This window comes from Zalophus californianus, chromosome 13, assembly GCF_009762305.2.
Source record: "Zalophus californianus isolate mZalCal1 chromosome 13, mZalCal1.pri.v2, whole genome shotgun sequence".
Classification (NCBI taxonomy): Eukaryota; Metazoa; Chordata; class Mammalia; order Carnivora; family Otariidae; genus Zalophus; species Zalophus californianus.
This window is the reverse complement of record NC_045607.1, coordinates 53790947-54045913: the sequence shown is the minus strand read 5'-3', so window position 1 is coordinate 54045913 and position 254967 is coordinate 53790947. Positions and strand designations below refer to the sequence as shown.

Genomic DNA, 254967 nt, shown 5'->3' with positions numbered 1-254967 from the left:
CTCTCCAGTCTTAGCTCAAATGAACTTGGTTCGTTTACCCTTCCTAGGATGCTCTTCGTCTTCCTCTCTGATGATCTTTATCCAAACTTGGGAGTCAGTTCAAATCCTGCCAACCCAGAGTACTCTCCCATCACCGGACTTATATCACACACATGAAGCTTATTTTGGACCCATATGTTACCTTGTATTGCTAGGTATTTTTAAACATGTTGTGTTCCGATTTATGAATCAATTACAAACACCTTAGACCTTAAAGACCTACATCAGTGATTATCATAGTTCTCACACCAGCAGCATCAACATCACCTGGGAACTAGTGAGAGATCCACATTCTCCAGCTCCATCCCAGATCTACTGTATTAGAAACTTCAGGGGTGAAGCCCTGCAATCAGTGTTTTAACAAGCCTTCCAGGTGATTCTAATGCACACTCAAGTTGTAGAGCTACTGACCTGAAATACTGTCTTTTATCCCCAACGGAACCCAATGATCGGGATTGATTTGACTATGTGCAAGTTTTATTGCCTTTCAGATTAAGAAATCAGCTCCTCAATTTATGCGTAACTAGGTTGGGAGGCTGTGACAATTGCTTTTGAAATAATTGTCTTTGGTTTTCATAATGCATTTTATGTAGTAGGATCTTTGTAACTTGGTTTGTTTGAAAAGAAAGAAATAAAGGGGCCCCTGCTTCCGACTCTTGGTTTTGGCTCAGGTCATGATCTCGAGGTTGTGGGATCGAACCCCATGTCTGGCTCTGTGCTCAGTGCGGAGTCTGCTTCAGATTCTCTCTCCCTCTCCTTCTCATTCGCTCTCTCTCAAATAAATAAATAAAATCTTAGAAAGAGAAAGGGAAGAGAAGAGAAGAAGGAAAGAAAGAATACAGGGGTGCCTGGGTGGCTCAGTCCTTTAGGTGTCAGACTCTTGATTTCTGCTCGGGTCATGATCTCGAGGTTGTGGGATGGAGCCCCATGTCTGGCTCAGTGCAGAGGATGCTTGAGATTCTTTCTCTCCCTCTGCCCTTCTCCCCACTCATGTTTTCTCTCTCTCTCAAATAAATAAACCGAAGGAGGAAGGGAGGGAGGGAGAGAGGGAAGGAAGGAAGGAAGGAAGGAAGGAAGGAAGGGAGGGAGGGAGGGAGGGAGGGAGGGAAGGAGGAAGGGAGGAAGGGAGCGAAAGGAAAGGAAGGAAGGGAGGAAGGAAATATAACTCGTCACTTTGGGCATAGGAGAAACGTGGAGTTTTACTTCCAAAATTTGAGTGCCTGAATTGCATATTATTTTGCTCTCTTTTAGTATACTATTGTGAGAAAGAATAATTTTTTGGCAAATGATTTCAACAAGTACCAAAATGAGAATTAGTTGAGTGGCCTGTGAATGCTGTGACAATTGGAAGTATATGTATTTTTCATGCTCTTTGTCATGTGTTAACCTGTCTCTTATCAGCCAAGCCCATTTCACAGAGAATTTTCTAAATAAGACATGGAAGGAGAGAAGTGGCAGGAAAACCATTCTCAAAATCATGATCTTTCTAGCATGGGCACTTAAGAAGTGTAATCAAGGGCCTATCTGTCCCTTACACTGAAGGTCAAGTCATAAGCATGACTGTATTATGTTGTAATCCATATACTTGACTCCTGTTTCATAATGAAAGGGTAAGGGAGATATGGCATCATGTAATCTTTTTTGAGACGCTTTTCTATTTACGGTAAGGATAGAGAGAAGATATATCTGCTATATTCTCCCTCCAGCATTCTAGTCTACTTCATCCTTCCTGTGACTAGCTGAAAGATGATTATTAATCAAACTAATATTTATCTGGGAATTGAAAAAGTAGGCAAGAACCAGCAGCATTGCTGTGACTGCCAACTTCACTTCTCCACAAAGGCACAGTCAGGGCATTTATGTGGATAAACTCAGCCAACTAATGTGCTTCTGTGCCGTGACTGGGGAGGACTGGATTTGACTGCAATTTCCAAAAGTCAGTGCAAGTGCAGTCCAGAGTTTAATCAACACTGGCTAATAGCCCTTGGCAGCTTTGGGTGGATGGCGTTCTCCACCTGCCCAGCTGGGTACCATGCCCTAAGCACCCACATTTGATGCACATTCATGATTTCTTGGTTGCTTATACTCATCTCCCCCATCTGTTTGAGTGGCAGAGTGCCCATTCCAGAACAGTCTAATATTCGAAGAGTTGTTCTTAACCTCTTTTGGGTTACACATCTCTTTGAGCATCCATTGAAAGTTAGGGACCCTCTTTCCCAACAAAGTGTGTATGTATACACACAATTATATAAACGTACATATATATATATTTATAAATAAAATTTCAGAAGCTGCCCCACCTTCCCATGCCTCCAGAGGACCACAGTGAAGTCACGAACATCAGGTTAAGAATCTGCTTTAGGATATGGAGAGTAAGTAAAATAAACTTTTTTTCAGATATCAAAGATAACTCTAAAAACCACTATGTGCTTAGGAGATAGAACAAAAGCAATGCTAAGCAGAGTTACATTTGGGAGTGCTAAAGAAACAGCTAGTCGTGTCAACAAAATGGTTCAGGAGTGGCTTCATGGAGAGAGGTTCTTGCATCAGGCAAATAAGAACAGGACTTTGGGACAAAGGATCCCTCCCACATAAGGGAAAGGGTGTGCAAAGGCATGGAGATAGGAAGGTACGGCAGTCCATCCAGTGTGGCTCAAAAGTAAAATACATGGAAAGATAGAGAAGAGAATCAAAAGGTAGAACAGAGTCAAATCATGGTGAGCCTCAAATTCAACGCTATTTCCAATGAGGAGCCAATATAAGCTTTTGGAGTAAGGTAACCTGGAAAGATTTTATTAGTGAGTGCCATGGCATCATCAAAATGCAGAACAGTAGAACATTTTAAAAAGTTCTCCATAGGGGCACCTGGGTGGCTCAGTCGGTTGAGCGTCTGCTTTCAGCTTTGGTTATGATTCTGGGGTCCTGGGATCAAGTCCTGCTCAGCAGGAAGCCTGCTTCTCCCTCTCCTCCTTCTCCTTCTGCCCCTCCCCCTGTTTGTGCTCTCTCTCTCCCTCTCTCTCAAATGGGTAAAATCTTTAAAAAAAAAAAATTCTCCATATCCTAAATCAGAACCTATGAGTGAAGCCACATGGCTTCACCTCAACTTTTTAGGGTTGCTTGATGCTTGCTCTAGAGGTTTCTATTAAGCTAAATCAAGATGAACTTGAAATCCTTACAGTTCGTTAAGTGCCAGTGAGAAAACATATCCTGGTGAATGTTCAGGTGAATTTAGAATCCAAGACGCAGAAAGAGTTAAAATTTATTTGGAATTGAAAGCATGAAAATCAACTGGGACCAAAAAGAGAAAAGAAGCCCCATCACTAATCAGGCTGGGAGGAGAGACACAGGTCAAGCCAGCTGCCAGGTTAATAGCAAACACTGTTTCTGCCAAGGTCATGCGGCAGATATAAATTACTATAATGACCCCCTCTTCGGGTGATTACTGACCAGTGATGCCTCAGACCACTTGCTATTTTTATTTATTACTGGGGATACCCAAATGCTCGGCCAACTTCACCTCACGACAGCACCCAGTTCCTAATTAGTTCCCTCTTTTTCTAATCCCACCTCAATATAACAATCGATCCAAAACTGATCCCTGCTTCCCTTCGACCATCTTCAAAATCCTTCAGTGAAAGCCCAGTTGACACTGGGCTCACCCCTCCTACTTGTCTAGTGGTACTTCTCTGAAGAGACCTCCCTCCTTGAAGGGCAAGAAATCTGATTTTTGTCCAGCTACAGGCTTGTCCCTGGTAGTCTTTGGCTGATTAGGTTTTAGCAAACCCATTTGATAATGAAAGCCACCCTTCGTCAGAATTCAAAAGTCAGGGCTCTTCAGGAAAGAGGTCTCCTTTTCTCTGTCCGAAGGTAGCTTCAATGAGACACAGCGGTTTCACACATGGATTCTCAGCAATGAGACTCAGCGGTTTCACACATGGATTCTTCCAACACAGGAGGAAGTGATGCTCTGGGTAGGTCACTCCGATCCCTCATCTTTTGGAGAAACGTGGATTGAGGTAGAAAGCGGAAGGAAAATGGGCTTTTATTTTTATTTTATTTTTTTTGAAAATGTGCTTTTAAGAACAATTTTTCCAAGTAGAGTTTTTAGAAAATAGCTTAAGTAAATGGGATTAATAGAGCTCCAAGACAGAAGTAAAATGGGTCTAGATAGATAAGTTCTGCCCTGGTTCAATGTAAAGGACATATTAAAAACAGGGTCGTTTTGATGATGCTGAGACCTCATTGCATGAAGGAAAGAGACTGAGATTTTCATTGAGAGATTTTATTATAAAAACAATAGCCAAAGAGATGGTGAGGACGGGGGGTGGGGGAGCTGGGTTTGTCTCTAAGACATAAAAATAGAGATGAGGGGGCGCCTGGGTGGCTCAGTTGGTTAAGCGACTGCCTTCGGCTCAGGTCACGATCCTGGAGTCCCGGGATCGAGTCCCACATCGGGCTCCCTGCTCGGCGGGGAGTCTGCTTCTCCCTCTGACCCTCTTCCCTCTCATGCTCTCTATCTCTCATTCTCTCTCTCTCTCAAATAAATAAATAAAATCTTTAAAAAAAAAAAATAGAGATGAGGAAGGGGCATCTGGGTGGCTCAGCTGGTTAAGCATCTGACTCTTGGTTTCGGCTCAGGTCGTGATCTCAGGGTGGTGAGATGGAGCCCGGTGTGGGACTCCATGTTCAGCGGGGATTCTGCTGAGGATTCTCTCTCCAACCCCCACCCGTGCCTCCCTTCACTGGCACTCCCTCTCTCTCTCTCTCGAATAAATAAATAAATAAATATTTAAAAAACATAGAAGAGCAAGACAAGTTAGAATGCAGATCTTAGAGGTGCCTGGTTGGCTTAGTCGGAAGAGCATGTGACTCTTGATCCCGGGGTCATGAGTTCGAGCCCCATGTTGAGTGAGATTACTTAAATAAATAAGCTTAAAAAAAAAAAGAATTCAGAGCTTAAACAAAGTGTGGGGCAGGGGCACCAGTAGAATCAAAAATCCAAATAGGAGAGTTATCTTTAGTAGGAGAAGAAACAGTTATTTAATTCTCAAAGTCAGAAACAAAAGAAGAGCCAGAGGGTGAGCAGGTGGGATATTTTGAAGGAGAGAAAAGGAAAAATCAATGGCCTCCATCTTCACGTAGACTCCAGAGCAAGACATGCTGAGCTCTTAGAAAGGAGAAGGAAAAAAGGGGCATGTTCAGCTCCAGGAAAGGAGATGAAGACTCTAAAAGAGACAGCCCACATGGTTCATGCGGAGGTAATGTTGACCAGTGGAATAAAATAATCTGAATCCTTCTAGAAAAACCTGGGTGCCAGAGGTAATAAAAATAGCACTTTCTGCTATATGTTATGGCTCTAAAACACTTAGGAGAATTAACCTCTGTTGGTTTCCAAATATCTTAACTCACAGATCTGCTTTGGGTTCTTGGTATCTACATGTAGCCGATGAAAAAAATGAGGCCACCTGACATTTCATCCTTTGACTGCAGTGCCACAGCAGGAAGCCTCAGACTTAGCTGGCAACAGTCTATAAAGATAGGGGAGAAAATTCCATAGTCCATTCAGGCTCGGAGGGTCATGATGAACAGCATGGGGGCAGCAAACACATAACTGAGGAATTCAGTGGAAGCAACAAAGAGAAATTGACTAACTACTTAGAATGCACTAACCACATCTTGGGTTAATTAAATACCTATGCTGCTTTGGATAACAATGCCTGCCAAACTCAAAGACATACACACACACACACACACACACACACACACTCAATTTCTATCAATAACCTTGTTCTTTGCTCTCTTAGTCAAGGAGTAACTTTCACTATAACTGCATTACAAAAAAAAAAAAAAAAAAAAAAAAAGTCATCCCCAGGCTCATAACTGTTCTAGCAAGCAACCTTCTTGTTCACTCCACTTTTTCCTATTCCACTACTGCTGTTTGGGAAGAACCTGGAGATACGACCCTACAGAGCCATGGAGGCAATAATCAAACGGGGTCAACCTTAGGTTTAGAAAATTTTGCACCCAAGAATCATCCCCAGGCCTGGATCTGTGAAAGCCAGCATTCTGAGAGACTCTTTCCTAAAGCAATCTGATCACGGTTGTGCTGTCATTCATTAATTGCCATGGGAATCACCAACTGTCATCATGAAGTCTTTTACAGGCACCCTGTAAATATTAAAAGATCATGTTAAAATTACCCCGTGTGCAACAGCAGCTGATGCTGTTTTATGGAGACAGTATTAGAGAGCATGGAAGCGTATCACACTACAACTCCCATGATCCCTATTTCTTACAGCTCCCCTGAAGCAGGACGCTGGGCCACAGTTTTAACCCTTGAGTCACAGCAGGGAATCATTCCACTGATCATTTCCGCTGAGGCAAATCTTACCCTTTAAGCTAGGTGTGTCCTTAATGCTCTAGATGCCCTTTGGTGCACTCGCCACTCAACTTTCTACTGTAAGAATGAGGGTGGGAGAATTATTTTTGATGTTTCCCAGGGCAGGAAGGAATATTTCAGCTTTCTTACAGTTAAAACTAGTGTGTGGGAGTGCATTCTCACGGCTTCATGAGCTGTCCAGCTTCTCTTAGACTCTGTGCCAGGCAGAATTAACATTAGGGCAAGATGTCTGCCCTGATTTGCAAAACCTCAGAGCTAACTCAAGATTTACTTGAGTTGTCCCGTAAGTCCCGCTTGCTCCCCAAAAACCTCCTCTATGGACCCCCCACCATAACGTCTGAAATTTCCACCTCTGTAATTTTGTCAGAACAAGATCCAGAAGGCATCTGTTAAAATAGAAATGACTAGATGAGATTTGAAAATACTTTTCATTTTCTTAGCAGTGATGATGATATTATCCTTATTAAGTAAGAATATCCTCATTCTAAGAGTAAGGGTGAGTGTCATGAGATCTGCAATTTGCTTTCAAATGGTTCAGCGGTCTAAAATTATGGAGTGAATACACACAAATACACACATCTATACAAACTGAAAGATAACGCAAATATGGCAAAATGTCAACCATTGTTGAGTTAAAATGGAGGTTTTATGGAGGTATTCTTGGTGCTATTTTTTTTCAACTTGCTTGTATTTTTGAAAATTTTTATAACGAAAAGGTAGAAAAATTCAGATTCCCAAGAACATCTTGGATTCAATGAATCATACTCCTTAGGTGTGGAACCAAGAAAGCATTGCTTGTGAGCACCCCAAGTAAGTTTTAGGCACACTGATATTTGGGAGTTATTGAATTACAGTGCTAAATGCCAATGAAGGAATACTTGTAATAGGTATGTGATAAAAAGAGCAATTTATTTGGGGGAGAAAAATAAATTCGATTAAACACCTCCATCTCCTCTGAGCGAAAAATTCACTTTTGTTAACTGGGCAAGGGTCATGTTACTCATGAATTGCACAGAAATGAAATTTGAAGAACTTAGAGAAGATGGTTTCTATGGAGAATAACAGGAGGACCCAGAAGGGCTGGGAGAACAGCATAAAGTTCTGGGTCTCGAAGAGATCTGAGCAAGTGTTCAGAATTCCTGTGCCCGAAATTCTTCAAGTGACTTCCACCTCTTCGTGATCTGGCCTGGGGACAAAATCACCTGTGAAGCTTTAAAAATATATCAACGGTTGCCTGCCGTCCCCAACCCCCTACCACCACCCACCCACTGGAACACAGTTTCTATATTTTATAAGCACATAGGTAATTCTAACACACAACCAAATTTAGGAAGCTGAAACCCAAACCCTTCAGCGGGGTAAATTCTGTCCCCAGGGCAGGAACCTGTCATAACCATCCTGATACCCCAGTGGATCAGAACAGTGCCCGATGCTTAATAGGTTCTAAATAGATGTTAATTGGCTGAATACATTGACAGGCTAGAGAGAGAAATGGACCTGAATTAGGAGCTCTGGGCCATTGTAGATAATTTGAACATCCGGAAGTGAAGGTAAGAGAGAGAGGAAAGCTCAAGAGTGAGGTGACAGGCAGAAAGGAGGAAAAGTAGACGCCAAAGAAAATTCTGTTTTGTAAGTTTCCTCAGAGCTGTGCCAGGGTTCATAATCTCTTTTGCAGGCAAGCAGGAGAATGGGAGCAGAAAGGCTCTTTTTGTGATATCTGACCATTTGGGAACCACTTCATGTATAGGTCTGCGCTATGTCCCCATGGTCCTGAAAAGCCCCAGGATATTATTTGCTTACATGCAAGCGCACCTGCTAAATCCCATGGATCCCAGGCCCCCTGAAGAGGGCGTCATTTGAGTGTCTTGAGCTGGTGCAAGATGTGAAATCTGTCTATCCACTTAAGTTTTCACTTATTTCTTGCCTGAGGTTTGGGCAGGATGCAGGTTTCCTTTTAGTAATAGAATTGTGACTTAGGAAAAAGCACTTACTGGAAATTCTGGTTCTTTAAACATTGGACATAAAGAGGTGTGTTTCCCTTAGCTGGTAGGCAAGAGGAACTTGTGATAATTTCTTGGTAAAATATGAACTCGAGTCCCCACCCACAGGTGGATCATTGGGAACTGTTTTTGTTTTTTTTTTTTTTTTTTGGAGGAAAGGAAGAGGAACAAAACATAAGAGGAATAAGAGGGAGGCAGGCACTAAGCGAAAATCTGAGCTGTCTCCCGGAAATGTGGGTGGATAATTGGGGCCTGGCTTTGGAGAACTAGTATTTCTACTAGTCCATTCCATTGCTCAGGGAATTATTACTCACACATTTCACCACTGCACGCTCCTGGATGTGAGCCCTGGATGAAACAAGGTGAAGAGGAACCACCCATGTGTATTTCAGATTCATCCTCTGTTCTGAAAGCGGAAACCTGACTTTCCTGAGTTCCAGTCCGTTGGGGTTGGTGCACACGATTTCCGCGGTTTCTTCCAGCTATTCTGGCCCCCATGCTTTCTTTCCATTCCAATTTATCATACCCACTGTTAAGATTTTTGGCTCATGGAAATCTTTGTGAAGCTCATTAGAATTCTGGACCTTCTCCCCTGAAGGATGTCCATACCTGCAACCTATGTGCACATTTCAGGGGGTTCATGAGCCCCTCTGGAGTGACTGTTATAAAACTCCCTATTACCTACCAAATATGTCCTTAAAACCTGTAGGCTGTCATTCAAAACTCCCCACACTACCTATACTACTTATTCTTCCAAGAGCAGCTCCCAAAATTCATTCATTAAGCTAACATGTACTGAACATTTATCTCACATAAAACATTAAAATTATACATTTTATGTATATATATACGTTTATGTTTCTATATATATGCCAGGATACAAATATTAAAATATAAGTATATAATATGATACTTAAAACAGTATCTCTAATGCATTTAAAATATATTAAAATAATATGCTATATAAAAATAGAACATTATATTAGAAGTGGAGGGGTAACACAGATCCCAAATATACGGAACTTGTTCAGGAGTTTACAATTTAGAAGTAAAGATAAGTAAAAAAAGAATGATTACATAAGTTAAAAAGTGGCAAAGGGCTGTGGCAGACACTGTTGTTTGCCTACTCAACTGTCATTTCCTTATTATTCCTTGCTGTCAGAGCAAAGGTTTTGTTTCATTGTTTAATTATCCTCAAGGTAACTGATTTTATTCAGCTCTTTAAAGGGGATGCAAAAAAATAAAAACAAAAATAAAAGGGATGCAAAGTGGGAGAGAATCCCTGTCTTCTACTATAAACATTGGTGTGGGAATGGTGACACATGATGTCTGGAAGTGCAAGCAGCCATGTTGTAACTGAGGGGAGTTTTAGCTTGTGGAAGACACATTGAGAGTGACAGAGCAGAAAGATGGAAGGAACTCGAGTCCCTGAAAGAATGGTAGAGTTTCCAACTTGACCAACCAGGAAACTAACTGCTTCCAGTGCTTCTTGTTAGTGAAATACTAAATCCCTTTATAATTTAATTTATTCTGAGTTGTGTTTTCCGATACTTGAGTTGAAAGCATCCTCATTGATTAAGTATCTTAGGACAGGCATGGATGCATAATGGGCTCTGGGAATCAGAAAAAAAATAGAGTAGTGGATAAACCAGGAGTTTAACTATGTATGTGTATATGTTATGTTTATGTATATGTATATATATATATGTATACGTATATGCATGGATATATATGTGTATATGTGCATATATGAATACATATATTTATTTACATATTTTTAATCTTTATTATCTTGAGGCAATGTAGCATAGTAGGAAAGATCTGGGACTTTGGAGTCATCCAGCTTCTACTGCTCTTGATCAGTGCTACTTTGGGAGGGTTATTTAACTTATATGAGCATCTTCACTTACAAAATAATACAGTACTCCCTACCCTGTAGAGTTTCCCGAGGATTAAATGAAATGATGTATATGAAGTGGTTGGCACAGCGCCTGATACGTGATATACCTTCAACATACGATATCTACTGATATTGTTTCTTTTGTGCAGACAAAAAATAATATATTAAGTACCTACTGTGTGCTGGACACATTCCTAGACATTGATTACAATGGTGAAAGAAACCCAATATTATCCCTGCTCTCATGGAGCTTATGATTTGAGTAATGATGACACAAGTAATGGTATAATTATAAACCGAAACAAGTGCTGGGAAGTGAAGGTATACAGCACCATGAAATCATGCAAGGCTACACTGACCTTGTGTAGGGCTTAAGGAAGGCTTCACTGAGAAAGTGGAATTTCAATTTGGGGTTGAGGGGGGCATGCTGGGAAGATCATCATTCTAGCTTTACAGAAACAAATGTATTTATTTACTTGTTCCAAGACTGTAAACTTTGTAAGGTCAGGAATTATATTCAAATAATCATGCATTCCATTATTTATATTCTTTGTACCCAGCACAGTGACCAGGCTCATCACTACCATAAATATTTGTGGACTGAATGAACGAAGCTTTCTGACTCTCACTCTTCTTGTCAAAAAAAAAAAAATGGGTATAAAATCTATTTCTAGGAGGTGAGGAACAGAAAGCACTTGAACACATAGTAAGGGTTCAATAATTGGTAGCTCCTACTATTATTACTATCATTATTGCTTTATAATTTGCACATATTATCTCTGCCACAATGTTGCAAGCTCCAGGGCAGACTTATGTATCTTTGCTTATCTCTGGGTTCTCAGCACAGTGTCTTGCACAGAATAGATTCTTTATAAAAATTAAGAAGATGCATGACATTCTTAGGAATTAAATTGACAGTTTAAAGAGACTATGCACACTGAAAAAATAAATTATCAAAGCTAAGCTAACCACTCTCTGTAGGGAATACTTAATTCCAAGTTTCTAGAATCAAGATAAAATATACATTTAAAAAAAAACGGTGAAAACTGTTACAAAAACTAGACAGAACCCTGTGTGGAGAAAAAAAAAAAAAACACTGTAGAACAATTCAAACAGAACATCATAGATATAATTAAAAACTCACAGCTTTCCTGTGACCCTTTCAGAGACTACCCAAACTAAGGTAAGTAACCTCTAGCACAATTCCCTATCTCAGTTCTTTGCATATCACTTACAGCCACCTGATAGTTTTCCTTTCTGGTTGATTGATTAACAAGTTGACTGATTCTCGAGTTGCTTGTCTCCCCCAACTAGAACGTAAGCTCTATGGGAGCAGGGAGACTGTCTGACTTGTTTTCTTGCTATATTCACAGCACCTAGAGCTATATATTGCACATACCTGGTAGATACATACATACATGCTGCATAAAGGAACATAAACAGAAAAATAATGCTATTTATTATAAATGGATATATACATACCTTTATAAAAATATAAAAGGATATTAAAAGTATAAATAGGAAGCCTGAGGGCTTGAGAGGTCAGGGGTTTGGGGGATGGAACCCAGCATGGTGGTTGGAGGGGACTTTACTTATATGTGAAATGGTTTATTTCTTTAACAAAAATAGACAAGAAGCACGAGATGACAAAATGTCAAATATTCTGATGGTAAAAATTTGAGTGTTTGCTATGATATCTTTTGCACAGAAGATATGTGTTTTAAGTTTCTCAAAACAATTTTTTTAAAAGAACATCTGAATGGAAAAGAGTGAACTAAGCCCTTGTGTTTTTACAGAATATAAAGCTTGCTGATGTGCTGCTATCTACACTTGATCATCACAATAATTTTTTAAAGATTTATTTATTTATTTTAGAGAGAGAGCATGAGTAGGGGAGCGGCAGAGGGAGAGGGAGAAGGAGAGAATCTCAAGCAGACTCCCCACTGCCTATGGAGCCTGACATGGGACTCAGTCTCACGACCCTGAGATCCTGGCCTGAACCAAAATCAAGAGTTGAATGCTTAACTGACTAAGGCACCCAGGTGCACCCACAATAATTTTGAAGTAATTATTTATCACCCTCATCCTATCTGGGCAGAAAATGAGACCAAGATTGATGAGGGAATTGCCATGACTACCTCTCAAGTTAGGGCAATGCTTGGCTGAGAACCTGACCAAAGGATGATTTCTCTTTCAAGAGGTAACATCGATGTCTTTCAAATAAGATTGCTGAGCAAGAGGTAAAAGAAATTAGCTTTGAGGCCCAGAGGCAAGAGACCTCAAAGAGATCAATCTAAACTGATGGGCAATGAAGGAGCAAATATTTTTATACAAATAGAAAATATGCTCCAAATGACCATAGGCTGGTTGCTTAAACTTTTTAAGGCTTATTTTCCTTACCTGTAAAATAGGGTATTTACCCACCTCATAAGATTTTTGTGAGGATTGTACTCCTATGTGGAATTTAAGAAACAAAACAGAGGATCATAGGGGAAGGGAAGGAAAAATAAAACAAGATGATATCAGAGAAGGAGACAAACCATAAGAGACTCTTAACTCTAGGAAACAGACTGAGGGTTGCTGGAGGGAAGGGGCCTGGAGGGAGGGGGCCTGGGGGGATGGGGTAACTGGGTGATGGGCATTAAGGAGTACACGTGATGTAACAAGCACTGGGTGTTGTATGCAACTGATGAATCACTGAACTCTGTCTCTGAAACTAATAATACACTATATGTTAATTAATTGGATTTAAATAAAATAAAATTTTACAAAAGATGTTTGTGAAGATTGTATGTATGTATTTATGTATTTATGTATATGTATTTATGTTTATGAAGATGTATATATGTATTTATGTATTATATAAGTTATATAACTTGTAACTTATGTAAGACTCAGCATACTATCTGGCACTTAATAGATGTTCGATATTTGTGTGTTTCTCTCAGGTGTCTGTGCTCCCGTGTATTATGTTGAACCATTGAGAACTGCCTTTATTTTTTCCAGTAAAAATGAATGAACATGGGCAATTGCATGAGGTTTGCACTATGAATGTAAGCTCTGATATCACCATCCACTGTCTCATCTTGAATTCACATGGGGAAAGAGCAGAGCAGAGTTTGAATAAGACTGATGATTGTTTGGGGCTTGGGCTTGAGAGTCTATTTGCAAGGATAAATAAAAGGGATTTGCAAGCATGTAAGGAGAAGGACAGTCCAATTGGCAGAGATAGGTTTACATAATCAGGGTTAGGCAATTGCACACAAGGCAGCTGCTCAATAGCTTTTGGCACCAAATTATATTGACCAGCTGGGCTATCATTAATGCTTAACAGTTTCATCCTTATGACCATATCTTGGCCAATTAGGTTGTCTTTGACCACCGAAGGGTATAATACATTCTGATGTAAATGCCACATGTGTATCGGCATATCACATATTCTATTACTTTGATGTAGAATATACACTAAATATAAACACATCCGCTTCTTTGGAATGCCAGGTTAGATGGTGTGATTAAAGAGAAGAATTAAAGTATACATTGATTCCTTTTTTTTTTAAAGATCTTATTTATTTATTTAAGCGAGAGAGAATGAGAGATAGAGAGCACGAGAAGGAAGAGGGTCAGAGGGAGAAGCAGACTCCCCGCTGAGCAGGGAGCCCAATGCGGGGCTCGATCCCGGGACTCCAGGATCATGACCTGAGCCGAAGGCAGTCGCCTAACTGACTGAGCCACCCAGGCGCCCAGTATACATTGATTCCTTTAAAAAAAAAAATCAATATTCTGGGAAACGCTTTTCTGTGTATACTGTAAGTAATAGGATTCAAATAATTAAAATAATTTGAAGATGAATTTTTTAAAGAATGATTATAGAAAAAGAAATAGGGCGAGGGAAAGCCAGCCTGTACAATGTATGAGGACAAATAAATACAGAAGAAGAAATGGAATCACAAGGACAGTGATTTTTCTGTTAACAGAAAACTGCTGGAAGTGTCAGAAGTAACACTTGAGGCATTATCACTAGCCTCTAAAGTCATTTAAGAAATGCTCCAGGCATGTAGTCTCCAGATAGCACCTTTAAGTTATGGGACAGGAAAAAGAACCATTAAGACAAAATTTAAGACAACTGAATGCCATGACATTTCCCAGAATGCATCATACACTAAAATTTAATACATTAAAATATGCAGAATATTTTCCAACCTTGCAAGTACAGCATTTACCGAACAAAAATCTGTAATACAGTGTTTTTAGAACACAGCAAAAAACCAGTCATCCCAACACAGACCTGTAACTTACTACCTAATCCAAAATGAATGTGGATAAAGAATTTCACCTGTAAATTGTTTCAATTTTTAAGCATTTGCGGTTTATTTAATTTGACGTCCACTGGAATTTTTTGGTTACTTTCATCAGCATCAATGAATTGACCTTCAAGCCTGGTACTGGTCATATACTTTTATTTCCCTGCCGTGGAGATACTTGCGTGTCCACCAATGATTGTTTCCTGTCCCTACATAAGCCACTAAAAGTAACATTACTGTTCCTTCTTCAAAGCCAAGGACCTGACATTAAGAGCTTCATATGAGACGTATCAAAAAAATTAAGAGGCAAACAAGCAAGCCTACTCCTTACATCTATGCAAGTCAAATACTCATCTGATGGAAGGCAAATAAAATGCTGCCTGAGATGCAAAGAATCCTTCCTACAAATACTAGATACGTGTTTTTGGTGGTGCTTTGACAAGCCATTAAAGAAGCCAATTTTTAGGGTCTACTTTCTTTCTTTTCCAACTTCAGATGGAGGGCTTTAGCCAGAACTTGGAGACCCTAGATCATGGAATATTCGTAGTGGAAAGGAGTTTAGCAATCATCTGATTCAAGTCCCTCGCGTAGAAATGAAGCCCTCGAGATGGAGAAAGCTTCCACAACTCCTTAACATCCTCCTGCCCAGGGGGCAGAGCCAAGACTAGATCCCAAATATGTACCCATAACTAGATGAACACCATTGCCTCTAAATTGTTCTATCTCACTACTTTTGAACCACCTTTCCCTTAAAATAGTGTGCACCCACTAACACTTCCAAGCTGCATAAACCAGCACCTTTGCTACTGTAGTTTTGCTTTTCAAGGTAGTAGTGGGATCTCTTTTTAAGTGGAAAATCCTGGGATGAAGGGATCCTGGGCATGAAATTCTGCCTGGGAGCCTGCCTGGAGGAGGTGTCCATGTTCATGCTCGGTCTTCATCTTGCACTGGCACTCCTCCACCAGCATCACCACCTTGACCACAGAGGCAAGGCCAGTGCAGTTCAGCTGCAAGTGCATCGTGGTGAACTTGGCAGGTGAGCAGTGGGAGCAGAATGTGTGAGGGTGCTGCGCAGCTCCAGGAAAACGAACGGACCCACATTTCCCAAAGCAAAGGTTGTTCTGTACAACTACCTTTTCACAATCTTCATGGGTGATCGTCTACAAGGCAAACACATCTCCGTTCAGTTATCTTGAGTCATTTCATTAACACACATGATGCAGAAGCGAAAGACTATAAGTCGGAAGATAATTCAGACTAAAATGTGAAAAAACTTACCGATTTTGGATATATTACAATATCTGAGTGATGGCTAATCTCTAAGGGCATAAATCCACCTCAACTAAATTTCTTTTATTGACTAGATTAATAAATTAGCCTTTAGGAAATCCCTAAGTTAATGAGAAAATGCTTTACATCTTAAATGCCAAACTTTAAGAAATTTTGTCTAATTAGATGTTACCAGTTGAAAAAATTTGAATGGCTAACTTCCTATACAAGTAATGTGCCTTATCTTTCTATGCCCCACAGCGCATTGTGCACAATAGATTCTCCAAACGTGATTGTTCAACTGCTCATAGAGTAGATCAGAACATCAAGATGAATTCTATTCTATTTTGCAGAACCTATAGTATGTTCAAATCTATGAAGTTGCATGGGGCAAAGTAATAGCACATATGTCTGCAAATCATCATGCATTATATCACCTTTGTCTCTCCCAAGCCCCCTTCACCTAGCTTTATGTGCCCTTCAAGATATATGAGTCAAACCCCTTAATTTTAATTTAATTAGTAACAGAATTCAAAATAAGACTTTCAAAGGAAATTCGATTGCACGATTCTTGGAAGCAATATGGCCAACAAAGCAGTCATTATTTTAAGATAATGGACTTATTGCTACATATCCTTGCCTTTTCAGGCAGAATACTTAACTGCCTTACACAGTCAATTACCTTATAATACTGCCTGCTTAATTGGGTAGCATTATTGGACTGTAAAATTTTACTCTCCCCTGCCTTGCTTTGGGTTCAGTATCTTTGTGTTTAAGGACCTGATGCAGTTTCTCAATTTAATTTAACATTTGGAGTGCAGGGCTTGCCAGGACTGACTGGAGGAAGTGGCTAGTATAAAATGCCCCTTTGTCTTGATAGTGCAAAATCAATCATAATAACCACAAATCAGCCAACGCGACATGAAGTCGGAGGTGTTTCTGAGGGGAGAAAATGTGATTTCACACTGATATTATTTTTTGAAAGCTTATGAGAAAATAAGTTAAATTAAATCATTTTTTGCTGCAGTAATGTTAGAAATGATGTAGCAAGTTCCATCTGACAGCCTATGAAATAGTCGGGTGGGAAATACAGGGATTAAGACCGAGATACTGGTGTGTGTGAATATTTGTCGAGGAGTCCAGTGTACCCCACCTTATCTACAGGTAGAGTCAACCTGCTCGTCCACATCCCAGTAGAGTGTAGGGGTATAGCCAGAGAGAAGTTCTGGCTATCGCTCTAAGTTCCCACACGTCTCCTAACTGAGGGCACGGTCTTACTTATCTCTCCGGAGAGAACACCTCCAGCATAAAAGTAGGTAAACCCCCTCTAAAACAAAGGTCTGTGCCATCAATATGAATGATTACTAATCTGAGCAGTAGCGTCATACTGTTCTGACAGCATTTCCAGAATACCAAAAACCAGTGGAAAGTTAGAAGGAAATTTGGGAAGTATAATCATACTTTGCCACATGTTATGATGAATGCCCAAGGATCCAATCTGGAAGTTAGGTGAGACTCAGGCTCTTGGCAGCCTCCTCCCCTACTCTCCACTTCTCCCAGTTGTCTGCCCCTTTCTTGCCAACTCTGATCCCCTCCCCTTCCAGAGCAGATACCTGGCCAAAGGGCACTGTCCTACAGGTCTCCTGATGTACTTCGTGGCTTTTGATGGGCAGGATGATCCCCTGAGAAGCTGGACTCATTCTGAACATGAAGTGGTGCCAGAATTTTTTGGCCTCTTCCCGAAGGGGAGATTTCTCCATCTGCATCCCATCTTTTGGCTGAGTGACGGCATGGGTCCCAGGTGGGAAGCGCTCAGGGACCACATCCTGGGGTGGGTGCAGGTCTCTCTCAGGCTTCTTCCAGAACCTGCCAAACCTGGATAGCATCTTCTCTCTCTGCCTCTGGCCTTCTCCTGTACCTATGAGGTGAGGCACTGCGACAAACAGATCTGGCTTCTCCTCAGCATCCTCATGGTTGCCAAGGGGGAGCTCTCTGCGATCCCTTTCTAGGAGCACAGGGGAGACAGAACTCTGACTTGGGCAGCCATCCCGCTGCTGCACAGCCTTCCCTAGAGGCAGGAGCACCAGCAGCTGAAGTAAGAGAAGACACATGCTGTCGGGGGCCCAAGCTTCTTTCAGTTTCACAGATGGTGAGGCCTCAAGGAAAGAAAGGCTCACTCACTGCAGGAATGCAAACAAGGAGATCCTATATATAGATACCTGCCTGGTGGGATGGAAAGGCAGGTGGTCAGTAGCCAGGCAGAGTAAACACATTTATTGTTTGCTTGAATTATGTAGTGCTAATGGTGTCATGCCCTCACTTGAGTTTTGTGTATTTTAGAAGGCCTCAGTGAAAGCCTGGGACCCAGGGGGTAATTAGCTGGCACTTTATCGTCTGAGATTTACAGAGCAGTATTTGGGAAAACAACACATTCTTTTCCCGGATTTCCCATCACCGTTATTAGAAGAAGGACCAGAGTCAACAAACATTTGTGGTGCATCTGCTTTATATTGGGATCGAAAAGACAAGACATGTTTTTATGACAGAAGTTTATCAGATAAAAATTAAAGGCATACATTTAGCAATAAGCCCAGGCCTTTAGGCTTTACACACACACACACACACACACACACACACACACACACGCAGCCAAGTAAGTGTATCAAAATTATAAGGAAGGAAAAGGAAGAAACAGAAGAATGTTAACTTTGTTGAGCAGAGGACTCTCCCTCTCACTTAGATGTGGTTGGGGTTGTTGATTTTTGTATGCTAACAGAATAAAGGGAATCCATTCTCCTTTTCCACACAAGGAAACTCACAATTCCCAAATTAACCCCCTCACTTTAAGAATCAAATACTTGAAGCTAAATTTCACAGCTGGTCAGCCATCAGATAAACTCTTTCAATTGTTCACAAATTTCTCAACAGGATCCTCGGTAATAGATTGCTCATCAGCCTTCAGTGAAGATGGGGAAATGTCTCCCTCAAGCCACCCTATTGATTTTTTTTTCTTTCTCTAAACAAAGGGCCAGACTTGAGAACGTGGATTCTAAGAACCAGGTTTGATAGCTCAGGGCCTGAAACTGGCTGGTCAGTACTTTACTTACAGAATCCACATCATCTTCCTTATTCCACAGGAATTGATGACCAGGTTAACTAAAGAGGGAGACAAACATGCATCTTCAGGAATCAAAGGAAAATTTGTTAGATGACAAGACTATCATTCAAAAAGGTTATAAATCACGCAAGGGCATGAGAAAGAAACAGATCCACAAAACTGAAACCCCAGAATTGAATTTTGTTGTCCCTCCACACCATTTGAATAGTATTTCTATTTGAAATTAATCCTATACTTGCTTATATTTCTTCCCTTTTAATTTAATTACCATACTCTTTGCTTTTAGTAACACACATCATCCTGGAACATTGTCCCCATTTTCATACTGATTAAGCTTTCTTTCCAAGAACTGACCCACTGGAATCTTTTTTCCAGACATTTGTGTTCCTTTTAATAGTCATGCCTGATTGCTGCGACATAAAGCCTGAGGTAAGGTCCTTTATTTACAATAATGAACTATTTTTAAATGGACCATCGTTTTCCAGAATTCTCTCAGAAGAGACATCTTTTGCCTGTTCTAAATACCCATAGGACCTGGGTTAATATGAATTAAGATACACTTGATCTATACTAAGTGAGCATTTGCATTTGCCATGTCTTTTAACGTAGTTTTTAAAGTTGCCTTCTATTTGAATTTTGTAATTCTCCTCAACTATCCAATGACAGAGGCTTTCCAGAGCTGGCCACTCTGCCCTGATTATAAATATGGTCTGGACGCCAGCTATGTTTCCCCATTTCTTTTAAACTTCACTTTTCAGTGCCCGAGTTTCCATTGCCATCAATCACAGTGGCTGGCATTTCCCCAAACCGAAGACTGCCCCAGAGATTCTACTTGGGATCTCAGGTTGCCCAGCTCTGCACATAGGATACAATTCAAAAATTTCTAGCGAATTAAAATCTGCGGAAGACTCACTTTGTGGGCAAGACATCATGTGAGGCTCTGGCAGATGACAGAAAGTGATTTGAACTGGGCTTCTGCCCTCAAGCAGGTTGTACAGTCTTGTACATTTTGTCATTTAATTATATTAGCTGTAGGGATGTCAGTTATCCATCTTTAACATTTCCATAGTCCTAAACTCCGCTCCTTCTGATCCTAATTTTGGTGTTTGGTCATTTAAAAATTACTCATACAGGGGCGCCTGGGTGGCTTAGTCAGTTAAGCACCTTCGGCTCAGGTCATGATCCCAGGACCCTGGGATTGAGCCTCCAGGCAGGTTCCCTGCTCAGGGAGGAGCCTGCTTCTCCCTCTGCCTTTGCCCCTCCCCCCTGCTCACGCTCTCTCGCTCTCTCTCTCAAATAAATAAATAAAATCTTGGGTGCCTAGGAGAAGGAAGGGAAAAATGAAGAGGGGGAAATCGGAGGGAGAGATGAACCATGAGAGACTATGGACTCTGAGAAACAAACTGAGGGTTCTAGAGGGGAGGGGGATGGGGGGTTGGGTGAGCTCAGTGATGGGCATTAAGGAGGGCACATACTGCATGGAGCACTGGGTGTTATACGAAAACAATGAATCATGGAACACTGCATCAAAAACTAATGATGTATTGTATGGTGACTAACATGATATAATAAAATAAAATTTAAAAAAAAAATCTTGGGTGCCTGAGTGGCTCAGTCGTTAAGCATCTGCCTTCCACTCAGGTCATGACCCCAGGGTCCTGGGATCGAGCCCCACATCAGGCTCCCTGCTCCACAGGAAGCTTGCTTCTCCCTCTCCCACTCCCCCTGCTTGTATTCCCTTAAAAAAATAAAATAAAACCTTTAAAAATAAATAAAAATAAATAAAAATTACTCATGCAGAATTTGTTTTTGGTGTTCTGTCATTCCCGTTGAGAAGATGTACCAGCATCTTGAAGGTTAAAGCTAGCAAAGGAAAGCCTTCTGTGATGAGAACATCAGTCTGTCTTCAACCCCTGTCTTTTACAGCTAAGGGCGATGGCGTTCACCTTTCACCGTGTCCTTTCATTAAATCTAAAACTATGTATATGATACGTTGTAGTTTACTCTTAAGAGCATAAACAGTTTGTAGCTTTTAACAGAAATATGCTGCCTGTGGGTCTTCAGTGACACACACACATCTAGTTACCTCCCCGTTTGGATGAAGCCAAATGGAGGAAGGTGAGGAGGGTCCTCCAGACTCAGCAGGAGGCAGTAGTGTGGAGAGAGCACCACAGGACTGTCGGTGTACGTAGTACCAAATGCCAGGGTGAGGGGGCAGGCCTGGGCTTACGCAAGCTAAGTCCACTTCCTGGGACAACCTCAAGCTTGCATGAGAACCAGAGGGGCTAATCTCCTCATTCATTCATTCATTCGCATTGACAACTCACGCTCAGCATCATCTGAACTCTGTTTTCAACTTGACTTGGTTTTCCTGGGCACTACAGTGCCTTGAGGAGCAGGTGGAGCTCCTGGGGTGCCTGAGAGGACCTAGCAGCCATGTTTTTCTGTCCCCTTCTTGCAGACTCTCAAAGGGAGCTATAAAATGTCTAATGCTCTCTGAAGGGAAACAAAGAGGTTGAGTTCTTTCCCAGAAACCCCAGACCTAAAACAACAAAAGGTGAGAGGCAGTGTTAGGGTCGGAGGTGAGCATTGGAGGTAAATTAGGAGGCACAAAAAGGAATTTGGGTGAACGGGTTTGTGAAAGAAATCTGCTTAGGGTTCATGCCACTTCTTCTTAGCTACCTCTCTTTACAAAATATGGAAAAACAATAGGGTTGTGGGGGGTGGGATTGTTTTGAAGGAACCCCAAAGAAGGCAAAATCTTCCTATTTTTTCCCAAAGAACAAGGACTAGGGCATATTAGGGTAAGTGGTTTCCCCTTAAACCTTTTATCTTGATTTAGTTTAGTAAATTATTCACAACATGGAACTCTCCCCTCGGCGCTCCCCTCCCTGACACTTTCTATGGAACCGACACATTAGGAAGAACCTCATTCCCCGAAGCTGCTCTCCTTATTGGACTCACTGATGCATTCATTCATATAGCACATAGAAGTGCCAACTCTGTGCGTGGTCCTGGGGACAAAATGGTGAGGTTGTCCTTGCCCAGGCCCACTAGAGTTTGTGGTCTATAGGGGGAGACTAGTTTCTTCAGGATAAGTTACACGAGGAAAACCTTGGTAAGTACCATTCCTGTACTAATCAAGGACTTTCAAGTAGATCCAAATTCCAAAGGCACAGTGGACTGTCACTGTGTTTATGTTAATTTTATTCAATAATAGGTGTTGAGGGGCACCTGGGTGGCTCAGTCAGCGAGGCATCCCACTCTTGATTTCAGCTCAGGTCATGATCTTGGGGTCGTGAGATCGAACGCCCGGAATGAGGTCGGGTTCTGAGCTGAGCATGGAGCCTGCCTGAGATTCTCTCTCTTTCTCTCTCCCTCTGCCCCTCGCCACCCCACCCCTGCTCTCTTTCTCTCTTGCTCTCGAAAGAAAGAAAGAAAGAAAGAAAGAAAGAAAGAAAGAAAGAAAGAAAGAAAGAAAGAAAAAGAAAGAGAGGTGTTGAGTGCAAGGATGTGCAATCAATGCAATAATTTTCTCTTATTTTTTATTACATAATGAACACTTGCAGTAACAAATCTCAAATAATACAAAAAAGTGTACAATTAAAGGTAAATCTTCCTGTGACCTGCCAGGCTTCCTGTTCTGCCATGGAGGCAGTCACTGTTATCAACTTATTTATGTTCGAGCTTTTAAAACTGTCACCTGTTACAGGCTGAATTGTGTCCCCCTAAGATTTACATGTTGCGGATTCAACCCCCTCGTCCTTCAGAAAATACCATATTTGAAGAGAAGGCTTTTAAAGAGGTAATGAAGTTAAAATGAAGCCATTAGGGTGGGCCCTAATCCAGCAAGCCTGGTGTCCTCATAAGAAAAAGAGATGAAGACAAAGACACCGAGGGGAGACTATGTGGAGACATCAGGAGGGATGACAGTCTGCACACCGAGGAGAGAACTTCCAGAAGGAAACAGGCTTACCAGCACCCAGATTTCAAACTTTCAGCCTACAGAACTGGGAAAAAATAAATTTCTGTTGTTTAAGCTACCCAGCCTGGGACCCTTGGTTATGGCCCCCCCTAGCAAACTTATACATCACTCAAAGAGAATCAAATGGGGAGCCAGTAGAAAAGGATCTACATGAAATGGTGGAGCATGTCACAAAAATTCTGCCTTTTCACTTTTAGGCACTGATCCCCAAGTTACTTTTTAGGGTCAGATTATTGCATCTGCAATTTCGGTGATCTACTGCTCTCTGTCCCAAACACTCCTGCACCACGGAGAAACATTCCATTTTTTTTGCAACTGTGTATGTATCTATCACTGTGAAATGTGACTAATCAGCCACTTACCCAGATGGTAGCGAGGGCTCCCGCAAATCTAAAAGAAGACCAAGGCAGCTGGGGCAACGTCACCATGTGCCCCCCCTCCATCCCGCCACCCACCCGTCCCCACTGCCCACAGCCTCGACTTACAGCCAGGCCAGGATGCTGTCACTGATGCTAAGCCTCTGCCATGTGCCTCTTCCCCATCCTTAAGGGGATTCACCTTGATTGCTTTTCATTCTGCAGAGGGCTGCTCTCAGAGAGAGTAATGTAAGCACAAGTAACTCTGGACTGGAAACCAGAAAACCTTTATCTGATTGCCAACTGCCTTCCAGCTTGGAAGCTATAGGATCGCAGGCACTCCGGGTCCCTAAACCTTGCCAGGGACAATACCACCTGCCCTGCCTTCTTCATTGGGCTCATTGCCTTTCTTTTCCCCCCTAATCCTGCTGTCACCCTGTGTGACGTGTCTGCATGGATGGGTCTGCCCAACCACAGACCATCAGCGTGACGTGATGCCCCATTCAATACCCTAAATGAAGTCTGATGACCTCCATTCCCCTGGCCTCCCCATCCCCCCTCCATTTCGACTCCTCTTCTTATCAGGAAGGGCTCCACCTCTACACAGTGGGTTTCCCGACCTCTCTCTCTTTCTCGATCACTTTCTGTTGTTTCAGTTCTGTAGAATCTTTTCCTGTGCTCCTCGTTATCCTTGTAATAGTCCTACCACAGTTGTAGCTACATGGTGATTTGTCTGAATATTTGTTTAACATCTGCCACCATTTTAGATTTTAAAGCCCAGGAAAGTAGGGCCATGTCTTCTGGAATCACCATCTCAGGTCTTAGAATAGTTCTTTCTACATGGTAGGTGCTCACAATACTGGTTGTAAAAATGAATGAATGACTGTCTCTAAGCTCTCTGGTCTTCACTTCCTTCCCTATCTGGGTTGGATTCAGGGCCCATCGCTTCCAACGTTTGCAATATTCCCAACTCCCTTGTCCCTTTGGCCTTCTCTTGCACCCATCTAGTGAAGTTCCAACTCCGGAAACACCAGCTGTCATCTTCCCTGGGCCACATCTGGCTCGTGGAATGCTGGCAGGGTCAATGACAAAGTGGCAAATATTGGTTCCTTGTACAGTAACTATCCCCCTTCTTAACAGAACCCTCAAATCTGCACAGCAGTCCTTCCTATTACTCTAGTCAACTCCGTCTTCATTTTCTCTATAGTGTATTTTGAAATCTTCTCTAATCATCCCCAGCCTTCGACCGTTCTACCTCTTCAATTGTCTTCGGCAAATGATCTCATCCCTTCTTCCACAGAGAAAGATGGAAGCCAGCAGATGGGAGAGTTCCCTCCCATCTGACCATCCCACCATATTGATTCATTTCTCCTTTCCACTCTGCTCTTGGATTCCATCCTTGCCAACTTAACGTAGTGAATATTCTCCCCCCATTAACCTTCTTCTACTCCACTGGCTACCTCCCACTAGCATTTATACAATCTTTATTTATTTTGAATCTTTTAAAAATGTCTCCTGATTTCTCGTAAGTTTTCAGGTTCCACACTTTGGTGTTGTCTTCTGCCTTCATGGGCAAGTTTTGGAAAGAATTGTTCAAACAACCTCCACGTTCTCACATCCCCTGACACATCGAGCCACTGCTGACTTTTGCTTCAGCACTTCCTTAAAGCCTCCTTCCCAGGATCACCCATGCCTCCCCGTAGCTGTTGCAATTCCCTGCAATATTTAACTGATTTCTCATAAATTTGGTCCTAAAGAAAATGGAGAAAAGGAGGTCAGAGTGGATGAAAACCCTGAAGCTTTAAGCTATAAGAGCAGAACCGCCCATCTGGCCAGCTCCCTGGGTAGTGGAGGATTTACAAGGAGCTGTCTCACTCAGAACATCAGAGTTTCTTTGGGATTCTGGAAGCCAGGTCACTTCTTTACTCGGCCATTTAGCGATTCCTCCGACTTGGCTTAATTTGCGTGCATGTGTGTCCTCCTAACTAGGGAGAGGAGACTCCCCAGAGGCAAGTTCTGTGTTTTCTGGAGATGGCATTGTCAGCAGCTGAGAACAGGGAGTTTGTTAAATGCATTCTTCTGTTTCTTTTCTGTTCCTGGTCCCTTGCTCAACACTTAGGAGGTTAATGAATGTTTATTTTAACATACCAAATCCAGTAAAAATGGGGACGGAAGATTCTGACACGGGGCCTTGTTGGGCTTTACTTTCTAAAAGATCTCTCTTTGTCATGGAGAACTTATCCTTAATTCTCTGTGTTCAGATTCTGTTTTAAAGTCAAATTTCCACGGAACCTGGGAAGACTCAGAATAAACCTTTCTTTATTTCCCAGCCTGGCCACAGCCTCAGAGTAGGTCTTTGAACTTTGTCCCCAGGCAAGTTTCTCCTTGAGAATAATTAAACTTTTAGAAAAGGGAGCTCCTGCCAGAGGACTCTGTCTGTGTTAGGTGACTTACACAGCTTGTAAATTGTTTTCCTCCAGTTGGAAGATGGGGGTGGTATATCACCAACAGAAATGAGTGTAGGGGGCATCTGTCTAAAAACCATTTCCCTACTGGCTACCTTGCCAGTTTCTGCTTATACAATGCAGGCAGCTTGGGGAAACCATATTGTCCCTATAAGCTCATAACACATGGACAAATGATTAAAAACACATGGAAAACAGTTCCACAGCTAAGCTAAAATTCAGATGGGAATGGAAAATCAACTTGCAAAGCTTTCAGCTGACTCGGGGCCAAATGTGGGACAGAATGCGAGGAGAAGTTGCCAAAAGAGAGGGAAGTGGGGGAAAAAAAGCAACTCGTGGATAGGAAACCGAAAACAATGACACCTTGTATTGACAACCCTTTCCTAAGACTCTCCAAGAGTAGGCACCAAAATCAACTCTGGAAAAATTAAGACCTTCATTTCGTGAGAGATTTCAGACAGATTTATATTTTCTACCCTCCATAAATAAAGGTTGGCTTGACTGCCTTGGCAATACCTACGCAGAAACATAATGCTCAGTATCTGTAACATAAATATTAAAATATTACCCATCTTTCCTTTTCCCTTGAAGGTGTGGGAATTAAGTAACAAGGTGACATGAGACAAACTGGGAAAAATCATGACAATAAAATGCAAAAGCAAAGCAGAACTTTCCAGTAAGACTTGCCTTCTGTTGTGTACCTGACCCTGGGCCCACGTTGGCCATAAAGCTGGGCAGGCCTTTGTCACATTTGCAAAAGTTCAGTTCTGGGTTCAACTCTGAAACTCTTGGAAGCTTGTTATTTGAGGCTAGTCACTAAAATGACCCAAGGATTCTGGTGGGTAGGAAATCCGTAGGCAAGGAGAGTTCCTGGGAGCCAGATTCTGCTGGTTTTTTCTGTCGTTTCACTTCCAGCCTGAATCCTTCCTGACAGCCATACAACCCGAACCACCTTTCTCTCCATTTAGCACCATTTAATTCTTCACATGTTCATCTGGGAGCATGATGGATCCTCAAGACATGGAGAAAGCGTGTTCCTTCAATACTGAATGCAAAGGGAGATTCTGAAAACATGGCTCCATGGAGGAGCCATTCTTAGAAAAGAACTATCCTTCGAGTCCTTAGCAACAAACAATTCTTTCTGTCATGTGAAAAACCATCTGCTAGCGTGTCTCTCTTTATAATGAGATTTGTGTATCATAGATCATGTCTGAAAGCAAGGCATATTGGGGTTTTAAAAAGGGCTTCCTTGGTCATCTGGATTTCTCCGAAAACTGGAACCATTTCCACGTTCAACACAAATGTCCTAACATGTGGGAATGTTCTCACTTGTCATACGGAACTTTAAAACCCCGACTCTCCCACCCCCAGATCCTCCTTCCCTGTTTACTGGTGAGCACAAGCACTGTTTAAAATTGTCACTCTCTCGGGGCGCCTGGGTGGCTCAGTTGGTCAAGCATCTGACTTCGGCTCAGGGCATGATCCCAGGGTCCTGGAATCGAGCCCAACACTCAGCACAGATTCTGCTTGTCCCTCTGCCTCAGCCCCCTCCCACCCCCCCTTCACCCCTCTTCTCCCCCTAGCCCTCCATGTGCTCACCCTCAAATAACAAAATCTTAAAAAAACTTGTCACTCTCTTCCAGGTACTTTGCGTCTCTCTCTCTCTCTCACTCCTTCTCTCTCTCTCTCTCTCATACACACAACAGCTTTTAAAAAGGTATCTTTACTATGTTCCAGGCATGTTCTTTGTAGCTTCACATTTAATTTTCACAACAATTTTTTCCAGGAAGTTATTGTTAACCCCATATTATAGATGAGAAACATAAGCTTAAAGAATTTAAGTTTCATAGCGAGTAAATGGTGGAATTGTGATATAAACTCACCTGTTTGTCTCCCCTGTCAGTTTGCTTTTCGCAATGTAGCTATTAAAATGATGCATACATTATTTTATATTCTGCTATTTGAAAATAACATTATGTGATAGAGTTATCACTTTAATGGAGACAATATCATTTTCCGTTAAGCGGTCTCCTGTCATTGGTTATTTAAATCATATAATTTTACTCCAATATTTTACTGCCCTGAAATAAGGATATTGTTATGCTTATGGCTCTCTTTTCTTTTGAAAATTTTCCATGTTGTAGAAATTAATGTTTCTTTCTTTCAACAGCTTTATTGAAATACAATTGACATACAACAAACATGTGCTTAAAGTGTATAATTTGATAGATTTACACATTTATATGTATACCTGTGAAACTATTACCACAATCAAGATAGTGAATATATCCATCACCCCTAAAACTTTCTTGTGTCCCTTTTCAATCCTTTCCTCTGCCTTTTCCTGTTCTCCTCTCCCATTCCCAGGTAACACCTGACTTGCTGTTCCTATAATGTTTGCACTTTCTAGAATTTTCTATAAATAGAGTACATATACACTAGGTGTTCTTTCTTGTCAGGCTCTTTGACTCAGCATAATTATTTTGAGAATCATCCATGTTGTTGTAGCAACATCTCACTTGTTTTTATTTCTGAATAGATTTCATTGCAAGGATCTACTATAATTTGTTTACCCACTCACATGATAATGGACATTTGGTTGTTTATAGTTTTGACTGTCACAAATAAAGCTGCTATGAACATTCATATATGTCTTTGAATGGAAATATGCATTCTTTTCTCTTGGGTAAAATACCTAGGAGTGAAATGGCTGGATCACATGGTAGGTGTATGTTTAACTTTTTAAGAAACCACGAAATTGTTTTCCAAAGTGGTGGGACTATTTTATATTTCACCAGCAGTATATAAGAGTTCTAATTCCTTCACATCCCCACCAACACTTGGTATGGTCAGCCAGTCTTTATAATTTGAGCCATTCTAACAGGTGTGTAATACTATCTCATTATGGCTTTAATTTATAATTCCTAATGACTAATATATTGACATATTTAGTTTACTTATTTGCCATCTATATATCTTCTTTGGTGATGTATCTGTTCAAATCTTCTGCCCATTTAAAAAATTTCTTATTATTGATTTTTGAGGGTTTCTTTTATATAGCCTGGATATCAGAGAAATGCATAGTAAATATTTTGTCCCAGACTGTGGCCTGTCATTTTCTTAACAGTGGCTTGATCAAGATGTAATATCCTTTTTTTATGTATTGTTGGCTTTGAATTGGTAAATTTTTGTTTAGAATTTTTCTATCTATAATTATGAGGGATACTGGTCTGTAGTGTTCTTATATTTTTATATAGTTTGGTAACAGAGTAATTCTGGCCTCATAGAATAAATAAGTCAAAAAGTATTCTTTTGAGATTTTCTGGGTGAGTTCTATAGAATTGGTACTGTTTCTTCCTTAAATATTTGTAAAATTCAATAGTGAAGCTATCTGGTCTTGCCATTTGCAACGACATGGCTGGAACTGGAGAGTGTAAGGTTGAGTGAAATAAGTCAATCAGAGAAAGACGTGTATCATATGACCTCACTGATATGAGGAATTCTTAATCTCAGGAAACAAACTGAGGGTGCTGGAGTGAGGGTGGGGTGGGAGGGATGGGGTGGCTGGGTGATAGACATTGGGCAGGGTATGTGCTATGGTGAGCGCTGTGAATTGTGCAAGACTGTTGAAGCACAGATGTGTACTTCTGAAACAAATAATGCAATATATGTTAAGAAAAAGAAAAAAGAAGAAGATAGCAGGAGGGGAAGAATGAAGGGGGGAAATCGGAGGGGGAGACGAACCATGAGAGACGATGGACTCTGAAAAACAAACTGAGGGTTTTAGAGGGGAGGGGGTGGGGGATGGGTTAGCCTGGTGATGGGTATTAAAGAGGGCACGTACTGCATGGAGCACTGGGTGTTATACACAAACAATGAATCATGGAACACTACGTCAAAAACTAATGATGTGATGTATGGTGATTAACATAACAATAAAAAAATTTTAAGAAAAAAAATAGTGAAGCTATCTGGGACTTAGTAATCTATGTCCTCTCATTTTTTCCTGATTGGTCTGGTTAGAGATTTACCAATTACTGATACTCTCAAAGAACCAGCTTTTGGTTTCATTGATTTCTGCCCTGATGTTTTCTATATCTTATTTCTGCTGTCTTCCTTTTCTAGTTTCTGAAGGTGGAAGCTGAAGTTAAAACCTTTCTTCTTTCAAACATAGACATTTAGTGCTATAAAATTTCCCCTACACAATGCTGTAGTTGAATGCCGCAAACTTTATTATGTTTTAATTTTTTAAAAAGATTTTATTTATTTATTTACTTAGAACGTGAGCAGGGGGAGGGGCAGAGGGAGAAAGAGAATTTCAAGCAGACTCCACACTGAATGCAGGGCCCAACACAGGGCTCAATCCCACAATCCGTAGATCACAAAATCTGAGCCGAAATCAAGAGTCGAGTGCTTAACTGACTGAACCACCCAGGTGCCCCTGTTTTCATTTTTATGCAGTTCACCATACTTTTTAATTTGCCCGTTGATTTCTTCTTTAAGCCACGAGTTGAATAAGTTTATAACTTAGTTTCCAAACACTTAGGGGTTTTCCAGAGATACTTCTGTTATTGATTTCTAATTTAATTCCATTATGGTCAGAGAATGTATTTTGTATAACTTAAATCTGTTTAAATTTATTGAGACTCATTTTATGTCCCAGAAAATGGTTCACCCCAGCAAATGTTTCCTGTGCACTTAAGAAGAATGTCTATTCTGCTGTTGTTGGGTGGAGTGGTCTAGCAATGGCAGTTAGGTTAATTTGGTTAACAGTGTCTTTGTTTGACAGAGAAAGACAGCGAAAGAGGGAACACAAGCAGGGGGAGTGGGAGAGGGAGAAGCAGACTCCCCGCTGAGCAGGGAGCCCGATGTGGGGCTCGATCCCAGGACCCTGAGATCATGACCTGAGCTGAAGGCAGACGCTTAACCGACTGAGCCACCCAGCCGCCCCTGGTGTCCACACTTTTTTTTTTTTTTTAAAGATTTTATTTATTTATTTGAGAGAGAGAGAATGAGAGATAGCATGAGAGGGAAGAGGGTCAGAGGGAGAAGCAGACTCCCTGTTGAGCAGGGAGCCCGATGTGGGACTCGATCCTGGGACTCCAGGATCATGACCTGAGCCGAAGGCAGTCGCTTAACCAACTGAGCCACCCAGGCGCCCTACACTTCTAAATCCTTACTGATTTTTCTGCCTACTTGTTCTATCAATTATTGAGAAGGTATTAGCATTTCTGAATATAATTATAGATTTGTTTACTTCTATCAGTTTTTGCTTTCATGTATTTCTAGCATTGTTATTAGGTGCATAAATGTTAGAATTATTATGTCCTCTTGATATATTGACCTGTTTAAATTATAAAATAAACTCCTTTAACCTTGGTAGTAGTCTTTGCTCTAAAATCTACTCTGATATTAATATAGCTGCTTCGGCTTGCTTTTGACTAGTTTTGGGATGGCATATATTTTTCCATTTTTCTTCTGTAGTGTAAGTTGGGATTGATTGCCTTTGGGAAGCAAAAATACAGATGGGGATAGAAGCAAAAGGTGAACTCATACTTCAGTGCTTGGAAAAAGTATTGTGGGTTACCATAAGGCCCTTAATGGAAGTGTTGGTTGATTTTTGTTCCTTTCTTTCTTAAGATAAACTGGACTTTATTGCCTAGCAGAATATAAGACCTATAAAAACTGTTCAAAATGAACAGTTATATGTGTAAGTTACGAGGAGGGTATATTCATTTCCTGTATGATCCTGTTCTAAAGACTTGTAGAATTAATTTTAGAAAATCATGGCATTCTAGACATGACACAAATCCAGACACACTCTGCCATCCATAACAGCCCTCTCATGATTAATGGGGAGAAAGGAGGAAGATCAGTAAAGCCGTCCTGTAAGTTAAACAGTACATCCAATCAACATTCTCTTCCCCTTAACCAACTATATAAATAAACAAACAAAAACCTGGGTGAGACATGAGGCAAAGACTGGAAAAAGTATCTTGGATGAGTCAGATAAACACACAGCAAATATATCAACCCATTTATAGCTTTCTAAAATAAATTTTTATATGGCGATTTTTAATAGCATTTTTATCAAGATATGCTTCCTATAACATCATATTCACCATTTTAAAGCGCACACTTCAGTGCTCTTTTAGTGTATTCACTATGTTGTACCACCATCCCCACTATCTAATTCCAGGTCACTTCCACGCCTGCAAGAAGAAACCCTGTACCCATTAGCAGTTAGTTTCCATTTTCCCTTCCCCCACCCCCTGGTCACCATGAATCTACTTGCTGCCTTCATAGATTTGCGCATTTTGGACATTTCATATGAATGGACTGTGCGGTACATGGCCTTCCCTGTCCATCTTCTTTTACTTACAATAATGTTGTCAAGCGTATGTCAATTTTATCATACTCATCATTTAAAGATATTTTACTGGAATATAAGCAAGCCATTTGCTCAGAATGGTAAGAATGAGAATATGTAGAATAATTTGAAGAGATTCAGCCTACAATTTGGAGGTCTCTGGTTCTAGGGCTAATCTCCTCCCACTTTACCTTCTGAAGACTTCCGTGTCCTCTGTTCTACAATAAGGACATCAGGTGAGATGATATCATTGTTCTCTTTTTTTTTATTCCTGTTACTCCAGGGATCCCAAAGACACAGAGACACCTACTGCTTGTCTTGTTGCAAAAATCAGTCAGCTGGATTTGAAAACTTTAGTTCCTTACTTGATCTGGAGACAGGAAATATGGGACAGCTGCTATCCGTAACATTTTGACTTGATCATAAACACAGGAAGTAATAACAGTTTATTAATCAGGAAAGAAATAAAACAGGCTGAGCTGTTTGTATTGGGGTGTGTTTCCCTTCAACTCTGAAAAGGGATAATGTAATCAATGATTTCCACTGTGACTTCCTCCCGGATCAAGAGTTTCACACTAAAAAAAAAAACTATTAGAAATTTGCATGTATACACTATGCTTTTATACTTTTATTTTCCTATCTTGTTCACAGTAATATCTCCAGTCTCTAGAATAGGTGAGGGGCTGGCACTCGATATTCAATAATATTCATTGAATAAATGGTAGATGGATTGACGGCTGGGTGGCTGGGTAGATGGATGAAAGCCGTGTAACTAAAGGTTGATTTAAACAGCAAGGATTAAAAAAAGACATGTTGAGTTTCCCTTCCCATCCCTTCTTCCAATGGCTAGAATAAATATAAAATGTGAAAAGCTAAAGCAACAGTAGTTCAGAAGTAGGAATAAGTTTATTAATTTTGATACAATGCTAGAGACAGGACATTTAAAAGGCTGCTTTGTTGCAAAAATTAATCAGCACCAGTTCCTGATTTGAGTTATACAAACCATAGTGTTAATGAAAATATGTGCATGTTCTTTTTGGCTGTATTAAAAATAAACAAAAACAGAAACGTAAATCAATGTCACCTGGTTCATTTTTACCACTCCTTGGAAGGAGATGAAATAATTATCATATGATTTTAAGTTTATGTTCAGCAAAATATATGCTATATACATATGTATGTTTTGGTTAAAGAACAAAAATCACAGGATTCTGAAAAGCTACACACTACTTAGCTGGGTTGATGCCCTTGGGTAGAGGGGGCTTTTCCTGAGTTGGTATTCAAATCTGGGGAGAAGAGCTGGGTGGCATTTAGGTCCTTCTTTCTGATGCTCTCCTTCTTAGCTACCATCTGTCCCATCTCTCCCTGCTCAACCCTTCCCTCCTCTCTCTTATAATCACCCATTCCTTATTCTACCATTATTCCATTTCCTTCCTTCCTGCTCCCACCAGAATCTGACAGGTGACAGTGACCAATCTAGGTGGAGAGAACCATGACCATCATTTACTTTTTTTTTTTAAGATTTTATTTTTAAGTAATCTCTACACCCAACATGATTCTTGAACTCACAACCCTGAGATCCACCAACTGAGCCAGCCAGGTGCCCCTGTCTCTCTCTTTATTTTTTTATGACAATCATTTACTTTTTTTCCCCTGAGTCAAAGCGCAATCATGAGAAAGAAATAAAGGTCATGAAAAATATTGCCCAGCCCCACCCCCAACTTCTCCGAATTTTTGTTTGTATCTTCATTCAATTACTTGCATTTTACAACCTGAATGATGCTTTCATGATCAGGAACATTTAAAAATATTATTCTAGTATTTCTAGTTGCTACAAAAATCATAAAACATTCTCGCCTTGTGCCAGCATTTGCAATTAAACACCATTGTCATTGCAGACAAGTATAAAAATCTACCATGCTGACCAGGTTCTCTCCATAACAGCCGTGGTTCTGGATTCCCAGTTTTAAATAGTTAGTATAGCTCTGGATTTCTAGCAGGGAGTGGCCCCTGAACTCTTTATTTCTTGAGCTTTTACTTTCCCTTCTAGGATATCACTCTTTAGGTAACCAACTCTTTGCTACATTATCTGGCATGTCACCTTCCCACATGGCAGAGGCCGGTGGATCAGAAAGGGCTGGAGCTGGTATGGAGGGTGGGTTTTGCAAATTTTGGTTAAATACCAGAGAGTGCTTGTGTTGTATGAGAGACCTGGATGTTGTAATCAGTCTAGAGCCTACTTGGGATACCTAAAGTAAGGAGCCTTCCGACGCCACCATGCTTTTAAATTTAAGTAAGAGGTAGGAATGCCTAAACATAATCCCCACTTTTCTTTGTAAATATTTCTCATACCGAAAATCTTGATAAATGAGCAGAAATAAAACAAGTTTGTCATGTTTTATATCCAGAAACGGGACTGAATTTCTTTCATTTATTTTAGTTTTACCGAATGTGTTATTCTAATAAAACCTGCACCAAAGCTTTGGTATACTTGGTAACCCCATTTTGACTCTGAAATTACTCTGAATTACTCATAGAGTAAGTTACATTTGGCACAACCATATTTTTCAGTGATTATGAAAAAAGGAAAATTCTGAGCAAATGCTTCAGAAATAAATTTCTAATTTCCTGTAATTAAACCTTGATTTCAGAAGGGAGTTCCTGTAAGGCTGCAACACACTTTTCTGCTACAAAAATGTTTCATTCAGCTGATATTATAAATTAATAAGGGAACTTTATGTTACAGAATCAGGTTAGCATGCCATTTCTAGAAATATTAGAGATTTAAGGGCACAAAGTTATATCAAAATCTGTTCTGAGAATGTAGGTTTTCAAGGGCTCTGTTTTCAGTATTATTTTTCTTTGTTCATCAACATAGTTCACTGGGACACTTCTGAGGAAGCAGTATTTTTCTTTCATGTGTTAACCATCACTCACATAAACCCTACTCCAAATGTCCTTGAGAAATGTTAGTCTGTACCATATACCCAGATGAAAAGAGAGGTTCACATTACCTCAAATTTCTCATGAATCTGTAAGGCTGGGGGAAGTGTAATGATTAGCTCTGAGATGGTAAGATGTCAACATTTTTACTGGAAAAAAAGATCTGTCTCATGAGTAGGGATGGGTAGACCCCTGACGTACAGGTAGCCTCTGAATTCTTACCTGAACTAGAGCTTTGCAAATGAGCTTCCATCTGCAAGATTCTCCCATCTAAAGCCTTCCTTTCCCACCACAGAGAATTCTCCTTTTTTATCTACAAGCCTCTTATCTCAGGTTTCACTTTCGAAAGGGCTCCAAAGGGACAAAATGACCCTTTGCTGTTCAGCTGTGATTTAATGAGCTGGTAGGGTCAGCTTTCCTCAGACTGAAGTGGTACAAACACCTGCAGGACAGATTTCAGGATGGGACAAAAACGTGAGGTCTTGGGACAAAAAAAATCCAAGGACCATGAACTTGGTGTGAACTCAGATACGGAGTGGGGTCAGGGTAGGAGTACGCACATCTTCTATAATACTTCAGGCATTTGTTTTGAAAGGTACTAAGATGTAAGAATTGTATCTCTTCCTGAAAAATGCTCATTGATCAATCTTCCTGGAACTATATTCTTCAATGTTCCTTTTTTACTAGATAGAATCACTCATATACTATGATTAAAAAAATGTACTAAGTCAGTCATGACACCTTGTTTTGTATTGAACAATATGCACAAATCCTGTGAATAAATAGGTGAGAAATCCCAGGTGGGCACCTGTGAGGCCAGTTACGTTTAGAGTTTCCTGGAGCACACGTAATTGTGAGCCTTGCCCTTCCTACAGTCCTGTGTTTGCCACTTCCCTTGTCTCTGAGCCAAAACGCAGTTCTTGCCACGCTTTAAACGTTGAGGGGGCCCTTTCCTCCAGTTGGTGAAGGTGACAGGTTCCCCGCCGATCCACTCCCAGTGGCCAGCACGCACTTGGTCATTCAAACCTAATGTGAACCAAAGAATGTGCCAATATTACATTTATGCTTGAATATCATATCAGTCTATTGCTCTAAGCTCAGGAATCACATACAAACATGGGCCTATGTTCTAAAACACAGAACAGGACCTGGGAATCCTGAAACACAGTTAAGAACATATAGCTTTGAGGGGGTGCCTGGGAGGCTCAGTCAGTTGGGCATCTGCCTTCGGCTCAGGTCATGATCCCAGGGTCCTGGGATTGAGCCCCAGGTTGGGCTCCCTGCTCAGTGGGGAGTCTGCTTCTCCCTCTCTCTCTGCCCCTCCCCTACACTCGTTCTCTCTCTCTGTCTCTCTCTCTAAGTAAATAAAATCTTTTAAAAAATTAAAATTTAAAAATTTAAAAAAACACACAAAACAAAACAAAACAACATATGGCTTTGGAGTCAGGCAGATCCAAATCCAAATCCTAGATCTACCACCTACTAGTTGACCATCTTTGGGCAGGTTACTTAACCACTCTAAGTTTTAGCTTCCTCATCTAAGAAAGGGGAATAAAAATAGTATATTGAGGGCTGTTTTAAGTATTAAATAAGATAATGCATGTCAAGTTCATGGCATACATACATGTTTAGTAAACAGTAATTATTATTCACATTATTCTACAGACAGAACTCCTATCCCAGGGAAACAGGTACACTCTTGTCTATTGCTGTTCTTTCTTGATATATAAATGTCTTGGTTTTCATATTTGAAAGTAGCTTCACTAGGTATTATTTTTAGTCTGGAATGTAAGATTCTTTTTCAGCCTGCTATAATTCCAACTAAAAGCAGCTTTTCTCAACTTGCCTCTCTACTCCCACTGGCTATTTTACAAATTGCACTTTAGTGTTGCAAAGCTTTTGTAATTTTTCTTAAAGAAACAATCTTCCTCCTTACTCCCCTTCATAGTAGAAACAAAGAGAATGCAATGAGGAAAGAGTCTCATATAAAAGCATGAATTGACATCTCCCAACCGGGTTTAACCATGAAAACAGTCTTAGATGCGTAGCCTATAACCTTCTCCCGTGATTCTCCCTCAATATTTTGAGGTAGAATAAAATGAACTACTATCTCCTTCTGGATTGTTTCCTTGCATTATTGATCAGGAGGAGATATTATGCCTAAGCACTCTGTGGGAATAGAGCCTTGAATCAATCATTATGGAAGCAGAGAAAACGTCTCCTCCAGCTTTAACCTAATACTCTCAGAAAATTTCAGAATTTAGAGATGTACTAAGTATTACAGAGATTTTGAGAAGCCAAGATTGGGTTTATTATTGTTCCCTGAAATCCAATACCTTCTAGGATAGATGGTGAAAATACTCACTTTGATATGCCCCTAGAATTCTACTCCTAAAAATAGAATTTTTATCTCTGAAGAGATTGTGTTATTGTTAAAATTGAAGAAGATATTAAAACTTCAGAAAACAAGGGATAAAATTAAGATCCACCTACAACTGTCAATAGGGGTAAACATTTCTAACTCTTTGGCATATTTCTTTATATATGTATATATCACATGCACATATGTATATATATATATATCACATATATAAATATTTTATTCTAAATTATTTTATGCTTCATGTGGCTGTGGACTCTGCTTTTTTACATAGCACCAGCACCCTGTCACAAATACGTTACATATTTTATATATAATATACCTCCAACGTGTATTTCTTGGATGAAATCATAAACATTAAGCACTTTGTCATGTCTTTAATATTCATTGCCTTACAAAAGCATTAAGTATTAAATATTCCTTCATATGGCTATACCATAATTTAACTATCCCCTATTTTACTTTTAGAAATAGGATTTGTTGAATTCTCTTACCTATAAACCAAACCACATCCCTTATTATTTCTTTGAGATACATGTCTACCAATCAAAGCATTGTGTCATTAAGATGAGTTTTATTTTTTTAAAGATTTTATTTATTGGAGAGAGAGAGAAAGAGAGAGAATGAGCGGGAGAGGGGAAGCAGGCTTCCCGCCAAGCAGGGAGCCTGATGCGGGACTCGATCTCAGAACCCCGGGATCATGACCTAAGCCCAAGGCAGACGCCCAACTGACTAAGCCACCAGGCACCCCAAGTTGAGGTTTAAAAGACACACTGTCCACCGGGCACCCCCTCCAAAAAAGAAAAAATAGATTGTCCAACCATTTAATTGTTGCTTGTTACTGTGAGCCACAATTATCTGGCCCAGGGGAGGGTGATGCCCTCTTGATGTTCTCGCCTCCCTCCTCAGTACAGTGCAAACACTTGCCTATCCAGAAGGGTTTCCCTCCACTGATGTCCCAGAGCCATCGCATGTGCCGTCTAGAGAGAACTGTCACAAGGCTGCCCAGGTGACTACAAGGAGACAAACAAAAAAGGACAGCGTCAGTGACAAGGAGCCCAATGTTCCTGTTGATATGAAATTCATAACAGAAGTCAAATCGGTTTAAAATAAAAAAAAAGCGTATATATAGAAAGAACTTTCCAGGATTTGAATACTCTATTTTTTTACTTTAATGACTATCTGTAAGGTGGTATTGGGGACAGCAAAGAAAGTGAGATTTTTTTTTTTATACTATCTGAGCTTTAAAGCACAAATCCAATAGGTTTTAAACATCTTTTTAGAAAAATCAGCAACTACCTACTTATAAAAATTCATGCCAAAATATTACTCCTCTCGCAGGGAGTTTATCTCTAAACGGGCACAAATTTGACAAATATCCAGTTAATTTGATCAGTAAGGTAACCCAAACTATTCAGATAAAATTACTTGAGGCCTACATTTTACACTTGGTGTACTTAATCAAATACCCCAATACCTGTGACCCTTTGGTCATACTCAGTGAAATGAGCATGGTCTCACTGTCAAAACTTCATAGGTGGTGTAGAAGTTAAAGCATGTGTTCTTATAAACATATATAAATATCCCCCCAAATAGAATTGTTTTTATGTTTAAGGTGTACAGTAATGCTTTGACTTACCTATATTGTGAAATGATTACCATAAGTTTACTTAGCATCCATCATTTCATTTAGATATCAAAAAAAAAACAGAAAGAAAAATCATTGTTTTCCTTGTGATGAGAACTCTTGGGATTTACTCTCTCAATAACTTTCAAATCTACCATAGAGCCGTGTTAGCTAAACTCATTATGCTGTACGTTACATCCCAGGAACCAAAAGGTTGTACCTTTTGACCACCTCATCCAAATATCCCACCCCATATCCCTGGCCTCTGCTAATCACATCTGATCTTTTTTTCTATGAGTTTGTTTTTTGGTTTTAAGACTACATATAAGTGAGATCATATAGTATTTGTCTGTCTCTATCTGGTTTATTTCACTTAGTGTAACCCTCAATGAGTATTATGCTGTTACAAATGGCAGGAATTCCTCTTTTTTATGGCTGAATAATATTCCTCTGTGCATACATGCAGCATGTATCACAACTTTTTTATTCATTCATCTGTCGATGGACACTTGGATTTCCCTGTCTTGGCTACTATAAATAATAAACATGCTGTAAATATGGGGGTGCAGATAGCCCTTCAACATACGGTTTGATTTCCTTCAGATATATTCCCAGAGTGGAATTGTTGGATCATATGGTAGTTCTATTTTTAATATTTTGAGAATCCTCCAAACTGTTTTCCATAATGGCTGCACCAATTTGCAATCCCTTCACTATAACACAAGGAATTCCTTTTCTCCACATCTTTACCAGCAATTGTTATCTCTCATCCTTTTGAGTATAGATATTATAACAGGCATGAGAATTATTCATGAATTATTCCTGCAGCTAGCTGAATTATTCCTATAAGCAATATTTGGTTGTTTCTAATTCCCCAATGGTGCCTATTAAAAGCTCTTTAAAAATGCTTATGTAAAAAGCTAATGATTATGTTTCTTCTTCTTCTTCTTCTTCTTCTTCTTCTTCTTCTTCTTCTTCTTCTTCTTCTTCTTCTTCTTCTTCTTCTTCTTCTTCTTCTTTTTTTAATACAGAAAGTTTCAAACAAGAAACAAAGTCACCATGATCTTGCCTGGTTAATATCCATTGGTATTTTATTCATTTTGCCTATGTCTTTCCAAACTTCCAATTCATTTCTCTGCTTTTCCAGATCACATATGGAGAACATAATCTATCCATTTCTTCATGATTTTTTCCCCACTAAAACCAGTACTTTATTATTCTATCATGCAGTGGTGACTTCTAGGACTTCTGAGATACATAAGTCTCTTCACCCCTTCTCTGAATGTCCTCAGGCTGCTGGATTTGGGTTTTGTGACTTGGCTCTGACCTCATTATTTACTGTCATCTCCTGTCTGACAGTCACAGAGGATACGAGAGCCCAACTTCTTCCCTCCTTCTCACATCCAATATGGTAATTCTAACGTGCTGAGGGTTTACAACTCAGAATACAAATGTGTGGTATTCTGCCAAATATGTAGGCCAAGGGAAGGCTCGAGGGGCTGCCTCAGTAAATATGGTGCATTGAACAGGGCAAAGGAGATCTGAGTTCTCTTCCTACTCTGCCCAATTCCCTTACAGCCATAACTGCAGCCTCACCTTCATCATTAGAAGTGACAGGGCTTATTCAAGGATATTTAACATCTCCTCCTGCTTTAAGAGTCTTGAAAATATTGTGAAAATAGACTTTGTAAAATCCATTTTAGCTGGTCAAGTGCAAGTTTGATTTCTTTTTTTGTCTCTCCAAGAAGCAAAAAGTCCCAAAAGAGCAAGATGGGAAGATAGCTGTGTTTAGGTTATGTAACATGTTAGACCATAATTATTTGTAAAAGAAATATTTAGGCACTGGTATGTTGATTATTTTACAAAAATATTCCTTTTCCTTTATGCCCATATACACACCAAATAGTGTGAACATTATCTATATAGATGTGTATAGAGAGATAGAAAAATAAAACATAGAAACACATACATATAAAAAACTTTGGGCAGCTCTGAAATTTGAAGGCATTCAAAGTGTAGTAATAAAAACAGAAACTTCAATTTTTCTAGTTAAAGAAATAAACATCTACTTCTTTGAAATGTTTTGATTAAGTATAGGTGTATTTCAGACTAACTCTTTAAGGCCAGGCCAGCAGGGGTTCCAGACACTCCTGTGGGAAAACAAAATGGTTTTATAGATAATGATTTATAATAATAGAATTACCAAATGTACAATGACGGCCTAAGGAAATGAGCAGATGAGATTACAATATGTAAATTCAAGAAATACCTAATCTAGGAGTCTAGCTCCTCTGGGTTGGAAAAATAATAAAACACCAATGGAGAGGAAAGGAGATTGGAGATAAAGATTGAGTTGAGTTAGCAATCTGATTAGGGACAAGGAGAAAAGCAAAATTTGCTGTTCTTGAAACATGGGTGCTGCAAATGACCCTCTGTAAAGGATCTTCAGGGAAGAGAGCCCCAGGAAACACAGCTCAGAATTGAATAATGATCCCTGATACCAAATCAAAAACATACTAATATTAATATTAATTCTAATTAGAAAATCTAAGATCATCTCCTAAAATTAATTCATGAGAAGGTAAATATCCAGGTTGTGAAATGGTGAAATTATAAATTTTATATCACAAAAGGAATGGATAATTCCCAGAAGAGATATTTTTCTTCCTTTTATCTATGTATATATAAAAGGAATACATATTTTTCTTCCTTTTATATATATATATAAAGTTTATTTTCATTCCATTATTCTTAACATAACAGAGTTATATTAGATTCAAGGGTATGATATAGTGAAGAATACTGGTTTTGCAAGACAAAGAGGGTGGAGAAGCAGAAAACACAATAAACCTGAAAGGTAATGGGTCCAGGAAGGCAGGGAGGCCCATCTGATGGTAAAAACATGTTTAATGGTAGAGGAGGTCTTGGGGTTCAGAGAAAAATTATACGGAAGAGGTGGTCCTGCCGCCCAAAAATACTTCTTGTAGAATAACTGAGCCAAAGGAACATGGAGATCTTTTCCTGTTCCTTTTAGTTTGCTTTTAACTTGCCGCTAAGTCATTTTTTGAAATGTCTGTAGCTAGTATTAACTGTTCTTGGGGTAATCATTCTCGTCCTTTCGAAATACAATGCATAGTGAAGTATCACACAAATACAATCAGATCAAATATTCATACTCATTTTTTCAAATAAAATTTGAAAATTAAAAGCTTTTTATGATATTTTAAAAATCTCAGACCATATATATTTTCTTTACCTCTCTTACACATTCTGGAATACCATCAGAAATGGTATTTGATAGATGTTCTAAGTTCTGGACCAATCTGGTAAACAGATAATGTGTAATTTGAAAGAGTTTTATTACTGATAGATACATAATTCGTCTCTTTCTAAAATATGATGGAAAAACTCCAATTGTCCCTAGAAACTTTTTTTTTGTTCTGAAAGTTTTCTCAGTTTTATATATCAAAAGAAAGCACAGTTCTAGAGCTTAAAATAATTCCCTGAGATGAGTTTACCAAAATAACTTCAAAATAATATGAATAAATTACTCTGAACCTGCTAATAAGACCAAAGTTTGATCTACTAGATATGATCTTTAATACCCTTAAATTAATAGGGGAGATGGAAATTTTCCATCATTGCTATAATAGATTTTATAATAGTTATTATAGCACAAAATACCCTTCTATTTGTACTTATGTTCTCATAGGTGCAATCAACAAATACAGCTTGTAACTTACATTATTTACATTTAGATCCAGAGACATCAACTTAATGAAAGCTAAATGCTGCCATTTTAAGTTTAGTGACTTTCACATTCTTTTTTTTTTTTAAGATTTATTTATCTACTTTTAGAGAGAGCAGGAGAGGGGCAGAGGGAGGAGAATCTCAAGGAGACTCCCCACTGAGCGAGAGCCTGATGCAGAGCCCCATCTCATGACCTTGAGATCATGACCCTGAAATCACGACCTAAGCTGAAACCAAGAGTCCAACGCTCAACCGAGCCACCCAGGCACGCCACTGACTTTCACATTCTCTCTTTTCTTTTTAAGATTTTACTTATTTATTTATTTGACAGAGAGACACAGCGAGAGAGGGAACACAAGCAGGGGGAGTGGGAGAGGGAGAAGCAGGCTTCCCACGGAGCAGGGAGCCTGATGCGGGGCTCGATCCCAGGACCCTGGGATCATGACCTGAGCTGAAGGCAGATGCTTAACAACTGAGCCACCCAGGTGCCCCTGACTTTCACATTCTTTTTTTTTTTTAAAGATTTTATTTATTTATTTGAGAGAGAGAGAATGAGAGATAGAGAGCACGAGAGGGAAGAGGGTCAGAGGGAGAAGCAGACTCCCTGCTGAGCAGGGAGCCTGATGCGGGACTCGATCCCGGGACTCCAGGATCATGACCTGAGCCGAAGGCAGTCGCTTAACCAACTGAGCCACCCAGGCGCCCTGACTTTCACATTCTTAATAGAGCTTTGTGAGAAGCAGATGTGGGAAAGAATTGTCAGGATTGTATGACACCTTACTGATATAAAATGAGGGGTTTAAAGACTTGACATAGGGGCGCCTGTGTGGCTCAGTCAGTTAAGCATCTGCCTTTGGCTCAGGTCATGATCCCAGGGTCCTGGGATCAAGCCCCATGTAGAGCTCCCTGCTCAATGGGGAGCCTGCTTCTCCCTCTCCCCCTGCTCATGCTCTCTCTCACTCACTCACTCTCTCAAGTACATAAAAAAAATCTTTAATAAAGACTTGCCATATAGGACAGATGTATCTGGAGAAAGGTGGTGTCAATTTTTCTGCAGCTCACTGATGAATGAAGAATGATTTAGTTATTGGGCTGTGGGGCCAATCCTGGGGGATGATACTTTAAGATGCAGTCTGGTCTAGACATTTCCAGTAGATTAAGTGCCCAAATATTTGTTGAATGAATGAATTTATAAACTGAGAACCTGATTGTACCTTAAGTTTGCTGTGAAAGATTATTTTGATTCCAATCCAAAAGAAATTAGGGTCCATAATTTAATAAAAATCATAGTGTGTCTTTGCTGTGAAAGATACAAAATACTAATACATGGTTTTGAAACCTACTTTAGGTTAGTTCAACACAAAGTTAACATAGGTGTGCTCGTCAATTCACCTGAGACGAGATAGCCCCGATTCTTATGAGCTATAATAGAAATGAAGTCCACGAGCGAGTGATTTTGCTTTTCCAAATCCCTTTTGTTTTATCTGTAGAATGTAGATAATAATATGTGTTTCCCTCACAGAAGGATGATGGGAGGATCAAACAAGCTAGTAGAGGTGAAAGAATTCTGTAAACTATACAGTGTAACATCAAAGGAAGGCGTTATTGGTGAAGGAGGCATGTAGAACTAGGTCAGGCTACTGTAAAATGATCAGGGTGTAAACGTGCTTAAACCCAAGTTGCAGACGAGATCTTAGGGCAAACGCATGAGGAAGTAGCTAGACTTTTAAATTAATTTGGGCTTCAAGTTTATTATTGGGACAAGGGAACTGTATCATATTCATAGATTTATGACAAGATTAATAGGTACATAACTAGTCTTCCTACTCTTTGTACTCACCATTAAAACCAGCTGCAATTAGATGGATCAATAAAATAAAAAAATATATTGGGGGAAACCAATGTAGGTTGGTCACCATGAAGTTATCAATATAATTACAAATTGCCATGATTTCAAAAAAATGGATTTTGACACCAAAAAGCAAGAAGATCATAGTATCAGAGTAAAGAACAGTCCTTCTAAGAGAAGATACTTGGTGACCTGATGCCAACATTGATGAAGGAATGGAAAGATATTGCTCAATACGCGTTGTCTTTACTTTTCTCATAACATGAAGAACTGGTTAGAGCTTCATTATAGGCTGGCAGAGTTACCTGAACTGTTGAGGATCACTGCAAGATGAACAGTAAGGCTGCCTTCAAACTTAAGGTTTGGACTAATGTCGCTCTGTTCACCTATATTTTGCCAACAAATCCCAGCAGCATTTGATCTGGTAACCTTGGCTATGGTATAACTGCACTTCTGTACGCTCCCTCATTTTTGTCAGTATAGACACCATACGCTCCCTTCGTAACATGTTGCAGTCTTCTCCTGGCTAAATCAGAGAGCTTTTCATTCCACACCAGAGCTCTCTCCTCAAGAAGGAAAAGAAAAAGACCTATACCACTCTTCCTACCTGAGCTATCAATGCATTAAGACAAACGTTAAATAAAAGTAGGACACCCAGTTACTTGGGTGGAAGAATGTCTTCATTGTCCCTTAACATACAGCAATATGGGAATGTATGTATTTAAACAATAATTATTTATAAAATTAAAAAAATAGTTTAACTTACTTCATAGCACCCACTCATCAACAAAAACCTGAAAGCCACTGATTAACCTCTATAGTACTCATACTTAAGACATGAAATACATCAGTGAAAAAAGGGTGGATAATTTGACCAATTTTTAAAAAGACTTAAAATATATATTTTTTAAAGATTTTATTTATTCATTTGAGAGAGGGAGCAAATGAGCACAAGCCAGGGGGAGGGAAAAAGGGAGAGGGAGAAGCAGGCTTCCCACGGAGCAGGGAGCCCGAGGCGGGGCTCAATCCCAGGACCCTGGGATCATGACCCGAGCTGAAGGCAGACGCTTAACCGACTGAGCCACCCAAGCGCCACAGACTTGTAAAATATTTTATTAACTCTTTAAAAATCTAGTTACGGGGTGCCTGGGTGGCACAGTCGGTTGAGTGTCTAACTCTTGGTTGTGGCTCAGCTGGTGATCTCAGGGTTGTGGGATCAAGATTCTCACTCCCTCTCTCTCTAAAATAAATAAATAAGTCTTAAAAAAATCCAGTTATAATTTACGTACAGTAAAATGCATAAATTTTAAGTATTCAATTCAATGAATTTTCACAATTATATATATATCCATGTAACTACCACCCAGAGCAAGACGTAGAACATCTCCACCACTCTAGAACCTTACCTCATGCTACTTTTTAGTCACTCTACAATCCCCGCCAGGGATGACTGTTTTTTTTTTTTTTCTTATTTGTAACACCAACTAATAAATTAGTTTTTCCTATTCATATAAATGAAATCATATAATATGCACTCTTTTATGTTGGGTTGCTTCCTCTCTACATGTTTTTGAGATTTATTCACCTTGTTGGAGGTTTTAGTAGTTCATTCCATTTTATCATTCATAAAATAATTTATCAGAAAAAGAATATTTATCTATTTCCTTGTTGATGGAGAAAATATAAAGAACCCTTATAAATCAACAACAAAAAGGCAAATGACCTAAACTATTATTATTTTTTTAAGATTTTATTTATTTATTTGAGAGAGTGAGTGACAGAGAGAGAGAGAACAAGCAAGGGGAGGCAGAGGGAGAAGCAGACTCCCTGATGAGCAGGGAGCCTGACACAGCGCTCAATCCCAGGACCCTGAAACCATGACCTGAGCTGAAGGCAGAGTCTTAACTGCTTAACCGACTAGCCCCATACCCAAACTATTATTATTATATTAAAAAAAAAGGTGCTATGAAATTCTTGTGAATGTCTTTTTTAGTATATATTTTTTAAGTTTTATTTATTTAAGTAATCTCTACACCCAATGTGGGGCTCAAACTCATGACCCCAAGATCAAGAGTCATACTCCTCTAAATGAGCCAGCCAGGCACCCCTTTAGCATAAAGTTTTATCTCTTTCAGGTAAATACCTAGGCGTAGAGATGTTAGGTCACAGGGCAAATATTTGTAACTTTATAAAAAACTGCCAGACAACTCTACAAAGCGGTTATACACTTTTACACAGGGGTTACCATTTTACACTTCCACCAACATATATGAGAACTCCATGTGGTACTGTCAGTCTTTGTGGTTTTATAGTGGGTGTGAAGTGGTATTTCACTGTGGTTTTTATTTGCACTTCCCAGATGTCTAATGGTGGTGCATCTTTTCATGCACTTATCAATCAATTATATATCTTTTCTTGTGAAGTCTCCAAGTCAGTTGCTATTTTTTTTTGAATCGGTTTGTCTTTTTGTTACAGATTCATAGGAATTGTTTGTATTTTCTGGATTTGAGACCTAGATCAGTTGGACAATTGGAGATGAGCTTTGCCAAATGTGGTTCGCCCTTTCACTTTCTTAGCAGTGTTTTTAGATGAGCATAACTTTTTGAATTTGATGAAGTGCAAGATCTGACTGCTATTCACCAGGAACTCCTCTAAGTCTCCATTTCCAGCCATGGGGCAGATTAGTCTCATTGCATTGTTCTGGATAATATCCAGGTAGGCAAAAAGGGGGGCTGGTGGTCAGGGATAGGTACGTATGCATTTTTAAAGTCCTTCTGGGCTAGATAAATTTTGTTGTCATGATTTGACCACAAGCCATCCTTCACTAAGTGTTCCATTACCCACCGACGCTTTGTCCAACTTATCTGGTTCCATAATCATCACTGTCCCTGACATTGTCATAGGTCTGATACTATAAGACCTTTCATTGCTACGTATTTTCAAATTACTGGGCAGGAATCCCTACTTAATTAAAAAAAAAAAAAAGATAGAACCTGCAAAGCTGCTGACTCAGAAAATCTCCTCTGACTTTCTCCAAAAGATTGAGAGAAACTAAAACGTAGAATTATGGCAACGGCACAGTCTTCACATAGAGAGATACGTCAAAATATATCATCAAGGTAATCTCAAATCCATTCTGAACTACAGAACTTTCCTGGGCTTCCTAAAACAAAACCAAGTAGATATTAGACAGTCAAGGCTCCAGTGAAGGCAGCGACCCCGCAGTTGCATGAGAAAAGAGAGAGACAGTATGAAAGAAACCATTAAAGTGAAAAAGGGTTTCTTACTGTTCCTTGCAAGCTCGGGCAGCTGTGTTCCAGGTGACTTTCTGCTCTGTGATCAGGGAGTGGCAGTAGCCTGAGTGATGGTGCCAACCAGCTGGGCAGGATTTACCTTCCACCTCCTGAAATACAGTTGTCCATGTTCACATCAGAATGGTCTTTACCATCTAGAGTCTGCTCTCAGCATCAAGAGTTCCATAAGTCCCCTAACCTGACTAGAGTAGTTCTGTCACCAGAAAGGACGTCAGCCCTTTTCTGTCACCAGAAAGGACGTCAGCCCTTATCCCAATTCTCCACCTTGAGGAACGTGATGGGTTTTTACAGAAAACACTACTGAAGTCAGCACTATTTCAATTGTACACTTTTGACATTCTGATGATTAAACAAAATGAGTAAACACCTTCTTAAATTGTATCGATTAACAAACGTGTTTTGTGATTTGTGAAACACCCCTTGGGCCATATTCTCCTCTTCACCTTCAAAGTAGAAGGAGGGCAGGTGGATGTAGCAAGAGCTGTCAGATCATTTCCTGTCTATCAGCATATCACAGAGCACAGAGCAAGCAGAGATCCTTCGCAGCTCATCCCGTGTCCCACCTCGCTTTGGGGGCTCCAAGCTTTCCACGTAACCCCATCACACTTGTATAGCTTTCGGAGGCTTTCTTGGAAGTGGAAAAGGCCCTTTAATTCCAGTGTGCAGTTCTTTGGAAATGAGGGCAGCGGGTCCTATGGGAAGGAGAGGTAACGTAGATGTGACTTAATGTAATCGGATCGCACATTCACCCCCTTCAGGTCTTCGTTTGTTAGGGAGCATTTGTGTTGGGCAAACGATCCCCAAGCCTGAAGGCTGTTTTATAACCCAGCAAACAGCTTGTTGTAAGATGAATAGGAAGTAAAAAGATTTCCCCACCTGTCTGGGGAAGTGTGAGTCAGTTGTGGATTCTACCTTATCTGCCTGAGGCAGCTCTGCCTCTTTGCTTGTCTTTTGTGGCTGACGAATAATGGATACTTTGGCCTTCCGTTTGTGAGATGGAGAGCCGTCTTCCTCCAGCTTCAGGGAAACCGTTCCATGATGCAGGAGGAAACCAGAAAACAACAATAAAGAGAAAGCAAACACCCAGACAGCAAACAAAAACGTTTGCTGGAAAAATGAGCAATTCAAAAGTTGGGTTAAAGCAAAAAGGTAAAAGGTGGTTTGTTTTTTTTTTTTTTCTGACCAACAAGCCTCAAAAACAAATGTCAAAACAGGCTTTTAAGAGAAATACATAAATACAGAAGAAATAAAAAAATAATAATTTCACTAAATATTTTGCATCCAGAAATACAGAAATTTAGCGATTCTCTCAGACTATGCTTACATTATAGATGATGTCGGTTCCATTTCTATGAACAGAGGATGGAAGAACCTGAAATCAACAAAGTACAAAATATGAACAAAATTGGTTTGAATAACAACTAGCAACAGGGTAAAACCCTTTCAGTAAGATCTTGTTAGTGTTGAAAAAAATGTTAAAACATATGTTACTTAGGATTTTCCATGCCCGAATCATTAGAATTTTTAAAATCACCGGACCTAATCATAACTTACCAGTGTTGATTCATACATTCATAGTTTCAGTTATAGAGAAAAGACATCCTTATTTTCTTGGTATATCTGTGGCACATAGAGGTCCAAGTACACACGCACACACACGCACACACAGTGTGTGCCTAATTAGAATCCTGTGCTAATAAGGTCAAAGCCACAGTTTCCACACCCAAGTAGATCACTTAATCTCATTCTGTTCTAGTGTCACTGGTTAACCCCTATCTGTTTTGATCACAAAGGGAACCACAGCAGAAATCACATGGATGATTCAGTACATCCATCAACTAAATTACTACAAATTAAGGCAATGTTATGATATCTGTATACAAAAGGCACTGCATGGGGGTGCCTGGCTGGCTTAGTCGCTGGAGCATGGGACTCTTGATCTCAGGGTCCTAAGTTCAAGCCCCACGTTGGGTGTAGAGATTACTTAAAAATAAAATCTTTTAAACAACGGGGGGGGGGACTGCGTGCTTGTGCAAGGAACCATGGCTCCCATTCACTATGCGAATCACCTTCTTCAGTGTTTCCGAACAATTATTAATATTTTTTTTATTCTTCTACAATGTCCTCTGCACATCAGATCCCAGAAGTTCCCCATCCTTACCATTTTGCCATTCCCCCGGGTCCTAAGCTTCATACGAGAAACATCTGGAGACTCAAAGCCCTGTTGGTTGTCTCCCCTAGTGACTGCCGGCTGCTTGTTAGATGGAAGGGGTCTTCTTTCCAGATGAAAGGAACCAGAAGTGGTGGGTGAGGAAGACCCTGGGGACAGTGGGTACCAAATGCCCTTCTCCTGTGCGTTGTGCTGGTTGGGGTTGAAGGAATGTGAAGGATGGCACTGCCCTGGGGGCATGAAAGATGGCAGGTCAGTTCATGGTACACCAACGGGTAGATCACCTCGACACAGCCCCTGCAGCAGCATGTCATTAAACTTAGATGGATGGTTTCCCCCCCAGATGCTGCCTCTTTGCCATTTGCCAGAACTCCTTTACTCTTCATCTGTTTCCATGCAGGAAAGCTGTGCCCTTCTGCACCGCTATGGGGTGGTTATAAAGTCACGAAATTGATTTCACAAACCACAAACGAAAGACATTGTCATAATTTTATAATCAGACCACGTACTGGGGAAACTGCCTCACTTCTCTTCATGTTATAGCATTCCTCAGGTTTATTCACTGATCAAGGATCGTTCCGTAAACCCTGCAAAGTGCTCATCCTTTCTCCAGTCTCCTAGAGGTAGACGCTGGAATTGTTTGAAGAAGCGAAATCAAGTAACAGTTATAAAAAATTAGCATTCAACTGTTACAGAACAAACAGCCAGTAAACCTTAACGGAGCTACTTCCACTAGAAGCACTTCCAATTAGTGTGACAAAAATCTAAACCCACGACGCTCATGCGGCTATTTTGTATTTCACGTGTAAAGTGTGTATTTCATGTATTTTATGTACTCACTGTGACCAGAAAATTCTACCGAGAAAGAAATGAATTTGGCCGTAAAGGTGATGGGGAAAGATGTTGTGGAAAAAATGAGTATCATAAAGGCAAGGGGAGAGTGTTTATTTTTATCATAGGAAAGAGAGGAGGTGAGAGTGGATTTCAGGTAAGGAGAACATAGCATGGGGCATGACAGGTGTAAAAGCAGAGGTCTAAGTCCATGCATGGTACCTGGACACTTGTCAAATCCTAAATTGACACTTACGTAGAAAATATTTGGCAGAAAAAAAAAAATCAGAGCACCAAGGACTGTGCTCAGTTTTTATTTTATTTAGTTCACAGGTTGTTCTTTTTGCATACACTATCCAGGACCTACTTGGCTCTGCAACTCAAGGTTATTCATTAATATTCTCCAGCTTCTCCTGAATCTCCTAGCCAGCTGTATCTTTCACATCTGTTTTTCTCCAATTCCTTCCTCTCTTAGAATTTTCCTGGTCACACTACAGTGGGGGCTCAGATTTGAGGCATTAAGAGCTCTCTTTAACAGAGGAAGATAATTATAGCCCTACAAACTCTGGGGGAAAATAATTGTCGATAGATTCTCACCAACATTGCTTCCCCCTTGGTGAGAACAACAAATGGGTAGGGGGAAAAAACAACAACAACAACAAAAAAAACAACCATGCCACTGACTTGTTGCTTTTCTCAAACACTAGTTCTTAGCAGGAGGAAAACCACATGAAGCAGAAACCAGAATAAAGGGCCTACGACACGACTGAGGTTGCTTTCTTGACAAGAAATTAAGTATTTTGATTTGAAGGCGTTATCAAGCACATTGGCTGTTGAAAGCAAGCAGCTACAGCGCCAGGACCGCTCCTGATTTCAAGATGAGGATCAAAAGAATACCTCCTTTTGAGTCCAAAATTTTCACTGCAGCTTTTGTCTTTGTGCCAAGAACCGCATTCACAGGGGAGTTCAGAATTACTTCAAAGGCCTCATTGTCTTCCTCTAAACCGTCATAGGTAATTGCTATATTCCACATCTTAGTTGACATTCCTACAAGAAGTAAACATTTTAATTACTCTTTAATTGCTATTTCAATCATCTAGGTGTCAGAGAAATATATTAATTAACATGTCTACAGCTAGGCTGCAGTAGCCTGAGCGAGCTACTGTACTACTAGCAACTCTGCTCAAGTCCTGCTGTTCTCCCAAATAATATTAAAAGACCACATTTGTTCCTGGACAATGATGCTTCCGTTTCAATGCAAACACTGTAACAAAAAAGTAAGCTGCATTATGCAAGGGATGAACAGCAACAACAAAAAATGGTTAGAAGATGAGATCCAAGGCTTACTTGCCCCCTCCCCGACCTGCCCCTTCTCCCCTTAAGAATAAACAAGTACCGCAATCTTAAAATCTTAATAGTTTCAAAACTCTTAAAAGGCTGGCAGAGACAGTTAAAAGTGATTATTGGATGGTACTCCATGCTATTCATGGAACCCTTGAAATGATTGATTTCTAAAGACAGCTGCCTCCATCCACTGCTCAGCTTCCTGAGATCCTTCTAGCCCACAAATGTTTTTTTTTCTAATGATGTAATACTCAGTATTTGATACCTTCCTCGAGAGAATTTATGGGCTGGGGGTTTTAGAAACAGACTGAGCCCTTTTTTTTTCTCTCTCTCTCTTTCTGTCTGCCTCTGCTCAGGGAGTTACAATCAAGCTTGGTTCACAGCAACTTTGTGAACTTAATACCCGACCGTTTCAATGGTCCAAACATAGCCCCAGCTATATCACCACGGAGATGGGACACAAAGCAAGCCCAGAAACACAAAATATTAAAGCTGGAAGAAACTTGTGAGATTGTCTGATCCTGACCCCTTCCCATGACGCACATTACAGGATATCCCACTTAGTTTATTTAGAAGAGAACGTGGTGGAAGAAAAAAAAAAAAAAAGAAGTACCCCATTTAGCGGAGAAAGAAGGCTCAAGTTTAAGGGGGGAAAAAGATAATAAATGTATGGTTTAGCTTTCTAGGACTGTTTTGAAAACTTTTACTCGCTGGCATTCACTCACTGGCTCTTAGAGGGGTTTTATTCCCATAAACCCATCTATCGAAGCAGTCAAGCATTTTTTCCTGAGCCCTCTCTTCTGAAAATCTGGATTCCTTTCTCCCCGCACACTGCTGCAGATTTATGCCTCGCGATTGCCCCATCTATATGACAGCCTCCTCTTTGAAGATGTGTCACATACAGATTTCATGATCTAATCAACGTTTCCTTGATCCCCCGCAGAATCCACTGGAAAGATGAAACTGTTCATTGATCCTACTCCTGGATGCACTTAGAGGGAAACAAAATTAAGTGTAGTTGAAATAATTTTATTTAAAAAAATAAAAAACAGGCTGACAACTGGTTTGTTAAGCTTTCCGTATCAACTGAATCCCTAAATCAATTATTTTCCTAGTCTTTGCTAAAACAGAAGTTGCAACACCTAACGTAAAATGCCATATAACTCCCACCTCGTGGATGGAGGGATGGATCGACCCATCAAAATACACATTTTGTATCTATTACGTACTTACCTTTGCTTTAGATGCTATGGAGAACACCAGAGGTATAACGTTAGCATGCCCTGACATAAAGGAATTTAAAAGCTCTTTGCAGAGACAAGATGTAAATACCAGGAGAAGCCACTGTGCAAGGCTATATAGGATTAGCTGCCAAGGGATACAGACTAGATGGTAAATACTGTATGTATGTGGGCGCCAGAGTAGGGAGGTTTGGGAGGGAGGCAGTGGGAAAGCAGCATAAGCAAAGGCAGGAAGGTAGAGGAGCAAAGGCCTTGAACAGGGAGGGCTGAGCGAATGAGCTGGCTGGAACAGAGCTCTCACCACCAAACAGGAGATGGTAAAAAAAGCAAAGGCAGTTTGTGGCCAGGCTGCAGAGAACCCTGGACACCAGGTGCTGGATTCAGACTTTAAACCATAGGCAACAGGGAAGACTCTTGAAAATGGAGGTCTTAGAAAAAATCAATCTCCGTGTTATGCAGGAAGATTTAGGGGCCCAGGAAGATGGGCAAAGAGGCTAGAAGTGGGGAGGCCACATGGGCAGCTGTTGTAATAAACCTGGCAGGAAGGGATAAGGGACCAGATGGTACAGAAAGTGCATGAATATTAAGAAGTTTAATGTTCAAAGAACTGTTTTGACTCTCAAAGTACAAAAAGTTAAGCATTATTCAAATAAAACTCCAATAAAAAAAAATCCAAGTCCCAACCAATTGCCCTCTTACTGTTAAGAATCATTTTTTTAAAAAATTATAGTACCCCTTCTCCCTCCCAACGCCCCCCAAAATTAAAGTTTTTCTAAGACCTTATGGAGTAGAACCAGAGGGTTAGAGCAAATCTCTTCCAAATTTCATTTAAGTACTTTCTGATTGGTTTGCTTGCATTTCAATTTTGTTTCTATGCCTACCAGGTGTGCATATAGAACCAACTTTTCTAGGTTAATGAGATTGGAAGTAAGAACTTTCTGGGTTTTTCTTTTTCCTTCCTCTCCCATTTTCAAGGTGCAAAGTAGTTGTTAAATCACCGAGATTATAAGCAATTTCAGAAGGCTTGAACTGGCCTCCTGTTCCCATAAAACAAAAGGTGCTGAAGAAAAGGTGTCACTTTATGCAGACATACCCCACTTTACAGAGTAGGTCAATTACTGGATATTTTCCTGCAAAGCAGATTCCACTACTGAAAGACACTGCCTCAATGTTTTTTAGTAAATGCCATTTTAGAGATCTGTTCCTTTGGAAAACATTTTGACTAGTAGGAATGATTTAGCCTCAATTAAGAAAGCAGCAAACCTTTTAAGAACACATATTTAAAAGGGAAACAATCATTTTCTTAAGAATATTTACACTTTGACTCAATCAGTCACAATAGCTGAATGCAAAGTAGGCAGGATTAGTTTGGGGTTCAGTACAATGGCAGGAAGGTGAAGCTCGCTAGGCTGAAAAGTTACCCGTTTCTCTCCAGCACCCTCCCCAAAGTTCTCAAACCTCCTCATATCCTACTGTCTTTGATTTCTCACTCTGTTTCTTCGCCCATCATGGAGGCTACATTTTTGAAGAAAAAAACAGATTGCTTTGGGCAAAAGCAGTGGGGGTGGGGGTGGGGACACCAGACCCAGAAGAGGCAAGGTTTAACAATATGGGAGTAAATAAACATTTACAGGACCTGTGAACATAGGGAACTTTAAAATACTCTAAAGTAAGACTTCAGCTAATGAAACCATTTCTGGCTAGTCAATTCCAAAACAATGAGCAGGCAAGTATTGTTCCTTTTTAACTTGTAAGATTTTTTTCTTAAAATGTCTAAATAATCCCTAAAATCATGACCAGTTAGAGCCTCCAGAAGTCATCAGAATCTACTCAAAATAGCATGTAAACTCTTGTAGACAAATCAGCCTTTTATCTTATCCAGTGGAAACTCCTAGAGGTGGATTTCAGAGCCTCCTCTAAGTGTGATACTTTCTAGTTGCTATCAATCCAAACGGAGCACCTGGAAGGCTGCTCGAAATCTACTGAAAGCCCAAATCACTCCAGATCCTGTGACAAACAGGCCTCAAATAATAAAGACAACATATGACAAAGACTCTTGGTTCTCCAAAGTAGAAAGTTTTGAACTGCCTTAACGTGAAGTACAAAAGGGACATACACAGTGTAAATGCACCAAAATCTTTCATCTTCAGGTTGACCAGAACACTCTTGTGTTGCCTTGCAGCAACCTGTGGGTAAACATCAAATACATTATGGGAACAGCTCTTCTACAAAGTAGGTCACTTGAGGAACAAACTTACATGAGTCAGGAAACGTAAACATCACGGGAAGGAGGCCAATCATAATAGTTGGGTAGTTTCATGTCAAATTTAAGAGTCATTGTTATAGGTTGAACTGGGTACTCAAAATCTTTATGTTGAAATCCTAATTCCTAGTACTTCAGAACATGACCTTATTTACAGATGTAACTGGTTAAGATAAAGTCATACTAGAGTGGGCCTCTAATCCATTATGATCGATGTCCTTATAAAAAGGGGAAATTTGGACACAGATGCATACACAAGAAAGTCATGTGGGGACAAGGGCAGAGACTGGTATAGATATAGCAGAAGCCAAGGAATGCCAAAGATTCCAGCCAATCACCAGAGCATGGGAGACAGGCATGGAACAGATGCTCTCTCACAGCCCCTGGAAGGAATCAACCCTGCTGACCCCTTGATCTTGAACTTGTAGCCTCCAGAATGGTGGGAAAATAAATTTCTGTTTTTAAGCTACCCGTTTGTGATATTTTGTGAGGGCAGCCTTAGCAAACTAAACTAGTCACAAAACATCATGCTACTTGTGATAAATGGCAGAAAGGCATTTCTTTTCTATGTTTACTTTTAAGGATGTCAGTTTTGGGGTGGTGATGATACTTAGGCTACTTTGTTTTGCCTTTGCTTGAACCATCACGTATCAGTGGCAGAAAATGGCAAGAGTTGTGATTTGGTGGAATGTTCTCAGAGTGTAGAACACCTCCTCTGCAGGAGAGCACAAAGCCCCAAGCCCTGGCTGCTTCACAAGGCCTTTTCCATTTGCCCCTGGACAGGTGATCCATGTCCGTCCCAGACTAGAGGGAAGGAGAGAACCATGCATGCAGTGAAGGAGAGCTACCTGCCCCTTCAACAGAAGCCAGGGAAGGAAGGTGTGGATCCAGCCTCAGTGCTTTAGACACATTTCCCCAAAAGTGTGTTGGTCCTTCACCCTGAAGGCCCCTCCTCCTTCTTCTTCTACTTGCTCAGAATACCATCTCCTCTGGGAAGTTTTCCAGGATTCCCCTTAACCAGAACAGTGGCCCATCTTTTGGGTCCCAATGTACTCTTAGTGAGTTGTTTTCATGTCTCTATTTCCCACATGATAGAACACCTTTGAGAGTAGGCACCATGCTTTTATATTCCCTTTTGCACCTGGCAGAATTTTTTCCACAGATTTAAAGCAAAATATGTGCTATCTAATTAATCTTCCCTGGAATCTCCTCATTTCAACCTATTCCAAGAGAAATCATTTAGAAATGGCCTCATGCGAATATGACTTTCTGAAAATTTCCATCAAAGTATGAGGCAATTAAATTAGCTCAGCTTTATGTTAGGACTCCAAGTAATTTTTTATTTGATTTTTTTTTTTTTTGGTCTTTTGGGTTTTTTTGTTTTTAGAAGGGGGTAGGGGGAGAGGGAGAGGGAGAATCTTAAGCAGGCTCCAAGCCCAGTGCGGAGCCCAATGTGGGGCTCAATCTCATGACCCTGAGACCATGACCTGAGCCCAAAACAAAAGTCGGACACTTAATCGACTGAGCCACCCAGGTGCCCCCAAATAATTTTTTAGATGACACCCTTTTCTGGATTTTTTGGATGTTTGCTTTGATATTTTTATATTTATTTGTTATGAGTTTTCTTCTCATTTTAAATAAATATTCACTTGTGATAAAGTGAAATATGGGGGACAAAACCTCAAGTCCAAACTGATCTCTCTTGGAGTGGCTGAAATAGGTCCCCATGACCTGCACACATTCTTACAAAAACAGGAAACAAACTGTAGACACAAAACGTACCTGGGTCAAACTGAATCAGTGTAGATGGAGTCAGAGTGAAGTCTTTTCCAACTGTAGCTGACACTTGGTTGACCTTAAGAGGAAAAAATGTCCTTTTTTAATAAAAATAAATATTATTTTAGGCCGCCTGGGTGGCTCAGTTGGTTGAGCGGCTGCCTTCAGCTCAGGTCATGATCCTGGAGTCCCAGGATCGAGTCCCGCATCAGCTCAGCAGGGAGTCTGCTTCTCCCTCTGACCCTCCCCCTTCTTGTACTCTCTCTTTCTCATTCTCTCTCTCTCAAATAAATAAATAAAATCTTTAAAAAAATTAAAAATTAAAAAAATTAAAAAATATATTATTTTAATAGAGAAACATCTAGTCTAGTATCACAATAGATTAATGCTCTTTTTTTGGGGGGAGGCTCTCCACCCAACAACCCAACATGGGGCTTGAACTCATAACCCCAAGATCGGGAGTTGCATGCTCTACTGACTGAGCCAGCCAGGCATCCCAAACTCATGCTCTTAAATCTGTTTTTAACATAAAGGTGTTTTTTTTTTTCAAATTATAATAAACCATTTTAGATCTAGGCTACATGGATCTTCCTTAAACTTAAATTTTTTCTTAGACTACTACCAATGGAAGTAAAAGCAAAGCTTTTTTTTTCTCTTTTTCTTTTTCCTTCTTTATAAATGATTCGGTCATTGGAGAAAGCAGCATAAATCTTAAACACCATTTTTCTCTTCGTTATGAGGATCCATTTATTTCATCCCCTTCCTTCTACCCGAAACTGGCTTTGAAATCATGCCTCAGAGGAAAGGTTGGGGGGAGAAGCAGCAGCAGTTCCTCCTCACAAGTAGCTTTAGGGTGTCCTATGAGTTTCAGGGCACGGAAGGCCTTAGACAAGTTGACCTGAAACAAGTCTGGTCCATTTTCCTGTCAGGACGAAACCAACCCTCTTCACAGAAATGAATAAGAGCTCCACGGGGCTGGCCGACCTGGTGAACGGCCACACAAAATCAATCCACACACACCACGGAGGGCTTTTGAGGCTTCATCAAGTAAGTCATTAGCAACAACAACAAAAATTACACTAGTCCGCAGAGACTATTTACTACTCTGTTCCCCACTCCCGGGGCTGAAAACCAGAGGTGATTTAGGGCTCTCAAGTCATGGCCTTATCTCCCCCAGAGGGAGCCGAAATCCGTGTTAAGAATAGTGCCCTTGGGGCACCTGGGTGGCTCAGTCATTAAGCGCCTGCCTTCAGCTCAGGTCATGATCCCAGGGTCCTAGGATCGAGCCCCCATTGGGCTCCCTGCTCAGCGGGAAGCATGTTTCTCCCTCTCCCACTCCCCCTGCTTGTGTTCCCTCTCTCGCTGTCTCTCTCTCTCTGTTAAAAAATAAATAAAATCTTTAAAAAAAAAAAAAAGAATAGTGTCCTTGGGGGCGCCTGGGCTCTGTCACTGGGCATCTGCCTTCAGCTCAGGTCATGGTCCCAGAGTCCTGGGATTGAGCCCCGTGTCGGGTTCCCTGCTCAGCGAGAAACCTGCTTCTCCCTCTCCCACTCCCCCTGTGTGTGTTCCCTCTCTCGCTGTGTCTCTCTCTGTCAAATGAATAAATAAAATCTTAAAAAAAAAAAAAGAATAGTGTCCTTGGCTAGTGTGAAAAAGAAGTCATCAGATGAGAACCCAGTGTAAGCACGAGAGGCAGCTGTTACTTTGCCTTTTTTAGGCATTTAAGATGGTCAAGAATGTGGGTTCCTCTATTTCTTCACTTTCATACAAAGAAATGAAGCACACCATGGAAAACTTCAAAGCTGTCATCAAGGGCCCTAAGACCTGCGAATGGGTCTGCAGTGGAAACATTGTGCTGAAGAGGGTACTTCCTCCTAAGCTTCCATTTGCACTTTGCCCACAAAGCCAAGGCTCCTCCTGAACAAGCTCGCATTGTGAAAAGGCGGCCCATTGTACACCTGTAGCCACCATATGCCGGAAGTTACATTTCCCTGCATGACTCTAGCACACGCAATTACTTGGTATTTTACCACCACTGAGCTGACAGAATCCTATGTGGGAAAAGGAACGGTCTGCGGCAGGCTGGTGGGAGCAATCAGCTCCTTGAAGGTGCACGATTCAAACCAGGGCAAATCACACAGGGAAAAGGGCTTCCTCTTCCTCTGCTTCTGGTCAAGTAACCAATATGCTCTGGTATAGAGTGGCACCTGTGCTCTGGGTGGAGCTGTCCCTGAAGCCTCAGGGCCATATTTGATGAAGGCCTGCACACTCAGTGGGCAGGTTCGCAGTGCGCATTCAGCCGAAGTAGACAAAAGGTTCCATATCACGCCACATATGTTCTTTCTACCTGGCCAAGTGAATGGTATGTGGCCCCAAACTCTAGACTCGAGCATATGGTGCTTTCTAGAGACGACCAAAGCATTATTTAAAAACGGTTCAGGCAGATTTCTTTTTGCATGAACAATCTGCTGGGAGATTGTCTGATGTTTCACTAGCAATAAAGCACCCACAGATCTGGGAAAAAGGGTCTATGCCCACTGGAAAGATAAATACAAAATGCAGATATGGCAGAATTTAGGTGCACAAGGTTTTGAGGATGATTTGAATGTATTATTGTAATGGAGAATGAACTGAGATGGCCATTTTTTCCAGAAGCTAATATCACTGCCTCTTTCATGAGATTGAGGAGCGGAGTCTCCAAGGCTCATTCACCATTGTTGGTTGGTGAAAACTTTTCAAGCTGTCATTCTCTTGAAGTGTTACTGCGATAGTGACTCCTAAAAAGACCCTTCAATTCTAGAAGCCATAAGTTGTGCTCCATGGTCTACGCCAAAGGAAAGGAATAACAAGCTGACTGATCTAAAAGTGATTACTGAATATTCTTTATATTTCAGAGGCCTGGATTGATATGTGCGCTCCTAATTTTAACTTGGGTGACTCTTAAGATAAGTTTGTCCTTGATTTTCCTCATCCACTAAGACCACAGGAAGTGACCCTGGTGGCATACTAAGAGAAAGCCATCTGGGGGCTGACATTTGTTCTGGGACCTCATAGAAGGTCTTGCATACAACCTTTCTTTTCCAAAGCAGAGTTTGGCTCGATTTACTAGTTTGATATATCTCCCTAAAAAGTCAAACTTCAAGACTTAATGACTAGATTTAAAAACTAAAAATGGGTTTGAAATACCATATCTAGGAGTGAATGAAGCCAGATAAAGGGTGGGAGGATAAGAAAATGTTAGGTGTAGAATCTCTAAAATAATGTGGTAATCCTGCATTTTGAAATTTCCTTGGTTCCTTTGGTTTCCTTTCTAAGAAAATAATCAAAGGCGCCAACCAGCAACCCAAGTTTTAGCCTGACAGTTTATATTTTAGAGCTGTTACCTTTACACTCACGAAGGCTGAGTCCATGGAATATCCTCTTCTGGTAATTTCCAAGGGCAACATGCCCACATTCTCGCAGACCTCATATTCAGTCTGTGACCATTCAATATGAGACCACTTCAGTTCCAAACTGTGCATGAAAGGAAAAGAAAAAGGAAAATCACTTTTTAAAAATGCACAGTAAGTGCCTTTAGGGATCCTCTGCTTGGTAGGAGATTGAATCACTGGTTCATATCCTGGTGACAGACGTGGTTCACCAACCTACACCAGTGCTAAAAATTCCTTATGCTTATTTGATACATTTTAGCTCAAAAAGAACTTTTACTAACAATCTCATCTGATGCTTACAACAATGCCATGAGTTAGAAAGAGTGAGTATTAGAGTTCTGTTTTACAAATGCAGAAACTAAGGTTAAAAGGCTGTCAGAGGGACTCAAACATGAGTCATCTGAAGGGGCAAAGGGACCAGGAGCAGTGAAGTTCAAGGAGACACTTATTTATGGAAAGGACATTGATAGGAAATCTTCTCTCTTACTTTTTGGGCTTCACTCGTATATCAAGAACTGTTCCAGATGTAGACCTTCTCTGAACTTGGGTTCAATTTAATAACTAGTTATCTTTCAGGATGTGCCTCGGAATTACAATATGCATGGGTTTTATAACCATTATCTGTTCCTTCTTCTGTTCACATAAAAGGGCTGACATGTAGTTTGGATGCAGCAATACAACTGAAAAAAACCTGATAAATAGGGGGTGGTCTTTTTCACACAGTAGATTTAGTGAGCCCAACATTGGATGGAAACTGTCTACTTTACTCATAATATAGAAACTTTCCTTTTCTTTTTCAGAAAACTGGAGAAAATCAGAGACACAAGTGTACAGGACACAAGCAATCTTCACAATGATCATTTAACACAATTCCGTCATTTTGTTTCTCTCATTTTCCTTCCATTCTACGTTTGCAAACCCCTCAGTGGTTGCCTTACTATATCCCCAATCTTTCAATTGGATGTAGGCTCTTTCTTCTAGATTTCTTTTTTTTTTAAGATTTTATTTATTTGACAGAGAGAGACACAGCGAGAGAGGGAACACAAGCAGGGGGAGTGGGAGAGGGGAAGCAGGCTTCCCGCGGAGCAGGGAGCCCGATGCGGGGCTCGATCCCAGGACCCTGGGATCACGACCTGAGCCCAAGGTGGACCCTTAACAACTGAGCCTCTTCTTGATTTCTTAATGCCTATTTTTTTACAATTTTTTTCTCACACAACTAGAAATTCTGGGTGCTGCCATGTAGAGTATGGGTTTCGTGGGGTTCTCCAGGCTTTGCTGGGGACCATTCATATTAGAGTAAGTTTATCCCCTAAAATCCACTTCGTGTCTTTGCACCAATCACATCACAGTCACATACTCTAAGTTCACCAGCAAGATAAACTCAATATCACTGTCTGTTACTCCAAGGACCATGGGCTAGGGCAGCAAGGTAGTGTGGGAGCATGCAATTATGGCAGAGGTTCATGAATCTATATAAACATACATGTTTATTCAATCAATACATATGAAATTGTTACTGGCATGCTGGGCTTCATAAAATTTTGACATGAAAACAGAATCCTAGTATTAGAAATATTGGGATCCTCATGGGTCTTCGATGTGACAATTCAAATCTGGCATGGAGCAGTCAAGAAAAAAAGAAATAAATGGCTATGCTTAAAGAATCACAAGATAACAAGCAACCAAGGCTATTATAAAAGCCAATAAAAATAACATGTGGCAAAGAATTCCTAAAGGACCCCACTAAGTGATAAGGGGGAAAAAAAATCAACAAGATGGATTGGAGCAAAGGACAGAAAGATGAAACAGGAAGGCAGAAGAGCAGTGGGAATGAGTGAAATAAAGATGGGTGGATTTCACCTAAGTCTCAGTAAGGTTTAAGTGAGTTTCAATGTCCAATCTTCTGAGAATCCATCCATCCATCCGCTGCTAATGGGAACTATGACAAACAAAAATTCATCAAAGTCACTCTGCAGTTCCAGGTGACCTCAAGGCCTAAAGCTAAATGCAATTTGATTGCTGATCTAGATCCATAAAGGGACCACGCAGAGTGCTGTTCAGCTTCAAAGCATAAAGGGCTTTGGTGTTTGGGAAAGTGCGTGCATTTCCCTGATGCACGATTAGAATGCTGCATACTGCTTACAGGGTAAGGTTGTCATTACACAATGCTGTAGTTTCTTTTCTTAAAACTGCTCACTACAAATAGTAAGATCTATTGGAAAACCACGAAACTAAGCCATACTTTCTAGAAAAACATTTAAATCACAAAGCACATGCACACCCATAGGGTAGGTGTAACGCATGTTTTGAATGTGTTTGGTTTTTGCAGTACTGAATTTGAGATCTTTCTATTGCTGAGGCTTGTTGCTTAAATTCTACGCAAACACCTGAAGGAAAAGAGAAATTCCACCTGCAAGAGGTCACACAACTGTATGCTGGGCATCATGTAGACAACCAAGATGCAGGAGCCCATGAGAGAGATTTGGAAAGCTCTGGATGTGTAGAGGTCATGTAGACAAGGCTTGGGTTGAATCTTCACATTTTAACCATCCCTCCCTTGTTCTATTGCCATTGGGCAAATCTCAATCTAAGGTCAGAAATGAAGTTTACGGACACACTTTATGTGAAACACATATGGCGATCATTTCAAGTCATTTAGCAAGAAGTGAGAACTCCTTAAAGCCCCAGGTCATGGTTTCTAACCTGGACACTATTGACTTTGGGACCAGATAGTTCTTTGTGGCTGAGCTGGCCTGTGCATTGGAAGATGGTTAGCATCGTCCCTGGCCTCTGCCCACTAGATGCAGTCACATCAGCCCCTCCAATCAAAACTGCTTCCAGAAATTTTCAAATGTCCCTGAGGGGTAAGTCATCCTCAGTTGAGAAACATTTCCCTCAGTGATTGCGAGGCACTTATCACAACAGGAAATTTGATTTAATGGGGAAACTGAATTTGAATTCCCAACAATCGCTACTGTGAATGGAAGCCATAGGATTGATCAGTGGAGATTAAATCGGATTAGAAGTCATGAGGCTTCTGGTCCCTCTGCCATGCACAAAATGATCTCAAAGTGCAGCACAAGGAAACTGTCTTGCTTTGTTTTGCTTCCTGTCTCCGTTTAATGCCTCTTCTTTTGTTTAACTTCAGCATATATTTTAAATTTACATATTGCCTTGTTATATTTTATATATTCATATAAGCAGTGATATGATTATAAATATTTTAACAATGGACTCTCCAGAGGGAAGATGTGTGTGTGTGTGTGTGTGTGTGTGTGTGTTTAATACTGATTTAAGGATGTATAGGACATAATTTATAAGTAGTAATATTAGATATGCTGCACTTTTATTGTAGATTTCAGTCAGTTGATTCTCAGATAACATTTTTGTTGACGTTCCTCTAACTTTTGGTATGAATATAAGAAGAGCCATTTAAATAACCAACTTAAAATTGCAATCCACAGGCGCCTGGGTGGCTCAATCATTAAGCGTCTGCCTTCGGCTCAGGTTGTGATCCCAGGGTCCTGGGATCGAGCCCCACATCAAGCCCCACATCGAGCCTCACATCGAGCAGGAAGCCTGCTTCTCCTTCCCCGCCTCCTCCCCGCCTGTGATCTCTCTCTTTAAAAAAAATAAAGATCTTTAAAAAAATAAAAAGTAAAAAATAAAATTGTAATCCATCCCTTAAGCCCAGCATCTGTGATCCCCCTTAATCCTGACCAACTTTTTCATGTTCCAAAGTAGTATCATGTAGAACATGCTATTTAATTTATTTAGATATGAAGTATGCTCCCGAGTAAACAGGGGCCTTTGGTTCACTGATGTATTCCCAAGTCCCCTGGAGAGTGGCTGGAAAACAATAAGTGCTCAATAGATATCTGTTCAACGAATGAAGGGACCTTGTTTACTCACTGTTTCCCAAGCTAAGTTGATCACCGAAACCTTCCGTCTCCCTGGCCCTATTAACATCATGTTTCACAAAATTTGAAAAAAATGCTAGGATAGATGATCCTCACATGTTCTTTCTAGTCCTTTCTTTGGTTCTTTAGCTATGATTGTCCTTTATCAGAGTATCGAGAAAGGATGGTGTTGACCAAAGAGCACTGGACCATAAAGCATGATTGCTTAACACACGCCTCTGGTATCTTCTAAGGTATGTGCATGATTCTCAACATTTGGCAATGTCTAGGGACAGCTTTGATTGTCACAGCTGAGAGGAGGGTGATAGTGGCATTTCACGGGTAGAGACGAGGGATGCTGTAAACAGCATGCAATGCACAGGACACCCTGCCTGCCCCAGCTCACCCCCAGCCCGTGACAAAGAATTACCTGGCCCAAACTATCAAGAGTGTTGCTGTAAATATTTATATATATATATATATATTTTTTTCTGATATTTCATTTTGTGGCTACTTGAGTCATTTATATGAAGAAACAATTAACTGAAGGAAAGACTTGGGATTAAAACCCCAGCTTGGGATTTGGGACATTAATCTAGGTTAACAAGAGTGTGTGAAAAAGGCACTTAGCTGTTCTATGCCTCAGTTTCCTCACTTCCCAAAGTGTAAATAATGATGAGTCTGTACTTCAAAGGGCTTAAATGAGCCTTAATGAATACTCATTAAGTATTTTGAGTTTCTCAGTGAAAGGTTTTATAAAAGCTAAAATTGTGATTAAATTATTCTTCCAACTAGATCTTCATGTATAATCAAGTAGCATATGACTTAAGAAAACTGAAAGGCTAAAAAATATTTTTCCGAGTATTCTACAACTTATCAATTCAGAGAGGATGTTATTAATCTCCATAATCTCATGCTATGAACACCTGTGTTTTCCATTTTGTCTTTCTCTTGTGGTAATGAGAAAACAGTGTTTAGCCAGGAGGCAGCACACTAAGTACCCAAAACAAGTGCTTTACCGTCAGACACACCTTGCAACCACTTTATAGTGTCTGATTCTGGTCAGTTACCCAGTCTCCCGAGGTCTCAGTTTTCATTAGCTTTAAAATGAGAATTATACTCATGTCAAATGATGTAAATTAAAATTTGTTTATATGTATAGAGCACCTGTACACAGTGAGTGCTTAATAAGTGCCATTTCCCTTTCCTTCTTCTGCGCTTTCTTCAATCTATCCGGAGAAAAACACTCCAACTTCCGGCTTTCAGGTAACGTGAAAACTTTACCTCGCCAAGAGTTTCAACCTCTTCCCCCGCAAGGTGTTTCATAAAAGTTGCTAAAGCCTCGCGGGGCGTGCCTGTTAGAAATTCCTTTGCTGTTTGATCTCTATTTGTCCCTTCTCTTCCAAAGCCAGGAATGAATAAGGGTAGCCAGAGGGAGGAGAAGAATCAGTCCTTGGAATCGTGCAGCAGCTGGAGAAGTGACCCAGAGAGATGAGGAATTTCAGCATGGGTCAATTTTTCTTTTGAAGTTCACTTTTTGTCCCAGTGAGAACCGAAAGAGATCAATGCAGGAGATGCGTGAAGAAACTGCCTTGGTCAGAAGCTGGCTGCATTCTGTGGTCTGCAAAGGCATTTTTGAACAGTGTGAGTCCTGTTTAGCTGAGTTTGGGAGCTCTGTGGACCATCTTGAGATGGGAGCGGGGCTAGAGAACCGATCTGGCGTGTGAGTGAGTCACGCCAAGGCACGAGCCAATAAAGATGAGCGCTCACTCTGAGGTCTTGAGGTCAGGGTTCACTTTCAGCTCTGCCATTTACTCCTTTCGTGACTTCTGGCCAATTACTTAAATGCTTTGAGCCTGATCTCCTTATCAGCCTCAGAGCATTGTATTTTGCAGATTAAATTAGACAACATATGTGAAAGCACCTAGTACAGTGCCTAAAATTTAGGCATTGGCCAAATCTAAATCTTTATGCAAATTTCCATGAATCTCAGTGTTATAAAATAATTTCTATTTATGATAAAATGTCTCCCAAACGTATTCCATGAAAAATTTGTTCCATGAGCTAGTCTGGGGCAGGGTAGTGCCCCATATAGTCAAATCAAGTTGAGATATGCTACATACTATATCCCTGTTGCAGAAATTCCCACAGGAGCATCTCCATGATTCTGGGATGTGATGTAGTTAAACAGCATGCAAGTTAGCTAGCTAGCAAGAACTTGATTAAATCAAGATTTCCTAACACCTTTTCTAATGGAATATCTATTGACCCTTCAGATTTGATATTCTATAGAAATGTTGCAATAGCAAAAATTTACTAGCAATCAAGATTCTGAACATGGGTCCCTCTTGGTTTTTAAAAGAGCCTCCTTTCTACTCCAGATTGTACCCAATGTTCCCTTTAGCTTTATTACAGAAGGTTTTCACCCCGCCAAATAAACAGAGTATTAATCTATTAATCCTGTCCAAGCCATACAAGAACATAAAATTACACAAGACTTAGCTTATTGATGAAGAAGCATATTGACTGTTTACTTCGTGAATCATCTCAGAATCGATTTCTAATTAGAGATGGGCCACCAGATGTCTCCAGGATACTTCTTCAAACTAGTCAGTCTTGTACTCATATGAATGAACAACAGCAACCACCACCGCAAGTTACATTTGTCAAGGACTTTAAATGTACAAGATGCTCTCACATGTTTTGTCTCATTTGTTTCTCTAAACAAATTGTGATATCGCCCTCATCTGACAGAAGCGATAACTAAGGCTTGCACAATCACGTAGGTCAAAGGCAGACCCAAAGCTCAAGCCCTGTTCTTTGACTCTAAGTCCAGTGGCTTTTTGTTTGTTATCTATACCATAATTCCCAGTGTGTTGGACATGGAGCACACGTTCATATTAATAGCTGTAACTTACTTTTTTAAAAAAGAGTATGGATTCCTCCTTTTTTGCTGCCTGGGTGGTCAGTGACTGGAGAGAAAGAAGGGAGATAAGTCTGCCGCTCCTTTCCCAGGAGGCCAGTTTAGCTGACTTGTTAAGAGAGGGCAAGAAGTTCTTTAGTGCAATAAGGAAAACCTTCCTTCACTAATTAGTTGCATGAGCCTACACGAGTCACCTCCTATCTCCGTGTTTCAGTTTTCTCATGTATAAACTCTGGATTATGATGGTACCTAACTGATTGGTGGTTGTGATGATTAAAGAAGAGCAATGAAGCAGAGTAGAGGGCGCCTGGATGGCTCACTTGCTTAATCGTCTTCCTTCAGCTCAGGTTATGATTCGGGGTCCTGGGATCGAGCCGTGCATCGGGCTCCCTGCTCAGCGGGGAGTCTGCTTCTCCCTCTCCCTCTGCCCCTCCCCTGCTTGTGCTCTCACTCGCTCTCTCGCTCGCTCAAGTAAATAAACAATATCTTTAAAAAAAAAGAAACAGTAGAAAACAATTGTACTGCAAATACCTGTAATATATATTGTGCATGTAACTAGGCTCTTGCGGGCTGTTTTGGAAAGACGACTATTCACAACATTGTTTCTTACTGGAATAACCGGCTTCTTGCTCCAAAAAACATCTATTTTATAAATGAGGTTAGGGACAATTATGCCACTCACAAATTATGAAGGGAAGTGCTGAGTAATTTCTATCTCCCCCTACCACTCTAAAGAAAACAATATATGTCAGAATCAAATCAGAATGACTTCTGGGTTAAGCCCTGACAGGCATATTTTACATCATCTTGTTCCGTTGGTTCCAATCATTTCAAGCTGATTTAAAAATCTCTTTAGCAAGGTACATGAAAATTGATATCACAGAAGCAGGAGTCTATTTAAAATAGCCTCAATTAAGGTTATAAATTCTTCTGTGATTCTCCTATGAATTTGAGAATTACTTAACAACATAAATCATCTTCAAAAGCAATGCCCTTTGTAACAATGAGGAATGAAAAGGGTGTGCAGTTGAAGCGGTATCAATCTAGCACCACTGCGGGAGAAAAAAAATCCTCTCAGCCATGCTACGTTCACATGTGGAGGCACAGCAGTGAGCATTAGGTCACCAACAAGTCTGGTCCATAGTTCTGTTCTTTAGTTGAATTATTAAAAAGCAAATGTAATCAATTTATTAATGATTTTGGAGCAGGACTTTTCTTCATTTTCTTGAGAACTAGAAGACACTCGTCTGAAATTGCAATTAGGTAATATATTTTCTATAAAGACTGTAATGCCAAGGAATCATTTCTCCTGGACAAGATCAGTTGAATGGGTGGTGGTCCTCCATTTTAGTTTTATAAACTCATGATTATAGCTTAACGGCAAAGCCCAGGTCTTCCTTATTCATGCCTGTTTCCCCAACATCTAGGACTGTGGAACCTGGCATATGCTAGCCACTCAATAAAAATCTGTGAAGATTATGAATCTGAGCCAGGTACTACCCTTTATCAGGGCAAATGGAGGCGGGACTCCGGGAATGAATTTTGCGGAGGATACATTTTTCTAACAATGACTATAGAGACCTCTGCTGGCAATTGTTGGAACTACAATTCAGAGCCAGAAAAAGTTAAGAATGGCGAGAACAGAGGTGAATTTGTTTTGTTCCTTTGTCCATATTCTGTCATAAAAGGTCCAGAAAGGGGCTGTACTCGCTTACGATGTGTGGTTTTACGAGGTTACAGCAAACACTGAAATTGGATAAATGAGCAACTTTTCTATGAGAGCACTGGGAAAGGTGTCAAATTTCAAAAGAAAAACACAGCATTAGGAGAATCGGACTCTGATTTTAATATTTCTGTGATTATCTGATAACTGGTAAGTTATTAAAGCTCTACATTCAAGAGAAATTTAGAACAGGGGCCCAGTCAGAAATATTAGGATGGTTCCTCTTGTTCATTGTGAGGATGTTACCCTTGTACATTTCATACAATTTCGAAGTGTCCCTTAGTATTTTTCCAAGTCTATTTTCCCTTTTACACTGTCTTCATCTTACCTGTGATCTGTTTATTAATTTATAGACGCAGTCTCACCTTTGGAGGTGAGAGATGTTTTGCGGACCCTTCCTGACTACCCCATTCTTCCTGCTGTAGGTATTTTCAAAGACTGGTTACTAACGCAGTCCTAGAGTGACCTCTTGCTGCACGATTCGTCCATGAGCCTGCAAGCGCAGTCCTGGATGTGAGTGAATTATCAAGACAGAAACCGCTCTGTGTGCGAAAGTGTATGCATTTACATGAGTAATATGAATGATCCAGCACTCTATACCTTAACTTTTTAATATTCCCATGCCCTGTAAGGCTACTGGCTTTCCCATTATCATACATTAGAAAGAAAACTCTTTCTGCAAAATAAATTCGATGAGCTTCTAAAATGGCCTACCAATTTATCTTTGGATTTTGTTTGAAAAGAATATTTCACATTCATAATCAGATATATTCTGGACATTATGTATAAGACCACTAAAGAAGCAAAATCATTTACATTTGAGGAGTCGCAGAGTTCCCTGTGGGGTCCATGATTTGAAATTCCATGATATCTGAATTCACTTCCAAAGATGGGTTTATGATGTAAAGAATGGTCTTACTGTTTAAGTCCTTTTGGATAAATTTCTCATGGATAAATTCACCTACAAGAAAGAAAGAAATGAATTTCAAGGGGAGTGATACGAAATATTAAGTAAAAGCTGATAAATTATATGGCTATTTTATTTTAAGCACAGCTTTAAAAACAGCCAAAGTATATATTTTTAAAGAAATTAACATTATTGCAAGCATCTTAAAACTCATATGCAATAAGCTTAAATTAGCCTTAAAATTTACTTTGGCTCAGAAATATTGTGCCTTAAAGAAAATATAAAAATAGAGGGAGAGTAGGAAGATACAGTAATAAAATCTCTAATTCTGTGCCATCCTTTTTAGCGACATATTTTGATCATTGTCTTCATAAAGCAGAAATAATATACAATCCAGAGAAACCATTATAGCCCTCCCAATTTTTTTTGGTTAATGAACTGACATCATTTAGAATTCCTGATAAAAAGAAAATTAGTCACAAGTATGAAATTGGTCCTGACACTGTGTGTTCCTCTGAATATATTATAATCTGGATGTTAAAAAGAATTATAAACAATAAACAGCTGTGTATTGGTATTTGATTCTCCCACTCAAGATGAATTTAGGAAAGCTCAGCCTCAAACCCTCTTTAGCACCAATATTGATTTATAAACTGAATCTATCAGTAAGCCCTGGGGAGGGTTTACCAAATGGGCCTACACTTAATTAAATTACTCTCTAGCCTTGCCAGCTACGGGGTATTTTAAGATGAGCAATTACAAGGATTAAGGAAGGCAGTACCTGTTGTGTTCTCCAGATGTCCATGTTGGGGGCCTCGTAAAATCTTAAAGATGATCAGATCGTCATCGGTGTCAGGGTCTGATGCCTTCAACACGTGGGAAGTGAGGTAAATCCCGTAACAGCCATTTTTTAGGAGCCCCACTTGAGAAGGGGAATGCAAGTGTGTGATGTAGGGGGCTGTTTTGTCCAACTGGTCAACCTGGATAGTCAATAATTATGTACAATCTTATACAAAGGTTTCTCATCTCCAAGCAACATAGGGTTTTAATGGTTAACAATGATAATCTATCCCAAATTTCAGATTCCTTATCCTCCTCATTTGTTCATTTCTGCTAAAGGCTGGCTCGTTCACCGTATCCTCAGTAAATATCATAATGCCTAGAACAAAGGCTAACTTTCCATTGTAAACTTTGATCCAGCTTTGTTAATGGTCCATTGTCTGGCTCTCCTATTAGGACATAATCTCCCCGATGGCAGACATCATGTCTCCACCCCTACCTACCCTTCCCTTTATTCCCTGCACCTGGCATAGCGACTGAACGGTAAGAGCAGCTCAAGGGATACTTGTTGAATTAATACATTAAAATTGACCCAAGAATTGTACTGCAAACTTAACACTAGCTCCAGAGGAGAATTCTTCCATTTTCCCAGTATTTGGTGATATACAGAAATAAGCTTATAAAGATATACATAAGGATATGCATCACGAATGCATTGAACGTTTTGGGGGCACGTCTTTGCTCAAATGGCATAAATGTTGGATAAGAAACAGAAACAGTGGGGCACCTGGGTGGCTCAGCTGGTTAAGCATCCGACTCTTGATCTCAGAGTTGTGAGATCGAGCCCTGAGTGGGCTCCACACTGAGCATGGAGCCTGCTTAAGATTCTTTCTCTCCCTCTCTCTGTCCCTCCCCTCCCACTCACACACACTCTCTCTCTCTTAAAAACAAACAAAAAAACCAGAAATACTTCGGTAAGAAAAAATTGAAAAGTGATTATTTATAGGCATTTGTGTATTTAATTCACGGAGGATGAGAACCAGGTCACTAAACAGGAAGACTCAATTTGCAAAAATACTGAGTGGATGGGCAACTTACTCATGAGTGCAAGAGGCACAGAGGCTCAAATACAGCAAAAGGCCTCATTCAGGTATGGTATGAAGCTCGGTCCATCTTGCAAATGACTGTTGGAAGTTAGGGAAGGAGCAGGTTTGAATGGAGAAGCACAGTTCACCACTCATACTGGAAAACAAGTGTAAGACCATGGTCTCCATTCCTATTACTCCTAACCATTCAATTCTTAACTTCATTTATCCCAGAATGATACTGTTGTAAATCTTGGTTCACCCTAGCTAAGTAAAAAGTGCCATGATAAGACTTGTAGAGTCTTGTATGGGATGATATATAGGATGATGTAATAAACTATTATTCAGCTATTTTAAAAACCGAGGTAGGAGGAACTGAAAATAAATAATTTCCACAACTGAGTGTGAACTGGTAAAAAAAACAACCCAAAAAACCCAGTAAGTTGTAGAATAGGAGGTGACTATAGTATCATTTTTGTTCATCTATATGTTCATACCGACATAGACAAAATTCTAGGAGCATTTACACAAACCTGTTCAGTTGTCTTGGGGTGGGGGAAATATCAGGCTTCATTACGAATTTTACGTATTTCTATATGGAATTTTCTAACAACCAAATATTTTTTTCCCTCTCAGGTTAGCAAGGTTCTTTTTTTACTTACAAAAATAATCATACATCATGTTGGTAACTGTTTAGAGGCGCAGGCATTTTTATCTTTTGCTGGAGGGGTGCAAGTTTTCTGGAAAGAAATTTGGCATATATATATATATATATATATATATATATATATATATATATATGTATGTATGTATATAATGTATATATACTCTGATCAAAACTTTCACTTTTTTGAGTATGTCCTGCAGAAATAATTAGATATGTACACAAAATGTGTGTGGGTACACATATATATATATACACACACATATATTCATATATGTTCATTAAATATAATTTATAATAGCAATTAACAAAAAAATCCATAAAACTGTAAGTCCAACAGGGGATTTATAAACCATCTCTACCTGACACTGAATGGTATTCAGCCTTTAAAAATTATGTTTTAAAGAAAGATCTAATGACATTAGGAAACTTTTATAACATCATGAAGAGTAGAAACAGGCAACAATTTTCAAAAGTTACCGTCATTCTCTTCTAAAAAGTGTGCATGACAACCTCAGCTGTGCAATCGGGTGGGAGGCAGGGAGTCAAATAGTGATCATGGTCTTTTGTGGGAGAAGCTCCTTCAACCATGATGGCCAATAGGCTAGTAGGAGGGATGGTGAATGACAGGTGAGAAAAATAAAAATACTCGGAGCCATGAAAAAAATCCTCAATGTTATAACCAGCTGAATGCAGGTGTGGGTTGTTTTTTTTTTTATGTTGTATTTTCCTTAAAATCAAAAGTGCTACAAAAGGAATGAATGGCTGTTGTGATCATTTGTTTTAAAAATATTTTTTAAACATATATATTTAAATTTGTTTATATTTAAATCTTTATATAAACATAAATTCATATATATTTAAATTTTTACTATATATTTAATATATATGTTAAAATATTTAATATATTTAAAATATATTTTTAAACATTTTAAAAATAAAAACTCTGGTTACATGGTCTCCTGTTGTGTCTCCTGTTGTGTGACCAAAGGGTCACACTTGCCCCTAATCTCATTAAACTTCTTCAAAAATAGGTCTTCTGGCTTAGTAGATCAGAAGCATTTGAAAATACTGGAGTCCAAGGCATTTTTTTTTTTTTTCAAGGAAAAGAAGGCTACATCCTTTGAGAACTTGGGTTCACTGAAAATCATCTCAGACACGCGTAAACCATCGAAAGCAGCGACACTGGTCCTTCCTCCCTCACCACCAGCCCCATCCCCATTTAGAGAAGAGTACAAGACTCACTGCAGCAAGACTGCAGTGTCCTGGTCAGACAGCCATGATTACCTACAACATGGATGTCAGGTTGTGCACGCTGGTATCAGCGGAACATGGCTGTGTTTTATCCTTGTGAAGTCCGGCGGCTTTGCCCTCGGTTCCACTCAGGATGGGACCAGAAGAGTGGCGCACCCCCACTTGGAAGATTTATTTGGGCAAACTTGTGACTCAGTGGTGGACATTAGCTTGTCTTAACCAAAGAAGCTCTTGAAGGCAAGAGACTGAGGGGCATCCACCACTTAATTCCTAAACTGCCTGACCTCTCTGCTCTGAAAGACCAGAAAATTTGGGGGAATTATGGGAGAAAGTTTGAGGCTTTCCTTATCTACACATAACTGGATTGTATGGCAAAACATACCTTGTACTTTGGATGAAAAAGAACCTTTACAACATATATCCAACATTTTCCTATCAGTAAATTCTGCAACTACCAAGAGATCACTCTCTTACAATAACTGTTCTCTGTAAGATGAATGTTGGTGTTGGGACAGGCCTGATTTAAGTTCTGATACTTCTTCTTTATTATTATTTTTTTAAGATTTTATTTCTTTATTTGACAGAGAGACAGTGAAAGAGGGAACACAAGCAGGGGGAGTGGGAGAAGGAGAAGCAGGCCTCTCGTGGAGCAGGGAGCCCGATGCGGGGCTCGATCCCAGGACCCTGGGATCATGACCTGAGCCAAAGGCAGACGCTTAATGACTGAGCCACCCAGGTGCCCCAGGCTGTTACTTCTTCTAAATTCTACTCTCTTTTCCTTCTCTACTCTGCAGCATAGGAAGGAACTCTTATGCCTGTACTAGAATGTATAACTCTTATAAATTTGCAGCCAAATAGACTGAGAAAAGTATTATTGGTTGGACAGTACAGTGACATTTCTCTACCTAGTGTGAGCAGTGAGGAGTCAGGAAAAAATATATTAATAGAATGAAGAGTGAGATGAGACAAATAACAATTAAAACATATAATTAAAAAATAATTTTACAACATACAAAGTACTTCTTTAATACTGTGTCAATGATATCAGTACCTTCTCTCTTCTCCCAGTGCATCATAATTTTATGACATTTTTCTGGGCCTTCCTAGAGCCAAAGACTCATCCAGCATCCACTCTATGTTACCATGACTCCCCACCTTTCTACTCAGATCCCACCTTAGATAGAGGCTGTGATTGTTCATTTTATGCATCAACTTTGCTGGCTATGATGCTTGTTGTTCGGTCAAACAGCAGGCTGGATGTTGCTGTGAAGGTATTTTTTAGTTGTGATTAACATTTCAGTCAGTTGACTTTGAGTAACGCAGATTACCCACCATAATGTGGGTGGGCCTTGTCCAATCAGTTGAAGACCTTAAGAGCAAAGACTGAGGTCCCTTAGATAGGAAGCAATTCTGCCTCCAGACTGCCTTTGGGCCTGAGACTTGCAACATCAATTCCTGCTGGGATTTCCATCCTGCTGGCCTGCCTTGCAGATTTTAGACATGTTAGACCCTTCAATGGTGAGCCAATTCCTGAAAATAAATCTCTTTTTCCTTTCCTTTCTCTATATACATCCCATTTGTGCTGTTCCCCTGGAAAACCCTGACCAATACAGAGACTAAAGAGCAAGGGAAAATTATGATTATTTTACATAATCAGAAGGTATCCTGCAGTGACCCGCAGATTTATCTCTTCTACAGTTGGTAGAAGTGGGTAGAACAGGATAAACTACATCCAAGGAGAGTGGATTCAAGGGTCTAAGAAACAGAGCATGCGTGATGTGTTTTGACTAAAAAAAGAAAAACACATTATGCCCTCCCAAAATCATCCTACTAGTCAGCACAACTGTGGCAGAGCTGTGCCAGAGGAAGGGCACAGAACCGGGGATCAGAAAGACTGGGGGTCTTTATATGGTTTTCATCACATTGTTGACCTTGTGAACTCCTGGACACCTATTAAATGTGGATAATAAAACTTCCCGAGAAAGAAATGAGCTTTACGTGAAGTGGGTCTGACCCACAGCTAACGCTCCAACACTCGTAGCTGCTACAGTTGTTTTCCCATCATTATTTCACGTGTAATATTGATGCAGCCTTGTACATTTTCATGTGTTCAGTGGAAAACCGTTAAAATGCCAGTAGATGATGCAAACCAATAGGTAGCATCATAATAGTACACTTAGATATTACAACAGTAGGTACAAGGTATCGAATATCTAATATATTTCAGGGAATATACTAGCGTCTACCATATCTAATCTGATTTTATTCTCACCACAATGCTGTAAGGGATGGTTTTCAAAGGAGGAAAGGTTGAATCAGAAGATTTAAAGGACTCTCTTAAGGTCATACAGCTAATAAATGGCAAACCTAGTCAATAAATTCCAACCTAGTCAAGTCTGACTCCAAAGCCCCTGTTTTCTGCTTCTGTCTTACCACAGACTCTTGCTCATAGCCTGCATGCAGGCACCGCCTCTGTCTTGTCCATATGAATATGTCTGATGCCTTGCATTATTATGTCCATATTAATATGCCTGGCATACTGTAGACCCACCGCACAGCACATATTTTAATGAAAGAAGGAAGGTCGGGACGCCTGGGTGGCTCAGTAGGTTAAGCGTCTGCCTCTGGCTCAGGTCATGATCCCAGGGTCCTGGGATCGAGCCCCACGTCCGGCTCCCTGCTCAGTGGGAGCATGCTTCTCCCTCTGCCTGTCACTCCTCCTGCTTGTGCTCTCTCTCCGACAAATAAATAAATAAAATCTTTAAAAAAAAAAAAAGGAAGAAGGAAGGAATAGAGGAAAGTTGTTTTCTCTAGATCTGTGCCAATGACCCATGGGTTTGTCATACTTGCCTGGATGGTGAATGACACAGGCTCTTGGCCCACTCTCCCATCCACAACAAAGCCTTGGTTTGTCCTATCTGTGGCCACAAAGGTAAAGCAGTCAATCCGGGAGTCCCCTCCCAGGTGCCGGTAGGCCACATCCCTGCTGTCCACATCCTGCTGAGTGAAGTTGTGTTGAAGTAGCTCTGTCCCCCGCACGTAAAGCTGGCCTTGTTGTGGGAGCTGGGCCAACACGAAGGTGAGTTTCTCCGCTGGGGTGTCAGGGTCGGTCAGCTGGAGGAGGTCAGGGGAAAGCAGGCCTGTGGCGCCTTCGGCCAGCCTCAGCCCCCTGTTCCTGGTCACCACAGGTAAGGCTCTGTCCACGGTCTCCAGGGTGATCTCAAACACCCCGTGTTTGGTCTGCAGGCCATTGCTGACGAGGAATCTGGCAAAGAGAGGCAAGGGCAGCCTTCAGCATGTAATCTTGTGTCACCATCTACTGGAATGAAATGATAACAATACACACCTTTTACTTAAGGACATGTCATGCTGGGACTCAAATGAAAACCCAAGGGCAGATCCTTCAGAAGGACACTGGTCTATCTGTTAAATCAGTCACTAGGTAGCACACCAATTACCTACAACATTCTGCGCCCAAAAGTATTTTCTCAACAACACTGGCGGCAGACTCATGTGATCAAGCAGGCTAATTCTGCCAGTGGGATTTCTCAGGCTCGTCAGCATTTAGAATCCCTTGCCCCAAATAGGAATTTCACATACAAGTAGACCCCTTGCGTGAGTTTGAAGAATACGTTCATTTTATATGTTTATAATTTTGCAACTGTATTTTCTTTGTAGGCATTTAATAAGGTAAGCTTTTAAGACTGATAATTGGGGGCCAATCCAATGACTGATTTTGGCTATTTCATTTTATTCATATATTTTTGTGGTAAATTCCTTCTTTTAAAAAAAAAATTTATTTATTTATTTATTTGAGAGAGAGAGAGAGAGAGAGAGCACAAGCAGGGGGAGCAGGAGAGGGAGAATCGGACTCCCCGCTGAGCAGGGAGCCCGATGCAGAACTCGCACCCAAGACCCTGGGATCATGACCTGAGCCGAAGGCAGACGCTTAACTGACTGAGCCACCCAGGCGCCCCTTCCTGGTAAATTTCTTAACAGGAAATCACATTACTCAGCCACGTAATCATGCCTAACTCATCTCCCCTCCCCGAGCCTCATTTTCACCCTTCTGGAAAGTAAAAGATTGGACCAGACGATTGCTAAGGACCATCAAACTTTAAAACATCATGTGATGCTCTAATCTCTTATATTTTTCCTGTGCTTCTACATTTGCCCCTTACAATATATATGGGAGTTACACTAGACAAGGATTACTTACCTAATTTAAAGAAAAAAAATTACAGCAGAAAGGTACACAACGTAGCAGGAGATCATAAGGCAAGTAGGAGACAGAGCTGGGATTAGAACCAGGTTTCTGGACCCATACCTCCTGCTCTTACAGAGTTTTTAATACAGGCCAGTTTAACAAACCACAAAGACAGACTTGTGGTACCTGAGCACCACTGCAGAATGATAAAGAGAACGCTCAAATGCTATCAACTCAAGGTACACAAAATCTCTCACACACCCTTGGATTTGTGATTCCATAATGTGCTTTTGATTTTATTGTTCACTAAATCCAGTCCACCCACCACTGCCAATGTCAACACAAAAACCAATCGAAATGATCTCTAGAACCTGTCCAGTATAAGTTTGATTTGAAAGGCAATTGAGAGTATCGTGAAATTAAGCAAACCAAATGCACTACTGAAACTCCAAAAAGTTAGCAAATCACTACTCCCAAGTGGAGTTGACGAATTCACTGTAGACCAAAGAGGTGTACTTCGCTATAATCATGGAGTTGTATCTGTTAGTTTTTCCCCATGTACTGTGGTTGCCAGAAATATTCATGGAGGAGATACTCTTATATTCCACAGATGTAAAACAAAACAAAACAAAACAAAACAAAACTCTAAAAAAATGTTTTCGTAGAATATAACCTGAAATTATAAAAGAATTTTCTTTGGATGTTCTTTTTTTTTTCTTTTTAACTAGAGAAGATACGAGGTTTATATTTATTTTACTAATCTGACAAATTTGACTAACAAGTTCTTTATTCTTTGTAAAATGTGTCTTGTCCTTCAGGGTTTAAGGGTCGATGCTTTGCTTGAAACGAGGTTGTATGAGCACTAACAGTCGACCAGCCCACCTGAGGAAGAGGGCTCAGAGAAAGGAGCAACTGAACAGAAAGGAAAGGAACAGTTTGGCTGAGCAGAGATTTCACCTTGAAGGCTAAGCTAAAATTTTTGAGCTTTCTAATTATCTAGTTGATAAGACTGCCTACAATGAAAAATACGATGTGATGCACAGAAAAACGAATCTATTCCTTTTTGCTAAGTGAACTCAGTAAGTGGAAAATTTCAAATAAAGTAAATTTTTGACATTTCACACACCTTGACTTCTAAAGAATATAACCTGGTTTTTTTTTTTCTCCACAGCATTATTTTTACAATCTGAACAAAGATACTAACTTTAGAATTGTACACTGAGTGAAATCACAAGGTTTCCTTAAAAAAACAATCAGTTTTTCTTTTGTAAAGCTAAACGTTTACTGAGTACGTTTGAAGCAAATGGGAGAATTTCATTGCTGGATCATGAGCGTTTACAAAATAAGTTATTTTTGAAAAAGCAAGGCGGCACGCACCCAGAAAAATATCCGTCTGTTTGTCATCTTTGTACTTATTAGTCACTTTGGCAGTTTCAAATGTCAAGTGATATGCATTTTTAAGATGAAAATCATGATCTGTTTCTCAGGGAGAGCTTTTCATGGAATTATGCTTTTATTCCGTTGTTTTCCTGTTACTTTTTCAGGTCTCCTTCCCTGGAGCCTATCATCTAACCCGAAGTAAAAGAAAAGGAGACTAGGCATTCCCTCGGTGTCTCCAATTTCTCTTTTCTCCACTTCACCCCTCCAGAAACATGTTTCACACCTCCCATTTCAAATAAAGTGGCTCTCTACTCTCTATCAGGTCCCTATCTCACAATGTGCTCTTGTGGGAAGTTTTAAATCAGCTGTTATTATGGAGTAGCACAAATGTAAGCGAAAAGAAATGCATTTTTAGTATTAGTTATGATTCACGGAAATTAAAGAATTTGTGCCCCATTAAAAGCATGTCAAATATGGGTGAAGAAGAAATGCGAAAAGAGGAGAGAGATGGGGGTCAGGAGTAAGGAGCTTCAGGGGTGCTTGAGTGAGTCACGGGGGCCGTTCCGACTTTCCCCTATGGAGACTGAATTCTGAAAACACCTCGAAGCTCAGTCTCAGGACAACCATGATTATCTACCAACGCATGACCTGCGTGAGGACACTGAAATTATCTTACGATTCAGGCTGTCCGTCTCAGACTCCTCCCTGACTGATGATGGGGATCTGACCACGTCGGAAATCGGCAGCCTGCCATCAGACAGATGGGACTGAAGGCAAGGGAAGCCAGGGACCGTATAAGAGTAAGAAATATGTTTACTGAGGCCCGTGTGCCCAGCTGGGACACCAAGGCAGCTGCCTGTGCTGACCGAAAGCTAATAAGCCAGTGGTAAAAAGGATGAAATTTCTCAACATGACTGGATCAAACACCTCATTCCACTTTCACAAGTAACAATGCAAACCAGTCACGGGCCGAGAAACATTATCAGAGGGAGACAGGGTGAATGGTCATGGTTGGCTTCCCAGTCAAAATAAGCCTAGCAGAACAAGGGCACCAAGGTCAGTGCTGTTCGCGTCTGCCAAGGTTGACCAGATGATCTTCCAAATGCTATCCCCTGCTGCCCCCAAAGAAACCTTCCAAATCTATTTTCAAGTTTTAAAACAACAGTGCCATTGCTATGATGTTATCCATTCCAAGGTTAAGAAGCTGGTGGTATCAAGGTAGCAGCTTCTTCTGGGGATCCGTTTTTGTTTAATTTCCCTCATTAAGCCCCCCTGAAAAGAGATACAGCCAGGATTGACCACTGTCCTCATGAAATTTGGGGAGTGACTCACAGATTTGTCTAGGGTGCCTGCCTGGTCTGATTTCACCATTACCATGGTGCTTTCAGGCTTTCTGCATTTCCTGGCAATAGAGTTGGCTGAAGAATCTGCCATCTGTCATGGCATTTAAAAGATAAAAATGGAATCATAAATAGAGCCAGTTCCTCGGGAAAAAAAAAAAAAAAAAAAAACAAAGTCCAGCCAGCATGTCAAAATGGAGGACATTAGCATGTTCTTTTAGTCCCCGGCTGGCAGCAGCTGAAGTCAGCTTGCTAATCACTTGGTGTCATCTGTCCTCAAATGTGCTGCCAAATCTTTCTTCCAGGCCAGCAGCACCAAACAATGCAGGGGAAATTTAGGATTCACAAAATATTTTTGCAGAAGGTAAAATCTGACCATTAAACTCCACCGTTTAATTAATGCTGCCATATCTTACATTAAAAAGAGAAGGGGGCAAAAATCCTCTGCCGCAGAATTTATCTCCTCCACCCAGCCAAATTCCTTGCCAGATTTAACAACAAGCAACATAAATTTGGGTGATTAGATTGGTTGCATATATTTAATTTTTAAAAAGCACCACGATCACACACTTTCATTAAAACCGACTTTCAGCTTTGGTTTAGCTCCGCTCGACAAACAACACAGCAGCCCATGATTGGGGGAGTGAAATGACAAGATTAAAACAAGGGTCTTGGGCAGATGTTAGGCTCTTCCATTATAAACATGTAAAACTGCCCGCCAAACATCAGAATGACATACTGAGGGGGTTTCTTCACACAGGTGCATTTTCTCCATGAATTGTTGGTACAATGGAAAAATATCTTAAAAATGAGATCTTCTCCCCAGTTCAGCTGATAACGCAGTTACGTCCACGTAGATGACTTTCAATGCCTCTTGGAACCTTGGTTTTCTCGTGCATAAAATGGGAACATATCATCTCTCTCAAGGTAGTGGCGTAAGGCTTAAGGGAAATGATAGACAAAAAAGAGTCTAGTACACTGCCTGAGGCATCGCAGGTATTTAAGCAATACTAGGTTTCCTATGCGGAAATGAAGGGATGGGACTAAGTCAATGTTTTTCGACCCTTGTTTCCCAGTCTTGAGTCCTTCAAACAACACCTTCATAATTTTTGCCATCTTCTTATACGACTTGTACCCTTATTACTATTTTGCTTTAGGTCACCTCACTCTTGTACTTAAATAAATGTATTTAAGAGGCAATCTTTTAACTAGAAAAGCTGAAAATGTTTACTACTAAAAACCTAATCACCATAAATACTGCAAAAATAAATGCAAGAAAATGATGTTTTTAATTCTAGCTAGGTATTGTGGCCCAATGGCTTGGAACCCAAGGCCAGTACTGTCTGCTAAAAAGGAAAGCAGTTAATACTGAAGAGCTGTTAAAACCATAAAAGCCCCAGCCTGAGACTTCTTTCCTGAAACAATCAGGAAGACTGTCAGAACTACGAGGGACTAGTTTCTCACTCTGGATTCCCTGTCATTTATTGCTTTCTCCCTATATCAACCCACACCATTTTTTTTTAAAGATTTTTTGTTTATTTATTTGAGAGAGAGAATGAGAGAGAGAGTACATGAGAGGGGGGAAGTTCAGAGGGAGAAGCAGACTCTCTGCCGAGCAGGGAGCCCAATGCGGGACTCGATCCTGGGACTCCAGGATCATGACCTGAGCCAAAGGCAGTCGCTTAACCAACTGAGCCATCCAGGCGCCCCCCACATCATTTTGCATCTTTGTATCATCAGCGGTGCAAATTACTCACATTGGGAAATAGAGCCAGAGCCTTTTTGCTAAAAGAAAATCCTACCCAGGAGCCCAGTGTGGAAAACAAACTAAAAAATAATAAAAGAACCAAAACAAAGCGCTATCAGTAAACTAGGGTGAGGGTCCCAGAGCCTCACCAATTCAACTCCTTCATGCTCTGTCTCCGGGAGGCCCCAGGAGGGCTTCTGTAAATCCTCAAAGCTCCATAGAATGTACTTGGAACAATGGACTGGACCAGACCAGCGACTGCTAGTCCTGACTACATCAGAATCCTCTGGAGAGCTTTGAAAAATACAGATTTCTGGCCCAAGACTGGACTCAGCAAAGTCACCTCTCTGGATTGAGAGTCAAGAATGTATAGAGAGTCAAGAATGTATTTTTATCAATCTTCCCAGTAACTCTCCTGAAGATCTAAATATTTAAAAAATTCTTGGGGCACCTAGGTGGCTCAGTCAGTTAAGCATCCGACTCTTGGTTTCGGCTCCCGTCATGATCTCAGGGTTGTGGGGTCAAGCCCCACGTCAGGCTCCACACTGGGCATGGAGCCTGCTTAAGATTCTCTCTCTCCCTCTCCCTCTGCCCCCTCCCCTCTAAAAAAAATAATAAATAAATGAAAATTAAAAGTTCCTAGGATAAATAATTTCTAAAATGTTATCTCGTATGACTTTCTACGGATGTGGATTAGGATATTTTTAGAGTATCATCAATCCTCACATACAGAAATTTTGTGTTTCATTCTCTGCTCCTCACCACCATCTAATTAATATCTAAGCTTGATTTCTGGACATCTATATGCATTCATTGATTGGCTTCTCTACAGGGTCACTGGTTTCTCCAAACGGTCATTAACGTCTTCCACAGACTCTCCCGTGGGCACTGACTGGGGAAAGTGGGAATGGACAGGGATAAGCAGTTCCAGAAGTGGGCGTAAAGTTAAAAGCCCTGAATCTGATATACACGTATTAAGCCAAGAAGCACCCAACCTCCATAAGTAACCAGGGAAAAAAAAGAACAATCATCGCTCTTCTTTGTAATTTCTTTCCTCCTTCAAGATTAATCTTAGTACTGTAAACATTGGCAGAAAAAGGGGGCCAAGGAAAGAATATAATAAATAATGATAAGAACAATAATATCAATAATAGTAGTCATAAGAGCAGCTAATACTTATTTCATTCTTCCTATGTGCCACATATTTTTAAAAGTACTTTACATGCATAAACTCATTTACACCTCCCACCACCCCCGTGAAACGGGTGAGCATCATTTCTTTTCACAAAGAGGACACAAGAGCACAGGAGGAGGTGTGATTTGACCACAGAGCAGTAAGTAATGGAGGTGGTAACTGACCCCAAAGCCTGTGTCTTAACAGCTCTGCTCTACCACTTCTGTAGCAAAAGAACCAGCCTGAAAAGGAATCCCCACATCTGACATTTTAGTTAATGCCCAGCAACACTCAGACATTGAATTGTTAGTTAGATATTGAGCAACCAAATGATTATCTACTTGTTAAGGACATTTTGTCAAGAGAAAAAAAAAAAAGAAAATATTAGTTCAAACTTCCCCCAATTTTTTAACAGTCGATTGTCCCAATCATCTTTCCAAACCGTAATTCCAAAAAGGCAAGCAAAATCATCTTTACTGACATTAAAACAATGTTTATCATAGCAAATATATGGAATTTAGAGAGATAAAATGTATGATTATGATAAATGCTACATTTACATTAGTTTACAGTGCTCTTTTGAAGATTGTATTCTTTTTTTTTTTTAAGATTTTATTTTTAAGTAATCTCTACGCCCAACCTGGGCTCAAACTCACACCCCCGAGATCAAGAGTTGCATGTTCTTCTGGCTGAGCCAACCAGGTGCCCCACTGGAAGCTGTATTCTGACACGGTGAAAACTATACTGGGGGTCAGAAGCTCTTCAAGTATGGCAAATGAACCAATGGTCTCAGGGCCTCCATGTTAAGTGGCAAAACTCAGGACTGCATATGTACAATGATTCCCCCAAAGGCTAGTCCAGCCAAGATTTCTAGATTCTTTTTATTTTTTATTTGTTGACAGAGAGAGAGAGTGAGCGAGTGCAGTGGGGGCAGGGGGTTAAGGGGAAGGGCAGAGGGAGAGGCAGAGAGAGAATCTTAAGCGGGCTCCATGCCCAGTGTGGAGCCCAATGAGAGGCTGGATCTCGGGAACCTAAGATCATGACCTGAGCTGAAATAAGAGTTGGATGCTCGCTCCAAGATTTCTAGATTCTCATCCTAGCCCTGGGGATATGGATTTCTATCAAAGACCTTGAGATCAACCAGCTTTGAGAACTGCTAATGAGAGCTCCTCTAGAGTTTGTCTTGCTTTATGTGACTGGAAATAGACTTCAATATTTTAAATGAATGTGGACTTTCACTAATGTTGTATCTTTGTCTTTTCACGGGATTGTTATTCATCCCAATGATTTATTTGATACAGAATTCTTAAACAGGTACACAGCCCCCGATTATAACATTGTTTCCAGGGGGAAACACGATCCACCTTATGACAACATGATTTATGATATAGTTCCTGGAACATATACTGACAAAAGGCAATGTCTGCTTGTGCCAAATGTTTACTACTACATACCTTTCTTCGGATAGAAAAAGATACCCCCAAAAGCAGGAATTTAGTTTTCTATGTCTCTCTTTAGCTGGGACTCTCAGCTCTTTATATCCCTCCCCTTAGAACAGCTGAGATTTAGATGTGCTTTATTTTTAAACAACAAATATATAACAACTGTTTTTATTTAAACACTTTCTTGCTTTGCTATTGTTCAATTCATTGTACACCTCCACCTTTCATACATCTAGGCAGTAGAAGACCACTGCTATATCAGAGTTGGAAAAGAACTCATTTTCTGCCACCTTTGGTCTATCTAAGCATTCATTTGGAGAAGGGGTTCTGAAAAGTTTCTTTGGGGCTCACCTGAAGGTGTCACGGGAGACAGCTGCCTTGCTCTTATGTACATAGCAGACTGTCTGTCCTGCTATGTCCATTTGGCTGAAGCTTGTAATGGGGACTCCAGGATAGCGGACATACTCAACCTGGCCATACCGCGGAGGGGAGGTGATGACATAGAGCAGTTCCTCGGGTTTGTCTGTTCCATCCACAGCAAGGAGAGTGGTGGTCGTCAAGAAACCTCGGTCACCTTTAGACACCACCAGCGGTTTCACAAGGATGACAATATCACCTGCACAGCAGAAGAGCTTGCAGTCAGGACCCAAATTAAAAAAAAAAAAAAAAAAAAAAGTCCAAAGGTAAATGTGAAAAGCAAAGGCCAAACTGCAGAAATCAAAATTAATATGGTATAGAAAGGTTGATATAATTATGGTTAATAAAAGAATTAGGCAAAAGACTAGAGCAGATATGACACAGCAGGGGAAACACATATGGCCAACAAAGATTCAAAAAGATGCTCAAATCTCATTAATCACCGTGGAAACACAAATCAAGATCACAAGAAGTTATAACCATGTTGTAACTCTTTGATTTGCAAAAATTTAGAATTCTGATGACATCAAGTGCTGAAGAGGATGTAGAAGCTCGCGTACAATTCTGGTAGGAACGTAACGGGGCACACGATTTGGCATTATGCTGTAAAGAGTAGAATATTCACATACGTCATGACCCAGCGATTCCACTCCAGCTGCGTGCTGGAGAGAAGCATACACTGGCCCCCAGGAGATGGGTACCAGAATGGCCACTGCAGGCCTGTCTTCATTGAAAATGCTGGAGACAACCCAAATGTCTTTTCAAAAGGTAAATATGTAAGCAAACTGTGGTCTAATCATACAACTGAATTGTATACGGTAGCAAAATGAATGGACTAGAGCCACATGGGACAACACAGAGGTAGCTTGTTACCATTTGTTCCTTGCATGAGCAAGTCCCCGAAAACCATACACAAAAGTAAGAATATGAACACAGAATTCAGGATGATGGTTCTCTCTGAAGGATGGGAGGAGCCCATGGGTAGATGTTTATTACTGTCAATATTCCAGTCCTTGAATTGTATGGTGGTTGTGCAGGTGTGTATTATGTATTTAAAAGAGAACAAATGAATGAGTGTATGAAATGCATAAATGAGTGAAGGAGATGTAGGTCACATGTGGACGAATGATGCAGTTTTACAAACTAAGGATGATAATCCAATTTTGTTCACCTCATTCGCTTAAAAAAAAATGATCATAACTCTAATATTGAGCTTCTACTTTGTGCCAGACACAGGGGTAAGGCTGTTTCACCTTCACACCAACAGTGAGGTAGGGTATTATAATATTTCCCAGGTTATATATGAGGACACTAAGATAGAGAAAAATGCTAACTAACTTGTTAATCATGATACAAATAATAAAAGGTGGAGCTAGGGGTGCCTGGGTGGCTCACTCAGTTAAGCATCTGCCTTTGGCTCAGGTCATGATCCTGGAGTCCTGGGGCCAAGCCCTGCATCAGGCTTCCTGCTCAGAGGGGCATTTGCTTCTCCTTCTCCCTCTGCCCCTTCCCCTACTTGTGCTCGCCCTCTCTCCCTCTCTATCTCCCTCTCTCTCTCTCTCTCTCTCTCTGTCAAAAAAAATAAATAAATAAATCATCTTAAAAAAATAATAAAAGATGGAGCTAGAATTTGTACTCTAGCCATCTGACTCAAGAGCACAAACTTGAACACTAGATTATTTTGTTGCTTCTCTGTAATGTATCAGAGCTCTTAAATATCAATACTAAAAGAATGAATATCCAAGAGGAAATACGTGTGAAGTAAATGCCAAGCCATTCCTAAATGTAAAAATACAAACTGTCAATAAAATTCGAAAAGACATTCAGTCCCATGAGGAAAAAATAAAATATCAAGGAGGTACAACTAGGCCAGTGGTTCTCAATGAGGGGCAACTTTGGCTCCCCAGGGGCCATTTGACAATGTCTGTACACATTTTTGGTGGTCATAACTGGGGGTTCCTATAGTCTTCTAATCAGTAGAGGCCAGAGATGCTTCTAAATGTCCAATAATGCATAAGAAAGTCCATTACAACAAAGAATTATCTATCTCAAAATGTCAATAGTGCTAAGACTGAGAAACTGTTTCAGATGATTAAATTAGTCTTTTGGGTAGATTATTGGTGCTTTTAACTCAAAATGCTATCCAACTTAGGTGCAATGGAGAATCAAAGAGCATCCTAACTTTAAATCAAAACCTGGGCCCCAGAGGGGGCTTGCCTCCTGGGAGTCCAGATGAATACATCAAAGGAGTAAGAAGAATGAACAAAGCCGGGGACACAAAAATCACCCACAGAATGTTTCACCAGGAGCAGAAGATGGATCTGAGAGGAGGAAGAGCATCTGGGCCTTCCCTCAATGCAGTTTTTCAGCATTGTGACAGCAGAGTATGGTTCAAGGTCAACTGCAGACAATGTCCCTTTAAGCTTCTCTCAAAGAAATCCACATTATTTTTGCCAGTGTGCACATCACAAGACACAGAACAACAGGAAGGCCGGATGTTATTTATAATTGCTCTCAAATGGAGATAACCCAAATGCTCAATATTAGGGTTATGGCTTAGTCTCAGTATTCAGTGTAGTTTTATTCAGAGATGAACAATGACAGTTATCAAGTTATGCTATGACCTGAGAAAATTCACACTAAGTTTTTAAAAAATACGACACCATATAGATATAAAACACACCACAATGTAAAAAGAAGCAAAGGGAAGGAATTTGGAACTTCTGAAAATGCTAGGAGGTTAATGTATCTGTTTGACGTAAGCATTCACAAATCCTTTCAGAAAAGAATCCCACATCCCTTGTGGCAGAGACTGGCCAGGCGCTCGCCAGTCTCGTTTTCCTTTCTTCTTGGACACACCGCTAGACCTTCCACTGTCCAGCCTCCCTTAATGGGGCATGTGACTATGATTCAGCCACTGGAAAGTGCAGAAGACAGGGGCCTCCAAGCCCAGGCCAGGCATCTTCTCATTTTCCTCCACGTTTCACTTTCGTTTCCGGAGAGACTCCAAGGCCTTCAGAGATGAAGGATCTTCTAGTTGGAAAAAATCCCCAGATGGCTGCATAGAACAGAACTCTCCTTCACCCCAGTGAATGCATCATGCTTAGTAGCCAAGGGCAGTCTGTCCTAATACATTAGCTGTCTGCACGATACATTACATGTTGCATTACATTTTGCCTGGACATGTATTGACGATGAACATAGTAGCCTTACTTTTGTGGAAAGAAAGAAATGCGTACAATAATATCTAGCTTCTCTGAGGGTCACTTATTGGCCATCTTCAAGGAGCACATTTTACAACCAGGAAACAAGCAAACAAAATGCGTTATTTTAGAACCCCAAATAAATATCTCAAAATCAATCAAGCTGACTGAAACTAAAAAGAGAAAGATTCAGGATAATTGTAATTCTATCACACATGTGATATAAGATTTGTACTGCCCTCTGAGCTTCCTGGCAACAAGGCAAAAAAGGAAGCATTCTGTCAATCAAGAATGCACTGAAGATCCAAGAATATGCTTGGTCCTAGGAATACAGAGATCCTGGGATGATACAGATGAACAAGAAATGAATGTACCTTCTTCACATAAACTCTAAGCAACATTATGGGGTAGTGATAGATGGGTGTCAAGGGCTTACACTTTGCCTTGTTGAGCTTCCTTCCCAGTATTTTTTTTCACCCCCCCTCCTTCTACCATTTATATGCTACTGAGTCCCATTATACCAATGGGTCTGCTTAATTCAAGAGCAGCTTATTATCTCATGGTGTTCTCCCTTGTCCCCAAAATTGTTATTAGCACTTTCACAGTGAAAAGAGCAACAGTCTAACCTTTTCCGTGACAAAGTTCCTTTTTGTGATTTCTAAATTTTAAAAAATGTGTATTTCTTTTTATTATTATATTGGAAATGCTTTTCCTCCGAAACTTCGTTTTCAAGTAACAACTCTCTTCCTGAAAATAAAATTAGAGTTATCACATTGATTTGGTAAAATGTTACTTACAGCAGAAAATCCTGACTCTTAAAGCAGCCTGTGCCGCCATGTTGTGGGCAAGACTGGATTTCCAATAGGCTTTCTGAAATTCTAACAACAGCAAATAGATGGGCTACTCTCATGAATCTCATAGCTGCCAGGCAGAGCAGGTGAGGAGTCAGGGAAGCAAATCGTAAATGATGGAATTTCAGATACAAAGGATGGAAGAAAGAAAGTCAAAAAGAGAGGGAGGTAAAGAGAACAGGAGAGGGGCAAGAAAGGATGGATGGATGGATGGATGGATGGATGGATGGCAGGAAGGGAAGAAGGGAGGAAGGGAGTTAGTTGAAAATCTTTGAGTGCTTACATCAGCTCACTTCTGGCTATAAAACTTGGTCCCAGAAAACCTTGAGAGAGATGATTTTACCTTTTCCCATATCCTTGATGGTGATGTGACAGTCAAATGCTGGTGATCTGTTGTCACCATCCCAGAGGTAGAAGGTGAAGCTGTCTCGGTCCTGGGAATCCATCGCCCCGGTGTGTGTGTATCTGAGCAAGTTCAGATCCACTTCCTCCTGAGTGCATTTCATGCCAGGGTAGAGAGGGACCCAGTTCCTCCCTATCTGAAAGGTGCCAGAGTTAGTCAGCCGCTTGTGATTTTTCTTTCCCAACTATGTTAGTGGACATTTTCCATACCCCCTGTAAGCCTCCAATAGAAATGATATTTCAGCGAAACTCTAGATGCAATTTTTTTTTGCCATTTTACCTTATTTTTTTCGTTTCAAAGAAATACATTAAAACAAATTAAGACCTGGGGAAAAAACTACCTCCAACAAAAAGATTTTTTGACAGTCGTGTGGCAATTCAACAGCGCTGCTACTTCCAAGGTATTTATCATGAGCAATCATAGCTGATTAAATATTCCAATTAATGAGAGCAGGTGGGTAATTGAGCTCCTGAAATTGATTCTTTAAAAATTAAATATGTTTCATTTGAGGGTTCCTTTTTTTTCAGTTCCTATCATTATACAATTAATCAAACTTATTTTTTCAAACTGGTTTATCACTGGACTTATCTGAAGTAGATAAAACAAAAATAGAACGAATAGATTTACTCCCAGTACATTTTCCAGCCTTACGGAAGCCCACAGAAAACTATCAAGATCCCAGCCATTCCCTCTGTTTATGTCTTGAGGCAGCCAAAAAATGTAACTGCAAATATCAGATATTATTTTTTATCAGAATCTTCTAAAAACAAGCTAACATCAGTCAAGCACATACTCTGTACCAAACTCAGTGCAGAAATTGTGGTATTCTCAATTAAAAGAGGTTTTTATGCTAGGGGGAACTGACAACTGAGAGTATTCAAAACATAATAAATCTGTATCTGATTTATAACAATTTTCTTGTTATTCTCTGAAGATACATAACTTTCCCTAAGAATAGCTCATGAAAGTCACTTGACATAATTCAAGAAAAACGTCATCTTACAAATTTACTGTACAATATTATCTTGTACTTTTCCTTGTCCGGTTTAAGACACTAAAATAGAAATTTAAATCCTTGGTGTTTTGGTGTTTTTTTTTTTCCTTTCCTCTGACACATTATTCTACAGACTCCCAGTTCCTGGCAAAAGTGCTTCGCCCTCCCCTCTCCTCATTGTGTTACCGCTTCTCTTCACATCCTATTTGATAAAGTTTCCTCCTCTTTAATATTCCTGCTCATCTGATGTTTGTACGGAGGTATGTTCTGCCCCAGTGCTCACTTGGTAAAAGTTAGTTATGTTGTAATATTTAAGGTCATTATGTGTTTCCATCCTAAGATCTATTTGCAGATTTAGTTTTTAAAACAGTCTCTTTTGGGTTTTAAACTGGACAGCCTGCAATTCTATTTAACTTTTTTCTTTTGCAATCTTCATGAAAAGTAAATACAGAAGAAGATAGCTTTTCCTGTCTCTCATCTCCATGCAATTCCCCGTTTGCACTCCCAAATGCCGGCTCCAACTTGACAAAATCCTTTGCAAGCCCCCAAAGAGGAAAAAAATAAGAGTCAGATTCAAGGTGGGGCAAACTAAGGAAGGTCAACAAGAACACAAGAACACTTGAGAAAGTCCAGGAGTCCTAGAGTCCTCGTCTCTGGTCTCGGAGAGGCTTGGCCAAGCCCAAGGGAGCTGGGAGAGAACTATGTGGTGCCATACTGGGAACCTGGACCCATCTGGATTTTCACATACCCAAAATACTTCGCTTCCCATGCTACCCAAATGTGTGAGCTCTCACTGCATTTCTGCTTCATTACTCTTTGAAATGAAATAAGGACACAGCTGTACCTCAATTTAAATCAGTGATTGCTCTTCACTCTGATTCTCTATGGTGCCTATGACCTAAGATAATCAAGCTGTTCCATGCAGGATAAATCCCTGCTGCTCTTCTAGGACTGTGTCGACATTATATTAAAAGTTAAGCATTCAGTCAAATAATCACATTGGGGATGGTTGGTGGTGGTTGTTGCTAGCCTTCATCCATCATTCAAACAAACATTTTGATGGATTACTCATGGGACCTTTTCAAATGACTGATCTATCCTGTGTGTTGGGCTACTCCTTGGGCATCAAGCACACAGTCTGAATCAGACTGGTGAGCACCATTTGTGAAAAGACTGTCTTTTCTCCACTGTATTTTTGCCAAAGATCTGTTGACTATATTTTTGTGAGGGTCTACTTCCGGGCTCTCTATTCTATTCCATTGATCTATTCGTCTGTTCTTTCATCAGATCCACACTACCTGAATTAATGCAGCTTTATAGTGAGTCCTAAAGCCAGGCAGCCCCATTCCTTTAACTCTGTTCTCCTTTTTGTTCACTATTTTGTGCATTTTGCCTCTCCATACAAACTTTAGAATCAGGTTGTTAATATCTACAACAAGTGCTCTACAGAGTCTATTCGAAATTTTTTTTAAATCTGTGGGGAATTAAGATATCTCAAAGGATGCCTGGTTCTCATCAGCAATTAGACAACTTGCTTTACCCCCCATCACCCCCTCTCCCGAAATTTAGGTACAATTCCGGGGGAGAAGGAACAATGAAGAATCTTAATACTGATTGAATTTACCCTGAGTTGAGTAAGAAAATTTAGCATGGTGTGAGTTCACCCCAAACTAAGAAAATTAAATTTTCTACCTCTGGGCAAAATGTGGCTATTGGAGAATAAATCCAGTTATAGAAATCTGTGCACTAAGAAAATTTATACCTGCTACATTAGTTTTGAAAAATAAAAGTAAAAAGGCCACTAACCTTAAGTTGAAGCTGCCCATTTTGGGGAAGCCTTTCAAACAAATAGTCAATCTTCTCCCTGGGTGAGTCTTCATCTATGGCTGAAAGAATGGCACTAGAAATAATACGAGTTTCACCCATTTTCACTGTAATTTCAGCCTTCCTGTAAAAAGGAAGATGTCTAGGTTGATAGGAAAATAGAAGGCATTGCTTTCGCAGGGGTCATTCACAATGACTATTACAGTTCCCAATCTTCAACAATTAGGAAATGCTATTCCCTATCCAAAGTACTGCAAATGCAGAGTCGGACTCGTGAAACAGGCTCTGATTTCACTTTACACATGAAAGTCCTAAAAGACAATTAGTCAGCAACAATGAATGTGGTGTGAAGTAATTAAGTACTTCTGATTGTTTCTGTGCATCGAACTACACCATTTTATGTTGTAATTTACTTAACAGAATGATTTTATTTCCAATATCTTACTAAAACAACAGCTCCGTGACATAAGTAAGCAAGATATTATCATTCAAATTTTACAGATAAAAACTTACTTAAAGATTAAATGGCTCTGGTACCCTTTATGAAGCACCATTATGAGTTTGGTGATGCTTAGGCAGTCCATGGCCCTCTACATTACCCTCCGTTTCCCTGGTAACGTTCCAGGTAGTGAGCATTCTCTTCACAGCGACTGATCTTTTCCAAATACTAGAGCTGCCAGGTTAGCCCCTAGCATCCTGAAGACGGGGCTGGGATGAGCAACTGCTGCTTCTACCATAAACACTGCAATTGTGGCTTTGCAAGTCCCCTCTCGTGCTATTCTTCTCCCAGCCGATATAGCCATTTTCCCTGGTCTCACCAAAGTGAGGAAGGGATTTCTTTCCATCTCTGTTTCTAGCTTTCGGTTTTGGTCACCACACATGGCCAAACGCTGTCCAACTTGACAGCTTGGTTTCTGATGAAAACTGGTGAAGTTTCCTCGGGATGCAGATAAAGGACATTTCAGTAGCATCAACTGGCATTCCAATAGCCTTCCATGCTCCTGCTGACAAGCCAAAGCCCAGACACCTCAGTTCGAACCTCTTTCACTTGGTGACTTTCTTGCCCCTGAAGGACTGACATCTTCCCTGGCAAGAGGAGGTGATTTTTGCCCACCTCTTTCCTAGAGAATATGAATCCCATTACTCTAGAAGGCCAACAAAGCAGTTGACTGGTTGATTCTGGAGATGAATGGTGCCATTAATAGAAACAGATCAATCAAAACAGGAAGGAAGCCACTGTAATGAAGAAGATAAGGAGTTTGGTAGGAAGAAAAGTGTCAGATTTAGATATCAGAGTGGCCAAAGGAGAAGAAAGTATGTCATAGTCTGAGTTACCCTGAAAGGGACCATGAGACATGGACTGGGGTGCAGGTCATTTATTTGCGAAGTGATCCCAGGAAGCAAGAGAGAGAAGTGAGGAGCAAGACAGGGAAGGAGGAATAAGGCAACAAAAGGTGTTTTTACGACTCTGGGGCTCAGCGCTGCTGGGGATCCTTTGAAGAATCATATAGAATATGCTTCAAATTGTGCTTCTGGGGCACCTGGGTAGCTCAGTCAGTTAAGTGTCTGCCTTTGGCTCAGGTCATGATCCCGGGGTCCTGGGATGGAGCCTGCTTCTCCATCTCCTCTCTGCCCATGCTTGGCTCTCTCTCAAATAAATAAAATAAATAAAATAAAATATTTTTTTAAAATTGTGTTTCTGAAGGATGGGAGTGTGGGACATTTATTTATGCACTAGCTCCTATAGGTTGAGAGCTACCGTCAGAGTGTTTTCTGCTCTGTCTGGACTTGGGCCAAATGAGCTTCACAGAAGGCCCTGAGCCACAGGACAAGTGGAGCGACACATCGAGGCACTGGTAACGTGACCCTGACAGTGAGCCTGGGCAAGAGCAACTACAGTCACAGGGGGGACTGAGGGAGCATGACCCAGAGAACCGAAAAGCATCTACTACAGCATCTAAAGGGAATATCAAAGAAATGGAGTCAAAGACTCTAACAAGGTGCAGCAAGGAAAGACGAGCCATTCAATTCAGTAGGAAAGCCAAGGGTAAATTTTAAGGGAGCAGCTTTAATAAAGAGGGGGAGGTTGGGCAGAAATGGACATAGTGCAAGCTATTCCTCCAAAGAGTCTGGCACTGAAATAAATGAGGAACTGGGTCATCTTTGTGGCTTTAGGGTGAGAAAAGCTGCTAATAATGATAATAACTAGCACTTAGGAGCACTTCCTGTGTACTAGCCAGTCTTTCAAGCACTTTTATGTATTTTAATTTATTTAGTCCTTGCAACCACCCTATGAAGAGGAGACTGTTACTATCCCCACTTACAAAGAGTTTGACAAAGAGGTGAAGTGACATGTTCGAGGCCACACAACTGGTTAGTGGCTGAACCAAGGCAATCTGGCTCCAGAATCGGCTCTCTTCACCACTAATTATATCCCTGTGTCTTGTTAGCAGAAGGAATGAGAAGGGAGGGGCTGGAGATGCAAGAGAAGAAAGTCATGGAGCACATTCTGGGAGGAGGCAAGAGGACACACGTGAAAGTGAAAGAAGAGGGAATACAACTTCCGCTCCACAGGAGAGAGGGGAAAAAAAGAAAAGAAAGAAAGAGGAGGGATTTGGAAGCAGAGCTGAAGGAGATTCGGTGATTCTGCCAATGAAACTATGTCAGACAGTTTAATAGCAAGAACGCAGCACAAAACAGGAAGTCAGAGTTGAGTGAGTGCCCCATTATTTGACCTGTCCAGTCTCAGTTTTCTCAGCAAGGATAATAATACCTACTTCCCATAACTGTGGTGAGGATTTAAGGAAATGTCTGTTAGAAGAGCCAATACAGCGTCTGTCACAGAGTAAGCACTTAATAAACACCCGTTTGCACCTCCCTTCCTCTTAGGTACAGTGAGGTCATCAGAAAGAGGTTTTGTAATGCCACAATACCGTTCCTATTTTCATTTTTATAAATCCAGGTCACCCCAGTCCAACAGTCCAGCTAGATCATAGAAAACAGAAAGTTCTGCTGCAGACTTTTAGTGGAACTGATGTCTGAGACGCAACCTTCCAAAAAACTATCATCAGAAGAAGCAGACACTTCTCCATGCCCAGCACCAGACAGCTGGGCCTCCTCAAGCTTCACCCTTGTACAGTTGTGTATGGTGGTCAGTAATACGAGCAATGGCTGGAGCTACAGAAATGTAACTGATAAAGACTCTGTACCCTATGATCGAACTGATCAACTACAGAGGGAGATACCAAGATGGTCTGCAATTAATCACCTCAGAATTTTTAAATGATCGTTTAAGTGATCATTTTGATATCAAGTGGCAAGGGAGTACTGATCCCGATGGAACATAGAGGAACATAGAGGTGGATCATGAAATAACCAGACGATGAAAGCAATGGCATTTGTACGTTTCCCTCAGCCACTCTTGGTTAAAAGTTTGGTTAAACCCACAGGGAGGATTGTCTGCTGTTAATATTATCACACTTTAGTTAAGTCCATACATCTACTGGTCTTTGGTGGGTGTGTACACAGGTGTTTAAATACCCCATACAAAAAAAATAAATAAATAAAAAATAAATACCCAGTACACTGTTCATTCCATACAGTAGGTTCAGTATTTCTTAATTATTTACAACTAACTAGAACTTTTAGAGGAAAATCAAAAAATTAAAGGGTGAATTTAAGAACTGTTAGGGAGACATTACATTATCTAACATTTGCACTAGAAGTTCTAGGTGTCTGAGTAGGTGGGACAAGTTGTGATAGACAGGAGCTGTCAAAGACTTGTTTCTCCCTGGAAGACAGACATGACATTTGTACCTAGTCTTCCAGATCTCAGAATTTTCTAGAACACCTGAAAGGGAATCTTTCTGGGGAGCTTACTTGCTCAGCATTGGTTTCTCATCATTAACTGGGGTGATCTCCACAGAAATCGTTCTTAATATCTTATGTTTCCCATCTGACAACTGGACTGTAAAGTCATCAGCAAGGCTCTCTGAGTCATCATGCACATACATCAACTTCAGTCCTGGAAGAAAGGGGGGGAAAAAGAGAGAGAAAGTAAATCTTTCTTATGATTAAGCCATTTCAAAACACACATAATCTTTTTTAATTTCCAAGGTATTGGTATCAGCGAGAGTTCGTTAACGCAATAGGGTGAAATTAAACTGTTTTATGAAGTAAGACTGCCCTCTTAATTTGTTAAAAATTCACATTTAAACACTTAAGTACTTGATAAGGATCTTTTTTAGAAATCAGTGAGGAAAGCGTATATTACTTAATAAACTGTATGAGAACAGTGGTTCATTACTTGGAGAAAATTATAGTTAGATACCTACCTCAAGCCAGTAACCAAAATAAATTCTAGATGAAGAAAAACTTAAATATAAAACTACTTTTCAAAAACCTACATAGCATTCATATGAAAATGCAAGAGACTCAGAATAGCCAAAATAATCTTGAAAAAGAAGAAAGTTGGAGACTCACATTTCCCATTTTCAAAACTTACTACAAAACTTCAGTAATCAAGACAGTGTGGAACAGGCATAGAATAGACATGTAGATTAATCTAATAGAAGAGAGTCTGGAAATGAATCCATACATTTACAAGCAACTGATTCTCATCAAGAGCACAAAAACTGTTCACTGGGGAAAGAGAGGTCTTTTCAATAAGTAGTGCTGGGATGACTCAAAAACCACAGGCAATAGAATGAAGTTGGATCCCTACCTCACACTAAATACAAAAATTAACTCGAAAGGGATAATAGGCCTCAGTGTGAGAGCTAAACTAGAAAAACTGTTAGAAGAAAACATGAGTAAATCTTTGTGACTTTGAGTTAGGCAATGGTTTCTAGGTAAGACACCAAAAGCACAAGTGACCACAACAAAACAAAATAAAAAAAGGCAGATAATTTAGATCTCATCAAAATTAAAAATTTGGGGCTGCAAATGATACTATCAAGGAAGCAACACAACAGTCCACAGAATTGGAGAAAATATTTACAAATCAGATACCTGATAAGGAAGGGTCTAGTATTCCAAATACACTAAGAACTCTTACAACTCAGTGATAAAAAACAATCCAATTACAAAATTGGGAAAAGATTTGAGTAGACTTTTTCCAAAGAACATAGACAGTATGTTCTCTTTCCATGTAAGAACATAAACAAATAGCCAATGAACTTATTAAAAGATGCTCAACACTATTAGCTATTAGGGAAATGAAATCAAAATCACAATGAGATACTATCTCACATCCATTAGGATGGCTATCATAAAAAAATAGACAGTAACAAACGTTGGTGAGGATGCATAGAAATTGGAACTCTCATACATTACTGGTAGGAATGTAAACTGATACCATTACTTTGGAAAACAGTTTGGCAGTTCCTTAAAATGTTAAACATAGAGTTATCATATGACCCAGCAATTCCACTCCTAGATACACACCCAAGAGAAATGAAAGTGTATATGCATACAAAAACGTATACATGAATGTTCACAGTCAAAAGTGGAAGTGACGGGACGCCTGGGTGGCTCAGTTGGTTAAGCATCTGCCTTCGGCTCAGATCATGATCCCAGCATCCTGGGATCAAGTCCTGCATCGGTCTCCCTGCTCACCTGGGAGTCTGCTTCTCCCTCTGCCTGCCACTCCCCCTGCTTGTGCTCCCTCCTCTCTCTCTCTGACAAATAAATAAAATCTTAAAAAAAAAAAGTGGAAGTGACCCAAATATCCATCAACTGATGAACGGATTATACAAATGTGATATGTCCATACAATGGAATATTATTTGGCAATAACAAGGAATGGCATAGTACTGACTCATGCTACAATATGGATGAATCTTGAAAACATTATGTTAAATAAAAGAGACTAGTTACAAAAGGTTATATATTCTATTTATACGATTCTGAAATGTCAGAACAGACAAATCTACAGAGACAAAAAATACGTTACTGGTTGCCAAGGGTTGAGGAAGAAAGAGATAAGAATGACTGCTAATGAGTATGGTATTTCATTTTGGGGATAATGAAAGTGTTCTAAAATTGATCATGATGATGGATATACTAAAAACCTCTGAATGGGAGGTTTTAAAGGGGTGGATATTATGGCATGGGAATTATATCTCAATAAAGCTCTTTGAAAAGATTTGAAAGAAAATACAAGTAAATATTTTATTTCTGAATATAGAACATCTTCCTATACAAAAACAAAAGAAAAAAATGTAAAGAAAAATAATGATAAATTTTGCCACTTATAATTTGTGATTTCTGTACTTAAGAACATGAATTAAAAGGCAAGTAGAATAGAGAAAAACTTATCTGTAATATATGTGACCAAGATGTGAAGCATCAGTATTTAATGATCTCTTATAAGTTAATATAAATCAATGGAAAAATAAGCAAGAGACATTATCAAGCAATTTACAAAAGGTGAAACAGGGATGGTCAATACACATGAAAGTATGGTAAATCTTACTCATAATTTAAGAATTTCAAATTAAGATAACAATGAGAGACTGCTATTGACTACCAAATTCACAAAAGTTTTTAAAAATATCCATTCTTGACTAGGAAAATAGACATGCTCATGCATATCATGGAATGGCAATTTTTCCTTAAAAGTATTATAAATGCTAACCTTTTTTACCAAGTAATTTCATTATAAAAATTTATGCCAAAAAAATTCTAAGAGATGTGGACTAAGATTTATGTTACAAAAATATACGTAAAATATGTTTATGTGTAACAGGTAATATCAAGAAATGAAAAGCCATCTGCATATTTAAAAACAGAAGACAGTTGTATAAAATTACAGTGCAGTGTGCCTATGCAATGAAAAGCTGGAGTTACTGCAAACCGTTTTCAATCAGCACTTAAAAAGTAAGAAGTTTCTTATAATTGATAAGGGAAAAAAATAGATTATATAATGTGGTTGCAGTTTTGTAAGTCCTATATGTTTGGGGTGGGGGGATGTATGTGAGAATATACTAAAGTTTTTTAAAAATGTAGCCATAAATGAGTCAAAAACAAAGATGAAAATCTAATCTCTCAGAATGTCACCAAGTTATTGACCAAAGTATTAATCTATGTAAACCATTTATTTCTTCTTCAAAATCATTGTATAGTGCAAACTTCATATGCATGCTTATTTAACCTAATAATATAATAAATAATAATATTTAACCGAATTAAAAAAAACAGACTTTCTTGAGACCAAAATTTGAATTATTATTCCTTTCCTTTATCTTAAATTTGAGAAGAAAAACACCATAACAACATATTGTATTATTTGATACACATGGTTATTGATTTGGTAATATCATCACTTAAGTCCCACAGTTCGTTTCTTTGCAACTGATAAAAACTGAGAAATATATGAATTAACTTTTCAAACTCAAACGTGACACAATGCGGCACAACTATTGCAAAATAAACTATGGAACAGAGCGCTTACTCTGGTTGGGGAATGGGAAAAATGTAGACAGAAAAAGTGCTAAACCAGTGCTGGATGGAGCCAACACAGGAAAGGGATGGTCTGGAGTGCCTGGCAGGTGGGTGGGGGTTGGGGAGGCTCCTCAGGGAGGTCAGAGGTTACCTGGTTCTGAAGGCATGGTGCTGGCTGACCCAGCAAACGGGGTTCAGGTTGGGGAAACAATATGTGAAGGCAGGAAAGAGAATGAGAGTAGGCAGTGATTCTAGAACCACCATTTCCCCAATATTTGAAAGTATGTTTATATTTGGAAAATGGGATAAAATTGATTTTTTAAAAAGAGTAATTAAAATATAATTTAGGCTGCTATTCCAATATGTCATTTCCTTAAAGAACAAATTATCTCCACAGAGAATAATGAGCTATTACATGTGGTTCTATATTTCTTTAAAACATAGAAATTTTGGCCGACAAATCTCTTCAAAGTTAGATCCGTGATCTCAGTAGTTTTAAAAAGGAATTTTTTATTACATCATGAAAAAGTTGAAGCTAAAACACCCAAAATCACAAATATCATTTTCTTTAAAGATTTATTTATTTATTTATTTGAGAGAGAGAGAGAGCACGAGCAGGGGGAGGCATAGAGGGAGAAGAGAGAGAGAATCTCAAGCAGACTCCCTGCTGAGTGCAGAGCCCACCACAGGGCTCGATCCCACAACCATGAGATCATGACCTGAGCCAAAATCAAGTGTCAGACACATAACCGACTGAGCCACCCAGGCGCCCCACAAATATCCTTTTTAGTGATGCTCCCAAAGTGAAAGAAAACATATTATTTCCTTTTTAACTACCCACTATCTGTAACTGAGGCTCCATGCCCTACATTAATCCAGAGCTCAAAGAAAACCCTTGAGGGATAAATGAATAAAGTAGTTGAATGCCATTTCTTCACTTCCTGTATCTGAGGCTTATTATTATCTTTTCTGGGCTAAATTATTAAATCATCAACAATAAATGAATACAAGTGGAACATGATCTACCATTCTTGAGAAGTTCCAAGGAAAAGTTCTGAACAAGTTCATGCTTCTGGCCAGGGTTCACAGGCTGCTTATTTTGAGGAAAGTCTTTGCTAAGCACCCCATTGATGAGGAGGCCATGGCGTGGTTTATGAGTGATGCTGAACAGCAAAGCGTCCTTGGGAACATCTAGATCAGCAGCACTGATGATGGAGGAATCCAGTTCTTTCATCTGACCCTCACATACCTAAGCGAAAACAAGTCAGAAAGTCAGCTGTGTCAAAATAAAATTTGTCTTTCTTTTAGCAAATTGCTCAAAAGAAATAATTTTAAGATATCCTATTGCAAATTCTCTCTGAAATATGTGTGTAATGAGTCCTAAAAAGAAATGGCTGGTTCGGGGCGCCTGGGTGGCTCAGTCGTTAAGCGTCTGCCTTCAGCTCAGGTCATGATCAAAGGGTCCTGGGATCGAGTCCCACATCAGGCTCCCTGCTTGGTGGGAGGCCTGCTTCTCTCTCTTCCACTCCCCCTGCTTGTGTTCCTGTTCTCGCTATCTCTGTCAAATAAATAAATAAAATCTTTAAAAAAAAAAAAAGAAAGAAAGAAATGGCTGGTTTAACATGAGCTTAGAAGAAAAGAATAAATCTATTAATCTCTCGCAGGTTGTCTCTGAAGATTTCAAAGCAGTTTATTCATTTCCCTAAAGGACAAAAGATACACACACACACACACACACACACACACACACACACACACACTTTTTTCCCCATAATGCAAAGGTCAGGGGAAAAGCAATCAAAAGCATGCTTGCTTTCTGGAAGTCAGAGAGTTCAACTATAAAACTAAGGGTAGACCCTTCACCTTCAGATCCTAACCTGTTATTTTAACCTCCAGAACCATGCTGCTTTCACGATTCTTACGTTTCTGCTTTAGAAATGGTATGAATGTCTGCCATATGCACTGGGGGTATTTTATGTTTCTAATTTTTGTCACTGCAGGAAAACCTTCTGTATTTCAGTTGCAATCAACAACAATCAAGAAGGATGTTTCTGTATGCATAATAGTGTTTATTTTAATTCTGGGTCCCTCACCTCTCCCCAATCCTCATGCCTCAAATTTTCCTGAACCACCTCTTCCTACCCCCACCCCCCCACTTTGGGTTTCATAAGCCTTTAAACACAAAGAGAACTGACTGTTTTTCATCTCAAGTAGGATCTAGCCATTTAGAACTTGACATGGTACTTAGCTGTCTTGATCTTTTTCTCACAGCAAGAATAAAGAGAACAAAGAAATATTTGTTTCCTCTTTTGAAACAAAGCAAGACCTAAATAATCAGAGTGTATACACTGAACAGATGCTTATTGGTAATCTGCAATGCACTGGGCCTTGTGCTGTGGGGAATACAAATATTCTAAAGAATCAAAGTCAGATGAGACCATGAAGGCCTGTCCGTCAGTAATTATAAAGCAAGGAAGAAAATTATCTAATGCTACTAAATATGGACAAACAGGAAGTGCAAAAGGGTGGAGGAGACCAGGAGTGTCTTCATGGCAGAGTGAGCATGTTAGCCTTGAAGGATACATATGGTTTAGATTTGTGAAAATGCCCTTTCTCTTCAGCCTCTCTTACTGAGAGAGGGTTTCTGTCACTAGCGTCTATGCACTTGCCTGAAGAAGAATCACTTGCCATTCTGATCCTTGGGTGAAAATGATGCTGGTTTTCTTGTATCTGGCCTTACTTATTAAAGACTAAGATGGCATCATCATTTAATGTGCAATAATATAATTATGAAATCATCTTTGGTGGTAATTTGCCTTTTTCTCCAACAATTTTAATAAAGCAACCTAAAATATGTTCTAATTACCCTTCTTTATAAAGCTTAGGACTCCTGGACTCACTATATGGCAACCTTTCTCGTTTATAAAGTGGTAAATTACTTCACATGACTGGGACATTTCGTTGAAAAAACTGGACTCTTTTTTGCACCTTTTGTTTAGTGAGATCCTAAATAAAAGGTTTAGATCAATACACACAAAATGCAGAAAGTAATGCACTAGTAGAACATTTTGAAATGGATTAGAATACCTTAAACTAAAAGCTCCTATTTTTTTTTACGAGTTGCAGCCCAACCTGACAGAAGCTTGACTGTCTACAAGATAAATGCACTTTTCCACAAGAAAGCAAAATAAATATGGCTATTTTTAAAAATCACATGACTCTTAAAGCCAGCTCTGCCTGTAACACAGGGGCTCTGTCTCTGTTACTCTTCAACAGCTTCTGTAAGGAGTGCACAGGTAAAAAGCATGATTACTTTCAGAGAAGAGCAAGGGACAATTTCCCGGCGGCCTAATTATTTCAGAAACTCCAACCCTAGGTGGATACAAGACAACAGAGGTAGGTATAGAAAGAGTCATCTGCAGAGTTCTTCCTCTCTCTCATAATTACTGATGTGCTCTCCAGAGCACCCCAAGCGTCCAGGGAAAGGGAAGGGTACAAGCTGGCTCTTAAATTTCTTTGCAAAGTGACTCTCATGTACCATTAGGAGTCAGTAGACAATTCAAGTCAAATAAAGATTTTTGCCTTTAGAATTTGATAATTTTCAGTGACAAATAAGGCTAGATAATGGCTTCAGAACAGATAATATTGGCTTTGGTAAATGGTCAGAAAAAAGATGGCAAACATAACAATAATACGAATGGGACCTACTTACTGAGGGACTAGTGTGTGCCTGACCATCTGGATCATCATGGTTACACCTTAAGGATCTGATACACATTTTGCAGATAAGGAAATGAAAGAGAAGTATAGAGAGAAATAACTTTTCCAAGACCCTACAACCAGGAAATGGCAATACCCAAGTCCCTCTTAATTCCAAAGCCTGTGTTCATCCATTTAATCAAGATTTGCTGTGCCTATGTCTGAATTAAATAATCATATATAAAGAATAGAATTGTTTTAAAAGATTATATGCTGAGGGGAAGGGAGCAAGATGGCGGAGGAGTAGGAGACCTGGATTTCGTCTGGTCTCAGGAATTGAGCTGGATAGGGATCAAACCATTCTGAACACCTACGAACTCAACAGGAGAGCGAAGAAAAGAATAGCAACACACTCTGAACAGAGAAGCGACCACTTTCTGGAAGGTAGGACGTGCGGAGAAGTGAATCCGAGGTGATATACGGGAGAATAGATGGGGGGGGGCGGGTCTCCGTCGGCCGCTTCTGGCAAGTGATAGAGCCGCGGAGCACAAAATCAGAACTTTTAGAAGTCGGCTCCGCTGAGGGACGTCGCCCCAGTGGCTAAGCGGGGGTGGAACCCTCACGGGACAGTGTGGTCTCAGGACCCTCGGGGTCACAGAAAGACCGGGGGTGCCTGAGTGCGGCAGAGCTCCCAGGTATCAGAGCGGGAAAGCCAGCTGCAGAGACGGAGCCAAGGAGTGGGCTCTCAGTTCAGGGTTGCCATAAAATGTAATCGGTGACAGTGGGGCCACTGCTCCTCCAGCAGGGACCCAACAAGCGGCAGATCCGGGGAGACTGCCCTTCCTCCCCGGGGAGGAGCAGCGCGGGAACGCACCGCAGGGATCTGCTGGGTTTGGAGACTCCAGACGGGGTCGGGTGCCAGAGATAGAAACGCTCGGTCACAGGCCGGGTGAGCACGGAGTGCGGCCGGAGACCTGGGAGATGGGAGTGATTGACTGCTTTTCTCTGGGGGCGCACTGTGGAGCGGGGCCCCGAGTTCTCGGCTCCTCCGGGCAGACATTGGGAGGCCGCCATTTTCACTGTCGTCCTCCCAAGCTGTACAGAAAGCTTGCAGGGAACAAAAGCTCCCGAGAGCAAACCCGAGCAGATTACTTAGCCCATACCGGCAAGGGCGGGGCAATTCCGCCTCCAGCAAGGACATTTGGGAACCACGGCTACAGGCCCCTTCCCCAGAAGATCAACACGAACAGCCAGCCAAGCCCAAGTTTACCGATCAATGAGAACAGGAGAACTCCAGCGCTAGGGGAATACTGCACATAGAATTCATGACTTTTTTATCATGATTCATTAGTCTTTCAAAGTTAATTCTTTTTTAACTTTTTAAAAAAATTTTTCTTTTCCCCATTTTCAACCAACATCTTATCAATCCCTTTCTAAAAAAAATTTTTATTTTTCATTTTTAGAGTCATATTCTATCCCTTCATAGTAGTTACCCTTATTTTGGGCATATATATCTAAGTTGTTCGCTCTTTAAAATTTTGAGATACAGTTTCTCCTAACATATCAAAATATACCCTAAATCTCTAGTGTATGGCTTTGTTCTAGTCTCCTGCCTGATCACATTCTCTCCCCTTTTTTTTTCTTTCTTTTTCTTTTAATCCTCTTCTTTCTTTTTTCAAACAACTTCTTATCAATTCCTTTTTTAAAATGTTTTATAATTTTCATCTTTACAATCATATTACATCCCTTCATCATATCTACCCTTATTTTGTACATATATAAGTCTTTCTTTCTTTAAAATTTTGGGAGGCACTTTCTTCTAACAGACCAAAATACACCCAAAATCTAGTGTGTGGCACTGATCTATGCACCAACCTGATCATATTTGATCATATTCTGTTTTTCTTGTTTTGTTCTGTTTTTGTTTGTTTTTATCTTTTTCTTTTTTTTTTTCCTCTTTCTTTTTTTTTTTTTTTTCTCTTTCTTTTTTCTTTCTTTCCCTTTCTTTTCCCCTGGTGTCAGGTCTTTTCTGATTTGTTTAGAGTATATGTTCTTGGGACGTTGTTAACCTGTTAGCATTTTGTTCTCTCATTCATCTAGTCTCCTCTGGACAATATGACAAGATGAAAAAAATCATCTCAACAAAAAGAATAAGAGGTAGTACCATCTGCCAGGGACCTACTCAATACGGACATTAGTATGATGTTGGACCTAGAGTTCAGAATCATGATTTTAAAGATACTAGCTGGGCTTGAAAAAAGCACAGAAGTCATTAGAGAAACCCTTTCTGGAGAAATAAAAGAACTAAAATCTAACCAAGTCGAAATCAAAAAGGCTATTCATGAGGTACAATCAAAACTGGGGGCACTGACTGCTAGGATAAATGAGGCAGAAGAGAGAATCAGCGATATAGAAGACCAAATGATGGAAAATAAAGAAGCTGAGAAAAAGAGAGATAAACAACTACAGGATCACGAGGGCAGAATTTGAGAGATAAGCGATACCATAAGATGAAACATTAGAATAATTGGGATCCCAGAAGAAGAAAGAGAGAGAGGGGCAGAAGGTATATTGGAGCAAATCACAGCAGAGAACTTCCCTAATTTGGGGAAGGAAACAGGCATCAAAATCCAGGAGGCACAGAGAACCCCTCTCAAAATCAACAAAAATAGGTCAACACCCCAACATCTAATAGTAAAACTTACGAGTCTCAGAGACACAGAGAAAATCTTGAAAGCAGCTCGGGAGAAGAGATATGTAACCTATAATGGTAGAAACATTAGACTGGCAACAGACCTATCCACAGAGACCTGGCAGGCCAGAAAGGACTGGGAGGATATATTGAGAGCACTAAACGAGAAAAATATGCAGCCAAGAATACTATATCCAGCTAGGCTGTCATTGAAAATAGAAGGAGAGATAAAAAGCTTCCAGGACAATCAAAAACTAAAGGAATTTGCAAACACGAAACCAGCCCTACAAGAAATATTAAAAGGGGTCCTCTAAGCAAAAAGAGAGCCTAAAAGCAGCATAGACCAGAAAGGAACACAGAAAGTATACAGTAACAGTCACCTTACAGGCAATACAATAGCACTAAATTCATATCTTTCAATAGTTACCCTGAATGTAAATGGGCTAAATGCCCCAGGCAAAAGACACAGGCTATCAGACTGGATTAAAACACAAGACCCATCGATATGCTGTCTGCAAGAGACTCATTTTAGACCCAAAGACACCCCACACCCCACCATTGAAAGTGAAGGGGTGGAAAACCATTTACCATGCTAATGGACACCAAAAGAAAGCTGGGGTGGCAATCCTTATATCAGACAAATTAGATTTTAAAACAAAGACTGTAATAAGAGATGAGGAAGGACACTATATCCTACTTAAAGGGTCTATGCAACAAGAAGATCTAACAATTGTAAATATCTATGCCCCTAACATGGGAGCAGCCAATTATATAAGGCAATTAATAACAAAAGCAAAGAAACACATTGACAACAATACAATAATCGTGGGGGACTTTAACACCCCCCTGACTGAAATGGACAGATCATCTAAGCAAAAGATCAACAAGGAAATAAAGACTTTAAATGACACCCTGGACCAAATGGACTTAACAGACATATTCAGAACATTCCATCCCAAAGCAACGGAATACACATTCTTCTCTAGTGCCCACGGAACATTCTCCAGAATGGATCACATCCTAGGTCACAAATCAGGTCTCAACCGGTACCAAAAGATTGGGATTATTCCCTGAATATTTTCAGACCACAATGCTTTGAAACTAGAACTTAATCACAAGAGGAAAGTTGGAAAGAACTCAAATACATGGAGGCTAAAGAGCATCCTACTAAAGAATGAATGGGTCAACCAGGAAATTAAAGAAGAATTAAAAAAATTCATGGAAACAAGTGAAAATGAAAACACAACTGTTCAAAATCTTTGGGATGCAGCAAAGGCAGTCCTAAGAGGAAAGTATAAAGCAATACAAGGCTTTCTCAAGAAACAAGAAAGGTCTCAAATACACAATCTAACCCTACACCTAAAGAAGCTAGAGGAAAAACAGCAAATAAAGCCTAAACCCAGGCAAGAGAAGAGAAATAATAAAGATCAAAGCAGAAATCAATGAAATAGAAACCAAAAGAACAGTAGAACAGATCAACAAAACTAGGAGCTGGTTCTTTGAAAGAATTAACAAGATTGATAAACCCTGGCCAGACTGATCAAAAAGAAAAATGACCCAAATCCACAAAACCATGAATGAAAGAGGAGAGATCACAACCAACACCAAAAAAATACAAACAATTATAAGAACATATTATGAGCAACTATATGCCAGCAAATTACATAACCTGGAAGAAATGGATGCATTCCTAGAGATGTATCCACTACCAAAACTGAACCAGAAAGAAATAGAAACCTGAACAGACCTATAACCACAAAGGAAATTAAAGCAGTCATCAAAAATCTCCCAACCAACAAAAGCCCAGGACCAGATGGCTTCCCAGGGGAATTCTACCAAACATTTCAAGAATTAATACCTATTCTCCTGAAACTGTTCCAAAAAATAGAAATGGAAGGAAAACTTCCAAACTCGTTTTATGAGGCCACCATTACCTTGATCCCAAAAGCAGACAAAGACCCCATCAAAAAGGAGAATTACAGACCAATATCCTTGGTGAACATGGATGCAAAAATTCTCACCAAAATACTAAACAATAGGATCCAACAGTACATTAAAAGGATTATTCACCATGACCAAGTGGGATTTATCCCTGGGCTGCAAGGTTGGTTCAACATCTGCAAATCAATCAACGTGATACAATACATTAACAAAAGAAAGAATAAGAATCCTATCATCCTCTCAATAGATGCAGAAAAAGCATTTGACAAAGTACAGCTCCTTTCTTGATCAAAACTCTTCAGAGTGTAGGGATAGAGGGAACACACCTCAATATCATAAAAGCCATCTATGAAAAACCTAGAGGGAATATCATTCTCAATGGGAAAAAACTGAGAGCTTTCCCCCTAAGGTCAGGAACAAGGCAGGGATGTCTACTATCACCACTGCTATTGAACAGAGTATTAGAAGTCCTAGCCACAGCAATCAGACAACAAAAAGAAATCAAAGGCATCCAAATCAGCAAAGAGGAAGTCAAACTCTCACTCTTTGCAGATGATATGATACTTTATGTGGAAAACCCAAAAGACTCCACCCCAAAACTGCTAGAACTCATACAGGAATTCAGTAAAGTGGCAGGATATAAAATCAATGCACAGAAATCAGTGGCATTCCTATACACCAACAACAAGACAGAAGAGAGAGAAATGAAGGAGTCGATCCCATTTACAATTGCACCGAAAACCATAAGATACCTAGGAATAAATCTAACCAAAGAGGCAAAGGATCTGTACTCAGAAAACTATAAAATACTCATGAAAGAAATTGAGGAAGACACAAAGAAATGGAAAAACGTTCCATGCTCATGGATTGGAAGAACAAATATTGTGAAGATGTCAATGCTACCTAGAGCAATCTACACATTCAATGCAATCCCCATCAAAATACCATCCACTTTTTTCAAAGAAATGGAACCAGAAAAGACCTCAAATAGCCAGAGGAATGTTGAAAAGGAAAAGCAAAGCTGGCGACATCACAATTCCGGACTTCAAGCTCTATTACAAAGCTGTCATCATCAAGACAGTATGGTACTGGCACAAAAACAGACACCTAGATCAATGGAACAGAATAGAGAGCCCAGAAATGGACCCTCAACTCTATGGTCAACTCATCTTTGACAAAGCAGGAAAGAACGTCCAATGGAAAAAAAGACAGTCTCTTCAACAAATGGTGTTGGGAAAATTGGACAGCCACATGCGGAAGAATGAAACTGAACCATTTCCTTACACCACACACAAAAACAGACTCAAAATGGCTGAAAGACCTAAATGTGAGACAGGAGTCCATCGAAATCCTAAAGGAGAACACAGGCAGCAACCTCCTCGACCTCAGCTGCAGCAACTTCTTCCTAGAAACATCGTCAAAGGCAAGGGAAGCAAGGGCAAAAATGAACTACTGGGATTTCATCAAGATAAAAACCTTTTGCACAGCAAAAGAAACAGTCCACAAAACCAAAAGACAACCGACAGAATGGGAGAAAATATTTGTAAATGAGATATCAGATAAAGGGCTAGTATCCAAAATCTATAAAGAACTTATCAAACTCAACACCCAAAGAACAAATAATCCAATCAGGAAATGGGCAGAAGGCATGAACAGACATTTTTCCAAAGATATCCAAATGGCCAACAGACACATGAAAAATTGCTCAACATCTCTCGGCATCAGGGAAATCCAAATCAAAACCTCAGTGAGATACCCCCTCACACCAGTCAGAATGGCTAAAATTAACAAGTCAGGAGATGACAGATGTTGGCAGGGATGCGGAGAAAGGGGAACCCTCCTACACTGTTGGCAGGAATGCAAGCTGGTGTACCCACTCTGGAAAACAGGATGGAGGTTCCCCAAAAAGTTGAAAATAGAGCTACCATACGATCCAGCAATTGCACTGCAGGGTATTTACCCCAAAGATACAAAGGTAGGGATCCGAAGGGGTACGTGCACCCTGATGTTTATAGCAGCAATGTCCACAATAGCCAAACTGTGGAAAGCGCCAAGATGTCCATCGACAGATGAATGGATAAAGAAGAGGTGGTATATATACACAATGGAATATTATGCAGCCATCAAAAGGAATGAGATCTTGCCATTTGTAATGACGTGCATGGAACTGGAGGGTGTTATGCTGAGTGAAATAAGTCAATCAGAGAAAGACATGTATCATATGACCTCACTGATATGAGGAATTCTTAATCTCAGGAAATAAACTGAGGGTTGCTGGAGTGGTGGGGGGTGCGAGGGATGGGGTGGCTGGGTGATAGACAGTGGGGAGGGTATGTGCTATGGTGAGCACTGTGAATTGTGCAAAACTGCTGAATCACAGATCTGTACCTCTGAAACAAATAATGCAATATATGTTAAGAAAAAAAAAGAAGAAGCAGGAGGGGAAGAATGAAGGGGGGTAAATCGGAGGGGGAGATGAACCATGAGAGACGATGGACTCTGAAAATCAAACTGAGGGTTCTAGAGGGGAGGGGGGGATGGGTTAGCCTGGTGATGGGTATTAAAGAGCGCACATTCTGCGTAGAGCACTGGGTGTTATGCACAAACAATGAAACATGGAACACTACATCAAAAACTAATGATGTAATGTATGGTGATTAACATAACAATAAAAAAATTTAAAGAAAATAAAAGATTATATGCTGATGTGAAAAGGTTTTCAAATACATAATTAGGTTTTTTTAAGAAGTGGAGAGTAGGAGGTATAATATGATCCCTGATTTATAAGTAAATACAGCAAAATTGCATATATATAACATATATATACACACACATACATACAAACACACATCACTGGCATGTGCACAAATTATTTTTGAGGAAATACTAAAAAAAATCAATGGGCAGTGGCTATAGGTAGAGGCTGTTTAAGAGGGAGACTGTCATATTTCATATTTCATTATGTATGTTTCTTAATATTCTAACTTGTATAACTACATATTTTTATTACTATATTTTTAAAGACAACAGGTGTTATCTGAGGAGAGATATTTATGGCCATTTTAACTATCTATCTGAATTTTTAAATAAAACTAACAAACATTATCATATAAAAATAGTTCTAAAACTACATAAAAAGAATGATTCAAATTGTATTTTTTTCATTTCATCTATCTTTATAAATAGCTATATAAAGAAGCGCCTGGGTGGCTCAGTCGGTTAAGTGTCCAACTCTTGGTTTCGGCTCAGGTCATGATCTCGGGGTAGTGAGATCGAGCCCCCCATCAGGCTCTGTACTCAGCTCAGAGTCTGCCTGAGGATTCTCTCTCTGCCTCTCCCTCTGCCCCCCTGCTCATGTGCTCTCTCCCAAAATAAATAAATCTTTAAAAAATCTATATAAAAAGATGCCTTAATATATATGAATTAAGAGTCCTTGTCATTATAGCATAGGTTAAGAGGGCATGCTATGGAATCAAAGTGCCTGGGTGCAAATCCCCAATGTACCATTCCCTATGTGCCACCTATTTCCAAGCTCTGTGATGTTGAGCCACTCAGTTAACCTCTCTGTGCCTCATTTTTTCAGTTACTAAAAGGCAATAATAATAATACCATCACCCTAAAAGCCTTGTAAGCCTTCACATGAGCACATGTAAAGGACTCAAAATACTACCTACAGCCTAGTAAGCACTCCATCCTATATCTATGCAACTATAATTGCAATCATGCAAGTCTCTACGTTTACAATTATAATCATTACCATCATTATTAGAATATTTTTCAAGTAATTGCATTCTATAATATAGGTTACTGTTCTCCCCATTCCTTATCAACTTAGTGTATTAAGTGCACCTGGACCAATGTAAATGAACTAGGTGAAAATAAAATCAGAAAATGATTAAAAAAAAAGAAATTGAAAATTCCGTTATCTTTCTTACAGTAATATTCTGCACTACAAAGTCAGGAGCTTCATCATTCGTGGGGTTGATGATAACGTAAAATGGTATCTCCAAGGAGCGTCGCTTCCCATCTGTGACATACACCATGAACTGGTCAGCTGTTGGTTCCATCCTCAGATGCTTGGCCTGCACATAGTTAATATGCAAAGCCTTCATGTCTTTCCACCGGAACGAAGCTAGAGCACACCAACATGCAGCAGGTAAATAAGAAAAACATTTTTTTTCCAAGCTACTGGTTCTTAATCCTTAACCCAATAGCTTATTTTCTCAGAAAAGCAAATAAGAGATCATGGCAGTTGACCTAAGAATCAGCTATCAGGGGTTGCTATAATGTCTGTCAGCCATCAACATAAAAACAGATATCCATAAATCATAAGGAAGGATTACAATTTGCAGAGAACAGAAGGGGGATAACTGCTAACCAGAATGTGTAGGGACTTCATGACTGTTCTTTATATAGTTGGAATAAAGGTAAGAGAGACCTTCCCTTGATTAAAACTACTGCTCCCATATAAATAGTTCTTGGCATGCTTGAGTAAGAAAGAGACTATCTCTTTCATCTTTGTATGAAAACAAGAGTCAGTCAACCATCTGCCTACTTGACGTACACATCAAACGACTGGTTGGATTGAATGGAATTAGCTGACCTGCTGTTTTGGTATTCTGACATTGCCCTAAATCAAAAGAGAAAAATGCTCTATGTTGAGCATTAAGTCACAAGCCAAACTGCGTACCTTTAATGCAATAAATCTTCTCCCCCCAGCTTTATTGAGATATAACTGACATATAGCATTGTAAGTTTAAGATTTAGTTAACACATTACCCACCTCACGTGATTACCATTTTGTAGTCTTTATAGTGAGAACATTAAAATTCTACTCTCAAATCAACTTTCAAGTATACAGTATAGCATTAATTATAGTCACCATGCTGTACCTTAGCTTCCTGGAAATTATTCATCTTATAACTAAAAGTTTGTACCCTTCAACCAGCAACTCTCCATTTCTCCCACCCTTCAGCCCCTGGTAACCACTATTCTACTCTGTTTCTATCAGTTCAATGGTCTTAGATTCCACATATAAGTGAGATCATACAGTATTTGTCTTTCCCTAATGTATTTCATTTAGCATAATGCCGTCAAGGTCCATATATGTTGTTGCAAATGGCAGGATTTCCTTCTTGTCATGGCTGAATAATATTCTGTTATGTATTTACATCACATTTTCTTTATCCATTCATCCATCAGTGGACACTTAGGTTGTTTCCATGTGTTGGCTATTGTGAATAACGGTGCAATGAACATGGGAGTATCGATATTTCTTTGATATCCTGTTTTCATTTCCTTTGGATATATACCCAGAAGTGGGATTGCTGGATCACATGGTAGTTCTATTTTTAATTTTTTGAAGAACGTCCATAGTGGCTGTGCCAATTTACATACCCACCAACAGTGCACAATGTTATCTTTACTTCGCATCCTCGCCAGCATTTGTTACTCTTGTCTTTTTGATAAGAGCTGTTCTAACAGATGGGAGGTGATACATCTTTGTGGTTTAGACTGGCATTTCCCTGATGATGAGTGATGTTGAGCACCTTTTCACATACCTGTTTGCCATTTGTTTGTCTTCTTTGGAGAAATGTTTATTCAAGTCTTCTGCCCATTTTTAAATCAGATTATTTGGGCTCCTTTGCTATTAAGCTGTAAGAGTACCTTATACATTTTAGGTATTAATCCCTTATCAGAAATGTGGTTTACAAATATTTTCTCCTATTCCACAGTTGCCTTTCCATTTTGTTGATTGTTTCTTTTGCTCTGTAGAAGTTTTTTAGTCTGATATGGTCTTACTTACTTCATTGATTTTTGCACTTGTTGCCTTTGCTTTTGGTGTCAAATCAAAAAAAACACTGACAAGACGAATGTCAAGGAGTTTACCACCTATGTCTTCTTGTAGTTTTATGATCTTGGGTTTTACATTCAAGTCTTTAATCTATTTTGAGTTCATTTTTTTGCATGGTGTAAGATAATGGTGCATTTTCATTCTTTTGCCTATGGCTGTCCAGTTTTCCCAACACCATTTATTGTCCTTTTCCCATTGTATATTCTTGGCTCCTTTGTCATAAATTAAATGACCATATATGAGTGGACTTACTTCTGAGCTCTCTATACTGTTCTATGGAGCTACATGCCTGTTTTTATGCCAACACCAGTTTTAATTACTATAGCTTTGTAATATAATTTGAAATCAGAAAACATGACGACTCCAGCTTTGTTCTTTCTCAAGATTGCTTTGGCAACTCAAGGCTCCATAGAAATTTTAGGACTGATTTTTCTATTTCTGTGAAAAATGTCATTTGAATTCTGATAGTGATTACCTTGAATGGGTAGTATGGCTTTGGGTAGTATGGACATTTTAACAACATTAACACTTTTCAATTAGCAATAATCGCGCCTCAGATAAACCTCATTGGCCACGATACTGCCACTGCGCAAAGCTACAACATTAACACTTTTGATTCACGAATATATCTTTCCATTTGTTTGTGTCTTTTTCAATTTCTTCCATCAAGATTTCAAGTCTATGTCTTCCAGTTTTTGGTGTATAAATCTTTCACTTCCCTTGGTTAAACTTATTCCTAAGTATTTTATTGTTTTTGATGCTATTGTAAATGAAATAATTTTATTTCTTTTTCTGGTAGTTCATCATTGATGTACAGAAATACAACTGATCTTTTTATGTTCATTTGGTATCCTAAAACTACTTAATTTGCTGACTTGTTCTAACAGTTTTTTGGTGAAACCTTTAAAAAATTTTTACATATAACATCATCCCCAAACAGAGCCAATTTTACTTCTTCCTTTTATTTTTATGTCTTTTATTTCTTTTCCTTGCCTAATTACTCTGGCTGGGACTTTCAATACTATGTTGAATAGGAATGGAAGGAGTGGGCACACTTGTTTTGGTCCTTATCTTAGAGAGTAAGTTTTTAACTTTTCACTGTTGAGTATGATGCTAGTTGTGAATTCGTCATATATGGCTTTTATTATGTCAAGATACATTATTTCTATACCCAATTTGTTGAGAGTTTTTATCATAAAACATTGTTGAATTTTGTCAAAAGCTTTTTTAATATCTGTAGAGATGATCATAGAATTTTTGTCTTTTCTATCAATATGGTGTATCACATTTATTGACTGGCATATGTTGACCATCCTTGCATCCCAGGTATAATTTCCTTTTGATCATGGTGTATGATTCTTTTAATGTGCTACTGAATTCAGTTTGTTAATATTTTGTGGGGAATTTTTGCATCTATATTCTTCAGGGATATTGGTCTGTGGTTTTTTGTTGTTGTTTTTTTTTTCATAGTATCCTTACCTGGCTTTGGTATCAGGGTAATTCTGGTCTTATAAAATGAGTTTGGGAGTTTTCCTCTTTTCTTCTTTAAAAATTTGATAGAACCTGTAAAGACATCTGGTCCTGGGCTTTTCTTTGTTAGAGGTTTTGAATTACTGATTAAATCTCCTTACTTATTATTGGTCTATTCAGGGTTTCTAGTTCATGATTCAGACCTGGTAGATTGTATGATTCTAGGAATTTATCCATTTCTTTTAGGTTGTCTAGTTGGTTGATGTATAATTGTTCATAGTAGTCTCTTATGATCCTCTGTATACCTGTGATATCAGTTGTATTATCTCTTCTTTCATTTCAAGTTTTATTTATTTAAGTCCTCTCTTTTTCATGGTAAGTCTAGGTGAAGGTATGCCAATGTTGTTTATCCTTTTGAAAGACCATGTCCTAGTTTCATCAATCTTTTCTACTGTTTTTCCAATCTCAATTTCACTTATTTTTACTGTGATCTTTGTTGCCTCCTTCTTTCTGCTAACTTTGGGCTTATTTTCTTAATTTTTCTAGTTCCTTGAGTTATAAAGTTAGGTTGTTTATTTGAGATCTTTTTTTTCTTTTTTAATGGAAGCATTTGTCACTATAAGCTTCCCTCTTAGCATTGCTTTTGCTGCATCTTAGATATTTTGGTATGTGTTTCCATTTTTGTTTCAAGATTTTATTTATTTTCTTACAGTTTTATTAAGAAATAATTGACATACATCACTGTGTAAATTTAAGGTGTAGAGCATGATGGTCTGATTTACATATATTGTGAACTGATTACAATAGGTTCAGCTAACATCCATCTTCTCATATAGATATGATTTAAAAAAGAAAGAAAAAAAAGGAAAAGAAATTTTCCTGTGATAAGAATTCAGGATTTTTAAAAATTTCATCTTTGACCCACTGGTTGCTCAGGAGTATCTTAAATTACACACATGTGTGAATTTTCTACTTTTCCTTCTGTTACTGATTTTAATTTCATACCATTGTGGTCAGAAAAGATAGTTGGTATGATTTCACTCTTTTAAAATTTGCTAAGACTTGTTTTGTGATGTATCATATGATCTATCCTGGAGAAGGTTCCACACATACTTGAGAAAAATGTGTATTCTGCTTTTGTTGGATGGAATGTACTGTATATGTCTACTGGGTTCATTTGGTCTAATATACAATTTAAGTCCACTGTTCCCTTGTTGATTTTTCTGGCAGATGATCTATCCACTGTTGAGAGTGGAATACTGAAGTCCCCTACTATTATTGCATTGTTGTCATTACTTCCTTCAGATCTGTTAGCATATGCTTAATATTTTAAGGTGCTCCAATTTGTATGCATATAATTTTACAATTGTTATATTCTCTTGATGAATTGACCCCTTTATCATTTTACAGTAACCTATGTGTCTTGTTATAGTTTTGACATAAAGTCCATTTTATCTGTTATAAGTACCCCTTCTCTCTTTTGGTTTCCATTTGCATGAAATATTTTTTTTCATACCTTCATTTTGAGCCTATGTGTGTCCTTGAAGCTGACATTAGTCTCTTGTAGGCAGCGTGTAGTTGGGTCTTGTTTTTTTCTATCCAATCAGTCATTCTATTAATTCAATTAATCTTAAACCTTTAAACTGGATATGCCCCAAAAGATGCTTAAAGAATCATCTAGTTCATTTATTTCTAAGGTGTTGTCTTTGAATAAATAAATAAAGTGTTGCATTTGAATAATTTTGATTTGGGTGTCTGTTTTTGTTTCAGTTGTTACTGCCTGAAACACAAGGGCTACTTAAATATCTGAGATACATTTTGGTTCCAAAATTTAAAGTCATCACCTTCAACATTTCAGGCTCTCTCTGTTACATCCATGATACACATCCTAATCTTTTCTGCCAATGTCTACTAAAAGTGCTAAAAGATTAAGAGAAGGAGATCTATAAGCTCCCACCAGATTTATTCTATCACAGTATTCTGTGTTGCTCTGAAGGTCTTTTAAAACATTCTTTCTTACATATTTATTCTTACAGTTTTGATAAGTGAAATTTCCATTTAGTTTGAAGTAAACTCCCATATGTGGGGCAATTCAAAATAGAAAATTAAAATGAAAAACAATAATATTCAAAAGTATTCACTATAATAATAATTCCTTGAGTGTACGTAGTGCTTTGAACCTTTCTGAAGTTCCTACTCAGTCATTAAGCATGATCTGGCCGGTCGGATCCATAGACCTAGGCAAGTTATCACCGATCAGGAAGCCATGACTCACCTATGCTTATGCCCATATTGCTTTTTTCAAAACCTGCAGAAGGAAGCGTGTTCTCAAGGTAGCCAAACTGGGGAGGAGAAACCAAAACAAATTCCAAGTCGTCTGCTGCAGTGTCAGGGTCAGTGGCAGACAAATGGTTAATGGTAACGGCTGCAGAGAAACCCTCATCTACCACGAACATGGTACCTGCATGCAAACAACAACGCACTTATGACTTAGCGTGAAATCCTCTAATCAGAATAGCGAAGACAAAAGGGAGTGATTGCAATTCCAATTCAGAGAAGCCGCGCATATGCAAATATACTTCCATGGGAGATGTTCATTTCCTTTGGCATAATTTCTCCTTACAGTGAAAATATTCAGGGGTAATGGGTGGAATTTAATTTGACTTGTGGAATTATATTTTTTTTCTTGTACAAGCAAGCCAGACAATAATGGAAAGACAGCAGAAATACTAAATGCTCTAGCACAGCCCTTTAGTCATTCTCAAGGAACTCTGATTTCCCTTGTGTCTCTATAGAAGTGACAAATGAAAATAAGAATTGCCAAACTGTTTTAATGATAAGCCACTAAATGTAGTTTATGTACTCTTCAAGATCAGTTGTTACCTCTGTTTGTCAGAGCGTTAATTGCCTGCGAGCTATTATGAATTGCTCATAACGAACATTTTTTCATGCCTTGGTGCTTAATTATTCTGCAGGGATAATGCTTCCTTTCCAGAACATTGCTTGGGAGATAGTTTGCAAATTACAATAACATCCATACATATGCTTGTATTTTTTTTTTCTAAGAGACAGAACATATACATAATGCCTTTTAAGCTATGACTTTCTAAAAAGCAAATAAGGTTAAAGGTATATAAATGGTCTCTGGTATTTTCATTCTGCTCTAATAGAAATTATTATGGATAAAATAAATTACTCTCTCTCCAGCAGGCTAATGATATTTTCCCACGTGAAATAAAACCAGAATATTTGAGGATTCCAGTGTTGTCCTCATCCCAACACACACACACTCACTCACTTGCAAACACACTTGCATTCTCTCTCCATACAGAATTACCCACATTTTTAAACAAATAAATTCTTTTGCCTTGTAATCTTTTATAAATATGGAGTTTTCCATAAGTTGTGTGGAGGCAATTCTCGCAGGCAATTCTGCATGGTAGTTTTCCATTTTAACTATAATTCAAGTGCATTATTTCACTAAACCACAGGTATGACAGGAGATGAGATAAGGGAACTATAATAGAAAAAAACATGGTCACCTATTGCAATTGAAGGTGATTGGTTGTCCACTGGATGTACCGTGATATTGAGGTCATACACTGGAAAGGACTCATGAAGAGGAACAGATGGATGAGGCCCATTGTAGCAACAGCCATTCACAGACGGGCCAGCTTCTCCATCCGAAACCACCAATGTAATGGCATCAAAACAAGGCACCAGGCCAATCTCACCACCTGGAAGACACAACTATAGCTGAAACCTGACTTTTTAAAAGTAGAGGATACTAAGATGAAATCTACCTACACCTCTTCTATAAGCAAGAGTGGCGAGGAAAGGATCTTAGGTGGCTAACATGTAAAACTCAGTTTTATCACTATGAAAGGAAACAGTCATGAAAATAACGAAAAAATGCTTGCCTGTCTGTTGCCTCTGGTGAAATCCTTGACAGCCATCTCTCACCACATGGAGGGGCAAAAGGGGCTAATGAGGGTCTGACAGTTCACAAATGAACAAGGGAGAGGCACAAAGCTTGACTAGTGATGGTTTCATTCTTCCTGCCTAATTGTTTAGTGTTAGGACCAACCTCAGGGAGAGCAGAAGGCACCCTTGTCCTTCCAACTGCATTGTCTTCCCATTTACATTAACTACCTTAAATGAACAACCATCAACCACACCACCACAGTGAGGAGAAACAGAAGAAGCTGGGAAGGTGAAATAGAAAGACAAGCCACATTTTTGTCATTCATTTCAATATTTTCCTCATTATATAATAGCCAACGTTAGCAAAATAGCAACAGGACATGGGGAAAAAGTGGCATTTATTTTTGTTCTCCTTTTACTCTTTAGGGCTATGCATATGGGATTTAATATGGCCCCAACTGAAGCAGTGAGAGGAAGAAGGGGAAAAAATGTCAGATTAGACAGTTTATCAGCAAACTGGCCGATCTGCTCTTGGGTTACTAACAGCACGGAGGTAGGTCGACTATCCAGAGGACATAAAAGTTCTGCAGATGTGCTTTTGGTAATTCTCATGCATCATCTTGAAAGCACCAAGAGGGCAGCTATTTTGTTTGAGTTTTCATGACGAGAGCACAAAAGATCAGGGAAGTCATCTCTTTTTACAAGACACGTTGGTCAAATCTACACAGTACTGTGCTTGGCATTATTCTACCCACTTAATGACAAGGAAAATCAAGAGATGATATTACTGAGCAGTCAAATGATTGAAGAATGAGAAAACTGGGCTCATAGGAAAAAATAAAGTTGACGTGGAGAGAATTAGAATTAATAATCAGCCTTTAACTTTAGGAGCAGTAAAAAATAAGATGCTTCTTATCTATTCATATTTATAAAAAATAAATTGGCATAAAGCTCATTTATTCCTCATTCACTTAATATATATTATTTAATGGCTTCTATGTGATCATTAATGTTCTGGGTGCTCCAGCAGAGAATCAGGCAGACATTATGAAAGCGTCAAAAGACAGTTCAAAAGAATGTCAAATGCCAAAAGACCTATTATGTGTCAGGCACTGACACAATCTAATGGTCGAGAAATAAACGCAGTTTGGTTATAGAATATCACAGGTGTGTGTATGTACTAAGACAAACCATATGAAACTGCCACCGTTAAGTCATTATTTTACCAGTTAAATGGAAAATTCATGTATCTCAGCCTGAATATGTACAAGGGGCTGAGGGTGAAGAAAGATGAAAGTTTTGGTGGACAGGGGCATGGGGGCAGGGCACACATGGCAGAGAGAGTCAGAGAAGTCTTTCCAGACTTTCTGCTTGCTTTACACTGAGCATTAAATGATGAGTAGTTTACCAGGCAGATGAGGCAGAGAACTGGGTTGGAAGAAGGAGGACCTGCGGGGAGAGGGAGCCAAGAAGAGAAGTAGAAAAATCATTCCAGGAAGAGTAGACAGCTTTTTTAAAGAAAAAAGAAAAAAAAAAAGCAAACATAGTATCTTCAGTAACTATAGTTTTAATATAATGGAAGCGTTACATTTACAGAAAAGCTGGAAAACCAGGCTGAACATCTAGTCACAAAAAAGCCTACAACATGGGCAGAGAATTCTCTACCTTGAATGGAGCATGGTCTAAGGATATGATTTATACTTAAAACTGTTAACCACAGCATTGTTTTACAAAGTTTTTTTGAATGACTTCATGCTTAATGTTGGGAGAAGAGCAGGTTAATAATGTCATTTTACATCATAAAACATTATTTGATTTTTAAAACTTACATTTACAATAACTTCATAACATTTAATAACGAATCAACATTTTAGCTGATAATCTCAATGAAAAAAGTAATCAACAAAACTGCACATACAACATGATCGGCAACTATGTAAAAAATTATGATTAGAAGAAGGAATACAGGGGCACCTGGGTGGCTCAGTCAGTTAAGCATCTGCCTTCGGCTCAGGTCATGATCCTGGAGTCCCGGGATCAAGCCCCACGTTGGGCTCCCTGCCAAGCAGGGAGTCTGCTTGTTCCTCTCCCTTTTCTCTCCACAACCCCCCACCTCGTGTTCTCTCTCTCTCTCTCCCTCCCTCACTCTCTCAAATAAATAAATAAATAAATAGATAAATAAATCTTTTTTTAAAAAAGGAAGAAAAAGTACTGCAATACTGAAATGTTAAGAGTGATCATTTTTGAGAGGTAAGTAGGTGATTTTTCAAGATTTCTTTATGCTTTCCACACTTCCCAAGTTTTTTTCTTTTTTGAAATGGGCAGGTAGTATTATTTGTATCATCATGGAAAGCAACTAAAATAATGGTGACAAAATTATCCTCAGGTGGCCTTTATAATCAACAGACAGAGGCAAGAACAGAGCCATTGAAACTTCGGGTCTTGTAGTACTGTGACTCTTTATACTCTCTCCCACACAGTGCTTAAGAACTACCAATTGAGTCATTGGGAGAATGTTACCAGGAAACATATCATTCAAATAACAAACCATCTTTCGAATTGGCAGTGTTTCTGCTAATTTAGTAACAGAACAACAACAATAAAATACCCAACTATCTGAAGTAATTTGCTTCGTGTCCTATTAGGTCTTATGAAAAAAAAAATGAGTTCACACTTCCTCACGTGGCTATCACACCAAAGGGATTTATAAGGATGTACACCTGTTGTTTAGCACTTGGAGCAAGGCACTGGCAGAGAAGACAGCTTCATCTCACCCCTAATGTATCTATGCTGCATTAGCCCACCACAGATGTTAAAATTATGTAAAAACCCACAGACCAATAGTCATTGGGCTGTGGCCCCTTTTCTGCTAGTCTACCTGAGATCTATTGCGGAAATCAAAATGAAGCACCTAGATGTGGACTCTTGAGGGGCATCGAGCAGGTGGACTCTGCTCCCCAGGTCAGGAAAATAAGCAGTGAAACCCTTCCTAAGACTAAACACACTTAAGAAGATAAGGAGATACCATTTTTCAAAAAAAAGATGTCCGGCGGAGCGATTAAAATGTGGCCTACTAACTAATTGACCATAAAACAACTGGTATCCTAATAAATCATCATTTTCCAAAGTACATATAAAAATGCTATTTCACCATACCTCCCCCACCCGTTTCCAAATTCATCCTTCTCTATCTCAATCCCCCACCCTGGGATCCCTCTCCCACTCACTGATGTATCCTCCCTGTGTTCTCAAATAAGAAAGCGATTGGAATTCTGATACCTCCTATTCCCTGCACCCTCACCTGGCCTTCTATACCCCATCCTGCTTGCCACAGAATCTACAGATGAGAGCAGCATATGGATGAGGACACATGAAATTGTAATCGAGTAGCAGTAAAAGGGGGTTAGGGAAGTATACAGTATTATTACTGAGGAAGTGCACTCAAACCAGAGATAAGAAGATGTGCAAGGGGCAATGATCGATGAGGTACTGATATGGGATACTGTCCTCTTTGCATGTGAGGGCGTCCGTCTACCCATTTACATTAAAAGTCCTTCACAGCTGAGTCTGGACTGTACTCCTTTGCAGCCTGCAATGCCCAGTACTCTCTCTTGCAGATAACAGATGTTGAATTAATATTTTCCTTATTCGAACATTTTACAGGGGGAACAAATGCATTTGGGTAACAATATAATGTGATTTCAGAAATGAAAGAATGAAGCTAATAAATAAGCATTTACTGTGTCGCTAATCTGTGTCCACTGTTGACTACTGCTGTGGGCACTACCCAAAACATAAGATATCACCTTTGCTTTTCAGGAACTCAAAAGGCAGACAAGTTACTTCTTAGGAGCTAGCTGGTGATCGAGTAGACTTTTTTTTAATTTTTATTAAGTAATCTGTGCCCAACATGTGGCTCGAACTCATGACCCCAAGAACAAGAGTCGCATGCTCTACCAACTGAGCCAGCCAAGTGCCCCTTAAAATTAATATTATAATTATCGGAGGGTGCTTACTTCAGGCATTTCTGCTATGATGTATGGATCCCAAAGCTGTGATGGTCAAATAAAGTCTTCTTCAAATTGATCAAAAAGGAATGCAGACAACCCAGGGTGAATTAAAGGTCTAAGGCAGAAGCATCAGAAACAAAGCAGCAATAATACATGCTCCTTCGCCATTCTGAAATTCATTACATTACTGAGATCAGAAATCCCTCTAAATATGGTGATTATACTTACAAAAGGGGATACAGACTGCTGCTTCTGCTGCTTCTTTTTTAAAGGAAGCAAGCATTAAGACTGTTCGATTATCCGAGCCCCCAGCAAGGAGCGGGGTTATGACTCTGTGGTGGTGCTTGCATCTGCTCACTCACACTGGTCACTGTGTGGTCACTCACCCGTGTGTTTGTATGTCACAGCCCCTGAGATGACATCTCCCTGAGAGAACTGATCCACTGTGACTCCAGCTTTCCTCACCACACCATGCTGAGGCTCTCGAGCAATCACAAACATCAGCTTCAAGTCATCACTGTCCACATCAGTAGCCAAAATGTATTCAGAGGTGATGACCACCTCTTCGCCCTCTGAGCAATGCATCATGGGGATGAGGTCAGCCTTTAGGATTGGTGGCTCATCATTTACAGGGAATACCTAGGGGAAAAAAAATGCATGTTTTCAAGAAAAAAGAAAGCAATGACAAATTGCCCAACTGGTAAACCATAGCTCATCGTCGGAGTGACAGGCATTTTCGATCTTCCAGACACAAGAAACAATAGCCATGGAATTTGGCCAAGCAGGCTGTATCTTTTCCCCATATGAACCATCTTGTAAGAAATGGCCAACATGAGAGGCATTTGAGGTAGGAATGGAAGAATATGGTTATGGTTTGGGACTCAAAGCTCTCATTTGTTTCTAGAGAGACAAAATATAAATGTAATACAAAGCAGTCTTCACTAAAGTCCCTATCCTCCTTCGTTATATTCACACATATTCCAGAGGAAATCTGGTCCTTGTGGTCTGATGCATTTATATTTACCACATCAGAGTTATTTATATTTCAAATTATTTGGCGATTACAAAGCTTTCATCGACCCTCAACTCCCTGCCACCCAGGAAGTTTCTCCAAACTTAGAATAAGCAGCAGCTTATTTCGAACATTTTGAGTTAACTCTGAAACTCTATAACCATTAAATCAATCCCAGGCTTCAACTTGACAAAACATTTTTCTCTCATTGTCATGAAAATAAAGCTCTAAGTAGAAAGGGGAAAAAAGAGCAATATGGGTCCACTCTGGCTCTCCGAATCTAACAGGATGATGCAGACACTTGAAAAGGCAAGTCTTTTATTGTTTTTTAATTTTTAAAAAAGATTTATTTATTTGAGAAAGAGAGAGAGAGAGCGCAAGCAGGGGGAAGGGCAGAGGTGGTCACACAACAGAGGGAGAGGGAATCCCAAGCTGACTCCACACTGAGCGTGGAGCCCCACTCGGGGCTCAATCTCACGACCCTGAGATCCTGACCAGAGCTGAAATCAAGAGTCAGGGGCTGAACCAACTGAGCCACCCAGGTGCCCCCAAAAGGCAAGTCTTTTAAATCGGAATGAAAGACAATCTGCCTCTGAGGTCCAGTCGCAACTTGGTGTGTGTGCTGCTCGTTTAGTTATCAAGTCCGGCCTGTGGATACTCTCAACCCCACATTTCCTGCCCCCTCGCTTCAGCCACAGGGATCTTTTTAAAATGTGGCTTTCCTAACTCTGGTTTCTCTTCAGATCATGTAAATGTTTCACCTTTTAAAATGTGGCTTTCGTCAAGTCACTGCCTTATGGGGACCTTCAGCGGCTTCCTAGCGCTGCTCCAAGGATGTCTTAGGCCTCGTTTCATGCAATAGGGTGCCTCTGTCTCCCCACTGCCTTTTCACCAGAAGACACTGAGTTCCTCCCACGTCCGATCTTTGCACCGTCTCTGCGTGTTCTCTCTGCCCCGTGGCTCTGTAGGGTCAGCCCTCAGCTCTTGGCTCGGCTACTCTCTCCTTCAGATTACACATGGATTCTTCAGAGAAAACTTCTTTGACAACTCAGACTCATTAGGGACTTCTACCGTTCCTCTCTTTTAGCACCCCATTTATTTGTAGAACACAGGCACATTTTAACTAATCAATTATTTCCGTGAGAATCTATTTAATGTCTGCCTTCATCCCCTGCCTATAATCTCTAACAGAACAGAGACTTTCTTTGTCATGTTCATCATCATATCCCAAGCATCTAGCATAGGAACTGGCCTATAGAAGGCACTTTTTAAATATTTATGGAGTAAATAAATGAATGAAGGTAAATATGTATATACGATCTGAATACCCTGCTATTTAAACAGGCTAACAACTCTACAAAAAATATACATGAAATTATTTTCATATTTTCCTTTAAAGGGTAGAGGGATGGGGTAATAGAAATTCAGACTGATTTATTTAATCAAAGGTAAAAAAAAAAAGTATGCCATACTCTATTCTATTTTCTATTGGCTTATTAGGAAACAATATCTTTGTTCAAGTCCTCTGAGTGGATTCATTAAAGACCCTCTTTATCACTATTCTTGACTCTATTTGATGAATGTCACCAATACATCCATGATAACCACCTTACAAAATACAAAATAGCCTCAGCTTTCAAATGGATAATCCAAAGGCAACAGAATTTAAAACATTCTTCCTGGATAGAAAACAATCACACATAATTGTCCAAAAATTACCTGTACTTCTGGTTGGCTTCCAAGGGCCATGCCCTTTTATCTAAAAAGTAACAACAAACTGTTTACACAGTCAAAGGAATGATTTGGGCAAGTCATGGAAACTTCTTGAACCTAAGTTTTCTTGCCTATAAAATGGAGCTAATTCCTTCTCTTCTACTGCCCTGTGCCAGAGATAATTCCTTCTACTTCTTAAAAATACTAGGTGGATGTAATCATTCTTAATTATTAACCATAAAAATGTCATAAAAACACATTATCACTAATTATAATTTCATATCATAAAGATCTGACAAAATTCAAACAGAAATAGAATTTGGCAGATAAAAGTAAAAGGAGCATGATAATTCTTTCTGCAGACCTTCCTTTGTTACTAACTATAAATACCTGCAAATCCTGTGACTTTTTTTTTTACTGGCTGAAGTGGTCACACAACAGAGAAACTCAGGGGTTCCCATCAACCTTAATGTGCAGATTTTTTTCAGCATTTGTCAAAAGGGGGAACGTAATCATTTCTAATAGATCTCAGAAAGGAGTGTATAGGACGGGAACTCATACAGGGGCATCACACACACAGAGACATGGCTTCTTCCACACAAGAGGGAAAAGTCCAGTGATGCCAGCTGCTAAATATCTCAGAGTGTTACAGCTCAAAAATACTAGAATCAATTTACACACAGAACCAACTGGTTTTTAAATTAAGTATCTGGGTTTGAGGTCCGAGTGGTTTAATCTTTAAATGGATTAGAAAGAGAAAGCAGTATGCCCATTTAACCAATATAACTTTGCTGTCTATTGCCTGTCCTGACACCTTCAGACATAGCAGGGTATGCTCTTGAAGTCCACATGTTTCAAGTTCTATCAGGAACTCTTAGGCTTCCAAACCAGGGGCCTGGGTGGCTCAGTCGGTTGAGCATCCGACTCTTGATTTCGGCTCAGGTCTTGATATCAGGGTCGTGGGATCGAGCCCCACAACAGGCTCTGCCCTGAGCGTGGAGCCTGCTTAAGATTCTCTCCTTCTCCCTCTGCCCATCCCCACCCCACTTGCGTGCTCTCTCTCCCTCTCTCTCTCTCATTCTCAAAAAAAAAAAAAAAAAAAAAAAGGCTTCCAAACCAGACGCTTTACTTCCATATGAACGAGGGAGGAAACTTTCTACCCACCTCAACATGTAGAACAAATTCTGCTGAATTCGTGCCATCTGTGACCTCCAAGAATATGTCATCCTGAAGTCTCTCAGATCCATCATGCTGATACCTGTGGGGATGATATTTGCCACTAGCCCCTCAAGGCCACTGTGACAGTAGATGTCTGACTCAAAAGCTCCTCCATGGCTTTGGCCACATGGTCAATAAATGAATAACAAAAAACATAACATAATCATGAAGTCACACACTTAACTACTCAAGTGTCCCTGAATGTAAAAAATTTGCTCCACCCTGGAAAAATGTACTGTATGCATTCACAATTTGTCCCTCAATCCAAAATCAGTCCTTCAGGTTGCCACTGTGGCAACGGGAACCAGTTGGTGTAGTTCTGCTTACTTACACAAGGCTGGGGCCAGGGGGTGATGGAGACAGACAGTAGACAGATAAAAGTGGGACACTGTGAATCTTGATGAGCCCCCTCCTCCCTTACTTTTAAGCCTAATCTTTCTGCTTGTGTTTTTGATCTATTCAGCTCTTCTCTACAACTCTGATCTATGAATTATTTATTGCCTCTCTCCTGCCATTTTCCCTCTTCTATTTACTAGCTCTCTTTCACTCAACCTATAAAGATTTTCAAATCTCTCCAGACTTAAAAATATTCTTCCTTGATTTAGCTTTGGCCCTACTTTCCTTTAATTTTCAGTCAAGTTTTATAACAGAACTGTCTAATTCAAGACTTTTCATCTACTCTCCAACCACTGTAGTGATACGTGGCAAGTTCTAAACAGCTGTTGAATTGAGCCAAATTTTTAGCTTATTAATGATTTGTTCAAGATAGGAAATAAGCCCTAGGAAATAAAATTAAAAGTTACATAAAAATTAGTATATTGAGGGGCGCCTGGGTGGCTCAGTTGGTTGAGCATCCAACTCTTGGTTTCGGCTCCAGTCATGATCTCAGGGTCCTGGGATCAACCCTTTGCTTTGGGCTCACACTCAAGGGGGAGTCTGCTTGAGCTTCTCTCCCCTCCCCCCGCCCTTACCCTGCTCACGCTCTCTCTCTCTCAAATAAATAAATCTAAAAATAAAAAAGTATATCAAACATATATAAAACTTACATATGAAAAAAAATCCCAGAGCTAAAAGGTATTGTACTCAGGACTAGTCTCACCCACACACTGGGTAGGGACTCAGGTTTGGGATTCCATTCCAATGGTGAAGAAGGTCCACCTCCCAACCCCAGTACCCCGCCCACACACTTCCTCCTATGCTCCCTGATATTTTCATCAAAAATGGGTATGTGATAATGTACTAATCCTATCTTACCATGCTAATACCCCAAAAGGGCCAAGTGGAATCTAGGAGTACACATCCAAAGGCATGGCTATGGAATCGAACAGAATTTTCAAAACCAGACTCCTCCACATACTAGCTGAGTGACTTCAACCTCTTAGTTTCCTCAACTATAACATGAGAATACAACAATCTACCTTGTCAGGCTTGATTACTATAAAGATTAAATGGGGGGGAAACATAATGGCAAGTCTATCAAAGAGTCCTTGAATTATATGCGCTGGCAGATACCAGTACTTTTTTTTCTATCCATCATTCACTCCCTAGTAAGAATCACCTAAACAGAGCTCTTGTTCTCACATGTAACTAAGAGCTGAGAACCCTAAAAAGAAGGAAATTTTAATGAGAATAGGAGTGGGTAGTGGAAAAAGTCAAGATATTGGAGACTGTGAATAAACTTAACTAAACTGAATTTCAGATGAAATTGATCTTCCTATGCACAAATCCAAGCTCCTAGTCAAATTTCAAGAGTGGAATTAAGCATTTGATGCCTAATACCTTCTGAAAGGTCAAAATTCCCATTTACAATTTGAACTTATAAATAATAAGTCAACTAGTATAACTGTCTACCTGATTTGTGCTTTTGAGTACCTTGCATTGCTTTACAGAAAAGGCATCTTATGAAATTCTGTAATTTTGCAGTTATAGAACTGCAGTAGGTAGAAGAAATGAAAGACCTCAAGGTGAGGGGAACTGCTGTAGGACCTTGAGAAATGAATTGCTCTCTCTCTCTGACTGTCAGAAAACCAAGTACTACTCCATGCTCTACCTTCCCAGCCTACCCTACATGTTTGCCTGTAAGTCCCTTCCCAGTAGAATGGAATAAAAATTTACATTAAAGATACTGATCAACAGAATTTTATCCCAGAGTTTCCACAGTTGTGAAATTGACTCTTCTTAAAGCTAAGTTCAACTATATAGGTTAGCCATATAGATTATTTCAGTCTATATCTAGTTTGGCTATTACCTCTTGTGATATGTACAGTTGCAGCAAATTTAATATTCACGGTAATTAATTTCTGTTGTTCAAATATCCAAAAAGTCATTCCCACTGGTCCAAGCAAGCCAGATTAAAAGAAAATGTCTGGAGGGAAATTAAATTTTGTCATTTCTAATTTTCAACTGACCCTTGGAAGTATTAATTGGCATGCTGACACCGCTGAAAAAGTTGAACAAATTTCTTTCTCTTACTCTGCCTCACAACTGATCCAGATGAAGGTCAAAGCATATCAAAAAAGAAATCCAGGAAATGTTCTAACCTAACTTTTAAGGCACGGAGGTCTCCCCAAGAAAATGTGCCTCCTGTGTTTAGAGGAAATCCATCCAGCTCCACCCTTCCACACTGAGGCAGTCTTTGTAGGGAGAGGCAGATGTTGTCCAGTTTGGTATCCACATCAGAAACCAGGACATTCTCTGTGCTGATGACACATTGACCTCCCTCAGTCACTCTCAGGGGATTGGTAAACACCTAAAAAGAAGGAAGAAAACATTCAAGGTCTTGTTCCATGAACTATCCCTGAAGACCAAGCTCACTAAATAAACAGAAAACTTCTAGTACCACCTTCACATGCACGTCAATTAATTTTTTAAGGATGTGGTAAAGGAGACAAGTTCATAGCTGAACCTCTTGGCTGAAAATATTTTTTACTAAACATTTCCAATTCTAAGCATTGAGGTATACAAAGAAGTAAGGCGGATTCATAACCGTGAAAGTATCTACATTTCATTTACCTCAGACCCCCGTATAGTGGAAACAGCAACCAAACTAGTTACTACTAGTGCTAAATAAAGAAAATAGTAACATCCATCATCATGTCCACACCCACCATTGCTGGATACATATATACCTTCACCTAGAAAATGAACAACAATTATATCAAATTCCCCTAGAAGAAAGAATCCATCCCTTTTTTCACCCTAAAAATTCTTAAAGATTTGGGAAATTGTTTGGAGCTTCTAAGTGTCAATTATAATGAGTATTTTACAGATGGAAGTAGAGCAGAAGACTGGAGATCAAAGATTCTACAGGAAATATTTTATTCAAACATCAGACAAATAATTAAGCTATAAAGATAACTTTTGATGACCAAAAAACCCACTACTCAACCAACAATTCATTTGAAAGTAAAAAGCAAGTAAGAAGGACTGGGGATTAAGTTAAGTACCCCTCCACATTTTAGGGCAGCTTTCAAAAAATTGCTACATTGGGACTTGGCAAGAAGTGTTCTATGGTCAAATAAGGCTTGAGAACAGTTGTGTACAATATCTTCACCTTGGAGGTTTATAAGGCGTGTAAGCATATTCGATGTTCTGAGGTCCTGCAAGTAGAAAAATTGGTGAACTTTGTTTAGCCTATCATTCTCCCAAATTCATATTACTACACAGAAGTAAAAGCAAGCAGATAGAGGTGGGGTACCAATCGTGGGCTCTGAAGGTCCCCTGCAAAAAGTCTGAGGTGAGTGCCTCACCCATGTGAGGATACAGCATTCTTCAAGGAAGAAGCCACTCTCTTCAGACCAGCTGCCACTCCCAGAAAGGAGAATGTTCCTGAGGAAAAAGTTGGGGGGGGGGGTAGGAGATAGGCAGAGGAAAGGGAAGTGAGCAAGGGGAAGTCACAGTCTCCACTCAGAGCCCTGCTGTATCCTCCTGCCCACCAGGGTGCAGTTGCCCCAAGGCAGCCCCCCTGGGTCATGGAAATTTTGAGAACAACCACCCTGAGACACTTGCCTTCTATTCTTCAATAAACTACCTCTACTAGCAAAGGAAAACATAAAACAAGACTTCTCTTCTCTCCCTACAACGACTCTCACCCCCATCCTTCCCACATGCCTTACTCCTACATTTTTACTGTTTGTAGGAGAAAGAAAGAAAGAATATTCCTGTTATTAAAAGAGGAGCATTATTTTTGAAACAAGGTCCATATCTGCTAGCCTCCTTGATTACCAAGTTGCATCAATTAATACCCCGAGTTGCGAATGTTTCAAGGGATATACTCTGCTATACTCTGGGGTTTTAAAATATATATGCCTTTTAGGGCGGCTTTCAAAAAATAAAAGCATAAGGCTAATTTGCCCCAACTCATTCATCACTAACTTTTCAGTCTCTGCCCAAACCTAGTACTTAGGTTTTGGGGCCTTCCTGTGAGCATCATATTAATATATCCTCGTGGTTATTACTCAACTCAGCTATCTGTGGGTATTTCACACCAGGAAACCACTCACCTGACTGGTTTCACTAGAGCTACTCATTTTTAAATTTTATTTCTAATGGTCTCAGTTCTCTAAGGTATGATTTCATTTGTCCCATACAGTATAGGAAAAAGAGCCAACTCTGCCACGTTAGCCCTGAGTCCTCATAACTATTCCATCTACCTTCAGATGAGGGAGGTAACTGCTCACTTCACCTTTTCTAGTTTTCTCATTTTCTCCACAGATCATTTTTCTCTAGCAAGACGTTTGGGTTGCGTTGCATAAAACACTACTTCTCTCCGTGATTGTTTTAGAAAAAGCTTTGGCTTCTTTAGATGCTGGGCTAATTCAGGGCATGTATCTCATACACAGAAAAGAATGGTCTGAATAAGATCTAATCAAATTAACAGACATTCTAAACTTTCTTCCACAGGGAATGTGATCTGGTCCCTGACAGGGAAGGAATCAAAGAATATAGTTCAGATTCTTTTGTCTTTTGTGTGAGCTCTTTGGTGCATCTTCTGCCAAATATGGCAAGTTCAGAGGCCTGAGGGGGCAGGCCAGCAATGTAAGTGAGTGTGCTGAGCTGGGTGGGGCCTTTGGAGCCTGGAGAACAGGCCCAGGCAGCTGCTGCTGAGGGTAAGTGAGTTCACTGTTCCTAGAGTTCCCAAATTTTCAAGAGAAGCCAGAAAGCCAGACTTGATATGAAACTTCCTGATGTGTAAATGTTGGCAACTCATTAATTAAAAGTATTGTTTGGCTCTATCAGAACAGTTCGGTGGGTTGGGTAAGCCCCTTGGTCCCTCAGAGTGAGACCTCTGCCCTCCAACTTCCGGCAGATGTAGAGATGGGGAGGAAGGAGCTGGAAAGAGAGCCTCAGGGCTCCCAGCTGTCCTCCAGGTAGGTACCTGGAAGGTGACCTCTTTCCTTAGGGATGAGACACGTATGGGTTCTCATCCCTCCACTTTCTACCTTGTCTTCCCACCTCTGAGGGGAAAATGAGCCCAGGAATAGCCACACAAGTTAAGTCTAGCCCTCTGATGGGGTTTGGAACAAACTTCGATTATGAAGTCCAGCCTCACAGATAAGATGCACAAGGTAGCATCATCTTTGTAGTTCAGTTTTAATAAGAGACCCAACTGCTTGACCGTTTATGTCAACACTGGGGCTGGGATGGGAGAGGATAAAAGAACCCATCTTAAGTCATTTGAAAAATTAAGAGAGCATAGAGTTGGCCTGCAATGAGAGTAAATAAGTCCTTCCGGTTGTTAAGACACCCATAACTTAATCCCCGTCCCCTGATCAGCATGTGAGGCTTAGCAGAAAGGAAAAGAAAGGAAAGAGGTTTTGATAAAGCTTTGAAAATAATGCCAAATTCAGAAACTGGAAAAATCTCACCTTTTAGACAGAAAGACCCTTGGGAGGTAAAAGACTCCGCTCCCCAAGCTTTTTTTCCTACACTGTAGCTGAAAAATTAAAAAGTTCTGTAAAATAGCCTAAAGAAAAGTTAGCATTTCCAGTAAGTCTTCAAGTCTCTCTTTTCTTTCCTTAGGTCTTCCCGCCTCTTTATCTTTCACATCAAACATTGTACATACCTCAGGAACTTGATTGTCCACTGGAAGAATTGTAATGTTAAAGCAGATCCCGTGCAAAGTGCCACCATGTTGGTTACTGATGGAAAAGGCAAACTGGACATGTTGCGGATGGAGGCCTATATCTTGCAGGGGTGGCATGTAGGCCACTTTCATGTGGTTCACAGCATGCTGCAAAGCAAATCGAGATGGACACGTGGGTGCCCATCTGCAAGGATCAGAGACTTTCAGAGAGCTAGGTCTCCGAGACCCATCATGTTGACATCCAACACTGGAAATGCCAACATCATCACTTTGAAGAGTCCAAAAACCTCTATTTTATAAATTGCTTTTTCTAAAACCAGGAGGGAAAAGAACAAAGAAATTAAGTAAATATGTCAAGTGCTTGACGCCAGCCAACTCTATAAAAGACAGGAGATGTGAATTTCAACTCAGCTCCACCATAAATTAGCTGTGTGATATTGGTCAAGTTACTTAAACTTCTGAGGCCTCTGTTTCCTTACCACTACAATAAATAAAATAATAAAATAAGAGTACTAAGCACATGGGATTTACATACTCATTTGCATCATCTAACTACAGTGAGATTAGGCAGAATTAGCCCTACGGACAGGGGTAGTTGCTGCCTAAGTATTCATCACCATTACTGTGACTCTCAGGGGAGTATTCAGGGAACAGTCCACAGGAAGGGGGAGAAGGTTGGTGAAGGATTTGGGATGGTGGTAGGTATTGTAAGTTGAATGCGTTCCTCCAAAAAAAGATATGTTGAGGTCCTAACCTCTAGTACCTCAGAATATGACCTTATTTGGGAATGGGGTTGTTGCAGCTGTAATCAGTTAAGCTAAGGTATAGTCACACTGAAGGGTGAGCCCTTCATGAAATATAACCTGTGTCCTCATAAGAAGAGAGAGACATATAGAGAGAAGATGGCCACAGGATGACAGAGGCAGAATGAAGTGATGATCCACAAGCCAAAGAAGGTCAGAGTCCAAAGAAGAGGCAAGGAAGGCTTCCCCCACAGGGTTTCAGAAAATTGCGACCCTGCCAACACCTTTACTTCAGACTTCCAGCCTCCAGAACTTCGAGACAGTAAGTCTGTTATTTAAGCCACTCAGTTTGTGGTACCTACAGCAGCCCTAGGAAACTAATACGGTAGGATCTAGACTACTTGAATGTGTTAGAATAAAACCATAGGCACCAGGTCTGTAAATCAGAGCTCTGCCACTGGTAAAACGATGCAAAAAAGCTGTGCTGAATTATAACAAGATTTTGAAATCATATCCAGCTCAATGAAGCATTGTCAAGTAGATAGCACATGCTAAATAAAAGTGTGCAAGCAGAAAGAATGTAGACATCAAGCATTTGATACTTTTGACAGATGTCAAAGGCCATCATTCTCAAGTGCAACACTAGGAGTGTCATCCCTTCTCTCAGAAGACACCTCCATCATGTTTGGTCAACATTTTAGCATAGCATCATACCTGAGTGAATGATCTCAGCCCCGGCGCTGCAGGATTTTTGGTCAGCTTTGGAATGCTGTCGACCGTAAACAATTTCCCAGCATCCAGATGTCTAAAGAGAGTACAGGAGAACACATCAGCTAATTTTCCAGGCAAGAAACATTAAGTCAAAGAGCCTGCAACCAAATTTTCTAAAGCTACAAATGCTCATTGCAAGAAGAAATCAAATGTTCCATCTTCATATTCTCTCCTGCAGGGGTGGGGGTGGGGGTGGTTCTAGCCTTCTGTCCAGAATCATCAATGCCATTCTTATGACTGCAGAAACTATGTACAGAATTTTCTATTTTGATTTCATTAAAGTGAATCATTCTTCTCATCCTAAAAAATGTTTCCTTGCTATCATGTACATGACACAAGTCTCAGGTATATTCATGGCACTTTTCTGATTGGGATTATAGAATATGACAATTTTGTGGCCTGCAATATCTGAAAATAGTGTTATGAAGATACAATAAATTTTTATTAAAAAGACAAAAATAATAATCTCTTTAGAAAAAAAGGAATGTTGTATGAAAAAAAGATTAAAGACTATTTTAAGCTTACCTAAGCTGAAGACACTATAAGTGGCAGGTCACTTACCAATTAATATAGCTTTTGAAGGGAGGTATGAAATAAGTTTGAGATTACAGTAAATGTGGAATTGAATACAAGTTCATGTCTGACCAACAGACCAACTGAACCACAGTACTGTATATGGACACTTGTGACTCAGTCCTTGGACACAACCCTCAACAAATAGCCCAGGTGATGACTTCTCAAGAGATACCTGTGGCCGAAAGAGAAAAACGGAGGTGTCGTTATCATGTAGAGAAGCTCCCTGTCATATTCTGTATCTATATAATGTAGATGTTTCTTAGTTATGTAGGCCACCTCCGTTTCCTTGACAACCAAATGCCGAGAAACTCCAGGAGCCTCTTTTGGAACCTGGTCATCCACTGGAGTGATATGGATGGTCACCACCTGGAAAGAAATTACCTGTGCCATTAATTTGAAATACCAAAGGACACCAAGGAAAACACCCCACAATCACCCAGTCATGGTTAAGATGCTTTTCAAAAACTCCCATTTGTAATATACTTCCACTGAAATGATTCAGGAGCTATTAAGAACGTGGGCCAAAAATGGAACATTCTTACCCATTTAATGTTATATCTTAAGAATAGAATTATCACAATTATAGTTAGTGCAGCCATGAATGCTATAGAACAGGCACATAATGCACAAAATATGTTCCTGATTTTATTTCTACTTCTCCCTTGCATCAACAACCTGTGCTTTCTTTCGCTACCACCCTCCACTCAGTCATTGATCCTAGAAACCTTGTCATGACGTTTGGTTCCTCCCTCTCCACTGACACATAACACATCTCCAAGTCCTAGAGTTTCTGTTTACCAAATTTCCTATGCCATGACCACACCCTGCCCCCACCCCAACTGTCATTCCCACTCTTACTGGTCTAGCTCCAGCTCTCATCGTTGCTTCCCTACATTATTGCAACAGCTTTCTGTAAGCACTAACTCCAATACCTAATCTAGACTTTACATATCTCTAGTGTTCTCTTAAAAAAAAAAAAAAAGTGCAAGTCAAATCAATTATTCCTCTCCCCAAAAAACTAAAGAACCACTCGGGAGGGATTAAATTATTCAAGCTCCTCAGCATAGCACCCAAGACCTCCACGGTTTAGACACACTCCATTTTTCAACTTTATCTTGTACCACCTTTCAGCATTAACCCAGGACTCTAGATGAGCACAAGATACCAGGCTGTAGTTATCAAGCAGGTCTCTATGCTCTGGATCATGCTGTTCCTTCAGTCTGCAATGCTTTCTCCTGCTTTCTCCAGCAACTTGAGGCTTTCTTACCCTGGAGGGCTCTTCTTAAAACTTTGCCCAATTTCTTGGGGTTCCTGCATGGCTCAGTCTGTTAAGTGTCCACCTCTTAATTTTGGCTCAGGTCATGGTCTCAGGGTCATGAGATTGAGCCCTGCATCAGGCTGCCTGCTCAACGGGGAGTCTGCTTGAGATTCTTTCCCTCTGCCCCTCCCCTACCCCCACATGTGCTTGCTCTCTCTCTCTAAAAGAAATAAATCAATCTTAAAAAACACATTGCCCAATTTCTCAGTTGGAATTGTTTTTGAATTTTGCTTATCCCTCAACAAACATTATTATTTTATATTGCCTTGTATTATTATTTAGTAGTTCACATGTCAGTCTCTCCTAGACTAAAATGTCCACAAAGGGAGAATCATAGCCTAGTGCAAACCATGTGGAATTTGTCAGTGGACAGACAGTTAAAAATGCAGAGTATACCACTCAGTAGTTATTAATCTTGAACAAGTCACTCGACCTTTTTGGGTGTCAGTTTTATTGGTTTGTTAATTGTAACAAAAACAATCTCACAGAGTTGCTTTGAGAATCAAATATCACCACGTAGATAAATGTCTGGCACACAGTAGGTGCTCAATAAATATTATGTTCATTTCCGTTGCTCCACAAAAACTGGCATTCTATTTTGTAGGTAGGGAGGTACTTCATCAATGTTCGCTAACTCCGTCAACACGCCCTATTTGTGATTTTTAAAATTCTTAAAATCATACTCACAGGTTTGGGATCATGTAAGAGGACAAGGCAACTTTGCCAAACAGCTTTCATCATCACATTTATTTTTTTTCCAATAATCCATAACTGGTGGCGAGAAAGCAATTACTAACTCTTTCTCGAAATGGGACATTTGTTTGGCATCACAATTCTTTGCACAGCTTGATGCGTGACAGTATTCTTACTCTGGTTCTAATTATTTTAATATTATTACCAAAGCACAGACCAGCAATGCCAGTTTTGTCTACAATAATGGTGTTCACAATACTTAATTTGAAAATGAAGAAAATTCCTTTGTAAATTGATGTACAAAGCAAAAACTAAAGCATGGTTAAGCTTTTCGATGATAAAGCCTGGGACATCAGCTCAGTCACCTACAAGCTATGCTCCCTGAGGCAGATAATTTTACTCCTTTGGGGCTCAGTTTTTCTCTCTAGTAGCACAGTGAGTACCTGGTAGTAGGTGCTCAATTAATTAATTCCCTGTCTCCATCCTTCATTACTTTTACAAAAGCATACAACGTATTTACTACTCCATTATGAAGCATTTCAATAATTAAAAACTAAAGGCAGTTATCAAAATAAAAGAACACAATGACAGTCATTTCTCCAATCTCCTGGAGTTTGTTTCACAATTTTTTTTCCAATTACAGTTTTTTGCTAATCTACAAAGTTCAGAAATTCTCTATGGGACCTCCCAGCCATAGCGTGCATCAGCGAGGCTCCACTTAATTGAAAAACTGGATTTAATGTGGAAACAATAGTTATTGTGCCTTCAAAGAGACCATTTTCCATGCTAATTTATTCTCCAATGTGTTCTTTGTGTAAAAAGAATGTACAAGCATGCTTTTTTATACCTCTATAGTAATTCTTGGTAGGCACATTTTTCAACATGCTTTATGATCACTCAAGCTGATGTATCTTTACATATTTATGCATGTTTAAACAATTATTGTATGTCTGTCTGTGCATAAGAAAAATCCTATTTTAACAAGCTCCATAGAGAAGTAAAGAATTCTCATTGTACTGAAATTGGGTTGTAAAAAAGACATTATTGAACACCCATTCCCAGACAGTGAAAACCTAATGCCCAATCACTGGGCTCTTGCTGCTGACTTTCCCTACATCCCTCCAGTCTAATTATGGCCACAGGCACCTGCAAACAGACTTAGAGAGAATCTGAATATAAAGTGATAAATCAGTACACAATATGACAAAGCTTGACCTTGACCCTCAGAATCAGGCTCGATATACGATACTCTGACAGCTAGTATCTGACTTTCTTACAAGCCTGGGTTATTGATCCTTTCTCTGTATCAGCTTTGATTTTTGCCTGATTCTTTATCTTGCATCTTCTTTTTGAGATTATCCAGTGCTATTTTTCTGCCCCAGGAACTACTACCCAAGTTAGCTTTGCCCACCCCACTCTCCAGTCTGACTTCCGACAAATGCCCATGCCCTGGGTGCCTGTTCTCTCATCCAGTCACATCCAGTTGCCTCCTCCCACTTGACCCACAGGCCTTTGTGGGACCTGCTTCCTTTCTTCCTCCGTTTCTTAGTCCTCTTCCCGTTTTGCTCATCTATCTGTATTTTTTCATTCTCCATTTTACTTCTTTTTTTTTTAAGTTTTTATTTTAAACACCCGGTGCTCATCATGACACATGCATGCCTTAATCCCCATCACCTATTTCACCTATTTCACCCATTCCCGCCCCACCCCACTTTACTTCTAATATCACTTCCTCCTGGTTTAAGATCTCTTACAGCTTAAGCCCTATAAAGCCCTCTATGGAGAAGGATAAAGAAGGAAATATTTTTCAAAATCAATTGAGCGGGGGGCACCTGGGTGGCTCAGTTGGTTAAGCGACTGCCTTCGGCTCAGGTCGTGATCCTGCAGTCCCGGGATCGAGTCCCGCGTCAGGCTCCCTGCTCGGCGGGGAGTCTGCTTCTCCCTCTCCCGCTCCCCCTTCTCATGTGCTCTCTTTCTCTCTCTCTCATTCTCTCTCTCTCTCTCAAGCAAATAAATAAATAAATCTTGAAAAAATAAATATTAAAAAAAAAATCAGTTGAGCGGGTGAGGCTTTATTTGATGACAGTAATGACAACCAAGACAGAAAGAGAGAGGGGTTTCTTGCTGATGTGTAGATACACTGTTGGTTGGTGTGTCAGTCAACCTCTCAGACGAGCATTCAGTAGAGAAGGACAAGAGGAGGGAAAGGGCAACCCTGCTTATGTAACTTCTTTCCCGCTTTATGTGCATTGTGTCTCACCTGAGGAGATCCTTGCTCTCTGTCTCTACGAAAGGCAGTTTTCCAACAGTGTGGCCTAAGCAATCTTGTGCCCTACTTTAATTTTTGGTGACCAGATTTTGCTGAATTTTATCTGTAAGACATGACTAGATACTTGTCCAAATTGAAGACGCAATCATCAAGTAGACTGAATGATCATGCAAGTCCCTTAAAAATTAGAGTTTCAATGATGACATTGGGGGTTTACAACACGGAAATGCTCACCAACACACACAAACAATACTTGTTTTGTTGTTAGGCACACACTAATTCCTTGAAACTCTGAAGAATAAAGATTTACACTTATTCTTCCCTATGGCACTCCCTCCCCAGTTCCTACCAAATGTTTCAGTCTTCTTATTTTCTCTTACTTTCAAGAAAAATGGAAAGAACCAGAGTTCATTTTGGCACATACAAAAAGCAGCTCTTTTTTTTTTTTTTGAAGATTTTATTTATTTATTTGAGAGAGAGAGAATGAGAGATAGAGAGCACGAGAGGGAAGAGGGTCAGAGGGAGAAGCAGACTCCCTGCCAAGCAGGGAGCCCGATGCGGGACTCGATCCCGGGACTCCAGGATCATGACCTGAGCCGAAGGCAGTCGCTTAACCAACTGAGCCACCCAGGCGCCCCAAAAAGCAGCTCTTGAGGCTCTACTTTGAGTCTTGAAACAAAGTCGGGAGACACAAGATAAATAATTTGTGATTCCTGCCATCAGTGAGCTCACAGTTGATCCAATAAAACAAATAATGGCCTCACATTTTAGTTATTTGATATCAGAGCATATAAAAGGACAAGCTGAGTCAGCCTGGGGGAGTTATGGAATGGAGGGCATTGGAAAATGATTCTTGGAGCAGGTGATGTTATAGCTGAGCATAGGTCCATAATCTGGAGAAAGACTAAGCTAAAGCTGCCACTAGTCAGAAGTGGGGGAAAAAAATGGATGCCAGAAGAATGCTACCAAACACTTTACGACTGTAGTAATGGGTTTTAACTGTCTTCAATTACAAGGATGTGGCTGATCTCCTCTATTCTTAAGAGATGTGAGGGATTCTGACGATAATTTAGCCCCCAAAAGACCTGCTGACTGACCGGTTATACAGATATTAGATGGAGAAAAGGGCTGGGGAGGACTTCAGGGATTCTAGGTACAGTGGTTTTGCACAAGTTTGGGGGGAAATATTCCAAATGTCTCATGGATTGTGGACATGATGAATTTAAAATGCTGGTGAAGGCGCGTGGGTGGCTCAGTCGGTTGGATGTCTGCCTTTGGCTCAGGTCATGATCCGAGTCCCAGGATTGAGTCCCGCATCGGGCTCCCTGCTCAGTGGGGAGTCTGCTTCTCCTTCTGCCCCTCACCTCTCTCTGTCTCTCTCTCTCTCATAAATAAATAAAAATAAAATCTTTAAAAATAAAATAAAATGCTGGTGAGACACGTGTAACTACGTCAGGTACAGAAGCAGGTACATAAGACTGAGCTGGAGAATATTTAGGAACCAAAGAATAGGTGGTACATGCAGACAGAGCAAATTTATAGATTCTGTCTCTGTCTCTTTCTCAACAAAGATTAAGAAGACGAAAGCAAAGAAAAACATAATTATGACCTCTTCTTTCGAAATATATCCATCATCTGGATCTACAGAGTTTGATCTGACTTATTTGCCAAGATTTAGAAATAATTCTGCTTCAGTAAAGTTTTCATTACCTTATTATAGAGAGACCCCACATCTCCATTTGATCTATAACTATGAGATAAATATAAATAAATCTATACCTACGATGTATAAAATATGTAACAGCAGAAGAGGAAAAAGAAGTCCTGAGCTTTCAATTTTTAAAAAAAACACATAATCCACTAAAAGTGATACAGTATTCTAGTCAGAAACAGGTCAGTTTGAATAGATACAATAGAAGATTTAAAAATAAATCCTACTAGTAGTTGCCATTTTAGATTATCAAGTCAACTAAGGTCTCAAGCAAAAATGCAATCTAGAAATGGCATATAATACACTGATGAAAAGAGGGAGTTATTTGTAAAGGAATTGATTGGTTATTCAATATGCAGATGAATTAAGAATTTTCTCATTCATTCTCTATTCCCTCCTAACAGGGATCACCTAGTTCCTTCAGTTTCTGGGCTCTCTGACATCATTCTTCCTGATCATCCCTTTTTGTTACCTTTGTCTTAGCAGGCAGACGAATAGCTCCATCACCTGTGCTGTGGCTAATGTAAGTGACTGTGACATTATGAGAAGAATTATATAACCAATGAGGACACATGCTTTAAGAAATCATTCTAGAGGGGCGCCTGGGTGGCTCTGTCTGATAAGCACCCGACTCTTGATTTCAGCTCAGGTCATGATCTCAGGGTCGTGAGACTGACCCCTGCATCTGGGCTCCATGTTCAGCAGTGAATCTATTTCCTCCTCCTTCTCCCTCTGTCCCTAGTCCCCTCTAAAATAAATAAATCTTTTTAAAACTTCATTCTAGAGCTGGTTCTCAAGATCATAGGTATAAAATGTCTAGCAAAAAGAACCATGTATAGTAAGTAATCACTTATTTTCAGCCGTCTTTCCACCCCCACCACCAGCCATCCTCTCTTTACATGGAGTCTACCCTTTTATAGTTTATAGTTGTCCAGATCCTATGCTAACTTCATTTTCTGTAATTTCTATATGAGAATGCCTCCTTAAACTTATTTCTGCATCCTGTATACTTAAATGATATACTTGAGTGGTGGTAAAACTCATAGTTCTTCAAAAGCAACAATAAATAATAGCGAATTTGTCTACTGAGTACTTATCATGTGCCAGAAAGTTCTCAGTACTTTATACATGATTATCTCACTCACCCTCACAACTGCTCTCTAAGGAAGTTGTATTATTACCTATTTTACAGATGAGGAAACTGAGACACAGGTCAAACAGTTAAGGTCAAGGATAGGAGAGAAATATGGGCAGTGTAACTTCAGAGACTATGCTTCAACCACTACACATAAAATACCAGTTTTCTCAAGTCTTATGAGGCCAGCAAATTTTGGGAGCTGTTCTGTATAAAAGGGCCCCATGGTTAAATGATCTTGAAAACCCTGCATTACACGGAGTTTTTACAAATACAATAATTTACAAAACTAATTAGGAAAGTAAATGGTAGAGAAGTCATATTGCAAAGAAATTGAATTAATCTTGCTGAATCCATTGCTTCTCAAACTCTGAACCTTAAAACCTGCTTTTACATAGTTTCTAATAACACCTCCCAGAATGGATATCTGTGGACAAGACTTTGAGGACAGTATTCAGAGATGGCCTCTTACCTGTGGCACTGAGAGATTTGGAGGTTCATGGCTGTCCCACAGGACAAATTCAAAAAAGTCTTCAAAGATCTCTCCACCAAAGTGACGATAGTAAATGATGCCATTAAATAGATCCCTCTGAAGGAAGCCAGAGACAGGATAGCCTATCGGGTCCACAAAACAGCACATACTTTTGTAACAGTCTTCCAGATGTTGGGGTATAAAGATATTGGACTTATCTCCAAAGTATTCTCTGCCTAGTATGGTGTATGCACCCAAGGACTTTTAATTAAATACTTTTATCAAAGCTTATAAATAATAAGCAGAAAAATTAAAGTTGCTACACCTGTCTTAAAATAGGTAGAAAAATTAGCATTACAAAAAATATTTTTAAGAAACAGTCTTAACACTATTTGATCCCTATTTTGTTACTCCTGACTACTTTAAGAAGTAGTTATGAAATTATTCTAATAAAACATAAACAAATGTTTTTCATGAAATTACTTTATCAATAATTTAGAATAGGCCAAACACTTCTCTTCAAACTTATTTGTTCTATCATTTTGCTTGGCAGATGTAATTTTTCATAATGTAATAGCCTGAGGCTCAGCTCTCCAGATGCACAGACTTGAATAGATCAATTTAACTTTTCTAGGTATCAGGTTTCCCATCCATAAAATGGGAATGATAATGGTATCTTACCTCATCAACTTGATGTCCACCCTTGTACAAATTCTGACACCAACAATCTTAACTGTTCAGAACTTACCTATCAACCCTGGCCCTGGCTTCTTCATGATCTCTCCAGCCTGAGGAGGTTTCGTGATATTAAAGAAGATGTAGTCATCACTGGAGTCCATGTCTGATGCTCTCAGCATGGAACCCTGGATCAGTATGGTCTGCCCCTCCTCCAGTTCAATCACAATGTTGCTTATGAGGAATGGGGGACTGTCATCTTTGGGCAAGATGTTGATGGGAAACTTATGGCGGATGCTATGATGGCCATCGAATATCCTGAAGATCACAAAGTCTTTGGTGGAGTCACTGTCGTCATGATGATAGCGAACAACTCCAGCCTGAAGGTCAGCCACAGTGAAGAGAAATCCTTTCCCACCTGATGGAGAGAGCAGAGATGGAGCTGACTGAATGAGGGGTGCCAAGGGAGCAGCTGTAGTGAAAGCAGCCCTAGAGGAGAAGGCATTGAGGAAAGTGGACCAACCAATACTTGCCTCACTTAAACAAACAGTCTTGTTTAGTCAACTCTGGGCCTCCACAGATCTGGTTTTGAATACTGGCTGTAACATTAATTAGCTGTGAGACTTGGGCAAAGTACTTAATTCGTTTGAGACTCGTCTATAAAATGGATAATAATACCTACCTCATATTCCCTAGTAAGGATGAGATAACTTAAAGAAGAGTAAGCCTACAAAATATGTTGATTTTTATTAAACTCATTGTTATCATCCTATATGGCAGCACTTCTTAGAGGGGCAGTCTTAAACCAAGAGCATCAGTACCGTCTGGGAAGTCGTTAGAAATGCAAGTTCTGGAGGTAAGCCCCAGCAATCTGTGTCTTACTAAACCTCCAGGAGAGTCTGACACATGCTAAAGTTCGAGCATCACTGGCTTATTGCCCAAGAGCTAGAGCTCTGATATCTAACGGCCCGGGTTCAAAGCCCAGTTCAGCCATTTTCTAGGTACATGACCTTAGACAAGTCAACTTCTCTAAATCTCAGGTTCCCCATTTGTAAAGTGGGAACAATAATACTACTTCATTTCATAAAGCTGATATAAGATAAAGTATGTAGAATGCTTTGTATAGTATCTGGCACAAAGAAAATCCTTAATAAATATTAGTACTATTATCTACCTCCTCTGAGCCACATCATCATGGGCTACCACTCTACTCTTCATTTCTACAGTATTAGTAAACATTGCTTCACTCTGCAGAAGTGATTACAATTCTTGATGGCAAGTGCCCCAGTAGTCTCCCTACACTGTATGGTTGTTTTAAAAACCTCATTGGAATAAGCGATTAAACATTCGTATAATAGACACTACAGGTTACTTGCCCAGTAGCCACTTCCTGCTTCTTCACCAGTACCAGATTCTAGTTTTATTTGGAATGGTAATATGACCATTAAAAAATATTCCCAGACTCCATTGCATCTAGGGGGTAGTGTGTGCTTGGTAGATTTAAGTGGAACCCACTGTATCAGGTTCCTGTGAAAAGTTGTTAAAGAGAGTAAATTAATTAACATAACTTTTTTCATTTCCCTTCTCTTTCTTCCTTCCTGGAATGCAGACCCAATGTCTGGAGGTGTAGGCACCATCTTGTGACCACTGTCAGAGCAGAAAGAGCTCCTGGCATCATGGATCTGGAATGCTTACCTCTGGGCAACTTGTCACATGAGAAAATAACTCTTGAATTTTTTAAATCACTGTAGCTGGGTTTCCCTTACATGCAGCTGAACATCTATCCTAATTGATATACCCAGGCTTAAGCTGATCTCCTACTCTTCTGGAATTATGCAAGAGAATTTATCATTTCGTTTTTGATTTCTGAATTCCTAATCACAAATGATAATAAATAAGAGCTCCCTTTCTGCTTTATAGTTAGGAATACCAAGAGGATAACTGAATTAAATCCTCTGAGCTCATTATAAGGAATGGACTATATTATCATACAATATGAATATTATTTTATTAGGGCTATTACCTTGTTAACTACTATCCTTATAATCATAATTAACATAATAACATAATGCTACTAATATAATAACATAATGATTACCAAATATTAAAAAAACTAAGTTTTTCTGTTTTTCAATACATTTTTCTGAATGAGAGAAATGAGAAGGAAATATTTTGTCTTCCAACTGGGACAAGATCATCAGTTAAAGAGTATATTTAGAAGGAGTACTACATGGCATCTGAGATTTAAATAATGAGCCAAGTACAAGATGTTACTCATAAATGGTCATCCAGGGGCACCTGGGTGGCTCAGTCAATTAAGTGTCCAACTTAATTGATTGAGCTCCACATCAGGCTACTTGCTGGGCATGGAGCCTGCTTGAGATTCTCTCTCTCCCTCTTCCTTGCCCCTCCCCCTTCAATAAATAAATAAGTAAATAAATGAATGGTCATCCACTGATGTGAGCACCCTAACACAAAAGCTAATGGTTTCAAGATCTCCAGATTTTCTGGATATGACAATTTATTTAGAAATGAGGTCTAAGACAGAAGGTTTATTTGAATAAGTCATAGTTGAAAACTTCCCTAATCTGCAGAAGGAAACAGACATCCAAATCCGGGAGGCACAGAGAACTCCCATCAAAATCAACAAAAGCCAGCCAACACCAAGACATATCATAGTAAAATTTGCAAAACAGAGAGATGAGGAAAGAATTCTGGAACCAGCAAGGGAAAAAAATTCCTAACCTACAAGGGACGACAAATCAGGTTCACAGCAGATCTCTCCACAGAAATCTGGAAGGCCAGAAGAAAGTAGCATGATATATTCAACACGCTAAATGGGAAAAATATGCAGCCAAGAACACTTTATCCAGCAAGGCTATCATTGAGAATAGAAGGAGAGATAGTTTCTGAGACAAACAAAAACTAAAGGAGTTCATGACCACTAAATCAGCCCTGCAAGAAATACTAAAGGGGACTCTTTGAGTAGGAAAGAAAGACCAAAAGCAACAAAGACTAGAAAGGAATCTCCAGAAACACCAACTTTACAGGTAATACAACGGATTTGCAAGACAATACAAATATGAATAAATTCATATCTATCAATAATCACTCTGAATGTAAATGTACTAAATGCTCCAATAAAAAGACATAGGGTATCAGAATGGATTAAAAAAATAAAACAAGATCCACCTAATGCTGCCTAAAAGAGACTCATTTTACTTATTTATTTTATTTATTTTTTAAGATTTTTATTTATTTATTTGACAGCGAGAGACACAGCGAGAGAGGGAACACAAGCAGAGGGAGTTGGAGAGGGAGAAGCAGGCTTCCCGTGGAGCAGGGAGCCCAGTGTGGGGCTCGATCCCAGGACCCGGGGATCATGACCTGAGCCGAAGGCAGACACTTAACAACTGAGCCACTAGGGTGCCCCGAGACTCATTTTAGACCTAAAGACACCTGCAGATTGAAAGTGAGAGGTTGGAGAATCATCTATCATGCTAATGGATGTCAAAAGAAAGCCAGAGTAGCCATACTTACAACAGACAAACTAGATTTTAAACCAAAGACTGTAAACAGAGATGAAGAAGGACACTATACCATAAGTAAGGGCTCTATCCAACCAGAAGATCTAACAATTGTTCCAAAAAATAGAAATGGAAGGAAAACTTCCAAACTCTTTCTACAAGGCTAGCATTACCTTGATTCCAAAACCAGACAAAGATCCCATTGATAAAAAGAATTCCAGGCCAATAGCCCTAATAAAAATGGATGTAAAAATTCTCAACAAGATACTAGCAAATCGAATCCAACAGTACATCAAAAGAATCATTCACCATGATTAAGTGGGATTTATTCCTGGGCTGCAAACATGGTTCAACATTTGCAAATCCAACATTTGCAAATCCATCAACATGATACACCACATTAATAAAAGAAAGGATAAGAACCATATGATGCCCTCAATAAATGCAGAAAAAGCACTTGACAAAAACAGGATCCATTCTTGATAAAAATCCTCAACAAAGTAGGGCTAGAGGGAATATATCTTAACATAATAAAGATCATATATGAAAAACCCACAGCTAATATCATCCCCAATAAGGAAAAACTGAGAGTTTTTCCTCTACAGTCAGGAACAAGACAAGGATGTCCACTCTCACCACTGTCATTTAACACTGTACTGGAAGTCCTAGCCTCAGCAATCAGACAACAAAAAGAAATAAAATGCATCCAAATTGGCAAGGAAGAAGTCAAACATTTCCAGATGCTCCATGATACTCTATGTAGAAAATCTGGAAGATTCCACCAAAAAAACTGCTAGAACTGATAGATGAATTCAACAAAGTCACAGGATACAAAATCAATGTACAGAAGTCTGTTGCATTTCTGTACACCAATAATGAAGTAGCAGAAAGAGAAATCAAGGAATCAATCCCATTTAAAATTGCAACAAAAACCATAAGATGCCTAGGAATAAACCTAATGAAAGAGGTAAAAGACCTGTACTCTGAAAACTATAGAACACTGATGAAAGAAACTGAAGATAACACAAAGAAATGGAAAAACATTCCATGCTCATGGATTGGAAGAACAAATGTTGTTAAAATGTCTATGCTACCCAGAGCAATCAACGTATTTAATGCAATCCCCATCAAAATACCACCAGCATTTTTCACAGAGCTAGAACAAACAATCCTAAAAATGTGTATGGAATCATAAAAGACCCCGAATAGCCAAAGCAATCTTGAAAAAGAAAAACAAAGCTGGAGGCATCACAATTCCGGACTTCAAGCTCTATTACAAAGCTGTCATCATCAAGACAGTATGGTACTGGCACAAAAACAGACACATAGATCAATGGAACAGAATAGAGAATAGAGAATCTAGAAATGGACGCTCAACTCTATGGTCAACTAATATTCAATAAAGCAGGAAAGAATGTCCAAACAAGAAAGAATCTCCAACAAAGCAGGAAAGAATGTCCAATGTCAAAACAGCAGGAAAGAATGTCCAAAGAAAAAAGACAGTCTCTTCAACAAATGGTGTTGGGAAAACGGGACAGCAACATGCAAAAGAATGAAACTGGACCACTTTCTTACACCATACACCAAAATGAATTCAAAATGGATGAGGGGTGCCTGGGTGGCTCAGTCATCGGGCATCTGCCTTTGGCTCAGGTCATGGTCCTGGGGTCCTGGTATCGAGCCCCGCACGGGCTCCCTGTTCGGCGGGAGGCCTGCTTCTCCCTCTCCCACTCCTCCTGCTTGTGTTCTCTCTCTCACTCTCTGTCAAATAAATAAAAATCTTAAAAAATAAATAAATAAACAAAATGGATGAAATACCTAGATGACACAAACAATCAAAATCCTAGAGAACACAGGCAGTAACCTCTTCGACCGTGGCCACAGCACTTCTCACAAAATATGTCACCACAGGCAAGGGAAACAAAGGCAAAAATGAACCATTGGGACTTCATCAAGATAAAAAGCTTCTGCACAATGAAGGAAATAACAAAACTAAAAGGCAACCTACGGAATGGGAAAAGATATCCAAATGACATATCAGATAAGGGGTTAGTAGCCAATATCTACAAAGAACTTAGCAAACTTAGCAAGAAACCAATAATCCACTTAAGAAATGGGCAGAAGACATGAATAGACATTTTTCCAAAGAAGACATACAAATGGCCAACAGACACATGAAAAGATACTCAACATCTCTCATCACCAGGGAAATACAAATCAAAACTCCAATGAGATATCATCTCACATCTGACAGCATGGCTAAAATGAACAACACAGGAAACAACAGATGTTGGCAAGGATGCAGAGAAACGGGGACCCTCTTACACTGTTGGTGGGAATGCAAACTGGTGCAGCCAATTTGGAAAACAGTATGGAGTTTCCTCAAAAAGTTAAAAATAGAACTACCCCCATAACCCAGCAATTGCACTACTAGGTATTTACCCAGTGGATACAAAAATACTGATTTAAAAAGGTATATGCACCCCAATGTTTATAGCAGCATTATCAACAATAGCCAAATTATGGAAAGAGCCCAAATGTCCATTGACTGATGAATGGATAAAGAAGTTGTGGTATATACATATATATAATGGAATAATACTCAGCCATCAAAAAGGATGAGATCTTGCCATTTGCAAGGACATGGATAGAACTAGAGTGTTTTATGCTGAGCAAAATAAGTCAGTCAGAGAAAGACATATTCCATATGATTTCACTGATATGTGGAATTTAAGAAATAAAACAGATGAACATGGGGGAGGGGAAAAAAGGAGAGAGGGAAGCAAACAATAAGAGACTCTTAACTATAGAGAACAAACAGGATTAACGGAGGGGAGGTGGGTGGGGGATGGGCTAAATGGGTGATGGGTATTAAGGAAGGCACTTGTTGTGATCAGCACTGGGTGTTGTATGGAAGTGATGAATCATTAAATTCTACTTCTGAAACCAGTATCACATTATATGTTAACCAACTAGAATTTAAATAAAAACTTAAAAAAAGAGAGAGAGAAAGAAATGAGGCCCAAGAGATGCTATGTACATCCTGTCAAATATGATCTGCCTTTGGAGAAAATACTTCTCAGGTTCTCTTCTAGGTCGGAGAGACTGATCTTTCACCTCTTAGTGTAAGCCGTCCATGCTGCAGGCCGCCCACGGTGACCAGCTGGACAGCGTGGATGTCATCATTGTCGACAATCTGAAACTGTTCCCAAGTGATGGCCCGAGACTGCCCCTCTAGAAGACTCAGACCTACAAGAGAAAACAGAAAAGTGCCCTAGAAAGTTCTGTGACATGCCAACATGCCTACTTTAAGACAAGATTAATGAATTTTCATTCACGAAACTAGCTGAAAATTGTATCTTTAAAAGCTTTTCAAGAAATTTGAATTTAGCTTTTATTTTTAGTAATATTTCTTTTTTTAAGATTTATTCATTTAGCTGAAGGAGAGAGAGTGCAGAGGGGAGGGGCAGAGGGAGAGGGAGCGGGAAACTCAAGCAGACTCCATGCTCAGCATGGAACCCAATGCGGGGCTTGATCTTATGACCCTGAGGACATGACCTGAGCTGAAACCAAGAGTCAGACGCTTAACCGACTGAGCTGCCCAGGCACCCCATATTTTTAGTAATATTTCTACTTTTTTTAAGATTTTATTTATTTGACAGAGAAAGAGAGAGGTAGAGAGAAAACACAAGCAAGGGGAGTGGGAGAGGGAGAAACAGGCTCCCCACTGAGCAGGGATCCCCAACTCGGGGCTCGATCCCAGGACCCTAGGACCATGATCCGAGTCAAAGACAGACACCTAACCGACTGAGCTACTGAGGCGCCCTGTAATATTTCTACTTTTAATACTATTAACCCCAATCTGACAACTGGTTCCTTATATATCCATTGGAGGCATGGTGGTGCCAGAAAATAAATAAAGGAAAGAATGGATGTTATGTTCATGGTAGTCTCTAGTTCAAAAATGTCCACAAGGAATTTTTCAAAGATGACATCTAGATATTTTAAGCGGGCAAAAGAATCAGAAGAGCTTTTCCATATAAGTTGGGCGTGCAAGAGTAGCTCGCAGGACAGAGAATGTAAAGTGGGTAACTGTGCAAATACGGAGCTACTCTGCTAAGGGAGTGTTTAACGGTATTAGACATGAAGTGTCTGACACCGCAATGAGGGCTGAATTTTATTCTAGGCTCTAATAAAGAAGGGACTTTTGTAACTAGAGGAAATGGAATAAAACCTTCTCCTTGGACCCAGCATGCTGGAGGAAATCTAGGGAGAGAGGGAAAGTGCTGCTCAGAGCAGCAAGAATATAGATCCTGGACAGAACACTCCAGTGAAAAACAGGGAGCTGAGAGCATCACCAACCATTCCCATTATTCAGAAGATCCAGGAGCTGACAGATTGCAAAGAATCTTAAATGGGAGCAAAACTTTTTAGGGAAACAAGTTGATAAAACTTAAAGGCAGGGTACTGGTGGACCAGATGACGCTCCCATTCAAACCTGCCCAGCTTCCCCTGCCACCCACCCCCCACCCGGCCGTGACCACGTGCCTGCCCTCTCACAGCAGCAGCCCCATGAGGGTCCCCATAGTCCCCACAACTGTAAAGTCCCGGCTGCCACCATTGCCTCATCTTCTGGTATGTGGCTGGTTACCTCAACCGTCCTCTTGGGCAAGGGCCAGCTTGTGGCATGCCCTACCTTTGTGACCACGGCCAAGTCCTACACCAGGGGATCAAGGGAGTTTCTGTAGCAGCCGCAAAGAGGGGTCAGGCAGCTCATCATGGACATGTGGGGAGCTGAGCTCCAGGGAGGCAAACTGACCACAGTGAGCCAGGAGATGGGAAGGAGCTAAGAGAGAGACCATTCACATTTTCCCCAGCCCACCTCTGACTCCACCCACACACAGTGGCTCCGTCTCCGGGAGACACCAGCCCAACATAGCAGCCAACCTCACTTCCTCATCAGCTTAGTCACGCCACCTTTTTATCTGTTTCCCACAACTGCCTTTCCCTCTCATTCTTGTTTGCAGTATAGGGTTAATTTACTTGACCTGCCTCAAGGGCTGCTGACTAGGAAACCTGGGATAAGATACACAGTCTGGAGAGAGAGACAGAGAGAGAGGAAGAAAGGAGGGAGGGAGGAAAAAAGGAAAGAAGGAAGGGAGGAAAGAAGAGAGGGAGGACAAGCACATACAAAGAATCTCTGTGAGGGGCGCCTGAGTGGTCTAGTCAGTTAAGTGTCCAAATCTTGGTCTTGGCTCAGCTCTTGACCTCAGGGTCGTGAGTTCAAGCCCTGCATTGGGTTCCATGCTGGGCGTGGAGCCCACTTAAAATAAAATTAAAAAAAAAAATCTCTGTGACTGGTAATAAGGGTTTTGAAGCCAAGAGTGTATGGTACAGCATAGTACAAGGCATCATGGGACACAGCAGAAGAGCAAGCAAGACTAGAAGTATAGATAGCAAAATATTAACAGTGGTTCTGTCTTCGTGGTGGGGTAATAAATGGTATTATTCATTCATTACTGTTTCATTCATTTATTCATTACTATCCATTCATTATTATTATCATTATTGTTATCCATTCATTCAAGTTATTGTTTAATGTACTTTCCAAGTTTTCCATGATGAACATATATTAAGTTCATAATAAGTAAAAATTCATTTTAAAAAAGATTCTCATGTCCAAAGTAGCCAAAACCAGATTTCGAGCTCTCTTAACAAACTTTCACAGATTACACAGACTATTAAATCTCTACACTCAAGCAATAATCCGCTTAATATGTGATTCTCACTAAACTTCAGGTTACCAATCCTTCTTTTCTTTCATTATCCCTCTAATAGAAGTAGAGTGGGACATAAAAGCAGCAAGACTGCTCAACCAATGTTCTCCTCACAACTGAAACTCACACACGTACAAACCCGTGTGTGTGTGCCTGCGTGCAAGGGCTTACACACACACACACACACACACACACACACACACACACACTGACAAGTCTAGGCCACCACTTGAGGATTTAAATCAGAGATATTTTCCCCTTAACAGAACCTACAACCACTACTTGTAAGTATGTTTTGAATGCTATCAGTGGGAAAGGAAAAAATCTTCATTTACATTCCACGTTTACATCTGCTCTAAATATATACATTGCATTAAAGACCACTCAGAAGTGACCTTCTTTTACAATAAATAAAGCAATTGAAGCTCTTTATTCACGTATGATGGTTTCCTTGCATGTCCTAAAAACAGGACAATGAATTAGTCTACATCTTCCTTCCCTCCTCTGAACAGTCAGAGTTGGAGACCTTTTCTCTCTCTGTCCAATTATAGCTCAATATCACAAATAGTCACTTTTTGGCCTCATTCAGTTGAAAGGTGTTCCTTCTGGCTTAGTTCCTCCAGAGGAAAAACTTGGCTTCACCACACAGGAATCCTGCATTTAAATTTCTCACCCTGCTGGTAGGAAAAACAAAGCAAAACAAAAACAACTCTCTGATTGCCTTCATTGGTCTGGGTTTCAGTTGCCTCATGCACGAAATGGGAAGGAACGACCTTTCTTTCCTGACCCATATAATTTCCCATCCTCCCTTCAGGGTTCTGTAGCTTGATGCCCTACACGGAGCTTCACCTGTGTTCCAGGACACTCGGGGGGCATTTGTATCTGCTGTTCTGACGGAGATGTGGACGGTGATAGGTGCACTCCTTTCGAAGAAGAAGTCATAAACCTCCACCTCCACCTGTAAACAAACCGTTGCATAAGAATCACACATTGACAATTTATAACATAAAATACCATTATTCCTGGGGCAGACACCACAGATGGAGGCAAAACAGATTTAGGTTTCTGCTGTTCCCTGATGTCATTTTTCTTAAAGATTCATTTATTTATTTTAGAGATGGGGTTGTGCAGGGGGAGGGGCAGAGGGAGAGAGGCAGGCTCCCTGGGGAGGGTGGAGCCCCATGCGGGGCTCAGTCTCACGACCCTGAGATCACAATCTGAACCAAAATCAAGAGTTAGATGCTTAACTGACTGAGCCACCCAGGCGCCCCACCTGATCTCATTTTTGACAGCCTGATCTCACGTTTTCAGGCTCTAGATTTTGTTCCTTAGTTAACAGTATTTTTAAATTTTCCTCTCCATGAAAGAAGCTTTTAACCTGAAATAAACAAATATGCTGAAGAAGGTCCCTGCAATTGCTCAGGAGACCAGCATCAGACCACTCAATTCTCTCTCAAAGGTATAGGGTCTAGAGAAGTGCATCTTAACTAAGGGGACTTTGTTCCCCCAGGGGACATTTGGGAATGTCTGGAGATATTTTGGGTCTCACGAATGGGTATGTGTGGTGGGCGGTACTACTGGCCACTAAACAGAGGATGGAGGCCAGGGATGTTCCTATTACTGCCATGCACGAGACAGCCCCCACAACAAAGAATTATCCAGTGCAAATTGCCAATGGTGCTGCTTTTAAGAGCCCTGGTCTTACAGGCATCTATCTCTCCAAACATATTTTTAAATATCCAGATTGTATTTGCTTCCATGAAATCCATAGCTAATAAATGGGGCTATATGAGAAGTTTTTAAAAATATTTTATTTATTTGAGAAAGCATGAGAGAGAGCACGAGCAGGGGGTGGAGGGTGCAGAGGGAGAAGCAGGCTCCCCACTGACCAGGGAGCCCGACACAGGGCTCAATCCCAGGACCCCGGAATCATGACCCGAGCCAAAGGCAGATGCTTAACCAACTGAGCCACCCAGGTGCCCCATTAAGTTTAGAACCTTATTATGTATTATGTATTATGTATTATGCACACATTGCACCAGGTGCTGACAGGGAAGGATGATTTATAAGACAGAAATGCAAGGCACATGCCCATTCTTGAAGAATGTCCATTTGACATCGAATGTCCATTTGGTCCATTAGAGAGCATAAATTATCAAACGGCAACATATCAGCAAATAGTACCTCACAAAAGAAACAGATTCCAGGCTGCCACAGTAACAGACTAAAAATGGAACCATAACCCAGTAGGGATGTGTTTTGGAGGTGTAAGGTAAATATCTATTAGGTTGAGCCATATGAAATTGTAGGTCACGTGCTCACTAAGAAACACTGTTCTCAAACCAACAGAGTACCTAGTAAAATGAGCTTGAATTTTCATGGCTGAAAGAATGGACCGCCTTGACATTACAGTGCAGGGAAGGTTCAGCTAGCTTCAGGAGCCCTGGACATTGCTCTGCCCTCAGGGGTTCCACCCCAGGTGGCTGACTGAGCCCAGGGCTTCCAGCCCATGTAATCTGCAAAGCACCTAATCTCCATTAAGAAAATTGAGAGTCACCTTCTAACAACAACGGCAAAATGACACATTTGAACAGGTTCTGCTTTAAGATTACATTATATGATCCCAGAAAAGACACACAGGAAGCAGCCAGAGTAGCTGTGCTTTATTTATGAGTTCAAGGTAAAACTGGGCATCGAATGAGAAATTACTTTATAATACGGAAGGCATGGGAGGCGAGAGGAAGAAAGAAAAAAAAAAAAAAACAGCTGCCACTTACTATTATGAAGAAAAGAAAAGAAAAGAAAAAAGAAAAGGAAAGGGCAAAAGCATGGCATTTACAGTCTGAAGTCTTTTGTCTGCCCTGGAGGCTAAATGCTGAAAATGCTTAAATTAGATGAAGGACAATTTGGAACACCAGGCACACTCATTTTCCTTAATAAACCTGAAGTCAAGTCTGTATCAATTTGCTCATTTAAACATTCCATCCTGTTTGAATCAACTTGCTGGTAGGTCTGTAAGTTTGTGAAGACTGTCACCAGCTGTTCTCAACTCCCATCCAAAACAAAATTAGAGGAAAGAGGCTGGAATAGGAGCCAAAGGTACTTAGATTAGACAGGAAGGGGACTATCCTGAGTCGGCGTTATTCATTAAAATCAAGGATCCCAGTAAAACAGTCATCCAAACAAAAAGGAATAATAAGATTTATTTTTTTAAAGATTTGATTTATTTGACAGAGAGAGAGAGACAGAGAGAGAAGGAACACAGGCAGGGGGAGTGGAGAGGGAGAAGCAGGCTTCCTGCAGAGCAGAGAGCCCGATGCAGGGCTCGATCCCAGGACCCCAGGATCATGACCTGAGCTGAAGGCAGACACTTAACAACTGAGCCACCCAGGTGCCCCAGGAATAACAGAATTTATTAATGAGGGATGCCTGGGTGGCACAGTGGGTTGAGTGTCCGACTCTTGGTTTCAGCTCAAGCGATAATCTCAAGGTCACAGGATCGGGTCCCGCATGGGGCTCCACACTCAGCACAAGGTCTACTTGAGATTCTCTCTCCCTTCCCTTGCCCCTCCCACTTGTGCTCTCTATCTCTCTCAAATGAATAAATAAATCTTTAAAATAAAAAGACTTTGTTAATGAAAGGATTGCAGACAAAGTCATCTCTAAGTTCCATGGTCTATGCCAGGCAGAAAGACCGTCAAGGACAAAAGAGTTCTTAAACTGGTGAGCTCTGGGCCAAATGTGGCCCTCAGAAGTATTTTGTAGCTGGCACAATATGCTTTAGAACCTTTAATATGTACTCTGTATTTAAAAATTGAAACATTTTTACAAAACACTTACAGATTTCCAAGTCCTCTGAAGAATAAGAGCTAAGGCTACCCCAAATTGTATTCACACAGGACGGCAATCACTAGCGCTCCAATGCAGCGGCCTCTGAAATTGTCAGCTCTTTCTTCCACTCCCCACGGTCTCCCCCCAGGCGGGTTTGCTCATTGGCATCACCAGCGGCTCCTCTAGGCATTTGAATCTGCATCTAGATCGACAGTGATTGATTCTCTTCTGAGGCACTGACATGCAAACTAACCTGAAGGTGCAGGGAAGTGGCCTGCCTCTTCAGTAACTCTGTGGATAGCAGACGGGCCAGTCGCTTTGTCTCCCTTTCTTCCTACCTCGTAATGTCTCCGCGCAGAATAGCTGCTGTTCGGTGGCTGGTAGGCTATCTGCATGTCACTCAGATCTTTCCAGGTGAACGAGGAGACCGGTCTGGTGTGATCCCACAGATGAGTCACGTAGCCCTGGGGCGGGGCTTTCGTAACGTTGAACACCAGCAAGGGCTTAGGGGTCTCATCCTCTTCACAGTCCAGGACGGATGTAGTCAAGGAGGTCAGGATGAACTGATCCACTTCCAGAATTAACATGGCCATGAACGCGGCCCTTGGAATCTGATTAGGAAAGCCAGCTCTGATATAGACGGGCAACCACGCACTCTCTGACTTTTGAAGGGGAAAGAAAATACGGAGGGGAAACAATATGAATGAAGCTATCACATACATGGTTAATAGTATGTAGATGGTGTGTCTGGCAGTGACCTGAAACCTGGCTGCACATTAGAATCACTGGAGAGTTTTAAACACATACTGATGCCCAAGCTCCATCTCCACAGGTTCTAATTTAATTCTTGCAAAAAAGGGAAACTGAGGGTTGCTGGAGTGGTGGGGGGTGGGAGGGATGGGGTGGCTGGGTGATAGACATTGGGGAGGGTATGTGCTATGGTGAGCGCTGTGAATTGTGTAAGACTGTTGAATCACAGACCTGTACCCCCCAAAACAAATAATACATTATATGTTAAAAAAAAAAAAAGAAGAAGAAGAAGAAGAAGATAGCAGGAGGGGAAGAATGAAGGGAGGGAATTCGGAGGGGGAGACGAACCATGAAAGACTATGGACTCTGAAAAACCAAATGAGGGTTCTGGGGGGGGGGATGGGTTATCCCGGTGATGGGTATTAAGGAGGGCACGTTCTGCATGGAGCACTGGGTGTTATATGCAAACAATGAATCATGGAACACTCTGTCAAAAACTAATGATGTAATGTATGGTGATTAACATAATAAAAAAAAATGGTTGCAAAAAGGGACCAGAAAACTGGTATTTTTAAAAGCTCCCTGGTGACTCTAATATGTAGCCAGGATTGAAAGTGGACATTCGTTTTGGCATCAGAAGGAAGCGTCCTTTTGATTCTATTTCCAGCACTTATGATTTTTGTGATTTTAAACAAGCTATTTAACTCCTAAGCCTTTTCCCCCTATTTGTAAAATGCAAATGCTGGACCCCCAAGTAATAAGTGAGGATTAAATGAGATAGCCAAAGTAAAGCACTTAGCAGTGTCTGGCATACCTCACCTACCTCCTCCCGCCACCCTGCCCACTTCCTGCCATGTGGTTTGAAAGAGGGCAAAGGCAGGATGAAGGAAAATGTCTCCATAACTCAGTACTCATGCAACTGAAGGATGGTGGTTCAGCTGTCCAGTTAGTTAAGACCCTGAGTCCCCAGGTGATGAGTAGGTAATTAAAACTGAAAGCTACCAAACAGGTTAGAAATGTACCCTCAAATGAGAGAGCTATGAGCAAGCAGCCCCAATAATGGGGATCTCCAGAGAAACCAGGAAATTGCATCTTGAGATCTGAGGTGTCAACAGGTGCTATGAGGAAGAATCCTCAAAGCAAGAGATGCTGGTTATCATGGGATTTGGTGTTTCGCATTGTTAAGAATGACCCTGAACGATAAGAGTCACATACAATATGCAGAACGCTGGATATTGGACTAGAAGTTGTAATCTGTATGTAACGAAATGATAAAAACAGAATTCTTTTTGGTTTGGTCTCAACTGAAGTTCCAATGAAAGAGATATCAGATTTCAAAGTGAATGTGACACCGATACTATAGGCAGTATTTACAAAGCAAATTGTCTGGAACTGGTCTAGAACCCTCTCACCCACTACAAGAACAGAAAAGGGTTGAGGGGGGTAAGAGAAAGATTTATTTGTAGAGAAGAGTGCTTTGCTGTGCTGAGTCACTCCCTCGATCCCCAACCCCACCCAACCGCATGAAGAGGAAAGGTGGGCAATGCTACATTTGTCCTGGGTGTCAGGACAGAAGTTTCCTTGAGGCCAGCCTTAAATGTATCTTTTACAGGTGAGATACAGAGGACTGATGCTTGGCTCATACAGGAGGAAGCAAAGGGGCCAGACGCAGAAAATACTGGTGCCTCTTCTGGGATCTGCCTAGCTTTCGTTTGTGGCAAGGAAAAACATATGGGGGCTCCCACATATGGGCTGAGGGGACAGAGGGTTGGTTTGGGGTCATCCTGGACCCTGACTTTTTGGGGGCATCTGTGAGAAGCCAAAGAAAGGCAGAAACAGGCAGCTGGGGATGGAAATAATCCTAGGAGCTATGGGAGAAATTGCAAGTGAATACTCAGGCTAGAAATGAATCCTCTGGACATCCACCAGAAGACCACCTCCAGGATGGGAGATCCCCAGAGAAACCACAAAATTGTCCCGGAGATAAATAAGCTGGAAACACTTGCCAGAGTTACAGAGCATGAAGTTATATTCCATCAGTGTCTGATCAAATAAGACCTCTCTCCCCAGTGCTCTGCACAAACCAAGCCCCCTAAGACCAGAAATTCCAAAACCAGCCAGCAAAACTCAAAAGAGAGAAGTGCAACAGAGAAAGAGAAAAGACAATCAACCCCCTCTCCTCCCACTGCATGCTTAATGAAGACAAATTAATAATACGCTGAGACATCTCAGGGTTCAGAGTATCTATTCTTCACATGCCATTTAAAAAAATTATTTAAAGGGGTGCTTGAGTGGCTCTGTTAGTTAAGCATCTGACTCCTAATCTCTGCTCAAGTCTTGATCTCAGCTCAGATCTTGATCTCAAGGTTATGAGTTCAAGCCCCGCACTGGGCTCCACGCTGGACATGGAGGCTACTTTAAAAAATTTATTTAAAAAGTCGTGATGTAGGGGTGCCTGGGTGGCTCAGTCGTTAAGCGTCTGCCTTCGGCTCAGGTCATGATCCCAGGGTCTTGGAATCGAGCCCCACATCGGGCTCCCTGCTCCATGGGAAGCCTGCTTCTCCCTCTCCCACCCCCTCTGCTTTTGTTCCTCTCTCGCTGTGTTTCTGTCAAATAAATAAATAAAATCTTTAAAAAATAAAAAATAAATAAAAAGTCATAATGTTGAAAATTCAAGAATGGGAAAATCATGGTATAAAAGGACTGGTGCTGAACTGTAAGAACATTAAGAGTAGGGGACTTTAACACCCCACTCACTAATGGACAGACTGTCTAAGCAGAAGATCAACAAAGAAATAAGGGCTTTGAATGACACACTGGACCAGATGGACTTCACAGATATATTCAGAGCGTTCCATCCTAAAGCAACAGAATACACATTCTTCTCGAGTGCACATGGAACATTCTCCAGAATAGATCACATACTGGGTCACAAACCAGTCTCAACTGGTACCAAAAGACTGGGATCATTCCCTGCATATTTTCAGACCACAATGCTTTGAAACAGGAACTCAATCACAAGAGGAAATTTGGAAAGAACTCAAATACATGGAGGCTAAAGAGCATTCTACTAAAAAATGAATGGGTCAAGTGGAAAACTAAAGAAGAATTTTAAAAATTCATGGAAACAAATGAAAATGAAACATACCTGTTCAAAACCTTTGGGATGTAGCAAATGCAGTCCTAAAGGGAAGTATATAGCAATACAAGCCTTTCTCAAGAAACAAGAAGGGTCTCAAATACACAACCTAATCTTACACCTAAAGGAGCTGGAGAAAGAACAGCAAATAAAGCCTAAACCCAGCAGGAGAAGAAAATTAATAGATTAGAACAGAAGCCAGTGAAATAGAAACCAAAAGAACAGTGGAACAGATCAACGAAACTAGGAGCTGGTTCTTTGAAAGAACTCATAAGACTGATAAACCTCTGGCCAGACTTATCAAAAAGAAAAGAGAAAGGACCCAAATAAATAAAATCGTGAATGAAAGAGGAGAGATCACAACCAACACCGAAGAAAAACAAACAATTATGAGACTGTATTATGAGGAACTATATGCCAACATATTAGGCAATCTGGAGGAAATGGATGCATTCCTAGAGACATATAAACTACCAAAACTGAAACAGGGAGAAATAGAAAACCTGAACAGACCCATAACCAGCAACCTCTTCGACCTCAGCTGCAACAACTTCCAGCTATACACGTCTCCAACAGCAAGGGAAACAAAGGCAAAATATTTATTTTAAAAATAAATAAAGGAAATACAATTTTAGTATTTAATTGATCAGCAAGGGAAACAGAGGCAAAAATGAACTATTGGGACTTCATCAAGATAAAAAACTTTTGCACAGCAAAGTAAACAGTCAACAAAACCAAAAGACAACCAACAGAATGGGAGAAGATATTTGCAAATGACATAGCAGATAAAGGGCTAGTACCCAAAATCTATCAAGAATTTACCAAACTCAACACCCAAAGAACAAATACAAATCAAAACCTCAATGAGATGCACCTCCCACCAGTCAGAATGGCTAAAATTAACAAGTCAGGAAACGACAATTTTTGGTGGGGATGCGCAGAAAGGGGAACCCTCCTACACTGTTGGTGGGAATGCAAGCTGGTGCAGCCACTCTGGAAAACAGTAGGAGGTTCCCCAAAAAGTTGAAAACAGAGTTACCCTATGACCCAGCAATTGCACTACTGGGTATTTACCCCAGTAAATGTAGTGATCCAAAGGGGCACCTGCACCTCAATGTTTATAGCAGCAATGTCCACAATAGCCAAACTATGGAAAGAACCTAGATGTCCATTGACAGATGAATGGATAAAGATGTGTTTCATATATATATATATATATATATATATACACACACACACCAGAATACTACTCAGCCATCAAAAAAATGAAATCTTGCTATTTGCAATAACATGGATTGAACTAGAGGGTATTATGCTAAGTGAAGTAAGTCAATCAGAGAAAGACAAGTATCATATGATCTCACTGATATGAGGAATTTGAGAAACAAGACAGAGGATCATAGGGGAAGTGAGGGAAAAATGAAACAAGACGAAACCTGAGAGGGAGACAAACCAGAAGAGACTCTTAATCTCAGGAAACAAACTGAGGGTTGCTGGAGTGGAGGGGGGTGGGCGGGACGGGGTAGCTGGGTGATGGACACTGGGGAGGGTATGTGCTATGGTGAGCACTGTGAATTGTGTAAGACTGATGAATCACAGAACTGTACCCCTGAAACAAATAATACATTATATGTTAATTTTTAAAAATTAAAAAAAATTTAAAAAGTAAACAGTTGACCAAAAGACAACCAGCAGAATGGGAGAAAATATTTGCAAACACCTTATCAGATAAAGGGCTATTATCCAAAATCTATCAAGAACTTACCAAACTCAACACCCAAAGAACAAATAATCCAGTCAAGAAATGGACAGAAGACATGAACAGACATTTCTGCAAAAAAGACATCCAAATGGCCAACAAACATGAAAAAATGCTCAACATCACTCTGCATCAGGGAAATACAAATCAAAACCACAATGAGATACCACCACACACCAGTCAGAACGGCTAAAATTAATAAGTAAGGAAATGACAGATGTTGGCAAGGATGTGGAGAAAAGGAAACCCTCTTACACTGCTGGTGGGAATGCAAGCTGGTGCAGCCACTCTGGAAAACAGTATGGAGGCTCCTCAAAAAGTTGCAAATAGAGCTACCCTCCGACCCAGCAATTACACTACTGGGTATTTACCCAAAAGATACAAATGTAGTGATCCAAAGGGGCACGTGAACCCTAATGTTTATAGCAGCAATGTCCACAATAGCCAAAACATGGAAGGAACACAGATGTCCATTGACGGATGAATGGATAAAGAAAATGTGGTATATATATACAATGGAATACTACTCAGCCATCAAAAAAATGAAATCTTGTCATTTGCAACAATGTGGATGGAACTAGAGGGTATTATGCTAAGTGAAATAAGTCAATCAGAGAAAGACAGTCATCATATGATCTCACTCATATGTGGAATTTAAGAAACAAAAGAGAGGATCATAGGGGAAGAGAGGGGAAAAGTAAAACAAGATGAAATCAGAGAAGGAGACAAACCATAAGAGACGCTTAATCACAGGAAACAAACTGAGGATTGCTGCGGGGGGATGGGGTAACTGGGTGATGGACATTAAGGAGGGCACGTGATGTAATGAGCACTGGGTGTTATATAAGACTGATGAATTACTGAATTCTACCTCTGAAACTAATAATACATTGTTAATTGAATTTAAATTTTAAAAATTAAAAAAAAAGACACTGTGGGCAGTTGATATTGATAAAATATACAAGACAAGGATTCTTATAAGCATTCATTATATTTAATATTCTGGCCAAACCAGTGGGGAACAAAGCAAAAATAAGAGGAATAATTACTGAAAAAGAAGGAACAAAATTATCATCATTAGTGAAAGATATAATTATGGTCTTCCAAAGCCCAAAGAACTGAAAAATTCTTAGAATAATTGAATTCAAGAAAGAAGCCCAATAAAAGAAAATTATACCAAAAAATAGCTTTCCTATTTATCATCAGTAACCAAAGAGAAGATATAATGGAGGGAAAAGTGTCTATTCACAGTAACTTCCCAAAAGCAAACTGCCTAGGACTGGACTTAATAAGTGTGCTCAACTTACATGAAGAAAACTGCAAATTTTACAGAAACACATCAAAGAACATTTGCCTAGATGAAGGGAGGTCCCTCATTTCTGGAGGAGAAGGCTCAATGGGTAAATGTTCTAATATTCCAATTATTTCCAAAATACTTTATAGTTTTAATCCAATCCTGATAAAAATACTTAGGGACTTTTCTTTAATGAACATAAATGATTTAATTCTTTATTGAGAACTAAGATTAGGTGAGAATGGATAAGAAAACTTTGAAGACAAGTGATAAGGAAGAACTTGCCTGTAAAATATTAAAGTGTATTATTGACCTTTTATATTTAGAATAACTGATACTGGCACAGAAATAAGGAGGTATATCTAAGGAACAAAAGAGCTAGCCTTGAAATAGTATACATAGTATCTTTCTATTCCATAGAAGCATCAAAAATCAATGAGAAACAGGTTCATTATTCAACAAATAGTGCTGAAAATCTTGACTACTTGGGAAAAAAACGGTTCCTGTGTTTCACAATATGATAAAATTCATTTCAGATCGATTAAAAGGGCAAATGTAAACAAGAAAACCTTAAGAATCTAGAAGAAATCATGGATGAAATAGTCATTTAATGTCACTTGATGAGGGAGGATAGACTGTACACATATAAAAATAATAAAATAACAAGATTCAAAATCTTCAAATATAGCATAAATTCAGTCACCTAAAACAAAACCAACATTGGTGTGCATGTCTCCTTACCGTGTGTGTGTATGTGTGTGTGTGTGTGTGTAATAAGTGGGAGAAATATAACTCGTTTTGCTTTCTTATTTTGTTTTCTGTGTGTTTTTCAAAAAAATATTCTCTGCAGTGAACATATGACTTTGATATTCATAAAAGAATGTGTTTTATGACATGCCAAATTGCCTATGGAGTAGGTTGATTAATAAAACAAGAAGGTCATTTTAAGGAGGAAAATCCCAAACTGATCTAAAAATATAAACAATAAAGCCCTAACTCAATATAGAGAGGCAAAATAGAAAAAATCAGTCAGGAAGAAAAATGGGTCTAATTTTTTAAATGGAGCTAAGAAGTCAATAAAAGTGAAAGTTTTGGGGTGCCTGGCTGGCTCAGTCTGTTAAGTGTCTGACTCTTGATTTCGGCTTGGGTGGTGATCTTGGGGTCCTGAGATCGAGCCCTGCATCAGGCTCTGCATTGAGCATGGAGCCTGCTTGAGATTCTCTCTCTCCTCCTTGTGCTCCCCCTCCTGCCTGCCCCCACTCACTCTCTCTCTCAAAATAAAATAAAATAAAATAAAATAAAAGTAAAAATCTTTTTGTGTCAAAAAGATGAGAAGATATCTACTAATAGTTAGGAGACCTAGGAATTAGTCTTGGCTCAGTCATAAAATGGCTGTGTATGTATGGGCAAGGTATGCAATTTCTCTGACCACCATTATATACAACAAGATGTTTGGGCTAAGCCAGTTGTTTCCAAACCTAGTTGATGATCCATTTTTTCCCCCAGGTGGCTTTTTTTAACTGGCAAAATATGCACAGTGCTTATTATGTGCCAGGCTTTGTGCCAACTGCTTTATAAGTATTATCTCATTTATTTCTCTCAATTACTCTAAGAAGTAGGTTCTATTATTCCCATTTTAAGATTTTTTAAAATGAGGCATAAAATCCAAAGTCAAATAGCTAGTTAAACAGACATTTGAACCCAGGCAAACAGGGCCCAGCATTCATGCTCTTAGCTATTAATGTTAGGCTCAGAAATCTATCCTTTAAAATGCACCAAGTGATTTGCCTAATCAATTTGATCAGACCATCTCTAAGTTTTTTTTTTAACCTCAATTCTAAAATTTTCTGATCCTGTTTTGTCATTTTCTTATTTTTTTTATCTTATCAATTCCTTGGGAGTGACAATGCTCAATATCTGAGTTTCTTGGGAGATATCTGGTGAGAAGTCAAATATTGAAAGAGGGAGGTCTTTCATGAATGTAATCTTGGATCATCTTTTATCAGCACAAAATCCAAGCTGTTTCAGCAGGTACACAGTTGCCCCAAATAAAACAAATTATAGATTATATGAATCTGTTGAATAGCATGTTAAATATTTCATATAAATTGATTTCATCTTCTACCTTCATTTCAATGTGAGGAGATCAATAGGAGGAAAGCCAGGAGGAGTTGAAAGAGACTGAAAGATGGAGGAGGCCTTGCGGGGGGGCCTGTCTCCTTGATTACCTGGTCTTCCATCTCAGAGTCTAAAAGAGTGAATAGGATATAATCTGCTACACCCATAATGCTGAGACTGAGTTTCCCCTTGCTCTCAGTCTCCCACGGCCTAGTCTAGTCGATATGTGGGCCCCCTAATTTCCTCTAACAGGTGAAAAGAGGTTTTAACAAAGAAAGGGGGGGATGAAGCCTCAAAGAGAGGGTGCTACAAAAGACCAAATGACAAGCTAAAGAATACTGAAGGGAGGGGGGAAGAAGGGCAGCGTGTAAATGGCCCCAGTCCTTCCTCCATTGCCTTAGTGGTGGCAGAGCTAGAAGAGAGGCAGGGAAGGGAAATTATACACGGACATTCTGGAGTTCTAATGAGTCACTGGGCAGTCCCACCCACAGTAGCTCAGGAACTGGCCCTGGCAGGGCAGCCAGCACAAGCACCCCCATGGAAGTGGCTCTCTTGCTGCAGATCAGCTAGGGACGCAGACTCATAACCCCCAACTCTACCTTGTATACAATTTTGCTCCTGCCATCTGTGAGGTCCAGCTGGATAGAGATGTAGTCAATGTTGGGAGAAGGGGGATCCGTGTGTTGATAACGAAGCCCCATCAACAAGAACTCCTCACAGCTCACATTGACACTTCCCATTTTCTTCAGTCCCAGGGCACAGCTTCCACCTGGACATCTCAGCTCTGTTCCCAGGTCTAGAACACACAGCACTGAGTTAAGACAGTCACTTGAGCATGATTGTAAAATTAAAAAACCAATCCTCCCCCCCGTGGATACTGACTGCCTCAGGAATATCCATGCATACCCTCTAATCATTCACGGAGGGGGTTGGCATTATTCTATAATCCCTAATTTCTTTTCCTGAAAAGAACGGTTGACCAGTTGTCTCCTGAGATCCTTGCCCACTGAAAGTTACACTGAGAGAAAAAATAATAAAATACATGTTCTAATGACCGAACATCCCTGATGAATAGGCCACTCGGTCACGACTGGCCTTCCACTGGGCTGGTCTTTCTTCACAGCGTCCACATCCACGGCTCTGTCATGCACTCTCTCCAAGGCTGTTCTACTCGCTGAAATTCTCTACCCACTGGGTTCATCACACCCCTGAGTCCTGATACCTCTCCAAGTCCCCTTAGTCTTTTTACTAAACCCTCCTTTGAGTACTCTTTGACCGCCTGAACCAACCTGCTCTCTCCCACTAAAAACCACCATCATCTCTGCAACAGTCTCTCTCTCTCTGCCCAACTTCATTTTACACTCTTGTGGGGTGATACCCAGAGGCCACTTATTTTCTGAGTGGCCTTTTGTACATTTCCCTGATGTATAAAATGAGTATTCTACTTCTTAACCAGATGGTCGTGAACACTAAATGGGAGGACTCATGTGCAAGCATGCCTTTAGTTGTAAATTGTTGCCCAAATTCAAGGTACTACTATGATTGGGATTATTGGTCTTTTCAGAGTGCCTAGAACATTATTATGCACATAGGAGTTGCCCAAAATACACTGATTAGATGAGTAACAGAAGGAACATTATCCATCAACTCCTCCTGATTTAAACCATGGCTACCGGCCACCTGCTCTACGTCAAACTTACCCGCAATCAAAAAATACTTAATAAATACACCACCTACTCTTACTACCACTGCCATTGTCGCTATGAATAATAACAGCTGACAATCAGGGAGCACTTGCTATGGGCCCGACACCGTGTGAAGCCCACTTTGTGCAGGTGATCTTATTTACTCCATCTTGCCACAAACTTGTGGGGCAGCTACTATCCTTGCTCATTTTATGGAGGCTTAACCAGGTTAGATAACTTACCTAAAATCACACAGGAAATAAAGAGCAGAGGCAGTTTCAAACCCAGGTCTCACTGATTCCAAAGTCCATACTCTTAACCACCAGCCTACATTGTTCAACCAGCAACAAATTATTATATCAAGTAAAAATTTCTTTCACAGTGGAAGATGACTATGAACAGATGTTTTTGTCAGTTCTAATAACAATCAGATATGTATTAAAACATAAGTATGAGGGGTGCCTGGGTGGCTCAGTCGGTTAAGCATCTGACTCTTGGTTTCGGCTCAGGTCATGATCTCAGGGTCGTGAGATCGAGCCCCACATCAGGCTCCACGCTCAGCAGGGAGTCTGTTTGAGATTCTCTCTCCCCTTCTCCCTCTACCTCTCTGCCATTCTCTCTCCCTCTCTCGCTCATAAATAAATAAATCTTTAAAAAAACAACAACAATAACAAAAAAGAACACCATACATACGAGACTCCGGGAAAAAACTGTGTGGCTGATCTCCACGAGGTTTTTCTGGCCGAGGTTCCAGCAGGACCATCTGACCATGGGCTGGCAGCCGGCTTCCCACAGGATCCAGCCTGACTGTACACTCTAGGCCGGCTGTCCTCTCATAATCAAATCTGAGCAGGTTCTTATCAATGGCTCTGGACAGGCCATAGAATTCAGACACCTCCAGGACATTGTTACTCCTACGGATGATGTTACAGTCAGGTTCCAGGAGAAAGACCCGCAGGATAAAGGTTTCTGTGAAGGTATCTGTCTCAGTAAATCTGTGGAGAGAACAGAGCCAAGCAATGTTTACTAGCACTCAGGTACTTCCAGTAGCTAATGACTGACCTTTACAAAATGCGCCTATGGAGTAGAATTTGGATTTTGTTATATACTCTACTCCCAATCTCTGTTCTTTTCCTTTCTTCTCTTTATCTTGGTGTCAACTCCTTTTTCTGCCATCTCCCACGCCAATGAGCTTTCTTTCAATACCTTCTCTCAAACCCACCATCCATGCTGATGTATAATGACAGCTGGGAGCTCACAGTCTCCCTGCTAGCACATCTATAATTTAAGAGTACCAAGCTTGTGTAATTTATGGATTGAGTTTTGATTCAGGAGTGAAAGGGTGAGGAGTTTCTGAAGCAGCAACACCTTTTTGCTCTTCAGAAACCTCTGAGAGACACTGTTAATTCCATTTTACAGAGGAGGAAACTGAGGCAGAGAGAGGCCAAGTAGCTCGCCAAAGGGGCTGAAGAGGAGGTGAGTGGGGGAATAAGCATGTTCTCTGATTTTCTGCCTCCAACATCTCTGAATATTCTATTTCAAATGTCCTCAAGACCAAGAGGAACAGCAGCTCCTGTGACTTGGTCCTTCTCACCTGCTACTCCACCCTCTCTGTCCCTTCAAAACTCAAGGAAGAAGTGGGAGAAGCCAGAATCCACCAGTTTTTCCAGCCCTTCCAGGCAAGCTGTACAACGTTAGTTTTTTAACTCTAAAGTCTTAGAAAGATCAAACAGCCCTGTATGCTGGTGATAAAGAATCCTTGGGTACTATTTCATTTTTTGAGCACAGCATTTTGTTCAAGCCTCACTTTCAGCACTTGTTCACATTACCATTATCTACCCATATTTTGCATCAGATTAAGAGCACCAAAAATCCATGCATCCTCATCTGTGTTCCCTATGCCCAGCATAGGGCCTTGAGTTTTAGTAGGTGATTGTAAGTGTCTATAGAACAATTCAATGTCCTAGTGTCTTCTATAAAACTCTTTGCAATAGTAGTATAGTACTTAAGGGAAATTCGCACTAAAGATATTTTAGCCAAATATTCATAACAGCAATAAAACCAAGTAAAAATCTATCTAAAAGCCTCCTCCAGGGGCGCCTGGGTGGCTCAGTCAGTTAAGCATCTGAAGGCAGATGCCTTTGGCTCAGGTCATGATCCCAGAGTCCTGGGATCGAGCCCCACGTCAGGCTCTCTGCTCAGCGGGGAGTCGGCTTCTCCCTCTCCCTCTGCCTAGAGCTCCACCTGCTTGTGCTATCAGATAAATAAATAAAATCTTAAAAAAAAAAAAAGCCTACTCTACCTACTGCATTGTCAGTTACCTCTATGAAGTGAGCAATACCATAACCATGAGCTTAATTTTTAAAATTAATTTTTGAGACATAATTCACATACCATAAAAATCACCTTTTTAAAGTATACAACTCAGTGGTTTTTAGTATATTTACAAGGTTGTGCAACCATCACAACTACCTAATTCCAGAACATTTTTATCCCCCCAAAAAGAAATCCATATCCATTAGCAATCACTCCCCGTTTGCCCTTCCCCCAGCCCCTGGCAATCACTAATCTGCTTTCTGTGTTTTATGCATTTGCCTTTTCTAGAAAAGTGACCTTTTGTGTCTGGTGTCTTCCATTTCACATGATGGTTTCAAGGTTCATCCATGTTGTAGCGTGCATCAGTACTTCATCCCATTTTATGGCTGAATGATATTCCATTGTATGGATACCCCACATTTTGTTCATACATTCATCAGTTGGGTTCTTTCAACTTTCTAGCTATTGTGAGTAATGCTGCAATGAAGATTTGTGTGCAAGTTTGGGGGGAAATACAGGTTTTTGTTTCTCTTACATATATATTTAGAATTGCTGGCTCACACAGTTACTCTGTACTTAACTTTATAATTGATTTTGTAAACACTTTTATCATTTAATATGTTTACAATTAGAAGATATTCGACCACTTATTAACTAAGCCGCTGATAATAAAGAATATCATTCAATTTTGGAATATATTTTCCTAGTTCTCATTAAGAATTTGTATTTTGTAATTTTCATTTCCCATTATAAGCAGGAAGGTGGATCACCAGAGATACCTGTATAAGAACTCTAAAGGGGAACAGGACAGAAATTTGCCACAGAAGAGCCTCCAGGATGGATGATACAAATAAAGATAATTGAAAGTAGACAACAATTCTTGCCTCACCTACTTAGGTCCCCAATTTCTACTGATTACTTGCTTGTTTGGAATCTAGCAACTAGCCTCATGCTAGTATCAATCTATAGAGAAAGCCCTAAGAAGTACACAGAATGGTTATGCGTGCTGCTTACCTGTATAATCTAAGCTTCACTGTGTCTTCATCAAGAATCGGGCAACCATTGTGAATATACTTTACTTCATTGGGAAGGAAATGGCAGTCAAAGACCTAGTTCACGTGAAGAAATGGATAAATATATGTGAAAAAAATTGGTACAAGATTTGATTTTTCTGGCAATAGAGTACTGCCTGGGGAAATCATGGGCTGTTAGTGGGGTGTGTCTATGTATGCATGCGTGTGTGCGTGTGTGCATGTTATAACCACCACCACCTAGAGACACCATCCCCATGTCCGTTCCCATCCTGCTTATACAGGTGTGTCTTATTGTGAGAATATCTAAACTATGAAAATCCAAGCAGATCAAGCAGATATAGTAGGGAGTAATTACCTCTTAAAATGATTCTTTGTTTACAGTTTATAGTACATTTAAACGATGGTTCCATTTATCAAAATATAATACACCCACACCCTTCAGGGGTTCATAGCAACTGAGTTAGAGGTCTACCTGCGTGTACGCATGAAAAGGCATGCATTACCCCTCAACAAACACATTGTATTACTTATATTATGTATCTTTTTCTTTTCCTTTTATTTCTTTCTTTTCTAAATAGCATTTTTATATTCAAAAATGAAGCCACTGGCTATGGATACTGTTGTGGTTGATCAGAGCCAAACGTGACCCAGAGTTGCTTCTCATACATTTGCAAAAGACTGCTTTACTGGTTACTAATGGCAGAAATGGTTGATGAGCGGTGCTTGGGTGGTTAAGCATCTGCCTTCAGCCCAGGTCATGATCCCGGGATCGTGGGATTGAGTCCCGCCTAGGGCTCTCTGCTCAGTGGGGAGCCTGATTCTCCGTCTCCCCTTCTCCCTCCCTGCCCCCCCCTCATGCTCTCTCTAATAAATAAATAAAATCTTTTAAAAAATGGTTGATGAGACAAATAGCAAGCTAAAGGTAATTTCTTCTATTCAAATAAAATTATAATTAACTCAATCACCTCACTCAGAACTATTAAGGAAATTGCTAACTGTTGTATTTTGGGAACACTAATTCTCAAAAGAAGAATTTTCTCTCCCAACCACACCACGATTCTCATTCTGCCCTACCTGACTTGGCAGAGTGTTAAGAAATACCCTTGAGGTATTGGCACACCGTCACTGTTGAGTTCATGGTGTGTGGCCTACACCTTGTCACAGGCTCAATCATTTACAGGCAACATCGTCCCCTTCGAGAAGACATTATTACTAATACAAATGATCTTCTTTTCCCACAGACATCATCGGTTCCTCTTTTTAATTGACAACAAGGAAGGAGATAAAGGAAAGACCTTCCCCATATCACTGACAAACAGTCATGGTGATAAAGAGACAATCTGCTTTGTTAAAAGAAACATCTGCTTTATGTTTCATAATATGTTTTCCTTTTATAAAAGGCGACAACCATAATTGTCCATAAATTTACTAACTAAAACAAAGGAGAGCTAAATCCTTTTCTAATTACTGTCTAGCCTTGGTTTTTTTCCACTTCAACTGCTTTTCAATTACATTTTATAATTAAATTGTCACACATTCCTAACTCATTACTCACTTTAATGACAGTAAGCTGGTTCAACCTAGAGATGTTTTCTTACGGCTGTATTTCTGATTCAAAAAAGCAAGCTCAGCTCTCAACTGAGGTGCTTTTCCACCCAGGAAATTTCTTGCTTTGAAACAGGTGTGAGAAGTGCTGTGTGTGAGGAAGCCTTGTCCTAAAACATGAGGAAAACATATTGCCACCGACCTTATCTAATTGACTATATCAAGAGGGTTATCTAAACAGAAGGTACTGGTGTGCGCCAAGTGAAATCCCTCTCCAAATATCCAATAGGAAAATGAACCTGTTGGTCCTAAGACAAACTTCAGTAATGAAATGAAAACACTAATTGAACAGATGTTAAACAAAACATTTTCTGTGCAAATCAAATAAAACTGTTCATTACACAGCAGGGTGTTGTTAATACAGTCATCTTGCTAGAAATGGGTTCACATAAGCCTTGCTTCCAGCTTACTGGTAAGTGCTATTAAAGAATAATGTTTAGGCTTTGTGTGTATGCATGCACATTCGGCTATGTTTAACTTCAAAAACGCCATAAGAAATAAATCCTTGGGGAGGATTGCATTAAAAATAGGCACACATTCCCCCGCACCAAAAAAAAAAAAACAAACAAAAAACAGACTTTACTTAGGAATCTGGTTTCTGTTGAAATTGTCATAATAAAGTAGAAAGATCATCTGGCAGTCTGAGAAAGTTTTCTGGGTACACAGACTTCCTTATGGTACAAATATCTGACAGAAAGATAATGAAACTCCACAGTTCAATGGCCTCCTTTTCCACACAATAAATTTTAGAAGATACAAGTCCCGTATTTACTTTAGACCAGATAAATCCATTTGAGCTGCCACCCTGACCTCCAGAAATGCGCTTACTGAACATTTTCTTGCACTAAAGTCACAGCACTCGAGGAGACAAGCTGGGACTTTTTGGAGCCCCCCCCGTGGCCTACCCATCCAGACTTCCCTAAACCAGGCAGGCATGCTGTTTCTGCTCCATATTCTTTCTATTAACTGGATTTTGGCCTTCAAATCAGAGAAAGTTTGGAATGGAGATCTCTTATAACTCTTGACTCCCAAATAAGTGTTTTACCTGATGGCAGTCACTTAGATCCCCTTTTGCTCTCTAGTATCTCAGAGCCGACCAGATGGCGAAGACCATTAAAACAACACCAATAATACATAATGGAGACAATTTCGTTACTTGCAGAGAAAGCACTATAGATATGTTTATAAGTCACAGGCTATTTGGAATAGGGAGAGGATACTCCTCAGAGGCTGACTTAAGGAACAGTACATTCTCCCCAAATTACTTTCTAAGGAGGGAGAATCTGGTGAAGATTAGGGCTTTTGTTTTGCATGCTTAGGGCCAGAGATAGGTGATATGAATAAGCTCAGCTGCAGAAAATGGAATCCTAACCATAGGGACTCGGTTTGTTAAAAGCAAATCCTTGGAGTTTTGGAGAGCAATAGAGGACCCATAGGTTGCCCCAGCATACACCACGAAGAATTTTTTTCTCTTCCCCCACAAAATATTCAGCCTCACTTCTAAATAAATGTTGAACAATTTTTTTAAATATATTGATTGGAAGGGGCACCAAATTATGAGTTCATTACTTTATAAGGCACCTACATATATCCATGCAGCCATGGACACCGGTGTTCTAGGATTAGGGTCCTCTATTGCTTTCCAAAACTCCAAGGATTTGCTTTTAACGAACCGAGTCCCTGTGGTTAGGATTCCATTTTCTGCAGCTGAGCTTATTCATATCACCTACTCGTTGTATTTAGTGCATCTGGGTTGCAGTTATGAGCTATCCCAGGTCTCTCCTCTTTCCAACCAAACACACTTTCACTGGGCACCTGGGTGGCTCAGTTGCTTAGGCATCTGACTTAGGCTCAGGTCATGATCTTGGGGTCCTGGGATGGACCCCAAGATCAGCAGGGAGTCTGCTTGTCCTTCCCCCTGCACGTGCTCTGTCTCTCAAACAAAATCTTAACACACCCACACCCCCACCCACACACACTTTTGCAGTGCAAATCGTGTTGGGAGCAAGTGTGAAGATGTTGCAATTCCCAAACACTTGGGAATACAACCCCTTAGGAACTGGGGCCATTATTGTATTCAGACAGTTGGCAGGTGCCCATCAGAAGCTCTGACTGACAAAAGAAAATCTCATGGGAAACTGGAGAGAGACATTTGGTTGCTAACACATCTGGAATACTCCCTAAGTGAGAGTTGTGATGTGTTTCGGAGTTGGACTGTCCTCTGAGTCCGGTAAGTGGAACAGTTTGCAATAGCCACTCGAGTTAGTATCTAAGTCTCCTGAAGTTTGTCTCTACATCATCTAGTATTGCTGTTGAGGTAACCTCCTGGGATAAAATTCTTTGGCCAAATGGAGAAGAAACTTAATGTTCACAGTTGACAAATAATGGTGCACGTCTCCAGAAGCAGCACCAGCCAGTGCGGAACATTCTCAAAATTGCCTGCCTTGGGAGGAAGTTAAACCACAGTAGGGACAAGTCATAAAACCAGAAGCAATTTCCTTATTATGTAGAGAGGTAAACCCCTACTTCAAGCAAATACAATACATGATAATACAGACTTTTTTTTAACCCAATGACTTAGAAGGTAACTCTTCATCCTACAAAAGGATTGTGCCTAGAATACTCTTAAACGACGAGGTCTCCAAGATCTTGACTAAAGGAAAACATTTGTCTACAGACATTTTTGAAGAACAATGAATATTTAAAGGGAAGTATTTTCACCTCTCTTTTCCATGTCTCTCCTCCCACTCAACGGAATGTTCTAGTGATGGAAACAGATAAAAATGTCTTCACATCTTACTTGTGCTAGTCTGCGATCACAAGTGGGGCCTAAAACACATCTTGAAATCTGACATCTTATCCAAAGGCACCCTGACTAGGAATGATGAGATGAGATCATTTGGGGCAAGAATAATCCCATAAAGACTGATCATATCACACCACACAGGAGATGGCCCACTCCAGCCCTTGGAAGTCTGTCCCTGCTTTGTTTCCTTCCTCTCTCTCTCTCTCTCTCTCTCTCTCTCTCTCTCTCTCTCTCACACACACACACACACACACACACTCACTCACATTCATACACATGACTGAATAGAAAAATCGCAGGTAGGACCTACCTGTGGGGTGAGTTTCCCAACCCTTTGAGTCATTGGCTCGTTCATCACAACTTCCACTTTGCAAGCATCTTTTTCTTTGGGGATGGCAAACTTCAGGTCATCTCCCGACAGGTAGGCAGAGCTGCCCTTCAGCAGCCTGAGCCCACGGTTAAGGCTGATGAAGGTGGCACCGGCCCAGCCTAGGAGCAACAGCAGGGGCAAAGCACAGGGCCCACCCCAGGTCAGAGCGCTCATGCTGTCAGGGGCCAACTCCGTTTGTCCACCGGCGAAATCCCTTCAACAAAAGAGGGCTTCTGTGCTTCCTCCAGAGATGTTAGCTCATAGTCCAAGGGGCAGGGCAAGGGGTCCTGACAAATGTGCCCCAAGATCTTAACATGTCCCTTTCATTTCAAACCCAGACAAGGAGGCTTTTCAGGCAATCCCAGGGCTTTTAATAAAACTTGCTGATCACTCCTGACAACGCCGGCAAGATGAAGGTGCCTCCCAAGTGCTTTTCTAATCCTGCAAATGAGAGGAGAGGTTGTAGGAAAGCGAGAGAGACCAAAAGGTTTGTGTGGCTATTCAAAAAATCCCTGCTGGCAAAGGAATCTTTCAACCAGCCTATAATTTCAGCTAAATTAAAAACAAATAAACTAACTTGACCTCCAGGCCCATGTGAAAGACAGAGAAGCCATTTCATTACCCTGCTTGTAACTCCCACTTCCGGACTCAAGGCGCCCCTTGTGTCCCCACCCCCACCCCGTGGGGATGTCACTTGTGTGGTCCCACAGGAGCCGGCCAGCCCCACTGCCCAAGTGCAGCGCTTGGTCGCCTGCGTTTGGAGGGCGTTGAGCTCTGCTCCCCTTTCCTCGTCTGTTAAATGAGGACTGCCTAATTTGTAGAAGAGAGCTGACAGAATTATTTGCACGCTGGTTCAAACGCTGATTAATCCTAAATCATCACGACCCACATAAGAAACAAGCTTCGTCATTTGTCCCATGAGCACAGTTTTGACATTGCTGGACAATGAAGACACCTGAGAAGCACTTGAGCGGAAACTGGAGAACAGATATTTTTCTAAGTGAACATTTGAGGGTTTTGCCTACATGTCAAAGGGACTAGGAATTAAGTCACACGACTTCACTAGACACAGCCAATGACTCGGCGTATGCATACATATTCGCATTATCTTTTTTTTTTTAGATCTTAACCAATTTTTTATTTTTTTCTAATTTTATTATGTTATGTTAATCACCATACATTACATCATTAGTTGTTGATGTAGTGTTCCATGATTCATTGTTTGCGTATAACACCCAGCACTCCATGCAGTACGTGCCCTCTTTAATACCCATCACCAGGCTAACCCATCCCCCCACTGCCCTCCCCTCTAGAACCCTCTACGCCACCAATTACATTATAATGCACTGAATCTGCACAAATGGGGTCCTTGTTCCTCCTTTAACCACTTAGAATTTCAAGATTATTTCTCTGTGTTCCATAACAACAGAAATGACTCTGCAAAATAAGATGTATTGCAATAAATACTTAAGTTCAGGGTATAGCTGGATGAACCAATGGTGGTTTGCTATGCCCATAGGAAGTCTTTACAGTTTCACGATTTCAACAAATTTCTGTATATAACCAATGGATACTCAAAATGTTTGACCAAAGGGTTTACACAAAAATTTATCCATATCTAATACATCAAGGGAAGACTCATTCTCTTGTCACTGTTTGAAACCATTCATTTCTTTTTTTATTATGTTAATCACCATATATTACATCATTAGTTTTTGATGTAGTGTTCCATGATTCATTGTTTGTGCATAACACCCAGTGCTCCACGCAGAACGTGCCCTCTTTAATACCCATCACCAGGCTAACCCATCCCCCCACCCGAAACCATTCATTTCTGAGGCAGTACACAACATGCGTCACCTGATATCTAAGGGGCGGGGTGTGCACTTTACAGAGCAGTCCTTTTTTTTTTTTAAATGGTGTCAGTCTCAAACTGAAACAGTTCCCACACTCCCACTGATGGTGTTGCCCACACTCCAGCTGAATTAGGTTGGCTTATTTGGGCAGAAATGCAAACCTGGTTGTTGAACCTTCACTACAAAGTCAAACCTGGTTTCCATTCACATTTGGCATCTAAGACCACTCCAAAAAAGCAGCACATTCAGAGAGAGGAGAGGGGCTAAGTGTTTTCCAAAATGGAGAGACAAGGGGAAAAACTTTGCTTTCTGAGAATTAAATCAACTTGTAAAGGCTGTAAGGACGGCACCCTCTAGTGCACCCCTTTTATCTATTACCTCCCTTCTCCTTTACTGCTTCTTCCTAGATCCCCTGACTTTTTAACGTGGGGAGCCTAGGGTGCAGTCCTTGGACCTGGTTTTTGTCTACCCTCATTCCCTAGTGATCTCATTCCTTGGCTTTAAATACCACTTATATGCTAATGAGTCCCAAATTTATATCTCTAACCTCCTCCCTTAACTCTGGATTCCATATGCCATTGTCTATGTGACATCTCCCTGGGGGTATTTAATGGGCATCTCATTCTTCATGTCGCCAAATTGGTGCTCTTGGTCTTCCCTCCCTCCCTCTCTCCGACCTCAGTTAATGGCATCCAACTTTTCAGTTGTTCTCTCCTTTGCTCAGTATTTGGTCTACAGCTAAACAACAGCAACAAAATCCTGTTTGTTCATTGCAGTGGACACACCTTAGGGTGACCTCCAATAATTGCTGCCCCATAGCATCCGGAAGTTCCCTCCCCTTGAATGAGAGCAGAACCTGTGAGGGTTCCAACCAACAGAATAAGGCACAGGTGATGGTTCCCATGGTTACACTATGTAATATAAGAATCTCTCTTAGCAGGCTGGGGCTCCAGGCCCTCCTGCTGACCTTGAAGCAGGAAGTCTCCATGAGTTCCAGTGTCACAAGGAAATGAATTCTGCTGACAGCCTGAACGAGCTCGGAAGAAGATTCATCCTAAATCAAGCCTCCAGATAAGACCAGCATCCAGGGGCGCCTGGGTGGCTCAGTCATTAAGCGTCTGCCTTCGGCTCAGGTCATGATCCGGGAGTCCTGGGATCGAGTCCCGCATCGGGCTCCCTGCTCGGCGAGAAGCCTGCTTCTCCCTCTCCCACTCCCCCTGCTTGTGTTCCCCCTCTCGCTGTCTCTCTCTGTCAAATAAATAAATAAAATCTTAAAAAAAAAAAAAAAAAAGACTAGCATCCAGCTGATGCCTTGATTGCAGCCTGAAGCAAGGAACCCAGGTAAGCTGTGACCAGATTCCTGACCAATGTCAACTGTGAGATAAGAAATTTGTGTTGTTTTAAGCCGCGAAGTCTGTAGTCATTTGCTTACACGGCAATATAAATCGAATGCACTCTTCTTCAAAACATATCCAGACTCCAACCACTTCTCACTTCCGTTGTTGTTACGAAGGTGCAAGCCACACCATCAACTCTTTGTTGGATGACTGCAAATAGCATTCACTTTGCCTTCTCTTCTTCTCCTCTTGCCTCCGCTGTAGGCATTCTTCGGCATGGCAGCCAAGGGTCCTATTAAATATTACTGAGGTCACGTCCATGCCCCAAACCTCCAACGGCCTCTCATCTTAGTGTAAAAGCGATAAGGCAACCGTGTATGTAATGTGCGTCTCCCTGACTTCTCTCATCCCCTCTTCTGTTCGCCCTCCCTTCCTTCCTCTGCTCTAGCCCCACTAGCATCTCTGCCTTCCCTCATACAGATCAAGATTAACCTCCTCTTGCTCCCATCCCGAACCTTCCCACTTGCTCTTCCCTCTGGCACATTCTTCCCTCAGATATCCTTCTTCCCACCTCACTGGCTGCCAGTTTTCCATCACATGTCACATGTGCAGTGTACCACACCTAACCACCCCCTTAAAACTATGACACTCCCATCTCCAGCACCGTTTTCTGCTTTGTTTTCAACCTTAGCCCTTATGACCATCTAAAAATACATTTGCTTGTTTGTATTGTTTGTGACCATCTCCCTCACAGAGGTGAGAATTTTTATCTTTTTTATTCATGGATTTATCTCCATGATTCCCTCCATCTTGTTGCCCAGGACCACACCAGAGGCTGGCAGAGCTGTGACCTAGAAGGAGCCTAGAAGGGACATTTGCAAAGTGGAGTCACCCTACCAGCCCATTCTTCCAGAATTTTATGTGGCAGAGGATATAAACTTCTTTCTTGTTGAACCCACTGTTATTTGGGGTTTATTTTGGTACTCATGACTGAACTGCAACTACAGTTTTAATCATCACCTTATTCAAGTTTTTCTATTAATTTAATTCAGTCACTAATGAGCTAAATAGTGTACCTTCTTGCCTAATAGCATATGGGGCAATAGCTCATGCTCTAATCATAGTAAGTTCTTAATTACCAGATAAGTACACAGACCAAGATCCACAAGGAAGAGATGAGAGAGAAAGAGGAGGAAATCTATTTCTGTGGCCCCCTGAGCCGCAATGATGTGGAAAGAGTGGACCTGAATTCTGAAAATCTAGATTTGACTCGATTCTTATGAACATTGGTTTCCTCTTTTAAAAAGCAGACCTATCCATCCTCCCGCTCCCAGTCTCCCTGTAGGACCAAATGAAATAAGGCATGTGGAAATATTCTGATTATAAAGCCCCATACAAACGTAGCATAATTATTACAAAATACATCAAAGGAATAAGAGGAAAGCTTATCTTGAGAAAAATAGAATGGCAGGACACAGGCCTTGGTGAAGGCCGCAGAATCGGGTTCAGTACAAGTCAGAGTATGTTCTATTTACATTCTCCTCTACTCTTTCTTCCTCATGATCTTAAGGCGGGCTGTAGTAGTAAAGACTGAATTCCAGTATTTCCAAAACAACCTGAAGCAACACAAATGGGAGGAAAGGAAGGGTCCAAGAGGAACAATTCCCAAACTCAAAACCAAACATCCTTCAACCAGTGGGGCCTGGGTGAAGTGTGCAAAATTAGGCTCTGTGAAGATCCAAAAGAGTATGTTGTATTTATGTTCTATTTATATTCGAATTTTGCTCTTGTATTTTTCCCTTGGTGTTGAGAAACACCAAGTTTGTGGGCATTCCATGGAAAATACTGCTCTGATTTTTCATTTGAAGAAGGTAGCAGGAGAGAGGAGAGAGGAAAGGGTTTGGATGAACAGATGGGGAAGAAAAGAGCAAACAAACGAACAGAACAATAGCCAAGGAAATCAGGGCTCTGAATCATACAAGGTTTCATAGATGATGATGGGTCTTTTATCTCCCCCCCACACACACAAATTAAATGGTAGTGATTGTCTTATCTCTGATACAAAATTATGACATCCAGTGGGAACATCATAATTTTAATTGACAACACCCTGATAGAGCTCATCGTGAGAAGTCCATTTTCTGGTCCCAACATAGGGCGAAGTCAGATGCTCAGAATCCATCTAAGCACAGCTCACTCAGATTGCCGATGTGGGCATCCACGGCGTGAGCAGAATCAGCTGGAGCACTCAGAAGCGGAAGCAGAAAGGTGGCTAAATTCTTCTAGGGAGCTTGTAAACTGACTTTTAGCCACTTCAGATTTAATTTGACCCTGTCTGCTTGCCTGTGTGGTTCAGCTGCTTCTCGGCATTTCAAAATCCTCAAGTCATAGCTCCAAAGCAGCTCTGTTCTTACAGACCGTGTTCTCACCATTGCCTTTTTCCTTCTTGTGGAAATCAGGTATTCTAAGGAATATCTGTACAAGCCAATAAAAACGAGTGAAGAGATGTTCTGAAAAGGGGTAAACCACTCTGCTTTGAGTTCTTCCTCAAAAATTCAAAGATGTTTCTGTAATCAACCTTTCTTTCTTGGTAAATTTCTAGAACAGAAGAAAGTAATTTAGTAACATTTCCTGGTGGATGGGGGATAAGGAATATGAGCTAGTATTTACTTCGTATTTATACATTTGGGTTAACCTTAAGAGCATGTATTATTTATGTTAATAAAATCATTATACTCTTGTCACTTATCTAGGATATTCTGCATACATCAAGAAAAGAATGGATCCTAGCTGTCTCCTAGGCTCTCTCTGCAATGGAAATTTTCAATGGTCAATGATAATCATGTGCCCTGATAAGATTCATATTTACTATTCTTCTTTAAAATTTTGCAATGGTAGCTACACAATGCAAGGAATATACCTTTCCCCTCTTGTGCCCAGCACAATAATCTATCATAACTTTTTGTTTGCTTGCTTTGCTATGTGCAGGACTCTCATATGTAGCCTCATACTATTCTCAGTGATCCAGGTTAATTATTACCAGTCAAGGGAAGATGATATGAACAATGGAACCTTTTGTCTTCCCTATTTCACCAGTACCCTCAAGTCTTTAAAAATGAAAATAAACCTGAAAGAATGGAGTGGAATAAGCCCAAAGAAAATGAAAACACTAATTCAGAAAGATATGTGCACCCCTATGTTTACTGCAGCATTATGTACAGTAGCCAAGATATGGAAGCAATCTAAGGGTCCATTGGTAGATGAATGGATAAAGATGTGGTGTATATCTATAATGGAATATTACTCAGCTATAAAAAAGAATGAGATCCTGCCATTTGCAACAACATGGATGGAGCTAGAGAGTATAATGCCAAGTGAAATAAGTCAGGGAAAGACAAATACCATATGATTTCGCTCATATGTGGAATTTAAGAAACAAAACAAATGAGGGCGCCTGGGTGGCTCAGATGGTTAAGCGTCTGCCTTCGGCTCAGGTCATGATCCCGGGGTCCTGGGATCGAGTGCCGCATCGGGCTCCCTGCTCCTTGGGAGCCTGCTTCTCCCTCTGCTTCTCTCTCTCTCTCTCTCCTCTCTCTCTCTCCTCCTCTGTCTCTCATGAATAAATAAAATCTTTAAAAAAAAAAAGAAACAAAACAAATGAAAAAGAAAAAAAGGATAAACAACAATAACAACAAAAAAAACTTAAGCACAGAGAACAAACTGGTGGTTGCCCGAGGGGAAATCAGTGAGTGGGGAGATGGGTAAAAGAGGTAGAGGGGGATCAGAGCAGAAATCAATGAAACAGAAACCAAAAGAACAGTAGAACAGATCAACGAAACTAGGAACTGGTTCTTTGAAAGAATTAACAAGATTGATAAACCCCTGGCCAGACTGATCAAAAAGAAAAGAGAAATGACCCAAATCAATAAAATCATGACTGAAAGAGGAGAGATCACAACCAACACCAAAGAAATACAATTATAAGAACATATGATGAGCAACTCTATGCCAGCAAATTAGATAATCTGGAAGAAATGGGTGCATTCCTAGAGATGTATCAACTATCAAAATTGAACCAGGAAGAATTAGAAAATCTGAACAGACCTATAACCACTAAGGAAATTGAAGCAGTCATCAAAAATCTCCCAACAAACAAGAGCCCAGGGCCAGATGGCTTCCCAGGGGAATTCTACCAAACATTTCAAGAAGAATTAATACCTATTCTTCTGAAACTGTTCCAAAAAATAGAAATGGGAGGAAAACTTCCAAACTCATTTTATGAGGCCACCATTACCTTGATCCCAAAACCAAAGACCCCATCATAAGGGAGAATTACAGACCAATATCCTTGATGAACATGGATGCAAAAATTCTCACCAAAATACTAAACAATAGGATCCAACAGTACATTAAAAGGATTAATCACCACGACCAAATGGGATTTATCCCTGGGCTGCAAGGTTGGTTCAACATCCGCAAATCAATCAACGTGATACAATACATTAATAAAAGAAAGAACAAGAACCGTATGATCCTCTCAATAGATGCAGAAAAAGCATTTGACAAAATACAGCTCCTTTCTAGATCAAAACTCTTCAGAGTATAGGCATAGAGGGTACATACCTCAATATCATAAAGCCATCTATGAAAAACCCACAGCGAATATCATTCTCAATGGGGAAAAACCGAGAGCTTTCCTCCTAAGGTCAGGAACACGGCAGAGATGTCCACTATCACCACTACTATTCAACATAGTACTAGAACTCCTAGCTCAGCAATCAGACAACAAAAAGAAATCAAAGGCATCCAAATCGGCAAAGAAGTCAAACTCTCACTCTTTGCAGATGATATGATACTTTATGTGGAAAACCCAAAAGACTCCACCCCAAAACTGCTAGAACTCATATAGAAATTCAGTAAAGTGGCAGGATATAAAATCAATGCACAGAAATCAGTGGCATTCCTATACACCAACAACAAGACAGAAGAGAGAGAAATCAAGGAGTCGATCCCATTTACAATTGCACCCAAAACTGTAAGATACTGAGGAATATATCTAACCAAAGACGCAAAGGATCTGTACTCAGGAAACTATAAAATACTCATGAAAGAAATTGAGGAAGACACAAAGAAATGGAAAAACGTTCCATGCTCATGGATTGGAAGAACAAATATTGTGAAGATGTCAATGCTACCTAGAGCAATCTACACATTCAATGCAATCCCCATCAAAATACCATCCACTTTTTTCAAAGAAATGGAGCAAATAATCCTAAAATTTGTATGGAACCAGAAAAGACCCCGAATAGCCAGAGGAATGTTGAAAAAGGAAAGCAAAGCTGGCGGCATCCCAATTCCGGACTTCCAGCTCTATTACAAAGCTGTCATCATCAAGACAGTATGGTACTGGCACAAAAAGAGACGCATAGATCATTGGAACAGAATCGCGAGCCCAGAAATGGACCCTCAACTCTATGGTCAACTAATCTTCAACAAAGCAAGAAAGAATGTCCAATGGCAAAAAGACAGTCTCTTCAACAAATGGTGTTGGGAAAATTGGACAGCCACATGCGGAAGAATGAAACTGGACCATTTCCTTACACCACACACAAAAATAGACTCAAAATGGTTGAAAGATCTAAATGTGAGACAAGTCCATCAAAATCCTAAAGGAGAACACAGGCAGCAACCTCTTTGACCTCAGCCGCAGCAACTTCTTCCTAGAGACATCGCCAAAGGCAAGGGAAGCAAGGGCAAAAATGAACTCTTGGAACTTCACCCCCTTTTTTGATTACCTACTATATACAGGCACTGAGCTCTATTCTCTATATGTATATTTTCATTTATTTCTCACAAAAACCCTACAAAGCATTTTCTACTATTATTCTGATTTTATAGGTAAATAGTGACTTAAAGAAGTGACAGAAGAATCATAATAAGAACTAACATTTACTAAGTGCTTACTAAAGGCTAGGCAGTGTTCAAAGTACTTCACATATATTATCTTTGTTTAATTCCTGCAACGGATTTTAGGAAGTAGAGAGTGATTTTACAGGTTTGGAAAATGAGGTGCAAAGAGGTTAAGTAACTTGCCCAAGGTCAGCTTGACTCTGGAGTAACCTAGTTTTGCCTGACTCCAGGACCCACGTGCTTAACCCCACTACATTATACTGCTTCACCTCACACCAAAATCTTATACTCCCTGCAATTACTTCACTACCCCCTTGGGGTCATTTTCTTACAGCACGCGAACGCTTAACAATTTTCTTTATGGTTCCGGACAGCAATTGATGACTGTTGCCCGAGTTAAAGTTTCACTGGAGGGAATGTTCTCTCAAAGAAGTAGTTGTTACTTTAAGAGCAGATAATTAAGGCAGATGCCCTGTCTAACCACATCTTACTGTTCCAACTTATCACACTAGCAGCACAATTTTTTTTTCCCACGCAGAACGTGCCCTCCTTAATACCCATCACCGGGCTAACCCATCCCCCCACCCCCCTCCCCTCTAGAACCCTCAGTTTGTTTTTCAGAGTCCATCGTCTCTCATGGTTCGTCTCCCCCTCCAACGCCCCCCCTTCATTCTTCCCCTCCTAGCAGCACAATTTAAAGGCCTCAAGGCAAACAGGCCTCCTTGAAATTCCAGTCTATTAAATCAATAAAATATGTGTTGATTCTGTTTATAGCATTGTGCTTCCTCCACTCTGCAATTTTCTTCTAAAATGCAATCTAAATCACAGAATGTATGGTTTAGGAGAGACTTTAGAAATCAAATAATCCATAGCCTTCATTTTTTTTAATCAATGTATTTGCTTCTTTGAAAATAACCCCCTGTTATGTATATAAAAGAAATACATGCTCATTAACTAAAGGATAAAAATACAGAGACACAAAGAAAAGGAAAAAATACACTTTCCCAACACCCACAGAAAATATCCTTGGGGTTTCAAATGTATATGTATGTATACACAATTTTTAAACTTAACTAAAATCATACTATAAAAAGTGTGGACCATCTTTTCCTATTAACACAACATTCTAGTTTAAGCATTTTCCATATTATTAAACATTCCCTGTGATCTTACTTTTCATTTGTGCACTCTACCCAAGACATGGATATACTATGATTTCTACCTGTCATTTCTTGTTATGTTGAAGTACTTACCATGTCAGTAGACTGTGATAAAACTCCTTAACTATACAATAGTTTATTTTTCTAGTTCTTTCCTTTTGATAGTTTTCTGGCAATGGAATTATCAGATCAAAGGGTATCAATTTATTTTCAGGCTCCTCATATGCATGCTTCCTAGAAAGATGGCGCTAATTTGACATCCTTACCAGTCTTGCTCACATTCTATATCATCCCTTTAATCTTTACTCACTTCCCAAGTGAAATGTATCCTACCACTATTTTAACTTGCATTCCTTTGTTTACTTGAGATTTAGCTTTTTATTTATTTTTAATGTCCATTAACCATGTGTATTTTCTCTTTTAGAAGCCGCTTCATTTTATAGAAGAAAGAAAGTCCTGTGGCAGTTAAGTGACTTTTCTAACACTAAAATAAATTTCTAGGCACAAGATGGAGCCACTCCTGCCCAGGATGCCACATCCACAAACTGAAACTTAGATAATTTTCATGTCCCTGTAAATGCTCTGCTTGACCAGAAACGCAGTCTATTCAATCATCCAATCCCCAAACGCCAAGCCAGCTCTGCGCCTTCTCAACCTGAACAAGGTTACTATGTGGCCCCAGCCAGTCAGATATTTTCTAATTGTTTCTTCCTTGTTTTTTATTCTTTATCCTATAAAAGTTTCTTGCCTTCTGCCCCATTTTACAATTCTCTGAGACAGTCCACCTCATAAAGTGTTAAATAAAGTTTGCTTGCATCACCTAAATTGTCTCTTTAATCAGTTTCTCAGCATCAATATTACCCAGGTATCTGGAGATGAAGCCTGGTTTGGAAACTTCGTTCTCCTAACATCCAAACCACGGCAAAGTCCACTATCCCTGTAGCTCACTTAAATCACAGATGCTCGGTCCAGAAACAATCCTTTCAGTACTTTCTTCCCACCTTTCAGCAAGTCCTGACAGACTCCTAGAACTATGGAAAGAAAGCCTCCCCTCGGGCTATGCTGTCAAGACCAAGGTTACAAAGATGGATCTTTGATCACCACAAAAACTCATTAGAAGGTTTCCATTCTCAGATTTTTCAAACAGTTCAATGTTTATCCCACCGATAAAGGCCACATTTTGCAAACTGTGTTTCTTAAAATACACATTTTGGGGGATGTTAAAAATTTTTCATACAAAAAGAGTCTTCCATATCCAAATATACCTGAAGCACAGAATGTTAAAGTTTGTTTTGATTTTTTTTTTTTTTTTTTTTTAAGATTCACAGTGCAATATGAGCTTATCAGAGGCTCTAAGAAGTCCGGAGGAAAGAAAAAACTTTCAGCCAGAAGTTTGCAAACTTAGAGAAAACCCTCCCCACCCCCATACAAAATCAAGGTTCTTGGAGAAATCATTCAAGAAACACTAGGTTAGAGAGTTAAAAATGACTGAAATATAGAATGGCCACATGGTATCTCTGAAATTTCTGGCCACATCTGATAAATCCATACTTAATGAATCTACATCAGAAATCCAAATTCAAGGCCACTCTTTGGAAACCAGACATCTGGCCTTTCTCTACAAAGACCTTCCACTAAAACTACCTTCAAAGGTAAAGAAAACAGGTGTCAGAGGGGGAAAAGATTTTGTGCCCGCGATTTACAGTTGTTTTTAATGACTATTGAAGTTTCTTAAACCACCAAAGGCATTTCCTTGAAGATTAGGAAGTGGCCATAATTTACATTCACTTTGCTTTTAGCCAGAGGGTTGCATCAAATAAATTTTCACAACAGCTTGTTTTAATTGAATAACTTAAACAGGATGAAAAACATTCACATTCACTATGGTTGACTACACCTGGGACTTAACCATGTGTACACACCCAAACTTACACTTAGGACCTTCCCAACCAGAGTCACCCTATTGAAATTTGTTTTCCTCTTCTTGAGTGAATTCTGCATCTTTTAATTCACCAAACACCAAGTTGTCCAGAAGGGAGATTCTGTTTAATTTCACATGAAATTATGTTCAGAAGTTCATCATCCGGAAACAATTCCCTTTTTAAAATACATCCTGGTTGTCTGTTTGAATAGGACAAATTCATTTGTTCTTCAAGATACAAGCAATTGTTGGGGCGCCTGGGTGGCTCAAGTGGTTAAGCGGCTGCCTTCGGCTCAGGTCATGATCCCAGGCTCCTGGGATCGAGCCCCGCATCGGGCTCCCTGCTCCACGGGAAGCCTGCTTCTCCCTCTCCCACTCCCCCTGCTTGTGTTCCCTCTCTCACTGTGTCTCTCGCTGTCAAATAAATAAATAAAATCTTGAAAAAAAAAAGATACAAGCAATTGTAGAATACCCACTTTGTGACAAGGGCTGTAATAAGTGCTAGGATTACAAAGACAAAAAAAAAAAAAAAAAAAACTCTTGCTCATAGAGAGTTTATAGTGTAATGGAAAAGGACAGACATATAAACTCTGAATTCAAAAAGATTGGTAAGTGTTCTAATGGTGGAATGCATTGCATGCTAGAGGAATAAATAGGAGGACAGCATTTGACTCAGACTGGGCATAGGGTAAGTCTCCTACAAGGGGAGAGAGCTAAATTAGAACAAATAAGATTTATTTAGAAAGGTGAAAGGGGCATGTTTGAAGGTGAAGAGAAGAACGTGGCAGTCAGAGAATCAACAAGTAGATGTTACAACAGAAGCACAGTATTTGTGTAAATGAGTGGAGAGGCAGCTGACTTGTAACAGTTCACTAAGGTATAACTCCCACCTTTGAGAAATTGAGAGATCTATAATAAAGTACTTTATAATACAAAATGGTACTGCTACCATAGCATATGAGCAAAATGCTCTAAGGAGTTCATCAGACTCAGCAATTTACACTTATTCGAGATGAAATACTTCATGGTGAAAAGGACTGCTCAACATTCAGAAAACTATCCAGCACGGTGCCCGGGTCGTACAGTTGGTTAAGGGTCTGACTCTTAATTTTGGCTCAGATCGTGATCTGACGGTCGTGGGATCAAGTCCCATGTCTGGCTCCACACTCAGTGCACAGTCTGCCTGAGATTCTCTCTCCTTCTCCCTCTGCCCCGTCCCCACTGCTCTCTCTCTCTCTCTCTCAAATAAGTAAATCTTAAAAACAAACAAACAAACAAAAAAAACTACCCAGGATTGCTCCTTGAGCTATACTAAAATAACCTTGACCATCTTACTTGCATGTCATAACTAATGATAAAATCCAAACTCACAGATGTCTGGGCAGAAAAGAGGCCAACCATCACAAATAGTCCTGTTAAAAGATCTGCTGAAATGGAAATGCTTTTTTTTAAGGCAGTATTTTTAAGGAAATAAGTATGAATTTGGAAAATACTTTATGAACAAAGATATTCATTGCCCCAAACTGGAAAACTCAAATCTCTAACAATAAGGAAACCTATAGTACATCTGAAATTTTTAAAAATAACATTTTCCCAATTTTTAAAATAGTATAAATTCATTGTAGAAAATTTGAGAAATAAACAATTATAAAGAAGAAAATAAAAACTATCCAAAATTCTAATATGCAGAGATAATTATGGTTAATATTTGGTCTGCTTTCTTCTAGGAATAGTTACAGGTTTTTTTTTAATTTAAATTCAATTAATTAACATATAGTGTATTATTAGTTTCAGAGGTAGAGGTCAGTGATTCATCAGTCTTATATAACACCCAGGGCTCATTACATCACATGCCCTCCTTAATGCCCATCACCCAGTTACCCCATCTCCCCACTTCCCTCCCCTCCAGCAACCTTCAGTTTGTTTCCTGTAATTAAGTCTCTTATGGTTTATCTTCCTCTCTGATTTCATCTTGTTTTATTTTTCCCTCTCTTCCCCTATGTTCCTCTGTTTTGTTTCTTAAATTCCACATGAGTGAAATCATATGATAATTGTCTTTCTCTGATTGACTTATTTCACTTAGCATAATACCCTCTAGTTCTATCCACATTGTTGCAAATGACAAGATTTCATTTTTTTGATGGCTGAGTAGTATTCCATTGTATATATATATACCACATCTTTATCCATTCATCTGTCAATGGAATCTAGGTTCTTTCCACAGTTCGGCTATTGTAGACGTTGCTGCTATAAACATTGGGGTGCAGGTGCCCCTCTGGAGCACTACATTTGTATCTTTGGGGTAACACCAGTTAGCCGTTCTAACTGATGTGAAGTGGTATCTCATTGTGGTTTTGATTTGTATTGGAAATGCTTTTGGTGACTTAAGAAATTAGGTGATAAATGATAAAAAAAATGTAATGTTCTTTGAGACTAAGTCACAGTACATCAAAAGTCACAGAATTCTAGGGTTGGAAGGAGCTTCTCCTCCAAATTTTACTCAAACCAACATTCTCATCAGGTGTTACGCATTTACTTTGCATCCAGCCCTTTTTCACAACCACCCATGGAGCAGATTCTATTCTAAGGATTCTGATTCTAGGTAAAGTAATTTGTCCAAGGCAAATGCTAATAAATGATTGAGCTGACATTCCAACCCCAGCGGACAGGCTCCAAAGCCCATGTTCCTGAACCCCATGCTCTGCACACCACAGCACACACACAGAGGTCAAGGTGAGGAAGCAGCGGCCCTAAGGGGCTAAGTGATTTGCCAAAGATTAAAGAACTGGTTGGCCGGCTACTCTATTCACTTATGCAAACAGAGCATGGAAAGCATCAAATCCTGGGATACAGTAAAGTCAAAAAAACTACAAGTCATATACATGGATCCTGGCAGTGAGGAGACACAGACACTGGTGTGAGAGTACTTCTCCTGGGAGTGGGCCTTCCAGCACATGGGCAAAGCCCTCAGTCAGGGCAAGATCTGCCCAGTGAACATCTCATGCCCTCACCTAGCTGCCTATACCTGCCCTTCAGGGAGATGGGGGTCATTACAAGAAAATGAACATTGAACCCTTAAAAAAAAGATGGCAACTCTTGGGCGCCTGGGTGGCTCAGTTGGTTAAGCGACTGCCTTCGGCTCAGGTCATGATCCCGGAGTCCCAGGATCGAGTCCCGCATTGGGCTCCCTGCTAAGCAGGGAGTCTGCTTCTCCCTGTGACCCTCCCCCCTCTCATGCTCTCTCTCTCTCTCTCTCTCATTCTCTCTCTCAAATAAATAAATAAATAAAATCTTTAAAAAAAAAAAGAAACCATATTTAAAAAAAAAATGGCAACTCTTAAAACCAACAAATAAACTTAACAGATCTTGGCACAATTCTGAGGTTCAGCCATGACCTACACATCACTTTATTTTACAAATATTTGTTTGTTTTAAAAATGTTTGTTTTTTAGAAATAATTTTGTACATATAGTACAAGAGAAGGAGGAGGAGGAAGGGGGTGGGGAGGGCTTAATGTTCTGCTCTAGGATTACAGCTGAAGTGAAAGGAAATACAATAGTAATAAGCATAGAGGCCAGACTATAAATCAGATTTCTCCCAGATCCACTATTTCCTTGAACAAGGTCCTTATTCTTCCTTGGCCTCTGTTTCCTCATCTATGCAATAAGTGATACCTTTCAGGGCCATTAAAATAGTTAAATGTGATAATGTATGTAAATGTATTATGGCCCAATCGAAGTCCCCAGTGGGCAGGCGCATGTATGCACACCCAGAGACAAAGCAAGGCTCCAGGAAACTCAGTCCCCTTTCTGGCGCAGGCCAATCAGTTACCACTGTAATGGATACAGGTCATTAAACATTCATCAAAACCCAGAGAATGTACATCACAAGGGAACCCAAATGAAACTATGGGCATTAGATAATCATAACTGGTTCATCAATTGTAATAATCATAATTGGCTCATCAATTGTAGTACACTACACTAATACAAGATGTTAGTAACTGGGGAAACTGGGGGGGGGGGGGGGAAGTGAGTGGTATATGTGAGAACTCTGTTAAATTCTTCTTTTTTTTTTAAATTTTTTTATTGTTATGTTAATCACCATATATTACATCATTAGTTTTTGATGTAGTGTTCCATGATTCATTGTTTGTGCATAACACCCAGTGCTCCATGCAGAATGTGCCCTCTTTAATACCCATGACCAGGCTAACCCATCCCCCTACCTACTCCCCTCTAGAACCCTCAGTTGGTTTTTCAGAGTCCATTGTCTCTCATGGTTCGTCTCCCCCCCCGACTTACTCCCCTTCATCCTTCCCCTCCTGCTATCTTTTTCTTTTTCTTTTTTCTTAACATATGCTGCATTATTTGTTTCAGAAGTACAGATCTGTGATTCAACAGTCTTGCACAATTCACAGCGCTCACCATAGCACGTACCCTCCCCACTGTCTATCACCCAGCCACCCCATCCCTCCCACCCCCCACCACTCCAGCAACACTCAGTTTGTTTCCTGAGATTAAGAATTCCTCATATCAGTGAGGTCACATGATACATGTCTTTCTCTGATGGACTTATTTCACTCAACATAACACCCTCCAGTTCCATCCACGTCATTGCAAATGGCAAGATCTCATTCCTTTTAATGGCTGCATAATATTCCATTGTGTATATATACCACCTCTTCTTTATCCATTCATCTGTCGATGGACATCTTGGCTCTTTCCACAGTTTGGCTATTGTGGACATTGCTGCTATAAACATTGGGGTGCACGTACCCCTTCGGATCCCTACACTTGTATCTTTGGGGTAAATATCCAGTATGAAATTGCTGGATCGGATGGTAGCTCTATTTTCAACTGTTTGAGGAACCTCAATACTGTTTTCCAGAGGGGTTGCACCACCTTGCATTCCCACCAACAGTGTAGGAGGGTTCCCCTTTCTCCACATCCCCGCCAACATCTGTCGTTTCCTGACTTGCTAATTCTAGCCATTCTGACTGGTGTGAGGTGGTATCTCATTGAGGTTTTGATTTGGATTTCCCTGATGCCGAGAGATGTTGAGCAATTTTTCATGTGTCTGTCGGCCATTTGGATGTCTTCTTTGGAAAAATGTCTGTTCATGCTTTCTGCCCATTTCCTGATTGGATTATTTGTTCCTTGGGTGTTGAGTTTGATAAGTTCTTTATAGATTTTGGATACTAGCCCTTTATGTGATATGTCATTTGCAAATATTTTCTCCCATTCTGTCAGTTGTCTTTTGGTTTTGTGGACTGTTTCTTTTGCTGTGCAAAAGCTTTTTATCTTGATGAAGTCCCAATAGTTCATTTTTGCCCTTGCTTCCCTTGCCTTTGGCGATGTTTCTAGGAAGAAGTTGCTGCGGCTGAGGTCGAGGAGGTTGCTGCCTGTGTTCTCCTTTAGGATTTCGATGGACTCCTGTCTCACGTTTAGGTCTTTCAACCATTTGGAGTCTATTTTTGTGTGTGGTGTAAGGAAATGGTCCAGTTTCATTCTTCTGCATGTGGCTGTCCAATTTTCCCAACACCATTTGTTGAAGAGACTGTCTTTTTGCCAATGGACATTCTTTCCTGTTTTGTCAAAGATAAGTTGACCATAGAGTTGAGGGTCCATTTCTGGGCTCTCAATTCTGCTCCATTGATCGATGTGTCTGCTTTTGTGCCAGTACCATACTGTCTTGATGATGACAGCTTTGTAATAGAGCTGGAAGTCCGGAACTGTGATGCCACCAGCTTTGCTTTTCTTTTTCAATATTCCTCTGGCTATTCGGGCTCTCTTCTGGTTCCATACAAATTTTAGGATTATTTGTTCCCTTTTTTTGAAAAAAGCGGATGGTATTTTGATGGGGATTGCATTGAATGTGTAGATTGCTCTAGGTAGCATTGACATCTTCACAATGTTGGTTCTCCCAATCCATGAGCATGGAACGTTTTCCCATTTCTTTGTATCTTCTTCAATTTCCTTCATGAGTATTTTATAGTTTTCTGAGTACAGATCCTTTGCCTCTTTGGTTAAATTTACTCCTAGGTATCTTATGGTTTTGGGTGCAATTGTAAATGGGATCGACTCCTTGATTTGTCTCTCTTCTGTCTTGTTGTTGGTGTATAGGAATGCCACTGATTTCTGTGCATTGATTTTATATCCTGCCACTTTACTGAATTCCTGTATGAGTTCTAGCAGTTTTGGGGTGGAGTCTTTTAGGTTTTCCACATACAGTATCATATCATCTGCAAAGAGTGAGAGTTTGATTTCCTCTTTGCCGATTTGGATGCCTTTGATTTCTTTTTGTTGTCTGATTGCTGTGGCTAGGACTTCTAATACTATGTTGAATAGCAGTGGTGAGAGTGGACATCCCTGCCGCGTACCTGACCTTAGGGGAAAAGCTCTCAGCTTTTCCCCATTGAGAATGATATTCGCTGTAGGTTTTTCATAGATGGCTTTTATGATATTGAGGTATGTACCCTCTATCCCTATACTCTGAAGAGTTTTGATCAAGAAAGGATGCTGTACTTTGTCAAATGCTTTTTCTGCATCTATCGAGAAGATCATATGATTCTTGTTCTTTCTTTTGTTAATGTATTGTATCACGTTGATTGATTTGTGGATGTTGAACCAACCTTGCAGCCCAGGGATAAATCCCACTTGGTCGTGGTGAATAATCCTTTTAATGTACTGTTGGATCCTATTGGCTATTATTTTGGCGAGAATTTTTGCATCCATGTTCATCAAGGATATTGGTCTGTAATTCTCCTTTTTGATGGGGTCTTTGTCTGGTTTTGGGATCAAGGTAATGCTGGCCTCATAAAATGAGTTTGGAAGTTTTCCTTCCATTTCTATTTTTTGGAACAGTTTCAGAAGAATAGGTATTAATTCTTCTTTAAACGTCTGATAGAATTCCCCTGGGAAGCCATCTGGCCCTGGGCTCTTGTTTGTTGGGAGACTTTTGATGACTGCTTCAATTTCCTTAGTGGCTATAGGTCTATTCAGGTGTTCTATTTCTTCCTGGTTCAATTTTGGTAGTTGATACATCTCTAGGAATGCACCCATTTCTTCCAGGTTATCTAATTTGCTGGCATAGAGCTGCTCATAATATGTTCTTATAATTGTTTGTATTTCTTTGGTGTTGGTTGTGATCTCTCCTCTTTCATTCATGATTTTGTTGATTTGGGTCATTTCTCTTTTCTTTTTGATAAGTCTGGCCAGGGGTTTATCAATCTTGTTAATTCTTTCAAAGAACCAGCTCCTAGTTTCGTTGATCTGTTCTACTGTTCTTTTGGTTTCTAGTTCACTGATTTCTGCTCTGATCTTTATTATTTCTCTTCTCCTGCTGGGTTTAGGCTTTATTTGCTGTTCTTTCTCCAGCTCCTTTAGGTGTAGGGTTAGGTTGTGTATTTGAAACCTTTCTTGTTTCTTGAGAAAGGCTTGTATTGCTATATACTTTCCTCTCAGGACTGCCTTTGCTGCATCCCAAAGATTTTGAACAGTTGTGTTTCCATTTTCATTGGTTTCCATGAATTTTTTTAATTCTTCTTTAATTTCCTCGTTGACCCATTCATTCTTTAGTAGGATGCTCTTTAGCCTCCATGTATTTGAGTTCCTTCTGACTTTCCTCTTGTGATTAAGTTCTAGTTTCAAAGCATTGTGGTCTGAAAATATGCAGGGAATAATCCCAATCTTTTGGTACCGGTTGAGACCTGATTTGTGACCTAGGATGTGATCCATTCTGGAGAATGTTCCATGGGCACTAGAGAAGAATGTGTATTCCATTGCTTTGGGATGGAATGTTCCGAATATGTCTGTGAAGTCCATTTGGTCCAGTGTGTCATTTAAAGTCTTTATTTCCTTGTTGATCTTTTGCTTAGAGGATCTGTCCATTTCAGTCAGGGGGGGTGTTAAAGTCCCCCACGATTATTGTATTGTTGTCAATGTGTTTCTTTGCTTTTGTTATTAATTGCCTTATATAATTGGCTGCTCCCATGTTAGGGGCATAGATATTTACAATTGTTAGATCTTCTTGTTGCATAGACCCTTTAAGTAGGATATAGTGTCCTTCCTCATCTCTTATTACAGTCTTTGTTTTAAAATCTAATTTGTCTGATATAAGGATTGCCACCCCAGCTTTCTTTTGGTGTCCATTAGCATGGTAAATGGTTTTCCACCCCCTCACTTTCAATCTGGGGGTGTCTTTCGGTCTAAAATGAGTCTCTTGCAGACAGCATATCGATGGGTCTTGTTTGTTAATCCAATCTGATAGCCTGTGTCTTTTGATTGGGGCATTTAGCCCAGTTAGATTCAGGGTAACTATTGAAAGATATGAATTTAGTGCCGTTGTATTGCCTCTAAGGTGACTGTGACTGTATATTGTCTGTGTTCCTTTCTGATCTATGCTTTTAGTCTCTCTCTTTGCTCAGAGGACCCCTTTCAATATTTCTTGTAGCGCTGGTTTTGTGTTTGCAAATTCCTTTAGTTTTTGTTTGTCCTGGAAGCTTTTTATCTCTCCTTCTATTTTCAATGACAGCCTAGCTGGATATAGTATTCTTGGCTGCATATTTTTCTCGTTTAGTGCTCTGAAGATATCTTGCCAGTCCTTTCTGGCCTGCCAGGTCTCTGTGGATAGGTCTGTTGCCAATCTAATATTTCTACCATTGTAGGTTACATATCTCTTCTCTCGAGCTGCTTTCAGGATTTTCTCTTTGTCTCTGAGACTCGTAAGTTTTACTATTAGATATCGGGGTGTTGACCTATTATTATTGATTTTGAGAGGGGTTCTCTGTGCCTCCTGGATTTTGATGCCTGTTTCCTTCCCCAAATTAGGGAAGTTCTCTGCTGTGATTTGCTCCAATATACCTTCTGCCCCTCTCTCTCTTTCTTCTTCTTCTGGGAACCCAATTATTCTAATGTTGTTTCGTCTTACCGTATCGCTTATCTCTCGAATTCTGCCCTCGTGATCCTGTAGTTGTTTATCTCTCTTTTTCTCAGCCTCTTTCTTTTCCATCATTTGGTCTTCTATATCACTGATTCTCTCTTCTGCCTCATTTATCCTAGCAGTTAGTGCCCCCATTTTTGATTGCACCTCATCAATAGCCTTTTTGATTTCGACTTGGTTAGAGTTTAGTTCTTCTATTTCTCCAGAGAGGGTTTCTCTAATAACTTCCACGCTTTTTTCAAGCCCAGCTAGTATCTTTAAAGTCATGAGTCTGAACTCTAGGTCCGACATCGTACTAATGTCCGTATTGAGTAGGTCCCTGGCTGACGGTACTACCTCTTGTTCTTTTTGCTGAGGTGATTTGTTTCGTCTTGTCATTTTGTCCAGAGGAGAATAGATGAATGAGAGAACAAAATGCTAACAGGTTAACAACGTCCCCAGCAAATATACTGTATACGAATCAGAAAAGACCTGAAACCAGGGGAAAAGAAAGGGAAAGAAAGAAAAAAGAAAGAGAAAAAAAAAGATAAAAACAAAAACAGAACAATACAAAAAAAGCAGAATATGATCAAATATGATCAGGCTAGTGCATAGATCAGTGCCACACACTAGATTTTGGGCGTATTTTGGTCTGTTAGAAAAAAAGTGGCTCCTAAAATTTTAAAGGAAGAAAGATATATATGTATAAAATAAGGGTTGATACAATGAAGGGATGGAAGATGACTGTAAAGATGAAAATTATAAAAGATTTTATAAAAGGAATTGATGATAAGTTGTTTGAAAAAAGAAAGAAGATTAAAAAAAAAAAGGGAGAGAATGTGATCAGGCAGGAGACTAGAACAAAGCCATACACTAGTGATTTAGGGTATATTTTTATCTGTTAGAAGAAACTGTATCTCAAAATTTTAAAGAGAGAACAACTTATATACATATGCCAAAAATAAGGGTAACTACTATGAAGGGATAAAATATGACTCTAAAAATGAAAAATAAAAAATGTTTTTTTTAAAAAAGGCATTGATAAGATGTTGGTTGAAAAAGGGAAAAAGAAAAATGAAAAAAAAACAGTTAAAAAAATTAACTTTGATGAACTAATGAATCATGGTAAAAAAAAGCCATGAATTCTATGTGCAGTATTCCCCTAGCGCTGGAGTTCTCCCGTTCTCCTTGATCGGTAAACTTGGTCTTGGCCTGCTGGCTGTTTCTGCTGATCTTCTGGGGGAGGGGCCTGTTGCTGTGGTTTCCAAATGTCTTTGCCGGAGGCGGAATTGCCCCGCCCTTGTTGGTCCGGGCTAAGCAAGCTGCTCAGGTTTGCTCTCAGGAGCTTTTGTTCCCTGCAAGCTCTCGGTATAGCTTTGAAGGACCAGGGCGAAAATGGTGGCCTCCCAATCTCCACCCGGAGGAGCTGAGAACTCGGGGCCCCGCTCCTCAGTGCACCCCCAGAGAAAAGCAGTCACTCCCGTCTCCCTGGTCTCCGGCCGCACAGCGTGCTCACCCGGCCTGTGACTGAGCGTTTGTATCTCTGGCACCCGACCCCGTGTGGAGTCTCCAAACCCAGCAGATCCCTGCGGTGCATTCCCGTGCCACTCCTCCTGGGGGAGGAAGGGGAGTCTCCCCGGATCTGCCGCTTGTTGGATCCCTGCTGAAGGAGCAGTGGCCCGACTTCCAGTAAGTGGTCGCTTCTCTGTTCAGAGAGTTGTTGCTACTCTCCTCTTCGGTCTCCTGTTGAGTTCGTAGGTGTTCAGAATGGTTTGATCCCTATTCAGCTGAATTCCTGAGACCAGACGAAATCTAGGTCTCGTTCTCCTCCGCCATCCTGCTCTTTACCTCAATTCTTCTATAAACCGAAATCTGCTCAGAAACTAAAGTTTATCAATTTTTTTCAATTTTTTAACAATTTTTTTTTAATTATTAGTTGATCCATCCTTTGACATGTTCTATGATTTAGGTTGAATTGACTCTCTGGTAACACCCAACAGAGCTAGAAAATTTTCTATAGAGCAGTGCAGGGCCATTGGCAACAAAAAAGAAGCAAGGCAAACCAGTGACTTCTGACTCCTCCCACTTCCTGGCGTTCAGAACTGAGCGTGATTTTATCCGCGCTGTAGAGCTCTGTCCTTCCTCACGATCTGCATTCATCCAGCTACTCTTGCACCAGCAGGCTTGCTGGCCACAGGACCCTCCCACACTGAGGCTCCCCCATGTGAACCCAGCGCCAGCATTAGGTCTCCTGCAAACGCATGTGTCCCCGACGCCTCTGTGGTCCGCTGAGCTTAACTGCATTAAGAAGAGTGGAAACTTAATCTGCTTACTTTGGCAGAATTGGGGATGCACTGTGGTGAGTGGGAGGGTGGGAGACTGCTCTCAGGCAATAAGATTAAAAATGCTTCAGTCCTAGTTCAAAAACAAAATCTCTGTAAACATCACAGGCTGCAAATAAAAAGAACCTGAATGTCTGATTAGATGACTTATTGTTGAATCCATGTGTGCACAAGAATATGGCAACATATAAGAATGGCCTCATATAACATCACAAACACCACCAAGTCAGAGAAGTGTTTTAAAAGAGAGACAGGGGCACCTGGGTGGCTCAGTCAACTAAGCGGCCAACTCTTGGTTTTGGCTCAGGTCATGATCTCGATCCTGAGATCGAGCCCCGCCAGTGGCTCCACCCTCAGCACAGAGTCTGCTTCTCTCCCTCTCTCTCTTCCTCTGCCCTCCCCCTGCTCGCTCTCTCTCTCAAATAAATAAATAAATAAAATCTTTAAAAAGAGACAAATATGGCACACACAAGTGGTCTTGGCTGAAACACTTTCTTAGAGTCTCCAAGACACAGACTTTTTTAAAAGTGAGTTTGCAAATCATTTGTCTAGAAGTGAGGACATGTTTGCCACAGGTGTAGCATCCAGACTAGCTGACAAAGGCAGTTCACACTGTGATATCACTGAGCACTACATAAACTCAACATGGTGGAAGATACTTCTGGGGGAAACCACACTAACATACGTGTCTTTAGAGTATGAATGTGAATGTATAGGCCCACAGGTATTATTTTATTTCCTGCTGCTGTAGTAATGTCCTCAGAATTTTGAAGATCAGTTAACTAACAGCAAGCAGAGGGCTTGATATGGTGGCATGGTCTTTATGGGTTGAATTTCGTTCCTGGGGTCTATACCTCAGAATACTCCTGGTTCTCTTTCGACCTAACCACTGCCTTTTTCTCTTTTATTTGCTCTTCCTTCTCTTTCTACCTTTTTTTTTTCTTCTCTGGGTCACACTGCACTGCTAAAAATATGGCATTTCTTAAAATTTTAACCTCAGCTAGCTTCTCACTCCATATCCACTCCCACAGCCTTTGGCTAACACCTCTAGGCTTATGTGTTCCCAAACCACAGCCCTACCCTGTCCCATAGCCTCCAGTCATATGGTCACAATGACCTGCTGGACCCTCCTCACCTCTATGCCCCTGTTCATGTCTGCCCCCTGCCTGGAATGTCCTTGCTTCCATCCTTATTAAAATCCTTATGTATTAAGGCCTCGTGAAATGCTTCCTTCAAGATGTCCTAAGACATAATCACTCCATTTGGCAAGATTTCCTCCCCGCTACTGCAGAAGAATCACATTTTATTTAAACCCATCACAGGGCATTTATCACATCCTACCTGATGGTGTAGCTATTTATCTATGTGTTTTGAAGGCAGGAGGACAAACTGGCTATTGCCTGTGATAGGCATTCAACACATGTCTTGGTAAATGAAATCAGCAAATACAGTTGAACTGTGCCTTCACACACTGACATCTTTAAACTCTTCTCATTTAAACTTGAACTTTTCTGTGAGTCTGGGTTATAGAGACGCTGTGTCTAGTTTCCTCTCTAAAAAGAAAATAAAAGGAGGTTAGGGGCAACCTTTCTTTTAAGAGAAACATCTTGATAAAAAGCTTCTGCACAGCAAAGGAAACAGTCAACAGAACAAAGAGGCAACCCACAGAATGGGAGAAGATAGTTGCAAATGATACTACAGACAAAGCACTGATTTCCAAGATCTATAAAGAACTTCTCAAACTCAACACCCAAAACAATAATCAAGTCAAAAAATGGGCAGAAGACATGAACAGACACTTCTCCAAAGAAGACATACAAATGGCTAACAGACACATGAAAAAATGTTCATCATCATTAGCCATCAGGGAAATTCAAATCAAAATCACACTGAGATACCACCTTACACCAGTTAAAATGGCAAAAATTGACAAGGCAAGAAACAACAAATGTTGGAGAGGTTGTGGAGAAAGGGGATCCCTCTTACACTGTTGGTGGGAATGCAAGTTGGTACAGCCACTTTGAAAAACAGTGTGGAAGTTCCTCAAAAAATTAAAAATAGAGCTACCCTATGACCCAGCAATTGCACTCCTGGGTATTTACCCCAAAGACACAGATGTAGTGAAAAGAAAGGCCATATGTACCCCGATGTTCATAGCCGCAGTGTCCGCAATAGCCAAACTGTGGTAAGAGCTGAGATGCCCTTCAACAGATGAATGGATAAATAGTTGTGGTCCATATATACAAAGGAATACTACTCAGCCATCAGAAAGGATGAATACCCAACTTTTACATCAACATGGACGGGACTGGAGGAGATTATGCTAAGTGAAATAAGTCAAGCAGAGAAAGTCAGTTATCATATGGTTTCACTTATTTGTGGAACGTAAGGAAGAGCATGGAGGACATTAGGAGAAGGAAGGGAAAAATGAAGGGGGGGGGAATCGGAGGGAGAGATGAACCATGAGAGACTACGGACACTGAGCAACAAACTGAGGGTTCTAGAGGGGAGGGGGTGGGGGGATAGGTTAGCCTGGTGATGGGTATTAAGGAGGACACGTTCTGCATGGAGCACTGGGTGTTATAAGAAAACTATGAATCATGGAACACTACATCAAAAACTAATGATGTATTGTATGGTGACTAACATAACATAACAAAATTAAATTTAAAAAAAAGAGAGAGAAATATCTTGAGAGGTGCCCATAGCTCCATTTTTGGCCTCCTCTGGTTAAATAATTTTCCAAATTCCTAAGCAAAGATACAGAAGACAAGCTTATCCAATTCACAAACAGCACAAATCCAAAAAAGTTAACTGTTGTCACGGAGGACACAATCGAGAGCCACGGTCTCAATAATCGGAGGCTGGAAGAATGGACTGAAGCCAGTATATTTGTTCACTTTCTGCAGCACAAATGTAAAACTACATTGCCAAAAAATCTACTGCATACAAATGGGAAAGCGCAGACCTACTTTGGCAGTAATTTACGAAAAAAATCGTCTGTCTTCGAACTATTTGAAGGAGGAGTAACTTTACTCTCTGGGTTCAGGGTGCAGATCCAGGGAGGATAGGTGAATTGCACCCTACTTTTTTTTTTAAGATTTATTTACTTATTTGAGAGAGAGAGAGCATGAGCAGGAGGGGCAGGGGAAGAGGGAGAGAATCTCAAGCAGACTCCACATTGAGAGTGGAGACCCACACAGGACTCTGTCTCACGACCCTGAGATTACGACCTAAGCTGAAACCAAGAATCAGACCTTGAACCAACTGTGCCACCCAGGTGCCCTGCACCCTACTTTTAGGAAGAACTTTCCTTCAGAGTTGTCCAATAATGGCAAGAGCTGAGATGTACACAAAGGAAGGGATTCTGGTCCCAGAGAGGGACTGTGGATTCGGTGCTTTCTGGGATCCCTTTCAACTCTGAGACCTGATTTCCCTGCGTGATTGTCCCCTGCCCATCTCCCTAGCCTCTTCTCACAGGACTCTCCTCCTTGCCCCTGACAAGCTAGTCACACAGTTCTTCTTCCCTTCTTAAACTCACCACACTGCCCACTCTGCGCCTTTGTTTTCATCCGTGCTATTCCATCTGCCGTGAATGCCCTTTGCCCACTTCTACCAAACTTCCGTTTGCCTGGCTAACCTTTTTTTTTTTAAGATTTTATTTATTTATTTATGAGAGAGAGAGAGAGAGAGCGTGTGCACACAAGCAGGGGGAGTGACAGGCAGAGGGAGAAGCAGACTCCCCGCTGAGCAGGGAGCCCAACACGGGACTCGATCCCAGGACCCTGGGACCACAACCCGGGCCGAAGGCAGATGCTTAACCAACTGAGCCACCCAGGCATCCCTGCCTGGCTATCTTCTATCCATCCTTCAGGTCTCAACCTCCCAGACTGGTATTATCTGCTTGCATAGAATCCTGTGATACCCTCACCACATGTGGTATTTCATTGTTTATTTGCAGTCATTTTATTAAAACTTGACCTTTTTACCCTAGTCTGTAAGCTTCTTGAAGATAACAACCATGATTATCCTGCTCACTCAAGTCTCTCCCATCCTGGTCATCTTCTCTGGCCCAGAGAAGATTAGTAAATATTAGTTGAGTGACTGACTTATCACAGTGCAAACACCGGACCTATAAGAAAACACTGGTGGAAGAGAAAGACCAGGGGGAAGCACCGCATGTTTGAATGGCTATGGCTTGTCATTTTCTTTTCGGTGATGGTTTACAAGCTGCCCGTGGTACAACCCCCGAGTTTCAAATTCTCAAACATTTCCCCCTGAAGTGGGGCCCCTGGCTACAATGGAGCAAAATCCTTCCTGCCGAAAAAAAATAAAATAAAATGATTTCTTTCCCGATGTATTTATATCTGAAACAGCTATAAAAGTCTTCAATTCTGGAGGGTCAGGAAGAAATGAGGGCAGAATGATTTTCACAGTGCCCTTGCTCTCTCTGTACTAATCGCTTTGATGGTCCAGGAGCTCATGGGTCCACTCATGGGTCCACCCATGGGTCCCACCAAGTGGGACCAAGGGCAGAGAAGTGGTGGGCTAACATCTATTCTGCCTCGTCAATGAAATCTGGAAGAAAGCTTGATTTCCCATTTCTCTTTTCTTTTTACCTAGGGATTGAATGGCTTGCCACATGCGTGATTCTTTCCAGCCTTCACACCCATGTTAGCCCTTTTCCAGAGAAGAAATACTCATTGAGCACTTATCATACATCATGGACCATGCCAGGTGCTTTTCAAATGTCCTTTAGCCTTCATGAACATCTGGTAAGTGTCCATACCCTCATCTGACTCAGACGAAACTGGCTAAGTAACGGTGCCAGTATCACAGAACCAAAGAATATTGCAGCCCAGAACTGGAACCCAGCTGAAATTTATTCAAAGTTCTTTTTTTTTTCTATTATACCACTCTGATTTAACATTTGAGCTCTCCTATTAATACTACTTTTTGGTTTCAGAACAATCACTAATGCTTATTGGATGAAATAGAATTATCCCACCATGTTATAACAAAGAGGAAGATTTACATAAAACAGAATTAGGGTACTGCTCTTGTGTGTTGCTATGTTGCCCTTCCCAGGAGGAGAATCACTTTAACAGGAGAAAGAAATCTGGGCTACGGAAGGGATTTGATAGGAAACACCCAACAACTTTTAAACATGTGGATGAATTCTCATCTGGGAATTCAATCCTTTCTGAAATTCTCCTAACTTCACGATGGTTTTGTCTTATAACTGACCAAATGAAGAATTTTTGTGCTAACAGGAAATGTAGACCCTGGAATGAAAACAGCATGGCATCGAGTGCAACCTCACGAGATAAAGTCCAAGCTCACTTATTGTACGAAGAATTTAGGGAGCATTTGTAAGCCCTGAGCAGCTGATAACACTTGACAGAAGGCAGAGATAGGATCCTAGGGGTGTGGAAAACCACTGGAAAGATGTGGAGCTCAGTGGGTCCTGGAGTGTTATCTGCCCTGGTCTCTAAAGAAGTCAGATATGAAAGTTTCAAGGATAAAATTGAGAGTGAAGAGTGACACACAATCTTAGAAGCCTTTGCATGAGGCATAAAAGGAGTATTTCTGACATCATACCAGCAACCTCATAAACAGGGAGGGAGAAAGGTGAAACCGAAGACTATTTTGCCACCTCCTTTAAACCTACTAACAAGAGGCCAAGAACCCCTGGTCAAAAATATCCTAACTTTGCAGTAGCCCCGTACACTGTCCCCCAGCAAGTAGTTTCCCACCCAAACGTAATATCTGCAGACAGCTAGAAGCTTCATTGGTCAGAAAAGCACTCAGATCACAGCTATATTTTCTTATCTTGATGGCCAAGTCTTAGAACCCTTTGAAATGTTACAGTCATGGAAGTAAGAGAAACTATAGTAGGCAAAATGTGGATTTCATTAGGGAGTTGCTTTTTTTCCCAGACCCTCAAAGGTCTCTGTTGGAGCCTCTCACCTGGTAGCACAAAAGCTACTAAATCGCTTGAATGAAAGGGTCAGGTGCAAGCTGTGTAACCATGAAGCCCTGCTAAGCCCTGCTCAGACCACCCAGCTCTCCAAAGCGGGGGAGCAACACCAGATTCAGACAAGATAAGCTGCTGTCCCAGGTTACCTGGCCCAGGGAGACAGCCTTCCAGAGAGTTACAGAAGCCCATTGTGAGGAATGACTGTGTGCTCTGCAAAGGTAGAATTTGTCTAACTCACTCTACCGGTGCTCTTGGTTTCTGAGGAGAGAAAGACAAGTTAAAAGATATTTTTGAAAAATGTTAAAAAAAAAAAAAAGAAAAAGAAAAAGAAAAGAAAAGCAGGAAGCCAAATCTTTGGGCCTGTTTTCAAAACGCAAATGCTACAAAGCTCCCATTCCCCCTTGTCTGTGTTTAGAAGACTGAGCCATGTACACCAATGTCAGGATATCAGAGCTGGAAAGATACTCAAACTCATTTAACTCAACCCTTTCATTTTATTGGTGGAGGAAGTGAAGTTTAGAGAGATTTGCTGGCTCACCCAAGATTGGTTAGCAACAGGTAAGACTTGAAACAGCATGAGGACAAGGGCTCTGTCCACACATTGATCTTTCTGGAGTCCTTGGAAAGTAGCATGGAGCCTGGCACGTAGCGGGCACCCACTAACATTTGGAGTGAGGAGAGGGGGAAAAAGGAAGGGACACTGATGACCACATCCTATTTTCTTTTTCCTATAAACATACAATGTCATAAAACGTCATCGAGGATGGGGATGGAAGCTGAGTTCTTACCTTCATATGTTGTCAAATGAGGACCTCAGCATAATGAAGGAATCACTTCCTGTTTCTCCCAATTCCTGTGGGTTGGTCTAATCCAAACTCAGTTTCTAGGAATTGCTCCTGAACAGTCCCAAGAAATAATCCAGCTCCGTTCAGCCCCACTCAGCCTAGCCCATCCCCAGAAGCTGCCCTGGGTTGAAAGTTTCTAAGACGAACATTGCTCGGCCATGTGCAATCAGGTCAGACCACACATCGCAACACATGGAGGTGGGTACATGGCGTGCGAGCACCTTTGCCCAACTCCCTTCCTCACTCGTGGGAATGGAAAGGCGAAGATGGAAAAAAAAGCAAGGAAATAAAGATGAGGTTGGTGGGAAAGCTGGTCAAAAGTCCTGGTTTATCAGCCAAGCATGCAAAGCCATGTTGCATATAACTTATGTTCGACATCAGCTGAAATTCAAGTTTATCATTTAGATATGAGGTTTCACATTAACCAAGTACGTGACAAGAATTTAATTGCCCCGGACAACATAGAGCAGCGCTTAGCCAAATGTGATCTCACTTGCTTCAGAATCACCTGGGTAAATTCTCGGCCCCTCCCCAGGCCTAAAATCCTTTGGTGGGGCGGGGGGGGGGGGGGGGGGGGGGGGCTGGCCTAGGCACCTGCATTTCAGCAAGGACCCAAGTGGTTCCCATTCACACTAAGTTTTCAGAATCCCTGATAGAGAGAAAGACCAAGGGTAGTTACCGTTTTCCTAGAATCATACTGAAGGCACTTTTACCAAGTATAGGCAGAGGACTGCGAAGCAATTCTTCAGGCTTTAACTAGAGCCAGGAATAGTGCTGTCAGTTTTCTGGGGCAGAAACCTGAGGAGCATTTGGATCACTAGGTCTGATCAGCGGAGCAGCCGTGAAGTGGTTAATCTCTCCAGCAAGATTCCCAGGCCATAATCTCCAACCAGCCCCCGGAAATGCTCTTTTTTAAGCTTTGTAATTCACACCAGGCAACAAGACTAAGCACAAGAGTCCAAAAAAAAAAAAAAAGCAGAAAGGAAAATTAAATGCCTTAAAAATTACTTCTGTGATCCAGATGAAAACTAAAAGAAACTATTCACTACAGCACCAAAGTCTCTGGACCGAATCTGGGTAATGTGCAAAAAAGAACTTAAACATCAGTCCCAAACTTCAGAACAAAATGATTTCTTTGCCTCTCCAACACTCCCTCTCATCCCCATAAAAATAGAACCATGCTTTTAAAAATATATCTCCAAGTAGAACTAAATCAAAGCCAGGTATCCAAAACTCATCTCATGCAAATTTCTCTCTTTATACCATGAGGAGATTATTTGTCGTGTTAATTTTTTCATCATTTCCCTTTGCCATTTCATGTAGCTGAGAAGAAACATCCTGATCTGGGGTGGTGGTGGTGAGGGTGGATTACAAAATTTAAAATGGTGATTTTGTTGGTGAGTGCCATGGGGATGAATTCGGAAGAGAGTTATAAATTGTGTTACATAATAAAGAGACTCCCATCGTGGGCATATGGGTTTTTAACAGTGCAAACGGCCACCCTTCTGAGTTGACATGAGAAACTTTTTCAAGTGGACTCTGAAAACCCTTCTTGTGAGCATACTTGAAGTGAATGCTACCAAGCAAACCACCTCGGGAGCATTTTGCTAACAGAACATTCGCAGTCAAGATGGGAGGAAGTACATAAAGCAGATACTTACAGGTAGTGGTTTTCCTTTCCAAGCTAAAAAGCTAGAAACTCTGGGCCCTGGGGCGGGCGGGGAAGAGTCACTGACCCGGTAATCTCTGGTTTAAAGGGCTTTGAGAGGAAGGGGGAGGAACAAGATCCCAGGAAAGGAAAGAGAGCTGAAATTCCAGTCTTTCAGGTCAGCTGAGTGTTAGCTTTCTTTGTACTAGAAATCTCTTAACCCACCCAACGGGAAAACATAGACCTGAAGTTCACATACTCACTCCACTGTCCTTGCTGGTCCTGTCCAAGGCGGCGGCGGCGGCGGCGGCGGCTGCTTCGGCTTTGGAAACTTCCCGACTGCCAAGCCTCAGGACTCCCCCTGCGGAGGGCATGATAAAGGATGCGTGCAGAGCTTGCGGGGGCGGGGTGGGGGGGGGGGCCGACCTCCCTGGCGGAGAGCCAGGGCTCCCCAGCCCCTTCTGCTGGTTGAGCCCGCAGGAACCAAACTGAGCTTTTGTTAATAAGGTCGCTCGCTCGGCTCCCTAGCCTCTCGCCAGCCTCCCCTTACCACTATTAGTTCTGTACTAAGTGCTCTGCCGCTGGCTGAGCCGAAGCTGCCTCTCCCGCCCGCCGCACACACGCACACACGCTTGCACACACGCTCGCACACGGCATGCACACAGTCACCCAAACACACCGCGCACAGGCGCACACGGGCTACCCACACACAGACCCACACTCACAGGCGTGCACACATTCACACGCGCGAGTGTGGGTGCACACTCACACATGCCACACACGCGCGCACTAACCCCCACCCACAGTCATCCTCACACACCCACACATGCTCACAAACGCCCGCCGCATGCATATGCACACACTCTTTTCCCCGGACCTTCAAACTCTTCAAACACTTTTTTCTCCCTGAACCTCTTTTCTTCAAACACATGCCTTCCTCCCCGGAAAGGTTTTTATTCAAATTCAGACAAGATGCTCCGCAATCCGCAAGGAGGAGGAAAGGGGAACTGGCCCCTTCGGACTTTTGTCACAGCCTTTAAAGAAAAAGAGGAGCTTCTGTTCGTAAGCCCCACCTTCGTCGTTCAGCCTACAAGGCTTTTCCCGTGTTTGGATGCTTTTTAAAAAAGTCACAAAAATTCCCGTCATCTCATCTCATCTCATTTACATAGAGTGCATGACCCCGCCCATTGAGACACAGCCCAGGTCATGAAACGGCCCCCGCAGAAATTCATTTCATTAAACTTGTCAGGGTTCAGTGGGCGGGGGAAAGTCTTGCTCCTTAACAACTGCATAATAAAATGCCTTCCTGTATTTCATCTCCACCAGCAAAAAAATAAAAAAAAAGTAATGGCATGCCATCTGTCCCAACTTTTAAACTGACCATAAATAGAGAAGTTGAAGTATTATCTCACTTTGGGGAAAATGTTTATATTGTGACATGTCTGGTTGTTCTAAACTTTAGCCAAAAGCACAAGGCCCTGTAAACCCAGTTCCCCCTAGACTGTGGTTCCCCATCACAAGGTGACAAGCCATACCCCCTTCCTTGGAAACAATGAGAAGAGAGAAAGAAAGTGAAAAGAAAGGAAAGAAAAGTGTATGAGGAAGGAAGGAAGGAGAGAGAGAGAGGGAGAGAAAGAAAGAAAGAAAGAAAGAAAGAAAGAAAGAAAGAAAGAAAGAGCAAGCAAAAGAGAGAAAAATGATTATTTTATTTTACAATATGCTTTACGGATACTTTAGGAAGGAGGGGTACATATACACTTACTCAAAGTCACCAGAACTTTAAAATTTTCAAGAATCTCTCAATTCAGGACGCCCGGGTGGCTCAATCGGTTAAGTGTCTGCCTTTGACTCAGGTCATGATGCCAGGGTTCTGGGATCGAGTACCACAGGTCTCCTTGCTCAGCAGGGAGACTGCTTCTCCCTCTGCCTGCCACTCCCCCTGCTTGTGCTCTCTCTCTCTCTCTCTGACAAATGAATAAATACAATCTTTAAAAAAAAAAAAAGAGGAATCTCTCAATTCACCCCATTTGCTCCGATAATAAATGGATGAAACTTCTTGAAGAAACAAGAGGCTCTCCATAAGTAAACAAAAATTGTTTGCTAAACAATTATCAGTAAACAAAATATAGTAACAATGTATGACTCATGTACTAATCTCGAAAGGGCAAAAAATAAAGCTTTAATGATGTTAGGAATCACAGTGTGATCGGTGATTTTTGTTCTCAGACTGAATTTAAAAATTTACCAGCTTGTGAATATCTTAACCACGAAGAAATGAAGATGATCATAAATACTATTAGTTGAGACTCGAAATCCATTTGATAAAGGAATGATAGTAGGTAGTTGCGTCGATATGCTTCTCTTAACATCTGGGTTAAATAAAGTTTATGGATTAGTCGAGAAACAGAAATAAATGTTTTACATCACTTCTATGGGGGGAAAAATACATTCAGCATTCTAAGCAAAAAATAACAAAGTTAAATTGAAACGTATTTCAGAAGGTCCGCAGGAAATGTAATTTTCTTTAAGTTAATCAGTATATGTATGATGCTTGGCCTAATGTTTTGCTGAACATATTCTAAAATAGACAGAGATAGAGTTAGGCTAGCCAAAATATCTTGAAATCTGAAGTACCTGCTTATACAAATAAGTCTCTCGCTCTCTTAAATTTCCCACAAATGGATAGGGGCTGTTAAAATAATACAGTTATCAACTTCAATAAAGTACTCCTTGAAAAGCTGAAATGCAAAGCCAAATGTTTAAAAAGAACAAGCAAAGGAACGACAAAGAATCTCTCCCCTAAAAGCATGTGATATTGTGCTGGAACAAAATGCATTTTAAAGAAATCATTCTATTTCTAACCTTAGGGTTGGAGTGATGTGTAAAACATAAAATATTTGGGAGATTAGCATTCTCTTTTGGATTGTAACATGTATAATTTTTGCTGAACTGTTATAGAATATATAGCAGTCTCTGAGAAGCAAAGCCAACAACCTCACCAACAACTCCCATAAGCGAATAGGAGTGTGCCTATTAAATATTGCTGATGGCACCGAGCACATTGCCTTGTGAAAATGGTTTTCCCCTGAGTCTATAAAACCTGATGGCTACGGGGAGCAATGCTGCAACAAGGAGTGGAAAATTCACACTCTAAATAGATCAACTTAAAATAAAACAAAAAAGTAAAATAAAAGCAAAATAAAATACCCTGTACAGCAGAAAAGAACAAAAACACAACCCAGCAAGAATGTTGGAGGCAGAGGCTTGCTGAGGTCAGGGCTGGGAGTGACAGGGTGGCTAGGGAATGAAACAAAACCCTCCCACCACCCCCCACCCCCGCCCCACAGCAAGGCAGGAAGAAGACGGGGATGCTCTGCTCAAAATCAGAAGAGTGTAGATGGATATCACTCCTAAACATAAGTGCAAAATCCTAACTAACATATTTACAAATCTAATCTATTTTGAAAGACACCATGACCAATATGGTTTATTTCAGGATGGCAAGGATGGTTCAAAATGAACACATCTAGCAGTTCCGTATTTTAAAGGAGAAAAAAAAGGCCACACAATTGTCTTGATAAATGCAGAAGGGTGCTATGCAGTAAAATTCAATACTCATTCTCAAAAAACAACAACAACAAAAAACGTTATTAGCCAACTAGGAATAGAAGTCTTTTTACATGATCAGGGACATCTATCAGAAATCTTATGCTTGATGGTAAAATTTTAGTAGCCACTAAAGAAGGAACAGGACAAAAATGCCTGCTACATTCCCCACAATTCAACATGGGATAGGAGATCCTAGCCAATACAGTAAGTCAAGAATAAAAAATAAGGCATGAGGATTGGAAAGGAAGAAAATAACCCTATTATTTGTAAAAGATACGAGTCTCTCTCTAAAATATATTTTAAAAATCTTCTCAGGGCGCCTGGGTGGCTCAGTCATTAAGCGGCTACCTTCGGCTCAGGTCATGATCCCAGGGCCCTGGGATCGAGCCCCACATCGGGCTCCCTGCTCGGTGGGAAGCCTGCTTCTCTCCCTCTCCCACTCCCCCTGCTTGTGTTCCCTCTCTCGCTGTCTCTCTCTGTGAAATAAATAAATAAAATCTTTTAAAAAAATAAAAATAAAAATAAAAATCTTCTCAATGAGGATGCTAAAGAAGGTGCTCCTGATGGGAGAGACACAGAAGGGTCAGACTTTCCCAAAACACCCACTAAGTAATACACTTGTTAACAAAGAAATCCTTCTCCCAGCACTTTATGTCAGGAGCCAATGGTCCAGCTGGATATCTGAAAGAATTAATGACTTGGGTCCTTTTCATTTTATGATGGCTGATACTCAAATCATGTGCCTCACTGAATCTATCAGAGCAAATGTTTCCCATCCTCCATTTCAAGGCTATTGCTTGTGGAAATGGTAACTTCAGACTAAAAATTCTACTTATCACATTATCATATACACATTTGTCCGTTAAGTTCCAGCAGGAAATCAGAATAAACCGACTCATTCCATTCCACTGTGCCTTCACAATAGAAAATTAAATAGGCAATGCATTTTTCTCGATAATTAACTTGAACACAGCTTCAAATGCTAGCATTAAAGTAGACAGACATTAGGACTTCTGTACACACATGAAAAACATGAAAAAATCATCAGGAATCCTTTTTATGTCCATCTTTTATAGGACAAGGGGAAATGCACCAAAGGCAACATAAACAACTTAATTTTACGATGTTTTGCATTTCAACTGTCTGAGATTTGGGAGTGATTTTGTCTTTCAAAGCTTAGCACCAGGAACAATTTCATCTTTCCAAGCATAACATAAGGAGTTAGGAGTTTTCACTTATTGACTCTGGAAAAATATCCTAATTCCAGCTCCCTCAAAAGATGATGAATTTTATATCATAAAGAATCAAAATAAAAAGAGTTGTTACATTTAAAAAAAGAAATCATGACAACTTAGGCCAAGTCAAAATACTGTACTCTGAAAGTTACAACAAACCCACAGGCAAAAGATGCTTTTCACATCTTAGAAGTAAATGGCACAAATCTACTAACAAAATCCCAAACTTGCTTAGCAATATGAGGCTGAAGTCACACACCGTACATGTCTTGCAAGAATTGGAATGAGCTGATCTATTAAATTCTCTGCAACGAGGGTACCGTACCTTAGTATAAGCTAGGCTCTGCACAGACCATGGGAGGGAACAGAGAGGAGTAAGACCCACTGCCTGCTCTCAAAAATCTTACAATACAATCGGAGAAGATAAGAATATATAGAGAGACATCCAGATGGCCAACAGACTCATGAGAAATTGCTCAACATTGCTCGGCATCAGGGAAATCCAAATCAAAACCTCAATGAGATACCACCTCACACCAGTCAGAATGGCTAAAATTAACAAGTCAGGAAATGACAGATGTTGGCGGGCATGCGGAGAAAGGGGAACCCTCCTACACTGTTGGTGGGAATGCAAGCTGGTGCAACCACTCTGGAAAACAGTATGGAGGTTCCTCAAACAGTTGAAAATAGAGCTACCCTACGACCCAGCAATTGCACTACTGGGTATTTAGCCCAAAGATACAAACGTAGGGATCCGAAGGGGTATGTGCACCCCAATGTTTATAGCAGCAATGTCCACAATAGCCAAACTGTGGAAAGAGCCAAGATGTCCATTGACAGATGAATGGATAAAGAAAAGGTGGTATATATACACAATGGAATATTATGCAGCCATCAAAATGAATGAGATCTTGCCATTTGCAATGATGTGGATAGAACGGGAGGGTATTATGCTGAGTGAAATAAGTCCATCAGAGAAAGACATGTATCATATGACCTCACTGATATGAGGAATTCTTAATCTCAGGAAACAAACTGAGTGTTGCTGGAGTGGTGGGGGGTGGGAGGGATGGGGTGGCTGGGTGATAGACATTGGGGAGGGTATGTGCTATGGTGAGCACTGTGAATTGTGCAAGACTGTTGAATCACAGATCTGTACCTCTGAAACAAATAATACATATATGTTAAAAAAAAAAAGAAGAAGAAGATAGTAGGAAGGGAAAAGTGAAGGGGGGGAATCAGATGGGGAGATGAACCAGGAGAGGCTATGGACACTGAGAAACAAACTGAGGGTTCTAGAGGGGAGGGGGGTGGGGGGATGGGTTAGCCTGGTGATGGGTATTGAAGAGGGCACGTACTGAATTGAGCACTGGGTGTTATACGCAAACAATGAATCGTGGATCACTACATCAAAAACTAATGATGTAATGTATGGTGATTAACATAACATAATAAAATTTTAAAAATTAAAAAAAGAATATATAGAGAAATATCATATATTGAGATGTGATTAAGGGTAGCTAACAATTATTGAACATGTACCCCCTTATGTACATGTTCACCTACCTGCATTTATTAACTCATTTAATCCTGACAACTCTAATACCTTGAGTAGATTTAGGGGCTCAAGCCATAGCATCAGTTGTCTCTCCTTCCATTGACAAGCTCTGCTTTGTTTCACTCTGTATATTAACCTTATTTTCTCCTGGTAAATACAAACTTTTCCTTTTTCTTTTTTAAATTTTTATTTGTTTTTTACTGACGTATAGTTGGCATATAATATTAGTTTCAGGTATATGAAACAGTGATTCAACATGTGTGTGTGTGTGTGTATATATATATATATATATATATATTATGAAATGCTCACCACGATCAGTGTAGTTGTATAGGCTTTTTCGTGGGAAAGAAGACAGCCAGAAGCGCAGGCCTACATTCCTATGGCTTGTAATCCTAAAGGAAGAATGTAATCTTCTATATCAGTTTTAGCAGAAAAACCCAAGGACGACCGAGGAAGAAGTAGGAGTTTTAGATGGTTGACCCATCAGGACAATGTGGAGTGGGGAAACATTTTCCAAATGAGAATGGGGACGTGAGATGGGAGAGCAGCTGGGCAGGACAGTCAGGCACTGAGAGAGCTGTCTCGTTCAGTCTCTGAAGCAGTGGGAGCCACTGGAGGCTGTGTTTTATTTGAAATATATTTGACATAAAATATTGTGTAAATTTAAGGTGTACAACATGTTGATTTGATACATTTATATATTGCAATATGACTGCCATTGTAGTGATAATTAGCACCTCTATCATGTTACATAATTATCTTTTCTTTTTAGTGTTTGTAATAATAATAAGTTCTAGTCTCTTAGCAGGTTCAATGATTATAATACAGTATTGTCTATACTCCCTATATTGCACATTAGATCTCTAGGGCTTAAAAAAAGAAGTGAGCAACCACGAAATGAAAAGACATGGAGGAAATTTAGGTACATATTAATAAGTTAAAGAAGCCATTCTGAAAAGGCTACATACTATACTAATAAAACTATATGACATTCTGGAAAAGGCAAAACTATGGAGACAGTAAAATATCAGAAGCTGGGGGGAAAGATGAATAGATGGAGCACAGAGAATTTTTAGAGCAATAAAACTATTCTGTATGATACTTTAATGGTAGATACATATCTTTATAAATTTGTTCAAATCCCCAGAACTTACAACACCAAAAGTGAACTTTAAAATGGTCTATAGATGGGGCACCTGGGTGGCTCAGTTGGTTAAGCATCTGACTTTTGATTTCAGCTCAGGTCATGATCTCAGGGTCCTGGGATTGAGCCCCACATCAGGCTCCAAGCTCAGCACAGAGTCTGCTTGTCCCTCTCCCTCTCTGCTCCTCCCCTACTCGCTCTCTCTCTCAAATAAATAAATAAAATCTTTTAAAAAATAAAGTATACTATAGACTCTGGGTGTGTCGATATAGGTTCATCAATTTTAACAAATGTACCACTCTGATGGGGGATATTGATAATGGGGAGGCTATGCATGTGTGGAGGTAGGGGGCATAAGAGTAAACTCTGTATTCTTCCACTCAGTTTTGCTGTGAACCTAAAACTGCTCTAAAAAATAAAATTGAATAAATGTGGTTTTTTTTTTTAATTCAAAAGCTAAAAAAACAAAGCAATGGTACCACTGGTCATGATCCCCCGAGAATCTCTCAAGGAGGAAAGACAGTCTTCAAGAATTCCACATGGAGAAACTGAGCCCCATATGTACTATTGGTGGGATCAGAAAATAGTGCAACCACTGTAGGAAACAACAAGTTTCCTCAAGAAAAAAAATTAAACATAGAATTAACATATGATCCAGCAATCCCATTTCAAGGTATATATCCAAAAGAATTGGAAGCAGAGTCTTAAAAATATACCTGCACACATATATTTCATATCACAGTTGCCAGAAGGGAGAAACAACCAAAATGTTCATCCACAGATGAATGGATAAACAAAATGTGGTCTATACACACAATGGAATATTATTCAACCTTAAAAAGGAAGGGAATCCTGTCCCATACTAAACCATAAATGAAACTTGAGGACATGATGTTAAGTGAAATAAGCCAGACACAAAAAGATGAATACTGTATGATTCTACTTCTTTGAGGTTATCTAAAGTAGTCAAATTCATAAAAGGAGAAAGTAGAATGGTGGTGGCCAGGAGCTGGGGGAAGGGGAAGGAGAGGAGTTGCTATTTAATGGGTAAAGAAATTCACATATCTAAGATGAAAAAGTTCTGGAGATCTGTTTCACAACAATGTGAATATACCCAACACTACTGAACTGTATACTCAACAATGGTTAAGATAGTTTTTTTAAAAAAAGAATAACAAGGGCGCCTGGGTGGCTCAGTTGGTTAAGCGTCTGCCTTCGGCTCAGGTCATGATCCCAGGGTCCTGGGATCAAGTCCCGCATCGGGCTCCCTGCTCCTTGGGAGCCTGCTTCTCCCTCTGCCTCTCTCTCTCCCTCTCTCTCTCTCTGTCTCTCATGAATAAATAAATAAAATCTTAAAAAAAAAAAAGAATAACAATATTCACTGATTTTTTTTTTTTTAAATCCACTGGAAACTCTTACCCACAAGCCTGAAATCACTACGGATCTGGCATAATTTGAAAACTGGTTAATCATGCAATGAGCATTCTTTATTATTGTTTAGGAAAAAATCTCATGTCTTTACTGACAAGTACAATAACAGGTTCCCAACCTGTTTACAATCAACTCTCCCAACCAAATCCATGTGAGATGGGGGAAAAAATATAATGAAAAGTTGTTTTTCCTAAAGTTTCCTTTGTTCAAAGTTCCATATTATCTCTTCTGAATTTCAGGATGAATAGCCCTCATTTAAACTTTTTCCAAAATTAAATTTTTTAAAAATTAGAAACATTTCCCCATGTCTAGGAAACTTTCGGGGTGTTCTCTGAAATAAGATCAACACACTTCTCAAAACTTTTGTACATAAAGTGATAACTTGATAGCATGTAATATTTAAGAGCAAATATGATATTCAAGCAAATAGAATAAACTTGGTTTCCAGTAAGAGAGAAAAAATTACAAGTCAGACTTTCTGGAGTCTACTGATGTTTTATCTTGTTCCTTAGCACTGAGTACTTGCCCCTATCCACCTCCTTTCACCTTCTAAACTCTTGACTAAATTTTCCATACTATGTGGGAATGAAGTAAGAATATGCAATTTCAGAAAGCCATTCCAGCATATCCAACGTAAATGACACTCATCAAGACTTGTTCACAAGAAGCTACAAGCATTTAGTTATGGCCTTTCCTTAGTTGAATCCCTGTGCTGTACAATTCTGTGGTTTGCAGAGCATGTTTAATACACAATGCTTTTGATATTGTCTATTTTTAAGACCAATAATTCAAAGGAACTATATAAATTATTTAACTTCAATTATATGACACTTATCACTGTATCTTGCCCTGGTAAGCATGTAAGAAATGGCATTGATGACAATGATAAACTTGGGTACATGCTCCAAGGCAATATCACAGAAGGGTCTGCACCCTCTCTCCTGGCACTAGCAAAAACGTAGTTAGGAAACCAACAGATCCTGGGAGCCATCTTGGAAGTCTATTGTAGACAAACAAAATGGAAATAAGATGGCTAAGCAGAAAGCAGAAATGTAGTTACAAAGATAGGTCTGAGTGAAATGATTACCTTGTGTTATGCTTTTTTGTTTTGTTTTTTTTCCCTCTAGCATGAGGTCATTTCATGCATTCATCTAACAGTTATTAAGCACTTACCATATGCTGGGCACTATCTCAGTGTTGGAAGTATAACGATGAATATAATACATGTAAAGAACTATGAAGAGTCTGAGATGTTATCCTCCTTGAAAGCTAACAAGTTAGCCTGCCACAATGTCATGGATGCTGGTGGAAGACAGAAGACACATGGGTCTGAGGTAAAGGATAGTCTATTACTTACAACAATAGCTATAGCCCATGTACGAACATTTGCACCCACAAGACAATGTAAAGAGGGTCATATGATACTTGCATATGCAATGATGTACATTATAAAAGAGGAACCTTAAGTTTAGGGAACCTGAATATTTTATTATGGGCAGTAAGCCTGCCTGTCCTTTGTCCTGGAAGAAGACCGTGTCTTTATTATACTGGACAATAAACAAACCTGCCCTCTGCTCTGGAGGAAGACGCTATGTCTACCTTGAAAGGCTATTTGCTCAAACAACCTTGTAACTTTGCTCATGAGACATGCAGAAACACAAGACACTCATGGATAATTATCTCCCCAAAGTATAGTCCCTACTCTCAAGAAGCTTTGAATTTAAAGAGGGATGACAAATGTTAAAATAATAATAATAATAATAATAATAATTGAAGATGGCAGGTAAAATGATAGTACGTATACAAGATACTACGGAAGAATCAAGGACGTGTTCTGAAACAAGAACATTCAGAGAAGCCTTCTCAGAGGACCTAAATGCTAGGGCTGACTCTCAAAGGAGGAAAAGGGCAGGGCAGATATAGAAAGAGGTAGAGATCATTTTAACAAGAAGTCTCTGCAAGACCAAAGGCATGGAGATGAGAGCAGTGCGCTACAAGGAGAAAAGTAAAAGAAGTTGGACATCAGGGCAGGTTAAGCATGAGGCCAAGGGTAATGGGAGCTGAAGGGAGACAGGCAGGCAAGGTCTAGAGTTTGGAGAGCCTTTCATGTCTTCCCAAGGAGTGTGGGCTTTGCACTGCAGGCGTTGGAAAGCCACTGGAGGGTTTAAACAAACCTTGGGATTTGCATTCGCTAGATCATTCTAAATGGGAAGGGGCCCATATCTCTGGCTTACTGTTTTGATTTGGGTATGATATGCAGGTCATCAGTGTCCCCTCCAATCCCTGGTGACATATTGGCCAACATGGAGTATGTGTGGTTGCCATCAACCACCCTCGTGAATGTGTCCCAGATGATCCAGCAGGGCTCCTTGCTCTTCTTGGCCCTTGTAAATGTGCTGTCACTCACACATTCAGCCCCAGTCTCCAGCAGGCACCCTGGGTGTTTCCAGGAGCATACTTATCAACATCGCTGTCTTCAGAGTAGTTTTATCTCAGTCCCTGGGGTTGTAATAGTCAATGATAAAGATATCCAGTTCCGTATCTTCCTATCATCTGATTTCCTCCTCTGACAAATGCTATCCCTGAAAAATAACAGAGAAGTTCCTGACGTCTTCTGTTTCTCTTAGCGTGATCCCTTCAGAGCATGTTAGCCTAAGCGTTGCTGATGGAGGCACTGGATGCCTGGGACAAGTACGAACACTAGTTTCTAATCGTGGATGAAAACTTTTTATCATTTATTTGCATGCTAAGATTTTTAATCATTAATTTATGAGGAATGGGAATGTAAGTCTTTCTAGAATTCTTGAACTGGGATCTAACGGGACATTTAGCTACACATCACCAACAACTGTTTGAAACTAAAACATACTCTAGATACTTTATCATCTCCAAATGCCACAAATGACACCTAGATCTGTCACAGTTATGATTACCAGGGATCAAAAAGACCTGAGTGGATCCCAGAAAAAAACTCAAAACCTAAATTTATCCTTTAACACACTCTTTTCATGAAACATCTGACCAGCCACATTTCAGCAAAACCAATGCTCATGGCCACAGTGAATGGAGTAGGAATTTATTACCTATACGGTCCATTCTTTTCCATTGATCGGTTATCTTGCTCAACTTCTGCAAAGGCACCTTAGAATCAAAGGGATATTTGTCAAATGTTTTCATCTTCTTAAATAGTGACATCTCTAGAGTTGATTCTTCACCATCTTTAACAGAAAGTGTATTGTGGGGCGCCTGGGTGGCTCAGTCGGTTGGGTGTCTGCCTTTGGCTCAGGTCATGATCCTGGAGTCCTGGAATCAACCACCAAGTCGGGCTCCCTGCTCAACAGGGAGTCTGCTTCTCCTTCTCCCTCTGCTCCTCTCCTGCTCATGTTCGCTTGCTCACTCTCTCTCTCTCAAATAAATAAATCTTTAAAAAAAAGGAAAAGAAAAGAAAGTGTATTCTATCGAGTGTACTGTAACCCTGGGTTCTTATAGTGACCCTTAGGGTTTTAAATGCATAAACTAAAGCATCCAATGGGCCTCACTTTTAACTCAGCATGTGAACAGAAAAAAGATGTGAATGTTCTAATTTACTCCAATGTGGCTGACTTCAGATAAGCATTCATTACCCTAACTGAATATGGCAAATAATACACATGATACAATGTTTTGGAGGATTCTTTCAGTTCTAAAGCTAATTCATAGACAATAACTTGTTTGATCATTATAGACACTGTAGTTTTGACATTATTTTTCTGCCCATCTCACAGATAGAAAAATCAATGACTTTTAACTGTGCTTCTGTACCAAGAGGCTGTCTCTGTGGCTTCTAGTCACAGAATGTATTCACAGAGTTTCAAGGGATGACAGAGATGAACTGGTGGTGGGTCTTCATTTTACAGAAGAGAAATTCAAAACCCAGAGATATGCCCAAGTTCCCAGAACTCATGATGGAAATGAAGCATATTCATGCTTCAGATCCTTTGAATCCAAGCCAGGGTTCCATATTATGTAGCTTGTGCCTTTGTAATATATTCCACGACTTTTAATTCGCCTATGATAAGACAAGCAGGAGTGGCTCGCCAATCTCATTTCCATCTGGAGTGGTTTCGAGTAGTCTTCCATGTGTCGGGGTCCCTACTGCTCCAACCTGCTGAAAAATGGGCTGTATGCTGCACAGCCCAGCTCTAACTACTCCTGCTATTGACTCTCACATTCAAAGCTCTATCTTCAACATCAAACGTCACTCATTCACAACTGAAGCACCTCCAAGAAGACCGAGATTTTGAATTCACCAGATTAGTGTTATATAATAGATCTATAAAAGAACAACAGAGTGGCTTAACCATGCATGGAATCACGGATAACAGGAAAGCTTTGGCATTTACAAGTAGCGTGACCTTGAAGAAGTGTCCTCATCTTCCAGAATCTCAATTACCTGGTGTATAAAATGAGGATTAACCCTTTAGACACCTCCAGGAGTTGACATGAAGTTTTGGAACAATGAGCTCAAAAAGTCCTCTGGAGTAACAAGCAAATGCCATTAGATTAGCTAATGCATGCAAAGCATTCACATTGTAAATACAGCATGAGAAATTCGCCATAGATGTTATCAATTTAGGTAGAAAACAGGACACTTTTGAAAAATTGAGTGTAGTAAATTTTCTTCCACAATGCAGATTCAAAATGTTTTCTAGAAAAAGTACTAGCTTTAGGATATTTTTTTTTGAAGATTTTTTAATTTGACAGGGAAAGACACATAACGAGAGGGAACACAAGCAAAGGGGAGAGGGGGAGAGGGAGAAGCAGGCTACCTGCCAAGCAGGGAGCCCGATGCGGGACTCGATCCCAGGACCCTGAGATCATGACCTGAGCCAAAGGTAGATGCTTAACAACTGAGCCACCCAGGTGCCTGCTTTAGGATATTTAAAAAACATATTTTGAGGGGTGCCTGGCTCAGTTGGTTAAGCATCTGACTCTTGATTTCAGCTCAGGTCTTGATCTCAGGGTCGTGAGATCTAGCCCTGAGTCTGGCTCTGCGCTCAGTGGGGAGTCAGCTTGAGATTCTCTCCCTCTCCCTCTGCCCCTCCCCAGCTTGCGGGATAGTAATATCTTTCACTTGTGTCAAACTAAACTGTTCCTCTTAAGTTATCTGAAGAACGAAGTTTGTAATCTAGTCACCAATTATACAAATAAGCCAATAGAGAAATAAGTCAGAGGAGTCTCTAAAAGGGTATTTTTGACTATAGAGAGATATTTTTAATCCCTTCCTATGCAAGGGAAGTAGAGAAAACTCAGTTCCCCTGAAAACAAATTAGCATGTTTAGCTATAAGAATAATTGTTAGTTAAGACTATGGTGGTAATCATATCACAACATATATCAAATCAATACATTGTGCACCTTAAACTTAAACGATGTTATATCTCAATTATACCTCAATTTTTTTAAAAAACAGAATAATTGTTAAATTCATAGGAGATTATCACTAACTCATCAGGTCTTTAAACAACAGCTTAGAAACATGTTTATGATTGCTGAATCAGATTCAAGTATCATTCTGATAGGAGGTACCCTCATCACAACACAGGATGCAGTGTATGTCTTTAACATCTTCTAAGCCAGCAGCCTTCAAAGTAGTCAGGAATACCTGGGGGGCCCCAAGACCATTTCAGGGGCTCCAGGAGGTCAAATTATTTTTATCATAATAGGACAATTTTTTTCTTATTCATTCATATCCTCTCCTGAGTATAGAATGTAGTTTTTCAGAGGCTCCGTGACATGTGGTATTCCAAGAGATTAAATGCAGAAGCAGATGGGAAAATCCAGCTGTTTTCCATTTAGTCAGACATTAAAGAGATTTGCAAAAATGAAAAACAACACCACTTTTAAAATTATTTTTTTGTTTTCAAAATTATGGTTATTTTTTACCAACATATTTTTGGTAACGTGTAAATTTATCATTGTTCCTTTGAAATAAATTAATATTTTAATGTTTCTCCATTTTAATTTCTAGTGCTCTAAATATAAATGTAGCTCAAATACACAAAAGCTTTTTAGGGTCTTCAGTAATTTTTTGAGTGTAAAGCAACTCCGAAACCAAAAACTTTGAGAACTACTGATCTAAGCAAATGTTTTGCAAACATTCTCAATCTCCTTATGTAACAAATCCCGGATCAACAGTCTGGCTTTAGCCATAATAATATTAGTCCAAGACTGAATCAAAGAAAATAGGGCGTATGAAAGCCAAAAACTGAATTAAAGAATGTAGGGCTAATACTTGCTCCTCAAAGAATATTGGGCATATATTTTTTATGTCTCCACAAATAGTGTCATAGTTCACGATTCCATATTTACATTCATGCTTTTATTTAATCCTTAAATAGAAAAGGCATTATTCTTCAGATTTTACAGATGAAGAAATTGACCTAAAGAAGTTACATGATTGATCCATGACCACAAGTCCAACTGGCTGGACTAGGATTGAAACATAGATGTTTATAACTTCCTGTCTAGTGTGCTTTCCATATAGAATAAAAGCATTGTATCTAAGTATTCTCCAAATAAATTTTGAACAGAATAACCCCATGATTCTTTTTTTTAATATTTATTTGAGACCAGAAGAGTGTGGGAGTGGGGGAGGAACGGGGGGGGAGGGCGGCGGTAGGGGAGGGAAAGAATCTCAAGCAGATCTGGGGCTGGATCTCACGACCCTGAGATGATGACCTGAGCTGAAACCAAGAGTCCCACACCCAACCGACTGAGCGCCCCCAGGAGCCCCTAACCCCATGATTCTTTTTTTTTCTAAGATTTATTTATTTGAGAGTGACACAGAGTTGGGGGGGCAGAGGGAGAGGAAGAAAATCTCAAACATACTCCCCACTAAGCACAGAGCCCAACTCGGGGCTTGATCTCACAACCCATGAGATCATGACCTGAGCCGAAATCACCAGTTGGATGCTTAACCGACTAAGCCACCCAGGCTCCCCTAAACCCATGATTCTTAATATTATTTCCCTGACATTTTTTCCTTCAAAGAAGTCAAGATCATCTTTTCTCTAAAACCTACTTTCACCAAACCTGAAAGTAACTTAAGAGAGGCTAGTTTTCTGGAAATACCTTTATCTTTCAAGGATAAAAATGTCAGATATCCGTTTTGTCCTTGTATTTACTAAAAGCAAGCATGGTCTAATCTGGGTTAGAAGCAAATATATCTGCTGGGACAGAACTAAGAGGTAAGCTTATATAACCCACGAAAGGACTGGAAGCTGCTGTAACACAACAAACTGAACACAGTTAAATAACTTATGAATACCAAGTGAGTTTTTAAGTTAAAAAAAGAAAAACAGACTTTGTCACTGTTTCCTAAGATCAGATGTTGAATGGTTGTTTTGTGATTTACTGATAATTTCATGTTTTTCTTTAAAGCTCTGCACAGTATGATGGGTTTTCCCCACAAGTTGATTAATTTCTTCAATTGATGATTAAGTGATGCCTGACATTTCCATTTCTGCTTGAGACTAATGGCATGCTAACTTTTAATTTAAGGAATTGATTAAAAATGGCATTTAAATGTAAAACTTTAATTCTCTTTGCCGAATAAAGTGATATGGCTTTAAGCAGAGAAGGATCTTAGTTTTAATTTGGGGGTAGCTAAATGAGAGATTTAAATCATGAAGACAAGTTTTGTTATTTCTATATTCACAGGAGTGCCAATAAATTGAAGTACTTGAACCAGGTAATTAGAAGCATCTTTAACATAGATAAACAGCATGATTGTTAGGAAGACTGCAAATATTCATAAATATGAAAGAATTTTAATATTTATTCATGAATAATCAACCACTTTTAAAATACATCAATGCCCTGGACTAACAAGGAGCTTTTCTGACTTCTCAAAATAAGTATCAGATGTTTGAAGTGTGAGTTTCTAACTTTTATATTTGAAAAAAATTCAGATGGTTATTAGTCATTTTGTTATTATAATGAAAACTATGTGGAATTAGGGAGAAGGGGCAGGGTTTGAGAGCTGGAATAGAGAGTGAAGTAAGAATTTTTCTTTTGAAATGACCTTAAATCTGACTTGGGAATCCTAAGCCACCCCATCATGATTAAAATAGAAGATCACAAACTGGCCAAATGTTGATGCTTTAGAGCTGTTTTTATAAGTGCATGATGGAAAAAAACAAGAGAATGGAAAGGGGAAAATCCCTCAATCTCGCAGTGAAGTGCCCTTGGATGGCAAGGGGATGGCAAATCTACACATGTTGGACTTTGTCCTAAGCAAGTCATGACATGTCAGCAGCCATTTAGCTTTAGCAAAAATAATCAGACATCCCCTTTCTCAAAAGGCCCTAACCATCACAGTTGCAGATTAGGGCGTTTGATCATCAAAGAATTCAAAGAGAAAGCAAGCTTTGAAAATGCGATTTACAGTGCTTTTTGCACACTCCCCAAACTCCTGCCACGATAAAGTAGTCCTTGACAGCTGGAGAGTGAGGGAAAACAATTTCACCAGAGGAGCTGAAGAAATTCCCCATCCCTTTGCACAGACTCCTGCAAAGAAAGACCCTTCACGTTGGTTATTTTCAGCCATCCTGGAGTTTATCTCGGAATTAAAAAGTTATCATAGATGTAAATTAATGGCCCCCACTCCACAAATTGAAATGGGAATTTAGAAAACAGGCACCATCCAAAGAGGGTTGGAATCTCTTCTTTCTTCCATCTGAGCTCTATTCAATGCATCAATGCATAATTCTAACACATCGTCTTACACTCTACATTAGAGATTTGTAGCATATGCTTTCAAATTATCCACTGGTATGCCTAAGTATTCATTACATGGATTTCTTTTAAGATTACTTAATTACAATGTGTAACATAAATCTTGGCCAAGAAAGTAACTTCAGACATTTATGGCAGATTCTGCCCCACAGGCTTCGATGTCTTGGGCTCTGTTTTGTGGGGATGTAGTAGCATCTGCTAACTATCAGGAGGCAAGGCAATGCATTTTATGACGACTGCTTCCTGGAGAGAGAAATAGGAGCAAAAAACTTAATTTTTCACTATCTATTCCTTCAAATCTCAAATTAACAGAACTTTTACAACCAACGATCTGGTTTTACAATGATAACCTAGTGCTGGGGGAAATGTAGTTCCTTTATAGCCACTTAAAGGTAGAGGATTGCCCTATTAGGAGATCTCTTGGTGACGGGATAGATTACACATTTTTTTCAATCTGCCCCCAAGGCAAAACTGATTTAAGGAAATTTGAAATGGCCATAGCTTTTCAAACGTGTCTGATTCCTCAATAACCTAAATACCATTTTACAGCATTTTTTTCCAACTATTACTTTATTTATATTACTATGCTTAAGTTATATGGAAAAGACAACCAAGCAGTTCTGCCCCATTTCAGGAAAAGTTTCCAATCAACATCAATTATGTAGTGACAAATAACTAGGAATGGTGACATCTTTGGGTCAAAACTGACAAGGAAGGATGGGCTCTGGTGCTACGGTTCATCTCCAACAAGAACTTGGTTTTGTAACTTTCAAAATCAAACCAAGCTCTCCTACCTAAAAGTCTTAGCTTAACATCTAATCAGTAGGAAGCTGTTCTGTGGTGGTCTTCTGGGCAAGTGTAGGAACATAATCAAGCATTTAGGATGTGGTCATTTGACTTGCAGACCCTTAGTTCAGTTCATTACTGTGCAACAGTCATGGTAGTCACAGATTCAAATCCCAGGACAACTTTTAACCTCTCAGATAATTTACTTTCTGTAAGTTGCTCTTTGGCAGTATCTTCCTCCTGACTTAGATAAAAGAACACTATATCCCTATCTACATAAATAGAATACCCCCTTATTCTATTTATAATCAGATCGTAGTTCACAACATTGTTAATTGCATAATGAATTTTTAAAATATTTATAAAGTGCCTACTAAGCCACCAAGCACCTTTCCAGCATTACCTCACTTAAGCCTCCCAACAACACCGAGAGGAGAGTATGTTTATTCTCATTTTGCCAGTAGAAAATAAAGGCTTAGAAAGGTGCAATAACTTATCCAAGGTCAGAAGCTAAGAGATGAAAGAACCAAGACTTGAACCCAGGTCTATCTGATGTCAAAAAACAGTTGTCCTCATGGGAAACCTATCTTAGGTCTAGTCACCCAAAGAAACTAATTTTCCTGGGTAACAGCATGATTTTCTTTGTATATATGGCAATCATACAGGCTACGTTGGTTCCTTTACTAGTTTGGCCAACTAAATCTTTTTTTTAGAAAACGATTTTTCCTTATAATTCATCTTAGAAAAATGTCAAGTAACAGACAAAAGTACTTTAAATATAACACAATTCTGCCATCCAGTTTAGTTCCTGAAAATCAGCTCCTTCTAATGAGTAAAATAATTGATAATATGCAATGTTGGTGAGGAGAGATAAGGCAGACAATTCATATCCTGCTAGCAGAAAACAAAATGGGGAAAGTCTTTCTGGAAAAGCAGTGGGCAACTAAGAGTTTTTTAAATGTCTGTCCCTTTGACTTTGCAATATTACTTCAAGGACCCTATCCTGCACAAGGGAGATGGGATAGAAATTTGTAAGTTTTTTAAAGATTTTATTTGAGATGAGAGTGTACAAGCCAGAGGAGAGGCAGAGAGGGAGGGAGAAGCAGACTTCCCGCTGAGCAGGGAGCCCGATGTGGGGCTCCATTCCCAGGACCCTAGAATCATGACCCGAGCCAAAGGCAGATGCTTAACCAACTAAGCCACCCAGGTGCCCCTCTTTAATTTTTAAAACTATTTTGATATAACTTCCCACTTATGGAAAACTTGCAAGAACACTACAAAGAATTCTTTTCTACCGTCACTTGGATTTACCAATTAACATTCTGCTACATTTGCTTTATCATTTTGTCTCTCTCTCAACACATGCACATACATTTTCTGAGCAATTTGAGTAAACTGCATCCATCATGACCCTTTACTCCTAAGCACTTCACTGTGTGTTTCCTTAGGACAAGGGTGTTCTGTTATATAACCATAGTATAATGATCAAATCAGGAAATTTCATGCTTCTGCACTAACATTTTATAGACTTTGTTGTCCCAATAATGTCCTCTGTAGCAACTTTTTTCAGATCCAGGCATTCATTGCATTCAGATGTCATGTCTCTTTAGTTTCCTTTAATCTGAAACAGTTCCTCAGCTTTTGTTTTTCATGACATGGACGTTTTTAAGTGAATACGCCATGCATTTTGCAGATTTCCCCTCAATTAGTGTTTGTTTTCATTTTTGGCAAGAACACTATGTAGGTGGTATCACGTCCCTCTCAGCGCATCACATCGGTAGGTACGTGATGTCAGTTTATCACATTATTGGTGTGTTAAATGTGGCCCAAGCCATTAAAGTTTCTCTACTGTGAAGTTACCTTTTTTATTTTTTGGATTCCTTAAAAGTGGGTACATACGCATCACTTCATCAAACTTTCATCTACTATTATACCATTTATAGATAGCTGTCTGAATCAGCTATTACTATAATGGTCATAAAATGTTGAACTACCTCTATCATTCTGGACTTTCTCCTTTAAGGAAAAGATTTTCTTTTACTTACCATTTCTTTATTATTTCTATGGACACACAATTCCTATTTTATTCATAGGCCCTATGATGGTCACTTTGGGCCATGGTGTGCCCACATATTTGGTTAAACATTATTCTGGATATTTCTGTGAGGGTGTTTTGGATGAAGCAGATTGCTCTCCATTTAGGTGAGCCACATCCAATCAGCTGAAGGCCTGGAAAGAACAAAAATGCTGATCTTCTCCCAGGAAGGAGAATTATTCTTGCCTGATAGTCTTCGAAGTGGGATATCAGCTTTTTTCTGCCTTTGGATTTGAACTGAAACATTGGCACATTCTGGGTTTAGAGCCTGCCAGCCTTTGGACTGGAACACAATCAGCTTTCCTGGTTTTCGAGCCTTCAGACTCAGACTGGAACTACAACATTGGTTCTGTGGATATCCAGCTCCCTCACTCACCTTGCAGATCTTGGGACTTGCTAGTCATCATAATCACATGAACCAATCCTGTATAATAAATATATTCTTCAGTTCCTTATACTATATAATTTTTATATTATATACAAATATATATTTGATTTCTCAATTTGTGTTTGTCTTCATTTTTGGCAAGAACACTATAGATGTGATACTGTGTCAAAGATATCTGTATCTACCTCCTATTGTTTCTGTTTCTCTAGAGAACCCTAATACGGTTTCCTGTTATTTGTTTTTTTTTTTAAGATTTATAGTGAGAGAGCACGTGAGCACACGCGTCTGAGTAGGGGGAGGGCCAGGGGGGGAAAGAGAACCTCAGGCAGACTCCGAGGGGCTTGATTTCATGACCCCAAGATCATGACCCGAGCCAAAATCAAGAGTCAGACACCCAACCAACTGAGCCACCCAGTTGGCCTTCCCGTTATTTTTAAAGTACATTCTTCCTTTTATCCACTATGTTCCAGGCTCATCTCGGTTCTTCTCTTCCCTGGCCCTGGAATCTGCCATTATCATAAAGTCAAACAGCACTACCTATTTTTAATGTGGTATGATATTTAAAAACAAAAGTTGTTTTTGTTTTGTGTGTGTGTTTGCAATAAATACTTTCTTATTGACTTTACCTCTTACACAAAAGATAGTGGACTATATATACTCCTCTGCCTTTTGCTTTTTTCACAGAAAATTACTGTATTTTGGCTTATCGAGCTATTTTTCCTTCTGTCTTACAATTGCATAATTCTCCTTGATATGGATATTCTATAGTTTCTTCAATTAACATTTCCTATAGAGATTTAGGTTATTTCCAGTATTTTGCAATTATGAATAATTGCTTCAATGAGTAATCTTATGCATATGTATCTTCATATTGTTGAGATACATCTTCAGGATAAATTCCTTGAAAGGGGCTTACTGGATCAAAATGTAAACATATAAGTAGTCTGGAAATTGCCAAATTCCCCTCCATAAGGGAGTGCCATTCTGCACTTTCCCTTGCAGTGTATGACAATGCCTGTTTTTTCCTTCCACCTCACCAAAAAAGCGTGTTGTCCAGCTTTAAAATTTTTGGCATTCATTGGCATTTTTCTTATGAGTGAACTTGAATTTTTTTTATATGTTTAATGGCCATTTTCAATCTCTTCTTGGTGAGTTATCTTTCCTGTCTTTTGCCCATTGTCCCATAGAGTTTTTGTTATCATCCCTCTTTAACGTAATGAGGCAACAGACTCGGAGAAAAGGAGTATCCCAAGGTTACACACATAGGAATTGCTGGAGCTGAAATTGGATCCTGACCACATAAGGAGAAAATTGCATGAAAATTGTTTGCTGTTGTTTTTGGAGCTTTAGACTTAACTCTTCAAATCTTCTGCCACTGTAAACATAGATCACCTTGATAATTGAGAGAAAATGCACTAAAGTTAAAAAAAAAAAAAAAGGAAGAAGAAGAATGAATGAATGAGAAGAAAAACCAGCTGCTCCCTAAGTCACAACAGCTTTCAACAGTCTGCCGAAGCGATCGGCACCTCGAAGGTGGAGGCAGCCAAGCATGTAGGCTGCCAGCTGTCGGAGCCTGTAGGAGTTTGCCATATTTGTGTTTATTTTAAATTAAAAAAGTAACAACAGAGGGAGACACAAGAAGAAAATATTGATAAGGTGACATCTGAGAAGGCTGAGACTGCATACGGAAACCCAGCAGCGAAGGGGGAGCGTAAGCACACCCTCTATGATCAATGGTTTGCAGTCCATTAGAGAAACAAGAGGAAAGGAGGAGAGGACACTCCCCAGGAAGACTGAAATCTCAGAGATGGTTTCAGGGTCTAAGGTGAAGTTCTCAGCACGCAGAAGGACGTAGAAGGAATGCAACCAATCTGCTACCTCAGAGGACTGAAGAATGGCCAAGTGTGAGGAGACGAGAGGCGAAGAGATTCTTCAGCTAAGTAGTGGCTCTCAGCCCTGAAAGATTAACATCACTGGAGGCACATTTAATGTAAATAGATACCTGCGCCCCATCTGAAATTAAATCGGGATTTCAGGGATGGGATGCTGGAATCCTGTTGGGAAGCAGAGGTCTACCCACTGTACAAGAGGGACCTTGTTGGAAGTTTTCGAATAGTCTTTCAAGGATAAAAGAAAGAGGTTAGGTTTATGTTTTAACTCAACAAATCAACCCATCAGTTGCGTATAAAGAGATTATATTACCATCATCATTTTCTTCATCACCACCACCACCATCATAGTTCTGATTTAGTGAATACCCTACTAGGCCCCAGATCCTACACCAGGCATTTTATGCATTTTTCATATTCTAATCTTTACAGCAACTCTTCAGGGCGGGTATTATTTTTTTTTTTTTTTTTTAAAGAGTTATTTAAGAGAGGGAGAGAGCACATGCGAGAGAGAGAGAGAGAGAGAGAGAGAGAGAGAGCATGTGCATGAGCAGGGGGGAGGGGGAGAGGGAGAGGGAGAAGCAAACTCCCCGCTGAGCAGGGAGCCAGATGCAGGACTCAATCCCAGGACCCTGGGATCACGACCTGAGCCAAAGGCAGACATTTAACTGACTGAGCCACCCAGGCGCCTGGTATTATTATTTTTACTTTAGATTCATGAAACTAGGTTCAGAAAAATCAAAAGATTTACTCAAGGCAGGTCTTAACATACTTTCCATCTCAGTCCGTACTGTGAATGTACCACATTGCTCACATTTATCAACTTCACCAATTACACTGACTTTATAGTACAGCAATTCTACTCCTAGATACACTCCGAAGACAACTGAGTGCCCATGTCTAAAAAATATTTACAGCAACTGTAACAATTCTATTCATAATAGACCCGAAGTAGAAACAACACAAAGGATAAACAAACTGTGAGATATTCACACCATGCAATACTACTCAGCTATTAAAAAGGACAAACTCCCAAAAGGATATACACAACAGCGTGGATGAATTTCAAAGGCATTTCATTGAACAAAACAAGACAGACACAAAAGAGCCCCATACTGTATGATTCCGTTTATATGAATTTTGAAAGACAAAATTAATCCCTCGAGTTAGAAATCAGAATAGTGGTTATACCTGAAGGCAAGGGGCATGTATACGGTCACATAGATGTATACCATATGTAAAATCCACCATCATGCATTTGAGATCTGTACATTTGTTATTTTTTAAGATTTTTTATTTGAGACAGAGAGAGAGAGAGAGAGAGAGAGAGCGTGCACGCATGAACAGGGGAGGGGCAGAGGGGATGCAGGGCTCCATCCCGGGACCCTGGGATCATGACCTGAGCAGAAGGCAGACGCTTAACTGACTGAGCCACCCAGGCGCCAGAGATCTGTACATCTTATTATATGTAAGAGAGACCACAATCAAGTATTGTAATTAATAAATAGGAGGAAGCTCACTCAAGGCCACAAAGCTTGCGGTTGAGCCAACACAAAAGATCCCAGGCTCGTCCGAGACAAAGCCTATGATCTATAAATAGGGCCATTTTCCCCCAACTGTGTATTAACTGGCCCCATTCAAGCATCACAGTGATTCAACAGAACTGAAAACAGCCTCTTTCCCCCCACGCTCACTCTCGCTCGCTCTCTCCCTCTCTCTCTCTCTAAAATAAATAAATCTTTAAAAAAATTTCAAAAGAAGGCTTAGAAAATATAACTGAGAAGAAAAAATAGACAAAGACGGATGAGGAAAATAGGAGAGAGAAGAAAAGTAGAGGGATGCCCAAGTGGCTCGGTCAGTTAAGTGTCTGACTTCGGCTCAGGCCATGATCTCGGGGTCCTGGGATCAAGTCCCGAGTCAGGCTCCTCACTCATCAGGAAGTCTGCTTGTCCTTCTCCCTCTCCCTCTGCCCCTCCCCCTGCTCATTATCCCTCTCTCTCAAATAAAATCTAAAAAAAAATTTTTTTAAAGTAGAGAGTTGATCCAACTCCTATTTGAGAAAGAGAGAACAAAGATAGAGGGATGGACTGAATACTGACCCACAAAGATATTCAGGTCCTAATTCCTGGAACCCGTGAACGCGGCCTGATAAGGGAACAGGGACTTTGCAAGTATCATTACATTAAGAATTCTGAAATAGAGAGATTATCTGGATCACCCAGGTGGGTCCTAAATTCAATCACAAATGCTCTTATAAAGAGGAGGCAAAGGGAGATTAGACAAGAAGAGGAGCAGTCCGTGTGTCCACAGAGACAGACACTGGAATTAGGTGGCCACAAGCCAAGGAGTGCCTCATCTCCTGTGGAGGCAGGGATGTGCGGGAAGGTTCCTATTTTATTATTTTTGTTTTTCCTTTGGGGGATTTTGGTGGTTTGTCTTGTTTGCGTGTCTCTTCTTTTTTTACATGTCACCAATAGAAGAATCCCTGAAAAAGCCAACACAGTTCTGGGGGTTCATCTGAGTCCTGCTGACTTTCTGAGCTTTCACCTGCGCTTGACGTTATTCTTTCACAAAATTTTGCACAAACTCTTTTCTACATCACCAATCCATTACAACACCCATGATTGGCTAGAGAGCTTCTGGAATAGTGCTGCTCAATAAACTAAGAGATCCCTTGCTCAATGATAATCCTAACAGTGACTTTTCACTTTCCAAATTACCACTGGCAAGCATTATCTATGTGTTTTAATAATTTTTACTGGAAAACACACCATAATAAAACTAGACACCAATCAATATTTTTTCCTGCAATACAAACAAAATTATTCTTCTTGGAGCTAAGCGAGTAACAACTGCGTATTCCAGCAAATACAAAGAAATAGAAGCAGAAACAAGCTGTTCAGTCGCTAGAGCTGGTTCTGCACATAAATTGGAAAAAAAAAAAATCCCTAGTGGAATTTATGAAATATGTACTATTCAAGTCACAAACTTTAACATGTCTTTCTGATGCAGACAACAACAAAAACTCTATTAAGCGTGTAGCCAAGGACTGTAATTCGATCTCTGTATAGCATAAACTCGAGTCATGTATGTACATAGGCCTTTTACCCATGACGACAGATGTGATCTTGGCTCAGTCTTCTTCATAACATACAGGGTTTCACAGCCTCTAGGAGCTTATAGTCTCCTAATTGTTTTGTTACTCAGTGATAAAGGAGACCATCTTTAAAAAAAAACTTAACCAAGGTACACCAACCGAACACCTGAATGAGAGATATCCAGTCTTTCCCATCCATGTGATTTCATGTAGCAACTGGAGTTTGGGGAGCACTCAGAACTGCTCATTTCTGATGGGATCTGGGTAGATATTTGTCATTACAAAACAGAGTCTGTGAACTAACAGAGTTAGAAAACATGGAGAGGAAAATGTCGACTTGCCAGATATCCCCACTTCACTCAATATGTATTTATGTATGTGCATATGCACGTCCACCTTCTTCCAGAAAGAACTGCATGCATCCTTGACATTTCTCCATCTGTACAAAGGATTCGTTCCTAGTTCTTTTCTACAACCTGCAAATATTTACTTCTATTCCCCAACCCAGGGAAATGTAACAATAATATCTAAATCTTCTGGAAATTTACTGTCTTGGAAGAAAATGCTTTGTCTTTCTAATTAAAGAAATGCATATAATGGAAAAGTCTGGAAAGGTGGGGAATGTTAGAGATGCTGGCTATGGAAGAAGAAAAACCCTTTGAAGAAATGGGGAAATTAACAAGGGTCATTATTAAGATGGATACAAGACCCTTACAAATTTAATGGATAGGATCGATTTCCAGGTAAACACGCTGCAGATTCAACACATGATTACATCACAACCATATTATACTTAAAAAAAAAAAAAGGAATTAAAAATGGGAAGGCCCAGCCTCCCCATTTTGAGGAAAATAAGAAAGACCAGGGGAGGAAAGAGATCTAGTGGCCATGAGTTGGTGGCGGATCCTGCTTGGCTGGATGGGGGGAGAGAGGTTGTGGGCTCACTGTCCTCTTTTTGTCCCTCATCTGTACTCAAGGGCCCTCTGTGGCTGTCCCACAACCCTCGGATGGCATCTCAGACTAAAGCATGCATTCCCTGAGATCCTGCCCGAGACAGGAGCGTGCTGCAGATGGTGGAGCACGTTGGCTGATTTCTTCTGCCTTTTCATGGGTCCTAGGGCTTTGGTTCTATCTTCTATAATGTGTGGGGTGTTGGGGTCTTCTTTCTGTCTTGTTAGTGCCTCAAGTGGAATCCAATACTTGAAAAAGACCGTGATACCAAGCAGGCAGGGGATCTCTAAGTCCGGCTCACAGAAGAGATTGACTTTTTTTTTCTTTGCCTTCCCGTTTCTCTAAATTGATTATTGAAACAGATATACATGAGGAATGGGAACTCCGGGGAAAGATGAGGACATCTAGACTAAGAGAACAGCTTGGGCAGGGCAAGGGGGACCTGGGCTTCTTTCCAAACTCACAGACCATCTACCTCTAAGAGGGTTACCTGGTGGAGGGCTCCAGAGTAACCCCAAACACCATGGTTCTGTGTGGTTCGTTAGGAGGATTCAGAACACATGAAATAAACAGGTCCTCAGGATGGCTCGTCAGCTGTCCTCCCATCTCAGGTGTCACTAGGCCCAGCCTACCCATTTTGTTAGGGCTGATCTATGAGCCATGCGGAGCCCCTGAAAGCCTCTGATCAGATACTACCCCATCTCTCCGAAGAAAGCAGAAGCCTATAGAATGGAGCACAGATGTTCCTGGAGATCTGACACCTTGGGTCCTTCTTCAGCAGAGGACCACTCTCTGAACTATCAATGAGGACCACATACAGAAAATGCTCCTTTGAGTTTTCCAGGAAGGATCAGTAGAAAATACATCCACCCACCTTAACAATGAATAACACAGAAAGAATACAGATCACAATTAAATCAATGCAGACAGTCACGTAATTCATTTATTCTTGTCTCTCAGCAGCAATGCAGAGGCAGGAAGAACAAAGTGGGAGCTTGAAGAGGTTCTGCTATTCAACCCCCCGTTCCAAAAGGGTTAACTTTTATCTCTCCTCTCTATGAGGTCCTAGGATGTCAGTTCCCAGAGCTGGTCCTCAGAAAGCAGAGGTCCTCAAAGAGAGGCACCTAACAAGGAAAGCCCAACTTGATGCCCAGCTCCTGCCAGAGGGTCCATCAAAAAGCAAATTTTAAAATAGCAGTGGCATCTGCGGCAGAAGCTTCATCCCTGAAAAAGAGCAAAGGGACAAAAAGATCTAGAGCTCAAAGCCTAAACTGTGTCCACCTCTGTGCAGAGCCCAGGCCCACTAGATACTAGAGTTGCCTCTGTGGGCACAGGGAAGATTGAAGCTCACAAAGAACAAGTCCATCACTGGCCAGATCCTACGAAAGAAACGGGCTTGTGCGTGGAGCTCAAGCAAAGACAGGGAGTCCACTCAAGGAGAAACTCAAGGACCCAGCAGAGCCAAAAATACAAATTCTTGTAATGACAGCGCCGCTTTCTTTCCTGAGTAAAGGTAGGGCTTTCAGCCCCCACAGCCTTCAAGCAGAACCTAAGGCTCTGAAGGCCTAAGCTTTCATATGCAGGTCACAGAGAAAATCAGAAAACCCAAAACAACTGCACAATTCCAAAAAAGCAACTGTATTTGAGGCGACCTCCTCTGTGCTCCCCAGGAGCTTATGCCCCCAGCTGGGCCCTGAAAGCCCAGGCCAAGGATGCCCCAGCCATCAGGCCATGTTCACCAGAGCCCCAGACTCTGTCTCAGAGGGTGAGTTTTCTCTGGTCAGCCAGAAAATTCTCCTCCACCCTCTACCTCCAGCAAAATTTCTCTCCGAGCAACGCAATGAGAGAAAATAAATTCGTTCTCACATTACCACATCCTGGTCTCTGTTTCCCCTAACCAGCACTGTTTACTCTCATTCTGTCATCGTCTTCTTGTTTCTTCGGTCTGTGGTGTGTTCAAGGGGCGGGGCGGGGGGGGGGGGGGGTTAGGGAATTCCAGGAGCTCAGGCCAAGAGAAAACAATGGTTTTGCTTCAGCTCCTACTGGGAGGCAGCTTTGGCTTCTCAGAGGTGACCAAGGCCAGGGAGGAAGTCTGACCGGTGGCAATGTGTACCCACCCCGTTCCTTCATGCATATCTGTGAGGATATCCCATTTTCAAAAGGAGTAATTATAATGCTGCTATTATAAAATATACACACATGCACAAAGACCCTACCTTATACACATGCACAAGTTTTAAGCAAAGGGAAAAATCAAGACCCGAGGACCTTGATTGCTCAGTTGTTCCTCCTCTCCCTCATTGTCTTGAACACTACACAGCTGTGGGGGTGAGGTGGATGTGGTTCACAGGCATCAAAGGGCCAAGAACGACCCCTCAGGCCCGAGACAACCTCACATACCCTAAAAACGAAACTGGAAGTTTGGGGATTATGAGGCCCTGAGTTCAGAAGAGTCAGGAGAACCCTCCAACGACCCTGAGCCTGTTGGTGGAGAGCTTCCACCTGCCCCCAAGAACCCCCTTCCGTTCCTGGTTTAGGCTGGGGAAACAAGCACTGCTCCCCAATTCTTAAGGGAAAAGTAGAGCTGACAGTCACCTCACCATCCTCTCTCCATGTGACAGGTTCTGGAGCAGCAGGGAATGAAAAACTCCTGCCTCTGTTTGTGTTTCACACCAGGGAAAAGAGGTGGCCCAAGGGAAGGCAGAAGAAGCCTGGAGTAGAAGGGGCACATGCTATGTACAGCTTGGCAAGGAAATCTCCGTAAACCCTCAAGTAGCACTCAGGCCACTCTCCTGACGCTACAAGAGAACTGGGTTCAGAGACAGGGACAGAAACAGGTCTGACGGCCTGAGTCATCTTGCCCCTCCTCCCATCTGCCAGAAGATGATCCCTATCTGAAAGGATTATGGGACAGAACATTTTCCTTACAACAGTACCTTTCTGCATGTTACAAAACCTAGCCATTTTCCAACAGACACAGAGCTGGCTGGGTGAGATTTTGCGGGAAAGGGGTTTGAGGGATATTGTTGAGCAGGACCGTGGGACGGACGTGGCAAGGTCTGGGAACAAAGTCATGAAGCAAACCCTGAACTCAACCAGGAATTCTCCCTGCTGAGGTGGGACCGTGGAAAAGGGAATCCTCCCCATGGAGACTCTACAAGGTGCACTGTCCCAAGTTAAAGTCCTGATTAACTTTCTAGGAGGATTCTAGAAAATTCTTTGGCTCACAAAAGGTAATACTGATACCGATGGCTAACACCTTGATAATCAAAGCCCCTTGGTTCTTGTTGCTAAAACAAATTCAGCTGATGGCAAAAAGTAGCCAATATACCCTCAGGGAAATGTTCAGAGTATTTGAAATAAAGTTGGACCTATTATAGAACAAGCTGAAAGAAGGACTAAAGTAGTAGCCTTGAAAAGAAGAGTAAAAAAAGTAATCTTCCTCTACTCCAATTTCTGGGGATTTCAGCTCAACAGAAACCTACAAAAGGTGAATTATAAAGGAGGAAAATGTAAAAATAGGAATCCCAGAGAGATGTCTGACAACAAGAATTAGAGACACAAAAGGAAGGAAACACTAAAGAAAAAAAAATTTTTTTTCTTTCAAATTCATATACCAAACAATGACAAATCTGAAAAGTGGCAGAGAAGTTGATGCCAAATGTTGCAAGGGGCCGGGGGGCGGGGGAGATGGAGGGAGGAAAAAAACCCATGAAACCATCCAGAGTGAGACAGCATTAGGTAAGGTGTCTTGCCACCACCAACTGCTAAGTGAACAAGCCAACTGCTAACATAATAGCAGAAGCAGTTTCTACAAAGGACTGACCACTAAATCAAAGAGAATGAAAAAAGTAATGAAATGTAATTACCTGGGCTTTTCCCATTCTTGCTCCCACGGTTTCGTTTAGTTCAGGGACTGGAATAAGAACGGATATTTTAATCAAGTTTGCCTGAGCTTCCTGCGCATTAGAGCTTTATGACCTTTGCCAGAACGTTAAACATCCTCCAAAACATTTGGCCTTTGTAAGGGCTTCAGATGGATTATAAAGCAAACCATGTGTCCCATTTCATATTCAATCACAACTCACACGGGCCTTTTAACAAGTGCTTAAATCACAGTATCTCGGAAAGCTCCAATTGGAATCAGTCATTCGGACATCTTGTCTGGGGCCGGGATAGGGTGCCCCCCCTCCCCATCTAGTCTAGCTACTTGCTCTATTTCCTTTCCAATGCCTCCAGTGATGGGATATTTTTATTCTCCGCTTTGAGACACTGCACGCCATCCTATTAGGACTCCCCGCCAGGAGATTCTCTGTGATGCTTGCCTTCTGCTCTGAATATTCTAATATTTCTCATGAGCGAGTGTCTCTACCCAGCAGAAAAGAAGGAAGCTGTGAATAATGCAGCTGGAGATTTTAGAAAGAACACAGAAACGGGGGGGAGGGGCGCAAAATATGCTTGTGAATAAATGGGCTGGGTTTCCTCCTTGTTCTCTAGATGCCTGATGTTCACCCCCTCCCACCCCAGGACTTCCCATCACGCTCTGTATTGTACTGTTCTGTGTATTCCTCTTTCTCCTCACCCCAAAGGGAACCCTCGGCGTCCACAGTAAATACATGTTATGTGGATACTGGCGTGCCCAGTGAGGAGAACTTCTATTCTCTTATTATGGCAAGGAAATGACTGCTTGGGTTCTGCTGGGTGATTCTGGTTTCCAGAGATGGAAAGGATAACTCCTGTTGATCTAGAAAGGCTTTTATCGGGATCAGGCACCAGAATGGTCCATTAGTTACCTAAACATTAAACAAAAGGACGTACGTTATTCTGGTTATTCTGGCAGGGAGGATGTAAGCAGCCCCAGGCTCCGACTCTCCGGATAGACAGACCATGATGGTTTCCTCCAGTCACTGATAGCCCAGCCTTGCCCCGTGCTTCAGAGGGAAAACAGAAACCAACAGGCAAGCCTTCCAACGTGCTTTTGCCACCAAATCCCCAGGCTGGTTGTGGCTCCCCTTTGTTAACTCCTTCCTGGTCGGGCCAGGACCCCATCCCCTCTGTCCCTTTCAGGAACCGTCAGTCCTTCACTTCGCTCCTCCTCATCTGACAGAATCCTCCACTCTCCTTTCCACAGGACCATTCCCAGGAGCATTCCAGAGGCTCTCCTATCATCCAGTTGAAAACACATACAAAACAAGCCCCCTTGACATCACAGTCTTCTATGGCCACCAGCTGTTCTCCTTCTCAGCCAAGACTCAGAAATGTTGCCTACAGACCTTTTCTGTGCTGCAGCCCTCTCCAGAACACCAAGTGACCCAAGCGTCCGTCCTCTCTAGTCCAGTAAACCATTACCTTAAAAAGACTTACACTCTCCTTCATGAAATACTCTCCTTGGCCTCCTTGAACCTGCTTGCGTTTCTCTCCTGCCTTTCTGGTTCTTGCTCAGTTTCCTTTACTGGTCACACCTACCCAAACTCTACTTGTCAAAATGGCTCAAGGATCAGTCCACACCCCCTTCTCTTCCTCTATGGCACCACGTGCAGAGGTGATCCCACCCAGTCTCTCGACTTCAGAGAAATCTGCTGACGACTCCTACATTTCTATCTCTGGTCCTGCTTCTCCACACTCCAGAATCATCTACAACTGCCCACTTAACATGCCCACTAGCATGTCTAAGACACATCTCAAACTTGAGATCTACAAGACAGAACTCTTGATTTTCCATTTTTCCCCCCAATACCCAGGCAACCAAGTCATTCCCCAGTCTTTTCTGCCTCGGTAAATGCTTCCCCGTCTTCCTAGTTTCTCAAGCCTGAAACTGGAGTGATCCTTGACATCTTTCTTTCACAAATTCCCATAACTCAACACCCTGTCATACTGACTCAATATCCAAGACGTATTAAAAAATCTGTCAAATTCCTGGGGCACCAGGGTGGCTCAGTGGGTTGAGTATCCTACTCTTGGTTTTGGCTCAGGCCGTGATCCCATGGGTTGTGAGATCGAGCCCTGCCACCGGCTCAGCACTCGGCGAGGAGTCGGCTTGGGGCTTCTCTCCCTCTGCCCCTCTCCCCACTAGTTCACGTGCATGCGCCCTCTCTCTCTCTCAAATCTTTGAGGGAAAAAAAAAATCTGTCAAATTCTTTACATCTTATAGGCTGTAAATGGTCTTCCTGCATCCATTCCTGTCTTCTCCAACCTACTTCCCACACATCAGCCAGGTTGATTTTCTTTAAAAAACATCGGACTATGCTAGCGCCCTCCTTCCCATTGTATTCTAGATAGAATATAAATCCCTTAACACAGCCCAGAGGCCTTCTTGATGTGGTCCTGACTACATCTCTCCCCTCCCTATCACTCCCTGCACTCCAGCCCCACTGGGTCACTCAGAGCCTGTGGACCATCTACCCATGCCTCGCATCGCAGGAGAGCTAAGAACTACATTTCCCAGACTCCCCTTGCAGCTAGAGACCAGCTTCTGGTTTCATCCTGCCAATCACCAGCACTTGACTTTGGGCCTCAGTTAAGCAGGGGAGAGGCAGAGGATGAGGCATCTATTCTGCGGGTACAGACTGGGCCAGAATCAGTGTGGTTCTGAAGTGCCTGGCTTCCAGACTTGGTGGCTTCCTGCAACCAACAGTAGTTTCCCCGTCATAGAAGAAACACGTGGTTCTGGGAGTGGGACGTCGTCTCTGGAAGCTTTGCCTGGAGTATATGCCCAGGAGCTCTTCTTCTGGTTCCTTCAGTGCTCTGTAAACTGCTGAGTATCTGATAAGTCCCTTCTTCCTTGAACTAGCTAAGGAGGTTTCTGTTGTTGGCAAACTGAACCCTAACAGATGCGCTGACCGACGTTTAGTTATTTAGCTGAACCAAGATTGCAGTGTAGAATGTGAGTGTTTAATCATCATGGCTGAATGTGAACCCCCCTTCTGGCCCTTCCATGCTACATGACCTTAGTTAAGTTACTTAATCCCCCTTGCCTCAATGTTCTCATTTGTAGATTGAGAATAAAAACAGCATCTACCCCAGAGGGCATCGGAGGATAAAATGGGATAATACCGGTAAAACACTTGGTATAGTTGCTGGCACATAATAAGAGTTCATTAAATGTTAGCTTTTATAATTGCTATAATTAAGTATTATTATTTCCTTAACTCTGGGCCTTAAAATTTGCTCTTTCTTATGTCTGAAGCATTCTGCCTGCTCACACCCAATTAACTGCCCCGCTCATCTTCAGTTTACAAATCGTTTCCTCAAAATTTACTTCCTGGCCCATTTTAATTATGCCTACCTTCTTAGCTTTCTCTCATAATAACATTTTCCCTCTTAAAGCACGCATCAAAATTTTCAATTATATATTGGTAGCAACAGTCATTTGCCACCATTTGCCACCCAGGCATCCCCCATCCTCCCTTTTATTTTATTTTATTTTTTAAGATTATTTATTTGACAGAGAGAGACACTGCAAGAGAGAGAACACAAGCAGGGGGAGTGGGAGAGGGAGAAGCAGGCTCCCTGCTGAGCCGGGAGTCCCATGTGGGGCTCGATCCCAGGACCCTGGGATCATGACCTGAGCCGAAGGCAGATGCTTAATGACTGAGCCACCGAGGCACACCCCCCCATCCTCCATTTTATTAACTGAGAGGTTTAATGTCCTACATCCCAGGCACAGACGCACAGATTTAGCTTTCCTAGGAGCTTGCTCCATCTCTGCAATCAGACTATATCCTCAATCACAGAGACTAGAGCCACCTCTTTCTAGAGTGCTTTGGACAGAGGTCTTGATTATGTATCGGTGGATAAATGAGAAGCATTAAAAAAAAAAAAGCTACAGACAGGAAATCCAAAGGGCTTTAAGAAACCCGATTTTTCAGAACGAATTCTGCAAGGCAGATGATCCAAATCAGAGCCAAGGGCCCCCGGCCCCATGCTCAGGACATCTTTAAACCTTAGGCCAGAAAAACCAAACAGTCCCGCGTCCTATTTCTGAGAGGAAATCGACTCTCTGATGAGCAGACTGTTAGGCCAAGCGCCACGAACAAGTCATGGTTTTTGTTGTTGCTCATGCTGACCTGGTCAGGCCATGGTTGAGCGAGAACGACTCTGTCACGGGGAGCTCAGTGGTGAGAACAGATGGCAATAATTAGGAGATGAGCGAGAGGGGTGAGTACTGAGGTGGATGCGTTCAGCATGCTCTCCATGCTATCTGCTATAACCACAAATACATTGCGTCTCACCAATGACAGGGGTTCCCGGTTCCTTCCTCGGGGCTATGACTTCAGCATCTTGAATATCCATATAAATAAGGATCCCTGCTAGCCACAGAAAGAATACTCAAACTCAGGTCAACTTGACCTGAAAGCCATCCCTAGTATAGTTCTACCCAAGGTCTCTCACATCCCTGGGCTACCTATCACTAAAGTCAGCTCTAAAGGGATCATCTTCCTCTTACACTTTCATCCTTCAGGTGTTAACTAAGCAGTCCCCTCCTCCAGAACTCCCCTTCATTCCCAGCTTGCTTTAGGCTCATGTACTCGATACATAGCACTTCCTGTAAATCAGATCTCTCCCACTAGACTGGGAGCTCAGAGTGGGAGGCCTATCGTGTGCACCTCATAGGCACCAGGGACATATTTATGGGGTTTATGGATTCATGAATAAAGATGACACTCTATAGTTGTTTTTTTTTTCTTGTAACATGAGAACAAGGTCTCACTGCTTCTCTCCAGAATTTCCTTTGTCCTAGGAATCAGAAGAGCAGGTAAAGCTGGTGGCATGTCTGAAAATGCGGTAAATCCCCTAATAATGTTGATCCTTTGATTTTAAAGGAACTCAAATTTCTTTGTGGTATGTGAAAGCCAGCTATGTCTTAAGCCCACCACCCAGCAACTAATTTTTAGCTTTCTTTTAGTGCCAACAGAAGGAAAGGCTGGTGTCCTGACACATGTTCACAAAGGTATATGTTTAGGATAGGAAGTGTCATCTTATTGTCAGCAACCAAGATCTCGCTGAAGGACAGTACTAGAGAAGAGCACTGTCTGGCCTCTTTGCAGCTAAGCAGGAACCAATAGAAGATATGTGGGACCCGGTGCAAAATGAAAATGAGGGTCCCCCTGTTCAGGAATTATTAAGAATTTCCAGAGAGTAGGACACCTGGGTGGTTCAGTCGGTTAAGTGTCTGCCTTCAGCTCAGGTCATGATCCCAGGGTCCTGGGATCGAGTCCCGCGTTGGGCTCCTCACTGGGCTCTTCACTCAGAGGGGAGTCTCCCTCTCCCTCTGCCTGCTGCTCCCCCTGCTTGTGCACTCTCTGTCTCTCTCTGACAAATAAATTCTTTTAAAAATTAAAAAAAAAAAAAGAATTTCCAGAGAGTGAGAGCAGGGCATTAAGTCAAGTGTCAGGTCTCCTAAGCACAGGTCCCTGTGCAAAGGCACCGGTCATACACCCATCACCCTCAGTCCTGCAACTGACACCTGCAGAATTCTTATGAAATTCTTTGATCATTTATTTCATTTCATCCTCATGGCAGCTGCCTGAGGTAGATGCTTCTACAGACGAGACATTTGAGCAGCGAACAAAGAAAGGATTTGCTCTAACTGAATGGGGGAAAGGGGCCAATGGAGTGACCGGCACAGGACGCGAGACAGAAGATGGAGACAAGAAGCAGAGGTGGCTGAGCCACCCTGACCCACCCCAAATGAAAACTCAGCTGGACCTTTCTTTCTTTGACCTTCAGTAGGGAAAGAAGCATTGAGGTAGAGTAAATGGCTTCAGAGACCCAAGGAAGCAGTTATTAGCCCAGCAGAGAGGATGATAAATACTAGTAACCCACTCCCTCTGTTTCTCAAGAAGCAGGACCACAGCAGATCCCAAACACCGTCCCCAGTCGTCAGACCAGCCTCCCTCATCAGCCTCTCACCACCCAGTAAATTCGACCCCAGCGGCGCTTTGTAGCCACCCCAGCAGTGACACCGTGTCCTTGAGGACTAGAGGAGTAAAAAGTGAAGGAAACAAAAGCCACTTCTCTCTGACCACCACTGGTTCCTGTCACAGCTGCATGGCCGCCCCTCCTCCACCCAGAGGGTAAACAGTGGGTCTGAGCAGGGCCCGGGAGAGCATTCATCCTTTCCGGAGCACCGCACTTTTAATTAAAAGCTCTAGATTTGGCAGGAAAAGCCTTTAAGTACTTGAAGAAACAAGGAATATTTCAAAACATGTCTCACTCATTTAGGAGGAGATTTACACAGACTCCTAAGGTTTAACTAAAGAGCAGTCATTAGTAAAACACACAGTATTACCCAAGGTCTCCGGACGTAGGCACTGGCCTGACCAGGAATCCCATATTAATAAGCCTCAGCAAGAGCAACCATCAGCTGAAGTGTTGTTCATTTCTCCTACAAAATCATTTCAGTGAAAGAATATTAGGGACTTTTTAATGACAAAGGGTTATTGTGAACCTTTAGGTTAGAAGCCATTAGGAATGAGCGAGTCCCACAAAGACTAAAATCCTGGCTGTACGACTTCTTTGCTTTATGACTCTGGGCAAGTTACTTCACCTCTCCAAGACTCGGTTTTCTCAAAAAAAGTAATAATTAAGATAGTATAACAATACCACCCAGGAGTGTCATGGGAAATCAGTAAGATAATTACGTAAATCACTTAGCATGGTTGCTGGTACGTAATGAGCGCCAAACAATAGTTATCTATGACTATCATTACTATGACGCTGAGGTTTCAACCTGGTGATCCTGTTCTCACTGTAACCATAATCTTGTTGCCTAGAATCCAGAAAGTGCCTGTCAGTAACAGACACTTAATATTTGTTGATTAAATGATTCGCTGAAAGTCAATGTCTGCTTACAACACTAGATTTCAAGTTTCATTGAAATTGGGACCAAGAATTAACCATCCCTGCATTTTTGTCAAAAGATATTCATTGGACTTCTATTGTATTCCAGGTACTATGCCCTTGTAGTAGTGTCTATTTCAGACAAAGCCAAGTTCTCAAAAAATTTTTTTAAAAGAAGAGCTCTTGATCCTGGCCCTAAAACTCAGTTGCAACACAACGGCTAGTCCAGTGGACCTTGAAAAGGCCTGTTGGGCTCTTGTACAAAACCCACACTTTTCTGGAATCCTTCAATCCAGAGAAACCAAATCTGTAAAGAAGCCTGAAATAGTTTTCCCAAGGAATATACCTCCTGGATTAGGCACTACTATGTCAAAAATGAATGGATGCTCCTTGAAGGCAGGGATGTTTGGTTTTTAGTTTTATCTTTTTTAAAAAAATAAATGAACACACACACACACACACACCAAAAGCTGTAAGTAATTAGAATCCCCTTTAGTTTATAACCATAATCCCAAACCCTCTCTGGGTTCTAAAAGTCTAAGTAAAGGGCTCTTACTCTAGAGAACCAAGTAAATTTCAAAAGTCACTGTTCTCAGCTGCATGAAGAAAGAGAACTAGGTCTCTTTCTCCATATCCCAAGAACTACCCCTTAAACAAAAGACCACAAGACTGCTTAGCTCCATGTCTGCCATCCCCACTGCCTCCAGTGACCTTCCATGACATGCCATTGCCTAGTGTATCAGAACCAGAAACTTGGCTCAGAAGGAGCTCCCAGTCACCCAAAAGCTTTCCAGAACAGAGGACATATAAAGAAAGCAATTTTGCAATGAGTACACTTCTGGAGAATAGGGTCAATGGCTTGCCTTTGTATCCAGTGCACAGTACATACCTGATATTTATTGACTGATTGAATGCATGACTTGTCAAAATGGAGATTTTTCTGGTGTTCTGGGCAGGCGTCCCATCCTTAGTGGCTGTTGAGTTATATCAAAACCTGCAATCTCTTTCTTCATTTCTTTTTTGTTGTTGTTCCTTTTCTAAAAATAACAAACTACAGAATTTTGCAGTAATCACTTATACGTTCTGGCAATTTGAATAAGGCGGCTTAGTATTAGAATGTCAAAATAGATGCCCGGCTTAAGCAGGCTTACCTCCAGGCTGGACATAACTGAGCTTCTAAGGAGTTGCTCTCTGTGAGGCACTGGTGGCTCTAGCCTGTGAGACTCTTGAAGCTCTTCAGTGAAAAATCTCCCAGATAAGGTAAGTCCCTCCCCCAGATAAGGTAAGTCCCTCCCCCAGATAAGGTAAGTCCCTCCATTTAACTACACGTGGGGGCAAGGCCACTTAACAGTCTTTCCAGACTCTTTGAATAAAAGGTGTTTTTAAATACACTAGCTATTTTTTACATTGGATTCACAAAGTTTATTATTTTTAGGAATTCCAGAAAGCAACATGTCACTGGAAAAACACGATAGACTACATAACATGTGGTTGTATTGCGTTCTCTGGTCTGCTTTAAGGTGTGAGTAAAAAAATCATCAAAACGAATCCAGGGGTACAACATTGCCTTCTTTACATTGCCTTGATTTTGCTCATTCTCTAGGCCCAACGGGTGCAAAATGGAAAGGCAAACACTAAATAAATATTTTTCTCCTCAGTCTCAGCTAGCAGTTTGTGCCTCCCTTTGGGGGGAAAAAAAAACACCTATTATTTTAAAACATATCAATAAAGAGACCAGGTTTTCTGCATGTACAGCGCACTCAGTGAGAAAGCAGCAAAGAAGAGAGTTCTAGAAACGATGCCTTTCATGTCTAGTGCGGTTGTTTTAATTGCTCCCAGGACCGGCTTAACAAATGGTTTCATGGCCTCTGAACAACTAAGAATGTCTGGGACACAGATACATAAAAGTAAGATAGGAAAGTTCCACAAAAGGCCACACAGTGTGATGGAAGCAATACGGAATCAAAACTCTACATTCAAATCCCTAACCTGACACTTCCTGCTTGTGGCCACAGGCTCTTTGAATATCCAATTCTGATGTAAAAACCAAAATGTAGATCCTATTACCTAGAATGTAGGGCAGAACGTTTCAAAATGCCAGTTGCTATACATTAGCAGGTCATAACATAATGTTGAGGTACACTCGACATTTTCATAAAATGAAAGAGTACAGAATAGAAAATATCATAAGGTAAGTTCCATAAGGTAAGTATTGTTTCATGAAATTTTTCTTCTGTTTTATCTACGTGTATAATTATGTTATTACATATACGTGTATACATAGACATAATTCAAATGTATTTCTTGCTAAGGATCACAGGCAAAGTTTAAAAAGAATTCTTGTACTTATTTCATATAGATTAGAAAGAGGATATGTATATGAAAATATGTAGCATGGAGTAGATGTTCTGCTATTGGTGGTCTCCTTTCCAAGGAGAAACTGCGATATATGGACAAGTTTGTTATGGAATCGCCATTTGCTATGGACTGAAAGTTTGTGCCCTGCCCCCAAATTCAGATATTGAAATCCCAACCCAATCATCACCCAATGCGGCAGTACAAAGAGATAGAGCCGTTGGGAGGTAATGAGGTCATGAAAGCAGAATCCTCATGAATGGGATGCATGCTCTTAGAAGAGGTGCCCCAGAGAGCTCTTTTGCTGTTCCACGTAAAGATACAACCTGAATATGGAAGTCTGCAACTGGGTAAAGGGGTCTCACCACACCCCAACCATGACGGCACCCTGATCGCAGATTTCTAGCTTCTGAAACCATAAAAAAATAATTTGTTTATAAGCCACCCAGTCTATGGTGCCTTGTCATAGCAGTCTGAGCTAACAAGCCATTTGGATGTATATGCCCGTGGTTTTGTTCTGTTTTTTTTAACACCAGCTGCATCTTTGCTAAAACTAGCTTCAACGAGATATGAAGTGTCTCACCAAATTTTTGGAGAGCACTTTAAAATTATTTAGGAGGGGAGTTCATAAAATGAAGCTCCCTGCTTTGAGAAAGTAGTCACCTGTCATTTACTGTGGGTGATTAGTAAGAGAAAAATCAGCTCTTGTGAGTTTGCCTTTGCTAATTTTCTGGATGTTAGCCTTCCTTCTTTGCAAAGAAAAGCAACACCGATAGTAGAAAGGGAGTTCGCTGAACCCCTTCTAGGTCCCAGGCTCTGTAACTAGCCCTCTTTTATGACTCTGTGAGGTATGTGTTATTTTCGCCTCGGTACTCATGAAGAAACTGAAGCTCAAAGGAGGTGACTTACTTGCCCAAAATCATTCAGCTAGAGTGGAAGGGAGCCTGGATTGAAATCCAGGTCTGACCCCAAAGACTATGCCTTCTCATCTGACAATAGCCATGACCCCACATTTGTGAAAGCAATGCATTATTCCCTTTCACTCTCAGAGAAACATGGCTTTTACCCACTGATAAGACAAAAGATGGCTTTTTCCACTAGTACGGGTGTTCTTGATCAGAAAAAATAAGCCACCGCTAAGTGCATGAAGAGCTGTCAGGATTTCATTTATTCCCAAACAATAGAAGACTCCTTTTCTAGCCTCCTCACCCTTCCTGTGCATGACCAGGTAATTCCCACACTCGTCCCCCAACCAAAGTATTAAAATGAGATTTAAGGGGGCGGAGCAAGATGGCGGAGGAGTACAAGACCTGGATTTCGTCTGGTCTCAGGAATTCAGCTGGGTAGGGATCAAACCATTCTGAACACCTACGAACTCAACAAGAGATCAAAGAAAAGAATAGCAGCAACTCTCTGAACAGAAAAGCAACCACTTTCTGGAAGAGTCATATTCTATCCCTTCATTAGTAGTTACCCTTCTTTTTAGCATATATATATATATATATACATATATATATATATATATACACACACATAAATATATAAGTTCTTTTCTCTTTAAACTTTTGGGATACAGTTTCTTCTAACAGACCAAAATGTACCCTAAATGTCTAGTGTATGGCTTTGTTCTAGTCTCCTGCCTGATCACATTATCTCCCTTTATTTTTAAATCCTCTTCTTTCTTTTTTCAACCAACTTCTTCTTTTTTTTAATATTTTATTTATTTATTTGACAGAGAGAAACACAGCGAGAGAGGGAACACAAGCAGGGGGAGTGGGAGAGGGAGAGAAGGCTTCCCTCAGAGCAGGGAGCCCGATGTGGGGCTCGATCCCAGGACCCTGGGATCATGACCTGAGCCAAAGGCAGACGCTTAATAACTGAGCCACCCAGGCACCCCTTTTTTCAACCAACTTCTTATCAATTCCTTTTATAAAACCTTTTATAATTTTCATCTTTACAGTCGTATTCCATCCCTTCATCGTATTTACCCTTATTTTTGTACATATATAAAGTTTTTCTTTCTTTAAAATTTTGGGAGGCACTTTCTTCTAACAGACCAAAATATGCGCAAAATCTAGTGTGTGGCACTGATCTATGATGCACCAGCCTGATCATATTTGACCATATTCTGTTCTTTATCTTTTTTTTCTTTTTTCTTTCTTTCCCTTTCTTTTCCCCCAGTTTCAGGTCTCTTCTGATTTGTTTAGTGTATATTTTTCTGGGGTTGTTGTTACCCTGTTAGCATTTTGTTCTCTCATTCATCTTTTCTCCTCTGGACAAAATGACGAGATGGAAAAAATCACCTCGAACAAAAAGAACAAGAGGCAGTACCAACTGCCAGGGACCTAATCAATAAGGACATTAGTAAGATGTCAGAACTAGAGTTCAGAATGACAATTATAAAGATACTACCTGGGCTTGAAAAAACCATGGAAGTTATTAGAGAAACCCTTTGTGGAGATATAAAAGAACTAAAATCTAACCAAGTCGAAATCAAAAAGGCTATTAATGAGGCGTAATAAAAAAATGGAGGCTCTAACTGCTAGGATGGGGCAGAAGAGAGAATTAGTGATATAGAAGACCAAATGACGGAAAATAAAGATGCTGAGAGAAAGACAGATAAACAACCATGGATCATGAAGGCAGAATTCGACAGGTAAGTGATACCATAAGACAAAACACTATTAGAATAATTGGGATCCCAGAAGAAGAAGAAAGAGAACGGGGCAGAAGGTATATTGGAGCAAATTATAGCAGAGGACTTCCCTAATTTGGGGAAGGAAACAGGCATCAAAATCCAGGAGGCACAGAGAACCCCCCTCAAAATTAATAAAAATAGGTCAACACCCCAACACCTAATAGTAAAACTTACGAGTCTCAGAGACAAAGAGAAAATCGTGAAAGCAGTTCAGGAGAAGAGATCTGTAACCCTCAATGGTAGAAACGTTAGAATGGCAACAGACCTATCCACAGAGACCTGGCAGGCCAGAAAGGACTGGCATGATATATTCAGAGCACTAAATGAGAAAAATATGCAGCCAAGTACACTATATCCAGCTAGGCTGTCATTGATAATAGAAGGAGAGATAAAAAGCTTGCTTCCAGGACAAACAAAAACTCAAGGAATTTGCAAACACAAACCCAGCCCTACAAGAAATATTGAAAGGGGTCCTCTACGCAAAGAGAGCCTAAAAGTAGCATAGACCAGAAAGGAACACAGACAACAAACAGTAACAGTCACCTTACAGGCAATATAATGGCACTAAATTCATATCTTTCCATAGTTACCCTGAATGTAAATGGGCTAAATGCCCCAGGCAAAAGACACAGGCTATCAAATTGGATAAAAAAAACAAGATCCATTGATATGCTGTCTGCAAGACACTCATTTTAGACACAAAGACATCCCCAGATTGAAAGTGAGGGGGTGGAAAACCATTTACCATGCTAATGGACACCAAAAGAAAGCTGGGGTAGCAATCCCTATATCAGACAAATTAGATTTTAAACCGAAGACTATAATAAGAGATGAGGAAGGACACTATATCCTACTTAAAGGGTCTATCCAACAAGAAGATCTAACAATTGTAAATATCTATGCCTCTAACATGGGAGCAGCCAATTATATAAGGCAATTAATAACAAAGGCAAAGAAACACATCAACAACAATACAATAATAGTGGGGGACTTTAAAACCCCCCTCACTGAAATGGACAGATCATCTAAGCAAAAGATCAACAAGGAAATAAAAACTTTAAATGACACACTGAATCAAATGGACTTCGCAGATATATTCAGAACATTCCATCCCAAAGCAACAGAATACACATTCTTCTCTAGTGCCCATGGAACATTCTCCAGAATAGATCACATCCTAGGTCACAAATCAGGTCTCAACCGGTACCAAAAGATGGGGATCGTTCCCTGCATATTTTTGGACCACAGTGCTTTGAAACTAGAACTTAATCACAAGAGGAAACTCAGAAAGAACTCAAATACATGGAGGCTAAAGAGCATCCCACTCAAGAATGAATGGGTCAACCAGGAAATTAAAGAAGAATTTAAAAAATTCATGGAAACACATGAAAATGAAAATACAATTGTTCAAAATCTTTGGGATGCAGCAAAGGCGGTCCTAAGAGGAAAGTATATAGCAATAAAAGCCTTTCTCAAGAAACAAGAAAGATCTCAAATACACAACCTAACCCTACACCTAAAGGAGCTGGAGAAAGAACAGCAAATAAAGCCTAAACCCAGCAGGAGAAGAGAAATAATAAAGATCAGAGCAGAAATCAATGAAATAGAAACCAAAAGAAAGTAGAACAGATCAAAGACACTAGGAGCTGGTTCTTTGAAAGAATGAACAAGATTGATAAACCCCTGGCCAGACTGATCAAAAAGAAAAGAGAACTGACCCAAATCAACAAAATCATGAGTGAAAGAGGAGAGATCACAACCAACACCAAAGAAATACAAACAATTATAAGAACATATTATGAGCAACTGTATGCCAGCAAATTAGATAACCTGGAAGAAATGGATGCATTCCTAGAGATGTATCAACTACCAAAACTGAACCAGGAAGAAATAGAAAACCTGAACAGACCTATAACCACTAAGAAAATTGAAGCAGTCATTAAAAATCTCCCAACAAACAAGAGCCCAGGGCCAGATGGCTTCCCAGGGGAATTCTCCCAAACATTTCAAGAAGAATTAATACCTATTCTTCTGAAACTGTTCCAAAAAATAGAAATGGGAGGAAAACTTCCAAACTCATTTATGAGGCCACCATTACCTTGATCCCCAAACCAGACAAAGACCCCATCATAAAGGAGAATTACAGACCAATATCCTTGACGAACATGGATGCAAAAATTCTCACCAAAATACTACTCAATAGGATCCAACAGTACATTAAAAGGATTATTCACCACGAGCAAGTGGGATTTATCCCTGGGCTGCAAGATTGGTTCAACATCCGCCAATCAATCAAAGTGATAAAATACATAAATAAAAGAAACAACAAGAACCATATGATCCTCTCAAAAGATGCAGAAAAAGCATTTGACAAAGTACAGCATCCTTTCTTGATCAAAACTCTTCAGAGTATAGGCATAGAGGGTACATACCTCAATATCATAAAGCCATCTATGAAAAACCCACAGCGAATATCATTCTCAATGGGGACAACTGAGAGCTTTCCCCCTAAGGTCAGGAACACGGCAGGGATGTCCACTATCACCACTGCTATTCAACATAGTACTAGAAGTCCTAGCCACAGCAATCAGACAACAAAAAGAAATCAAAGGCATCCAAATCGGCAAAGAAGTCAAACTCTCACTCTTTGCAGATGATATGATACTTTATGTGGAAAACCCAAAAGACTCCACCCCAAAACTGCTAGAACTCATACAGGAATTCAGTAAAGTGGCAGGATATAAAATCAATGCACAGAAATCAGAGGCATTCCTATACACCAACAACAAGACAGAAGAGAGAGAAATGAAGGAGTCGATCCCATTTACAAGTGCACCCAAAACCATTAGATACCTAGGAATAAATCTACCCAAAGAGGCAAAGAATGTGTACTCAGAAAACTATAAAATACTCCTGAAAGAAATTGAGGAAGACACAAAGAAATGGAAAAACGTTCCATGCTCATGGATTGGAGGAGCAAATATTGTGAAGATGTCAATGCTACCTAGAGCAATCTACATATTCAATGCAATCCCCATCAAAATACCATCCACTTTTTTCAAAGAAATGGAATAAATAATCCTAAAATTTGTATGGAACCAGAAAAGACCCCAAATAGCCAGAGGAATGTTGAAAAAGGAAAGCAAAGCTGGTGGCATCCCAATTCCGGACTTCAAGCTCTATTACAAAGCTGTCATCATCAAGACAGTATGGTACTGGCACAAAAGCAGACACATCGATCAATGGAACAGAATCGAGAGCCCAGAAATGGACCCTCAACTCTATGGTCAACTAATCTTCGACAAAGCAGGAAAGAATGTCCAAGGGCAAAAAGACAGTCTCTTCAACAAATGGTGTTGGGAAAATTGGACAGCCACATGCGGAAGAATGAATCTGGACCATTTCCTTACA

General features: G+C 40.4%; 2 protein-coding genes and 1 pseudogene across 9 annotated transcripts; all 3 read right to left on the bottom strand.

Annotated features, from left to right (window-relative positions):
• Positions 1-15488: 15488 nt before the first annotated feature.
• On the bottom strand, positions 15489-18023 carry CER1 (cerberus 1, DAN family BMP antagonist). The gene is made up of 2 exons (XM_027614653.2): positions 17526-18023; positions 15489-15803 (listed from the first exon to the last, which is right to left on the bottom strand). Exons 1-2 carry the CDS (start codon positions 18021-18023, stop codon positions 15489-15491), a joined length of 813 nt encoding a protein of 270 aa, XP_027470454.1.
• Positions 18024-33838: 15815 nt separating this feature from the next.
• Positions 33839-209700, bottom strand: FREM1 (FRAS1 related extracellular matrix 1). 8 transcript variants are annotated; one of them, XM_027616577.2, is made up of 38 exons: positions 209576-209700; positions 208958-209059; positions 176718-177218; positions 171977-172071; positions 169340-169641; positions 167561-167757; positions 158240-158563; positions 154920-155028; positions 151411-151542; positions 144840-145184; positions 144092-144234; positions 136666-136859; positions 135861-135951; positions 134383-134550; positions 130859-131067; positions 128265-128358; positions 124762-125014; positions 119984-120178; positions 118717-118902; positions 113053-113249; positions 101812-102034; positions 97222-97366; positions 93325-93466; positions 90465-90660; positions 86002-86266; positions 77211-77625; positions 71359-71557; positions 70487-70631; positions 61078-61207; positions 57701-57773; positions 51968-52117; positions 50231-50469; positions 49394-49441; positions 48982-49086; positions 48633-48761; positions 48043-48158; positions 38457-38542; positions 33839-36175 (listed from the first exon to the last, which is right to left on the bottom strand). In XM_027616577.2, the coding sequence occupies exons 3-38, from the start codon at positions 176949-176951 to the stop codon at positions 35976-35978; spliced, it is 6474 nt and encodes a 2157-aa protein (XP_027472378.2). In that variant the 5' UTR covers positions 176952-177218; positions 208958-209059; positions 209576-209700; the 3' UTR covers positions 33839-35975. The 8 variants fall into 8 exon arrangements, 6 of the variants coding, with proteins under 6 accessions (XP_027472378.2, XP_027472376.2, XP_027472379.2 ...); XM_027616575.2 differs by having other exon boundaries at positions 208962-209059; XM_027616578.2 differs by lacking the exon at positions 158240-158563 and having other exon boundaries at positions 208962-209059.
• Positions 115384-115568, bottom strand: LOC113935222 (annotated as a pseudogene).
• Positions 209701-254967: the final 45267 nt, after the last annotated feature.

Coding starts and splice junctions, on each gene's coding strand:
- CER1 (XM_027614653.2), bottom strand. CDS start 18,023: ATGTGTCTTCTCTTACTTCAGCTGCTGGTGCTCCTGCCTCTAGGGAAG. Junction 15,804..17,525: donor GGACAGTGCCCTTTGGCCAG/GTATCTGCTCTG, acceptor TTTGCCTTGTAG/ACGATCACCCATGAAGATTG.
- FREM1 (XM_027616577.2), bottom strand. CDS start 176,951: ATGAGCGCTCTGACCTGGGGTGGGCCCTGTGCTTTGCCCCTGCTGTTG. Junction 125,015..128,264: donor AATTTGTTCTACATGTTGAG/GTGGGTAGAAAG, acceptor TTTTTCCCCTAG/GTATTCCCTGTAAATGATGA. Junction 86,267..90,464: donor CATCAAGGATATGGGAAAAG/GTAAAATCATCT, acceptor TCTGCTGTGCAG/GTGATATTGTCATCCTTGTG.